The 288,358-nt window shown below is 37.1% G+C and overlaps 1 pseudogene; it reads left to right on the plus strand.

The window, feature by feature from the left end:
- Window positions 1–7,997: 7,997 nt before the first annotated feature.
- On the plus strand, window positions 7,998–12,785 carry LOC122112332 (annotated as a pseudogene).
- The last annotated feature ends 275,573 nt before the right edge of the window (window positions 12,786–288,358 follow it).

Here is a 288,358-nt window from a genome sequence, read left to right on the forward strand (position 1 = left end):
CTATGTTTATTGCAGTATTATTTACCATAGCTAAGATATGGAACCAGCCCAGATGCCCCTCAGTAGATGAATGGATCAAGAAAATGAGGCCATCCATTTTTGGAACTGCAATTCATGTATGAGTAAGTCAGAGAGGAGAGGGTGGAAGGAATAGCATATAAGACTGGACTAGCATTGTTGGGAAGCTGGTTAATAATGGGGAAATGGTGCCATATATGACAGAAACTGAAAGACTTCAGTTCCAAATGGTGCTTAAGATTCATAAGAAAACTAATGTCAAACAATGGGATTTGGCAATAAATATTCCAAATGATGATCCCTGACAGAACTACTTTCATGGCATAGCTAGTGAAAGTTTGACTGCTGGGAGTCAGAGCAATGAAGAAAGAGCAAAGAAAAGAAACATATGAATTGGTTTTATGGAAAGGTTTCCTTTAAAAAAACATTGTATAAGCACCCTCATTTCATTACATTCTCTCTAATCCTTGTTCTTTCTCTTTTCTTGTCCCCTGATTTTCTTCCCTATTTTGTTCTTTCTCATATGTGCTTTCGATATTCATGGTCTTTGGGTGTCAACAAATTAGGATTATTTCTTCTATTTGTGTTAAAAAATATCATTGGCAATTTGATAGGAATTACACTAAGTTTATAGACTGCTTTGAGCAATGTCATTTTAATAAAACTAGTTATTCCAATTCAAGAACACACATTCTATGTTTCAATTTTTTCTATCTTAGTTTTTATCTTTTGTGTTTTATAATTTTTACTTTTTAGATTTTTTTCATTTCAATTCTTTTTTTTGGTGGGGGGGTTCGGTCGTGGGGCCTGAACTCTGGGTCTGGGTGCTGTCCCTCAGCTCTTCAGCTCAAGGCTAGTGCTCTACCACTGGAGCCACAGCGCCACTTCCGGCTTTTTCTGTTTATGTGGTGCTGAGGAATCGAACCCAGGGCCTCATGCTTGCAAGGCATGCACTCTACCACTGAGCTACCTTTCCAGCCCTCCATGAGACTCTTATCTCCAATAAACCACCAGAAAACCGGAAGTGGTGCTGTGGCTCAAGTGGTAGACCGCTAGCCTTGAGCTGAAGAACTGAGGGACAGAGCCCAGGCCCAGAGTTCAGGTCCCATGACTGGCAAAAAAAAAAGAGTCTCATGGACTTTCATGCCCTGGCTGACTTTGAACCACAATCCTCAGATCTCAGCCTCCTGAGTAGATAGGATTATAGGCGTGAGCCACCGGTACCCGGTTTTCAATTAATTCTATAGTAAGTTATCTTAACCAAGTTTTGTCAATTCTATGGTTTGAATTCTGGGCTTTGTACTTGCTAGGCAGGCACTCCATGAGTGAGCCATCCCCATAGCCCTTTTTTGCACTGGTTATTTCTGAAATAGCATCATGTTTCCTGTGTGTACATGCATGCAGATTTTGATCTGCTTGTTTTAAGCTTCATATTGTAGAGATGACAATGTGACACCAAGCCCCATTTCTTCCATTAAGATGGAATCTCACAGAATCTTGTCCAGGTTGGCCTAGACCTACCATCCTCTCCAACAGCCTGCCACATAGCTCAGGATGACAAATGCCCACCATGATGCCCAGCTAGGGACTGAAAAGGAGTCTGGAAAACTTTTCTGCTCAACCTGGCCTAGAATCATGATCCTCCCATGTTTTACTCTCCCATGTAGCTAGGATAAAGTTGTGAGCTACTGATGCCCATTCTATTTTTGCTATTAAGGTGAAATTATTTCTTTCCCCTCCATTTCCTCCTTATTCCCACCCTTCCCTTCCCACTTCTATGTTCTTTTTTTAATATGACAGGGTGCCTATGACTGGCTTTAAACTTGAAATATTATTGCCTCACACTCTTTTTTTCTCTCCCTTTTTATTATGAAAATACCATACAGAGGAGTAACAATTACATGGGCAAGATAATGAGTACATTTCTTATCAAGCATTGTTGCTTCCTCCTTTGTTTCCCCTTCCTATCCCTTCCTATATCCTGCCCCACAAACCCATTCCCCCCCACAAGTTGTAAAGCTCGTTTTTCGACATAAAGACTTGTCTTGAGCACTAAGATTACAGAAGTATGTCACATTGCCATGTGATCAGCCTATATTTTTCTTAATTGGTACGTCCTACACGTCCTCTACATCTTTTTTTTTTTAATTTAATTTAATTTTATTTGTGAACATACTGTACAGCGGGGTTACAATTACATGGGCAGGATAATGCGTACATTTCTTACCAAGCATTGCAGCCTCCTCCTTTGGTTTACCCTTCACATCCCTTCCCAGCCTCCCCCCTCCCCACCAATCCCAATCCTTCTCCTTCTCTCCCCTTTCCCCCCTTTCCCCCCCCCCCCCCCGCCCCGACATTGTAAAGCTCGTTTTGGACATGACAACTTGTACTTCTCATTGTTGCAACAGGTCCACCTGTATCCTTAAACAACTGGTTTTCCCCATCTCCTCCTCAAGTTATACTGACATCAAATATAGTGAAAGCAGAGGTTATACTGTGGGGGAGGGACATACAAAGCAACAAAGAGATAATCTTATAAATGCGTTAGAAACACATGCATGAAAGAAAAAAACATTAAAATACATATCTAAGGGTTCATTTTCCTGACATCACATTATCTGACCTTTTCCGCTTGACTCATACATATACTAGATATTGCAAATAAGGGAAACCATGGGACCTATGTTTCTTTGGGCCTGGCTTACTTCACTTAATATAATTTTTTCCAAGTTTTTCCATTTCCTAACAAATGGGGCAATGTCATTCTTTCTGATGGAGGCATAGAATTCCATTGTGTATATATACCACATTTTCTTGATCCATTCATCTACTGAGGGGCATCTGGGTTGGTTCCATATCTTAGCTATGGTAAATAATGCTGCAATAAACATTGTTGTGCTGGTAGCTTTAGTGTGGTCTTGTTTGTAAACATTTGGGTAAATGCCCAAAAGTGGGATTGCTGGGTCATAGGGGAGTTCTATGTGAAGTCTTCTGAGGAACCTCCATACTGCTTTCCAAAGTGGTTGAACAAGTTTACATTCCCACCAACAATGAAGTAAGGTTCCTTTCTGTCCACATCCCTTCCAGCATCTGTTGTTGTTAGAGTTCTTGATTTTTGCCTTTCTAACTGGGGTGAGGTGATATCTTAATGTTGTTTTGATTTGCATTTCTTTTATGGCTAGGGATGTTGAACATTTCTTCATGTGTCTATTGGCCATCCTTCTTTCTTCTTCAGAGAAGTTTCTCTTTAAGTCTTTTGCCCACTTATTTATTGGGCAGTTGTTTCTTTGAGGATTTGTTGTTGGGGGGTTTAATTTTTTGAGTTCCAAGTATATTTTAGATATGAGACCCTTGTCCGTTGTATGGCTAGTAAAGATCTTCTCCCAATCTGTGGGCTTTCTATTGATCTTGCTAGCTATGTCATTTGCCCTGCAGAAGCTCTGCAACTTTATGCAATCCCATTTGTCCAACCTTTCTTTGATTTGTTGTGTTTCCGGGTCTCTATTCAGAAAATTTCGGCCTGCGCCAAGGAGACCTAGGGTTTCTCCTATTCCATCCTGTAATGTTTTCAGAGTGTCTGCTTTGACTTCAAGGTCTTTGATCCATTTGGAGTTGATTCTGGTGCAGGGTGATATATAAGGATCTAGCTTTAGTTTTCTACATGTAGTTAACCAATTTGCCAGCACCATTTACTGAAGAGGCTGTCTTTCTTCCATTCTATTGTTTTAGCTCCCTTATTGAAGATTAGATGGCTATAGGTCTGTAGGTTCATTTCTGGGTTTTCAATTCTATTCCATTGGTCCTGAGGTCTGTTCTTATGCCAATACCAAGCTGTTTTGATTACTATGGCTTTATAGTAGAGTTTGAAATTTGGTATTGATATTCCTCCAGCAGTGTTCTTTCCATTGAGGAGCGTTTTTGCTATTCGGGGTCTTTTATTGTTCCATATGAATTTTTGGATTGCCTCTTCTATTTCCTTGAAGAATGAGGTTGGAATTTGGATAGGTATTGCGTTGAATTTGTAGATAGCCTTGGGAAGTATTGCCATTTTCACGATGTTAATCTTTCCAATCCAGGAGCATGGGAGGCTTTGCCATTTTTTAAGTTCTGTGTTGATTTCCTTTTTCAAGATTTTAAAGTTTTCATCATAGAGGTCCTTCACTTCTTTAGTTAAGTTAATTCCTAGGTATTTTGTTTTTTGTGGGGCTATTACAAATGGAGTTGCTTTCCTAATTTCAGCCACACTTTTCTCATTGTTGGCATACAGAAAAGCCATTGATTTTGGGGGTTAATTTTATAACCTGCTACTTTGCCAAAGTTTTGAATCAGCTTGAGTAATTTGGGAGTGGAGTCTATGGGATTCTTTAAATACAAGATCATGTCATCTGCAAAGAGGGAGAGTTTTATTTCTTCTTTCCCTATTTGGATCCCCTTTATGTCTGCATCTTGTCTTATTGCTGTAGCTAGGCATTCTAATACTAGATTGAAGAGAAGTGGAGAGAGTGGGCATCCTTGTCTTGTTCCTGAGTTAAGAGGAAATGGCTTTAGTTTTTCACCATTGAGTATAATGCTGGCTGTAGGTTTGTCATATACAGCCTTTATTGTATTGAGGAATGTTCCATGGATTCCTAATTTTTCCAAAACCTTCATCATGAAGCGTTGTTGGATCTTGTCGAATTCTTTTTCTGCATCTATTGAGATAACCATGTGGTTCTTATTCTTGCTCCTGTTGATGTGATGAATAATATTAATTGATTTGCGTATATTGAACCAGCTTTGCATCCCTGAAATGAATCCTGTTTGATCGTGGTGTATGATTTTTTGGATGAATTGTTGAAGTCGATTGGCCAAAATTTTGTTGAGAAGTTTTGCATCAATATTCATCAAAGAGATGGGTCTATAGTTCTCTTTCTTTGATGAGTCTCTGCCTGGTTTTGGGATGAGGGTTATGATGGTTTCATAGAATGTGTTCGGTAGTGAGCTTTCTCTTTCAATTTCATTGAAGAGTTGGAGGACTATTGGTGTGAGCTCTGCTTTGAAGGCCTTGTAAAATTCCACTGTAAAACCATCTGGTCCTGGACTTTTCTTAGCTGGGAGGTCTCTTATTACTGTTTCTATTTCAGTGCTTGATATTGGCCTGTTAAGATAGTTTAACTCATCTTGGTTTAGTTTTGGCATGTCAATATTTGCTAGGAAGAAGTCCATTTCTGTCAAGTTCTCAAACTTATTAGCATAAAGTTTTGAGAAGTATTCCCTTATAATGTTCTGAATCTTGGTTGTTTCCGTGGTGATGTTTCCATTCTCATCTCTGGGTTTATTAATTTGGGTGTGTTCTCTTCTTTTTCTGATAAGATTTACTAAGGGTCTGTCAATTTTGTTAAGTTTTTCGAAGAACCAACTCTTTGTTTTGTTGATTCTTTCTATAGTTTTTTTGGATTCTAATTCATTTAATTCTGATTTAATTTTGATTATTTCTTTCCATCTACTGGATTGGGGTTTATCTTGCTGCTCTTTTTCAAGGAGGTTTAGATGTGTCATTAAATTGTTAGTTTCAGATCTCTCCAATTTGTTGATGTAGGAGCTCAGCGCTATAAACTTGCCTCTGAGTACTGCCTTTGCTGTGTCCCAGAGGAGCTGGTAATTTGTGTGTTCATTTTTGTTGAATAGCATGAACATTTGAATTTCCTTTCTAATCTCTTCCATGACCCACTCATGATTCAGCAGTGTGTTGTTCAGCCTCCATGTGATGCCGGACTTTCTTTGGTGGCTTTTGGTGTTGAGTTCTAATTTTATTTCCTTGTGGTCAGAGAGGATGGAAGGTATAACTTCAATGTTTCTGAATTTAGACAAGTTTGCTTTGTGGCCTAAAATGTGGTCTATTTTAGAAAACGTTCCATGTGCTGCTGAGAAAAATGTGTATTCTGATGCTGCTGGGTGAAATGTTCGGTAGAAGTCTGTTAAGTCTAATTGATCTATGCAGCTGTTTAGATCTGCGGTTTCTCTGTTGAGTTTTTGCCGAGTTGATCTATCTAGTGCAGAGAGTGGTGTGTTAAAATCCCCAAGAATTAATGTCTTTGGATCTGTATGGGATTTGAGGGAAATTAGTGGTTCTTTGATAAATTTGGGTGCTCCATTGTTTGGCGAATAGATATTTAGAATTGTAATATCCTCCTGAAGGAGAGATCCTTTAATTAGTATGTAGTGACCTTCTTTATCTCTTCTCATGAATTTTAATTTGAAGTCTATATTATCTGATATTAGGATTGCAACTCCCGCTTGTTTATGGGGGCCATTTGCTTGGTAGATTTTGTTCCAGCCTTTAACATTGAAAATGTGTTTGTTTTTTCGGGCAAGATGTGACTCCTGCAGGTAGCAGATAGAAGGGTCTTGTTTTTTAACTATGTCCTAATCACAATGCAGGAAATAGTTTGGGTAGGATGCAAGTAGAGAGAGAGAGAAAAAGAAGAAAGGGAAAGGGTAATGAAAAGAGACCAGAAAAAAACAGAAACGTAAAAATTAATGTTATTATAGAGAATAAAAGACCATCTATTTAGAGAGAATGTGAATATATTTAGAGAAAGGGAGGGACATAGAGGAGATGTGAAAAACTGTAAAAAATGGTTAAAATATTATATAGGTATAAAGAGGTAGTACTGCTATTAAGGAATTTAAGTCTCAGAGGTTTTGAATTGAGTAATAAATTTGTGGATTAAGTGTGTACACAATGGGGGATAGGGTCTACTAGTTAACTACGGGTTTATCTGAGGATGTGCAGGACAAGAGTTAAGTCACATAAAGAAGAACAAAAGAGAGGAAAAGGTGAAAAGGATAAGAATGGGAGAAAAAAAAGATCAGAAGTTCAGTAGAGCTAGACAAAAAACAAAAAGATAGTTAAGAAAGAAAGAAAAAGAGAAAGAAGACAAGAAAAGAAAGGAAAACGTACATTCACGTATTCCTAAAATAAAAATTATAAGAGGAAAAAAAAGTTACTGGAAAACAATTATTTTTTCAAAAAAGGCCAAAATTAAAGATTAATAAAATTTTTAGAAAAGGAAAAAATTTTTTATATATATATGGTACCAAAAAGAAAAAAAAAAAAGAAAAAAGAAAAAAAGGAAAGAAGACGAAGAAAAAAAAAAGTTCTTTGATTTTTTTTTTTTGAATTTTTTGGGAGGGGTGGGAAGAATCCTGTATCTCCCTTTTGTCTGTAACCAGCCTTTTGTTGGAGTCTCTGGTCAGCTTGAGGTCCTGTGGCTTGATTGGTTTCTTAAGTCAGTTTGTTCCAACAGGCAGAAAAATGCTCTGCTTTATCTAAGATTTTGAGATCCCCCTCCCAGATTAGTTTAATGGGAGGGTGATCTGCTTTGAGAATCACAAAAGAGGGGGATGCAGTGGTGAGGCTAGGTTCTGGGTAGAATTGAGGCCTTTCAACAATCAGTAGCTTTTCCCTGGGGCTATTTTGTGAAAAAAACTCACAGAGCCAGCCTGAAGCCATTCTCAGGGTTTCTGTTTTTGAATTGATTGTGGTGGCTGCTAGAGGGAGGGGCAGCCTCTGGCTCTGGTTACCCAGTGAGGAAAGCCGCTCCAATGGCTGGCACCTGAGCTGGGTGACTTTTCCCTGGTTGGAGCTGAGTCTGGCAGGTCACTTCGCCGTTAAGTTCTTGTGACCTACTAAATGACTCGTTTTATTCCAAGGCCTGAGTTGGAGCTGGCAGCTCCTCCGAGCTTTGTCGGTATCCAAGATGGAGATCACCGGTGCTGGGGGGGGAGGGGTGGCCTTCCCTCCTCTGCTCCCTGAGAAGGAGTGAGGATGTGGGGCTTCTACTCATGCCGAGTCTTGGATCCTGGGTCGTCTCTGGTCTGCAAACTGCAGGATGAAGATGTCTGCTCCTTGTCGGTTCTTGCTGGTGTTGAGTAGAATCCGCTCGCCCGCTGCGTCTGGCTCCTTTGTCCTGGACTCTCTGTGTGAGAGCTCAGTTATGGCCCCGGCTGCAGTCTCCGCCTCGACCCTGCTGCCGCCGCTGCAGTGGCTGCTGGCAAGCGCTCAGATGCGTCTTCTTGCCTTGGCTTTCCCTCTCTTGTCTAACTCTCTGTCCTGTGATGGCACACTTGGTGTGATTCTCTGGCTTAGGACTGTTCACTGGAACTCTAAAACTGCTTTCTATGCGAGAGCTTGTTCAGATTCCAGCTTCTCCTCCGCCATCTTCCCGGAAACTCCCCTGTCCTCTACATCTTGAGCCTTGCCTCCAGCAATTTTTGCTTTAAATAATTTCTTGGATATGGTCTGGCTTTTTACAGGCATTGCCAAAGACACTGATCCTCCTTCATACATCTCCCTGACACTGCAAATTTGTTCCACTATTCCTAGTTTATTGACATGGATTCTTTGTTCTTTTTTTTAAAACCTTGATAAGAGTGACCCCCCCCATCTTCCCTTTCTCTCCCTTCCTCCCTCCCTCCCCTGCCCCCCCTCTCTGCTAAAGCTTAACTGGATTCCTGAAGACTCAACTATTTTCATTCATGGGCACGTAATTGTCACCTTTTTTTAAAATTTTTATTTTTTGTGAACATATTGTACAGAGGGGTTACAATTACATGGGCAAGATAATGAGTACATTTCTTATCAAGCATTGCAGCCTCCTCCTTTGTTTACCATTCACATCCCTTCCCAGCCTCCTCCTCCTGCGCGCCCCCCCTCACCCCTCCCCCCACGCACCAAAGTTGTAAAGTTCGTTTTCAACATGATTGTCACCTTTTAAAAGGAATGAAGACTATTATGGTTTACTTCATCTTCCTGATATATTCCTTCCTATTTTTGAAGGCAAATGTGTATTAGATTTTTGTCACCAAAGAAATCTTACTTATTGGACTAGGAAGGTGGCTTAGTGGTAGAGCACTTGCCTTGCATGCATGAGGCCCTGGGTTCGATTCCTCAGCACCACATAAGCTAAAAGAAAAAAGCTGGAAGTGGCGCTGTGGCTCAAGTGGTAGAGTGCTAGCCTTGAGCTGCAGACCTGAGGGACGGCGCCAAGGCCCAGAGTTCAGGCCCCATGACTGGACCCAAAAAAAAAAAAAAAAAAAAGGAAAAGAAATCTTATTTATTAACTTCTGTTCATGTTTCCCAGTGGTAATGCTAAAATATTGTTAAACCATTTGTATGTGACTTTTTTTTGTTGTTGTTTATCATGGTCTATAACATTTATGATTTCTATGAGCTTTGCGATACAGTTATTTCTTCCACATTGGGTGATATGTACATTTCTTTTGTTTTGCATAGCATCAGCTGTTCCCTCTTTCCCACTTGTTCCCTCCCTCCCATTGCTGCCATTGAGTTGCTTAGTTCAGTTTGGTCAATGTCCAGTACAGCTGATGGGTCCCGCTGTTATATGTTTTTCCCTGATTCCTTCTAGTTCTGTGTTGTCTTCCTGATTCCCTTCCGGTGTACACAAAAATACCATACATGTTATTTAGTAGTGATTATTTATTTAGTAGTGATTCAACCAGATGAGTGGAAGTCCTTTCTTTCTTAAGTCCTGTTAATTTTGTCGTATCACCTAACATTTTGGATTTAACATCCACTTATCAGGGAGACCATGTACCATTTGTCTCTTTGCTCTTGGCTTACCTCACTCAACATGATTCCTTCTAGCTCCATCCATTTCCCTGCAAATGCCATTATTTTGTCCTTTCTAATGGCTGCATAATATTCCATTGTGTATAGATACCACAATTTTTGGATTCATTCATCTGTGGTGGGACATGTGTTGTTTCCATATCCTGGCTATTGTGAGCAGTACTGCAATAAACATAGAGGTGCATGTGTCCTTGTATATTGGTTCCTGTTGTTGAAGATAAATGCCTAGATGTGGTATGACTGGGTCATAAGGGAGGTCAATATTTAGCTTTCTGAGTACCTCCAGACTGCTTTCCAAAGTGGTTGTATAAATGTACATTCCCACCAGTAGTGTAATATGGTTCCTCTTTCTCCGCATCCCCTCCAGCATTTGTAGTTGGCTGACTTGAGTATGTGGGCCATTCTGACTGGGGTAAGGTGGTATCTCAGGGTTGTCTTTATTTGCATTTCCTTCACAACCAGGGATGGTGAACATTTCCTCATGTGTTTCTTTGCCATTTTTATCTCTTCATCTGAGAAGTCTCTCTTTAGTTCTCTTGCCCATTTAGTAATTGGTTTGTTAGGTTTGGGAAGGATTAGTTCCTTGAGTTCTCTGTATATCCTGGATATTAACCTCTTGTCTGATATATTGCTGGGCAATATTTTTTCCCAATTAGTTGGTTGTCTTTCTAGCTTGGTTGCAATAGCTTTAGCTGTGCGGAAACTTTTTATTTAAAGGTAGTCCCATTTGTGGAGTCTCTCTCCAATTTGTTGTGACCCTGGGACTCTGTTCAGGAAGTTCCTTCCTAGTGCCTATAAATTCAAGTGTCTCTCCTACTCTGTCCTGCAGTAGTTTCAGAGATTCAGGTTTAATGTTAAGGTCTTTAATCCATTTTGAGTTGATGTTGGTGCATGGTGATAGGCTGGGGTCCACTTTTAGTTTTCTGCATGTGGCTGCCCAGTTTTCCCAGCACCAGCGGTTGAAGAGTCTGTGTTTCTTCCATTGTATGTTGTATGTTCGTTTTGAGACAAGGTCTCACTATATAGCCCAGCTTGACCTTGCACTTGCTACCCATTGCTTCAGCATTTCTGAAAGGCTTTCATTTTGGCCTTGGGACCAAAAAACAGGATCCTAGGTGGGAGCGCATGGTGCATCAGCTCAGACATGTTGCTTGCTGGGAACGGCAATTTGTGTGGCCCGGTTACAAGGTACAAGATGGCTTGTCTGGGCTTGGTGGAAGTCTTGGTTGTCCCACACTGCAAACCGCGATACTGGCTGAAACGTGCATTTGAGTCCTCCCTCTTCCTGCTGGTTCACCTTGACTGCTAGTGTAAGCTCCAGCCTAGAAAACCACATGGACACACAGCTACCAACAGGAAGAACAGTTCATTGCCAGCTGAGGCTGCCAAGTCCACCTCTCCCATGGGAAAGGGAGAAATGACACCTATCCTTTGTTTAGAGCCAAATTTATAGTGTGGGGCTAGGGGAGAGAAGGGAAGTCGCAGCTGAAAGCTAAAGATGGCACATAGCCCAGGTGGGGTCTTCTAATTTTAACAGTTACAATTGGGCAGTACCTGGGGGTAGAGTGAAACATGGTTTCAGGAAGCGAAGTAGGGGAAACGGCCTGGGCTGAAGGTCAGCTGCAGTGAGGCCTGGGAAGATTCACTGGTTTTGAGGGAGGGGCTGAGGACTGAGATGGAGGGGCTGCTAACAGCTAGTGGTCCAGACTTCTTCCTCTTCTCCTTGCTTCCTGCCCCTTCCTGCTTCCAGAGCTGAGGTAGACAAGAGACCTTTTCCTCTGTTCCCAAAACAGGGCACTGTCAGCCATGGTTTGCTGGGCCTGCAGTGTGAGTGATGGGAAGGAGATCAAAAGGATAAGCAAGACATTTACTACCGCCTGGCCAAGGAGAATGAAGCACACAGTGCCTTCAAGATGCTGCAGCTGTTCCAAGCATGACATAGGCGCTGATCTGTGTGTAGCCAGAACCGGGAGAGTCAAGGGTCTGGCCCTGTGGTGGCTATGTTGCCCCTATCGGGTGTGATACAGATCCAGGGGGATATCACCCAGTTCTCTACTGCTAAATAGATGAACCATCACTGTGAGGGCTGCCCTGCTGACCTAGTGGAATGTGATGGGGCTCTTGTCATTGGCCTCTATGATGCCGATGTGTACACGTAGGCCCAGCTCCTCCTAGCAGCTCTGAGCATCACTACACATATCTTGAACTTGGGTGGCTGCTTTGTGGCCAAGATATTGAGTTGCCAAAAGGAAACTCCCATGTGGTTCAGGGTAGAGGAATTATTGACACGGGGAGAGAGCAAACTTCCAGCCACACAAGATGATATGGCAGACAAAGATGGCTTATGGACAGAGAAGAGAGATTATATGGGGGAGGGTGATGTAGGGACGTGGCCAGAGAAGAGAGATTATATGGGGGAGGTTGATGTGGGGACGTGGCCACAGAGCTGACCTCTGAGGATCAGGAAATGACCTTAGAGACCTGGGACAGGCCCACTGCGCCCCCCCTCCAGCCCAGGGCCATTCCCCCCCAAGCATGCCAGTTGTCTGGGTTACAGGTGCTGGGCGGGACTTCTAGGGTGCACAGGGAGAGGGTCAAGGGAAGGGGCCATCTCTCCTGGGTGGATCTAACAAGAGCCCAGGATGTAACTCTGCTCTACAGCCAGCTGCGAGTTTTCTTTCCCTGTGTACTTTGTGCCAAACCCAGGATCAGCAGAAACTCCAGCATCGAGGCCTTCACTGTCTGTCAGGGTTATGAATGTCCTAAAGGCTTTATGGCAGATCTGGCCAAATGCTTGCTAGACTACTTTTAGGATTCTAATCAGATGACTGGCCCTATCCGGATCATCATGCCTTTTGTGGCCTGTGGGGACTTGAATGCCTATGACTGGGACTGCATCTACCCCCTGAATCTGAAGGATGGCTCCCAGTACAAGTACACTCTGCCCATACAGCCTCCCATCTCAGCCTCATGCCAGGAGGCCTGCATATTGAAGAAGGGAAGACTGGCTAAGGAGATCCATATCCAGGACAGTGTCATCAACAAAGTGAACTTATTTCCTCCACACATCCCTTATCACTACACTGTACTGGATCTGAAACAGTGGAATAAATTGTTCCCCTTAACACATTAAGCTGGCAGTCAAATAGAGGTTTTCACCTTTTAGGAAAAAGCAGAGTGTGTATTGATGGACTTATTTTCAAATCTCACTAATAGAGCATGGACAAAGATACCAATGTGAGCACCTGCAAAAGCCATGTGAAGATAAAACAAGGAAAGAAACCATGAGGAAATCTGACAACTTGGGTTTAGCCTGTGTTTGTATGCTTCAATATCACCACAGAACTCTATACACTTGTTTATGTGACTCTGTGAAGTAAGAAATACTCACAACCCAGAGTAAAAGCCACATGAAGATAGAATGAGAAGGTGTCAGTATACAACTTAGGAAATGATACCTCAACACAAACCAATCCTATCAGGTTTTAGCTTCCAGAACTTTTCAGGTTTGATTGCAGGAGATTCATGTTGGTCACACTGAAAACCAATTCTACTCAGACCTTGACCTTGGACTTTTAGCCTTCAGAACTTTTCAGGACTGATTGCAAGATATTCATCTTGGTCATGTATGTGGAAATTGGGCATTCGAATGAAATATGGAAAATTGTGTTTGGCACATTCTTCTTTTTTAGTGGAAGGGAACTCTGTAGCGGAGAGGGGAAGAGCAGTCAGGGAAAGGCAGGGATGAAATTTGAGGTAATCTGTAGCTTTAGAGGGTTCATCCATAGATTGTGCCCAACCCTATTTCAGGCTTAGTATTAACTGCTTTTGGAGTATTCAGGATGGTTTGGAGTTACCTTCTAAATGCTCCACTCTAATGCCTACTTCCTCCAAGTTATCATCTTTAGAACATCTGTGCCACTATCCACTCATGCCTTGCTTCAAAGAGCAGGCATAATGCACCTAGTGGCAGTCCAAAGGAAGGATTAAATGTCTGACTATGACTACAAGATGACATAGTGATTTCAGAAAGTTGAGCTATATCCTGAATCTCAGATAGTGCCTCATCATAAAGTGCTGCTAAACACAGAAACTAGGGGCCATTGCAGTCTGGGTGTTGGTGGATAAGAATGTGAAGATATGTGTGTGGGCATACCTACTTGAAGATGTATGAAGTTGTGTGTATGTAAACAGTGTGCTTCTGCCTCTGTGTATGTGTATGTGTAAGTGTGTGTATGCATTTATGCTTTGCTGACACATGCAGATGTGGTTATATATACTTAGGGCTACCACATGCATCTGTACATTTTCATGGAGATGCAGAGCAGGTGGATGAGGAACTAGACATTTACAGCATGTTTGTGACAAGTTGGGCATAACCAATTGCCTATAGTTGTGGGTGCTAGCCTGAGCATCTTGTCTCTCCGACTGCATGAGCATACTGACACACATGTACAGACAGACAACTCGTCCTAGGTGTAGGAGGCCCAGTGGCCTAGGCATCTTGTATGAACATATATGTATATATAAGTAACCAGATATGATCCTGTCCTCAGTGTCAGTGCACATATATCTCTGCTTACCCATGAATGTATGTATATGTAAATGGAATTAGGACTACAGGGGCAAGCATGTTTCTACCTGGTCAACTCTGAGGCCGGTGTATGGCTATATGGGCATGTTTCAGGTGTGGACATAGACCTTGGTGGCCACTGCATATATGTGTGCTTCTACTAGGGTCTGTTCATGAGTGCTTGTGTGTGCAGTGGTGCCAAGAGCTAGGATCTTGGTGCCTATGAACATGTATATTTGGATATTACATATGGCCTTCTTATAAGCATTTGTAGCTGGGAGGGTGGGATTGATGTACATATTAACTTTCAAGTTTTGAGTTTTAAGGGTATACAGAGAATGCTCTTTCTCTAGAAATCCAGGTTTCTGCAGAACCAAGGGGGTAGAATCTGGGACCATTTGGCTTGTGTCAAACCTTGTTACTTGGAACAAAGCTAAAGCTTAGAAAACACCACTACCTTTAGTCCTCTCCCCTTGAGTGAAGCACTTTTGTGGCAATCTACAGATGATGCAGCCAGATTCCAGAGGCTGTGAACCAGTGATGCTCTAGGGAAGGGGAATTCCATAAGGGAGGAGATTTCCATGGAGCTTTAAGGACTGAGTTCATGATGTTTCTGTAAAAAAAAAAAGTTTTAGGCCACATCAGGGAAGAGACCAAGAAAATTTATTTTGGTAAAGTAAAACAAGGGGAGATAGAAAGATAGTGTGCAACCCAGACAAGAGCATGGGCTGTTACTGTACCATAAATGCTCTAACATCGCATTTATGGTGAAAAGTAGGTTAGGAGTTTATCTTAAATTTACCTCATAGTAAGGGCCCCCTTAATTTGACACCTGGAATATTTAGTCACTCTTGCTATTACACTTTTATCAGTTGGGGCCAGAGGTTCATTGGTCAGCTTAGTAAGTTTGGAGCATTGTGGCACTGATATTTAAGTATTTTTTTTGTCTTAGGGGAGAAACACAAAGATGCAATGCCTATTTACCTCTGATCATATAAAATAATGCATATCGAAATGAACTCCAAGAAATGGAAACAAGAGGTTTTTTTTTGTTGTTGTTGTTTTGTTGTTTTCTTTCTGTCTTGTTTTTTTCTTTTTCTGTTTCAGGGAGGTTAAGGGAGGACACAGAAACAGAGGAAAAGGATGAACAAATGCAGTAGTGGTGTCACTAGACATGATAAAAATGAAATATATAACTTGCATAGGAAATGGGAGGAAAAAACTGGTAGAGGGCTAGAAAGAAAAAAACTCATGACCTGAACTGTACTCCCTCTGTACATCACCTTTATAATTACAAAAAAATCATTTTTTTCAATATCCAACATTATCAGACAAGTAAACATTGCTTTTTTCCTATTTTTAATGGCCTGTTTCTGCCAAGTGCTCATTTCAAAGCAAATGCCAATTCCTAATTTAAATATTTTCCTTGCAAGATATTTTCCTATCCAGAGCTTCAATAAACAAACAAATGTCAAACAAATAAATACTTAAATACATAAATGTGCATTTGCGAAATGTTTTGTGAAGCACAAGAAGCTAAGGAAATTACTTTTTAGATGCGTTTAAAGTAGATGAACAAAAGCAGTAGTAGTGCTCACTATACATGTTGACAATGAACTTTTTAATTAAACTTGTAGATACTTTTCATTTAGGAAGCTTTATCTTAATTTCAACATACAGTTCTCTGTAAGTTTCACAGATCTGAACTTCAAATGACAGCTATTTGATTTTTATAGAGAAGCACAACTTAATCATTAACAGTCTCATTTATGTGCCAAGTGAATACTGAACAGTGAAGCATTTAAACATAGTTTTGTTAAGAAGGTATCTATTACATGCTTAAAGATACATTCAAAGCATTCCAATCTCACTGTTTTGGGTTAATGAATATTTAACTTTGGATTTTAATGTTAGTTCAGTTTTGCCTTTTTCTGCATATAAACTATGACAAATTTTTCATGAAAATATTTGTGGTAATAAGTGTCATTATGCAAGTTTAGTTTGTTCATAATTTAAAGTTTTTGCTTTTTATTTTAAATTCATTTAGAATTTTCATCAATGTATATACTTTCTTGCTTTTTTTTTTTTTTTTGGGTCCAGTCGTGGGGCCTGAACTCTGGGCCTGGGCACTGTCCTTCAGCTCTTCAGCTCAAGGCTAGCGCTGTACCACTTGAGCCACAGCGCCACTTCTGGCTTTTTTCTTTTTTGCTTTTGTGGTGCTGAGGAATCGAACCCAGGGCCTCAGGCATGCAACACAAGTGCTCTACCACTGAGCCACCTTCCCAGCCCATGTATATAGCTTCTTTTTCTCTTTGTTTTGGGTCCGGTCGTGGGGCCTGAGAACTCTGGGCCTGGGCGCTGTCCCTCAGTTCTTCAGGTCAAGGCTAGCGCTCTACCACTTGAGCCACAGCGCCACTTCTAGCTTTTTTCTTTTTGCTTATGTAGTATTGAGGAATCAAACCCAGGGCCTCATGCATGCAAGGCAAGCGCTCTACCACTGAGACACCTTTCCAGCCCCTGTATGTAGTTTCTTATGTGAAGTTCTTAACTAAGACTTTTAAATCTGTATAAAATAGTATTATCATTACCATTATTGAGAATGTTCTCATGATAGCTCTTTCATCAATTTGCTTGCATGAAGTTTTGTGTACATAATATTATACATCAAAATTTAATTATTTGCAAGTTTAATTTTTCTTACTTGCACATATTCATTGTCACATATTCACCATCATTTTGTTGATTTTAAAATATATTTGTTTCTTAGCAAAATTTATATTTATATGTTTCTTAAATAGTCTTAGGTAATAATATAGAATAATTGCCTTCAAACAGTTTAAGATTATGTTAATGTAAAAGACTGGTTTATTGTATGGTTCAAACAAGTTGAAAAAACTTTTTTTCCCAAAATTCTGTGTCTTTGCAATGTTCCCAATTAAGTTTTTAGAATTTGTTGTCATATTTGTAATGTACCTTTTCTTTTTCTAAACTAAAATAAGCCAACTTAATAAAAACTTTACTTGAATAGATACTAATAAGTCACATATTTGGTCAATTATTGGTGATTCCAGATAAATACATATTTAGGCTTTGCTTGATACCTTTCAATAGCTGAGTTACTTTATTGTTTTATAATTTTAATTACAGAGTAGTTTTTGAATTACATAGTAGTGATAAATAGATATTTATGAGATAACTGAATAAGGAATTAATACAAAACAAATGGAACCAGGTACTGGTGGCTCATACCTGTAATCCTAGTTTCTTAGGAGGCTGAGATCTGAGGATCATGGTTCTAGGTCAGGCAGGGCAGAAAAGTCCTTATGAGTCTCTTATCTCCAGTTAACCACTTAAATACCAGAAGTAGAGCTGTGTCTCAAAGTGATAGAGTGCTAGCCTTGAGCAAAAGAGCTTAGGGACAGTGCCCAGGCCCTTATTTCAAGCCCCATGACTGGAAATAAAAACAAAAACACAAGTGGAGGTTATGTTTCAAGGACAGAGTAGATGTAATATTCTAAGCAAAAATTTAAATAAATATAGTTTCAAGAACAATGCCCACTACTAAATCTATTACTATATCTAATATTAAAATCTACTACTAAAATCACACTTCCCATAGGTAGTATGAAAATTTCACTTATCAAAAGCAATCTGGAAACAGCATTAGAAATTAATCTCTTGGGAGTAATATCATGTAGTGTTTGAACCAATGCAGAACCTAATAGACCTTTACCAAGCCTGCTTTGTATAAATGAAGTAAATGGCAATTTTACATAGTGTTTGACAAGGGAATGTAGAAATTTAAAAATAATGTGACTAATATAGGTAGCACAATTTTCACAAAACAATCACATTTACTAATCTCTCTACCAGGAGTAATGACTTTCAAAATATATGTGATATATTTTGTGACATACAACATGTGATGTGTTTTTACATACATTGTTAAATATTTTATTCACACATCTTCTCTGGGAAAATAATTCTGTAAAATGAAAAGTGAGAAAGAGGACTAATATAATGAAAAAGAAAAGTATAAGTAACTCTTACTTATATAATTAAAGTGTAAATAAGCAGGAAACATCTGCTAAATACTTTAAGATTACAGGCTTAATAGGCCAAATTCAAGTTCACATTAAAACTCAGAGCAGTTCCAGATGTTTGTTTCAAATGTATTAAAAAAACCCAAAATTTACCTGCTTTATTTTTGTGAATCCTGATAGTATTGTAAGTTCCAATATTGCAGTAAATAAGCAATTTTTTGTTGAACTTTTGAATACCGATTTCATAATATTTGTCATTGAAATAAAGATTTCTGAAATATAGTGGTTACTCCAAACATTGAAGTTAGTTCAATTAATACATATTTTTATATTTTATTTTTATACTTTAATAAAAGTAAAAAACATTTAAAAAACAAAACCCAACTGAAATGTCTGAACATATACATATATTTAATATTGTTAAATAGGATTGCAATCTATAACAATAATATAATGCAAGTATTATTTTTTAATCATAGCTCAAAACAGGATCATTCTGTTCTTTCCAAATATTTTTTTTGGTGATATCAGATTTAGAACGTAAGACCTTATACTTGCTCAGCTTTTCTTTTACTGGCACTTTACCACTTGAGCCACATTTCTAGCTCTGCTTATTTTTGCTGGTTAGTTTGGAGATGGAATGTCTCAGAGTTTTTTGCTAGGGCTGGTTTTGAGCCACAGTGCTGCAGATCTTAGCCTCCTCAGTAGCTATGATTACAGGTGTAAGCTATTGGCAACTTGCCATTCTGTTTGTTTTATTAATTACTACACTTAACAACAAGACTTTTTCTCCCTCTAGGATCTTTGCATTTAATCCTCACAAGCTGTCATGAGTAATTAATTTTGATTATTGTAGGTTAGGAAGGTGGGGCATAAAATATTCAATTTCCTTAAGTTGTCATAGCTGTTAGATGGCAGAAATCGAATTGAAAGTCAGATATTCAGAATCCAGGGCTTAGGTACTTTATGAGTGCTCAAGTAATTTTAAATATTTTTATCACATTGCATTTTGGATCTATAAAATTAATATAACTACAGAATTAATATATAATTTTAATATATTAATATATTCTGGAGTAACATATAATTGAATTCATGATTTTTTTTTGGTGGAAATCCTTTAAAATTATCTCAGTAAGTGTTATGTTTTAGCTATAGTTTAGCTGTTCATTTTCTTGGCTTTCTTTCTTTTTTTTCCCTCTCTTTCATTTTAGATTGTAATGAAGTTTGAATTCAGAGACTGGATTATTGGGGTTTTAATCCTGTAGAATTATAAAATTAATATGATTATAGAACTAATATATATTTTTTAGTGTATTAATATATCCTGTAGTAATTTATTTAAGTGACTTGAAGAAATAATTTAAAATGATCTCAGTAAGTGTTATGCTTTAGCTATAGTTTGGTTCTTTACTCTCTCCTCCCTCCCTCCCTCCCTCCCTCCTTTCCTTCCTTCCTTCCCTCCTTCCTTCCTTCCTTCCCTCTTTTTTTTTATTGCAGAGGTGATGTACAGAGGGGTAACAGTTACATAAGTAAGGAAATGAGTACAATTGTTGTAGAATATTGTTACTCCCCTTCCTTTTCTTCTGCTTTCCCTCCCTTTGACTCCCCCTCCCCAAGTTGTAAAGCTCATTTCCAACATAGTGTCTTGTGAGTATTACTGTTGTATTGGTTCATCCTATGTTCTTTGTATCACCATTTCTGTGATTTCCCTTCCTAGTCCCAAATCATATAAACTTACATATACAAGACAAAGGATACCACAAACAAGGCCATACTAAAGCTACCAGCACATCTATGTTTATCACAGCATTATTCACCATAGATAAGATATGGAACCAACCCAGATGCCCCTCAGTAGATGAATGGATCAAGAAAATGTGGTATATATACACAATGGAATTCTTTTTTTTAAGGGAATTTGTTTATTGAGCATTAATGTTAACACTTCTAAATTAGGTAATCACTTATGAATTTGTCATTGTCCTGTCAATGGACATAATGGAAAATATTGCACAAATCTCATGTATGGAAATAATAATTAACAAAATATCTAAGCAACAAATATATGCTTTACATTTAAAAAATTAATCCAAACGAAATAATCTGAAGTATTTCTCTGGCTTAGAAGGCTTAAAATGTTATATCTCATATTTTAGCTAAGATTTTGGAATTCTATGCCTCCATCAGAAAGAATGACATTGCCCCATTTGTTAGGAAATGGAAAGACTTGGAAAAAATTCTATTAAGTGAAGCAAGCCAGACCCAAAGAAACATAAGTCCCATGGTTTCCCTTATCTACAATAACTAGTATATGTCTAGGACAAGCAAAAGAAGTCAAAAGCTATGTACATATAACTGATGCTAAGTGAAATGAACCCCAATATAGGGACACAAGAGATTTTATCTTTCTTGTTGTTCTTTTTAATGTACTATCTCATTTTTTCTTGTTTGTACAACCCCTGTTGTCACTGTATTTGATTCCAGTGTCCTGCATCTTGTATATACATTTTTCTACTTTGGGGAGGGGAAGGGAAATAATAAAATGCTGAAATAGGAATACAGGACGACCCATTGTAACAATGAGATGTACAAGACACTATGTTGAAAATGAATTTTACAACTTTGCGGGGGTTAGGGGGGTGGGGTGGGAATGAGGGTGGGAGGTGGAGGAGTCCGGGAGGTAGGAACCAAGGGGATGGTAGTGGAAAAAGAAAGGAGGGGGTAACAATGCTCGATAGGAAATGGATTCATTGCCTTGCTCATGTAACTGTAACTGCTCTGTACAGTATCTTTACAATAAAAAAATATATATTTAAGATTAAAAAAACAGTGATAGCAGGGTGTACACCAAATGGGGGAAATGAAAGAAAAAAGAAATAACTGCATACAGTATACTAAAAAAACCCTCTCCTGTTTCCATTATCTTGTATTTAATTTCAATTAGCATCATTTTATAAGGTCATATGTACACAGCTATTGAGCTATTGTGATCTTCTGCTAGAACTCCCCTAGACATACACTAATTATTACAAATGAGAGAAACCATGGAGCCTATGTTTCTTTGGGTCTGGCTTACTTCACTTTGTATGATTTTTTTTTCCAAGTCTTTCCATTTCCTTATTAATGGGGTGATGTCATTCTTCTTTACGGAAGCATAGAATTCCATTGTGTATATATACAATTTTTTTTTGGTTCCTTCTTTCCTTCCTTTCTTCCTTCCTTCCTTCCTTCCTTCTTTCCTTCTTTCTTTCCTTTTTTTCTGCCCAGGATTGCTTGAACTGTAATTCTTCTATTTTATGCTTCCTTCTGTAGCTGAGATGACTGATGTGTGCTACCATGTCCAACTATTTATTGAGAAGGGATCCAGTGACTTTTTGTCCAGGCTGTTTCTGATCCTCTCAATGTCTGGATATTTACTTCCTTAGTACTTCGTATTATAAGCATGAGTCATTGCACCTGGCTTACCTTTACTTTTAAGGACTAATAATATTGCAGATAACAAACACATATACACTGAATAAATTATGCATTACATTTTTTCAAAAACAATTAAGAGTTCAAACTTTTAAAACTACCTTTATTGGGCTGGGAAGGTGGCTCAGTGGTAGAGCGCTTGCCTTGCATGCATGAGGCCCTGGGTTCGATTCCTCAGCACCACATAAGCAAAAAGAAAAAAGCTGGAAGTGGCGCTGTGGCTCAAGTGGTAGAGTGCTAGCCTTGAGCTGAAGAGCTGAGGGACAGCGCCCAGGCCCAGAGTTCAGACCCCACACCCAGACCCCCTAAAACTACCTTTATTATATGGAGTAGATTTTTAAAACTTTAAACTTTTAATTCAGTTATGATTGAAGAATCACATGAAGTTATAAAAACTATAATTGCAACAGTGATAGGAACCTGTGTATGCTTATCTAATATTTCCTAATAGTAACAACTTGTAAAACTGTAGTATAGTATAGTATATAGAAATTAACACTAATCTAATTGCTTCATCACAATTAACATATTCCCAGTTTTAATGCTACATGATGGGGATGTAACACAGTTAAATGGTTTTATCATTATGTGAACATCATACAGTTTCATAAACATAGATTATATAGCCTACTGTTTAGATGTATTGTATGATTTATGCATGTGTATTTTATACATTATATAAATACCTATTCCTGTGGCCATAGTAAGCAAAATAGTATGAGATTCAATTCAGCAAAAGAAAAATGAAGCAATCAAGTGATCTAAATTTGAGTTGAATAAAGCTGCTCTGGCTTAATAGCACACCCCATGGCTCAAGCCTATAATTCCATCTACTCAGAAGGTGAAGATTGGTAGGACCATGGCTCAAGGCCAGCCTAGGTTCATAAGACTCCATCTCAGTTATGTGTTATCTCAGTTGTGTGATAGGCTATGATCAGGAGGACCATGGTTCCATTTCAGGCCCATGAGTCAAAATATCCTAAATAAATTTTTTAATTGTGTTAGGGTAATTGTTTATAATTTACAATAATTCTTACTCTAAGCTAATTAATTGATAATGTAACATATTTCAATAGTTGATTGTCCCTTTGGAAATTAAAGTGATAGAATGTAAATGTTAATGAATTACTATCTAAATTATTTAATAAAATTCAGTGATTGTGTTGATTTTATGTATGTCTTTAATTGTTAATGTAATGATGACAGTATACAAATAGGTTATATTTGGTTATAATTTCTAGAAAAATAACATATTTTAGTAGTTTTAAAAACATAAGAGAGCAAAAATTTTGTGGTGCAGTAAGAATAATTATATTGATTGGTGAAGAAAGTGTGAGTTTCAATAAAAATTGAACATATACTAACTGATAATACTCATCACATATACATGGTATATATCAACATTTGATTACATCAGAAATATAAAACAGGGGCTGGGAAGGTGGCTTAGTGGTAGAGCGCTTGCCTTGCATGCATGAGGCCCTGGGTTTATTCCTCAGCAGTACATAAGCAACAAGAAAAAAGCTGGAAGTGGCACTGTGGCTCAAGTGGTAGAGCATTAGCCTTGACCTGAAGAGCTGAGGGACAGCGCCCAGGCCGAGTTCAGGCCCCATGACTGGACCCCCCCACAAAAAAGAAATATAAAACATACAATAGGAAGTAAAAATATGCCATATATAAAATTTGCTTTAAGCTACATAGATTGAACATGATGTAGGTATTCAAAATGTTTACTAATTCATTAAAATTTTATTAATTTAACCAAGAAGTTGTAATGAGGACCTGCTACATTTTTATTGGATGCAAAAATATGTTACATTTGAATATTTTGAGCATATGATATTTAAGTACATTGTATAATCCATGTTAAATTTGAAGCCTCATTGCAAAACTTGGGTAAAGTAACGAGGTTATGTGGTATTCATTGCATACAAGCTTAACTACCTATAGAGGAATATTTATCTAATTGTCAAATCAGCTAGATACTTTGCAAATTGGTAACCAAAGTGAAGATTAAATTGTAATTTAATTGGGAATCATAATGCAGTTCAAAATTCATGAAAATTATTACATTTGAGATATACTGAGATGAACAATATTCAGTGTAGAGAAGCATAAAATAGATTTGCAAGATGAAAAGTTATCAAAAATGGAGCAAATATTAGACATTGTAGTGTTATATGTATTGACATTTTTTATTAAGTAGTTCTACAAAGGGGTTTCAATTCCAGAGGTCAGCTTATGAGTACAATGTAGCTTAATCTATGTACCCCTTCCATCATTCTCCCCTAGTTTTCACCATTCCATCCCTACCCTCAAGTTATACAGTTCAATTTTTACCCAATATTATGAATATAATGACTACATTTGCTCAACTTCCTCCCTCCATTGTCTCTATTTCCCTGTTCTTTTCCCTTCCCCTCAAACATATTTCAGCTTCCTGGTACTCATTTTGTTAAAGGGTTCATTAGTTGCTTGTTACTCTTCCTCTAAGTATAACATGCTTTAGTCAGTTTTTTGGATTTACATGCATATAACCCTGGGTATATTATGCATGTTTGTACTTTCAATCTAACTTGAACAGATGAGAGAGAATGTGTGCCATTTGTCTCTGAGCCTGAAGGACCATCAAGCCCAATGATTTACAGTACCTCATTTAAAAATAATGAAATGATAACTTTCATTTTGTCGTTGAGAAATTTGAAATACTTTTGCTTCCAGTCCAGACAATACAATTAAAGATTGAAGAGATTGCCGAATTCCTTTAAACAGATCAGTGAGTTTTCAAGACTAAGAGTGTTGGGAAGGTGGCTCAGTGGTAGAGTGCTTGCCTTGCATGCCTGAGGCCCTGGGTTCGATTCCTCAGCACCACATAAGCAAAAAGAAAAAAAGCCAGAAGTGGTGCTGTGGCTCAAGTGGTAGAGCACTAGCCTTGAGCTGAAGAGCTGAGGGACAGTGCACAGGCCCAGAGTTCAGGCCCCACGACCGGACCCCCCCCCCCAAAAAAAAAAAAAAGACTAAGAGAGACCAGAGAATGTGTGACTACACATTCATCAAGAATCCTTCAGGGCAAAGGAGGAGGCTACAATGCTTGATAAGAAATGTACTCATTATCTTGCCCATGTAATTATAACCCCTCTGTACAGTGTTTTCACAATTAAAAAAAAAAAAAAGAATCCTTCAGGGCTGGGAAGGTGGCTCAGTGGTAGAGCGCTTGCCTTGCATGCATGAGGTCCTGGGTTCGATTCCTCAGCACCACATATGCAAAAAGAAAAAAAGCTAGAAGTGGAGCTGTGGCTCAAGTAGTAGAGTGCTAGCCTTGAGCTGAAGAGCTGAGGGACAGTACCCAGGCCCAGAGTTCAGGACCCACGACTGGACCCCTGCCCCCCAACAAAAAAAAGAATCCTTCTGATGAGGAGCATGGTTTCCAATTGACTTTCAATTGAAACTGTTAACTTCAAGGGGGTATTTAAGCCCTATAAGAATAAAAGGAAAAGAAATTAAAGAAATTAAATAATGACAGAATTGGTCAATAAAAGGGGGGTTGCAAAACAACTTCAAGATGTCAAAGAAGAAATGACAAAGAAAATCCAAGAGTTCCAGAAAGATATGGATAGAAAAATAGACACATTAAAAAATTAAGTGGACCAGGCTTACTTCACTTAATATAATTTTTTCCAAGTCTTTCCATTTCCTAACAAATGGGGCAATGTCATTCTTTCTGATGGAGGTATAGAATTCTATTGTGTATGTATACCACATTTTCTTGATCCATTCATCTACTGAGGGGCATCTGGGTTGGTTCCATATCTTAGCTATGGTAAATAATGCTGCAATACACATAGTTGTGCTGGTAGCTTTAGTATGGTCTTATTTGTGATCTTTTGGGTAAATGCCAAAAGTGGGATTGCTGGGTCATAGGGGAGCTCTATGTAGAGTCTTTTAAGGAACCTCCATACTGCTTTCCAAAGTGGTTGAACAAGTTTACACAATGCAGTAAAGTTCCCTTCTGTCCACATCCCCTCCAGCATCTGTTGTTATTAGAGTTCTTGATTATAGCCATTCTAACTGGGGTGAGGTGGTATCTCAATGTTGTTTTGATTTGCATTTCTTTTATGGCTAGGGATGTTGAGCACTTCTTCATGTGTCTATTGGCCATCCTTCTTTCCTCTTCAGAGAAATTTCTCTTTAAGTCTTTAGCCCACTTATTTATTGGGCAGTTGTTTCTTTGAGGCTTTGTTGTTGGGGGATTTAGATATGAGACCCTTGTCTGTTGTATGGCTAGTGAAGATCTTCTCCCAATCTGTGGGCTTTCTATTGATCTTGCTAGCTATGTCCTTTGCCATGCAGAAGTTCTGCAATTTCATGCAATCCCATATGTCTAACCTTCATGCTCCTTTGCCATGCAGAAGTTCTGCAATTTCATGCAATCCCATATGTCTAACCTTCATGCTTTCCCTTATTTGCAATAACTAGTATATGTCTGAGACAAGCAGAAACTGTCAGATAACTTGATGGTAGGCGAAATGAACCCCAAGATAAGGATTCAAATGTTTTTTTCTTTCTTGAGATTGTTTCTAACATATTTATAAGATGATTTCTTTGTTGCTTTGTATGTCCCTCCCTCACAGTATAACCCCTGCTTTCACTGTATTTGATGTCGGTGTAATTTGTGGAGGGGAAGGGAAAAACAAATTGTTTTAGTAGGGATACTGGTGGATCCATTGCAACAATCAGATGTACAAGATGTTATGTCGAAAAACAAGCTTTACAACTTTTTTGGGGGGAGGGGTAGAGGCGCGGGGGGGGGGGGGGGTGAGGTGGGTGGAGGGGGAGATGGGAAGGGATGGGAAGGGGAAACAAAGGAGGAGGCAACAATGCTTGATAAGAAATGTACTCATTAACTTGCCCATGTAATTGTAACTCCTCTGTACGGTATTTTCACAATTAAAAAAATGTATATAAAAAATGAAATGGACGTTCTGAGGACTGATTTCAGAACCATAAAAGGTTCAATTTTCACAATGCAAACCACAGTGAAAAGCATAGCTAACAGAATAAATGAATTGGGAATAAGACTTCAGAAGCCATGAAAAATATGGAAAAAGCACACAGAACCTACCAAAGAGAAGTCCAGACATCGGCAAACTTCGCTGAAAATCAAATATAAGCATAATTGGGATGGTTGAAGGGGAAGAATTTAACAGTAAATGCATCAAAAATCTTTTCAGTAAAATGATAGCTGAGAAGTTTCCCACTCTTAAGAGAAAAAATCTTACCTGCATTTTTAGTTTCCAGTTGGAAGCTTTGAAAGGAAAAAATGACAAGAGAGATTGAAATTGCTGCATCAAATGATTGAAATGAAAGATTATAGGATCAATTGAAAATATGCAGAATCTGACATTTTGGAGAAAATGGAGATGATAATGTAGCTTAAAGCTTAATAATTTAAGTTAAAACTTATAAGAGATTTGTAGGGATGATATGGAATGCAATATTAGTAATGAGAAAGTCAGAACCATTAAAACCCAATGGTGGCAGTTCGTGTAGGCATTCAGTTCAGTGAGATGAGAACTAGAATTAAAGAAGAGAAGGAGATCTTGACCTAGGTACTGAAATCTTTAGTGAATGAGATTAATTGCCCCAGATGTTGGTAGATTCAACAAAAAGGAACAAGAATTTTGCTTTACAAAACCAGAAAAGGTTTTAGTATGTAATTCTTGCCTAGCGTGATCAAGGCCTCAGATTCAATCTTCCACACCATAAGAGAGAAGAGAGAAAGTGAGAGGGGGTGAGAGACATAGGGATGTAAGGAAAAGAAGGAAAGAAAGAAAGGAAAGGAGGAAGGAAGAGAGAGAAGAAAGGAGGAAGGAAGAAAGAGAGAAAAGGAAGAAAGAAGAGAGGGAGAGACAGAGGGAGAAAAGGAGGAAGGAAAGGAAAATGTGAGGGAAGAAGGAAAGGAAACGAAGATATTTTGTAGCAAGACTATAATGAGAATTTCAAGCTGCTCTTCTAAACATCAGCTCTCTGGGACAAGGATATTACCAAGGAGTACAAGGTGTGGATCTGATTACCTGGATTTCATAACTGGCCTTATCTCCTCATACTTCTGTGACCTTCTACTGTCAACAGCTACAGTGACAGAAATTGACAGTGTCAACTAAGGGCAAATAAACACAAACCACAATGATGTTTATTGGATGCCCATTTTTATTGTTATTATTAAGCAATTGTACAAAGGTGCTACAATTCCATAAATCAGGTTATGAAACAATGCTTCTTGGATAATGCAACCCCCTCCTTTTGTTCTCCACCATTTCCCCAATTCTGTCCCTACCTATAATTTACAAAGTTTTTTTTTTTTTTTTTTTTTTTTTTTTACACAGTATATATTTAATACCATGACTGGGATGCACATATTTTATAATTCTCATATATACCTATTCACCATAGTTTCTCTGTTTACATGATGGTCATTTCACCAGTACACCATTATTTAACTTACTATTTACCTGTTAGTTTTTTTTATTATTTGAAATCTCTAAGAGCAGTGATTTTTATTTGAAATCGTTCCTCCTGTGTTTAGATAGCTGTTGTTTTTAAAATAATCACAATCTCTGGCACTAATGTTACCTAAAAAATCATTTACCTCAATGAAACATAATTTGCTAAGTAATAATACAGTAGAATATTCAGAAAGACATATATTTTAATAGTCCCAAGGTTCTGGATATATTTACAAATACATATAAATCATGTTTACTATTTTATTATGCATCTGCTAAGATACTCATTTATAAATTAGTTGTGAACAGATTATAAAAATGATAATTGCCTTCATTTGTTTTCTACTCATCAGTCTATTTTATTTATTTATTTATTTATTATCTTAGAGTTGACATACAGATGAGTTATAGTTATATGAATCAGGTAATGAGTAGTGAATAATTTTTTTTTTGTTGTTGTTGGTCGTGTGGTTTGAACTCTGGGTCTGGGTGCTGTCCTTCAGGTCTTCAGCTTAAGGCCTGAGCTCTTTACCACTTGAACCACACCACCAATTCCAGTTTTCTGGTGGTTTAATGCAGATAAGAGTTTCATCGACTTTCCTGCCCAGGCTGGCTCTGTACCTCAATCCTCAGATCTCAGCCTCCTGAGTAGCTAGAATTACAGCCATTGGTGCCTGGCTGTAAAATTCTTTCTGAACCATGTCTCCCATTGTCACTTTCTCCCAGTTTTTCTTTCCCGTCCTCCCACACAAGATATCCAATTCATTTTCCACATAGTTTCTACTGAGTTTCATGGTTGTCATTATCCTTTTTTCCACCTTTTATGTGCCTTCCCTACCCTTCCAAACAAACAAACAACAGGAAAAGAAAACAAAAACAGCAACAATGTCAACTAAAACTTGCATCTTATATTGTTTCCTTGGATTTCATTTCGTTGGATTTCCTTTCATTTCATGAAAAACTATTTTGGCTCCGGTCATGAGGCCTGAACTCTGGGCCTGGGCGCTGTCCCTCAGCTCTTCAGCTCAAGGCTAGCGCTCTACCACTTGAGCCACAGCACCAATTCCGGCTTTTTTTCTTTTTGCTTATGTGGTGCTGAGGAATCGAACCCAGGGCCTCATGCATGCAAGGCAAGCACTCTACCACTGAGCCACCTTCCCAGCCCCATAAAATACTATTTTATACGATCATCTGCACATAGTTATAGAGCCTTTGCCAACCACTCCTTATGGATAGTACAATATCATTCTTTCTAATGAATGAGTATAATTCTACTGTGTATATATATACCACATTTTCTTGATCCATTGGTCCACTGAGGGACATCTAAGTTGATTCGATATCTTGGCTATGGTAAACAATGATGCAATGAACATGGTAGTGCTGCTGGCTTTAGTATGGCCTGGTTTGTTGTCCATTGAATAAATGCCTAGGAGTGGGATTGCTGGGTCACAGGGTAGAGCTACGTTTATTCTTTTAAGGAATCTCCATACTGTTTTCCAGAATGGTTGAAAGAGTTTACATTTCCACTAAGAGTGTAATAGAGTTCCCTTCTGGCCACATCTATGCCAGGATTTGTTATTGTTAGTATTCCTGATAATTGCCATTCTAACTGGAATGAGGTGGAATCTTAATGTTGTTTTGATTTGCATTTCTTTATGGCCAGAGATAGAGAACATTTCTTCATGTGTCTATTGGCCATTTTTTTCATTCCTCTGAGAAGTCTCTCTTTAAGTCTTTAGTCCATTTTTGCTTGGGTTGTTGAGTTTTTTTTTTTTTTTCTTTTTGCCAGTTCTGGAGGCTTGGGCACTGTCCTCAAGGCTAGTGCTCTACCACTTGAGCCACAGCTCCACTTCTGGCTTTTTCTGAGTAGTTTATTGAGATAAGAGTCTCATGGCATTTACTGCTTGGGCTTGCTTCAAGCTATAATCCTCAGAGATCTACCTCTGAGAAGCTAGGATTACAGGTGTGAATCACTAGCTCCTAGCTGGGTTTTTAAGATTTTCAGGTTTATTTTGGGGGGATTAAATTTTTTTGTGCTCTAAGTATATTTTCGATATGAGGCTCTTGTCTAATGCATAGCTATTGAAAATTTTCTCACATTCTGAGGGCTTTCTTTTTATCTTGCTAGCTATGTCCTTTGCTATGCAGAGGCTCTTTAGTTTGATACAATCCCATTTATTCAGTCTTTCTTTGATTTGTTGTGATTCTGCATTTTTTTTTTTTTAGGTCCGGTCGTGGGGCCTGAACTCTGGGCCTGGGCGCTGTCCCTCACTTCTTCAGCTCAAGGCTAGCGCTCTACCACTTGAGCCATAGCACCACTTCCAGCTTTTTTCTTTTTGCTTATGTGGTGCTGAGGAATCGAACCCAGGGCCTCAGGCATGCAAGGCAAGCGTTCTACCACTGAGCTACCTTCCCAGCCCTAGATAGCCACTTTTGACAGCACCATTTTTTTTGTGTGAAAATACTGTACAGAAGGATTACGATTACATGAGGAAGTTAATGAGTACATTTCTTATCAAACATTGTTGCCTCTTCCTTTGTTTCCCCTCACCATCCTTGACCTCCTATATCTCCTATATCTGCACTCCCCCCCCTGCCTCCCCCCCCTCCCCCCCTGCCAAAGTTGTGAAGTTCCTTTTTTGATATAATGTCTTGTACATCTCATTCTCATTGTTGCAATGGGTCTACCTATATCTCTATTTAAACAAATTATACCAACATCAAATACAGTGAAAACAGGGGTTATACCATGGGGGAGGGACATAAAAAGCAACAAAGAAATCATCTTATAAATATGTTAGAAATAATAGCAAGCAAGAAAAACCATTTGAGTCCTTATCTTCAGGTTCATTTTGCCTAACATCAACTTATCTGACTGTTTCTGCTTGTTTCAGACATCTACTAGTTACTGCAAATAAGGGAAACCATGGGACTTACGTTTCTTTGGGCTTGGCTTACTTCACTTAATATAATTTTTTCCAAGTCTTTCCATATCCTAACAAATGGGGCAATGTCATTCTTTCTGATGGAAGTATAGAATTCCATTGTGTATATATACCATATTTTCTTGATCTATTCATCTACTGAGGGGCATCTGGGTTGGTTCCATATCTTAGCTATGGTAAATAATGCTGCAATACACATAGTTGTACTGGTAGCTTTTAATATGGTCTTGTTTGTGATCATTTGGGTAAATGCTCATGTTGGGTCATAGGGGAGCTCAATGTGGAGTCTTTTTTTTTTTTTTTTTAATTGTGAGAATACCGTACAGAGGCGTTACAATTACATGGTCAAGTTAATGAGTACATTTCTTATCAAGCATTGTTGCCTCTTCTTTGTTTCCCCTTCCCCTTCCTTCCCATACTCCCCCCACCTCCCTCCGCCAGACCCCCCCCCCACTTGCATCAAACTTGTAAAGTTCATTTTTCGACCTAACGACTTGTACATCTCATTGTTGCAATGGGTCCACCTGTATCCCTAGTTAAACGATTTGTTTTTGTCCTTCCCCTCTCAATGTGGAGTCATTTGAGGAACCTCCATACTACTTTCCAAAGTGGTTGAACAAGTTTACATTCCCACCAACAATGTAGTGGGGCTCCCTTCTGTCCACATCCCCTCCAGCATCTGTTGTTATTAGAGTTCTTGATTATAGCCATTCTAACTGGGGTGAGGTGGTAGCTCAGTGTTGTTTTGATTTGCATTTCTTTTATGGCTAGGGAGGTTGAGCATTTCTTCATATGTCTATTGGCCATCCTTCTTTCCTCTTCAGAGAAATTTCCCTTTAAGTCTTTAGTCCACTCATTTATTGGGCAGTTGTTTCTTTGAGGCTTTGTTGTTGGGGGGTTTAAATTTTTTGAGTTTCAGGTATATTTTAGGTATGAGATCCTTGTCCATTTTATGGCTAGGGAAGATCTTCTCCCAATCTGTGGGCTTTCTATTGATCTTGCTATCTATTTCCTTTGCAATGCAGAAGCTCTGCAGCTTCATGCAATCCCATTTGTCCAACCTTTCTTTGATTTGTTGTGTTTCTGGGTCTCTATTAACAAAATTTCGGCCTGTGCCAAGGAGACCTATGGTTTCTCCTATTCTGGACTATAATGTTTTCAGGGTGTCTGCTTTGACTCCCAGGTCTTTGATCCACTTGGAGTTGATTCTGGTGCAGGGTGATATATAAGGATCTAGCTTTATTTAGTATTCTACAAGTAGTTAACCAATTTTGCCAGCACCATTTACTGAAGAGGCTGTCTTTCTTCTATTCTATTTTTTTAGCTCCCTTATTGAAGATTAGATGGTCTGTAGGTTCATTTCTGGGTTTTCAATTGTATTTCATTGTTCCTGAGGTCTGTTCTCGTGCTGTTTTGATTACTATGGCTTTGTAGTTGAGTTTGAAATTTGGTATTGATATTCCTCCAGCACTGTTAAGGATCATTTTTGCTATTCAGAGTCTTTTATTGTTCCATATGAATTTTTGGATTGCCTCCTTTATTTCCTTGAAGAATGAGGTTGGAATTTTGATAGGTATCACATTAAATTTGTAGATAGCCTTGTGAAGGATTGTCATTTTCACGATGTTGATCCTTCCAATCCATTAGCATGGGAGGTTTTTCCACTTTCTAAGTTCTGTTTGGGTTTCCTTTTCAGGTTTTTAAAGTTTTCGTCATAGAGGTTCTTCACTTCTTTGGTTAAGTTAATTCCTAGGTATTTTATTTTGTGGGGCTATTATGAATGGAGTTGCTTTCTTGATTTCAGCCACACTTTTCTCATTGTTGGCATACAGAATAGTCACTGATATTTGAGGGTTAATTTTAACCCTGCTACTTTGCCAAAGTTTTGAATCAGCTTGAGTAATTTGGGAGTGGAGTGTGTGGGATTCTTTAAATACAAGATCATGTCATCTGCAAAGAGGGAGAGTTTTACATCATCTTTTCCTATTTGGATCCCTTTTATGTTTACATTTTGTCTTATTGCTGTTGCTAGGCATTCTAATACTAAGTTGAAGAGAAGTGGAGTGAGTAGACATCCTTGTCTCATTCCTGTGTTAAGAGGAAATGGCTTTAGCTTTTCACCATTAAGTATAATGCTGGCTGTAGGTTTTTCATACACAGCCTTTATTGTATTGAGAAATGTTCCCTGGATTCCTAGTTTTTCCAGAGCCTTCATCATAAAGGGTTGTTGGATCTTGTCAAATGCTTTTTCTGCATCTATCGAGATAACCATGTGGTTCTTATCCTTACTCTTGTTGATGTGATGAATTATATTAATTGATTTGTGTATATTGAACCAGCTTTGCATCCGTGAAATGATTCCTGTTTGATCATGGTGTATGATTTTTTGGATGAATTATTGAAGTCGACTGGCCAAAAATTTTTTGCATCAATGTTTTTCATCAATGTTCATCAAAGAAATGTGTCTATAGTTTTCTTTCTTTGATGAGTCCCTGTCTATTTTGGGATGAAGGTTATGATGGTTTCATAGAATGAGTTCGGTAGTGAACTTTCTCTTTCAATTTCATTGAAGAGTTGGAGGAGTATTGGGGTGAGCTCTGCTTTGAAGGCCTTGTAGAATTGCTCAGTAAATCCATCTGGTCTTGGGCTTTTCTTGTGTGGGAGGTCTCTTATTGCTGTTTCTACTTCACTTCTTGATATGGGCCAGTTAAGTTGGTTTAACTCATCTTGGTTTAGTGTTAGCATGTCGATATTTGCTAGGAAAAGGTCCATTTCTGTCCCAACCTGCAGGACTTCAACCAGGGTAATGAACCTAAGTGAGAAGGAATGAAGGGACAAGAGACACGAAGAAGGACAGCAAGACAAGGATTCTGATCAAGCTGCCGATTTTTATTTTTCACACAAGGGTATTTATATGCTTGGAATAAGAAAGCTTTTTCATTGGCCGAAGCAGCTGCAGGGTGCTTGCTTAGGGCAAGGTGAAAAGGTGGTTGTTAGTAGCTGCAGGGTGTTTGCTTAGGGCAAGGTGAAAAGGTGGTTGTTACTTAGGGCAGGGTGAGAAGGTGAAACAGCCTCAAGATGTTCCAGTGAGATAGTTGGCTCCCAACATCTCCCCCTTTCTTATTTAGAAAATTGACCATCAATTGTTGGCTGCTCTTTTTAAGAGGGTGACAGAGGCTCTGTTCCTCTAAGGGCCCAGGGTTTTTCTCCTTTCCTGAGTGAGCGATCTCACTCTGGGAGGGGAATTTTACAGGCCTTGGCATGTTTTTTTGAGGAGACGGCTTGTGGGTGTGCATGCCAACCGTCATGCACCAGAGCTTGCCACTCAGGGGTCTTGGGTTTTGGGATCTCGTGGATCCATCCCCCTGCAGTCTTACCTGCACCCTTGATTTGAACATTTTTTCTTCCTCCCATAGGTGCATTCTCCCCCAAGTGGAGGGGCCTATAGGAGGAGGGGCGAACCTATCCCTTATGGCAATAGGTCTTGCCAGTTGAATGGTCAGGAGTTATGAATAAGGAGAAGGGTTTTCTAAATAAGAAAAAGGAAGGGGGGGCGGTTTCCCACTGGAACAAGCTCATGGCAAAACACTAATTAAAAGCCTGGGGTAATCCCCATTTGCATTTGCAGGGGACACCAAAAAGAGTGGTCATGAGATTTTTTGTAGCTGGAGGGCCAAGGTCACCGTATACAAAACCCCTTTAAAAGAAACACTTCAAACAGGAGGGTCCACATCTGGAGTTCTAGCTGCATCTGTAGAGAAAAGGAATCATCCTGGGGGCGGGGGGGGGGGGGGGGGGGGGGGGGGAAGGTTTCCCCTGGGTTGTGATAAGCCATTCACATGTTTAATCAAGCATTCTGGCAGCCACCTTAGGGCCACTTGTTCTTGATCTAAAAGACAAAGAGTTTCAGGGAGTCCTCTACCTGTAGCTTTGGAGGGCACTGCCCCTTGGCTTTGTTTGCCAAGGGACATTCACTTGCAAAGTGACCAGGTTGTTTACAATTAAAACAAGTGTGCTAACTGGGGACTGAACTTTGAAATGCCTTGGTAAAGGCAGGGCCTATGAGGAGCTCTATGGTGTGAGCAGTCTGTACTCCAGCACAAAGCCTGACAAACTCAGAGAGGTCAACCTTGTTTTTATGTGGCTGGAGGACATCTTGACATGCCAGGTTAGCATTTTCAAAGGCAAGATGTTTAACAAAGGCACTTTCACTTTCACTAGGCCCAAGATGCCTTTCTGCAGCCAAGTTAAGCCACGAGACAAAGTCACTGTAGGGTTCCTCTGGCCCCTGTCTAACCTTTGCCAGGGAAGTAGTAGCCGATCCCTTTTGAGGGAGACGCTTCCAAGCATAAAGGCCAGCATTTTGAATTTGTGCCAAAAGTCCGGTAGGAAAGCGCACCTGTTTAGCATTGGTATCAAAGGGTACATTACCCAAAAGTTTAGTATAGGTCCAGGTTTTTGAAGATGTTTTAGCCAAAATTTTTTTTTGCGCGGTCTCTCTACATTGTTCCTTAAAGTCTGCATTCCATAAAACAAAATCACCCCCACTAAGGGTGGCGCGGGCCAGAAACTTCCAATCACTAGGGGTGAGCCAGAGCGCACTTTGGTTTTCTAACAAGGCTAACGTATAAGGGGCAGTCAGGCCATATTGGGCACATGCATTTTTAAGCTTTTCAACAAACCGAAGGCTAAGCCTCTTACACTTTTTTTGGCCTTTTCCCTGGGTGGGTTGTTCCTCTTCATCCCCAGTATCCTGTTCCTCATCTTCCTTTTCCTCCTCTTCTGATTCGTCCTCCTCACCCTCTGAGGTCCTATCTGTCTGGCTCCGGGTTACTGGAAAGGTGAGAACTGATTGATGGCCTGATCTAACCTTAATTTTATTAGGCGGTTTTGGTGTATCGGCCAAGGCCAGTGTGTGGAGTTCATAATCAAGAGACCACAGTTCTTTTAAAAGTTGAAGGTGTTCTCTCCTATGTTGAAGGGTCTCGCATAAAGGGACCAGGTTAGGTAAAGCGGGGAGAGAGAAAAACATCTGGATCTGGAGGGGCAGTGGGCCCTTGAAATGCTGGGCCACAAAAGGAAGGGATTTTCAGTAAATTGACCAGCGCTCATATTTAATACAACCGATGGGCAAGCCGAGGGGGGCCGAGAGGCATGTTGGAGAACCTCCTCTCCCGTTTTTACAAGTTTTAAGATTCCACTATCAAATAGAGAACATTTTAAAACTTCATTAATCAAATTCCAATAGGAAAAGGCGGGTAGCAGGAACCTTTTCTGAACCAAAGATTTCATAATAATCTGTTAAACAATCTCCTACTCTTTGCCATCTTTTTGCATCTATGATTCCTACAAGTCCTCTATGAATGAGAAAAATAATTCTAAATCCTTTTTCTTAACCTGAGTTCCCCGTGTCTTGAAGGCCTCCTTGAGGTCTGACAGAAATAGATCATGTAACGAATTGCTTGTCCCATGGTGGGTCACTCACCATGCGCCGTCCCCACTCTCCTCCTGGATCTGTCTCTCGGTGGGGGGGGGGGGGGTCTGTCGAGGTGATCTCGCGATCTCGGACTGTACTTGGCCAAGTTTTCCCGGAGGACGGCATTCCTTCCTTAGTCAGAGGCTCCTGCCCCACGTTGGGCGCCAGTTGTCCCGACCTGCAGGACTTCAACCAGGGCAATGAACCTAAGCGAGAAGGAATGAAGGGACAAGAGACACGAAGAAGGACAGCAAGACAAGGATTCTGATCAAGCTGCCGATTTTTATTTTTCACACAAGGGTATTTATATGCTTGGATTAAGAAAGCTTTTTCATTGGCCGAAGCAGCTGCAGGGTGCTTGCTTAGGGCAAGGTGAAAAGGTGGTTGTTAGTAGCTGCAGGGTGTTTGCTTAGGGCAAGGTGAAAAGGTGGTTGTTACTTAGGGCAGGGTGAGAAGGTGAAACAGCCTCAAGATGTTCCAGTGAGATAGTTGGCTCCCAACACATTTCTGCCCGGTTCTCAAATTTATTAGGATAAAGTTTGAGAAGTATTCCTTTATAATGTTCTGAATCTTGGTTGTTTCTGTGGTGATGTTTCCATTCTCATTTCTGAGTTTGTGTATTTGGGTGTGTTCTCTTGTTTTTCTGATAAGATTTGCTAAGGGTCTGTCAATTTTGTTAATTTTTTCAAAGAATCAACTCTTTCTTTTGTTGATTCTTTCTACAGTTTTCTTTGCATTCTAATTCATTTAATTCTGATTTAATTTTAATTATTTCTTTCCATCTACTGGAATGAGGTTTATCTTGCTGCTTTTTTTGAAGGAGCCTCAGATGTCTCATTAAATTATTGGTTTCAGATCTCTCCAATTTGTTGATGTAGGAACTCAAAGCTATAAACTTTCCTCTGAGTACTGCCTTCTCTATCCCAGAGAAGCTGGTAATTTGTGTGTTCATTTTGTTGAATATCATGAACATTTGAATTTCCTTTCTAATCTCTTCCCTGACCCACTGGTGATTCAACAGTGTTTTGTTCAGCCTCCATGTGTTACAAGACTTTCTTTGGTGGCTTTTGGTGTTGAGTTCCAATTTTATTTCCTTGTGGTCTAAGAGAATGTAAGGTATATCTTCAATGTGTCTGAATTTCGACGTTTGCTTTGTGACCTAAAATGTAGTCTATTTTGGAAAAAGTCCCATGTGCTGCTGAGAAGAACATGTATTCTGATACTTCTGGGTGAAATGTTTGGTAGATGTCTGTTAAATCTAATTGATCTATGCAGTAATTTAGATCATGACAGCACCATTTGTTGAAGAGGCTGTTTTTCTTCCAACCTATGTTTTTGGCTACCTTATCAAAGATTGTGTGACAATATGTTTGTGGCCAGGGTTAGTCATAAAAAAGCAGCAGATATCATGTATGTGTGCTTTCCACTCATCTTCAGTGCAGACTTAAAGACTAGAAATGGGAATCCACATCCCAGCTGGCCACAGATGAATGCAGAGACACTCATCATCTTGTAGATGGCCCAAAAAACATCAAGGGAAAGGATGATTACCCCATAAAAGACATCCTCCCTCCCACCTAGAGAACAGGAAGGAAACCCTCCCCTATCCAAGAAGAATACCATCTTTCATAGCACTGGGCCTGCCAGAGCAGCTGCCTTGCAACATGGGCTAGTAGAAGGGACATCATTTTTCAAGAGGGCAAACGGCCCTGATATCCTTGCTCCTCTCCTCTCTAGCAGAAAACAAAAAACCTGCACAGTAGAAGGCAGGTCACCCAGGGAGAGACAGCTCCACCCAAGTGGAGGCAGGCTCAGGGAAAGGTGGCCCTGGCCCTCAGGAGCAAACAAAGACAAGCTCAGTATTCCAGATATATTGCAGCTCAACCTGCAGCTAGCTGGCATCTTGGAATTCCAAAGCCAAAGGTCTGCAAAAATCTCACTTGTAAAAGAAAAACTAGGCTGTAAAAGCTGAGGGCAGTTCTGAGCTTGGCTAAAAGGAAGGTCTTAGGGGCCAGCCCATCCAGGAAAAGCCACTGATTCCAAACATGCCACAGTCCCTCCCACACACAAGCTTGCTTGCAGAGATTTTAAGGGGCAGAAAATAGCTACCTTCTTCCACACAATGCAACTCCCCTCTACCATTAAGTTAGGCTGGGAGGAGGTATACAAACACTCCAAATTTGTAAGGCAGAACAAAATGATTTGAGAATTCATCTGTTTACTTTGAGTTATAAGTTAGGTTCAGACAGGCCTGAGTGTGGGAATCTAGGTAACAGCAACACATCCATATCATGAAGGCTTCTAAATCCAACTAAGTCACAAGGAAAGCTGACCACCACAAGGAAACAAAGACTCCAAGAGACTGAATAGTAGACACTAGGGAGACACAAGATCCTCCAAACAAATTGGAGAATTTTTTCCTTTCCCTTTTTCTTTTTAAATCAAAAAAAATTTTTTTTCATTCATCATTATTGTTCTGTTTAGTCCTAGATATGCAGTCTATGGTGATTACTAGGCTTCTTTCTTCTTTGTGTGCATACTTAGGCTCTATTTTTGATTACTCAGTTTTCATTTCTCTACCAGTCTTAGTATTTTTAATTTTATTATTGCTATTTTAAATATATATAGTTTTTTTTTTCAATTGTTTGCTATTTTTGAATCTAGGTCTTAGTTCTCTTCCTTCTGTTCCCTTCCTTTTCTTTCTTCCTCTAGTCTTCTTTGCTCTGCGTTCTATTTTTCATTATATCTCTTAATGTTTCTTTTAATTCTATTTTAACCAGTTTTCCTTTAATTCTGGTCCTTCTCTCCTTCATCATTGTCTTGGTCCACTGATTCCCAATTGTTTGTCTTTTTCTTTCCATTTTGACTGTTTCTAAATGGCTTATCCTGTTATGCTTTTGGTTCAAGTTGTTTTATCGTTCACAAAAGGTATGTTTACTGACTACAGCTATATATGGTCTCCATTCCTGAACCACAATACCCCTTCCCAAACAAAGAAAAGGAAAGGTAGATAGGAGAATACCATATATGATTTTGAACCTCTAAATTCTGAGCAATTACAGGGCTCTGAGTAGGTTTTTGTCTTAAAATTGTGTTCTGTTGTGGTATTGGATTTGCTTTTGTTTCTAAATGGGCAGAACAAACCATAGAAACACAAGAAAAATGGAAAACCAAGGAACCTCAACTCCCACTCAAAACAAACAGGCAATAGAGCAGTCAATGAAAGGCCTATAGGATAGTAATCAAAATGCTTTAATAACACTATGAATGAAAAGATTGAAAACTTTCACATGGCTGTGTGTGAGGGTGACGAGACTAACCAAAGATTATTAGAGGAAGTCATGGAATCCACAAAGAGAAAGCTGAATGAATTCCAAGAGAGGGAAAAGGAGTCCAATGAAAAAATAGTCACTCAGCTAAAGGATATGAGAGAAGACACTGAAACTCAAATTAAGGAAGTAAAAATATTCAAACAAGAGCTAAAACAAAGCTCAATGAAGAGATTGAAGCCATCAAAATTGACCAATTAGAAAGCAACAGATTATAAATTGTGTAAATACATACCTCAAATCATCACATTAGTAAATCCAAAGCATTCAACTTAGAGATTTGTATTCTCTAAAAATTGGAGGGAGGGAGAGCGGGGGGCAGGAAAGCGAGGAGAGTGAGAGAGTGAGAGACACACACTCAGGACCCCTTTAGAGGAAGATCCTCAGTTCAGAGTCATAAATTTGACTCTAGTTGCTACTGGAACTATATGTAGCTGTTCCTATTAGAGATGCTGGTTTGGGGGATGAAATGGTTTTCAGCTATCTCCCTGTGTGGGGAAAGGTCCTGGTATTGTTTCCTCAGGTGTCTCCATTGTAGAGGGATAGATTCTCTTGCTTTCTGTCAGCATGAGTTTTAGGGAGAGTTGGGAGTTGCAGTTTGCTGGCCCAAGGGCGTGGCTGTGTCCCAGGAATCTTTCCCAGGTAGCCTTGGAAGGAGTGAGAAACAGTTTGTTTTTCTCCCCTCTTCAAATATGTTCCATCCCTGTTAGGTGGGGGATCCAGTGAGGACACTTGAGGTCACCACAGGGAACTGGACCCCCAAGGGAGGGATCCCTGATGGAGTACTCACAGATTCTAGAGCTGGTGTTGAGCTGGCCAGTGCAGTCTTGGTGAGAGGTCTCTATGTCTGAATGTAACAGTCAGAAACTCCTCTTCCTATCTCCACCCTCTCTCCCACAACCCCGTGGTGTTTCAGGTGTTTCACTCCTCTGCTATCTGGTGCAGTAGGGCCACAGCAGCAGATTTTCAGCAGGGGTCCACACAATGATTCTGACATATTCGCTTGTTTCTCTCCTTGTGTTCCCACATTGTGATTTCTTCAGTATCAGAGTGACCCTCTGTTTAAAGTTTGATTGGTAGTGGTTCAGGTGTATCATCATCACATGGGTGTACCCATGTGAGTGTACATCACCATCATCTCTTCTAGAAGGAGGCATAGGATGACCATCTTGGGAAGGCCCATCTTGACATCAGTTCACCCCACCTTGGACATTCCTATAGAATGTCCAAAGTGGTCATCAAATACCACTATAAGACCACCACAACAGAGGTTTTATCATAAACGTTTGGGTCAAAGGCAGTGCACATCCCTTGATGGGTAACTCAGATATCAATATAAGGATAACTATGCACTATGCAGCCCTCGAATTTTCCAATTGTTTCAATATCAACACTGATGTCCATTATTTGTTCAGAAACACTGTTGTGTGGCTTTCTCCAATGCAAACCACTTTGTCAATAGAATCCTGATAGCACCTGGAAAAACTTGATTGTTGTCTGAGTGCTTTTTCAAAGTTCTTTGATTTTAACATGTAAGTTCTTTGATTTTAACATGTTTGACACCAATAATTCCTCTTGCTGGATTCTGATGAATCAGGTCTCAACTCAAAAAGTCATTTATTTGTAGTGCTTTTAATGTAAACATTCCAATAGCATTAGATTCACTCAAGAGTTGAAGTGAGTGATGGCAACTCTGTCCCTCTGCCAAGGTGGAAGCTGATTTTCTTTAAAGTTTCTCCATTTGTTTCACCATCAACACTGATGCTCAATGCATGTTTGGAGAACTGAAACTGCATTGTTGTCTGTATAGCCTTAATATTACTGACCCACTTTCCAATCATTGCTCCAGAATTTTTGTTCTGAACCAGAATGTGTAATTCAACTGTTTCATTAGTGTGTCTGTATTTTTTAAATGCTAGTTCATCTTATTTATCTCCTGAAGTGCTTTTACCAGTCACAACTGTCTTTTGATGTTCAGTTTTATTTGCTTGTATTAAAGGACACAGCAATCTATAGGCAATGAACAAATAAGATGCTGGCAAGACATCCAAAATTCTATGGAAGGAGAGGTAATTGTGTCCACAGTGCTGTTACCTGGACTGCCAGGCTCCTTTCTTTATGCACTCAGTCTTTATCAATCTATATATATTTTTTGTCGGTCATCAGGCTTGAACTCTGGGCCTGGGCACTGTCCCTGTGCTCTTCAGCTCAAGGTGAGTGCTCTACTGCTTGAGCCACAGCTCCACTGCCAGTTTTCTAGTGGTTTACTGGAAATAAGAATCTCACAGACTTTCCTGCCTGGGCTAGCTTTGAACTGTGATCCTCAGATCTCAGCCCTGAGTAGCTAGGATTACAGGCATGAGCCACCAGTGCCCAGCATTAGTCTATTATATTCAATTGCCATGAGACTTGATCTCAGCATTCTTGAGATTTCTAATCTTACTTTCTCCATTCTAGATCTATTCTTTGGTAAATATTTACATAGTCCATACTAAATATACTAAATTGTTTCTTGATATAACAATTCAAAAAGCTGCCAAAGCTATCCTAGATTTAACAAGTGCAAGAACAGGTTGATTGATGTCATTAGTCACTAATCACATCATTTCCTTTTGCTATTGATTACAACCATCATCCATTCATCTTTTCTCTTGAGACAAAAATTGAGGTGTTTCTCTTCATTATTACCATTTATTCAGTTTGGAAGACTAATTAGATATAATTTTAAGATATTTACCATTATGGAATCTTTTTAATGTTCTTCCCTTAAAAAATAATTTTATTATCAAGGTGATGTACAGATGGGTTACAGTTACATATGTAAGGTAGTGAGTACATTTCTTGTCAAACTTTGTTTATTACTGCTTTTCTTTCTTTTTTTCCACTAATAGAACTAAACTTTATTTCCATGTTTATTATGTTTATCATTGATGTTGAATTCGTACTGCTTTTCTTCATGCTCTAAGCTTTCATTGGCTGAGAAATGCTATTTTTTTCTTTTAATTTTTTTATTGTAAAGACACTATACAGAGGGTTACAGTTACATGAGCAAGGTAATGAGTGCACTTCCTATTGAGCGTTGTTACCCCCTCCATTGTTTTCCCCCTACCATCCCTTTCCTCCCTACCTTCCCAGAGGTTCTTTTTTTTTTTTTAATTGTGATTAAGTGATTACATAATTTCCCAAATTTCACAGTATTGTGGAGTAATGATGCTCATTTAAAGTCACAAGTTCATTCTAACTTTCCTGGAGCAAATTGTCTATCACAGTCTATAACATATAACGGTGTACACATATACACCATACATGTGATCAGCAGCATGGGGATATTTAGTAGTGGTTCAACCAGATGAGTGGGAGTTCTTTGTTTCTTAAGTCCTGTTAATTTTGTCGTATCACCTAACATTTTGGATTTGGCATCCACTTATCAGGAAGACCATGTATTGTTTGTTTCTTTGCTCTTGGCTTACCTCGCTCAACATGATTCCTTCTAGCTCCATCCATTTCCCTGCAAATGCCATTATTTTGTCATTTCTAATGGCTGCATAATATTCCATTGTGTATAGATACCACAATTTTTGGATCCATTCAGCTGTGGTGGGGCATCTGGGTTGTTTCCATATCCTAGCTATTGTGAACAGTGCTGCAATAAACATGGAGGTGCACGTGTCCTTGTATATTGGTTCCTGTTGTTCAGGGTAGATGAGAAATGCTATTTTTACTTTCCAGGTTTTTATTCTAATGAAAGTCTAAGGTAAGGTTCTCACAAGACACGATTGATTCCCATGGACATTCTAGAACCAAGAAGTGGACTAGAGGGAATCATTGAATTTATTTATAGCTATGTGAACTACTGAATCAATTAGGGTCAGTCTATCTAAAGCACAGGGAGATAGAAAGATCAATTATTACAGGAACATCAAGGCATTATTTCCAAGAGGAGAGAAAATAGATATTAGGAAGGCAAAACATCAATATATTATATATTTCTACCATTTCCATTGTTTCTCTCTGATGGACTGAATTTTGTCACCCTCACATTCATGTTAAAGCTCCCCCCTCACACACACAAAGTAATGGTATATTGAGAGTAGAAATTTAAGGAGATAAAAGGGTTCAAGAGGCTAGAGCCTTCATGATGGGATTTGTGCCCTTACAAAATGAGATGAGATGTTTTAGTTCTTTCTCTGGTTTTATTTATTTATTTAGCCAGTCCTGGGGCTTGAACTCAGCACCTAAGCTTTCTTGCTCAAGGCTAGCACTCTAACACTTGAGACACAGCTCTACTACTAGTTTTATTGTAGTTAATAAAAGATGAATCTCATGGACTTTCCTGCCTGGTTAGCTTCAAACTGTGATCATCAGATCTTAGCCTCTTAAGTAGCCTCCTAAGTAGCTAAGAGGCTAGGTGCCAATGGCTTTTGTCTCTGTTGCCATTTCTGTCTGTGTGTCTCTATCTAGGTGTCTCCATCTCTCTGTTCTCTTTCTCTAACTCTATCCCCCCCACTTTCCTATCTTTGCCATGATGTAAAAATACAGCAAAAAGATAATAACATTCAGCAAAATGCCCAGTGAGAATCAAATCAACCAAGTGGGATCCTAATCTTGGATTTTTCAACTTGTATAACTGTGACAAATACATACAGGTTGCTTAAGTTACCCAGTCTATGAGACTTTGTTATAGAAGTTAAAAAAGATAAAGGCATCTTCTCACAGTAGTCTTTACACATCAGACAATATGCTTATTTTTGAAACTCAAACTATATTTTGTAACTATATTTAAAAGACCTGTTTATGGTCTTATTTAGTGTAGATTCCAAACACTCTTAAACTGCTACAAGGCTACCTTTGGTCTGGAGCCTGCCTATCCTTCAGCCTTATGCCATTTTATTCCTCACACTCTGTACTTAGATGAAAATGTTTCCATAAGAAAAATCTTTCCAATCTTTGTCCATTAACATTGCTGTACCCTCTGCCTAGAAATCTTCTGCCTGTTCTTACTATTATAATATCTCTTACCTTGCATATCTCAGCTCAAATATCACTTCCCCTGTCTCTATGTATCTTCACATTCATGTTTTCTTTAATTAAAACACCATTTATCTGGCTTGCATTTCTCACAAGCTCTGAATATTGTTATTGATTTTTCCCTGAAGTGAAACACAAACTGTATAAGTAGATGGACTATATTTGTGTTTCTCATCCTAAACCCAGATCCTACCACAGGTCTCTCTGTTTCTACATTTTGAATAGAATTCTTAACAGATTCTGACACTAGAAACATCTAATAAACATTAAGATATATGTAAACATTAACTTTACAGAAGGAATCTCTAGTAGGTGTTGGTGGCATGTGATGATTGGCCACCAATGCTTCTCTCCAATGGATCTTCTGCCTTTTTAAGTCTTAGAAGAAGATGAAGGAGTTTCTATATGAAAGGCTTAGTGGATTGTGATTGCTTAAATATTTCTACAAACCTTTCTTAATTATGGTAAAATTTTCGGGCTTCTCTCCTAGAAGCTACACAATAAAAGAAATGGACTTAGGTATTTTTAATAAAATATTTTTATTTTAAATGAATTTAACAGTAAAAGAATATATATTTCATGAACTGCACAATTTCTTCAGTATTAACATTTTTGAAATATAAGAAAAAGGCAACATTAAAGTTATTTACAAAATAGCTATAGCACATTTTTGTAAAACTCTAATATTTATTTAGATGTAAACAGACAAATATATGAGGTAAGGGAAGAGACTATAGCTCATTAAAATGTGATTAAATTAGTGCTTTATATTAATACATGTATTATGCAGAATATTATTTTTGGTTACTTATAAAACAAGGACATATGCAAACATATTTACATTATTTTTGGTCCTTAATAATTATATATGCAGGTAAACAGGAAGAGAACAGTGCTGTGTATGTGAAGCTTTTATAATGTGAATGAAAAGTACAAAAATATGCACTGAGGTTAGGTCACTGCACTTTTTTTCAAGCACTTCTTTTATCGGGAATGAGTACACCATATGTCACTGCATTTGTCATGCTGGTTTATTTCCTCTTAGTATATTTACATGATGTCTGAGTTTACATTCTATAATATAGTCAAAACATATTTTAAAGCTATTTTCATCTTTATATGAATCTTATTTCTCTGACTATATCATTTGCTGACAATGGTAAGGAAATATTGCATGTCAATAAACTGTAACTTTGACAGTGCCAAAGAGAACTATTCAAATGTTCCTCTTCACACTGCAGGGTGCTTATTTCTCATGTCCCAGGAGACTGATGTCTGTAATAATTTCACAAAACCTTCTATTTACAAAGGATCATATCCTCTGTGCCTTCCTAGTCAGTTGTGCCCATATGTTCAGCTTTTAACTAGATTTGTTTGGTATTCTTAATTTCTTTTATTTTTCTTTGTATCTTGATCAATATTTCTCTACTAACATTAAGGTAGATTGAAATATGTAGTATTATGAATTATTTCTCTCAATCTTTTAGTGCACTGACTGGTACAATCAAGCAATTGTTCCATTTAATTGTGAGTCTGGTTTTATTTCCTATATTCAATTCAGTCAATACTGTAGGAATTAAAAAGAATCTATTAGGGTGGGTGCTTGTGGCTCATGCTTGTAAACCTAGCTACTCAGGAGGCTAAGCTCTGAGGATCATGGTTGTAAAACCAGTCAAGCCAGGAAGTCTGTGAGATCTCTGGGAATGGAGTCATGGCTCAGAGGTAGGATGCTAGCTTTAAGCAAAGAAGCTCAGTGACAGTGCTCACATCCTGAGTTCAAGCTCTGGTCTCTGGTCTCTCTCTCTGTCTCTCTGTCTCTCTGTCTCTCTGTCTCTCTCTCTCTCTCTCTCTCTCTCTCGTTCTCTTGCCCGCGCATGCGCACGCGCGCGCGCACACACACACACACACACACACACACACACGAACTTATTGTTTTTTTTTTCATGTATTTAGCATTGGGCTTGATAAAGAACACATATTTCCAACCAATTCTATCTTCATGTTATCTAGGAAACTCATTTCTATTTCTTATTTTCCACTATTTCAATTCATTAAACATTTCAGTTCTTGCATTGCTATATTGTTTATAAGAATTAACAAATCTACTTCTGGTATATTTATTTTAATCCATTTTAGATGTTATTGTGAGATGTTTCTAAGCTATAGTTCTTATTTCAGGGTGCTTTTGTTTAATTTATATTGCCTTGTCATTGCCTGTCATAGTTGATTCTGAGAAAGGGACAATACATTTAGATGAAGTCTCATGATAATACACTAGGATGTGTTACGAAGGAATATACACACATAGAATTTATTAAAAGTCCATTTATATTATTATAACAATGGAGAATATGCATTTTATAAACATGAGAATAAATATAAAGATTCTGTGTGTTTTTCTAAAACAGAAACATGATTTTTAATAGTTGGAAACCATTGCTCTAAAGAATGAAGTCCAGGCCAGGTGCTGGTGGCTCACGCTTGTAATCCTAGTTACTCAGGAGACTGAGATCTGAAGATCTAGGTTCAAAGCCAGCCCGGGCAGGAAACTCCGTGAGACTCTTATCTCCAATAAACCACTAGAAAACCGGAAATGGCGTTGTGGCTCAAGCGGTAGAGCACTCACCTTGAGCTGAAGAGCGCAGCGCAGGGACAGCGCTCAGGCCCAGAGTTCAAGCCCCACGACCGACCAAAAAAAATGAAGTCCAGGGTACCTGGTCAGGTATTCACTGACTCTATAAGTTTATTTAACTATGTCTATCTATAGTGTTTATTATAATGTTATTAAAATACATTTACCACGGAAATTTCCAAAGATTTATTTTGGCTCAAGTTTTCAGTCCATGATTGATAGGCCTCTTTGCTTTGGTCTTGTGGTGAAAGACATCATGACAGGTTTTGTGTGTGTGTGTGTGTGTGTGTGTGATGGAGCAAACCATTTACCTCATGTCCATGAAATGAAAAAGTGGAGGAGGACAGGGTCAGCAGCTCTCAATCCTACTTTCTACAAGTTCTCACCTCCTCCAGGCTTTAACAAGCCTCGGCAGTATCAACTTGGTGGAGAAGTCTTTAACAATGACCTTTAAGGGACATTTAAGATCCAAATCATAGCAACTAGAATACTACTGTAAAAAAATTTCTAGCTGAATTAGTTCAATGTTAATACGTTTGTGTGTACTTTAATAGCTAGAATAGCTTTGATTATAAATAATATAGAACTATCCCAACTGCTGTAACTTACTGTAGAAAATTTATAAGCATATGGAGCAGAAAAGTTAAGATAAAGTTTCATGTACAAAGCTTAGGATCTAAGGCCTCTTATCCATGACTATCTTAGGCCTTCATTCTAATAAGTGACTTTAGTCCTCAGGTAGGCTTCCTGTATGGGTAGATAATGTTGCAACAATTCTCAGCCTTCATTATCATTCCACATCAGATAGAGAAGAAAGTATGCTTGCACTTGTGCTACTCAAGCACCTCCAATAAAAGACCTTGATTCATTCTGAAGCAGCATAGGTCAAAGTTCACCAGTGTGGCTGGAGAAGTGTCAGAGTATCTGCTAAAGTGATGAGCCTACCTCTGAGTTCAGTTAGTAAGAGTGATCTCTTCTGAGGATGTTAGGCTATTAATTTCCTGACTATTTCTTATTAAGGATAAAACAATTTTTAAAGAATGGCAAATTACAATGTTCACTATAAACTTTAAATCATTTAATGTTAACAAGTGCAGTTACTTACAATGATAATTTATTTATATATCTTTAATCACTCTTCCCTTTCATTATGGCATATTTCTTTTATACTTCTAGCTTGTAAGCTGTTAAGGAAGAAATTTTCCCATCTGATAAATATTTGATGCAGTTTTTGTTATGTTTTCTAATGTCTAGCACAGTGCTTTTAAGATGAATTAATGAAGACATAAATGAAGAAATAAATCCACAATAGAATAATTGTACACCATTTTTGTCCTTGGAATATGGGTTCCTTTTTTTAAAGAGTTTTTAAGGACAATTTAATAGACACATTCAGATGTGTGGAAGATTCATGAATTAGAGAATTACTGAATGCAATTAATCCAAAGACTCCTTAAATTTCAGCAGTTTATTTTTTTCTTGAATATATGATCCTTTCCAGTAGAGGATGTTTTTTAAACTGTTTCTGTTCAACTATATATCTTTTGTAATCTACAATTTGGTGACAGAAAAAAATATTTTCCTAGAAAGGAAAAAGAAAAGTGATTGAGACAGATGCATGTGAGCCTGTCAAAGATATCTTTCTGTATAAGGAGACTTGACCTTGTACAACTCATGCATTTAAATGAATAAAATCAATTAAGATTATTATTAGACCAATTAGTTGATCTTCATTTAAAAAGTTTAATTACATGAATATAATTTATATAATATATAAGATTATTATATAATATAATGTAATATTATATAATATAATATTATAATATATAATATTATATAATATATAAGATTCCAAATTCACTTTGGACAATTTCATTTGACCTAGTTAATGAAAATTATTTTTACATAAATTTTACCAAACTTATCAGAAATTTCTCAAAAAAGTTTTATTAAAGCATTCAATATACATGCTTTTGCTATAAGACATGTTAAGAATTTATGGAAATAAGGCAAGTATGTCATTTTAATTTTGCTTTGGTTTGTGTGTATGTGATTGGGCTTCCAAGACATTTACAGTGCTTTGTTATATTAGTATATGTGAAATGAATTGATATATAAATGAATAAATAAAATGTATGACAGAATGATTGTATAAAATCTTTTCCTCTGAAATGTAGGTTTCTTTCTGTTAGAATATTTCAAGAATAGTTTAGTCAAAGATTCATGTCTGATTCTCCACAGATATAATGTAGCTAAGATAGATGCTCATACATCAGTCATATCCTCTTAGTGTGCCTCTACTTCCACCTATGGCAACTAATGAATTTATTTTTTAAATTTGGTGTTTGTGGTCCCTCCAATTCTTCTTGGAAAAATCTAAGATTTTCATGGTCCACCATTTCCCATGGATCCTGTCTTTGAGTGTAAGGGTATTGGTAAAAAATATGCATGGCTACATCTTTTGCTATAAACTTACTCGTGGACTGAGTGTTTTCCTTTTCTGGAGTTGTTTTTTAGTAGTGTGGAAAACACTGAATGCACAGTAGTATTTCGAGTGGCCTAACTGATATTGCTATGAACGGAAAGGTTGCATGGAATGCCCATTTAAAAGGAGCTAATGATCCTAGAAAAATGAATTCTTGTGTCTGAGTTTTTGGTTGAAATTACATTTTTATATAATTTCAACAAAAACAACATACTGTTTAATAAGTTTCATGAATTGCAAGAGTTTCAAAATGCAAAAGAAATACCAAGAATGCCAGTGTTTTGATCAGTGTGTATATCTTGAAAGTTTTAGAATATAGTGACAAACTACAGAACACATATATGGAACGCATCTTTAATGATGTGATAGGTTTTTAAGGTATCTGTAAACTATGAAAATGTTTATAATAATCCTGCAGTGTTCATGGTAGGGAAGACAGAAGAGAATGGATTATATGATGAGAGAAACACACAGAGAGAGAAACAGAGACAAAGACAGAGAATTGCTTGTGCTGTGGTACATGTCTGTAGTCTGAGAGTAATGTTTTACCTACTCTACTTAATTCTCATTATCTTTACATAAGCATGGATAACCTTACATGGCAGTGTTTTGGGAGTATGAGTTATTGATAGAGGGCTTGTCTAGCATACATGAGGCCTTAGGTTTGATCACCAACAGCACAGGGAGAAAAAAAAAGAAAAAGAGAGATGGAGAGGGAGAGAGAGAAGAGAAAGAAATGGAGGGAGGGAGGAAAAGAGAGAGGGGACTAGTATGTGAACTCAGAACCTCTCAGTTGCTAGGCAGGTTCTTTGTCCCTTTTGCCACTCCACGGGTAATTTACCTTTGGTTAATTTTCAGATAGAGTCTTATGTTTTCTACCCAAGCAGAACTCAGTCAGTAATCCTTTTTATTCTCTCTATGTAGGTGAGATTACAGGAGTGATTTGTCAGCCTAGTTTGTTTATTTCCATAGTGTTCTTAAAAATTTTGCTTAGAATGGTCTCTTGCCATGATCCTTCTAATCTCTATCTCTAGACTAGCTGGGATTCTAGGTGTGTATAGCTAGACTCAGTTCTTTAAACATTTTCTATGAAGGACAGAGAAGAAATCCTTTAATCTTTTTGGATTAACCTTTGTTGCAGTTTTACTTCTGACGTTGTGACTATAGACATTAGATTATCACAAAATATGGCTATCTTTCAACATGATTTTATTTACAAAAGTAAGAGTCAGTCAGGATTTGATATACAAACTGTTCTTTCTGTATCATTCTTTAGATTCATACTTACCAGATTAGATTTGTCCTGACTCATAACATTAGCTAACTTCCTTTGTATAAAAAATTTATTCATACATCATCTATTTAAGAAATTATACTAAGGCTGGAACTGAGGGCCTAACACTTGCATATGCTGACACCCAGTACTTGAGCCAAATCTCTAGCCTAGCTTTTTGCTGATTAATTGGAAATGAAATTTCATGAACTTTTCTTCCTGGGCTGGCTTTGAAGCATAGTCTTGTAGATCTCAGTTTCATGAGTAACTAGGCTTACAGATATGAGCCTCTGGTGTCTAGCATTATTTAAAAAATAAAAAAAAATTAGATACTATGTTGGGTCTTGAAGATGCAGTGATAGATTCCTTTCTTCCCTTTAGGTGTTTTAGCCTAAGAAACAGATGAGAAATATATAAGTAAAATATAAAAAAACCACATAGAGGATGATATATATTTTATATATGTATATATACATATATGTTGGTAATTATGTGACTGCTTGAAGGGGATTAGAAGCAAGAGGTGAAAAAGGATGTTATGAAATGAATAATATTGAAATCCATTGCATCTATAAATGAAGATAGCTAAACAAAACTCACTGAAAGCTGTTGAATAATAAAATGTAAAGGGAAGGAAAGAGAAAGGGTGGGTCAAAGATTAAACAACTGCAGCAGTGGAACTCACTAGACATGGTTAAAAATGAACTATACCATTTGTGGGTAGAGATAGGAGGGAAAAACTGAGAAAGCGGGGGGGGGGGGGGGCGGGGAAGAGTGACACTGTTCAAAAGGACTTACATAACTGTAACCTCCCTGTATATAAGCTTTACAATAGCACTTACATATATATATGTATATGTATATACAATACATATATTTGTATATGTATACACATATACATATATATCTGAAATGTTAGGTGAAAGGAATAAAACAAGCGAAGGGAATTGTGGAGGTGAGAGTAGGTGGGGCTTATTAAATACTCCATATGCATGTTTGAAATATAGTAAAACTCCTTCCAACAATTAGCATACAGTAATAAAAGTGAATGTCGGGAATGTAAAACAGATCATGTGGAGGAAGGGAAGCATAATGAAGAGGGTGAAAGAGGCTGAATATGGTCAAATACTTTATGTATACATGCAGAAATGGAACAATGAAACTTTCTGAGACTGCTTCAGGAATGGGGAAGGGAGATGAGGATGATTGACACAGGGAGTTAGTCTGATAAAGGTACATTGTATACATTGTATACATTTTATATGGACATATAAAAATTAACCCTGATTGATGCTAATAAGTATGGAAAGATGAAGCAAGTGAATAAGATAATGATATACACTGCACTTGAATATTATAAGATAATTAAATACAACTCTGTTAACAAAAGTAACAGGAAGATGCCAAAAAGTTAACCATATTATGGGCTGGGGGGGGGGGGGGGGAACATCTTAGGAAGGTTCGGTTTCACTATAGAGCTTTAACTACCACATTGCACACTTAGCAAATATTATAAATACATAATCTAGTTTTTCAACATTTCATAACTGAACAACAAATCTGTGGATTATCTTCTCCCCATTTTCCCTTCCCCCTAGCACTATAATCTCCATTTGATTTGATTAATTTGATGATTACACATAACTTGATTACATATAATTTGATGATTACACACACACACACACACACACACACACACAACACACATAATGTAGGTTAGGACGAGTTTCTAGTTTTGTAGTATAGCAAATGTGTTAATGTTTTTGAGTATACATAAATATTCTGAGTACATAAATCAGTTTTAATGTTATGAAATCAATACTTGTATGTTCCAAACCATTTTTTATATTCTTAGCTTGTGTCTTCTATTAAGGTACAAATTCAACAGACTTTTCTGTCTCTACTCCATTCATTTGCTCACGATACCACTTGAAATTGTAAAACACAGTAAAAGTGGAGACAGAATTTTGAATCAGTAAGAAAGAAGGTATATGAGATTTGTGTGCTTCTGGCTTCTCCTGAGAACTTTTGCTGACAGAATAGCCTATAAATATTTAATATTTTCCAGAAATTATCTTCAAAGGCTCAATTCTTTAACTAGTGCATGCTACCACATATTTGTCTACTATTGGCAACAAATGAAGTAAAGAGGGAAAGAAAATGGAATGATTTTTTTTCTATCAATTTTCATGATTTAATGATCTATGAATTTGGCTCAGTTCTAAATTCAATTTGGTTGAAATGAGTAAATATATTAACCAAGATTTCATTTAAAAAGTTAGAGTCACAACTTTTCTTTTATCATGTGGAATGGTCTTCCACAAAGGAATATTTCTTAAAAACCAGTAGATGGCAGTCTCTCATCACCTTGGACTAGCAGGAGCTTGAAGAGGAGATGAAAATGGAAACAGAAAGATGGATTTTTAAAATTCAGCACACGGTGTTTGATTTTTGTGAATGAATTTAAAAAGAAAACTGTTAAGAAGCAGGGACAATTAAAATATATCATAAGCTAATTGGAAATAAGCCATAAAACACAATTGTAACTCGTTATAAGGACGAGTTACATTTTGATTAAATGACGCTGCACTTCTCCCTGAAAATAAGCTCATCAATAGTCACGTGGCCTATGCAGTTTTCCATATCCATGTCAGCTTGTCTCTTGTGAAGCCGGTTCAGTAATGTACTCTTCAGATTTTAAGGTTTGGGGGCTGTGTGTTATCGGCCATAGACGTTGTTTAGGGAAAACCTTAAATTGCTTGTTATCTCTAAAATGTTTAAAATTTGTTGAACAGCTTTGGATGCTGTAGATGTCTGTACAAATACATGTCCCAGGAGGCATAGCACAGATGTCCCCAGAAGGGGTTCATTTTGTATTTCCATCGAGATCCCGCTATGAACATGCCAGTGCATTCAAATCCCACCTCCTCCATAGCAGTTGCCAGGGAGCAAACTAGGATTGCCAATTTCATTTCCTCTAGAAAGGATCAGTGTGTACAGCCTTAATTGTGGGTTCCAGAATAATTTCCTCAACCTCTTCTTCTCATTAAATTTATCATTCCTCCATGGACTTCAGCTCTCTTACACTTCAGCTCCAGTGGGGACAAAAGAAATGACTAAAACCCAGGGAACAATTCAGAATTTCAAATCCTGGATTCAGCTTTCATTTTTTTTTAAAAAAAAATTAAGATCTCATGTTCTTTTATTTTTTGTATGTTTTTTAATTGTAAAAATACTGTACAGAGGAGTTACCGTTATCAGCTTTCATTTTTTAATTCCTCTTATTCAGCCTGTTCTACCATTTGTCAAACACTGAAAGAACAACTACTTTCGGTGTTGTTCTAGTCTGCAACTATAGTGAAATGAAAGTATTCCTCATGATGAAAGTGTACATTTTATGTAAGGGTTGCTTTTCACATATTTCTCATAAAATAAACTATTTTGAAAACAAATCGCTATATGAACAGTGTGACTAACTTTATTTCCTATTTTGCATGGTATTTTATTATTTATTTATTTGGTCGTTCGTGGGGCTTGGACTCTGGACCTGGGCTCTGTCCCTGTGCTTTTCAGCTCAAGGCGAGCGTCCTACCACTTGAGCCACAGAGCCACTTCCGGTTTTCTAGTGGTTTATTGGAGATAAGTTTCACAGACTTTCCTGCCAGGGCTGGCTTTGAACCGCCATCCTCAGATCTCAGCCTCCCGAGTAGCTAAGATTACAGGCATGAGCCACCGGTGCCCGGCGGCATTTTAATTTGTTAATTAATATTTGGAAGATGTTTAAAACATCCATGCCATAGAAAGGAATGATGTAAGATGGAAACTACACTCCACATTTACCACGAATACATACTACATGCTTTCTGCTGATCTGCATGGAAATAACAGCATACACATCTGGCCACCACTGGAGTTTTGTATCTACTTATGCTTTAAAAAAATTGTTTTTTTATTGTGAAAATACCATACAGAAGCTGGGCGCCAGTGGCTCACGCCTGTAATCCTAGCTACTCAGGAGGCTGAGATCTGAGGATGGCGGTTCAAAGCCAGCCCGGGCAGGAAAGTCCGTGAAACGCTTATCTCCAATAAACCACTAGAAAACCGGAAGTGGCACTGTAGCTCAAGTGGTAGCGCGGTAGTCTTGAGCTGAAGAGCACAGGGACAGCGCTCAGGCCCAGAGTTCAAGGCCCACGACTGACAAAAAACCAAAAAAACAAAAACAAAAACCCAACCATACAGAGGGGTTACAATTACATGGGCAAGGTAATGAGTACATTTCTTATTAAGCATTGTTGCCTCCTCCTTTGTTTCCCCTTCCCATCCCTTCTGGTTTTCTGGTCGTTATTTGGAGATAAGAGTCTCATGGACTTGCCTGGGCTGGCTTTGAACCATGAGCCTCAGATCTCAGCCTGGTGAGTAGCTAGGATTACAGGTGTGAGCCACCAGTGCCTGGCTATAATGGTATCATTTTTATTACATGCTTAATATATTAAAAATTGAGAACAAGTGATGAATAAGACAGAGACTCTATCCTTTAGAAGCTTAAAGTGTGTAAATTAACTTCATAAAACTAAAACCAGTGATTCATAGATGTCATGATGGAAGTGAAGTTTGAATTGCCTATGTCGGAATCATAAAAAACCGACTGTCTTTTGGGATTATAAGGAAGAATGATGGAAATATTTATGGGTAGACACTCAAATTATTTTGAAAAGTATATAAAAATTAACTGTGTTGAATTCACCTGAGCATGGTGGTATAATGAGAGGCTTGAAATAGAGAATATTAAAAGTTATTGACACATTATCTCAATATCTAGCATGGTGGTGCATAAAAAAAATTTGAGATCTAATCACAAAACATAACTAAAGCAAAAAAATGGATTAGGAGATGACTTAAGTGATAGAGCTGCTGCCTAGAAATTACAGGTCCAAAATTCAAACTCACTAATGCCAATAATAACAGGACTCTCAAGAGTGAAGTAGAATATTCTATACCAAGGGACAAATGTTAGACTTGTAAGAGGTGAATTAAAAAGTGATTCATCATAGTATAGTCTATTTAAAAATAAATGTAATTAATGAATGTAGTGCAAAATATAGGTCTCTAAATAAAGATAAAGATATGGTAAGGTAAACTTTCATGTCATATCAGGGATTTGGGCTTTTTTTTATCTGGGTACTTGATGTGAGAAGTAGGTGCTCTGAAGAGAATGGACAAGATCTCACTTACCCCTTTGACATTTCATTGTCAAGAACTTTAATGTGCTGGTAGCTCATACCTGCAATCCTAGCTACTCAGATTGAGATCTGAATGGTCATGTTTCAAGTTTGACAAAGAGGGGAAATAAATTAACAAATGACAAGATACCTTCAAATTGGATAATAAAGAAGTAATGAGAGCCGGGCGCTGGTGGCTCACGCCTGTAATCCTAGCTACTCAGGAGGCTGAGATCTGAGGATCGTGGTTCAAAGCCAGCCCGGGCAGGAGAGACCGTGAGACTCCTATCTCCAATAAACCACCAGAAAACCGGAAGTGGCGCTGTAGCTCAAGTGGTAGAGCGCTCGCCTTGAGCTGAAGAGCTGAGGGACAGTGCCCAGGCCCAGAAATCAAGCCCCACGGCCGACAAAAAAAAAAAAAAAGAAGTAATGAGGATCTTTTCCAGAGTGTTCTGTAGCAGTAAGGGATTGGGGAAGCAAGGAGTTTGATAATTGGGGTTTGAACAGAAACAGGGAGTGAGGAGAAGCTGAAGATACATTGTTTTCTTTCAAAGACCTTATTTATACAAAGTGAAAGTGAGAGATTTCACCCCTATCCGTTATGGAGCTGATACATAAGATATTTGTGGACCTGACTTTACCATGTACACTTAATCATCTATGTAACATTATTTGTAGACAATAATGTGATCCTGGAAAACATTAATTTTTCTTTTTTGATAAAGGACACAAGTGTCAGTGGCCATCAAGAATGTGGTCTCAAAAGTAATCCTAGAATACCAAGGATGACAGGGACCTATCCAACACCATCAATTTCTAATTAGAGATGGAGATGGATACCTAGAGAGAGAAAGTCTCTTGCCCTGGATCACAACACCTCTAGGGACATAGTTGGAACAAAATAATCAGATCCTGGGATCCCACATTATTATTTCCAATTTCCTTTTTGAGGCTTTAATTCCACACATTATTTAGTTCCAAAACAATTTATTTTGTGTTCTTTATATACATCTTTACTACTTTCAGACCTAGAGTTTGACTTTCATTTTATTTCAGTGATAACAAAATAACCTCTCAATATTTTCTTATTCTGCAAAATGTTTCACAATAACCTCAACCACAGTCCTTTGCAGAGAAATTTCCCACAACTTTTCTATTTAGCTAATAAATTTTATTTCTGGATTCTCTATGTTGACCAAAGCATTTTTTATACTAGATATTATCCTCTCTCATAGGACACAGAAGTATGTAATCAGTAGGACAAGCAGTTATAGTTTAGCCAAAGGTGAATGCTCATGGACTCCTTCCTTTGTTGAAGTACAGTAGAATGGCTCAAAGGAAGTCTCTAAGTTTACCTTGCCACTGTTTGGTGGACTATTCAAAGTAGGACTAAGAAGAAAATGATTAGATGAGAGTTAAGAGCAAATATTCATAAGCCTTGTGAACTGCCAGTCTTCAGAGAGCATCTGGTCACAGTATTTTTAATATTTTCCTTCAATTTCATTAGTATGATCTCTTTTTACAAAATAGAGTAGTGTGTGTCATATCAACATACAGTATTGACAGACTGTAATTCAGTTACTGTGAATTTATACTATGAATTTCAATTAATAACAGCCAAGTATTTTGAACTTGGTAACATGAGTGTGTTTTGATGAAGAGAGCATTTAGAAGTATCAAGTTGATTGCTAGCAACAGCAGTTACAATTCCATTAGCTTCACCATACAATTTATTTCTATATTTCTCTTTGGTTGTGCTGTTCAGAAAAAATCCTAAATCATACAGTAATTTTTGGGAACTAACAACTATTTTTTTTAAACTTTTTTTTGTGTAAAATTATTGTGCAGAGGGGTTGCAGTTATATGAGCATGGTAATGAGTACATTTCCTATAAGGCATTGTTACCTCTTCCTTTGTTTTTCCCCTACCATCCCTTCCTTCCCACCTCCACAACTATGCTCCCTCCTCCCCACCTTCCCCTCTTCCCGCTTAAATTATAAAGTTCACTTTTCAACATAGTATCTTGTATACCTCATTGTTACAATGGGTCAACCTGTATCCCTATTTAAACATTTTGTTTTTTCCCTTCCCTTCCCCAAATTAGAGAAGTGTATATACAAGATGCAGGACACCCATATCAAATACAGTGAAAACAGGGGTTATACCATGGGGGAGGACCATACAAAGAAACAAAAAAAATCACATAGTATATTACAAATACGTTAGGAATAATAGCAAGGAAGAAAAAAAAACACTTGTGCCCCTATCTTGGGGTTCATTTCACTTAGTATCATCTTATCTGGTCATATGTTCATAGCTTTTGACATTTTCTGCTTGTCCCAGACATATACTAGTTATCTAGCAACTATGTTTTAAAAATAGATTTATGGGGCTGGGAAGGTATCTCAGTAGTAGAGTGCTTGCCTTGCATGCATGAGGCCCTGGGTTTGATTCCTCAGCACCACATAAACAGAAAAAGCCAGAAGTGGCACTGTGGCTCAAAAGGTAGAGCACTAGCCTTGAGCTGAAGAGCTGAGGGACAGAGCCCAGGCCCAGAGTTCAGGCCCCACAACCGACCAAAAAGAGAAAAAAAAATAAGTTCATTTGGACCTTAAGAACTCTTATGAAACAAACGAGAAAAATTACGAGGATACTTAATGTTTATCTATTCTTGATGGAATATGATTATTATGAAGTGCACACTACATGTATCACAGTGTATGAAGTATTAGTTTGAGGCTTAAATTTAACCATAAAGTCTCACCCTTTAATGAATGTTTTATTCAGCAATTTATTATTATACAGAATGGAAGATGAATAAAAACAACCTCTGCTCTTAAGAATTTTAGTGAAATAATTAAACTCTGCAAATGAAATCAATAAAATAATCAAATACAGAATGATACATGTACTATTATACATAATAAAATATAAACACAGTATCATTCAAAGGGTCTACAATGGAGAACAAAAGGAGAACACATCTCTGCTTAGGAGAGTTATGTGAAACACCACAGAGAAGCTGTCACTGTATTTTCATTAAGGGAGTGGACATATTACCTATGTTGACAAAGCTGCCAAGATTATTAGTAGTGGATAACAAATATTTCATGTACATAATTGCAAAATCCTCTCACCATTATGTAACAACTGGTTACAACAACTGTTTTTTTTTTTTTGCCAGTTGTAGGGGCTGAACTCTGGGCTGGGCACTGTCCCTCAGCTCTTCAGCTCAAGGCTAGCGCTCTACCACTTAAGTCACAGTACCACTTCTGGCTTTTTCTGCTTATGTGGTGCTAAGGAATCGAACCCAGGGCCTAATGCATGCAAGACAAGTACTCTACCACTGAGCTACCTTCCCAGGCCAACAACTGGTATTCTTTTTGTTTTTATTTCCTTTTTTTAAAAATAAACCATTCTTGACAATATCTGGATTTAGGCCAATGTGTAGACAGTAGGAAAGCTGCCAAGTATCTTCTCCTTAACTGGGAGAAAAAATATATATTGGCAAATATGGAATTTTTTAAAACCACAATGGATTCCACTGTGAAATTCTTTTAAGTATGCCAGTACATGCTCCTACTCACACACACACACACACACACATGCATGCACACATACACACATACATACACATAGAGAATTCATTAATTAAATAGAAGGAAGCAAAAACACATGTTCAGGTTACAAATACTGCTGATATTCTTATCAGGAATACAAAATTGCATTATCAAACCAACCACATCTATAATGCCAACACTGTATAACATCACAGTAGGATGTATGCACATGTACTTGTACAAATTACAACCCATAAAGAAAACATGACCATGAAGAAAAATTAAAGTATTCAGTGACAGATATACTAGTCAGTTTTTTATTGCTTTGACAAAATACCTGATAAAAACAACTTAATGGATGAAAATTTTAATTTGGCTCACAATTTCCTATGCTTTGGGCCCATAGTTAGCTACCTCTGTTGCTTTGAGAGAGCATGGTGTTATGATGGTGTGGCAGAAACTGCTCACCACATAAGAGCCAGCAGCAAAAAACTACATAGAGAAGAGAGAGAGCAAGGATTCAGGGATAAGATATACCTTCAATGGAATATCCCCAGTGGCATACTTTCTCTACCTAGGCTCTACATTCTATGTTTTCTATCACCTCCTTATAGTCCATTCAGTGAAAATGCCCTCAGTGTATGTGTCCATTGATGAAACCAAGGCTCTCATGATCCAATAATTTCTCAACAAAACCCTTCACCTTGCAGACATATCTTAACCAAGTGGCCTTTGGTGACATTTTAGATTCAAACTATAGTAACTGGATTGGATGAGTATGTCATCTGAGTGTATTTAGTGCATAATTTATCTTATTTTACTTTTAAATTCTACTTATTATTATTTTAAAAAAATATTTATACAAAGGAGTTGGCATTCAAAAAAGGCAGTTTATAAACACAATATGCCTTGATCAATATCACCCTTTTCTTTTTCTTTTTTAATTTAATTTAATTTTATTTGTGAACATACTGTACAGAGGGGTTACAATTACATGGGCAAGATAATGCGTACATTTCTTACCAAGCATTGCAGCCTCCTCCTTTGGTTTACCCTTCACATCCCTTCCCGGCCTCCCTCCTCCCCCCTAATCCCAATCCTTCTCCTTCCCCCCCCATCTCCCCCCCCACACCGACGTTGTAAAGCTCGTTTTGGACATGACAACTTGTACTTCTCATTGTTGCAACAGGTCCACCTGTATCCTTAAACAACTCCTTTTTCCCCATCTCCTCCACAAGTTATACTGACATCACATATAGTGAAAGCAGGGGTAATACTGTGGGGGAGGGACATACAAAGCAACAAAGAGATAATCTTATAAATGCGTTAGAAACACATGCATGAAAGAAAAAAACATTAAAATACATATCTAAGGGTTCATTTTCCTGACATCAAATTATCTGACCTTTTCCGCTTGACTCATACATATACTAGATATTGCAAATAAGGGAAACCATGGGACCTATGTTTCTTTGGGCCTGGCTTACTTCACTTAATATAATTTTTTCCAAGTTTTTCCATTTCCTAACAAATGGGGAAATGTCATTCTTTCTGATGGAGGCATAGAATTCCATTGTGTATATATACCACATTTTCTTGATCCATTCATCTACTGAGGGGCATCTGGGTTGGTTCCATATCTTAGCTATGGTAAATAATGCTGCAATAAACATTGTTGTGCTGGTAGCTTTAGTGTGGTCTTGTTTGTAAACATTTGGGTAAATGCCCAAAAGTGGGATTGCTGGGTCATAGGGGAATTATATGTGAAGTCTTTTGAGGAACCTCCATACTGCTTTCCAAAGTGGTTGAACAAGTTTACATTCCCACCAACAATGAAGTAAGGTTCCTTACTGTCCACATCCCCTCCAGCATCTGTTGTTAGAGTTCTTGATTTTTGCTGTTCTAACTGGGGTGAGGTGATATCTCAATGTTGTTTTGATTTGCATTTCTTTTATGGCTAGGGATGTTGAACATTTCTTCATGTGTCTATTGGCCATCCTTCTTTCTTCTTCAGAGAAGTTTCTCTTTAAGTCTTTCGCCCACTTATTTATTGGGCAGTTGTTTCTTTGAGGATTTGATGTTGGATTTATTGGGCAGTTGTTTCTTTGAGGATTTGTTGTTGGGTGGTTTAATTTTTTGAGTTCCAAGTATATTTTAGATATGAGACCCCTTTCCGTTGTATGGCTAGTAAAGATCTTCCAATCGGTGGGCTTTCTATTGATCTTGCTAGCTATGTCATTTGCCCTGCAGAAGCTCTGCAACTTTATGCAATCCCATTTGTCCAACCTTTCTTTGATTTGTTGTGTTTCCGGGTCTCTATTCAGAAAATTTCGGCCTGAGCCAAGGAGACCTAGGGTTTCTCCTATTCCATCCTGTAATGTTTTCAGAGTGTCTGCTTTGAGTTCAAGGTCTTTGATCCATTTGGAGTTGATTCTGGTGCAGGGTGATATATAAGGATCTAGCTTTAGTTTTCTACATGTAGTTAACCAATTTTGCCAGCACCATTTACTGAAGAGGCTGTCTTTCTTCCATTCTATTGTTTTAGTTCCCTTATTGAAGATTAGATGGCTATAGGTCTGTAGGTTCATTTCTGGGTTTTCAATTCTATTCCATTGGTCCTGAGGTCTGTTCTTATGCCAATACCAAGCTGTTTTGATTACTATAGCTTTATAGTAGAGTTTGAAATTTGGTATTGATATTCCTCCAGCAGTGTTCTTTCCGTTGAGGAGCGTTTTTGCTATTCGGGGTCTTTTATTGTTCCATATGAATTTTTGGATTGCCTCTTCTATTTCCTTGAAGAATGAGGGTGGAATTTTGATAGGTATTGCGTTGAATTTGTAGATAGCCTTGGGAAGTATTGCCATTTTCACGATGTTAATCTTTCCAATCCAGGAGCATGGGAGGCTTTGCCATTTTTTAAGTTCTGTGTTGATTTCCTTTTTCAAGATTTTAAAGTTTTCGTCATAGAGGTCCTTCACTTCTTTAGTTAAGTTAATTCCTAGGTATTTTGTTTTTTGTGGGGCTATTACAAATGGAGTTGCTTTCCTAACTTCAGCCACACTTTTCTCATTGTTGGCATACAGAAAAACCATTGATTTTTGGGGGTTAATTTTATAACCTGCTACTTTGCCAAAGTTTTGAATCAGCTTGAGTAATTTGGGAGTGGAGTCTATGGGATTCTTTAAATACAAGATCATGTCATCTGCAAAGAGGGAGAGTTTTATTTCTTCTTTCCCTATTTGGATCCCCTTTATGTCTGCATCTTGTCTTATTGCTGAAGCTAGGCATTCTAATACTAGATTGAAGAGAAGTGGAGAGAGTGGGCATCCTTGTCTTGTTCCTGAGTTAAGAGGAAATGGCTTTAGTTTTTCACCATTGAGTATAATGCTGGCTGTAGGTTTGTCATATACAGCCTTTATTGTATTGAGGAATGTTCCATGGATTACTAATTTTTCCAAAACCTTCATCATGAAGGGGTGTTGGATCTTGTCGAATGCTTTGTCTGCATCTATTGAGATAACCGTGTGGTTCTTATTCTTGCTCCTGTTGATGTGATGAATAATATTAATTGATTTGTGTATATTGAACCAGCTTTGCATCCCTGAAATGAATCCTGTTTGATCGTGGTGTATGATTTTTTGGATGTATTATTGAAGTCGATTTGCCAAAATTTTGTTGAGAAGTTTTGCATCAATATTCATCAAAGAGATGGGTCTATAGTTCTCTTTCTTTGATGAGTCCCTGCCTGGTTTTGGGATGAGGGTTATGGTGGCTTCATAGAATGTGTTCGGTAGTGAGCTTTCTCTTTCAATTTCATTGAAGAGTTGGAGGAGTATTGGTGTGAGCTCTGCTTTGAAGGCCTTGTAAAATTCCGCTGTAAAACCATCTGGTCCTGGACTTTTCTTAGCTGGGAGGTCTCTTATTGCTGTTTCTATTTCAGTGCTTGATATTGGCCTGTTAAGATAGTTTAACTCATCTTGGTTTAGTTTTGGCATGTCAATATTTGCTAGGAAGAAGTCCATTTCTGTCAAGTTCTCAAACTTATTAGCATAAAGTTTTGAGAAGTATTCCCTTATAATGTTCTGAATCTTGGTTGTTTCCGTGGTGATGTTTCCATTCTCATCTCTGAGTTTATTAATTTGGGTGTGTTCTCTTCTTTTTCTGATAAGATTTCCTAAGGGTCTGTCAATTTTGTTAAGTTTTTCGAAGAACCAACTCTTAGTTTTGTTGATTCTTTCTATAGTTATTTTGGATTCTAATTCATTTAATTCTGATTTAATTTTGATTATTTCTTTCCATCTACTGGATTGGGGTTTATCTTGCTGCTCTTTTTCAAGGAGGTTTAGATGTGTCATTAAATTGTTAGTTTCAGATCTCTCCAATTTGTTGATGTAGGAGCTCAGCGCTATAAACTTGCCTCTGAGTACTGCCTTTGCTGTGTCCCAGAGGAGCTGGTAATTTGTGTGTTCATTTTTGTTGAATAGCATGAACATTTGAATTTCCTTTCTAATCTCTTCCATGACCCACTCATGATTCAGCAGTGTGTTGTTCAGCCTCCATGTGATGCCGGACTTTCTTTGGTGGCTTTTGGTGTTGAGTTCTAATTTTATTTCCTTGTGGTCAGAGAGGATGGAAGGTATAACTTCAATGTTTCTGAATTTAGACAAGTTTGCTTTGTGGCCTAAAATGTGGTCTATTTTAGAAAACGTTCCATGTGCTGCTGAGAAAAATGTGTATTCTGATGCTGCTGGGTGAAATGTTCGGTAGATGTCTGTTAAGTCTAGTTGATCTATGCAGCTGTTTAGATCTGCGGTTTCTCTGTTGAGTTTTTGCCGAGTTGATCTATCTAGTGCAGAGAGTGGTGTGTTAAAATCCCCAACAATTAATGTCTTTGGATCTGTATGGGATTTGAGGGAAAGTAGTGTTTCTTTGATAAATTTGGGTGCTCCATTGTTTGGCGAATAGATATTTAGAATTGTAATATCATCCTGAAAGAGAGATCCCTTAATTAGTATGTAGCGACCTTCTTTATCTCTTCTCACGAATTTTAATTTGAAGTCTATTTTATCTCATATTAGGATTGCAACTCCCGCCTGTTTATGGGGGCCATTTGCTTGGTAGATTTTGTTCCAGCCTTTAACATTGAAAATGTGTTTGTTTTTACGGGCAAGATGTGACTCCTGCAGGCAGCAGGCAGAAGGGTCTTGTTTTTTAATCGAACTAGACAGTCTATGTCGCTTAATTGGAGAGTTCAGTCCATTAACGTTAAGAGATAGGACTGAGAGGTATTTGGGAGTTCCTGCCATGTTGTCTACCTTCTTGGGGGCTGCGAAAACTGGGTTCTTCCTATGGTTCTTGGATTCTCAGTTTGGGTGCAGTTTCTTGGCCTTTATTGCGGTCTTGTTGGTTTTCTATGTGTAGGACATCTTTAAGAATCTTTTGTAGGGCTGGTTTGGTGGAGATGTATTGTTTCAATTTTTCTTTGCTATGGAAGGTTTTTATTTGGCCTTCAGTTATGAAGGAGAGTTTAGCTGGGTACAGTATTCCTGGTTGATAGTTGTTTGTTTTTAGGGCATGGCATACATCATTCCAGGCTCTTCTTGCTTTGATTGTCTCTGCTGAGAAATCTGAGGTGATTCTAATTGGTTTCTCTTTATAGATGATTACCCTTTTCTCCTTGACAGCTTTAAGGATCTTTTCCTTGTTCTGAGTTGATCCTGTGTGGATTATAATGTGACAGTGGGATGTCCTAATCTGGTCTGGTCTATTTGGGGTTCTAAAGCCTTCTTGTATCTGAACAGGCCTATCTTTTTGCATGTTTGGGAAGTTCTCTGCTAGGATCCTGTTAAACAAATTTCCTAGGCCATTAACTTCTGTTTCTAGGTGCTCCTCTACACCCATTATCCTTAGATTAGGCCTTCTGATGGTGTCTTCCAAGTGTTGGATAGATCTATCATATTTCTTGGACTTGTCTTGGATGGTTGTATGTTCTTTCTCTATAATATCTAGGCTGTCTTCTATCCCTGAGATTCGATCTTCTGCATGGTCTAACCTGCTGTCAAGACTCTCTACTTTGTTTTTTATCTCTTTTTCTTCTAATTGGTCAGCTTTGATGGCTTCAAGTTCTTTGTTGAAGCTCTGTTTTAAGTCTTGTATGAATTTCTTTACTTCCTTAATTTGGTGTTCAGTGTTTGTCCTCAAATCACTTAGTTGATTGGTTATGGTTTCCTTGGACTCCCATTCCTTCTGTTGGGTTCCATTCAGCATTCCCTTTGTGGTCTCCCTGACTTCCTTCAGCTCTTTGTTAATGGATTCCATGAATGCCTTTAGTGATCTTTGTGTGTTCTCTACCTGGTCTCTCAATTCCTGTATTACTCTTTGATTAGCTTCCTCCCATTCGTGGGATTCCTGCAGTTCTCTTTGAGTGTTCTCAGCCTGCTCACGCCATTCCTCCCTTTCTCTTTGAGTATTCTCAATTTGTTCACGCAAATCCTGTATCAGTTTTTGGGTAGCTTCCTCACGCTTATGATATTCCTGTATAAACTTCTGGGATGCCTCCTCTCTCTCCCTATCATGCTCATACAGAGTCCTTTGTACGTTGTCAAACTTCTCATTTATCATGTTTGCCAGAAGTGTTTGTAGAGCTATTTGGGAACCCTCCTCTGGATTATTCATTATCTGTTCTAACCCCTGATTATCAAGATTGCGAATTGAGATACCCGAATTTGCCATTTTTCTTGTGTTTTTCCGGCTTACTCTGCCCATTTGAGATGAAGATAGCACCAGTTTTGTGCTAGAACACTATCTTAAGGCAACCATCAACCAAAGTTTGCATTTGTACAATCAATAGTCTACAGATACAATCTAGTTCAACAGATACATCTATTCGACATCAAACAACTATATGTTAAAGGACTTCGAACTGCAGAGAAGAATTTGGAAAACCAGAAATTATTAGGGTTAGGGAGAGATGTGGGTAAAAAATAGGAATAGATTGGTGTGGGGAGGCACAGGGAGAGTTAACTATGTCCTAATCACAATGCAGGAAATAGGTTGGGTAGGATGCAAGTAGAGAGAGAGAGAAAAAGAAGAAAGGGAAAGGGGAATGAAAAGAGACCAGAAAAAAAATAGAAACGTAAAAATTAATGTTATTGTAGAGATTAAAAGACCATCTACTTAGAGAGGAATGTGAATATGTTGAGAGAAAGGGAGGGACATAGAGGAGATGTGAAAAACTTTAAAAAAATGCTTAAAATATTATATAGGTATAAAGAGGTAGTACTGCTATTAATGAATTTAAGTCTCAGAGGTTTTGAATTGAGTAATAAGTTTGTGGATTAATGTGTACACAATGGGGGATAGGGTCTACTAGTTAACTACGGGTTTATCTGAGGATGTGCAGGACAAGAGTTAAGTCACATAAAGAACAAAAGGGAGGAAAAGGTGGAAAGGATAGGAAAGTGAGAAGTAAAGATCAGAAGTTCAGTAGAGCTAGACAAAAAACAAAAAGATAATTAAGAATGAAAGAAAAAGAGAAAGAATACAAGAAAAGAAAGGAAAACACACATTCACGTATTCCTAAAATAAAAATTATAAGAGGAGAAAAAAAAAAGTTACTGGAAAACAATTATTTTTTCAAAAAAGGCCAAAATTAAAGATTAATAAAAGTTTTAGAAAAGGAAAAAAAATTTTTTTTATATATATAAGGTAACAAAAATAAAAAAAAATAAAAACAAAAAAAAAAAAAAAAAGAAAAGAAGAAGGAAAAAAAAAAGTTCTTTGATTTTTTTTTGGGAGGGGTGGGAAGAATCCTGTATCTCCCTTTTGTCTGTAACCAGAGTCTTGTTGGAGTCTCTGGTCAGCTTTAGGTCCTGTGGCTTGATTAGTTTCTTAAGTCAATTTGTTGTAATAGGCAGTAAAATGCTCTGCTTTACCCAAGATTTTGAGATCCCCTCCCAGGTTAGTTTTCTGGGAGGGTGATCTGCTTTGAGAATCACAAAAGAGGGGGATGCAGTGATGAGGCTAGGTTCTGGGTAGAGTTGAGGCCTTTCAACAAACAGTAGCTTTTCCCTGCGGCTATTTTGTGAAAAAAAACTCACAGCACCCAGCCTGGAGCCATTCTCAGGGTTTCTGTTTTTCAATTGATTGTGGTGGCTGCTAGAGGGAGGGGCAGCCTCTGGCTCTGGTTACCCAGTGAGGAGAGCCACTCCAATGGCTGGCACCTGAGCTGGGTGACTTTTCCCTGGTTGGAGCTGAGTCTGGCAGGTCACTTCGCCGTTAAGTTCTTGTGACCTCCTAAATGACTCGTTTTATTCCAAGGCCTGAGCTGGAGCTAGCCGCTCTTCCGAGCTTTGTCTGTATCCAAGATGGAGATCGCCGGTGCTGGGGGGGGAGGGGTGGCCTTCCCTCCTCTGCTCCCTGAGAAGGAGTGAGGATGTGGGGCTTCTACTCATGCCGAGTCTTGGATCCTGGGTCGTCTCTGGTCTGCAAAGTGCAGGATGAAGTTGTCCGCTCCTTGTCGGTTCTTGCTGGTGTTGAGTAGAATCCGCTCGTCCGCTGCGTCTGGCTCCTTCGTCCCGGACTGTGTCTCAGCTATGACCCCGCGGCGGTGGTTGCCGCTGCGACCCTGCCGCTGCAGCGGCAGCTGCTGGCAAGCGCTGAGATGTGTCTGCTTGGCTTCCCCTCTCTTGACTAACTCTCTGTCCTGTGATGGCACACTTGGTGTGGTTCTCTGGCTTGGGACTGTTCACTGTTACTCTGAAACTGCTTTCTATGCAAGAGCTTATTCAGATTCCAGCTTCTCCTCCGCCATCTTCCCGGAACTCTCTTTTCACTTTTTTAGTAGTGTTCTATTGTGAGTCTTTAGGTTTCTTTTGGTCATTATCTTTTTTATCTCCTTTTTATATGTTTTTTATTGTAAAAATACTGTACACATGGGATATTGTTACATGAGTAAGGTAATGAGAACATTTCCTATAGAGCATTGTTACATCCTCCTTTGTTTTTCCTCTACCATCCCTTCCCTCTCCCCTTCCTCAATTCTCCCTCTCCCTCCATAAGATGATGTTAAGTGAAGTAAACTCCAAGATAGGGACACAAATGTTTTTCTTCTTTCTTGCTATTTTTTTTCTTTTTTCTTTTTTATGGTGAAAATATCGAACAGAGGGGTTACAATTACACAGGCAAGGTAAAGAGTACATTTCTTATCAAGCATTGTTGCCTCTTCATTTGTTTTTCCCCTACCATCCCTTCCCTCCCATCTCCACAACTACATGTCCCCCACCCCAAAGTTGTAAAGTTCCTTTTTTGACATAATGTCTTGTATATCTCATTGTTGCAATGGATCTGCCATATCACTATTTAAACAATTTGTTTTTTTCCTTCCCCTCCACAAAGTATACCAACATCAAATACAGTGAAAACAGGGGTTATACTGTGGGGGAGGGACATACAAAGCAACAAACAAATCATCTTATAAATATGTTTGAAACAATAGCAAGAAGGAAAAGCCATTTGAATCCTTATCTTCGGGTTCATTTTGCCTAACATCAACTTAGCTGATCATTTTTGCTATTGTTTTTAATGTATTTAAAATTTACTGTGTGATTTCTATGTTTCTCTTGTATGTTCTTCTCCATGGTATAACCCTGTTTTCACTGTATTTGATATTAGTGCCCTTAATCTTGTATATATATTTTTCTAATTTGGGGAGTGGAAGGGAAATAACAAAATGCTGAAATAAGGATACAGGTTACTCATTTTAACAATGATATGTACAAGACACTATGTCGAAAATTAACTAAGCTTTAAATGATTTTACCAAGCTTCAGAAAACTGACCTGATAGCTGGGAGCTAGTGGCTCATGCCCATAATCTTTAGCTACTCAGGAGGTTGAGATCTGAGGAGCACATTTCAAAGCCAGCACGGGCAGGAAAGTCTGGGAGACTCTTATCTCCAATAAACCACTCAGAAAACCAGATGTGGCACCGTGACTCAAGTGGTAGAGCACCAGACTTGAGCTTAAGAGCTCAGGGACAGCACCCAGTCCCAGAATTCAAGCCCCTTGATGGACAAAAACAACAACAACAACAAAATTGACTTGATACTGTATAAATGAATTCTAATATTACATAATTATCTCAACAATATGTGTAGGTTCTCTGGTATAAAAGACACTTCAACTAACTCCGTTTTGTCTTTGATAGATTTACCTTAATTATCATGTGAATTTTTTTTTGTAATTTATTTTTTTGACTTCTGAAAATACTGTACAGAGGGGTTACAATTACATGAGCAAAATAGTGAGTACATTTCTTATCAAGCATTGTAGCCTTCTCCTTTGTTTCCCCTTCCCATCCCTTCCCATCTTCTCCCCCCCCACCCCCCTTCCCAATCCTCCCCGCTCCTCCCCCCCTCCCCCCCCACCAAAGTTGTAAAGTTCGTTTTCGACCTAACGACTTGTACATCTCATTGTTGCAATGGGTCCACCTGTATCCCTATTTAGACGTTTGTTTTTCCCCTTCCCCTCCACAAATTATACAGACATCAAATACAGTGAAAGCAGGGGTTATACTGTGGGGGAGGGACATACAAAGCAACAAAGAAATAATCTATTTTTTTTGGTTTGGTCTGGTTGTAGGGCCTGAACTTTGGGCCTGGGCGCTGTCCCTCAGCTCTTCAGCTCAAGGCTAGTGTTGTACCACTTGAGTCACAACGCCACTTCCAGCTTTTTTCTTTTTGCTTATGTGGTGCTGAGGAATCGAACCCAGGGCCTCATGCATTGCAAGGCAAGCGCTCTACCACTGAACCATCTTCCCAGCCCCCAAAGAAATAATCTTATAAATGTGTTAGAAACAATCCCATGATAGAAAAAAAAAACATTTGAATACATATCTTAGGGTTGATTTCCCTAACATCACTTTATTCAACCTTTACTGCTTGACTCAGACATATACTAGATATTGCAAATAAGGGAAACCATGGGGCCTATGTTTCTTTGGACCTGGCTTACTTCACTTAATATAATTTTTTCCAAGTCTTTCCATTTCCTAACAAATGGAGCAATGTCATTCTTTCTGATGGAGGCATAGAATTCCATTGTGTATATATACCACATTTTCTTGATCCATTCATCTACTGAGGGGCATCTGTGTTGGTTCCATATCTTAGCTATAGTAAATAATGCTGCAATAAACATAGTCATGCTGGTAGCTTTAGTGTGGTCTTGTTTGTAAACATTTGTGTAAATGCCCAAAAGTGGGATTGCTGGGTCATAGGGGAGCTCTATGTGGAGTCTTTTGAGGAACCTCCATACTGCTTTCCAAAGTGGTTGAACAAGTTTACACTCCCACCAACAATGCAGTAAGGTTCCCTTCTGTCCACATCCCCTCCAGCATCTGTTGTTTTTAGAGTTCTTGATTTTAGCCATTCTTTTTTTTTTAGGTGAAAATAATTTTTAATTTTATAGCTACTGATTATTTTTATTTTTTTATTGTGAAAATACTGTACAGAGGGGTTACAATTACATGGGCAAGATAGTGAGTACATGTCTTATTAAGCATTGTAGTCTCCTCCTTTGTTTCCCCTTCCCATCCCTTCCCATCCTCCCCCTACCCCCCCCCAATCCTCCCTGCTCCCTCTCCCTCCCCCACCAAGGTTGTAAAGTTCGTTTTCGATCTAACGGCTTGTACATCTCATTGTTGCAATGGGTCCACCTGTATCCCTATTTAAACGATTTGTTTTTCCCCTTCCCCTCCACAAATTATACCAACCTCAAATACAGTGAAAGCAGGGTTTATACTGTTGGGGAGGGACATACAAAGCAACAAAGAAATAATCTAAAAACAATCGCATGAAAGAAAAAAAAATTGAATACGTATCTTAGGCTTCATTTCCCTAACATCACCTTATCTGACTTTTCTGCTTGACTCAGACATATACTAGATATTGCAAATAAGGGAAGCCATGGGACCTATGTTTCTTTGGGCCTGGCTTACTTCACTTAATATAATTTTTTCCAAGTCTTTCCATTTCCTAACAAATGGGGCATGTCATTCTTTCTGATGGAGGCATAGAATTCCATTGTGTATATATACCACATTTTCTTGATCCATTCATCTACTGAGGGGCATCTGGGTTGGTTCCATATCTTAGCTATAGTAAATAGTGCTGCAATAAACATAGTTGTGCTGGGCTGGTAGCTTTAGTGTGGTATTGTTTGTAAGCATTTGGGTAAATGCCCACAAGTGGGATTGCTGGGTCATAGGGGAGCTCTATGTGGAGTCTTTTGAAGAACCTCCATACTACTTTCCAAAGTGGTTGAACAAGTTTACACTCCCACCAACAATGCAGTAAGGTTCCCTTCTGTCCACATCCCCTCCGGTATCTGTTGTTTTTAGAGTTCTTGATTTTAGCCATTCTAACTGGAGTGAGGTGGTATCTCAATGTTGTTTTGATTTGCATTTCTTTTATGGCTAGGGAGGTTGAGCATTTCTTCATGTGTCTATTGGCCATCTTTCTTTCCTCTTCAGAGAAGTTTTTCTTTAAGTCTTTAGCCAACTTATTTATTGGGCAGTTTTTTCTTTGAGGATTTGTTGTTGGGGGATTTAATTTTTTTAGTTCAATTTCACATATCATATGTTTACACTTTTTTTTTTCTGGTTGTGGGGTTTGAACTCTGGGCCTGGGCTCTGTCCCTCAGCTCTTCAGCTCAATGTTAGTGCTCTACTGCTTGAACCATATCTCCCTTCTGGCCTTTTCTATTTATGTGGTGTTGAGGAATTGAACCCAGGGCCTCATGCATACAAAGTAAGCAATCTACCATTGAGCCACCTTCCCAGTCCCATTTTTCAGTATTTTAAACTATAGTTTTTTTTCTAGTTAGAAAAGATAAAAATCTGAGAATATTAGTTATCTAAAAGTAAGAAATCATGAAGAAAATTAAGTGCAGTGGTGTGATCCTGGCCACCTAGGAGATTGAGTTGGGGAATTTCAAGTTTGAGACAACTTTAGGTAAATTAACATGACACTCCCTAAAAATAATACGTTAATATTGATTTGCTTATCCACAATAACTCTTTTAAACCCAAAGAGAAATTCAACTACTTAATAAATATTGAGAGATATTACACATTTAATTATTGGGGAATATCACTAAACTTTGCAATGAAAATTTGAATTCATTACTTAAGGAACTTAGTCTATCAAAGCATCTTTAGATATTACTATTAATAAATTGTCATCAGCTAAAATATAATAGGTGCTTGGTATATAGTTTCAAGGAGATTACCAATGAGGAAAAGTTAAAAATGCTCAGGATGCATCTTTTTTTATTTATTTTAATTTATGTATTTAAATATTTATTTTTTATTGTAAAGAACTGTACAGAGGGGTTACAGCTACATGAGCAAGGTAATGAGTCCATATCCTAACCAGCATTTTTACCCCTCCTTTGTTTTCCCCTACCATTCCTTTCCTCCCCACCTCCTCAACTCCTCCCCCTTCTTTCCCCTCCCCTCAGAATGTATTTAACTTGCCATTCTCAAAGCACTGAAATTTGCTTATAGTTGACATACAGTAGGTTTGAGCAAGCAAAACTTGACTCCACATGAAATACCTACATTACTGTCACAAATTACTGCTGTCCACATTTTTTGTTTGTTTTTGTTTTCTTTTCTGGTCGTGGGGCTTGAACTCTGGGCCTGGGCACTGTCCCTCAGCTCTTCAGCTCAAAACTAGCATTCTACCACTTGAGCCACAGTGCCACTTCTGGTTTTCTGAGTGGTTTATTGGAGATAAGAGTCTCTTGAACTTTTCTTGCCCAGGCTGGCTTTGAATTGCGATCCTCAGATCTCAGCCTCCTGAGTAGCTAGGATCACAAGCTTGAGCCACTGGCACCTAACTCTGCTGTCTACATTAAAACCAAAAAACAGATCTTGTTTCCTGCCCTTCATCTCAAATACTGTGGGAGCTTGATTCACTTTTATGCTGCCTAACTTCACTCGGTGTGCTTCAATAAATCAAATTGTCATATCACTTAAGTACAGTACATTTACTTTGCCATGCTTTGGGGCCATCATTGCATTATGGGGGCAGTTTTTCATATATTTAAGGGCAGAGAGACACTCAGCAGATCACACAAAAATTTAAACACATGAAAATGACTCTTCCATTCTTGAAGAGCTCTTTAGCCTCAAGTGAGCTGTATAATGGGCACATGGAAAATTACAGTTTTTGTTTTGGAAATTTCTTTTGCTGTTATTAATAATAAATAAAATGATTAGTTGACTGTATGTGGCCAAAACTGTATGTAATAAATGTGCAAATAATGTAGGCTATTGTAACTAATTTTTTGAGTATTAGAATTGTGTGTATGTAATCAATCTTATATATTCTTATATCATGACCTTAATAAAAAAAAGTCCAATTACTACCCTAAATAAAACTCTTTAAATATTTAAACACAAAAATCCCATGGAAAAATCTCATTCTTGCTTTATATACAACTTTCTTGAATTGTTGAGAATAAAATGTCTAATGCAGTTCAGCTTAGTTACAATATTTGGATATCATACATCATATCCTTCCATCTGTGTCCAGAAAGTCAAATCTCAGCCTGTGAACCTAAAAATCTAGGCATGAAAAGGATGGCCAGATTTTTCACTTCACTTTTACTTTACTTCTGCTGCATTTGACCTTCTTCAGTGAATGACGATTGGACACAGATGATGGATATGAGCAATAGCTTTTTTACTTACCTTTTGGGTATTAGTGACATGAGTATTTCAGGCAATAAATGGCGACTTTCATGTGGAACATATAGAGGCCACAAGGAACTTTGACAGTTTTTCTTTCTGAACAATTTTGCAACATGGAAGGCATTCTCTTTATTCTTATCTACAGCACTTTCCCAGGAGTATATAAATCATTTTCCTTGCTGTAGGAATCCACAGTTAAAGCACACATCCAATTGCATTAACTGTGCTTACTTCTTATGTGTGCTTATCTAGTACATGGGAAACATTCTTATTATGTCAAACAGTGTGATTATTCTACTCTGCTGCTGTTTTATTCCTTGATTTTTCATTGTCTCTCCAGTTCTTTCCTCTGTCTGTGCAAGAGGATCATATATTGATGTCTTTGTAGACATGGAACACCATTCATCTTTTGAAAACCCAGTCTCTACATTGGACACAAGAAGCATATCCACCATCTTTTCATGAAAGGAGTATGTACAAAAATGTACCAGAATATCTGCATCTCCTACCTCCTGTTCACCAGTGTATTTCTCTTCTTCTATCATGTAGACTTGAATGATTCTAGGAAATCGTCTTGAAATCTCTGTTTAGAATGCTTGCGTTAGCTTTAGGATGCAATTCTCAAGCAACTGCAAAAGCTGTATTCACAATGTATTATGACTACTTTCAGCTAGAGATTTATAGTAAGCCTCTTTATTACTTATTGTTTTTCTTTTCTTTTCAGAGACAAATGGAAACGCTTAATAAATAACAAGAGATCATTTTTGGAAGTTACTGTTGTTAATGAATTATTTAAAATATTAAAATTATTTTGTCTCCCATACTTTCTATAATTAAATGTGATGAATCCATTTTTGGATGAAGGTAGTTATTCAGCTTTGAAGTTTTCCTCATCTTCTGTACTGTTACACATCCAGAGGGTAAAAAGAAAATAACGTTAAGTACTGAGAATTTTACTATGAATATTGTTATACATATTTATTTAAATAGATGAATTAGTAGATCTTTTTTCATTATAACCATATAGGTAAAAACAATGTATGCATATTTACAACAAGAGATTAAATTTACATATAAAACCTGTCTAAATTCTTTTGTTAATCTGAATCTTGTAGTATAAAGTATGAAAATATCTCATTTCCCATCACAAATAACCTACTTTGAAGGTAATTAGACTAAGACAATTTCTTCCAGTGAAAGATAAATCCTTTTTTAATTATTATAATTTTTTAACTTTTATTGTAAAGATGATGTGCAGAGTGGTTAAAGTTACTTAAAGCCAGGAATTGAGTATATTTCTTTTTGACACTTCACCTCTTTCCTTGTTTTCTACCAGTTTTTTTTCCCAACTCTACTCCCCAACAAGCTGAATAGTTCACTCTCTTTTTCTTTCTTTCTTTCTTTATTTTGGTGTTTCAGAATATGTACTTATTTATCTATTTATTTTTCTTTTTTTTTGAATAGTTCATTTTCAACATAGTGTCTAGTGAGTATCATTGCTGAGTTATTTCTCCCTTTGTCCCACCATTTCTGTGCTTCCCCTGACCTTCCCCAAGTCAGATAAGTTTACATACAAGACAAAAGATACACACATAAAAACAGTGACAAGTGTGGGGGGAAAAGAAAATAAAATTAAAAATCCTAATTTCCATTTCTTGGGGTTCATTTCAATAAGCATCATTTTATATGATCATATGCAAATAGCTATCTGACTCCTGTGATTCTTTCCTAAGAATATCCTCCTTTGGTCTCACTGTGAGAATATTTACAATCCTGTTTAATTAATAATGTCCAAGTGTAATATTTTGTATTTTACCATCCAGTGTTCTTACTTACAGATTTATAGACACATTCTAATTACAACCAATGAAGTCAATCATTTAACATATGTTTCTTTGGAACTGGCTTACTTTGCTTAATATATATATATATATATATGTATATTATTTATTTTATTTTATTTTTTATTGTGAAAATACTGTACAGAGGGGTTACAATTACATGAGCAAGATAGTGAGTACATTTCTTATCAAGCGTTGTAGTCTCCTCCTTTGTTTCCCCTTCCTATCCTTTCCCATCCTCCCCCTTTCCCCCACCCAATCCTCCTTGCTCCCCCTCCCCCCCCCCACCAAAGTTGTAAAGTTCATTTTCAACATAATGACTTGTACATTTCATTGTTGCAATGGGTCCACCTGTATCCCTATTTAAACGGCTTGTTTTTCCCCATCCCCTCCACAAATTATACCAACATCAAATACAATGAAAGCAGGGGTTATACTGTGGGGGAGGACATACAAAGCAATAAAGAAATAATCTTATAAATGTGTTAGAAACAATCGCATGAAAGAAAAAATAACATTTGAATACATATCTTAGGGTTGATTTCCCTAACATCATCTTATCTGACCTTTTCTGCTTGACTCAGACATATACTAGATATTGCAAATAAGGGAAACCATGGGACCTATGTTTCTTTGGGCCTGGCTTACTTCACTTAATATATTTTTTCCCCAAGTCTTTCCATTTCCTTACAAATGGGCAATGTCATTCTTTCTGATGGAAGCATATAATTCCATGGTGGATATACAACTGTTCTATTGCCTTGTTATTTTGTGTGGGAGTGAGGTTCCTTGACTTCTTTCGATTTTCATTGTGTTTCATAGGTTTTTCTATCCATTTCAAAACAAAAGCACTCAAATCCAAAAGCACAACAGAAAATTTAGAGTTGAAATCAACCCAGAGCCCTAAAATCGATTTTAAAATTGAGGTTTTATATCATAAAGGAGATTCTATATAGCTGTAGCCAGTGGGCAAATCTATTGTTAGGGTCAAGATAAATTAAACCAAACTCAAAAGATATAAGTCAAAGACAGAGTCAAAATGGAAACAAATATTAAATTATTGGTCAGCCAATAAGGGAACAAAGGAATAAAGAAAAAGAAAAGGTGAAGGACCAGAAATAAAGGATAACAAGGTAAAATGAAATTAAAACAAATAGAACTAAATATAAAGAAAAACACTGGAAGGAGAAAAAAAGAATAGAAGAATAAAAAAAGGAAAGAAAGGGAAAAAAACTAAATCTAAAAGTAAATTTAACAAAATAGAAAATCAAACAATCAAAATTATAGCCAGAATTAAGTATGCACACAACTAAGAAACTAAGAGGTTTGCAATCACCATAGGTGCTTTGCTGATGGGCAGGAAGGGCTGGAATTTGGCTGGAATGTCCACCTTATCCTTTCCTGCTGTTGTGGGTGGAAGAGCTGCCACCCACTGGGCTGGAACCTTACTATGTTGTTGGTGGAAGTGTAAACTTGTTCAACCACTTTGGAAAGCAGGATGGAGGTTCCTCAAAAGACTCCACATAGAGCTCCCCTATGACCCAGCAATCCAACTTTTGGGCATTTACCCAAATGATCACAAACAAGACCATACTAAAGCTACCAGCACAACTATGTTTATTGCAGCATTATTTACCATAGCTAAGATATGGAACCAACCCAGATGCCCCTCAGTAGATGAATGGATCAAGGAAATGTGGTATATATACACAATGGAATTCTATGTCTCCATCAGAAAGAATGACATTGCCCCCTTTTTTTGGGGGGTCTGGTCGTGGGGCTTGAACTCTGGGCTGATGAATCGAACCCAGGGCCTCAGGCATGCAAAGCAAGCGCTCTACCACTGAGCCACCTTCCCAGCCCTGCACCATTTGTTAGGAAATGGAAAGACTTGGATAAAATTATATTAAGTGAAGTAAGCCAGGCCCAAAGAAACATAGGTCCCATGGTTTCCCTTGTTTGCAATAATTAGTATATGTCTCAGTCAAGCAGAAAAGTTCAGATAAGTTGATGTTAGGGAATGAACTCCAAGAAAAGTATTCAAATGTTTTTATTTCATTCAGGCAATTGTTTCCAACGTATTTTTAAGATGATTTATTTGTTACTTTGTATGTCCCTCCCCCACAGTATAACCCCTGCTTTCACTGTATTTGATGTTGTTATAATTTGTGGAGGGGAAGGGAAAAAACAAATCGTTTAAATAGAGATACAGGTGGACCCATTGCAACAATGAGATGTACAAGTCATTATGTCGAAAAATGAAGTTTACAACTTTGGCCAGGGGCGGGGGTGGAGGTGGTGTGGGGGGCACAGTGGGTGGAGGGGGTGGGAGAAGGAAAGGGATGGGAAGGGGAAACAAAGGAGGAGGCAATAATGCTTGATAAGAAATGTGTTCATGGGACTGGGAAGGTGGCTCAGTGGTAGAGCACTTGGGTTCAATTCCTCAGCACCACATAAGCAAAAAGAAAAAAGCCGGAAGTGGCGCTGTGGCTCAAGTGGTAGAGCGCTAGCCTTGAGCTGAAGAGCTGAGGGACAGGGTCCAGAGTTCAGGCCCCACGACCGGACCCCCTCCCCCCCAAAATAAAGAAATGTGTTCATTATCTTGCCCATGTAATTGTAACCCCTCTATGGTATTTTCACTAAATAAATAAATAAATAAATAAATAAATAAATAAATAAATAAATGAATAAATAGAAGAATGAGTGGGAGGAAAAAAACAGCTTTCCTGGGTAGAATGATCGATTCCTGTCCAGGTTCTGTTTTCTGGGACATAAGGGGCTTGCCTTTTGTGGAAACTTTTGGGTTCTGGTTATGCTTTGGACTATTCATGTTGTGTGGAATTCTCTGTGTCTGATTGTAGCCAGGATGGTTGGAAGCTCCCATTCCTGCTTTTCCTTAAGTGAGGTCTCATAATTTTCAATGAAAGGTATGTGTAAAGCCCGAGGACTGGGCTCCTGCTGCTTCTGCTGCCAGCATAGCCTCCTAGGAGTGCTGAATTCTGCCTTCTTATGTAAGCAGTTTATAATCTTCTTCTCTGATGTTTATCTCTATATAATTATACCTTACTTGATGTGACTCTAGATGTGGAAAGCCTGATGGGACCCTAAAACCCTGACTCTTCAAAGAGATCTTAGATTGTTTCCTATTCTCTTTCCACCATCTTCCTTCTAGTCCAGATAAATCCTTTACTTTGAAATGTAAGCTATAATTGCTCATCAAGAATTCAATTTGTTAAATCTGACTGGACATTTAGTTTGGACAATTGTAATTTTCTATCATATTTTTTTATGCAGCTACCTTTCAATTTTGTGAAAGTCAAGCAGTTGTTGACTGGATATTTCACTTAGTACTACTGTTGCAAGGTGAATCATCCCAGAAACCACATTTTAAAATACAATATATTGGAGTCTTTATTATACAGTTAACAGGCTTCAGGCCACCATCTGTAATCAAGGTCTGCACCACACAAATACACATAACACATCTAGGAAACATGCTAAAGAGGAAAGAAATAACAAAAACAATACCAACAAGCCAATTCAGCTGCAATGGAGAGCTGTATTGGGACACCTTGATGACTGGAGACAAGCCAGGAGACAGGATGAAGGACATGATCACAAAGACATGTGGCAAGGAGTCCTGGTAGCTAGGCTGGTCCAGGCCTAAATAGGTCAGCACAGGGGGCAGGTCCTCAGGAAGTTCCCAGTTCCAAGCACTGGACTGACAGATTCATTAGCCTATCAACCAAATACCAGCCCCTGCCTCCAGGGATCCAGGCATACTCACCTTGGAGGCAGGTGATGGGCAGGAGCATTTCCTTCCTCCAGCATGAAGACAAGATGCCAGACCCTACCATGTGGCCAATATGGCCAGCCAGACCTGACCTCCTTACTTGACTACTACCTACCTTTCTTACATAAGCAGCTTTGCTTGATCTGCCAGGTACAGATGATCTCCTGTTTGGTGCTATAATATTGGTGATTAATTGCTAATGTTTGTGTTTCCTTATGCTGATTATTTTGCTTCTTCACTTATAAATTTGATCTTTTTTATCCTTTGTATGAATAGGTAAAATAAATGTTCATAAAATCATTCATGAACAACATCTTTGGAAGGAGTTAAAATGTGAAGTAGTTGATAGACAGTCAGATTTTTTCTTCTAAAAATTCAAAACTAGTCAGGAGGGGGAGGAAATGTGGGAGAAAAATGAGGGAAAGGGTAACAATGTTCAACAAGAAAGGAATTTATGTAAATGTAACCCCTCTGTATATCATGTTTAAAATAAAAAATTAAACCAACAATTCAAAACCACAAAATGCCACTTATTTGTGCACTTATTAGTATGCTCTTAATGAAAAGTACTTTCAAATTATTTTCCATTATATTATATTATAACATCTCATCTAACTGAAAATGCTTTCATATTTTTAGTCTACTTTGTGATAAGTTTAATTAACTTATTCATTATTTTATCGAGGAAATTTTTCTAGACACATGACAAATGGTAACACGGAGCTCTTTCTTGGATATGTATAATAACTTTACCTCCATAGAGTCCAAAGTCTCCTTGAGGAGACAGAGGTAAGGATAAAAAAAGTAAATGCATAGGCTATATGCATTTAGTTATGTATTAAAAAGGTTATATAAAGTTACATATTAAACAGTTATGTTTGTAATATCAGCACTTGGGAAGCTGAGGGGGAAGTATGAATTAACCTTGATTGCATGGGGAGACCTTGCCTCATGAAAGACAAACAAAAAAGAAGAAAAGCTATTATTAATATTCAAAAAAGAAAATTAAAATATTTAAAGAAAAGCACAATATTCTTTAGTCTATTTTGAATGCATGATAATCTCATCAATTTTTGAGGGTAATATATGCAAATATGTAAGATACACCTAACACTTGTAATAAATTATTATAGTTTGTTTGAATTTTTTATTTAGCTTAAATATAACTTTGAAATTATGACTTTACTATTTTTTTTTTTTTTTGTCGGTCGTGGGGCTTGAACTCTGGGCCTGGGCGCTGTCCCTCAGCTCTTCAGCTCAAGGCAAGCGCTCTACCAATTGAGCTACAGCGCCACTTCTGGTTTTCTGGTGGTTTATTGGAGATAAGAGTCTCACAGTCTCTCCTGCCTGGGCTGGCTTTGAACTGAGATCCTCAGATCTCAGCCTCCTGAGTAGCTAGTATTACAGGCGTGAGCCACCAGCGCCCGGCAACTTTACTATTTTACAACATACATTTCTAGTGGTTTGAAGTTATACATACTTGATGAGAAATCCAGTTTTCATGACTTATAGTTGATGTCCACTACTAGCATGATGTTATAATTTGAGCTTCACATTTCATACATTTTGGGGGTGAATTTTAATTCTCCAGCCTTTTCTCACTGCTCTTTCAATTATACTTCTTAGCCCATATTGTTTACATGAAGATGTTAACTCACAAATTAACTATATAAATCATGCTAATGTTTAAAAATTGTGCATATTTTCTTTCATATGTGGAAGTTAGATCTAAATTATAAATTTATATAAAACATAGAGAAGGCCATATGCATATATACACAAACAAATAGATTGAAGTTTAATATATGCAAGTGAGGATTCCAATGGTATATGTGCTTTGAGCAACTAATTTGTTACTTAACAAAATGAATACCAGAAAGCTAAAAGATGTCTTGCAAACGTGTTGGGGTCAATTGTGGGGGAAAGATTAATGGAGAGAAGGTTGGGTGAATACTTTTATAATATCAATGTACACATATGAAAATGGAGCCAGGTATCTTGAGGGAATGAGTGTGTTTGGGAATGATGGAAAGAGTGACATTAATGAAGATGCCTTGATTAAAGCATTGCATAAAATCATATGTTGAAACCTTTTTCTGAACTAAAGATAAAAATACTGCCTAATATGTCATTTTGTTCATCTGCAAATCACATGTAGAATAAAGAATTTTATTTTACTTCATCTATATAAGAAGCAATGAGAATTGCTACCAAAAAGTAAGTGATGTTCAAAAAGAAATAAGAAAACCATAAAGATTTCCTTGCACTTGGAGAACTCCTGCTATGATAATGAAGTTAGTGTAGCTACCTAGCCTATCAGACCATTCTTAAATTAAAATATCTACTTTGATTAGCTCATTCATTAGAGAAAATCTAGCTGACATTCAATGAATTTTTCTTTGTGACTACTTTTAACAGTGTGAATAGACAATTAGTGTGTTCACAGAAAGACAGACGAGAGAAGCACTATTTAGTTCCTGGGCTGAGAGGACGAGGATCCTGAAGGGCTTTGCTCTCATGGAACACAAGGGGATTCCTCATATAATTTTTGATCTAGTATAGTTCTAAATGTTAAGCAAAGACTTGGGAAGTATTTAAATTGAGTAAATTGGTCCAACACAATAAGTGAAAAAGGATTACTGTACCAAATACAAAATAGTTGAACCACAATAAATAAATCAATTCTAGACTCTATCGTGGCAGAACTTTTTAAATACATGAGCAAAGATGTGGATACTTTGCTGTAACTAGGAGAATCAGTAGAAAAGAAGGCCGCAGAGGTGGATATCAGTATACATGCCTCTGTGGGAAAGTCTAAATACCTTGTTATCTTAGGGGCATGTTTGAAATGCTTAAGGAGTAACAGCAATCATATGGACCATTAAGCACCAGAAGCAACACATTATTCCTTAAATTTTCTTTATTGATTTCTAAAGGCATCAATTTTAATCCACTTCTTTTCATGCTTCCTAGAGTTTCCTTTGTAATTTTCTACTTTCCAAACATAGAGTAAGAAGATACAATCTGTATCTTTCTGCTTTGAATTTGACAAGAGAATGCATTTGATTGGCCAAGACAGCTTTCCTTTTCACTGTCATTACTAAATAATGGGAATAAAAATGGCAACATAAGCAACTCAATGCAATAATTATTTAAATTTGTTAAAAATAAGTTGTGAAATAATGTATTTACCCTTTACGATTTACTAACTGAAAATTTAGCTTTTCTTTATGTCTTATTGAGTCTGTAACCCGGTATTCTTCTATATATATCTCTTTATCTGGGAGACATAAAATAAAAAAAAAACACAGATGTCAACTTAGAAATTGCTTTTATCATTAGTATCAGTCCTTCTCACTTTCTTTGTCTGTCTACTTTCCCATCCAGCTTTCTCCTATTTTTCTGCATTTTTTTCACTTCTCATAGTACATCTCTAGCATTTAAAGAAAATGTTGTTGAAGAAGATATAACAACCTAATATGTATGGCAAGTCCAAAAGTGACTTTGTATTAATAAAATCTCAGCAGTCAATTATATTTGAACTTTGCCTCTTCATATAATACTGTGATTCTCCCTAATATAGACAGTGCTTAGATAAGATGAAAAAGTGAAAATATGCTGTCTCTCTCTCTGCAGATTTATAAGATCTGAATGTCTTTGACAGCTGCTGAAGATTTATTCTGGCTTTATGATTATGAGAATCTTCTCATTGGAAAGTCTTTTTGTGCTTTACAATTTCATTGCAAAGGGAACAAGTTAGAGTTTCATATTTAACTTATTAGAGGCACACTTCCTGGTTCAGTTTCTTTAACCTACTTTCAGTTTCTTGAGGTATAACTGACCTATGAAATTATTAAGTACAAAATGTACCATATAATGTTTTGATATATGTGTACACTGTGAAATACACATTCATGGTAGTGAATATATCTCACTTCACAGAGGTAATGTGTGTGCACAAAATACTTAAGACCTACTTTCTTAGCAAATTTAAATTATATAAATTATTACTAGTTATAATTATTGTGTAATACATCAGGCCTGAAGACTTTATATTATAATTGAATGTTGAAATAGTTTGAGCAACACAATTGCTCAATTGTTTTGAAGAGTATACTTGTCTTCCTAAGGCCAGAGTAACTATTTGTAAACTTTTTTTTAAATTACACTAGTTGATTACATAATGAGAATAATATAATATCAACCAACCAAATGTAATTTTTAGAAGGTAACAATACTTTTCAGCAGAAATACATGCTAATCACATTTTTTCCTCTTGTTCCAGACCTGGGTCTTGAACTCAGATTCTGAGAACTGTCCCTGAGCATTTGTGTTTAAAGCTTGTGCTTTAACACTTCAGCCTCATCTCCATTTCTGGTTTTTGGTAATTAATTGGACATAAAAGTCTCAGCGTCTCCCCTCAGTAGATGAATGGATCGAGAAAATGTGGTATATATACACAATGGAATTCTATGCCTCCATCAGAAAGAATGACATTGCCCCATTTGTTAGGAAATGGAAAGGCTTGGAAAAAATTATATTAAGTGAAGTAAGCCAGGCCCAAAGAAACATAGGTCCCATGGTTTCCCTTATTTGCAATATCTAGTATAGGTATGAGTCAAGCGGAAAAAGTCAGAGAATGTGATGTTAGGAAAACGAACCCTCAAATATATATTTTAATGTTTTTGTTTCTTTCATGCATGTGTTTCTAACGCATTTATAAGATTATTTCTTGGTTGCTTTGTATGTCCCTCCCCCACAGTGTAACCCCTGCTTTCACTATATTTGATGTCAGTATAACATGTGGAGGAGATGGGGACAAACAAGTCGTTTAAGGATTCAGGTGGACCTGTTGCAACAATGAGAAGTACAAAATGTCATGTCAAAACCAGCTTTACAATGTCGGAGGGAGGGGAGGGGGGGTATGATTGGGTGGGGGGGAGGGGGGAGGCTGGGAAGGGAGGTGAAGGGTAAACAAAGGAGGAGGCTGCAATGCTTGGTAAGAAATGTATGCATTATCCTGACCATGTAATTGTAACCCCTCTGTACAGTATGTTCTCAAATAAAATAAAATAAAATTTAAAAAAAAAAAAAAAGTCTCAGCGTCTTTTCCTGCCCCAGCTGGCTTTAAACAATAATCCTGAGATCTCAGCCTTCTGAATAGCTATGATTACAAGAATAAGGCACCTGTGCCTGACATTAATCACTTCTAAAATCTTCATTGACACAATTGATTTTTAACATAATACACATCTATTTACTGAAAGAGAGCTTATAAATACAGTAATATATATATATATATATATATATACTATAATGTTTATAATTTTAACAGTATTAAAACATATAGAATTAGCTGGATGCCTCGGCTCATGCCTGTAATCCTAGCTATTTAGGAGGCTGAGATCTGAGAATTGGTCTTTGAAGCCAACCAGGGCTGGATTATTTTAAATAATCACCCAAAACTTGGAAGTAGAGCTGTGGCTTAAGTGGAAGAGCAATATCCTTGAGCAAAAATACTCAGGGACAATACAATGCCTGGGCCTGGAGTTCAATTCCAGGACAGGTGTGGGCATGCATGTGTGCATGCGTGCATGCACACAGACACACAGACACAGACACACACAGAATGGAGCTATATAGTACATGCAAAATTTTGTGGGGGCAATGATTGCTACCCAACTACAGGATATTAATCCATTTTTAAATAGCCACATCATTTTGAAGGTCATTCAAGGACCTCATTACCTTCTGTTGTGTACATGTACTACACTTAGCACATCCATTTGTATTTTGAGTTGATTACAGTTATCCATATTGTAAGCAGTACAGCTATGAGTATTTGTGCATAAGTTTAATTATTCAATTTCTTTTTACCTCCTCTGCATTGTTTACCAGGAGAAGGTTTATTTTGACCTCTGCTAGAAATTTACACAGATACTTTGCCATCACTATATGTACTAACACAAATCTAGCTACTAGTATATAGAACAGTATATTCCTTTAAAATTTGTTTCATCCACTGGAAAATACATGGATGAAAACTGAAAAGCCAATAAAACTATAAGAAACTGTAGGAGTGTGGAATATTATGGAGTATTGTGGTAAGCTGGGAATGGCAGCACACTCCTGTAATCCCTGCTACTAGAGAAATGGAAGTATGAAGATATCAAGTTCTTACACTACTTTTACAAGTCAGACTTGGAAAAAGGTTGTGAGGTTCCATCTCAAAAATAACCAAGCAACAATAATAATAAAAGTAAAACTAAAAGGAAAAAAGGTTATAGTGCAGCTCTTGTTTAGCATGTGTAAGGCTACAGGTTGAATGGCTCCTTCTATGAAAACAATAGAATTCCATCATCAATAATTAATGGTTTTAAGCCTGACTGATAACAAAAGTGATTATTAAACAAAAAGAAATATAACTCCTACAGCCAGCATTATACTTAATGGTGAAAAACTAAAGCCATTTCCTCTTAACTCAGGAACAAGACAAGGATGTCCACTCTCTCCACTTCTCTTCAATCTAGTATTAGAATGCCTAGCTACAGCAACAAGACAAGATGCAAACATAAAGGGGATCCAAATAGGGAAAGAAGAAGTAAAACTCTCCCTCTTTGCAGATGACATGATCTTGTATTTAAAGAATCCCATAGACTCCACTCCCAAATTACTCAAGCTGATTCAAACTTTGGCAAAGTAGCAGGGTATAAAATTAACCCCCCAAAATCAATGGCTTTTCTGTATGCCAACAATGAGAAAAGTGGAGCTGAAATTAGGAAAGTAACTCCATTTGTAATAGCCCCACAAAAAATAAAATACCTAGGAATTAACTTAACCAAAGAAGTGAAGGACCTCTATGATGAAAACTTTAAAAACTTGAAAAAGGATATCAAAACAGAACTTAGAAAATGGCAAAAACTCCCATGTTCCTGGATTGGAAAGATCAACATCGTGAAAATGGCAATATTTCTCAAGGCTATCTACAAATTCAATGTGATACCTATCCAAATTCCAACCTCATTCTTCAAGGAAATAGAAGAGGCAATCCAAAAATTCATATGGAACAATAAAAGACCTCAAATAGCAAAAACGCTCCTCAAAGGAAAGAACACTGCTGGAGGAATATCAATACCAAATTTCAAACTCTACTATAAAGCCATAGTAATCAAAACAGCTTAGTACTGGCACAAGAACAGACTTCAGGACCAATGGAATAGAATTGAAAACCCAGAAATGAACCTACAGACCTATAGCCATCTAATCTTCAATAAGGGAACTAAAAATATAGAATGGAAGAAAGACAGCCTCTTTAGTAAAGGTGCTGGCAAAATTGGTTAACTACTTGTAGAAAACTAAAGCTAGATCCTTATATATCACCCTGCACCAGAATCAACTCCAAATGGATCAAAGACCTCGGAGTCAAAGTAGACACTCTGAAAACATCACAGGGTGGAATAGGAGAAACCCTAGGTCTCCTTGGCACAGGCCGAAATTTTCTTAATAGAGACCCAGAAACACAACAAATCAAAGAAAGGTGGGACAAATGGGATTGCATGAAGTTGCAGAGTTTCTGCATGACTAAGGACATAGCTAACAAGATCAATAGAAAGCCCACGGATTGGGAGAAAATCTTCACTAGCCATACAACAGATAGGGTCTCATATCTAAAATATACTTGGAACTCAGAAACTTAAATCCACCAATAACAAATCCTCAAAGAAACAACTGCCCAATAAATAAGTGGGCTAAAGACTTAAAGAGAAACTTCTCTGAAGAGGAAAGAAGGATGTCCAACAGACACATGAAGAAATGCTCAACCTCCCTAGCCATAAAAGAAATGCAAATCAAAACAACATTAAGATACCACCTCACCCCAGTTAGAATGGCAAAAATCAAGAACTCTAATATCAAGATGCTGGAGGGGATGTGGACAGAAGGGAACTTAATGCATTGTTGGTGGGAGTGTAAACTTGTTCAACCACTTTGGAAAGTAGTATGGAGGTTCCTCAAAAGACTCCACATAGAGCTCCTCTATGACCCAGCAATCCCACTTTTGGGCATTTACCCAAATGTTTACAAACAAGACCACACTAAAGCTACCAGCACAACTATGTTTATTGCCGCATTATTTACTATAGCTAAGATATGGAACCAACCCAGATGCCCCTCAGTAGATGAATGGATCAAGAAAATGTGGTCTATATACACAATGAAATTCTATGCTTCCATCAGAAAGAATGACATTGCCCCATTTGTTAGGAAATGGAAAGACTTGGAAAAAATTATATTAAGTGAAGTAAGCCAGGCCCAAAGAAACATAGGTCCCATGGTTTCCCTTATTTGCAATATCTAGTATATGTCTGAGTCAAGCAGAAAAGGTCAGATAAGGTGATGTTAGGGAAATGAACACTAAGATATGTATTCAAATGTTTTTTTCTTTCATGTGATTGTTTCTAACACATTCATAAGATTATTTCTTTGTTGCTTTGTATGTCCCTCTCCCACAGTATAACCCCTGCTTTCACTGTATTTGATGTTGGTATAATTTGTGGAGGGGAAGAGGAAAAACAAGTGGTTTAAATAGGGATACAGGTGGACCTGTTGCAACAATGAGAAGTATAAGTCGTTATGTGGAAAATGAACTTTACCACCTTGGTTGAGGGGGGGGGCGGGGAGACTTGAGGGGGGCGGGGGTTGGACGGGAAGGGATGGGAAGGGGAAACAAAGGAGGAGGCTACAATGCTTGATAAGAAATGTACTCATTATCTTGCCCATGCAATTTTAACCCTTCTGTGCAGTATTTTCACAATAAAAATAAATAAAAATTAAAAAAAAGAAATATAAGTTTCCTAAGAATATGCATTAGATTTTCATGTGGAATTTACAAATTGCTTTTTCAGCATTAGTTCTGGTGTTTCTTGTGCATTAATGTTTCCTATGTGGTAGCAGCATTTTGTGGCATATTTATGGCCTGTTCACAGAAGTGAGAACAACAGCCAGGTCATACATATGCACAAGCTTTGTGAATGTGTGCTAAGAGCCAGAGTGAACAAGCAAGTGTTTCCAACAAGGCCATGACCTGAAGTTTGATGATCAGACCAGTCCTCACATTTATTTGGCTAGTAAGTAGCAAGTTTATTAAATTTATATATTTATTATTTGTGAAGTTTATTGTAATCTAAAAAGAACCAAAAGAATGTAAAAGTAATTACAACCATTTAGATTATTAGTTTATTATTTTGTGATTTTAATTCAATGTTAACCATGACTTCAAAAAGGTACTATGTTGTGTAGCAGAACGATATATTTGTTTAATGTCAATATTTTTCTATGTCACAGATGGTAATTTTATGAAGATATTATTCCAAACATAATGAAATTATGCTCTTATTCTGGAAAGTAGTTAGAATATAGGGATTAAATACTTATGACTGCTTATTTTGGAAGAAGGTTAAAATGTGACAGGATTTAAAGGAAGATTGTCTTTTGTTAAGGGAGCTGTTAAAAGCATGAGAAACTATGAAGAAACTGACATTTGAAATACATTTTAAAGACATGGGTAAGATCCTAATAAGCCAATGATTGGAAATAAAGTTATGGTTATGAATGTATTTAGTTTAACAATGGGATAAATTTGGGTGTATGAAAGACAAATACAGTATTAGAGTTTGCAAAAGCCTTGACCAGAGCCTGAGAAATTGAAGAAACATAAATTAGTTGTAGCATGATGGTTTGGATAGGAAACAAATATAGCTAGGTAGAGAGGGTTCATAATTATACTCATAGCTACTCAAAGGGCTGAGATCTGAGGATTGCAGATGTAAGCCAGTCAGGATAGACAAATTTGTGAGATTCTTATCTTCAATTAATAAGGAGAAAGCTAGAAATGTAGGTATGGCTTAAGTGTTAGAGTGCCAACTTTGTGCATGTCTGTGCACACTGAAACACACATACACACATGTACACACAGAAAGCCAAATATAGCAACTACATGTATACATATTGGTGTAGGATTCTGAAAGTGAGGTATAATCTATATGACATTTACATTTACCTTTGGAAAAACAATGAATTGAATAACTACAAGAGGTGGCAAACAAGAGTAAAAAAGCTTGGAGCTTTGTCAGCTGAATTGAACTTTGTTGCTCCAGCTAATGGAAATGCTCTGTATACAGTTGTAACATATCTCAGTTCTTGTGAATGTTACCCTTTACTTATGCAAAATTCAAGAAGTTCAGAACTTATCACTATGTTAACACATATGCTCTCTTTCTTATATTTTATAGTTGTTATTCTAGCAATTATGATGATTAAATGCCCATGGATGTTTAAGAATGTTTAAAGAAAATGAATTACAGATTCAATGAAACTTGTGTATATGTATGATAGACTGGATTAACAAAAATAAAACTTTTATTACTTACTAATGAATGAAATAACAATAACATTAGATAGCATCATCAACTATATACCTTCATGAAACCTATTTGTGATGTAACATGGCAGACATTTTCAAATATATATTAAAACAATTCCTTTGAATGATCCCTTTATAAGTGATACCTTCTTTATTTTGGAATTTTCTCTTTTACTGATTTGATCACTTGGTATATGAAATAAATTGTACTTTACTTACTTATATTGATAACAGTATTAGAGAGAAAGAAGTGTTGAAATTACTAAGCTCTCAATGAAGTGCAAATTCCTCTTGGAAAACTCATGTATGCTTTAACAAATCTGACTTTAAGCAAGTTGTTGTATAATTCATCTCTATCTTGTTATCATATTGTCTTTCATTCATTTATTCTTTCATCTTATTAGAGAAACAAAATTCCTCTACTCAATGATCTTAGGACAGTATTAAGGAAAAAATTAATTGGTGATCTAATTTCAAGTGTGGATAAATGCCACAAACAACCAACATTAATAGAAAAGTAGCTGAGCAATGTCCAGGGGGAGCAATGTTACTGTGTGCTATTTATAAGATGAGATGGGCAGAGAAGACTTGTATGAGGAGGCTACATTTGAGAAAGAGACTTAAGTAAAGTGAATACTAACCAAAGTAAGGAATGTGATAGAATATTCAGAGCAGGTGGAGCAGAAAGGGCAGAGATCCTGAAAGGAGAACATTTCAATTTTTGAGAAACACGGGAGTGGATTGAGGGGAATGAGGAGGATAGTTGTAGGACACTGAGAACTAGACAGGTGGTCATGGAAGACTTTGGAGGTCACAGTAAAGACTCTCTTTTTTTAGCTATGGTAACATCTCTGGAGGATTTTGAACAGCAAAGTGACATCCAATTCATGCTTTTAAAAGATCACATTGTTAAAACAGATTAAAGAAAGGCAAGTCAGAAATCAAGAAGATAAATTCAGTAGTACAGAGATGTTGTAATGGAGTCTTTACCTCTGCTCACTTGTTTTCATGCTCTGGGAGTTCAGTTCTATGGACTCCGTAAGTCAAGCTTTTTTAATGTGGAAGCAAAGGTAATATGAGATATCATATATGTTTTCAAAAGGCGCTAAGAGCAAAATTGACTGGTGGGACTTGGATTTACTACAAAGTTGTGTTTTGACTATACTTTTCCAGCTTTTCTTCTAAATTATAATAAGATAGCCTTAAATGGGAGTGATAAATTAGGAAAATAAAAAAGACAAAAAAGAAAAATAAGTGATATTTTATTTTTATTTGAATCAGATCTTGGTTGGTTTGAATAAAAGTGAAACAATTTTTTCAGTACCCTCAGGACAAAGATCAGTTTCTTTTTACTCAGCATCCAAACCAAAGACTTCTACTACCAGACATTTGTTTACTTTCTGGTCTTATTTGCTATCTCAACCATATTCATGTTTTTCTCTCCAGCAATTGCTCACTGCCAAATGGTTCCTTTTTTTTTTTTTAATACTCAGTCCTTTTATTTATACTCATCCCTTACTGCATGTAGACTTAATTTTATGCTTCAAAACTTAGTTCATTTGACATTATTCCTAGGAAACTTTTCTTGACTGTTTGCCTTTATTCATTCTTTTTCACTTCACCCAAGAGGGGAATAATTACTTTTTCTTGAATGCTCCTTTTGTACCATGTGTATGACTGTAGTGTGTCATTATTTATGCTGCAGTTTTTTGTTTGCATGTACATTTTTTTCTTCAAGATTTTAAGCTATCTGAAGGCAAACACTTAATGTGCTTTGGTATTCAAAGCTCCTCAACATTTCTTTCTTACTCTCAGGACAAAATTAAATTCTAAAGTGTAAGAGACACATTCTCTAAGAACAAGCCTTCACTTCACTTTTGAATTTATCTTATGCCATCTCTTCTCTGTGTCTATCTCTCCCTCTTTTTCTCTTCTCTCTCTCTTTCCCCTAGATTATGTATCCTATATATATGTCTATAGATACCTGTATTTAATTTCTGAGTTGAGTTTTGTTATTTATTGCTTATTACTTTTAAATGTGCTCTCTCTTCTTCCCAAGATATGTCTTCCCACTTTGATCTTATTATTTGGGTAATTCCTACTTAACCTTTCGGTTCTCAGAAGTCAATCATTTTTTCCAGGAAATCTTTCTAGGTAACTGTGTATTTCTTGTGAACACAAGACCTTCCCTTACTGCAGCAAAATACTCTCTGATTTTCTGATTTACTTCCTGTGTCCTCACCCAGGTTCTACATTGTTGATGATGAAATGAAGGACTCAGGTTTGTATTTGTCTATGCTTTTACTTTTTTCTGCTTTGCTTACAGTGGCCAATAAAGGGGGAACATTATAGAAGCACAAGGAAGCTCAACACTCACAAAATTAGTGAGGTAGACCTTTGTGGAAGTCATTTATGTCCTTTCAGTACACAGTACTATGCTTGGTTTCACCAATGCACTTTTTTTTTTTTTTTGTCTGTTGTTGGTGCCTGAACTCTGGGCCTAGGTGCTGTCCCTGAGCTCTTCAGCTCAAGGCTAGCGCTTTACCACTTGAGCCATTGTACCACTTCTGGCTTTTTCTGCTTATGTGGTACTGAGAATTCGAACCCAGGGCCTCATGCATGCAAGGCAAGCATTCTACCACTGAGGCACCTTCCCAGCCATTCACCAGTGCACATTTAATTTAATATTAACAAGCTAGTCTCTTCCATTCTAGGAGCCTATAAAATAAAAAATATCAAGTTTAAGTACTAAATCTTTAAAGGAAATCTTAAAAAAATCCTCTTCCTTCTACCTTTCTTTCTCTCACTCTCTTCTATTTCTCTCTCTTTCTTCAATTAGCTTTAACAGTTCTGTAAAGATCAGAAATGTTTCAAAGCAAGTACATATAATTATAATTGAATGCATTTTGTAAAATTTTCACATTTCAGGAACATCCAATGCATGAAACAATTTTTGCCATGTAGAACTACAGTGGTAGAAAGGAGACCAGGACAAGAACTTATATTACCTCATATAAGTGATGAAATCAGGACATTAGAGTGCTAACGGTGAGTGCAAAAAGCTCAGGTACATCATACAGGTCCTGAGTTCAAGCCACAGGACCAGCACACACACACACACACACACACACACACACACACACACACACACACACACACACACACACACACCAATAAAAAAAGCCAACTTAAATAACTTAAAAACACATCAAGGGTTGAAACAGCCACCTTAGTGAAGATTATAGGAAGCATGTGGAAAGATGTTCAACGTGGCATACTTGGATGGCTAATTTTATGTTGGTTTCATTGGGTTTAGAGGTGCCAAGATGATGATAAAAGCATTACTTGTGGGTGAATCTGTGAAAGTGTTTCTGGAAAAGATTAATATTTGACTGTGCAAAGAATATCATCCTTTTAGCCCGTTGCTGGTGGCTCAAGCCTGTAATCCTAGCTACTCAGGAGGCTGAGATCTGAGGATCGCGGTTCAAAGCCAGCCTGGGCAGGAGAGACTGTGAGACTCCTATCTCCAATAAACCACCAGAAAACCAGAAGTGGCGCTAGCTAGCTCAAGTGGTAGAGCGTTTGCCTTGAGCTGAAGAGCTGAGGGACAGCGCCCAGGCCCAGAGTTCAAGCCCCACGACCGACAAAAAAAAAAAAAAACAGAAAAAAAAAGAATATCATCCTTTAATAATGTGGGCAGGCATCATGTGATCCATCAAGACATGGCTCTTAGAAGACAAAAATGAAAAGTAAGAGCAAATTTTCTCTCCTTTGCCAGGACATCCAGCTTCCTTCCTGAGATGCTAGAGTTTAAGCCTTAGAATTTGGAATAAATTGAAGCACAACTTTTTTCCCTTCTCCAGCTTGCAGATACCATACTGTGAGGCTTAGTTTATATGACTATGCCAGTCAATTTCAATAATAATGATAGCTAATGTCACATATATGTACATGTGTACATAAACCCTTTTGGCATACATATATTATTGGGAAATGCAAAATAAAATAGAAATTAAATACCATTGAACACTTATTATAATTACTAAATCCTAGATCAATGACAATATTAAATGTTAGGAAGTATACAGAGAATCATGAATCAAGTTGTAATGCAAACTGTCTTAGCCATTTCGGAAGACTGCATGGCAGTTTCTCATAAACACAATACAGCCAAGACATGATAGCCTAACCGAACAAGAAGCACAACTCTAATTTATCTCAGGTTTTCTTCCTAGATTCTAAGTTGTAGGCAAGCTGTGTCTTTGTTAACCTGAGAATGGCATATATATACATACATACATACATACATGTGTGTGTGTGTGTTCATTTGTGTGCATGTGTGTCTATGACTTAAACTCACGGCCTGGGTACTGTTCCTGAGGATTTGGCTCAAGGCTGGTGCTCTTCCACTTGGGCTACACTTTCATTTCCAGCATTTAATTGTTAATAGGAGAAAACAGTCTCATGGACTTTCCTGTCTAGGCTGGCTTTAAGCAACAAGTCTCAAATCTCAGCCTCCTGAGTAGCTAGGATTACAATATGAATCATGAATAAGGTAATGAGTACATTTCCTATCCAGCATTGTTACCTCCTTCTTTGTTTGGCCTCTACAATCCTTTCCCTTCCCACCTCCACAACTCCTCCCTCCCCCCCTCCCTCAAGTTGTAAAATTCCTTTTCAACATAGTGTCTTGTACATCTCATTGTTACAATGGGGTCAACTTGTAACCTTATTTAAGCATTTTGTTATTTCCCTTCCCCTCCTCAAATTAGAAAATTGTATATAAAAGATGCAGGGCACCAACATCAAATACAGTGAAAACAGGGGTTGTACCATAGGGGAAGAACATACAAAAGAAGCAAAAATAGAAAATAGCACATTTTAAATACATTAAAAACAATAGCAAGCAAAAAAAAACCAGTTGTGTCCCTATCTTGGGGTTCATTTCACTTATCATCTTATATGATCATATGTACATAGCTTTTGAACTCTTCTGCTTGTCCTAGACTTATACTAGTGATTGAAAATAAGGGAACCCATTGCACCTATGTTTCTTTGGGCCTGGCTTACTTCACTTAATATAATTTTTTTCCAAGTCTTTCTATTTCCTACCAAATGGGGTTATGTCACTCTTCCTGATGAAGGCATAGAATTCGATTTTGTGTGTGTGTGTGTGTGTGTGTGTGTGTATGTATACACACACACACACACACACACACACACACATATATATATATATATATGGTCTATATATGCATAGATGTGATATATATATATATATATATAGATAGATAGATAGATAGATAGATAGATAGATAGATAGATAGATAGATAGATAGATATGCGCCACATTTTCTTGATCCATTCATCTACTCTGGGTTGGTTCCATATCTTAGCTATGGTAAGTAATGCTGTGATAAGCATAGTTGTGCTGGTAGCTTTAGTATAGCCTTGTTTGTGATAGGTTGGTAAATACCCAAAAAGTGGGATTACTGGGTCATAGGGGAGCTCTATGTAGAGTCTTTTGAGGAACCTTCATACTGCTTTCCAAAGTGGTTGAATAAGTTTACACTCCCACCAACAATGCAGCAAGGTTCCCTTTTGGCCACATCCCCTCCAGCATCTGTTGTTACCTCACCCCATCCTAACTGGGTAAGGTGGAATCTCAATGTTATTTTGATTTGCATTTCTTTTATGGCTACATAAGTTGAGCATTTCTTTATGTGTCTATTGGCCATACTTGTTGCCTCTTCAGAGAAATCTTTCATTAAGTCTTTAGCCCACTTAATAATGGGGCTGTTGTTTTTTTTTGGATTTGTTGCTGGGAGATTTAATTTTTTGAGTTCTAAGTATTTTTTAGATATGAGACCCTTGTTCATTGTATGGCTAGTGAAGATCTTCTCCCAATCTGAGGGCTTTCTATTGATCTTGCTAACTATGTCTTTGCCATGCAGAAGCTCTGCAGTTTCATGCAATCCCATTTTTCCAACCTTTCTTTGATTTGCTGTGTTTCTGCATCTCTATTAAGAAAATTTTGGCATGTGGAAATGAGCCCCAAAGTTTCTCCTATTCCTTCCTGTAATGTTTTCAGGATGTCTGCTTTGACTTTGAGGTCTTTGATCCCTTTGGAGTTGATTCTGGTGCAGGGTGATATTTAAGGATCTAGCTTTAGTTTTCTACATGTGTTAACTCAATTTTGCACCATTTACTGAAGAGGCTGTCTTTCTTCCATTCTAATTTTTAGTTCCCTTATCAACAAGGAAGTGGCTACGGGTCTGAGGGTTCATTTCTGGGCCTTCAGTTCAATTCCATTGTTCCTCAGGTCTGTTTTTGTGCCAGTAACAAGCTGTTTTGATTACTATGGCTTTGTAGTAGAGTTTGAAATTTGGTATTGATATTCCTTCAGCATTATTGTTTCTGCTAAGGTTCATTTTTGCTATTCGGAGTCTTTTCTTGTTCCATATGAATTTTTGGGTTGCTTCTTCTGTTTCATTGAATAATGAGGTTGGAATATTGATAGGTATTGCATTGAATGTGTAGATAGCATTTGGAAGTATTGCCATTTTCATATTAATCCTCCCAATCCAGGAGCATGGGATGTTTTCCCACTTCCCAAGTTCTGCTTTAATTTTCTTTTTGAGGTTTTTAAAGTTTTCATTGTAGAGGTCTTTTACTTCTTTAGTTAACTCCTAGGTATTTTATTTTTTGTGAGGCTATTATAAAAGAGTTGCTTTCCTGATTTCAGCTGCTCTCTTCTCATTGTTGCTATATAGAAAAGCCATTGATTTTTGAGGGATAATTTTATACCCTGCTACTTTGCTAAAGTTTCGAATCAGCTCAAGTAATTTAGCAGTGGAGTCCATGGGATTCTCTAAATACAAAATCATGTCATCTGCAAAAAGGGAGAGTTTTACTTCATCTTTCCTGATTTGGATCCCCTTCATGTTTGCATCTTTTCTTATTGCTGTAGCTAGGCATTCTAATACTAAATTGAAGAGAAGTGGAGAGAGTGGATATCCTTGTCTCGTTCCTAAATTTAGAGGAAATGGTTTTAGCTTTTTTTTTTTTGTCAGTCGTGGGGCTTGAACTCTGGGCTTGGGTGCTATCCTTGAGCTCTTCAGCTTTGGTTTTCTAGTGGTTTATTAGAGATAGGAAAAAAGGTAGTTACATTTAGTAAAAAAAATTACTGAGGCAAGACCTACAGATGTTATACTAAGGAAGTTCACTTATTCATTTGATCTCCAGTAATGTTATTGAGTCTCTGTTTTATATAGAGAGACAAAAATGTTAAAAGCAATAGAAGTAAGCAAGTATGAACTTACTGACTTCAGTTTAACAACACTTAACAAGCTGGATCAAATGGCTGCTCAGTCAAAATTTCTTAAGTGCCAGAAAAAGAACAGGTTTTCCTTGCTCCAATTCTTTTTTTTGGATCTGGTCGTGGGGCTTGAACTCTGGGCCTGGGAGCTGTCCCTCAGCTCTTCAGCTCAAAGCTAGTGCTCTACTATTTGAGCCTCAGCGCCACTTCCGGCTTTTCTCTTTTTGCTTATGTGGTGCTGAGGAATTGAACCCAGGGCCTCATGCATGCAAGGCAAGCGCTCTACCACTGAGCCACCTTCCCAGCCCCGCTCCCATTCTTTTTTCAAAAATAAGTTTTTTATTGTGAAAATATTGTACAGAGGGGTTACAGTTATATGCTTGCTCCCATTCTTCCCAGTAGATTTGTGCTAATGCTATCTGCATGAGACCTTACCATAAAGATAGCAAATAAATAAATTGAAAATTCACATTTCATCACTGTCATTTTAGGACTAATTCATATATATGTGTGGTCAATATTTGTGTCACAATAGAGACACTAGGATTTGAGAGAGCTAAGGAACAATAAGTAATTTAGTACCTGCAATAAAACTTTGAAAAATCAGAATGGAAAATATTCTAAATCTTATCACATACTCCTTCATATTACTTCATGATTTACTTTTGTCTGTTAATGATTAGTATTATTGAAGATAATTGGAAGAGACAAGGCGATTCACAATAGGTTATAAAACTAGATTAAACATTCATTTGAAACAAACTGCATTATTTAAAAAATTAGTCATACAAGGCATCTCATTATATTTTCATATATGCATATATGTTTTTTGATAATGCTAACCACCTCTATCAATCTTTTTTATCCCAACCTTCCTTTTCTTTTCTTCTTTCTTTTTTTTTATTTTACAAATTTTAATATGCTCTTATTTTCATCCATGTACATTATATTCTTTGCTTATGATTACCCACTTCCCCCTTTCCTTTGACCCCCCCACCCCACCCCATGTCCTTAATTCCTCCCCTGTCCTGAGTAGTTCTGTTTTTTTTTGGGGGGGGTGCCTTTTCTGGGGCTTGAACTCAGGGCTTTTGTGCTCTAAGTTAGTGTTTTACCACTTGAGCCACAGTTCCATTTCTAGCTTCCTTTTTGATGCTTAATAAGAGAAAAGTGTCTCACAGACTTTCTTGAGATCCTTTGATCTTAGCTTCCTGAGTAGCTAGAATTACAGGCATGAGCCACTGGTGCCCATCAGTAGTTCTGCTTTCATTTTATTTTATTCTATATCTAGATTCTGCATGAATGAAAACATTTAATATTGTTTCTAGCAATATTTTACTAAATATGATAATCACTAGTTCTATCCATTTTTCATCAAATGATAAAATAGTACTCCATTGTGTGTATGTGTGTGTGTGTGTGTGTGTGTGTGTGTGTGTGTGTGTGTGTGTGTATTGATTCTGGGGCTTGAACTAAGGTCCTAGGCACTATCCATGAAGTTTTTTGGCTCAAAGCAAGTGCTCTATCACTTGATCCATAGCTCCACTTCTGACTTTTTGGTGTTAATTGTAAGTAAGATTCTTTTTTAAGAAATATTTTTTATTGTAAAAATACTGTACAGAGGGGTTGCAGTTACATGAATAGGGTAATGAGTCCATTTCCTCTTGAGCATTGGTACCCCCTCCTTTGGTTTTCCTCAGCCATCCCTTCTCTCCCCACCTCCCAAACTCCTCCCTTCTCCCCCTCCAAGTTGTAGAGTTCATTTTTAAGATAGTGTCTTGTACATCTCATTGTTACACTGGGTCAACCTATATCCTTGTTTATTTCCCTTCCCCTCCCTAAATTAGAAAAATGTATATACAAGATGCGGGGCACCAGAATCAAATACAGTAAAAACAGGGGTTATTCCATGGGGGAAGAACATACTAAAGAAACAAAGGAAATCATATACTACATTATAAGTACATTAAAAACAACATTAATAAAGATAAGCCCTCTTGTATCTCTATCTTAACTTAAAGATTCTCATGGACTGTCTTGCCTGGGTTAGGATTGAGTGTTGGAAAGGTCAGTGTTGAGATGCTTCGGCTCCCTCCCATTTCCTCACTCACATCTTTACTGCAGAAATTCAGCGTAGTCCTGGAAAATATCCTGTTCAGAGTTCTGCCAAGGGCAAGTCACCCTTAAATCTTGTATTTCATATGTGCCTTAGTACCTATTAATAGTATCTTCGTATTACATATAATATATAATACATATTGTTATATATTCCAATAATAGAGTATATATTTACATATTCATATTTATTCATTTTCATCCATGCAAATAATGAACTTTGATTATGCTCCCCCTCTTGATCTGTGACTCAAGTGGTAGAGCACTATATTTGAACACAAAAGCTCAGACTCTCAGGGATAATGCTCAAGCCCTGAGTTGAACCCCCAGGCCCTGCACACACATAAACACACATACACACACACACACACACACACACGTGTGTGCACACACATGCGCACACACACAAGCAGAGTTACTCAAGGAAGGGGAGGAATCAGTGACATGTGGGAGGGTCATAATCAATGTATATTTTGAGCATGGATGAGAATAAATATGAACATGTTAAAATTTAAAAAAGAAAGAAAAGAAAAAGGGTTGGGGATAAGAAAGAAGTGGTTAATATATACAATATTTATATTATATATGATATATATATATGGAACAATCTCCCAAAATATTCTAAATATAAAGTCTGATCAGTGGAATAAAAAGTATCAAGAATTAAATTCCCCCATATCAACATAGATAGTCTTCAGGGTAAATCCTCACTTAGCTTTTTAATTTTCAGTGTAGAACATTAGCACAAAAACACATCTATAGCTCAATTATTCAGGACTCTATTAGTCTGAAGATTTTCACTCCATAATGAGTTTGTGGGTTTTTTAATGTGCTTTTTTTCTTGTAAAAATATTGTAAAGTTATATGAGTAAGGTAATCCATACATTTCCTATTGAGCATTGTTACCTCCTCCTTTGTTTTCCCCCTACCATCCCTTCCCTCCCTACCTCCCCAGAGTTTGTGGTTTATAGCTAGTCAATTAGAGTTTGAGAGGGGCTGCTACTAAGTGGACTGAAGGAATTCCCAAGAACAATTCAGACAGTGTTCACTGTACTTAACCTGAAAAGAAACTTGTTCTAGGACTGGATCTTGTCCAAAGGGAAGAGTGTACATGCTTCAAAGGATGATGCTGTCATAATACACTTACTTGTAGAAGGTTACGTTGGACATAGTAAAATAATTAAGGAAAACTCATGTTTTGTTAAAATATCCAAGGGAATCAAGGAATACAGGTGTCAAGGAAGGTGCTTTTTTATTTGAATCCTAATAAGAATGTACTTTTGTTCTAGTTATTTCTATGGGCACCTCTTAAAAAGAATAGAATTCATTTTCCCATGGTGAATCTCTTGAAGAGATTAGAAAATTAAGTTATGGTATTTTTATCTTAAAAAGAATAGAATATATTGAGTTTAAGAGAGAAAAAATATTAAGTAGATAATAACATTCTAAATGCAAACAATCTCCATTTTTAATTTTATTATGGAACACTTGTAGCATAAATATTACCATTGTAATCTTTTTAAGTATTCAGTTCAGATACAGAATGTCCACAGTGGTATACAACCTTCATCATATTCATGTCCAAAATGTATGACCTCAAATAGAAACTCTAGCAACAGTAAGCAATAACTCTTGTTATTCTCCCATCTTTGAGCCCTGGCAAGTTTTATTCCTCTTTCTGTCTCTGTCAATTTATCAATTCCAGACATCTCTTGTTAGTGAAATAATTCAATATTATATTTTACTGGTTGACTAATTTTAGTTAAATAGTATTTTTAATGTTCACCAATGTAATAGTGTTAGAACTTCCTTTTTATGTCTGAAAACTGTTCTAGTACAGGTATTTTCTCATTTTTTCCATTCATACCTGGATAGGCGCTAAGATTGTTTCCCCCTTTTGGCTATTGTGAATAAAATTGTCATTATTAAGGACCGTAATTATAAAAGAATGCTATTTAACCTGTTCTAATGTTTCTGGAAATTTACAACTAACAACATTTTGTCTGAATAACTGTTTCAAAGAGAACTCCAAACTTAGCTTAATTTTATTTTATCTTTGAAGCAGCTTCAGTGAGGAAATTATTCAATTCTTATTCAGACTATGTATTTCTTGCCCTTTTATTCAAAACACACAGAGAGACAGCCACCACATGGCCAGCAACTCAGTACATGTGTTGTAACTGGAAACATACTGACACATCAGTGCCACCTACATATCACATTAGGGTCCCAATATAAACAGCACGTGTCTAACTTCATATTCTCACATGGAATTTTTGTAGTGGCTTACACATTCTGTGGCACTTGAGAGTACTCTGGCATATTTGAATGGGCACATTCTGTGAAATGTAGCTCTAATACAATTGTGAGCCATTTGATTGAATAGACAAATGTCTTATCTTTTTTTTTTTGAATTTTATTGTAAAGGTGATTTACAGTTATATACTGAGTACATTTCTTTTTGAACAATGTCACCTCTTCCCTCATTGTTCTCCCATTTTTCCTTCCAAACTCCCTTATCCCCCAAGTTGTATAGTTCATTTCCAACATAGTGTCTAGGGAGTATCATTGCTGAATTAGCTCACCCTTTGTCCCACTGTTTCTGTGCTTCCCCTTCTCTTCCTCAAATCAGATGAATTGACATATAGGATAAAAAGTACAGAAATTTCTGTTTTATTGACATGTGTATGAAAATTCAAGCATTCCTACTGTGTGGTATTTTATGGTTCACATACACTAGCTGACAATGTAGTATGTCTCATTTTATGCTTTGCTAACACAAATACATGATTCAGGTGCCTTGTGGTCTTGTTTCATTTATTGCTCACTTAAGCCTGGTTAATATTTTAAAGAAAGGTTTATTTACATTTTCTCAAATTTGAGGAAATGTAGCAAGAACGTAGGTAAGAGTTTTATGTGTTCTTTTTTCAAATTATTTATCTCAGCTAGGCATAGTGGCTCCAGCTAAAGTTGGGACAGGCATTTGTGGACTTTGTTAGCCTATGTGTTTATTTTGCTAATAAAAGTAAAACATTCTATTTAATAACTTTATGTCTTTATATTCTTGTCTTTCTTATATTTTTCATCAAGTTCTGGAGTTGATAATAAGATTTGAACTTTCTTTTATATCTTTTATTTCACAATTTCCCTCTTCCCATGCTTCTTTCTTCCTTTCTTCCTCTCTACATTTTTTTCTGTAGAGCTTTGTGCACTGTGTTGAATTACAATATCACAAAGATAAAAGTTTGCTATTTGGTTTCCATATATTTGGGAAATTTTAAGCTTTCTGACGTTATTATTTCTAGTTTAGTTTTAGTTTCATTATCATGTATGAACAAAGTTTTTTATGACTTCCACTTTCAAAACTTTGTTGAGGTGTAGAATGTGATCTATGCTCGATAGACGTTCCATGTGTTGTTGTTGGATGGAATATGTTGTGTGTGTGTGTGTGTGCATGAAAGTGAGAGAGAGAGAGAGAGAGAGAGAGAGAGAGAGAGAGAGAGAGAGAGAGAGAGAGAGAGAGAGTTTGTATGTGCCAGTCTAGGGGTTTCAGTTTAGGGTTTGAGTGTTGTCTCTGGGTTATTTTCTTCAAGGCTAGTGCTCTACTACTTGAGCCACAGCTACACTGCCAGCTTAAATTGGAGACATTTTACTAAGCTGGCTTCAAACCACAAATTCAGATCAGAGCTTCTTGAGTAGCTAGGATTATAAGCATGAACCAACAGGAGTGCTAGTGACAGTGATTTTTATGTCATCTTTATCTTTATTGATTTTGAACTTGATTGATCTAAGAGTTATTATAAGAAAGATGTTTGTTAAAGCCTCCAATTACAATAATCCTGTATTTCTCATTTTAATTTTACTTGTTTTTGTTGATTATTGCAGTCCTGCTTCCAGGGCCTTCACATTTGAGAGTTAGTGATCTCATTATTCATGTTTGGGTATAAGTCTTTTGAAATTTATTTAACTATTCCAGCTTTCTTTCAGTTAGTATTGCCATGGTACACAATTCTTCATACTTTTGTTTTATCTTAATCTATTTATTTATTTATTTGTTGGTCCTGAACTCTGAGCCTGAGCACTGTTTCTGAGCTTTTGTGCTCTAGACTAGTGCTTGACACTTGAGTCACAGCTCCACTTTCAGATAGATGTGATTAATTGGAGATAAGAGTCTCCTAGACTTTCATGCCTCAGCTAGCTTTGAACTGCAATTCTGAAATCTCAGCTATCTGAGAAGCTAGGAATACAGGTGTGAGTGGGCCTCTCATAGACAATGTCTTTTTACATTTTCTTATTCTAATGGCAATTGACTTTTAGTTGATTTGTGTAGATCAACAAATATGGAGAAACATAGGTCCCATGGTTTCCCTTATTTGCAATATCTAGTATATGTCTGAGTCAAGCAGAAAAGGTCAGATAAGTGGATGTTAGGGAAATGAACCCTAAGATATGTATTCAAATTTTTTTTCTTTCATGAGATTGTTTCTAGCACATTTATAAGATTATTTCTTTGTTGCTTTGTATGTCCCTCCCCCACAGTATAACCCCTGCTTTCACTATAGTTGATGTCTGTATAATTTGTGGAGGGGAAGGGGAAAAACAAATCATTTAAATAGAGATACAGGTGGACCCATTGCAACAATGAGATGTACAAGTTGTTATGTTGAAAACAAACTTTACAACTTTGTTGCGGGGGGAGGGAGGGGGAAACGAGGGAGAGGTGGGGAGGGTGGAGAGGATTGAGTGGGGCTGCGGGGGGGGGGGGGGGGGAGGATGGGAAGGGGTGGGAAGGTGAAACAAAGGAGGAGGCTACAATGCTTGATAAGAAATGTACTCATTATCTTGCCCATGTAATTGTAACCCCTCTATACAGTATTTTCACAATAAAAAAAATGTCAAAAAACCAAACCAAACCAAAACAAATACGGTTGGGTGAATGTAGACTATTCTTGTGATTTTTTTCTCTCCTGCCCTTTACTATTTGTGTCTTCTCTAGTTTTAATAGTTTTCTTTCTAAGGAAACCACGTTCAGTTTGTTGTAGTTGCTTCAGAGTTTGCAATATAGTCTTTAAACTATTTTTTTAAGGTCTGAGGATCACGATTCAAAGCCAATCTGGCAGGAAAGACTGTGAGAGTCATATCTCCAATTAACTATCAAGTGGTATGGCTCACATGGTAGAGTGACAGCCTGGAGTGGAAAAGCTAAGAGACAGCACTCAGGCACTGAGTTCATGCCTTAATACTGGCATAGTTTTTAAAAATAGTTTTTAAATAGCTGTCATAAAGGGGTTTCTATTCAACATTCAGTTTTGAGTGTGAGTACAATACATTTTGATTGTTTTCACTCCTTCCATCATTCTCTGCCCCTTATCTCTTTCTATTGCAGCAGCTATCTCTTCAAGTTTCCTAGTTCCATTTTCACACACACACACACACACACACACACACACACACACACACACACACACATACAGACTTTATGGCTGTATTCACTCATCTTTCTGCATTCATCCACTCCCTCCCTCTGTCACAAACAAGATATCTTTCAGCTTCCTTGTATTGAGAGATTTCTCCATGGGAATCTATTACTATGTATACCATACTTTATTGCAATTAACATCTAACAAGGAATTCCAAATTCTTCTCACTCATCTCTGTGATCTTGCTGTCAGTCATCATTTATCCATCTGCCACTATTAGTTGACATTTTAGAACATTTATTACTTTAAGCCATGTCTTATCATTCAGAGTATATAAGAAAACATTTTATTTTCCATTCATTGCCCCTTCCCTGATAATCTTCTCTTTTAAATTTGAATTTACATTCTGAGATTTTTTTTATGTACTCACTTGAGAATCTCATGGGTTTCTAAATTTAAAAAAGCTACAAAATTATGATAGCACTCCTAAGATAAGGACTTAGGAAGAGTTTCTTACTCTTTGTCCATTGTCTCATAAAATTATTACTTAAATATGGTAATTTAATAACTCCCACAGCTGGGAGCTGGTGGCTCATGCCTGTAATCCTATCTACTCAGGAAGCTGAGATCTGAGGATTGTGGTTCAAAGCCAGCCCGGGCAAAACACTCTGTGAGACTCTTTTTTTTTTTTTTTAATTTTGTTTTTGGATCCGGTTGCAGGGCTTGAACTCTGGGCCTGGGTGCTGTCCCTCAGCTCTTCAGCTCAAGGCTAGTGCTCTACCACTTGAGCCACAGCACCACTTCTGGCTTTTTTCTTTTTGCTTATGTGGTGCTGAGGAATCGAACCCAGAGCCTCATGCATGCAAGGCAAACACTCTACCACTGAGCCACCTTCCCAGCCCCGAGACTCTTATCTTCAATAAACCACTCAGAAAACTGGAAGTGGCTCAAGTGGAAGAGCACTTGCCTTGAACTGAAGAACTGAGGGACAGTGCCCAAGCCCCATGATCCACAAAAAACAAAACAACAACAACAACAAACTCCCATAGCTTCTGCCCTAATTAAGCAGATGTTGACTCAGATTAAAGACTCATTTTATTTCTATATTTCATGTCATAAAGACCAAAGACTTAACACATTTTTTTCCATAACAAAGCAATCATTGATATTTTGCAAAGTGAAAAATCCACAGTCATGTTGCTAGACCCCATCTCCAAAACAACCTTCTGCATGTGCAGAAAGACTTGGAGGTGTGGCTCAAGTAGTAGAGTGCCAAACGTGAGTACATGAGAACCAACTCTAGTATATTATATGTGTATATATAATATATATATGCATACATTCACATATTAATGTATGTATATATGAATATGTATCTCTATCATTTATATCTCTACTATCTTTATCTCTATATATCCTTATACCATATAGTATCAATCTGTCATCTTGGAATTAAAAAGGATAAAGTGCAGAGATATGTTATGTTTATATGTGTGCTGTCAAATATATGTGATAGGATAATCACAAGGTCATCAACACTGATCATGTAATAAAAGGGAAGAAGAAATGAATAGATGAACTATTATCAATTTTGTGTTGTGTTGTTAACTTATTACAAAAACCTTCATTAATTCTTAATTTGATTACTATTTTAAGGAGTTATTCAGTTTTCCAGGAGCCCTTGTCATTTGTATTCATGAATAATCATGATAAACCTTTAGAAGCAGAAGAGTTCCAAATGCCAGGTGAAGAGGCATGACCTTTATTTGAGAGCCAAAGGGGTGCTGCTAATGAATTTTGAGTAGGGGATGAGATAATTTGAATCCTACTTTTACACACTCGCTTAGCTGCTGTATGTTGAATGAGTTAGAATATGGAGAAACATATTTAGTTGGCTTTTGGAATTACATAATAATAATTGTTGTTTATATAGCACTTAAAGAGTTATTGCAGGCTGGGAAGGTGGCTCAGTGGTAGAGCACTTGCCTTGCATGCCTGAGGTCCTGGGTTCAATTCCTCAGCACCACATAAGCAAAAAGAAAAAAGCCGGAAGTGGCACTGGGGCTCAAATATTAGAGCACTAGCCTTGAGCTGAAATGCTGAGGGACAGCACCCAGGCCCAGAGTTCAGGCCCCACGACTGGACCAAAAAAAAAATAAAAAAAAGAGTCATTGCACTTTCACTGACATTATTTATATTTAAGTTTTTTTTATATATATATATATGTATATATATATATATATGTGTGTGTGTGTGTGTGTGTGTGTGTGTGTGTGTGTGTGTGTTCTTAAGATTTCACTGTGATCCAGAAAGAACAAAGTACTATAATACACAGAAAAAGGGAACACCAGCTCATGTAAATCCAGCAATATGTCTTAAGCACATAGTCTGCATGATTCACTCTTTCAGTTCTACCCCATGGTTACTGTACAAAAACAAATAGAAATAGGCCAACATTTTTATGAAGCTTAGAGTTTATAAAGTGCTTCCCTGGGACAGTACTGAGGTTGTGATTATATAATTAGAAATAAACAACCCATACAAAAAGCAATTGAGCAGTGATGTATGAGAAAATGAATAAGTAAGGCACATAAGAAAAGAAAATAGTGGGCTTGGAAGGTGGCTCAGTGGTAGAGCACTTGCCTTGCAGGCATGAGGCCCTGGGTTCGATTCCTTAGCACCACATAAGCAAAAAGAAAAAAAAAAGCGGAAGTGGCACTGTGGCTCAAGTGGTAGAGGGCTAGCCTTGAGCTGAAGAGCTGAGGGACAGCGCCCAGGCCCAGAGTTCAGGCCCCACGACCAGACTCCCGCCCCCCCCCCCGAAAAAAGAAAACAAAAGAAAAGAAAATAATATTGGATTTCTTCTTTCTTTTATTACCTTATTCCTTTCCTTTGTAGTGGCTGTTAAGTCCACATAGTGTATATGAAGACACTGAGTTTTAAAGCCATTGAATGACTTGCTGAAAGTCACACTGTGTTTATAAGGTGTTTCCAAAATGTGGAATTGGGTCTGTTTGTCCCAGATATGATACCATTATACTTCTTGTGAGTAACAGAGGTGATATAGCCTCTTGGCAATCAATGTTTCTATAGGAGAAGATTGTGGCAGATAGGTTGTGGACAGACTATATTTTTCTGCCATCTCTTCTATTCTGAGGTATCTACCTCTGTTATGACTTTCAATGTCTTTTCAGCTACAAGGCAGCTACATAATAGCCCAAATCATTCCTCTGCCAAATGTGGTTTGTTTTCCCTTCCTTTATAGGTGATGATCATTGATAAATATCTGAAATCCTAAACTCCAGCTCAACATCTGCTTCTGGAGAATCCATTTTGTAACGGCTGATACTAGAAGTGCCCAAACAAGCAAATGATAGGAAGGATTTGGAAGTTGAGTCAGTTGAATTGCCAGTGCCAAAAGGAATACTTCCCTCAGGAGGTGGAGCATATACAGCCCTTGCCCCAAGATACCACTAACATTCACCAGTGGTGTAACGGGAAGAAAACGGGCTTCCTAGTATAATAGGTTACACATATGAAAGCAATGGAAGAAACATTAGTCATAATGATAGTGGTATTCATGTTTGCTGTGTTGTTGATGCATAGAGGCATATAATTAAACCTAATTGGGCACCATGAACAAAACTGAGTGCTGTGCTACTGACAGAAGAAGGTCTTTTGGGTTGCATCAGTCTGTCAGGAATGTAGTAAGAATGCCAGGGTCAATTCTATGACTAAATTGAATAGATTATTTAAATGACAGCTAAATGTTTCACCATGGCAAATTTCTTAGGTCAAGATGAAGAATTTGGAGTAAGAGTTATGTAAAGATACTGTAAAATATCTTGGTGACTTAGAAACCTCTGAAACATGAAGGCTTACAGAGTAAATTTGCCTTCTTAATTAGGAATAAGACAAGGAGTTGAATTGTGGAAAAACTACTCTTGTGTGTGTGTTTTTAAGGCCCAACTCAAGGGAAATACAAAGAGAAATCTGTCTCAGCCTGTCACAGACATGGTTCACATCTGTTAACATAAATTTTCAGGTGGGAGTTGCTGTCAAGATCTTAGACATCTTAGACCAACCATGCTTATAAACAGATATGTATTTAAACCAAGGTGTTCCAGTAAGACTTTTTTTTAAAAATTGGGGCAAGGTGCACTGACCAAAGAGAGTTATAGCTGAGACATTTTCTCCATTTTGACTAAGTACCTGTCTATTCCTGGCCCTTCCACTATCTCTACCTCTGGCCCATGAGTTATGAAGATATAAAAGACTTTAGTGAGATTTACATTCACTTGATACCTGGTGTCATTTTGTTGAGCAAAAATTCAGTATTGATGTCTTATTGCCTCTTTATTATTTTGCTTGTCCTGTTGGCAATATGTGATAAGCTTCTTGCTTTGACTTTCCTTTTGGCTCATTGTGCTAATTGATCTCTTTAACAATGAATTGCATGATAAAGTAGTCACAGTGTGTTTACTTACAAACATGGAATTCTGGAAGAATGGAAGTTTTCCCATGGTGTATTTTGCCAGTTAGTCTTCCTTGGAGAATGTTAATGTATTCTTAATAGTAATTCTTCAATTCTTTTTTTTTGGGGGGGGGGGGAGTCTGGTCGTGGGGCCTGAACTCAGGGCCTGGGCGCTGTCCCTCAGCTCTTCAGCTCAAGGCTAGCTCTCTACCACTTGAGCCACAACACCACTTCTGGCTTTTTTCTTTTTTCTTATGTGGTCCTGAGGAATCAAACCCAGGGCCTCAGGCACACAAGGCAAGCACTCTACCACTGAGCCACCTTCCCAGCCCATAATTCTTCAATTCTAAGGGGATGATTGGGCCTTCTTCTTACCCTTGACTACCTAACAAACTCACCCAATGGGTTAAATAGATGGACAACTGTAAATGTCGTTCTTAACTGATTAATTAAAAAATTAAGGGAAATAAATAAAATAAAAAATAAGGGAAGTCTTCAAAAATGAGAAAACTTTAGTCATTTTTTGTAAACCTGCACTCATTTTTCAGCCTGAAATCCATTGGATAAAAGAGGACAAAAACCTTGCAATGCTACAACAACCCTCACAAGTCATATTTCTGCCACAAAAGGAACAAATTATCTTTGTTCATGTCGTTACTCACTAGATAAAGGAAATATGTCACATTTGAAGATATTTGTCCACAGGATATAAATTAATATTGATATGATGTTAGAAAAAAGAACTTCAGGAAGAGAGGGCATATGGGGTTTAAGAAATAAACGAAGTTCAAGAAAGTCCTTATTAATCTTGAATGTAACAGGTCATTTGCTTCTCCAGTTGTAATATACTAAGCACTCACACTGAGATGGACAGAATTTTCAGTGGAGGATGCAACTCTTGCATTAAGCCCTTAGGTTGTAAGCTAATGGCTATCATTGTAGCTAAGAGCAAGCCTCTGAAATTCTCCCCTTTCCCATATTACTGTATCTTGAAGGATAAAACAGGTAGAAACATAAGTTATAAATATTCAAACAAAACAAGTATGATTGCTTCTTGCAAAAACAGACCTTGGAAGCCAGACACTGACAGCTCACACCTGTAATACTGCTACTCTGGAGCCTGAGATCTGAGAATCCTGGTCTGAGGCCAGCTGGGACAGGAAAGTCCATGAGACTTATCTTCAATTGACCACCTGAAAACCAGAAGTAGAGTTGTGGCTCAAGTGGTAGAGCACTAGCCTTGAACAAAAAAGCTCAGGGATAGCACCCAGGCCCTAAGTTCAAACTCCACAATGAACAAAACAAACAAACAGCACCAGCATCAGCAACAACAAAAACAGACTCTAGAAAGTGATTGTTAACTACCACAAAGTCAAGTAGGCAATAGTCATAAGCCGAGCTGCTTTGGCAGATATAAACCTTTACTCTAGAAAATCAGACTTTAATCTCCATCTAATTTTATGCTTCTCAAGAAACCATATTGTAACAGAATACTTTGTATTTCCACTTCATGAAAGGAAGCTGATATAGGTACAAGCTTAAAAACAAAGCATATAAATATAGCTCAAAACTAGTGGTTTCCAGAAGTTAGAATGAATTGAGGTTGTAATCTATATAACTCACTCTATTTTCATGCATATACCATATACATTTACATATATGCATCCAGACTGTATATTATGAGCTTATGATTCACAACTAGTTTCAGGGGCAATTTTATTTATGAGATGCAGTGTTCATGATATTATATTGTCAGAAAGCGTCAGTTCTAAGCAATTTATAGGATATTGAGAGCAGTCTGCTTTCTTTCCAATTTTTGTTAGACTAACATTTATATTACATATTGTAATGCAAAGATGTATTTTCTTTGTGATGTTAAAAGAAAAAGTAATGCTAGCATAACATAATTTCTTTGATTTGGGATTCAAAAAATAACTGAACACTTAGAAACATTTGACTGGAATCAAATGGGCTTATATATGCTAAACGTAAGAGAAATTTGAAACACACATTTTACTTATTCTGTCCAGAAACATTTGAACTGTGGGATGGGAAATTTCTACTTTTTTGGGCAGTTACTTGTCACCACATTCTTGTAGATGAATGGATCAAGAAAATGTGATATATCTATATATAGATATATATAAGCTTCCATCAGAAAGAATGACACTGCATCATTTGTAAGGAAATGGAAAGACTGGGAAAAAATCATATTAAGTGAAGTAAGCCAGACCCAAAGAAACATAGGTCCCATGGTTTCCCTTATTTTTAATAATTAGTATATGTCTAGGATAATCTTAGCAAATGAGCAGAATAGCTAAATAGCTATGTATATATGACCATATAAGATGTTGCTAAGTGAAATGAACTCCAAGACATGGACACAAGAGGTTTTTCTATTGTTGTTTTTAGTGTACTATGTGATTTTTTTTGTTTCTTTTGTATGTTCTTCCCCCTATGGTATATCCCCTGTTGACACTGTATTTGATTTTGGTACCTTGCATCTTGTATATACATTTATCTGAAGTAGGGAAGGGAAGGAGAACAACAGAATGGTAAAACAAAGGACATGGGGAAAAAACAGTGCGACAGTAATATACCACATTTTCTTGATCCATTCATTTACTGGCTTCATTCATTATCTGGCTTGGTTCCGTATCTTAGCTATGGAAAATTTTATGAACCTCTTCTTTTGAAATGCCATCTTCTGTTCTGCCTTTTCTAGTAAAAATAATCCATGCTGTTATTTGCTTCCTTTTTTGTATTGTTTTGTTTGTAAATGTAGTTTTCTGAGCCAGAGCTCCTGAAGAAATCCCCCATGAGTCCTGACTCGTGACTTTTTCAGTATGAAGATTCATTGATTCATTTCCCCCAGAGATGGCACTTTGATTCTAGAATTTGCAAAAGCAATTAAATTGTAAGTTGATTGATAATCCTTCAGACCAGTGTAGACCTGGTTTGATTACTACAGATTAATCTGATCCATCTAGAACCAATCAGTTTAATAATAAAAATACATTTGTGTTTTATAATTTCTAGTTACAACTTGAGATAATTTTTTTATTGTGAAAATACTGTACAGCGGGGTTACAATTACATGGGCAAGATAATGAGTACATTTCTTACCAAGCATTGTTGGTCCTCCTTTATTTCCCCTTCCCATCCCTTCCCATTTGCCCCCCCTGCCTCCCCCACCCCACCAAAGTTGTAAAGTTCATTTTTCGACATAAGTATTCCTATATCTCATTATTGCAATGGGTCCACCTGTATCCCTAGTTAAAGGATTTGTTTTTTCCCTTCCCCTCCACAAATTATAAAATCATCAAATGCAATGAAAGCAGGGGTTATACCATGGGGGAGGGACATACAAAACAATAAAAAAAATCATCTTATAAATATATTAGAAACAGTCGCAAGAAACAAAAAAAACATTTGAATACTTATCTTGGGGTTCATTTCTCCTAACATCAACTTATCTGACCTTTTCTGCTTGACTCAGAGATATACTAGTTATTACAAATAAGGGAAACCATGGGACGTATGTTTTTTGGGCCTGGCTTACTTCACTTAATATAATTTTTTCCAAGTCTTTCCATTTCCTAACAAATGTGGCAATGTCATTCTTTCTGATGGAGACATAGAATTCCATCGTGTATATACACCACATTTTCTTGATCCATTCATCTACTGAGGGGCATCTGGGTTGGTTCCATATCTTAGCTATGGTAAATAATGCTGCAATAAACATAGTTGTGCTGGTAGCTATACTATGGTCTTGTTTGTGATCATTGGGGTAACTGCCCAAAAGTGGGATTGCTGAGTCATAGGGGAGATCTATGTGGAGATTTTTGAGGAAACTCCATCCTATTTTCCAAAGTGATTGAACAAGTTTACACTTGCACCAACAATGCAGTAAGGTTCCCTTCTGTCCACATCCCCTCCAGCATCTGTTGTTATTAGACTTCTTCTAACTGGGGTGAGGTGGTATCTCAACATTGTTTTGATTTGTATTTCTTTTATGGCTAGAGAGGTTGAGCATTTCTTTATGTGTCTATTGGCCATCCTGCTTTCCTCTTCAGAGAAGTTTCTCTTTAAGTCTTTAGCCCACTTATTTGTTGAACAGTTGTTTCTTTGAGGATTTGTTTTTGGGGTATTTAATTTTTTGAGTTTTTTAAGTGTGTACACAATGGGGGATAAGGGCTAATAATCAATGACAGGTATATATCTGAGGATGAGCAGAACATCAGTTAAGTCTCGCAAAAAAGAACGAAAGAGAAGAAAAAGTGAAAAGAATGAAAAAGAAAAAAAAAAGGGGGGGGAGAGTTCCAGGAAGATGGAGGAGGAGAAGCTGGAGGCTAAACAAGCTGTCTCATAGAAAGCAATTTTAGAGTTCCAGTGAACAGTCCTAAGCCAGAGAATCACACCAAGTGTGCCATCACAGGACAGAGAGTTAGGCCAGAAGGGAAAACCCAGGTAAGGAGACAGATCTGAGCACTTGCCAGCAACCATGTTCATGATATTCAACAAAAATGAGCACACAAATTACCAGCTCCTCTGGGACACAGCAAAGGCAGTACTCAGAGGCAAGTTTATAGCTCTGAGCTCCTACATCAACAAATTGGAGAGACCTGAAACCAACAATTTAATGAGACATCTAAACCTCCTTGAAAAAGAGCAGCAAGATAAACCCCAATCCAGTAGACGGAAAAAAATAATCAAAATTAAATCAGAATTAAATGAATTAGAATCCAAAAAAAACTATAGAAAGAATCAACAAAACAAAGAGTTGGTTCTTCGAAAAACTTAACAAAATTGAAAGATCCTTAGCAAATCTTATCAGAAAAAGAAGAGAACACACCCAAATAAATAAACTCAATGATGAGAATGGAAGCATCACCACGGAAACAACCAAGATTCAGAACATTATAAGGGAATACTTCTCAAAACTTTATGCTAATAAGTTTGAGAACTTGGGAGAAATGGACCTTTTCCTAGCAAATATTGACATGCCAAAACTAAACCGAGATGAGTTAAACCATCTTAACATGCCCATATCAAGCATTGAAATAGAAACAGCAATAAGAGACCTCCCAGCTAAGAAAAGTCCAAAACCAGATAGTTTTACAGCGGAATTTTACAAGGCCTTCAAAGCAGAGCTCACACCAATACTTCTCCAACTCTTCAATGAAATTGAAAGACAAAGTTCACTACAGAACATATTCTATGAAGCCACCATAACCCTCATCCCAAAACCAGTCAGGGACTCATCAAAAAAAGAGAACTATAGATCCGTTTCTTTGATGAACATTGAGGCAAAACTTCTCAACAAAATTTTGGCCAATCGACTTCAACAATTCATCCAAAAAATCATACACCACGATCAAACAGGATTCATTTCAGAGATGCAAAGCTGGTTCAGTATACGCAAATCAATTAATATTATTCATCACATCAACAGGAGCAAGGATAAGAACCACATGGTTATCTTGATAGATGTAGAAAAAGCATTCAACAAGGTCCAACACCCCTTTATGATGAAGGTTTTGGAAAAATTAGGAAACCATGGAACATTCATCAATACAATAAAGGCTGTATATGACAAACCTACAGCCAGCATTATACTTAATAGTGAAAAACTAAAACCATTCCCTCTTAACTCAGGAACAAGACAAGGATGTCCACTCTCTCCACTTCTCTTCAATCTAGTATTAGAATGCCTAGCTACAGCAATAAGACAAGATGCAAACATAAAGGGGATCTAAATAGGGAAAGAAGAAATAAAACTCTCCCTCTTTGCACATGACATGTTCTTGTATTTAAAGAATCCCATAGACTCCACTCCCAAATTACTCAACCTGGTATAAAATTAATCCCCCAAAATCAATGGCTTTTCTGTATGCCAACAATGAGAAAGTGTGGCTGAAATTAGGAAAGCAACTCTATTTGTAATAACCCCACAAAAGATAAAATACCTAGGAATTAACTTAACCAAAGAAGTGAAGGACCTCTATGATGAAAGCTTCAAAAACTTGAAAAAGGAAATCAAAACAGAACTTAAAAAATGGCAAAACCTCCCATGCTCCTGGATTGGAAAAATTAACATTGTGAAAATGGCAATTCTTCCCAAGGCTATCTACAAATTCAATGCGATACCTATCAAAATTCCAACCTCATTCTTCAAGGAAATAGAAGAGGCAATCCAAAAATTCATATGGAACAATAAAAGACCCCGAATAGCAAAAACGCTATAGCAAAAACACTGCTGGAGGAATATCAATACCAAATTTCAAACTCTACTATAAAGCCATAGTAATCAAAACAGCTTGGTACTGGCACAAGAACAGACCTCAGGACCAATGGAATAGAATTGAAAACCCAGAAATGAATCTACAGACCTATAGCCATCTAATCTTCGATAAGGGAGCTAAAACAATAGAATGGAAGAAAGACAGCCTCTTCAGTAAATGGTGCTGGCAAAATTGGTTAACTACTTGTAGAATACTAAATAAAGCTAGATCCTTATGTATCACCCTGCACCAGAATCAACTCCAAATAGATCAAAGACCTAAGAGTCAAAGCAGACACCCTGAAAACGTTATAGGCCAGAATAGGAGAAACCATAGGTCTCCTTGGCACAGGCCGAAATTTTTTTTTTTTTGGGTCCGGTCGTGGGGCCTGAATTCTGGGCCTGACTGCTGTCCCTCAGCTCTTCAGCTCAAGGCTAGCACTCTACCACTTGAGCCACAGCGCCACTTCCGGCTTTTTTCTTTTTGCTTATGTGGTGCTGAGGAATCGAACCCAGAGCCTCATGCATGCAAGGCAAGAGCTCTACCACTGAGCCACCTTCCCAGCCCCTGAAATTTTGTTAATAGAGACCCAGAAACCCAAGAAATCAAAGAAAGGTTGGACAAATGGGATTGCATAAAACTGCAGTGCTTCTGCATTGCAAAGGACATAGCTAGCAAGATCAATAGAAAGCCCAGGGATTGGGAGAAGATCTTCCCTAGCCATACAATGGACAAGGGTCTCATACCGAAAATATACCTGAAACTGAAAAAATTTAAAACCCCCGACAACAAAGCCTCAAAGAAACAACTGCCCAATAAATAAGTGGACTAAAGACTTAAAGAGAAATTTCTCTGAAGAGGAAAGAACTATGGCCAATAGTCACATGAAGAAATGCTCAACCTCCTTAGCCATAAAATAAATGCAACCTCCCCCCCCCCAACATTGAGATACCACCTCACCCCAGTTAGAATGGCTATAATCAAGAATTTTAATAATAACAGATGCTGGAGGAGATGTGGCCAGAAAGGAACCCTACTGCATTGTTGGTTGGAGTGCAAACTAGTTCAACCACTTTGGAAAAAAGTATGGAGGTTCCTCAAGAGACTGCACATAGAGCTCCCCTATGACCCAGCAATCCCACTTTTGGGCATTTACCCAAATGTATACAAACAAGACCACACTAAAGCTACCAGCACAACTATGTTTATTGCAGTATTATTTACCATAGTTAAGATATGGAACCAACTCAGATGCCCCTCAGTAGATGAATGGATCAAGAAAATGTGGTATATATACACAATGGAATTCTGTGCCTCCGTCAGAAAGAATGACATTGCCCCATTTGTTAGGAAATGGAAAGACTTGGAAAAAATTATATTAAGTGAAGTAAGCCAAGTCCAAAGAAACATAGGTCCCATGGTTTCCCTTATTTGCAATATCTAGTATATGTATTAGTCAAGCAGAAAAGGTCAGATAATGTGCTGTTAGGAAAATGAACCCTTAGATATGCATTTAAATGTTTCTTTCTTTCATGCATTTGTTTCTAACACATTTATAAGATTATTTCTTTGTTGTTTGTATTTCCCTCCCCCACAGTATAACCCCTGCTTTCACTGTATTTGATGTCGGTATAATTTGTGGAGGAGAAGGGGAAAAACAAGTCATTTAAATAAGGATACAGGTGGACCGGTTGCAACAATGAGAAGTACAAGTTGTCATGTGGAAAACGAACTTTACACCTTTGGGGGGGGGGGGAGGGATTGGGCGCATGTGCGGGGGTGGGGGGGAGGCTGGGAAGGGATGTGAAGGGGAAACAAAGGAGGAGGCTGCAATGCTTGGTAAGAGATGTACTCATTATCTTGCCCATGTAATTGTAACCACTCTGTACAGTATGTTCACACACACACACAAAAACCAAACAATTACATGGGCAAGATAATGAGTACATTTCTTATGAAGCATTGCAGGTTCCTCCTTTGTTTACCCTTCACATCCCTCCCCAGCCTTCCCCCCCGCACCCCGCCCCAATTCTTGTCCCCCCCCCCCCACCAAAGTTGTAAAGTTCTTTTTCGACATGACAACTTGTACTTCTCATTGTTACAACGGGCCCACCTGTATACTTAAACGACTTGTTTTTCCCCATCTCCTCAAATTATACCGACATCAAATATAGTGAAAGCAGGGTTTATACTGTGGGGGAGGGAAATACAAAGCAACAAAAAATAATCTTAAAAATGTGTTAGAAACAAATGCATGAAAGAAAGAAACATTTAAATACATATCTAAGGGTTCATTTTCCTAACATCACATTATCTGACCTTTTCTGCTTGACTCATACATATACTAGATATTGCAAATGAGAGAAACCATGGGACTTATGTTTCTTTGGGCTTGGCTTACTTCACTTAATATAATTTTTTCCAAGCCTTTCCATTTCCTAAGAAATGGGGCAATGTCATTCTTTCTGATGGAGACATAGAATTCCATTGTGTATATACATGACATTTTCTTGATCCATTCATCTACTGAGGGGCATCTGGGTTGGTTCCATATCTTAGCTATGGTAAATAATGCTGCAATAAACATAGTTGTGCTGGTAGCTTTAGTGTGGTCTTGTTTGTAAGCATTTGGGTAAATGCCCAAAAGTGGGATTGCTGGGTTATAGGGGAGTTCTATGTTGAGTCTTTTGAGGAACCTCCATACTGCTTTCCAAAGTGGTTGAACAAGTTTACATTCCCACCAACAATGAAGTAAGGTTCCCTTCTGTCCACATCCCCTCCAGCATCTGTTGTTGTTAGAGTTCTTGATTATAGCCATTCTAATTGGGGTGAGGTGGTATCTTAATGTTGTTTTGATTTGCATTTCTTTTATGGCTAGGGAGGTTGAGCATTTCTTCATGTGTCTATTGGCCATCCTTCTTTCTTCTTCAGTGAAATTTCTCTTTAAGTCTTTAGCCCACTTATTTATTGGGCAGTTGTTTCTTTGAGGATTTGTTGTTGTTGCCCATGTAATTGTAACCCCTCTGTACAGTATGTTCACAATAAAAAAAATAATAAAAAAAACAAAAAAAATAAATAGGACTAAAAGTTCAGTAGAGATTTAACCCCCCCCACACACATATACACCTAAAATAAATATTATGCGAGGACAAAAATTAATAGAAAACTTAAAAAAAAATAAATGTTTCAAAAAAGTGTTATTTGATTTTGTTTGGGGGGGGGGGAGGGGGCTGGGAAGATCCTGTATCTCCCTTGTGTCCATATCCAGTCTCTTGGTGGAGTCTCTGGTCTGCTTGTGGTGTTTGGTTTTCCTGTGGCTTAATTGGTTTCTTAAGTCTGTTTGAGCAGGCAGAAAAATGCTCTGCTTTACCCAGGATTTTGTGATCCTCCTCCCAGGCTAGTTCAGTGGGAGGGACATCTGCTTTGAGTATCACAAAAGAGGGAGATGGCTGTTTCCTCTAATTTGGAGTTGCTGTGAGGAGGCTAGATTATGGGTAGAATTGAGGCCTTTCAGCTGAAAGCAGCTTTTCCCTCAGGGGCTAGCTTCCGAGACACTCTCAGAGCTCAGCCTGGAGCCATTCTTAGGGTTTATCTTTACTGAATTTCAATTGATTGTCTAGGCTGCTGTACAGTAGGGCAGCCTCTGGGGGCAGATTTATCTCTGCCTGGGCTGAGTGACTTTCCCCTGGGTGGGGCTGAGCTTGGCAGGTCAGGTCAGGTTCCTGTGACCTTCTAAATTACTCTTTTGTCTTTTTCCAAGGCCTGATTTGGAGCTAGCTGCTCAGCCAGGCCTTAGTTAGTATCAAAGATGGAGATCTCTGGTGGTGGTGAGGGGGGGGGAGGGGGGAGTTGACCTTCCCTCCTCTCCTCCCTGAGGAGTGAGGATGTCAGAGTTCTACTCAAGGCAGAGTCCTTTTTCCTGGGTCATCTCTGGTCTGTGATCTGCAGGATGAAGATATCTGCTCCTTGTCAGTTCTTGCTGGTTTTGAGTAGAATCTGCTCGCCAGCTGTGTTTTTCTCCTTTGTCCTGGACTTTCTGTGTTGTAGGTATGGTGGCTACAGCCATGGCTGCTGATGCCCCACCGCCGCTGCTGCCCCACTGGCACTGCCCCACTGCCACCACCCCACCCCCACCGCCACCGCCACCACCACTGCAGCTGCGACTATTGGCAAGTGCTCAGATCTGTCTCCTTGCCTTGGTTTTCCCTCTCTGGCCAAACTCTGTACTGTGATGCCATACTTGGTGATATTCTCTGGCCTAGGAGTGTTCACTGGAACACTAAAACTGCTTTCTATATGAGAGCTTGTTTAGCCTCCAGCTTCCCCTCCACCATCTTCCTCTGAATCCAACTTGAGATAATTTTATGTCAATAAATCAAGTCTCACAAACTTGATAAAATCAGTTTTCCTTTCTTAATCTTCTCAGTAATATTTACCTTTTAGTAGCTTATTTTCAAACAGAATATAAACTCCTAATTTAATAGCTTCTTCCTTGAGTACTGCCCCAGTAATTTCAGCACTCGTTACTTGTAATAAAATAAGTTTACAAGCAATTTACTGTTTCCATGTAAATTAGAATCTCAAATATACATTCACTTAATTAAATTTTAGTTTGTTTCCTTTTTCCTTTACTGAACGTACAAATTTTCCATATCAATTGAATGATTTACAGTAAATAAAATGAGTAAATATTTTTCCTTTTTTATTTCTTTTCTTTTTTCTTTTTTTTTAAATTTTATTTTATTTTATTTGAGAACATACTGTACAGAGGGGTTACAATTACTCCTTTTTTATTTCAAATTTACAGTTTATTTGTATTTTAGGCTTTCTTTTTTTTTTTTTTTGGTCCGGTCATGGGGCCTGAACTCTGGGCCTGAGTGCTGTCCCTCAGCTCTTCAGCTCAAGGCTAGCGCTTTACCACTTGAGCCACAGCACCACTTCTGGCTTTTTCCTTTTTGTTTATGAGGGGCTGAGGAATCGAACCCAGGGCCTCAGGCATGCAAGGCAAGTGCTCTACCACTGAGCCACCTTCCCAGCCCCTATTTTAGGCTTTCATCAAGAGGTTATGATATGTATAATAAGGTACCGTGAACACATTCATTTTCTAAATAGCTCTGCAGTATGGATCAACATGTATGATAGGAATGTATATGAGGACAGCTCCTGTTTTCAGATTGGGTAATGTAGATAATTTCTACCATTTCTATTTTTGAGTGCCGTTAGTATTAAGAATGATACTTAAAAAAAAAACTATAAGGCTAACATCGTTAAAATTAAAATACTCAAGAATTCCTAACAATTACTTCTAGATTTTTTCTTTTTGCTTTATATTTTGTAGTGATAATTGAAGAAATGAATACACAGCATTTGTGAGAAGAATTAGAGTGGATCATTTTTAAAAATTTAATTTAATTGCCAATGTGATGTATAGAGGGTTACAGTTACATATGTAAGGTAGTGAGTACATTTCCCCTTCCTCAGTTTTCTCCCACTTTCCCTCCCCTTCAATTCAATTCATTACAGTTCAATTCCAACACATTGTCTTGTGAGTTTTGCTGTTGCATTGGTTTGCTCTTTGTCCTTGGTTTCACCATTTTGTTGTTCTCCTTCCCTTCCTTAGTTCAGATAAACATATATGCAATACTGAGGGTACTAATTTTATCTTATTAATTTTTCACAGTACCAATAATTATGTGTAAATATTAACAGTTAAAGGTGAAGATATCAAAACCCAAAGTAAATCTTGCTTATTAGGTTTTGTCAAAAAAAGAAAAGTGACCTGAAACTACCCTGCATAGTGGGCATTTCCTTCTCTTTAATCTGTTATCAAGAAGGAATTATTGCATTAAAATCAAAGCTAATTGAAAGAGGAAATAAATAGGAGCCTGTTTCAAATAAGATGATGACTAGACATAGGAAGCTGGATGTTTGTAGGAAAATTAACCAATACTAACAGGAAATTATGCTATATCTCGGAAAGTTTTATTTATGAAGCCAATCCTGCCTTCTGGTATATTCAAATATGAAAAAAGAAAAAGTCATTACTAAGGTTTCTGCATAATTCAATAAAGGATTTGACTCTGGCTGTTATTTTGAATGTATTTCCAATTTTATTCTCAGGATTGAATGTATTACTTATCCATGTATCCATGATATTTTTTTAAACTTAAGCATTTAGACAGAATCATACTCTGTAGCACAAAAAATAGTTTTGAACATTTCCTTTTCTCATTAAAAATGGGGTTTCATGCCAGATCTAACAATCTATACCTTCTCTTTCTTCTTTTCCTCCTTCTTTTCTCCTTCTCCTTCTTCTTCCTCATTACTATCATCATTTTATTTTAGCAGCAGAAAGTAAGGTAAAGGGCTTTGATTTAGATTTGAATAACCTGACAGTTTTCTCCATTCCTTCTTTCCTTCATCTCTCAACCTATAGTGACTGACAAGTGTTTGTTCTCTGGTTAACTCAGTCCATGAGAATTTGAAGCCAATTCTTTTCTGCTGTTTTTTTTGCATGTGAAGTTTTTTTCTGTAATATATGAAAGCTTTTTTTAATACTTATGGGCTTCAGGGTTTTGCTTCGATAACAGAATAAAAATAATGCTTTTTTTTAGGTGAGGGTTAAGTACATAGAACTCTCAGAAAGCCACAGATTACATGCTGGCCGTGGATTAATTGTCGTTATGAATGATTTGAAGGCTCCCTGGAAGGAAAGGGGTTTTGGCTTTTGTTTACTGTTCTTTGTTGAGAATGTGACCTATTTTGTTTAATGAGTATTTATTAACTCTAATGAATATTTGTGGTGGTGTGTGAGTTTTATGCCTGTACTAGTCATAGGTGACTCAAGGACACATGACCTGTTATGTCTGGTTTTAAAGGTCTTCCAGCATTTTGAATCCTGCCTCCTCCACCTTCTCTTTCAAGGTAATATTTTTTAAGGGCAGATCTTAATGCATTTATTGATTGCTGATGTGATAAAAATTAACATAAAAACAACCAGTGGACACATTCTAAAAATAGTCATATCAGAAACTGTCTTTTAATGTGTGATTCTTTCCATGCAAATTCCATTTAGAAATTTATCTTTATTTGACCTGATAGAAAGTAGCTACCTCAACATGGTATGAAAAACAATGCAATATGTCTATTCAAAAATAAACAATTGTTGGGGCTGGGGGTTTAGCCCAGCAGAAGGATGCCCGCCCAGCATGTGCAAGACTCTGGGTTCGGTCCTCAGCCCTGGGGAAAAAAAAAATGTTGCTGGGCGCCGGTGGCTCATGTCTGTAATCCTATCTACTCAAGAGGCTCAGATCTGAGAATTACAGTTCAAAGCCAGCCCAGGCTGGAAAGTCCATGAGACTCTTATCTTCAATAAACTACTAGAAAATCGGAAGTGGTGCTGTGGCTCAAATGGTAGAGCACTTGCCTTGAGCTGAAGAGTGCAGGGACAGCACCCAAACCCAAAGTTCAAGCCCCAAGACCGATAAAAAACACAAAAAATCAAAAATAACAACAACAAAAAACCCCAATTGTTGCAAGTACCCTTTAACCTTAGAACCTTAGAACCTTAGAAAAAACAGCTGATAACTTAAAAGTAATTCAGGAGAAACATATCAAACTTAGAAAACAAATTGGTAAATCTTTTTTACTCTATGTTTGGACAGTGCTGTGGACCAGTGTGAGCTTTCTCTTTCAACCTAGAATACTTCCCAGAGTTCCCAGGCTCCTAATGATATTGTTAGTGGAGAAAACTTGTCAGGGCTCAACAATAACAATGCCAGTATCCTGTTAATATTTTAATGCAAGAGATGGTTTATGCACTTTCTGTGTTGATCAAGGAACAGTGTGGCCCCATGAACTGTCTGAGAAGAAAATGTTTTATTCTCTCTCATGTTCAATAGTGCAAAGTCATAGAGTGAGTTCTAATGAATTTAATTTTATACATTTAATTTCTAAACTCAATATTTCACAAATCTTAATATCACTTCTATCCATGTGTTTGTTGCTGGTGTAAAACCTCAAGCACCTATGATCAGCTTTCTCTGGTAGGAGCCAGCATTCATCTTGTACTTGGGTAAAAGAAGGGAGGAATGAGCCATTTCAGAATTAATGAAATTTTGTTCTGACGGCTCCTATTTCTCCATGAAATACAATTAAGGTACATGGGTTAGGGACTGACATCTAGAACAGACTGAAACCCTTGGTGCTCCTCAATATGCATCCTCTCCCATGTTTTCTTGACATACAGATCTCAATGTCTCCTGTGGTTAGGTATCCAGGTATCTGAATTTGCCAATATAAATATGGAAGGATGAAATTTATCACTTGGCCTCCTCTATTATAAGGAAATCTCTGACTCCCTCTCTGAATTCCAATTGCATTAAAATAATTTCTGAAAATTTATAGGAAGTATACGTGCACCCCTCAGTGACAAATCCACTCTCTGTCCACTGCTTTTTCACAATGGCATGCTATCCTGGTGTTCTCTGTGGCCATGTGAAGACGAGAACAGGAAGATGAGAAGAAGGATTTCCTTTTTGTCTGTTTTATATTTCTGTTGGTGTCCTTTTACCTTAGCTAGAGAATTTAAGTCTAATGACAAGGTTTTATGTCAATATGTACAGAACAAATTTAAATGTGCTCTCTCAGTGCCAAAGCCAGACACTGGTGGCTCACACCTGTAATTCTAGTTACTTGGAAGGCTGATATCTGAGAATCAAGGTTCCAAGTACTCCTGGGCAGGATAGTCCATAAGACTCTTCTCTCCAATTACCACCGAAAAGCTGGAAGTAGAGTATAGCTTAAATGGTAGAGCACCAGCCTTGAGCAATAGAAATAAGGAACATGCCCAGGCCCTGAGTTCAAGCCCCAGTACTGGCATAAAATAAATAACAACAACAGAAAACAGATATACAAAAAACAAAACAAAAAACCCCACCAACCCTGACAGACAATGGGCCTCCTAAGCTCTCTGAATCTCACAAGTTTTCAATGAACTTGTAGATTTTATAATTGTCTCACCTTTTCTTTCTATATTAGGGATAAAACATGTCCTCATGATACCATCTTTGTGTCTCTTTAGTCCTCCATTATTACTTTAAAAAGTTTATCAAAATTATTATTATTATTACTATTTTAAGATCTTTCTTTCTTTCTTTCTTTTTTCTGGGGGGGGGGGTTGGTCATGGGGCTTGACTCTGGGCTTGGGCCCTGTCCCTGCACTCTTCAGCTCAAGGCGAGTGCTTTACTGCTTGAACCACAGCACCACTTCCGGTTTTCTACTGCTTTTTTTTATTGAAGATAAGAGTCTCACGGACTTTCCAGCCCGGGCTGGCTTTGAACCTTGATTCTCAGATCTCAGCCTCCTGAGTAGTTAGGATTACAGGCGTGAGCTACTGGTGCCCGGCTTGAAATTATTATGTATACTAAATTCTCTCGGAATTTCTAGTGCATTTGGTTCTGTTGGATAGGGAAATGGAAAGTATCTAGGTCTTTTGGATCATTGCCAAAAAGAAGTTGCTCATTCAAGAGGGGGAAGGACTATTGACTTTTGAGGCAGATAAACAATAGTTACAGAGTGTGAAAGTTAAATTAACTTGAAAATTGTACTAATGTTTCCAAGACCTCGTTAAATAACACTTAAAAAGCTTATAGTATACCAGTCACAAACCACCATATCCAGCTCTTCCTTAACAAGAGTTCTCATTAAAAAAATCTGTTTTTTCCTGGGCTGACCTCAAACTGGGTGTCCCAAAACTCTGATCTTCATAAGTAGCTCGAATAACAGGTGTGAGACACCAGTGCTGGGCAAGATTAGGAAATCATTTTGTTCCTAACTCTTCTATTGTCTACTGCCCCAAGAACAAGATTGTAACTAAGAGCCTGGATCATGAAGTTAGAACAATGTTATATCATGTCTTGTTATTCCTTGGACCTATATTTCTCTTCCATTTTGAGGACAAGATTTGTGTGCTACAAAACTGTCTTCATATATTAACTGTTCATGTATTTGTATTCTGCTTCTCAGAAACCTAGTTTTTATAATGCTTTAACCAAGTTTAATAGCCAATATGCTAAGTCTTAGGAGAAAAATATTTATTCAAAATGTAAATATATTTGCAAAAGTCTTATTCCTACTGGAGAAGCCTAATATAGGCAGAATCACTCAAGTATGTGCTTGGACACTAAGTTAAATGCTATGTCAAAAATAAACAGCAAATGTAAGGGCTACTGATGCAACTCAGTGGCTGGAGAGACTGGTCAAGTATGAGAATGAAATTCTTTTTTTTGTACCTTTTTGTTATAAAAATACTGTACAGAGGGGTTACAGTTACATGAGCAATTACATGAGTTAATAAGTATATTTCCTATCGAGCATTGCTGCCCCCTCCTTTGTTTTTTCCCTGCCATCCCTTCCCTCCCACCTTCACAGCTACTGACCTCTCACCCTTCCCTCCCCTGCCTCGCCGAAGTTGTAAAGTTTGTTTTCTTTTTTTTTTAATTGTAAAAATGTTGTACAGAGGGGTTAGTTACATGAGAAAGGTAATGAGTACATTTCCTATTGAGCATTGTTGCTTCCTCCTTTGTTTTTCCCCTACCATCTCTTCCCTCCCCATCTCCCCAACTCCTCCCATCCCCAAGTTGTAAAGTTAGTTTTCAGCATAGTGTCTTGGACATCTCATTGTTACATTGTTACAGGTCAACCTGTATCCCTATTTAAGCATTTTATTTTTTCCCTTCCCCTCCCCAATTAGAGAAGTGTGTATACAAGATGCAGGGCACCAGAATCAAATACAGTGAAAACGGGGGTTATAATATGGGAAGGAACATACAAAGAAACAAACAAAAAAATCACACAGTACATTATAAATACATTAGAAACAATAGCAAGCAAGAAAAAAAAATTGTGTCCCTATCTTGGAGGTTCATTTCACTTAACATCATTTTATATGGTCATATGTACATAGCTTTTGACCTTTTCTGTTTGTTGTGTACTAGTTCTGTTTGACATGTACTAGTTATTGCAAATAAGGGAAACCATGGGACCTATGTTTATGAGAATGAAATTCTAATCCCAATATTGCCAAACAAATTTCTAATCTACACTGTAGACTCCAAAACTCTGTCAATCATAGATTTGAACAAATTAAACATTCTTTTCATACTCATATGATTATTTTATAAATCATGAATAAAATATTACCTTTAGAATTTACCACTCACAAATTTCTTGCTTAATGGGCTTATAATTCAGTTGCTATAGAATTAATGGGCTTATAATTGTTACTATAGAATTATATTCCTCTGGTTACTGTATTTAAAGTCAACCACAATTTCAAAATGTATTTCTCTGTGTAGAAGTGTAGTGTCCTCAGAGAAAAATTTAGAAGCCTAAATGGACAAAATATGTTAATTGTCTAAGAGTCAGTTCATGGATCTTAATTTTTCCCAGATTTATCTGTAGATTTACTTCATCCTCAAAACACTGTACAAAAAATCTTGCCATAATAAGTTGGGCAATATGGGATGATGGATTAAGATGTATTGAACTTATAAATTGATTTGTTGAATGTCAACTCCTTTCTACAAATACTTTCAGATAATATAACTTAAAAATTCTCCAAAAAGTTAAAATTTAAAAAATGTTATATTGTTCTAAATGAGGGGGGTGTTCATTTTGATGCTTCCAAAGACACTACATTGTACTTTGAACAAGTTCAGTCCCTCTATAGCATCCCACAACTTCTTAATTGAGCAGTACATCAGTTAGTGAGAAGCTTGAAGAACAAAATCAAGATTTCTGTTAGATGAATGGCATAGAAAGGCAGTTAAACAAAGGAGAAAATAATGAAGGACAAGTCAGATTTTCTAGTAGTCTATATTTTAGCTGGAAATCTGTATATATCCTTCAAGATCTCCATGTTTCTTTGACATCTTAGCAAAGTACATTATATGCATGGAAAATTATATGTATGGAAAATCACAACAAAAACTTTTTGTACAATTAATATATGCTAATAAAAACTTGGTGTCATTTGATAGTTGAGAAGTTAATAAATTATTCTTGCTAGTTTTTACTCTTTTAAAAATTAAAAATGTGTTTTAGCTGGGCCTACTTGAAATAAACTCAAATATCAATCACAAAGCTCTTGAGAGTTTGCAAAGCCCTTGTATAATGTTTCTAAGTTTGAGTTTGTAAATCTAATTTCACTTAATTTGAATATAATTTTGTTTTTGTTATGGAAACAATCTATTTGAATTGATTTTAATAAAGCTACATTAAATATTTTATATCATGCCAACACTTTACATTAAAATAAAGTATACTGAAGTATAGTTTAAACAATGTCTGACAGATGTAGTAACCCTGGAAATATTTAATTTTCATAACAGTCTGGGCAGATATGATTCATAAGAATTGAAATGTAGGTCACCTTAGTGACCAGATGGAGGATCATTTTTCTCTATTCATGAGTCAAAATAATGAGCAACGTTGTCATAGAGTGTTTTAACAGCTTTTCACACCCCAGACTCAGGAGTGAGGATTTTCTTCATGCATAATGCAAGGCACCTAACCATTCTCATTTCACTAAACTACAATATCTATGCAATTTGAAGAGAAGTAATTCAAAACATTATATTCTTTTCTTATTGCATGAGAGATTCAATTCAAAGCAATAATCATATTACAAGTTGGTAATATATTGCATGTTTATATGAAAGATTTCCATTGCAGAATGCATCCATGAAACAGACTCAACAAATCTGCCCAAAGAAGAAAACATTGTCTATCACTATTAAAATAACATATTCATAAAAATTTGCCAGTTGTGGTACTGATATTCTGACCCTTTATGAATGCATCATATTGTCACCTATATTTGACAGACAGTGACATATTGTGATTTTATATTTAATTGATAGGCAAAGATAAGCACTTGGTGTAGCTTGGATATACATAAGTGTTGAGAGCACACACTGGTTTTCTTTTTTTATTTTTATTTTTTATTATGAAAATACTGTACAAAGGGATTACAATTACATGGGCAAGATAATGAGCACATTTCTTATCAAGCATTGTAGCCTCCTCCTTTGCTTCCTCTTCCCATTCCTTCCCATCCTCTCCCTGCCCCCCCACGCAATCCTCCCTGCCCCCCCACGCAATCCTCCCTGCCCCCCCACACTGGTTTTCATGATAGAAAAATTAATAAGCTAGTAAATATCTATGCACAAGAGCCTGATCAATCTTCTTATAGATAGTAGACTTAATGTAGATTGGGAACTTGATTATCAGTTACTATTAACTTCCCAAAGCTTACTCATGTATTGTGCATAGAATATTTAAATTATTTGCGAATAAAATATTTTTGAACAAAAAGTACAACTAAGAAAAACAGATAATGTGAACAGTAATAATAGAAATCATGGGCTAGGAAGGCGGCTCAGTGGTAGAGTGCTTGCCTTGCATGCATGAGGCCCTGGGTTCGATTCCTCAGCACTAGATAAGAAGAAAAAGCCAGAAGTGGTGCTGTGGCTCAAGTGGCAGAGCACTAACCTTCGGCTGAGGAGCTCAGGGACAGTGCCCAGGCCCAGAGTTCAGGCCCCAAGCTTGACCAAAAAAGAAAAAAGAAATAATTTATCCTGAATAGGCAATGCTTCATTTTCTTTTTTCTTTTTTTTTTTTTTTAACAGTTGTTGAAATATTTCTTTTTTTTGTGAACATACTGTACAGAGGTACAATATCATTCTTTCTGATGGGTGAGTAGAATTCCATTGAAAATATATACCATATATTCTTGTTAATATGTTCTTGTTAAATAGAAAGCCCACATAATTGGAGAAGGGTTTTTTTTTTCCAGTTATACATCATATAAGGTTCTATTATCCAAAATATACTTAGAGCTCAAAAATTAAACTCCCTCAAAATAAACCCTAAAAGAAGGAACAACCCTATTATTAAATGGGCTAATGACTTAAAGAGAGACTTCGCAGAAGAAGACACATGAAGAAATGTTAAACATCTCTAGCCATAAAGGAAATATAATTCAAAAGAATTCTGAGATTCCACCTGACACCAGTTAGACTGGTCAATATCAAAATACTAGCAACAGGCTGGTCACCAATGGCTTCTGTCTGTAATCCTAACTACCCAGGAGGCTGAGATCTGAGGATCATGGTTTGAAGCCAGCCTGGGCAGGAAAGCCCATGGAACTTTTTTTTCCATGCACAGTGATGTTTTTATTAGAATTCACTCAACAGACTGACAAAATGGGCTAACAGTGAATAAATGAAAAGTGACTCAGTACTAGTGATTCATTAGCTATAAAGTAAGCTCCGAAGACATTGTAGGGTTACTCATCAAAAAACCAAATGCTTAAAACTCTTGTGTTTATTTACCCGGCCAAAGAAACCAGAAGTGGAACTATGGCTCAAGTGGTAGAGCATTAGCCTAGAGCAGAAATGCTTTAGGACAGTGCCTAGGATCCGAGTTCAAGCTGCAGGAAATCTTATGAATGAAACAAATAAGGAAAGCTTTTCAAGAAGTCATACCTCAGTTCACATCAGAGAAAACACACAGGAGAAAAACTGTATGACTATAACAATTGTGGAAAGTTCTTTACCAAGAAGGTATGGCTTAGTGTTCATAGAACACACAGGAGAGAAACCTTATGAGTATCACAAATTTGGATACTCTTTCTCCTGGAAGGCATAACACTTCTTGTTTATTACAAAATGTGCACAGGACTAAAATCAGACTCATCTTTTGTCCTCAAGTGAGTTCATGAAACATGCAGAGAACATGGAAGGACACACTTTTGGGTATACATTTTCTTTCTATGTGAGTACAAGCCATGAAACTCTTATTTCCAATTAACCACCAGAAAACTGGAAGTGTTGCTTCAGCTCAAAGTGGCTGAGGATTGGCCTTGTGTGAGAAAGTTTGCCTAGGCCCCGAGCTCAAGCCCCATGACTGACAGAAAAAAAAAACCTAATAATAACAAATCTTGACTTATATGTGGCCTAAAGGGAACTCTATTACACTTTGGTGGGAATGTAAATTTATTCAACCACTCTGGAAAGCAGTATAGAAGTTCCTCAAAAGACTGAACATACAGCTATGATATGATGCACCAATTCCTCTCCTGGGCATTTTTCCAAGAGGACGCAAACAAGGCCACACTTAAACTACCAGCTCAACCCTGTTAAACTACTTTTGAGGCATTGGGTGAGATATGACACTGACTCATTGTCTGGGGTCAAAGCATGTTTGAAAGCAAGGAAGAGGACCACTTTCCCTGTACATTTAGAACACTGAATTTCCCCCAGCACATTGTAGAATACTGGAGAATACTATGCTAAGAGTTTCATGTTGGACATCCCCTGAAATAAAAAAGGTGTCTAGTGAGGGCCAGAACTTACTTGTCAGCAGTTGCTTAATGACAGTTACAAGAGGCATTGATTCCTCAGCCTTTTCCTCCTTCAGCTGTGTCTTCTTCTCTAATTGTGAGATAGAAAATAGGAAGAACTTGGCAGATAGAAAGTCAGTTCAGAAGGTTTTATTCCTCATTTCACATGTGATACCCTGGGATGTGGAAGCTTCATTGTTTGAGGGACTTATTTGGAAGCCAGAAAGTCCTTGATTAGCAAGTGTCATGTGATTATCATGTGAGTTTTCACAGCATGCCACAGATTCATATGCCTCCAACCTGGCATAACTGCAACAGCCTAAAGATAGATTCAAGTCCAGTTTAGTAAGTAAAATGAGTTTTAATAGATTTTACTTATAGACAAATGGACATCTATAAGTCACTATGTTTACTTGGTCTGGTCCATATCTCCTTTCAACTAGTATCATCTGAAATCCCCAGAAGCTTCTAGTCTGACTACCAAAATTCCCTTTTATATGGTTCTAAGTTTCTAACAAAAATTTGCACTAGAACATCACCCAAAGGTAACTAACTATAGGCTCCAATAGAAGACATAAAGCTCAGGAAGTTTTGTGTTCCTTCATTCTGCATCCTTGCTCCCAACAGGGGCTTTTATTTTATTTTATATTTTTAATTATCTTTTAGTAATTGTGCAAAGGGGTTTTGATTCAAATTGTCAGGTTTTTAGTACAAGCAGCTTTATCAATGTCTCTCTTTCCATTGTTCTCCCCCATCTCTCCCAACTTACCCATCCCCTCAACTTATGTAGTTCTATTTTCACATATGTACATCAAAGATGTGACTGCTTTCTTCTACCTTTCCTCTCTACTTTAACCTACCCCCTACCCCCTTAGTTACATCCCTACATGTTCTAGTTTCTTCAATAGATCTCATCAACCTCATCAGATACTGCCTCACTTTGGGGAGCCAGGGTGTGCTATAGTCTAGAAGGTAGAAAAATTAAATTCAGCTTGCTAAAAGATAAAGTTACTCTGTCTCTGAGTTAAAGGCCCAGTCACAGTACAGCAAGTAGTAGGACATAAACAAGAAATTGTACAGTTATGTACATGATATGCTTAATTGTTCATAAGGTTCATGAGAAATCTAAGATTTCTGTATTTTTTATTCTTCTACAGCAAGTATTCAAATGATTGCTAATATAGAAAATTTACCATAAGAAAAGGAATTATGTTTCAAAAAGAATTTAGGGTGTGTATAAATATCTTTTAAAGAGTAAATTAAATGTGGGGTGTTAAAACTTTTGGAGATAAACAACGACAATCCTTCTCTTCCAAACTTTGTGCAAAAAATGATACCCAAGGGCCTGGGAAGGTGGCTCAGTGGTAGAGCGCTTGCCTTGCATCCATGAGGCCCTGGGTTCGATTCCTCAGCACTACATAAGCAAAAAGCAGAAGTGGTACTGTGGCTCAAGTGGTAGAGCACTAGCCTTGAGCTGAAGAGCTGAGGGACAGTGCCCAGGTCCAGAGTTCAGGCCCCACGATCAGACACCATCCCCCCCCCCCCAAAAAAAAGAAAAAAAGAAACCCAAACAAACAAAATATCATTTAGGGAGGCAAAGAAGTGGGTGACATCTCACATAGTGTCCTTAGAAAGAAGAATTATATGTGGCCTTAAAGTTTAAGACTGTGAGGGATATAAAATGACATTTTTTTTCCATTATATTCTAGGACATAATATTAATTCATAAGTTCAGTAGAGAGAAAGATCCTATTTCAATACATTTAAACTCAAAATAACATATACTTAGGGACAGTTGAGAATTAGTATAGACAAAGAATGGTGCCCTTGATGAGTTAAACACAATAACTTTTTTTAATTTTAAAATTTTTATTGTAAAAGTGATGTACTGAGGGGTTACAGTTACCTAAGACAATGAATATATTTCTTTTTGAATAGTATCACCCCTCCCTCATTTTTTCCCAGCTTGTCCCTTCCCAGCTTCTTTCTTCTCTTAGTTGTATAGTTCATTTCCAATATAATGTGTAGTAGCACTGCTAAATTGTTTTCCCTTTATCCCACTGTTTCTGTGCTTCCCTTTTCCCTCTCCAAATCAGATAAACTTATTTACAAAACAAATGGTGCAGAAATAAAAAAAAAAAAGAGAGACAAAAGGGAATAAACCAAAGAAAAAAGAAAAAGAAGTCATTGTACTTAACCAAAAATTCAAGCACTATGATCAAACAGGACTCATTCCAGGTTTGCAAAGTCTGTTCAATACAAGCAGGTCAACTGTTGTAATTCAACACATCAACAAAACAAAGACAAAAACCACATGATCAACTCAATAGATGCAGAAAAAAAGTATTTGACAAGGTTCAAAAGCTCTAGAGAATCTAGGTATCCAAGGAACATTCCTCAATATAATAAAGGTGGTCTATGACAAACCTACAGCCGGAATTATACTTAGTGGTGAAAAGTTAAAACCACTTCCTCTAAAATCAGGAAGGAGCAAATATTTCGAATCTCTCCACTCCTCTTCAATATAGTACTGGAATTTCTTCCCAGACCAATAAGGCAAAAGACAAACATAAGGGAATCCAAATAGGGAAAGAAGAAATAAAATTCCATCTTTGTAGATGACAAGATCCTGTACTTAAAGAACCCCATAGATTCCTCTCCCAAATTACTTGAACTGATCCAAAACTTTTGCAAAGTAGTAGGGTGTAAAATCAGTAGCTTTTCTGCATGCTAACAATGAGAGCAAGAAGACTATTCAGTCACTTGAAGCCTTGGATTTTCTTGAAGTGCTCAGTTTTTCTTGTGGGTTAATTGGCTTCTCAAATCAGTTTGTTTGAGCAATTAAAAAAAGTTCTAAGTGCTGGAAGAATAACAATACCAGACTTCAAATTCTACTACAATGCCATAGTAATCAAGACAGCTTGGTACTGATACAAAAATAGACCTGAAGACCAATGGAATAGAAATGAAGACCCAGAAATGAATCCATAGACCAATAGCCACCTAATCTTCCATTAGAGAGCTAAAAAAAACAGAATGGAAGAAAGATAGTCTCTTCAGTAAATGGTGCTGGAAATATTTGTTAAACACCTGTAGAAAATTAAGCTAGATCCTAAAATATCAACCTGCAACAGACCTCGAAGTCAAAGTAGCACCCTGAAAACATTACAGGAAGGAATAGGAGAAATTCTAGTGCTCCTGGGCACCGGCTGAAATTTTCTGAATAAAGATCCAGAAACACAGGAAATCAAAGAAAGGTTGGAAAAATGGGATTGCATGAGACTGCAGAGCTTCTGCATGGCAAAGACATAGCTAGCAAGATCAATAGAAAGCCCACAGATTGGGAGAAGATCTGCACTAATGATACAATGAACAAGGGTCTCATATCTAAAATATATTTAGAACTCAAAAATTAAGTCACTCAACAACAAATACTCAAAGAAACAACTGCCCGATTAATAGTGGGCTAAAGACTTAAAGAGGGAGGCTGTAAAGGTGGCTCAGTGGTAGAGCGCTTGCCTTGCATGCATGAGGCTCTGGGTTCAGTTCCTCAGCACCACATAAGCAAAAAGAAAAAAGCCAGAAGTGGTGCTGTGGCTCAAGAGGTAGAGCGCTAGCCTTGAGCTGAAGAGCTGAGGGACAGCGCCCAAGCCTAGAGTTCAGGCCCCATGACCGGACCCTCCCCCCCCACAAAAAAAGAAATAAAATAAATAAAATTTTAAAAAGGAAATGAAAATGGTCAATGGACACATGAAGAAATGATCAAACTCTCTAGCCATAAAAGAAATGCAAATCAAAACAACATTGAGATTTCACCTAACCCCAGTTAGAATGGCTATAATCAAGAACTTCAGTAACAGCAGATGCTGGAGGGGATATGGCCAGAAGGGAACCCTACTGCACTGTGGGTGCAAGTGTAAACTTGTTCAATCACTTTGGAAAGCAGAATGGAAGTTCCTCAAAAGACTTCACATAGAGCTTCCCTATGACCCAGCAATCCCACTTTTTTTTTTAATTGTGAGAATACCGTACAGAGGAGTTACAAATTACATGGGCAAGATAACGAGTATATTTCTTAGCAGGCATTGTCCAACAATACCACTTTGGGGCATTTACCCAAATGATCACTAACAAGACCATACTAAAGCTACCAGCACAACTATGTTTATTGCAGCATTATTTACTATAGCTAAGTTATGGAACCAACCTAGATGCCCCTCAGTAGATGAATGGATCAAGAAAATGTGGTATATATACACAATGGAATTCTATGCCTCCATCAGAAAGAATGACATTGCCCAATTTGTTAGGAAATGGAAAGACTGGGAAAAAATTATACTGAGTGAAGTAAGCCAGGCCCAAAGAAACATAGGTTCCATGTTTTCCCTTATTTGCAATAACTAGTATATGTCTGGGACAAGCAGAAAAGATCAGATAAGATGATGTTAAGCGAAATGAACACCAAGATAGGGACAGGTGTTTTTTTCTTTCTTACTATTGTTTCTAACATATTTATGAGGTACCATGTAATTTTTTGTTGCTTTGTATGACCCTCCCCCATGATATAACCCCCCGTTTTCACTGTATTTGATGTTAATATAATTTGTGGAGGGGAAGGGCAAAAACAAATTGTTTAAATAGGGATACAGTGTGACCCATTGCAACAATGAGATGTACAAGATGCTAAGTTGAAAAACAAACTTTCCAATTTAGAAGGGGGTGGGAGGAGTGTAGTTGAGGAGGTGGGAAGGGAGAGATGGTAGGGGGAAATCAAAGGAGGAGGCAACAATGCTTTATAAGAAATATACTCATTACCTTGTTCATGTAACTGTAACCCCTCTGAACAGTATTGTCACAATAAAAAATGTATTAAAAAAAGGCTTAAAGAGAGATTTCTCTGAAGAGGAAATAAGAATGGCCAGTAGACACATGAAGAAATGCTCAACTTCTCAGGCCATAAAAATGATGCAAATCAAAACAACATTGAGATTCCACCTCACCCCAGTTAGAATGGCTATAATAAAAAAATCTAATAATGACAGATTCTGGAGGGGATGTGGCCAAAAAGGAACCCTACTGTATTGTTGGCAGGAGTGTAAACTTGTTCAACTACTTTGGAAAGCGGTATGAAGGTTCCTCAAAAGACTCCACATAGAGCTCCCCTATGACCCAGCAATCCCACTTTTGGGCATTTACTCAAATGATCACAAACAAGACCATACTAAAGCTACCAGCACAACTATGTTTATTGCAGTATTATTTACCATAACTAAGATATGGAACCAACCCAGATGCCCCTCAGTAGATGAGTGTATCATGAAAATGTGTTTTATATATATATATATATATATATATATATATATACAACGGAATTCTTTTTTTTTTTTTTTTTTGGGTCCGGTCGTGGGCCTGAACTCTGGGCCTGGGCACTGTCCCTCAGCTCTTCAGCTCAAGGCTAGCACTCTACCACTTGAGCCACAATGCCACTTCCGGCTTTTTTTTTCTGCTTATGTGGTGCTGAGGAATCGAATCCAGGGCCTCATGCATGCAAGGCAAGCACTCTACCACTGAGCCACCTTCCTAGCCCTATACAACGGAATTCTATGATTCCATCATGAAAGAACGACACCATCCCATTTGTTAGGAAATGGAAAGACTTGGAAAAAATCATTCTAAGAGAAGTTACACATTCCCAAAGAAATTTAGGTCCCACATTTTCCCTTATTTGCAATAATTAGAATATGTATATATATATATATATATATATATATATATATATATATATATATAATCTTATCAGATGGGCTAAAAAACTCCAAAACCATGTACAAATGATTATATAAGATGATGCCAAGTGAAATGAACCCTAAGAAATGGACACAAGAGTCCTGTCTTTATTGTTATTGTTTTAAATGTACCATGTTATTTTATTATTTTTGTTGTTTTTTTTTTTAATGTTCTTTCCCCTATGGCACATTCCCTGTTGTCACTGTACTTGACTTTCATACCCTGCATCTTGTATATACATATGTCTAATATGGGGGAGGGGAAGGGGAATAAGAAAAGGTTGAAACAAGGATACAAGATGACCCATTGGAATAAAGATACCCAGAGGACAGTATATGAGAAATGAACTTTACAATGGGGTGGGGGGAGGAGGGAGGAGTGTGAGAGGTGTGGGGGGGGAGGGAAGGGATAGTGGGACAACAACAAGGAAGGAAGGGAAGGAGACAAGCAATGTACTCATTGCCTTACTCATGTAACTGTAACCCCTCTGTACAACCTCTTAACAACAACAACAAAGTCCTGCCTTATAAATTTATAGTCCTTTTGTCCATCCTCCCAATCTAACTTAGTGGGAGAGGGGATCTGCTTTATGTGGTAACACAGGAAGGAGGTGGCTTGTTTCTGTAGGTGGGAATCTCTGCAAGTGAGTTTGAAAGTGGGTGGGTTGTGGGGTGTCTGGAATCAATGGCTTTTCCCAGAGGGGCTAGCTCATGAAACCCTTGGCTTTTATGGCCTATCCAATTTTTCTTTTTTTCAGTGCGATTTTACAAACTTTTAGATTTTTAATTCCTGTAACCAGCCTCTGAAAATTGAGCTGCTATATGACTGCAATGTCTTAGTTTGCTGCAGAGGTGTGGGGCCGACTCAACCTGTGCCTGCCCAGGCTAGTTGTCTCTCACTGGGAGGAGCTTCCTCATCCTAATTGTGGCTACCTTCCCCTGACAGAGCTGTCTCTCACTGGTCAGATTACTTTTCCCTGTTGAAAAATGGTGCCACAGTCATTGCCTTTCAGGCCCATGTTACCTACTAGTTGTTGTAGCCTGGTCTATGCCAATATCAAAGATGGCATTCTCATTAGATGTGGAGGAGGGGCTTCTTTCCAGAAGCTGTTCTCTGGACTGGAGTGAGGATGCCTTTTTTGGGAAACTCATGCTTTCATTTGGTGTTTTTTTTTTCTTTCAATTTTTTAAAATTGTGATTAAGTGATTACATATTTCCCCAAATTTCACAGTATTGTGGGATAGTGATGCTTAGTTAAAGTCACAAACACATTCTAACTTTCATGGAGCGAATTGTCTATCATGGTCTATAACATTTATGAGTTCTATGAGCTTTTTGATACAGTTATTTCTTCCACATTGGGTGATATGTATATTTCTTTTGTTTTGCATAACGTCTTACCCATTCGTTCTCTACCTCCCATCACTGCCATTGAGTTGCTCAGTTCATTTTGGTCAATGTCCAGTGCAGCTGATGGGTCCTTCTGTTGTATATTTCCCCCTGATTCCCTCTAGTTCTGTGTCATCCTCCTAGTTTCCCTCCAGTGTGCACATATATACCATACATGTTATCAGCAGCATGGGGTTATTTAGTAGTGATTCAATCAGATGAGTGGCAGTTCTTTGTTTCTTAAGTCCTGTTAATTTTGTAGTATCACCTAACATTTTGGATTTAACATCCACTTATCAGGGAGACCGTGTACCGTTTGTCTCTTTGCTCTTTGCTTACCTCGCTCAACATGATTTCTACTAGCTCCATCCATTTCCCTGCAAATGCCATTATTTTGTCCTTTTTAATGGCTGCATAATATTCCATTGTGTATAGATAACCACAATTTTTGGATCCAGATGAATGGATTGTTTCCATATCCTGGCTATTGTGAACAGTGCTGCAATAAACATGGAGGTGCATGTGTCCTTGTATATTGGTTCCTGTTGTTCAGGATAGATGCTTAGAAGTGGTATGACTGGGTCATAAGGGAGGTCAATATTTAGCTTTCTGAGGAGCCTGCAGTCTGCTTTCCAAAGTGGTTGTATAAGTGTACATTCCCACCAGCAGTGTAATAAGATTCCTCTTTCTCTGCCTCCTCTCCAGCATTTGTAGTTTGCGGACTTGAGGATGTGGCCATTCTGACTGGGGAAAGGTGGTATCTCAGGGTTGTCTTTATTTGCATTTCCTTCACCACTAGGAATGGTGAACATTTCCTCATGTGTTTCTTTGCTATTTTTATTTCTTCTTCTGAGAAGTGTCTCTTTAGTTCCTTTGCCCATTTAGTAATTGGTTAGTTAGGTTTGGGAGGGATTCGTTTCTTGAGTTCCCTGTATATACTGGATATTAACCCCTTGTCTGATATATTGCTGGTAAATATTTTTTTCCCAGTGTGTTGGTTGTCTTTCTAGCTTGGTTCCTATAGGTTTAACTGTGCAGAAGCTTTTTATTTTAAGGTAGTCCCATTTGTCAAGTCTCTCCAATTTGTTGTTTCCCTGGGACTCTGTTCAGGAAGTTCCTGCTTGTGCCTATAAGTTCAGCTGTCTCTCCTACTCTGTCCTGCAGTAGTTTCAGAGATTCAGGTTTGATGTTAAGGTCTTTAATCCATTTTGAGTTGATGTTGGTGCATGGTGATAGGCTGGGGTCCACTTTTTTCTGCATGTGGCTGCCCAGTTTTCCCAGCACCAGTGGTTGAAGAGGCTGTGTTTCTTCCACTGTATGTCTTTGGCTCCTTTGTCAAATATCAGCTGACTGTAGGTATGTGGTTTTCATTTCTGGATCTTCTATTCTATTCCATTGGTCTTCGGGTCTGTTTTTGTGCCAGTACCATGCTGTCTTTGTTATGATGGCTCTATAGTACATTTTGAAGTCCGTCATCGGGATCCCTCCCATGTTGTCTTTTTTTTTTCTTAGAATTGTTTTGCTATTCTAGGTCTTTTGTTGTTCCATATGAATTTTTGGGCTGTTTTCTGTATTTCAGAAATGTACGTCATTGGGATTTTAATAGGAATTGAATTGAATTTGTATATTAATTTTGGTAGTATTGCCATTTTCACTATATGAAGTCTGCCTATCCAAGAGCATGGAAGGTCTGTCCAGTTCCTAGTGTCTTCTGTAATTTCTTTCTTTCAGTTTCTATAGTTTTTGTTAACTAGTTCTTTTACATCTTTGGTTAGGTTAATTCCTAAATATTTTATTTTTGGGGGGGGCTATTGTGAATGGGGTTGCTTCCTTTATTCCCCTCTCTGCTTGTACATTTTCAGTGTACAGGAAGGGGACTGATTTTTGTGGGCTCATTTTGTATACTGCAACTTTGCCAAAGTGATTTATAATTGCTAAGAGTTTGGGGATGGAGTTTTTGGGATCATGAAGATATAGTATCATGTCATCTGCACAAAGGGATTGTTTAACTTCTTCTTTCTCTATGTGGATTCCTTGATCTTGTTAATTTGGGTTTCCTCTCTTCTTTTCTTAATTAATCTTGTGAAAGGTTATTTTTTCAAAGAACCAGCTTTTTGATTTATTAATTTTATTTATAATTTTCCTATTCTCTATTCATTAATTTCTGCTCTTAATTTGATTATATGGCTCCGTCTTGTAACTTTAGGTTCCATTTTTTCATGTTTTTCTAGCTGTTTTAATTGCAACATGAGATTATTTACATGGTTTGTCTCTATTTTCTTGTTATGGGCACTGAGGGTGATAAATTTGCCCCTCAGGACTGCTTTTGCTGTGTCCCACAAGTTTCTTTGTGTTGTGTACTCATTTTCATTGAATTGTAGGAACTTTTTAATTTCTTCTCTAATTTCTTCTGTTACCCAGGTGTTGCTTAGAACTGTGTTGTTCAATTTCCATGTATTTGAGTAATTTCTGCGGTATGCTTTGTTATTGAGAACTAGCTTGATACCACTGTTGTATGATAGGATACAAGGGATTATGTCAATCCCCTTGTATTTGCTTAAATTCCTTTCATGAACTATGGTATGGTCTCAGCAATTCCATGAGCTGCTGAGAAGAATGTGTACTGTGTTGTTTTAGGGTGAAATACTCAGTAGATGTAAGTTAGTTCTGCTTGAAATATGGCCTCACTTAATTCGGTAACTTCTTTGGCAATCCTCTGGTTGGTAAACCTGCCCTTTTGTGAGAGTGGGGTGTTAAATTCTACTAGTATTATCATATTAGGATCTATTTTATTCTGTAAATTTGAGAGTATTTGCTTAACATATTTGGGTGCTCCAATGTTTGGGGAGTATAAGTTGATAATGATAATATCCTCCTCTTGGATTGTTCTCTGTATTAATATTTAGTGTCCTTCCTTGTCTTTTTGTATTGATTTTAATGAAAAGTTTATTTTGTCAGATAACAGGGTAGCTACTCCTGCTTTCTTACTGCGGGCATTTGATTGGTATATCCTTTTCCAACTCTTCACTCTGAGTTTGTTTGTATGTTTGGCTGAGAGGTGGTTCTCCTGAAGCCAACAGATGGATGCGTCATGTTTTCAGATTCAATCTGCAGTTCTTTTTCTTTTGATTGGTGAATTATGACTGTTAATATTTAGGGATAATATAGAGAGATGCATTGTGGTTCCTGTCATTCCCTGTTTTCCTAAGTTTTTCTTCTTTCCTTTCCTCCTGTGCTTACTAAGCTAGACTTCTATTAATGGCTGTCTGATGCGGGTCCCCATTCCTGGTTGCTTTCTTCAGGTTGTGGTCCCCCTCTTAGTATTCTTTGTAATGCTGGCTTACTGTTTATGAATTCATTTAGTTTTTCTTTACTATTGAAAATGTTCAATTCTACATCTAATGTGAAAGCTAACTTTTCCGGGTATATCAATTTGGGCTGGCAGTTATTGGTTCTCAGGACTCATGTGTTACTTTCCCAGGCCTTTCTTGCATTCAGTGTCTGTGTGGAGAGATCTGCAGTGATTGTATTTTTTTTCCCATTGTAGTATAGCACCTTCTTCATTTTTGCTGCATGCAAGATTGTTTCCTCATTATTCAGATCTTTCATTTGTCTAGAAGTGTTCTCCTGGGATCCTGCTTGTTAGGTGCTCTATATGCTTCTGTTATGTAGATAAGATGTTCTTTTTTAAGATGGGGAAATTTTTAATTGATAATCTTGTTGAATAGGTGTTTCATTCCTTTGCTTTGATATTCCTCACTGTCCACTCCAATTATACGAAAGTTAAATTTCTTGGCACTATCCACTTGCTCTTGGATTTTCCTTTGTCATAATTTAAGTGATTTTTCCATATCTGTGATTTTTTGGTCCAGTTGGTGTATTCTGTCTTCTGTATCTGACACGTTACATTCCATGTCATTCACTCTGTTGACTATGGCTTCCATTGTGGTTTGCAGGGAGGAAATGGACTCATTTATGGATTCGATGTTGGTTCTCATAGTACTAATCTCACCTCTTAGTGAGGTGTGTACTGCCTGTATTTTTGTGTGCACCTTCTGTTTGAGACCCTACATCTCTTTTGATATTTCGGCCCTATGTTCTTTAAATTTCTGCTCTATTTCTCACTTTAATTCTTGAGTCATTGCCTCCAGCATTCCTTGGATGTAGCTTTTGTCTTTCATTCCTGCTTTGCTCTCACTGGGGCTCTCCCTTGAGTGGCTGCTGGCTTTTAAGGGTAGCTTACTATTCTGGGTGTTGATAAACCTTGTAATTTTTCTCTGTGATTTTTTTCTTGGGGATTTATGGATTATTGGAGACTAATCTGAAATTTTGTTTTGGTCAATAGGTGGCTGTGTTTGCTTGATTGCTGTTTCTGGACCAGTGTAGAGAGTCTGTACCTGGTCTCGGTTCTGTTGGGGGCCGACCTCCAGCTGCTGGTCTGACCCACATAGGGCTCTCAGCTCTCCACTGTAGATCACTGGCAGTTCCAGCCTTTAGAAAGACTGAGCAGCCTAGATTGCTCCTGTTTACTCCTACAGGTGCTCTTGGCAAGATCGAATGTACTGGATATACTCTCCCAGTTGCTGGAGTCTGCTATGGGCTCCTGATATTTTTTATTTTTGCTGGTTGTGGGCCTGAACTGTGTGCCTGGTTGCTGTCCCTCAGCTCTTCAGCTCAAGGCTGGCACCCTATGATTTGAGCCATAACACCACTTCTGGCCCTTTCTGCTTATGTGGTACTGAGGAATAAGATCCAGGGCCTCATGCACACAAGGCAAGCACTCTGCCACTGAGCCACCTTACCAGCCTGAGCTCCTGACTATTATCAGGTACTGGTGGCCTGAGTTGTATAATTCCAAGCCTGGGATATATGGGTTGGTTTCTGGTGCAGTTTGGACTTCTGGTTCTCTTGCCCTGGACACCGAGGTCTTTTGCTGTCATGGGCGTGATTCCCAGGGGGTGCAGTTCTATGTTTTCCCCCCTCTGCTGAGGAGTATACTCAGCTTCTGACTTCAACCAGGAGGAGTTGGTTGTGTTGCTCAGGCACTGCATCCCCAGGCTTGGTCCTGCTCCCGGCCTGGGGTACAACAGCTGGACCTGTGCTGCTGTGTATGCAGCCTGAGTTACGCTGACTGAAGTACATAGCTCAAGTTTCTTCTACTCTTGGCTGTTGTGACCCAGGGGTGCTATTCCTAGCTTGGGTGTTTTAGCTCGCTTCCAGGGGTGCTCTTGATCTATCCTGGCCAGCTGACTGTGCTCCATGGGCTGGTGGAGCTCTTGAACAGTTCCCAGTTTTAGAGGGTCCTGTAGTCCAGGTGTTGGGGTAAGGGGTCTGGGTGAATATCTGAGGGTACCATCAGCTCTGGTCTCCCTTGAGGGATACATTGTCCCCTGCGGGGTACTCAACCTGGAGCTAGTTGTTGTTTCTGTGTGATGTAGGTTGCTAGTTGCTGCTGCAATCAGAGTTCAGTTGAGATGCTTGTGGGCTGGGCGGGGCGGTGGTGGCTCTGCATGTTTCTCTTCTGTCTATGCCTCTGTTGATGCTTTTTGGGTCAGCGCTGAGGGATGGGCCTCCGGCCGAGGTGTGGGGGAGGGGTCTCTGGGGTTTGTCTCTGTTTGTGTTCTCCAGATCAGCACCAGTACCTTGCAGGTCTTCTGCTCTTGAGTTCTGTGGGAGACCCATGTAGTTCTCAGATTCCTGCTGTGGGCTGAGTGGCTTTGGTGGAATGGAGCCCCTCTGCTCAGAGAGTGAGGGGTGGGGGTGGGATCTTTGTGCCTCCCTTGGTATTTTGGACCATCTGTGATCTGTGTCCCTGATCTGTGTCTGTCTGTAGCCAGCAACATGTGAATTTCTGCTTCTAGATACCTAGTTTGTGCTGAAGTGAGTGAAAAGTTATGTGTACTCTGGACTGGTGCCCTTTTCCCAATTCTCTCTGTCCTCCCCTGTGGTCACAGCCACTACCCCTGGCATATGCTCAAGTCTCTCTTCTTAAGCAGGCTGCCTGTAATTTTTCTCTCTGCCAAAAATTATGGCTTACTTGATGTGACTAGCTACGCACTGACTATTCAGTAAAACTCTAAAGTTTCTCAGAGAGAGGTGTATGTTCCCTTTTGATCCTCTGCCATCTTCTATCCTTCAGCCTCCAATGACTTTTTATTAAAGAGACTGGTATTTAAAGAGGTGAGACACATGTGAGAGAATGATGGAAGAGACAACTGATTAACATGTATTATTCACACAAATGAACATGTAAAATTGAGACTGTGTTTCACTCTATGAAGATAACAATAGAGAAGGGGAAAAATAAGGAAAATGAGAAAAAGAAAACTTCATTTTATAATGCCATAAACAAAGTTGATACTACTTTTTCTCAAAATGAAATAAAAAGGTAGGAATCATAATGGTAAGTATGATTGTTTTGCTGTACTCAGTAGCGCATTTGACGTAGTCCCATTGTTCTCTGTTACTGTATTTCCTGATCAAATATAAGGTGGACAACATTGAGTACTGAAGGATGAGATCAGGACAATGTGAAACTTCTTTTCACATTGACAATGTGAATCAATCACATTAGACAATCAATCATTATTTTGCACTTGAGATGTATTCAGATAAACTTATTTTCACAAATCTTTGCATCTACAAGGACAAGTAGTAGGATTTTAAGGGCATTTTAACCTCAAAGTCTGTCTTCAATGCAAGAATGGCAAATATGGCTTACTGTTTCTTTTTATTGTTAATGTGATATACAAAGAAGTTGCATTCACCCAGGTCATGTAATGAGTACATTTCTTTTGAACAGTGTCCCATCTTCCCTCATTTTCTCCCAGTTTTTCCCTCCCAACTCCTCTCTTCCACAAGTTTTCTAGTTCATTTCAACATAGTATCTAGTAGAATCACTCTTGAATCTAGTTCACCTTTATCTCATTATTTCTGTGCTTCCCCTTCTCCTCTCCACATCAGAAAATCTTGCATAGAAGACAATAAGTTCAGAAAAAAAAACAATTATAAAAGGACAAAAACAAAACAAAGACAGAAAGTAAAAAAAAACCCTCTTGTTTCCATTTCTTGGAGTTCATTTCAATAAACATAATTTTAAATGATATTTCCTATCTTATTGGATTTTTATTTGACAATGAAGTATCATTCCCATGTAGTATCTTACTATTAGAAAAGCACCTTTTAATGCCAAGATTGGACTGCTTATATAAATCTGTATGCAGGTACTTCTTTTTCTAGCAATAGGATTTAACTGATGAACTTATACTTAAATCCATCCCACACTCCTGGTTCTTGAAGTAAAATGCTGTCAATCATTATAAAGAGATTTTATAGGAAGTGCCATTTCCTCCTTTGTTACAGCATGTTCTTGCTGCCAACATTCAGTGTTTTAGTCAACTTCAAGGAATTTAACCCTTATTGGTGTATCTAATTTATTCTCTATGTTACACTTCCTAACCCTCCTTAACCACTGAAAATTACCTTCCTTTATTAGTTTTCTAGTTCTGCTCCTTAAAATAACCAGTGATCTGTATTTTTACAGTTATCTTAATCATGTGGTATACCAGCTACCAGGAATATCAACTCTGATAGACATAGTGGCCCAAACTACACTAGTGGCTGCCTGGCCATTTATTTATGACTTATTTATCATCCTTCTAATCTGACTTCAGAATAGGTTTCTTGGCCATACATCATGTATATCCAAGAATATACAGTGCCTCTTGTTTAGATAAGTTTAACACTTGATTTAAAGTTCAGCTGTTTTCACTGTAAAATTCTTAATATATGAAATAAGGTCACTTGCATTTTTATTTTGCACAGAGCCCCAGAGTCCTAGAGCCCTAGCTATGCTCATGATTTGCTTCTACATTTTCATCTTTCATCACTCATTTCTGTCATCACACACACACACACACACACACACACACACACACACACACACACACACACACACACACACACATATATATTTGGCTAGTCCTAAGGCTTGACATCAGGGCCTGGCTGCTGTCCCTGAGCTGCTTTTGCTCAAGGCTAACACTCTACCACTTGAGTCACAGTGCCACTTCCGGCTTTTTCTGTGTATGTGGTGTTGAGGGATCAAACACAGGACCTCATGCATGTGAGGCAAGTGCTGCACTGCTGAGCCACATTCCCAGCCCAAATACTAAGATTTTTAGCAACAGTCAGTCCTTCATGCCTTTAATTCTAGCTGCTCAAGTAGCTGAGATCTGAGGATCAAGGTTCAAAGACAATCTAGGTGATTACATTTCCAATTATTCAGTAAAAAATCAGGGTACAGGTGTGAGAGCACCAGACCTGAGCCAAGAAAGCTGAATGGGAGCATGAAGCCTTGAGTTCAAGATGCTATGCTAGTGCATAACAAATATACAAACACACACAAATAAATAAATATTGTATACTCTAATGAAACTTCATCAAGTATTTTGTGTCAGTACAAATGAATTTCTGTAGTTTTATGATTTCCATGTTCTCTTATGTAAGATTTCATTTATTTTATCCCTCTTTTACCTCTTCAGTTATCTTCTTTTTTGTGCATTTCATTTGCTTTGCTTATAATGAATGAATTTGTTTTATTTTATTTCATTGTGTTTGTGTCTGCACTGGAGGTTAGGGCTTGGGAGCTGTTCTTGAGCATTTTCACTCAAAGCTAGTGCTCCATCACTATAGCTCCACATTTGGCTCTTTGTTGGTTTATTGGAGATAAGAATGTATCAGAAAGCTTCTGCACAGCTAAATCTATCTCAACCAAGCTAGAAAGACAACCAACTAATTGGGAAAAACTATTTACCAGCAATATATCAGACAAGGGGTTAACATCCTGTATATACAGGGAACTCAAGAAACTAATCCCTCCGAAACCTAACAAACCAATTACTAAATGGGCAAGGGAACTAAAGAGGGACTTCTCAAATGAAGAAATAAAAATGACAAACACATGAGGAAATGTTCATCATCCCTGGTGGTGAAGGAAATGCAAGTAAAGACAACCCTGAGACACCACCTTACCCCAGTCAGAATGTCCCACATCCACAAATCAGCCAACGACAAATGCTGGAGGGGATGTGGAGAAAGAGGAACCCTATTACACTGCTGGTGGGAAGGCACACTTATACAACCACTTTGGAAAGCAGTCTGGAGGGTCCTTAGAAAGCTAAAGATTGATCTCCTTTACAACCCAGTCATACCACTTCTAGGCATCTACCCTGAACAACAGAAACCAATATACAAGGACACGTGCACCTCCATGTTTATTGCAGCACTGTTCACAATAGCTAGGATATGGAAACAACACAGATGCCCCACCACAGATGAATGGATCAAAAAATTGTGGTATCTATACACAATGGAATATTATGCAGCCATTAGAAATGACAAAATAATGGCATTTGCAGGGAAATGGATGGAGCTAGAAAGAGTCATGTTGAGTGAGGTAAGCCAAGAGCAAAGAGACAAATGGTACATGGTCTCCCTGATAAGTGGATGTTAAATCCAAAATGTTAGGTGATACAACAAAACCAACAGGACTTAAGAAACAAAGAACTCCCACTCATCTGGTCGAACCACTACTAAATATCCCCATGCTGCTGATCACATGTATGGTGTATAACATGTGAACACCATTATATGTTATAGACTGTGATAGGCAATTTGCTCCAGGAAAGTTAGAATGAACTTGTGACTTTAAATGAGCATCATTATTCCACAATACTGTGAAATTCAGGAAATTATGTAATCACTTAATCACAATCAAAAAAAAAAACCCTCAGGGAAGTAGGGAGGGAAGGGATGGTAGGGGGAAAACAATGGAGGGGGTAACAATGTTCAATAGGAAGTGTACTCATTACCTCACTCATGTAACTGTAACCCTCTGTATAGTATCTTTACAATAAAAAAAATTAAAAAAAAAAAGAATGTATCAGAGGCTTTCCTTCTCAGGCTGTGTTCTAACCATGACCCTCAGAACTCAACCTCTTGGGTACATAGATAAACCTCATTTTATTACAGTATGTTTTTTTTTTCTTTTTACTATATTTTATCATCTTTAAATAGTTGTACAAAGGGTGACAATAATATTTTATTATCTTTAAATAGTTGTACAAAGGATGATAATTCAACTTGTCAGTTTATAAATACTAATTAATATCATTCCTTTTCATCATTCCCCTTTATTCCTCAAAACCCTACTTGTCCTCTCAATTTTTTTCTTTTATTTAATAAGTTCTTTATTGTGGAAATACTGTACAGAGGGGTTACAATTACATGAACAAGGTAATAACTACATTTCTTGTCAAGCATTGTTGTCTCCTCCTTTGTTTTTCTCTTACCACACCTTCCCTCCCACCTCCTCAACTACACTCCCTCCCATCCGCCCACCAAAATTGTAAAATTCATTTTCAACATAGCATTTTGTGCATCTCATTGTTTCAATGAGTCCACCTGTATCCCTATTTAAACAATTTGTTTTTTTTCTTCCCCTCCCTAAATTATACTGCCATCAAATACAGTGAAAACAGGGATTATACCATGGGGGAAGGACATACAAAGCAACAAAACAATCACTTTATTGATATGTTAGAAGCAATAGCAAGAAAGAAAAAAAAACCAACACTTGTGTCCTTATCTTGGGGTTCATTTCACCTAACATCATCTTATCTGACCTTTTCTGCTTGTCCCAGACATATACTAATTATTGCAAATAAGGGAAACCATGGGACTTATGCTTCTTTGGGCCTGGCTTACTTCACTTAATATAATTTTTTCCAAGTCTTTCCATTTCCTAACAAATGGGGCAATGTCATTCTTTCTGATGGAGGAATAGAATTCCATTGTGTATATAGACCACATTTTCTTTTTTTTTTTTTTTAATTTAAATTTAATTTTATTTGTGAACATACTGTACAGAAGAGTTACAGTTACATGGGCAGGATAATGCGTACATTTCTTACCAAGCATTGCAGCCTCCTCCTTTGTTTACCCTTCACATCCCTTCCCAGCCTCCCCCCTCCCCCCCAATCCCAATCCTTCTCCTTCCCCCCGTTCCCCCCCCTTACCGCCCCCCCCCCCGCACCAACGTTGTAAAGCTCATTTTGGACATGACAACTTGTACTTCTCATTGTTGCAACAGGTCCACCTGTATCCTTAAACAACTGGTTTTTCCCCATCTCCTCCACAAGTTATACTGACATCAAATATAGTGAAAGCAGGGGTTATACTGTGGGGGAGGGACATACAAAGCAAAAAAGAGATAATCTTATAAATGTGTTAGAAACACATGCATGAAAGAAAAAAACATTAAAATACACATCTAAGGGTTCATTTTCCTGACATCACATTATCTGACCTTTTCCGCTTGACTCATACATATACTAGATATTACAAATAAGGGAAACCATGGGACCTATGTTTCTTTGGGCCTGGCTTACTTCACTTAATATAATTTTTTCCAAGCCTTTCCATTTCCTAACAAATGGGGCAATGTCATTCTTTCTGATGGAGGCATAGAATTCCATTGTGTATATATACCACATTTTCTTGATCCATTCATCTACTGAGGGGCATCTGGGTTGGTTCCATATCTTAGCTATGGTAAATAATGCTGCAATAAACATAGTTGTGCTGGTAGCTTTAGTGTGGTCTTGTTTGTAAACATTTGGGTAAATGCCCAAAAGTGGGATTGCTGGGTCATAGGGGAGCTCTATGTGAAGTCTTTGGAGGAACCTCCATACTGCTTTCCAAAATGGTTGAACAAGTTTACATTCCCACCAACAATGAAGTAAGGTTCCTTTCTGTCCACATCCCCTCCAGCATCTGCTGTTGTTAGAGTTCTTGATTTTTGCCGTTCTAACTGGAGTGAGGTAATATTTCAATGTTGTTTTGATTTGCATTTCTTTTATGGCTAGAGATGTTGAACATTTCTTCATGTGTCTATTGGCCATCCTTCTTTCTTCTTCGGAGAAGTTTCTCTTTAAATCTTTCGCCCACTTATTTATTGGGCAGTTGTTTCTTTGAGGATTTGTTGTTGGGGGGTTTAATTTTTTGAGTTCCAAGTATATTTTAGATATGAGACCCTTGTCCGTTGTATGGCTAGTAAAGATCTTCTCCCAATCCGTGGGCTTTCTATTGATCTTGCTAGCTATGTCATTTGCCCTGCAGAAGCTCTACAACTTTATGCAATCCCATTTGTCCAACCTTTCTTTGATTTGTTGTGTTTCCGGGTCTCTATTCAGAAAATTTCGGCCTGAGCCAAGGAGACCTAGGGTTTCTCCTATTCCATCCTGTAATGTTTTCAGAGTGTCTGCTTTGAGTTCAAGGTCTTTGATCCATTTGGAGTTGATTCTGGTGCAGGGTGATATATAAGGATCGAGCTTAAGTTTTCTACATGTAGTTAACCAATTTTGCCAGCACCATTTACTGAAGAGGCTGTCTTTCTTCCATTCTATTGTTTTAGCTCCCTTATCGAAGATTAGATGGCTATAGGTCTGTAGGTTCATTTCTGGGTTTTCAATTCTATTCCATTGGTCCTGAGGTCTGTTCTTATGCCAATACCAAGCTGTTTTGATTACTATGGCTTTATAGTAGAGTTTGAAATTTGGTATTGATATTCCTCCAGCAGTGTTCTTTCCGTTGAGGAGCGTTTTTGCTATTCGGGGTCTTTTATTGTTCCATATGAATTTTTGGATTGCCTCTTCTATTTCCTTGAACAATGAGGGTGGAATTTTGATAGGTATTGCATTGAATTTGTAGAAAGCCTTGGGAAGTATTGCCATTTTCACGATGTTAATCTTTCCAATCCAGGAGCATGGGAGGCTTTGCCATTTTTTAAGTTCTGTGTTGATTTCCTTTTTCAAGATTTTAAAGTTTTCATCATAGAGGTCCTTCACTTCTTTGGATAAGTTAATTCCTAGGTATTTTATTTTTTGTGGGGCTATTACAAATGGAGTTGCTTTCCTAATTTCAGCCACACTTTTCTCATTGTTGGCATACAGAAAAGCCATTGATTTTGGGGGGTTAATTTTATAACCTGCTACTTTGCCAAAGTTTTGAATCAGCTTGAGTAATTTGGGAGTGGAGTCTATGGGATTCTTTAAATACAAGATCATGTCATCTGCAAAGAGGGAGAGTTTTATTTGTTCTTTCCCTATTTGGATCCCCTTTATGTCTGCATCTTGTCTTCTTTTTTTTTTTTTGTTAATTTTGTCTCATTCATTCAATTATCTGTGCTTGGGAGAGTAAGGGGAAACTCAGAGGAACAAAGGATGAAAAAAATGCAGTAGTGATGCTAGGCACTATTGTACTATACAAGTTGTCAGTGGGTACAGAAAGGAAAAATTGTGGAAGAGCAAGGGAACGGATGACATTAAAAGAATTGTACTCTCTATTTGACTTATATAACTGTAATTCCTCTGTACATCACCTTTACAATAAGAATAAGAAACATGCATGAAAATAAATGAAATATGAATAATTAAAATAGAAGTACATTAAAAATAAATAAAATCTCTTAGGGCTCTTTGTATGTTCATACCAGTTCTATTATTTGTCAAATTTCTCTAAGCTTTAATTTCTCATCATTCATGTATCTTAAAACAGTGTTATTAACTTAGTCACAGGTTTAATTAGGAAACTCTTAGAACAAAAATAATTATGCTTTCTTTCAGATTTGAATTAGACTATAGGACAGTAGCCCCACTAGCTATTAAACAATCTGTATACACAATATGTATTTATTGTGTATTATAAATTAACTTTATTGTAATAGGCTATATAAAATCCTAATTTCTACACTTAATAGTGCCAATTATGAACACATGTTAATGAATGGTTAAGTTTTGATTGTAAAACTTAGAATACTCATAAGGTATGTGGATCTCATACTTTATAGAAAGTCTTTTTATTCCACATTTTTATCATCATCATTTTGTTGTACAGAGGAGGTTAGTTTGTCATGTCCATATTTGCATGTTATCTAACTTAATCAGACTCCTTTCTCCTCCATTCTCCTTTATGAAGACTTGCTCTTCTCAAGACAGTTTAAACAAGCTTCTTTGTTTATACATTTACCCTCTCTAGTCTCATATGTACATAAAGTCTGTGGATTCTATTTTTTTTAAATTAATTAATTAATTAATTAATTTTATTTTATTTGTGAACATACTGCACAGAGGGGTTACAATTACATGGGCAGGATAATGCAACATTTCTTACCAAGCATTGCAGCCTCCTCCTTTGTTTACCCGTCACATCCCTTCCCAGCCTCCCCCCTCCCCCACCAGTCCCAATCCTTAACCCCCCTCCACCTTCCACCCCCCCCCCCCCCCGCACCGACGTTGTAAAGCTCGTTTTGGACATGACAACTTGTACTTCTCATTGTTGCAACAGGTCCACCTGTATCCTTAAACGACTTGTTTTTCCCCATCTCCTCCACAAGTTATACTGACATCAAATATAGTGAAAGCAGGGGTTATACTGTGGGGGAGGGACATACAAAGCAACAAAGAAATAATCTTATAAATGCGTTAGAAACACATACATGAAAGAAAAAAACATTAAAATACATATCTAAGGGTTCATTTTCCTAACATCACATTATCTGACCTTTTCCGCTTGACTCATACATATACTAGATATTGCAAATAAGGGAAACCATGGGACCTATGTTTCTTTGGGCCTGTTTTACTTCGCTTAATACAATTTTTTCCAAGTCTTTCCATTTCCTAACAAATGGGGCAATGTCATTCTTTCTGATGGAGGCATAGAATTCCATTGTGTATATATACCACATTTTCTTGATCCATTCATCTACTGAGGGGCATCTGGGTTGGTTCCAGATCTTAGCTATGGTAAATACTGCTGCAATAAACATAGTTGTGCTGGTAGCTTTAGTGTGGTCTTGTTTACAAACGTTTGGGTAAATGCCCAAAAGTGGGATTGCTGGGTCATAGGGGAATCCTATGTGGAGTCTTTTGAGGAACCTCCTACTGCTTTCCAAAGTGGTTGAACAAGTTTACATTCCCACCAACAATTAAGTAAGGTTCCCTTCTGTCCACATCCCCTCCAGCATCTGTTGTTGTTAGAGTTCTTGATTTTTGCCATTCTAACTTGAATGAGGTGGTATCTCAATGTTGTTTTGATTTGCATTTCTTTTATGGCTAGGGATGTTGAGCATTTCTTCATGTGTCTATTGGCCATCCTTCTTTCTTCTTCAGAGAAGTTTCTCTTTAAATCTTTCGCCCACTTGTTTATTAGGCAGTTGTTTCTTTGAGGATTTGTTGTTGGGAGATTTAATTTTTTGATTTCCGAGTATATTTTAGATATGAGACCCTTGTCCGTTGTATGGCTAGTAAAGATCTTCTCCCAATCCGTGGGCTTTCTATTGATCTTGCTAGCTATGTCCTTTGCCATGCAGAAGCTCTGCAACTTTATGCAATCCCATTTGTCCAACCTTTCTTTGATTTGTTGTGTTTTCGGGTCTCTATTCAGAAAATTTCGGCCTGAGCCAAGGAGACCTAGGGTTTCTCCTATTCCATCCTGTAATGTTTTCAGAGTGTCTGCTTTGATTTCGAGGTCTTTGATCCATTTGGAGTTGATTCTGATGCAGAGTGATATATAAGGATCTAGCTTTAGTTTTCTACTAGTAGTTAACCGATTTTGCCAGGACCATTTACTGAAGAGGCTGTCTTTCTTCCATTCTATTGTTTTAGCTCCCTCATCGAAGATTAGATGGCTATAGGTCTGTAGGTTCATTTCTGGGTTTTCAATTCTATTCCATTGGTCCTGAGGTCTGTTCTTATGCCAATACCAAGCTGTTTTGATTACTATGGCTTTATAGTAGAGTTTGAAGTTTGGTATTGATATTCCTCCAGCAGTGTTCTTTCCGTTGAGCAGCGTTTTTGCTATTCGGGGTCTTTTATTGTTCCATATGAATTTTTGGATTGCCTCTTCTATTTCCTTGAAGGATGAGGTTGGAATTTGGATAAGTATTGCGTTGAATTTGTAGATAGCAAGCCGTTGATTTTTGAGGGTTAATTTTATACCCTGCTACTTTGCCAAAGTTTTGAATCAGCTTGAGTAATTTGGGAGTGGAGTCTATGGGATTCTTTAAATACAAGATCATGTCATCTGCAAAGAGGGAGAGTTTTATTTTTCTTTCCCTATTTGGATCCCCTTTATGTCTGCATCTTTTCTTATTGCTGTAGCTAGGCTTTCTAATATTAGATTGAAGAGAAGTGGAGAGAGTGGACATCCTTGTCTTGTTCCTGAGTTAAGAGGAAATGGCTTTAGTTTTTCACTATTAAGTATAATGCTCGCTGTAGGTTTGTCATATACAGCCTTTATTGTATTGAGGAATGTTCCATGGAGTCCTAATTTTTCCAAAACCTTCATCATAAAGGGGTGTTGGATCTTGTCGAATGTTTTTTCTGCATCTATTGAGATAACCATGTGGTTCTTATTCTTGCTCCTGTTGATGTGATGAATAATATTAATTCATTTGTTTATATTGAACCAGCTTTGCATCCCTGAAATGAATCCTGTTTGATCATGGTGTATGATTTTTTGGATGAATTGTTGAAGTTGGTTGGCCAATATTTTGTTGAGAAGTTTTGCATCAATGTTCATCAAAGAAATGGGTCTATAGTTCTCTTTCTTTGATGAGTCCCTGCCTGGTTTTGGGATGAGGGTTATGATGGCTTCATAGAATATGTTCGGTAGTGAACTTTCTCTTTCAATTTCATTGAAGAGTTGGAGGAGTATTGGTGTGAGGTCTGCTTTGAAGGCCTTGTAGATTTCCGCTGTAAAACCATCTGGTAATGGAATTTTCTTAGCTGGAAGGTCTCTTTTTCCTTTTTCTATTTCATTGCTTGATATGGTCCTGTTAAGCTGGTTTAGCTCATCTTGATTTAGTTTTGGCATGTCAATATTTGCTAGGAAGAAGTCCATTTCTGTCAAGTTCTCAACCTTATTAGCATAATGTTTTGAGAAGTATTCCCTTATAATGTTTTGAATCTTGGTTGTTTCCGTGGTGATGTTTCCATTATCGTCTCTGAGTTTACTTATTTGGGTGTGTTCTCTTCTTTTTCTGGTAAGATTTGCTAAGGGTCTGTCAATTTTGTTAATTTTTTCGAAGAACCAACTCTTTGTTTTGTTGATTTTTTTCTATAGTTTTTTTGCATTCTAAGTCATTTTATTCTGATTTAATTTTAATTATTTCTTTCCGTCTACTGGATTGGGGTTTATCTTGCTGCTCTTTTTCAAGGATGTTTAGATGTGTAATTAAATTGTTGGTTTCAGATCTCTCCAATTTGTTGATGTAGGAGCTCAGAGCTATAAACTTGCCTCTGCGTACTGCTTTTGCTGTGTCCCAGAGGAGCTGGTAATTTGTGTGTTCATTTTTGTTGAATAGCATGAACATTTGAATGTCCTTTCTAACCTCTTTCATGACCCACTCGTGATTCAGCAGTGTGTTGTTCAACCTCCATGTGATACCAGACTTTCTTTGGTGCCTTTTGGTGTTGAGTTCTAATTTTATTCCCTTGTGGTCAGAGAGAATGCAAGGTATAACTTCAATGTTTCTGAATTTGGACAAGTTTGTTTTGTGGCCTAAAATGTGGTCAATTTTAGAAAATGTTCCATGTGCTGCTGCGAAAAACGTGTATTCTGATGCTGCTGGGTGAAATGTTCGGTAGATATCTGTTAAATCTACTTGATCTATGCAGCTGTTTAGATCAGCTGTTTCTCTTTTGAGTTTTTGCCGAGTTGATCTATCTAGTGGGGTGAGTGGTGTGTTAAAATCTCCAACAATTGCTGTCTTTGGAGTTATATGGTATTTGAGGGAAAGTAGTGTGTCTTGGATAAATTTGGGTGCTCCATTTTTTGGCGAGTAGATATTTAGAATTGTAATATCATCCTGAAAGAGAGATCCCTTAATTAGTATGTAGCGACCTTCTTTATCTCTTCTCACGAATTTTAATTTGAAGTCTATTTTATCTGATATTAGGATTGCAACTCCCGCCTGTTTATGGGGGCCGGTTGCTTGGTGATTTTGTTCCAACCTTTAACATTGAAAATGTGTTTGTTTTTATGGGCAAGATGTGACTCCTGAAGGCAGCAGATAGAAGGGTCTTGTTTTTTTTTTTTTTTTTTTCAAATTACATTTTAATAATCTCAGCTGTTGGCAGTTGGAGCCTCAGGTTCACAGTACTGAGGAGTCTTCAACAGTCACCAACAGCTACAGGTGGGTTTCACACTGCCAACTAGGGAACACGCACAGCATTACACACACACACAGCATTATACACAGCATTATACACACACACACGCACGCACACGCACACACACAGCATTTCCAGTCTGTGTATCTCCAGACTGCAGGACAGGCCTGCTTCTATTTTATACTCTCACCAACTTCTCTTTAAAAGCTGCACCCAGCCAGGTGCTCACCCAGCCTGGTGGCTCACACCTGCAATCCTATTCAGGAGGCCGATATCTGAGGATCATTGTTCAAGGCCAGCCCAGGCAGGAAAGTCCATGAGATTCTTATCCCCAATTAACCCTCAGAAAACCAGAAGTGGCGCTGTGGCTCAAATGGTAGAGTGCTTGCCTTGAGCTGAAGAGCTGAGGGACAGCGCCCAGGTCCAGAGTTCAAGCCCCACAACCAACAAAAAAAAGACCAAAAAAAAAATTAAACTTTTGCTCATCCTAAAACAATTCACATGGATTTGGCCTTGGCTATAAAGGTTATTTTAAAATTTGAAGTCATATAAAAGGACAACACGAGTTGTGTGCTGACAGAAAAAGGTGAGTTAGTGATGTGGTTAAATATGCCATTGTAAGAGTGACAAAACTAAGGCACAGAACAGTTGTCCATGGTAGAAAACAAATAGGAGCGGGGCTGGCAACCCAGCCTCCTGACTCAATTTCTCACAGTCCACATAATCCAAAATATTTCAGAGGCGCACAGCTGTGGTCTTCCAAGGAACTATACCCTGTCACCTCATGCTGGGCAGATACTGCACTGACTAGGGCAGACCCTGGGTTCATGGATGCTTTCCTTGTGGCATATAATTAATTCTCTCCAAGCCTCTTGTCTCTGCTTAAAAACCAGGAAGAAAAATCCTTGCTGCCCCTTCCAAGAAAGGTGCAGAGAAAAGATGAAGCATGGACCGCCAGCCCTGCATTCTGAAGAACTGCAGTGTACCAAAGGGTTAGAGACGGGCTGCTGGAACTAAACACACTTGCTGACTAGCTAACCCGGTGCTTGTCTGTGACAGCAGCCTCTTCCACCCCATCTCCACGCTCAAGGGTCCCCACGTGGAAACTGTTAGGGAAGGTACTACGCCGCCGCACACAGGTGAGGTCTGAATCAACCACAGAAAAAAGCAAAGAGGAGGAGGGGCAGGGAGACCTACACACAGAGCACGTAGACAAGGAAGACAAATACCTCCACTTTCAAAAAAAAAAGGCATCACTAATTATTTCTAATCCTAAAAATAAGTTGAAACAAGCTGAGCACTGATGGCTCATACCTGTAATCCTAGCCACTCAGGCTTTGATAGAGGTTCAACGCCAACCTGGGCAGAAAAGTCTATGAAATTCTATCTCCAAAACAGCTGGGCTGGAAGCATGGCTCAAGTAGCAGGAAGCTTCGAGTTCAAACCCCAGTACAAGCGAAAAAGAAAAAGAAAACAGTCGAAATCATACTCAGACTCAAATTTATGGCCCAGAAGCCATAAGGGTCTCAACAGTGGTGGCACCCTCTAACAGAGTGAATGCTTGTCTCTACAGCCATGGGCCTGGGCCCACTCTATTCACATCTCCCCACACTTGGCCCAGGGCACTCAAGACAATAGTTTTAAACACAGGAAGTTTTACTACCTATCGGGCTCTTTTTCTAAACCAATGTTACCTAGGTCTTCCCTGGAGGAGCTTTGAAAACCTCAGAGACAAAGTCTCTCCCCTATCCCCTCAGTAACAGTAGCAAATTTCTTCCTCTGGTTCCTTGCAGAGAAGATAGAAGAGTCAATGAGCCCAGCCCAGCAGCAAGCTGGAAGGAAGGACTTGCCTTCCTGGAAATCCCATGCCTACTTTCACTGGACTCAGCCTGTCAGTCTGTTCACCAGCTCTGAGGCACAGTGGGAGCCAGACATTCTCCTCTTCACCTCCGCTCATCAGGAGCCTGATTCATCAGGCTACAGCTGCCGCTGCTGCAGTGCTATGGACCCAGCCTTGTAAGATGACCTCCATCCAAGAGCTTCCCAAATTCCCCTAAAGCACAGTGGAGCTCCGATAGTTCCCTCCCAGTCAGGGCAAGCTTAATCCATTTGCCTCTGGGTGCCTCCGTTTCATGTGTTACTTCCCAGACTGCACTGGGCATGAGATGAGTTTGCTTATTAAAAATGTCATGAGTAACAATCTGTCCTGCTTTTTGCTCCTTTCTATGCCCTGCCCTGGACAACTCTGAGGGACAGGAAAATAACAAGTGGTAAAGGTGTGTGTGTGGGTGGGTGTGTTCTTGGGGCTTGAATTCAGTACCTGGACCCGGACCCTTAGGTTTTTCCCTCAAAGCCGGTGCTTAATCACTTGAGTATTACATCCCCTTTTGGCTTTCTGGTGATTAACTGAGGATAAACATCTCCAGGACTTTCCTGCTGGGGCTGGGCTTCCAACTACGATCCTCAGATCTCGGTCTCCAGAGCAGCTAGAATTACGGGCGTGAGCTAAAGCTGTCTCTCCACAGAAGTGTTATGTAGAGCAGCTTCACCGAGTCCACCGGGTACATGATCGAGTGCTCCAGGATCCCGGCCATCGCTCCAGCTGTCATGTGCGTGGACACCGCGGCGCCGGTCGGCAGGTTCTCGTAGTCCTCCGACCCCGCGTCCTTGCAGCCGCCGCCGCCATCTCGGCAGTCCCCATCCATCCTCCGCCCTACGGCCTGGCTCCCCACACCACCGCCGCTGCGCAGCTCCATGCGCCGGCCCCGCGGGACGCGGGAGGCCGCGGGAGGGACCGGGGCGGGGAGGGGAGCGGGCGGAAAACTTCACTTCTTAAAGCGGGAACCACCTCCCCGGGGCCACGGCGCCTGACGCCATGGCGGGCTGGGGGAGGAGCCCAAGGGTCTTGTTTTTTAATCCAACTAGATAGTCTATGTCACTTAATTGGAGAGTTCAGCCCGTTACAGTTAAGAGAAAGACTGAGAGGTATTTGCGAGTTCCTGCCATGTTATCCACCTTCTTGGGGGTTGCAAAAACTGGGTTCTTCCTATGGTTCTTGGATTCTCAGTTTGGGTGCAGTTTCTTGAACTTTATTGTGGTCTTGTTGGTTTTCTATGTGTAGGACATCTTTAAGAATCTTTTATAGGGCTGGTTTGGTGGAGATGTACTGTTTCAATTTTTCTTTGCTATGGAAGGTTTTTATTTGGCCTTCAGTTATGAAGGAGAGTTTAGCTGGGTACAGTATTCTTGGTTGATAGTTGTTTGTTTTTAGGGCATGGCATACATTATTCCAGGCTCTTCTTGCTTTGATTGTCTCTGCTGAGAAATCTGAGGTGATTCTAATTGGTTTCCCTTTATAGGTGATTAATCTTTTCTCCTTGACAGCTTTAAGGATCTTTTCCTTGGTCTGAGTTGATCCTGTGTGGATTATAATGTGAAGGTGGGATGTCCTATTCTGGTCTGGTCTGTTTGGAGTTCTAAAAGCTTCTTGTATCTGAATAGGCCTATCTTTTTGCATGTTTGGGAAGTTCTCTGCTAGGATCCTGTTAAACAAATTTCCTAGGCCATTAACTTCTGTTTCTAGGTGCTCCTCTACACCCATTATCCTTAGATTAGGCCTTCTGATGGTGTCTTCCAAGTGTTGGATAGATCATATTTCTTGGACTTGTCTTGGATGGTTGTATGTTCTTTCTCTATAATATCTAGGCTGTCTTCAATCCCTGAGATTCGATCTTCTGCATGGTCTAACTTGCTGTCAAGACTCTCTACTTTGTTTTTTATCTCTTTTCCTTCCAATTGGTCAGGTTTGATGACTTCAAGTTCTTTGTTGAACCTTTGTTTTAGATCTTGTATGAACTTCTTTACTTCCTTAATTTGATGTTCAGTGTTTGTCCTCAAATCACTTAGTTGATTGGTTATGGTTTCCTTGGACTCCCATTCCTTCTGTTGGGTTCCATTCAGCATTCCCTTTGTGGTCTCCTTGACTTCCTTCAGCTCTTTGTTAATGGATTCCATGAATGCCTTTAGTGATCTTTGTGTATTCTCTTCCTGCTCTCTTAATTCCTGTATTACACTTTGATTAGCTTCCTCCCATTCGTGGGATTCCTGTTGTTCTCTTTGAGTGTTTTCAGCCTGTTCACGCCATTCCTGCCTTTCTCTTTGAGTATTCTCAAGCTGCTCATGCAAATCCTGTATCAGCTTTTGAGTAGCTTCCTCACGCTTATGATATTCCTGTATAAACTTTTGGAATGCCTCCTCTCTCTCCCTATCATGCTCATACAGAGACTTTTGTATGCTTTCAATCTTTTGATTTATCATGTTTGCCAGAAGTGTTTGTAGAGCTATTTGGGAATTCTCCTCTGGATTATTCATTATCTGTTCTGTCCCCTGATCATCGGGATTCGGAATTGAGATACCCGAATTTGCCATTTTTCTTGTGTTTTTCTGGCTTACTCTGCCCATTTGAGATGAAAATAGCACCAGTTTTGTGCTAGAACACTATCTTAAGGCAAGCATCAACCCAAGTCTGAATTTGCACAGTCAATAGTCTACAGATACAATTTAGTTCAACAGATACATCTATTCAACATCAAACAACTATACGTTAATGGGCTACGAACCGCAAAGAAGAATTTGGAAGGCCAGAAATTATTAGGGTTAGGGAGAGATGTGGGTAAAAAAATAGGAATAGATTGATGTGGGGAGGCTCAGGGAGAGTTAACTAAGTCTTTATCTCAAAGCAGGAAATAGGTTGGATAGGATGAAAGTAGAGAGAGAGAAAAAAAGAAAGAAAGGGAACGGGAAAAGAAAAGAGACCAGAAAAAATAGAAAGGAAGAAATTAATAAAATTATGTAGAATCGATAACAATCTATTTAGATAAGAACGTGAATTTATTGAGAGAAGGGGAAGGATATAAAGGAGTTGTGAAAAACTTAAAAATAAAAATGCTTAAAATATTATATAGGTATAAAGAGGTAGTACTGCTATTAAGGAATTTAAGTCTTAGAGGTTTTGACTTGAGTAATAAATTTGTGGATTAAGTATGTACAAAATGGGGGATAGGGTCTAATAGTCAACTACACGTTTATCTGAGGATGTGCAGGACAAGAATTAAGTCACATAAAGAAGAACGAAAGAGAGGAGAAGGTGAAAAGGATAAGAAAGGAAGAAGAAAAAGATGAGAAGTTCAGTAGAGCTAAACAAAAAACAAAAAGATAATTAAAAAAGAAAAAAAAAAAAAGAAAGAAGACCAAAAAAGAAAGCAAAAACGCACACTCCCATATCCCCAAAATAAAAATTATAAGAGGAAAAGAAAGTTTCTGGAAAACAATTTTTTTATCAAAAAAGGCAAAGATTAAAGATTGAAAAAAGGTTTAGAAAAGAAAAAAAATTTTTTTATATAAGGTACCAAAAATAAAAACTAAAAAAAAGAAGACAAAGAAGAAGAGAAAAAAAGAAAAGAAAAGAAAACAAAACAAAACAAAAACTTCTTTGATTTTTTTTTTTTTTTGTGAGGAGTGGGAAAAATCCTGTACCTCCCTTGTGTCCGTAACCAGCTTCTTGTTGGAGTCTCTGGTCTGCTTGTGGTCCTGTGGCTTGGTTGGTTTCTTAAGTCAGTTTGTTCAAACAGGCAGTAAAATGCTCTGCTTTGCCCAGAATTTGGCGATCCTCCTCCCAGGCTAGTTCATTGGGAGACAGATCTGCTTTGAGTATCACAAAAGAGGGGGATGCAGTGATGAGACTAGGTTCTGGTAGCTTTTCCGGGGCTGGTTTGTGAAAACCAGTGCCCAGCCTGGAGCCATTCTCAGGGTTTCTGTTTACTGATTTTCAACTGCTTGTCGAGGCTGCTAGAGGGAGGGGCAGCCTCTGGCTCTGATTACCCAGTGAAGAAACCCACTCCTCAGGCTGGCGCCCGAGCTGGGTGACTTTTCCCTGGGTGGAGCTGAGTCTGGCAGGTCATGCCGCCGTTAAGTTCTTGTGACCTGCTAAATGACTCGTTTTATTCCAAGGCCTGAGCTGGAGCTAGCAGCTCCTCCGAGCTTTGTCGATATCCAATATGGAGATCACCGGTGCTGGGGGGGTGGAGGGGTGGCCTTCCCTCCTCTGCTCCCTGAGAAGGAGTGAGGACGTCAGGCTTCTACTCATGCCGAGTCTTAGTTCCTGGGTCGTCTCTGGTCTGCGAACTGCAGGATGAAGATGTCTGCTCCTTGTCGGTTCTTGCTGGTGTTGAGTAGAATCCGCTCGCCTGCTGCGTCTGGCTCCTTTGTCCCGGACTCTCTGTTGCTCAGGTATGGCGCCTGCGCTCGCCTGCCACTGCCACAGCTGCCGCCGCCGCATCGGCTGCTGGCAAGGGCTCAGACGTGTCTCCTTTCCTGGGTTTCCTTCTCTGGCCTAACTCTCTGTCCTGTGATGGCACACTTGGTGTAATTCTGTGACTTAGGACTGTTCAGTGGAACTCTAAAACTGCTTTCTATGTGAGAGCTTACTTAGACTCCAGCTTCTCCTCCGCCATCTTCCCGGACTCCCCTGGAGAAATGATCTGTGGATTCTATTTTTCTCCTATCTTAGGGCTCCTTTTTCTCACTCTCTGTGATTCAACCAGGTTACAGAAACTGACATTAAGTCTCACAATCCACTAGGGGATATTGTGTCAGGAGTATTAGTTCACTCTTTACAGTTCTACTAACTTTGTCCTTGTATTTTCATTATTGACATTGCTTGTACATTTCTACTAGCTCAGACACAGAATTTGAGAGAATAAAACACTAAGTGGAAATCTGTTAGATAATCAGTTGAAAGTATTAAAATCTGAACACTTCAATATGTGAAATAACATTCATGCTACATGATTTCAATAATTCTACAATAATGATAAATATGTTTGCTGAAGTAAAATATTTTTATTTCACTAGCAACATGTCGTCTTGCATGTACAATGTAATTTGATCAGAGTGATCACTTTCATCACTGTGACTACCATATGTTACAACTTTATCTGTCTCTTCATGTTAGATAGTTACATTTTTACCCATGCACATTATTATGGATTGTATTTATACTCATTCCTTTCTTCTTGAAACTGCCAAAAATTTTATACTTTTGTCTCATTTTTGGCACTATAAAATTATAAAACAAGAGATGCATTTGATTTTCGTGAATGTTTCCTAGTTATGTGTTTCTTTCAGACTCATTAGTTGTACAAGGAAGAAGTTTTATTGTGACATTTCCATACATGCATTCAATGTATTCCCATCAAACTCAGCCCTTTTATCACTCTCCTTTATCCCTATCCCCTTTTTGAAATAATTCCAATAAGTTTCATTGTTCAATTTTCATAGATACAAATAAAGTGCTTCAACCATATTCATCCCTATCCATTCTCTCCTTTTGTCCTCCCCTCTATGTGAACTTGTCTTCCCTCCTAAAGAGCCTATCTTACTTTCTATCATTCACTTTTGTGTGTGTGTGTGTGTGTGTGTGTGTGTATGTATATATTGTATATATTATATTATATTTTTACTTATTTTTTATTTTATTTTTTAATTGAAAAGGTGATGAGCTTGGGGGGTTATCGATACATAGGTATGACAATAAGCACATTTGTTTTTAATCATCATTACTCTATCTCTCTTTATCTACCACTTACCCTTCCCTATTCTCTCCCTCCCCCCGGGTTGTACAGTTCATATCCCACATGGTGTCAAGTGAGTATCAGTGTTGCTTTGGTTCATCTGTGTTCTTCTGTTTCTGAAATCCCCTTTTCCTTTCACATATTGCATTGTCTATTATGCAAAACACAAGGTATAAAAAACTAAGAGTAATGAAGAAAGAAAAAAATAGAGTAAAAAGAATGAAAAAATGAAAAAAAAATTAAAAAGAAAAAGAATGAACTATATACAGGGTCTAATGAGAGTTTCTTGTTTCTGTAAGTTGGAGTTAATAGTGATATGCTTCATTATATATATATCCTTTGCAGTAAGCATTTGGGTTCTTGAGATCCCATTAAGAGTATCTTCTACATATTTTAGTTCCCACAAATGAGGGCAATCATGAGACCTATTTTTCTTTGGGTCTGGCTTACTTCACTTAATATAATTTTTTTCCAAGTCTTCCATTTCCTAATGAATGGAACAATGTTATTCTTTCTGATGGAGGCATAGAATTCCATTGTGTATATATAACACATTTTCTTGATCCATTCATCTAAGAGGGCCATCTGGGTTGGTTCCATATCTTAGCTATGGTAAATAATGCTGCAATAAACACAGTTGTGCTGGGGTTTAGTCTGGCCTTGTTTGTGTGTAGTTTTTAAAGGAACCTCCACACTGTTTTCCAGGGTGGTTGCCCTAGTCTGCTTTCTCTGTGGCTTGGTTAGATCCAGACAGCCTTTTGACCAGGGAAGGTGACTGCTACCTATAACCCACTCTCATGCTTGATGGCAGGAAGTTGGGGGATTCAGATTTGTAGTTTGCTAGCACTGGGGCAGAGCTGTGTTCACAGGTAGCCACAGGAAGTGAGGAACAGAGTTTAGTTCTGTTTTCACTTCTGATGTGATCCTTCCTTTTTAGGCAGAGGCTTGAGTCAGGGGGCTTTGGGACATTACAGAGAATTGGTTCCCCCAAGGAAGTGGACCCAATTGGGTTACTCACAAGTTCAGCAGCTGATGGTAAGATCGACCACAGAGCCTGTGCTGTGGCAGCCAGGATGTTATTGGTTGGTTCTCCGTGGCAGGGTCTGGAGTTGGCCCGACCAGATCGGGGGTGATGGCATCTGTAGTAGCAGAAGGATCTAGCTCTATGGTGGCAGTGGGTGGTGACAGGCGGCCTTGGAGGAGGTTGTTGGTGGCTGCAGATTGTGTCAACGGTGATGTGTCGGGGCCACCGAGTTCAGCTGGTGGTAGAATCCATAAAAATTCTGGACTGTGCTGGCAGAGGCTGTGAAGGGGGAGGGGCTTGGGATGTGCAGGGTCGGTGGAGCCCGCAGAGTGATGCCACTGTGGCCGTCGGAGCCAGGGGTTAGCGTCAGGTCCTAGTTATGTGTTTATTAAATTATATCAGATTTCCTAATGCCTCATATTTATAGATGAGGCAATTTTAGAATTTAAAAGCAGAGAAATTTGTGTTATATTTTTAAAGATTTTACACATTTCTTCCGTTTTCTTTGATAAAGGTTAATTGGGTGTTTACTCTGTTACTCTGCACTTAATTTTTCTCTAATCTCTATGCCTGACATGCTTCTAGACTTTGATCAACCATGATGCAAACCAAAGACTTGGTTATCTGCCATTATCTGCTAGAATTTATCTCATACAAGTCTTTTAATTTTTAGAAGTTTATACTAAGGCTTAAAAGCTCCAGAGACGATTCACTTTTCACAGCGCATGGAATTTAGTTTACAATTTTGCAATTAGACAAATCTCTGCTGCATCTTCAACCTCTACTTATCTGTGGATTTTCTTCCCTCTATGTCGTTCACCATACAATAACAATCTCTGATTTTTCCTTCTCTAAGAAGAATAACATATGATTTTGCCTACAAATTTCTAGTCTCCTTTCATTGTACAGAAACATTTTCTTAGTACATTTTTTTTATTGTGAAAAATACTGTACAGAGGGGTTACAATTACATGGGAAAGATAATGAGTACATTTCTTATCAAGCATTGTAGCCTCCTCCTTTGTTTCCCCTTCCCATCCTTTCCCATCCTCCCCCTGACCCCCTCCAATCCTCCCCGCTCCCCCTCCCCCACCAAAGTTGTAAAGTTCGTTTTCGACATAATGACTTGTACATTTCATTGTTGCAATGGGTCCACCTGTATCCTTATTTAAATGATTTGTTTTTCCCCTTCCCCTCCACAAATTATACCGACAACAAATACAGTGAAAGCAGGGGTTATAGTGTGGGGGAGGGACATGCAAAGCAACAAAGAAATAATCTTATAAATGTGTTAGAAACAATCGCATGAAAGAAAAAAAACCATTTGAATACTTATCTTAGGGTTCATTTCCCTAACATCACCTTATCTGACCTTTTCTGCTTGACTCAGACATATACTAGATATTGCAAATAAGGGAAACCATGGGACCTGTGTTTCTTTGGGCCTGGCTTACTTCACTTAATATAATTTTTTCCAAGTCTTTCCATTTCCTAAGAAATAGGGCAATGTCATTCTTTCTGATAGAATTCCATTGTGTATATATACCACATTTTCTTGATCCATTCATCTACTGAGGGGCATCTGGGTTGTTTACATATCTTAGCTATAGTAAATAGTGCTGCTATAAACATAGTCCTGCTGGTAGCTTTAGTGTGGTCTTGTTTGTAAACATTTGGGTAAATGACCAAAAGTGGGATTGCTGGGTCATAGGGGAGTTCTATGTGGAGTCTTTTGAGGAACCTCCATACTACTTTCCAAAGTGGTTGAACAAGTTTACACTCCCACCAACAATGCAGTAAGGTTCCCTTGTGTCCACATCCCCTCCAGCATCTGTTGATATTAGAGTTCTTGATTTTTGCCATTCTAACTGGAGTGAGGTGGTATCTCAATGTTGTTTTGATTTGCATTTCTTTTATGGCTAGGGAGGTTGAGCATTTCTTCATGTGTCTGTTGGACATCCTTCTTTCCTCTTCAGAGAAGTTTCTCTTTAAGTCTTTAGCCCACTTATTTATTGGGCAGTTGTTTTTTTGAGGATTTGTTGTTGGTGGATTTAAGTTTTTGAGTTCCAAGTATATTTTAGATATGAGACCCTTGTCTGTTGTATGGCTAGTGAAGATCTTCTCCCATTGATCTTACTAGCTATGTCCTTTGCCATGCAAAAGCTCTGCAACTTCATGCAATCCCATTTGTCCCACCTTTCTTTGATTTGTTGTGTTTCTGGGTCTCAATTAAGAAAATTTCGTCCTGTGCCAAGGAGACCTAGGGTTTCTCCTATTCCATCGTGTAATGTTTTCAGAGTGTCTGCTTTGACTCCGAGGTCTTTGATCCATTTGGAGTTGATTCTGGTGCAGGGTGAAATATAATGATCTAGCTTTAGTTTTCTATTAGTAGTTAACCAATTTGCCAGCACCATTTACTGAAGAGGCTGTCTTTCTTCCATTCTATTTTTTTAGCTCCCTTATCGAAGATTAGATGGCTATAGGTCTGTATGTTCATTTTACAGAACAATTTTCTAGTAGCTAGATAGATAATCCACTCAGGTACATTAGTTTTTCCTTGAGGAATTTCAGCATGTATTTGATATTTTTTTCTGAATTTGTTTTTTATTGAGCATTATCTATTTGCCTACTGATCTATACAGTTACTTATCTATGGAATCCATCTCCTCAGTTATTCATCTGAAAATCATTTGTCTATGGCAAGTTGTCATTAACATTGAACTATGAGGTTACATAATATAATCTAACCCTTTAACCCTAAGGATAGAAATGATATGAAATATGGAGAAATTAGACCTTTTCCCAGATAATTAATACCAGGTCTAGAATTAGATTTGACATTTCTAGATCTTGGTTTCTACTACTACTACAAACAACCAGAGTGTTTCTGTTAAGTGAAGATAACAATGAAGACAGCTGAAATGTGTCAATTTTCACCCATATTCATTTACTGAAGTCCAACCAATCCTTAAAGTGGTTGCTAAGTCTGATTTTTTACCCGAATTATCTTCTGGAATCTATGTAGAGATTTATATTTCCTTATTCAATTCTCTAAATTCTCCAAATATATCTGTATAAGTTAATTTGCAAACAAAACCACTGATAATACTTCATATATGAAGCAAATAAATTTATTGGAATTTCATGAAAATCGCAAGAATCAGGCTAATACAGAAACTAATTATTAACCTAGGGCATAATGGCTGACTGTGTTACCATAGACATTTGTTGCTTAAAGGATACCATGCCACTAGACTCAACTTTATTAAAATCATCATGAATAATCTCTAATTAATTTATATGTTTCACTACTTTCTCAAGATTCAAATTCCTGGGTGGACCATTGAATTGTATGGTAGAGCATTATACTAGTGATCTAAGTTGTGCTGCTCAAAATTGTAGCCAATGAGGTATTTGGTTGCTGACCACTTGAACTAAGGCTTGACTGACTTGAAATGCACGCTGGCTTTCAATGATAGGACAGAAAACAATGTATGTAAATGATTATGGTAATTTTTATGTGTATTTCATACTGAAATAAGGATATTTTAAGTATATTTTCAACATTATTATCAATATTATTAATAATATTTATTTAATATCTTTTCCCATTTTAATTCATGTCTTTTTTGGGTACATTTTTTAATTATACAAATGCTGTACAGAGGGGTTACAGTTACATGAGCAAGGTAATGAGTACATTTCCTATTGAGCATTGTTGCCTCCTTCTTTGTTTTCCCTCTACCATCCCTTCCCTCCCCCCTCCACAACTACCTCCCAAACCCCCCCATCTCCTGCTGAAGTTCTAAAATTTGTTTTCAACATATTGTCTTGTACATCTCATTGTTACAATGGGTCAACCTGTATCCTTATTAAGCATTTTGTTTTTAATTTGTGTCTTTTAAAGCTATGTATGGTGGTTCAAACCTGTAATCTTAGCTGTTTGGGAAATGGAGATAAGAAAACAAAGTTCAAAGACAATTTTTGAAAAAAAATTAATGATATTCCATCTCAATCAATGGCTTGACATGGAAGTGTATACCTTTCCCTCTCAGTGTCTTGGGGAAGCATAAATAGGAGGATTATTATAGCTCAGATGAGACACTACCTTGAAATAAGCTACTGCAAGAAAAGCCCTGGGAACATGGCTCTAGCTGTAGAATACCTACCAAATAGTATGAGACCCAAAGCCCAATCCCCACTATTGCCAAAAAAATTAAGTACGTAAACTGAAATTAAATAATTTATGCCTTCTAGAAAATATGAACTTGTGTATATGGCTCATACTTGTAGCACAATTTATATTTCTATTAGTGCCGTTTGTGTTTACATAAGATATATCCCTTTATCAAGAAGAGGATTTACCTTCATCTACAATCACTTAATCCAGGTTATCCCATACTGTGATTGCTTCCTAATAATTCTATGGAGCAGGACTAAACTACCAGGACTAAACTACTCCTTTCTATGAATGCTTCAATGCTTCCAGGGCTGGAACTACAGATCCTGATTAAATAATTATTGAATTTGATGTATTTACATTTATGTTTTCATACCTAAATATTTTAGAATTTGTAAATGTGATAAGGAGAATAACTGGGGATAGAGTACCACACTACAATTAACACCTAGAAGCTAAGAAATAAAAAGATAACATATATACTATCATTATTATCTGAATCTATTGCAGAAGGTTGAATATGTATTGCAGAAAGAATATCTGGTTTTCTCTGGATAGTTTCACTTATATACTATTTCATAAAAACCTAGGTCTAATACAAGGGCTGGGAAGGTGGCTCAGTGGTAGAGCGCTTGCCTTGCATGCCTGAGGCCCTGGGTTCGATTCCTCAGCACCACATAAGCAAAAAGAAAAAAGCCAGAAGTGGCGCTGTGGCTCAAGTGGTAGAGCGCTAGCCTTGAGCTGAAGAGCTGAGGGACAGTGCCCAGGCCCAGAGTTCAGGCCCCACTACCGGACCAAAAAATAATAAAAAAAAAAAAAAACAAAAAAAACCCAACCTAGGTCTAATACAAAAGATGACTTTATAGACATGGCCTCACATGCAGACCAGGCCTGCTTTAAAATCATTAAACTCATGATCCTCTTGCCTCAGTCTCCTGAGTGCTGAGATGTGTGCCACCAAGCCTAATTCCTGGTTCTTATGTAGCCTGGTTTTTTTTGTTTGTTTGTTTTTGGTCAGTCATGGGGTTTGAATTCAGGGCTTGGGCTCTTTTGCTCAAAGGCTAGTGTACTACCTCTTTGAGTCACAACTCCACTTCTGTTTCTTAGGTGGTTAATAGGAGATAATAATCTGATGGCCTTTTCTGCCCCAACTGGCTTCAAACCATGATCCTCATATTTCAACCTCCTGAGTAGTTAGATTACAAGCATAAGCCACCAGTGCCCTGCACCCTAGCCATTTTTAAACTTGGATAACAGGAATGTTCACTAACTTAAAGTTACTGTTTTACCTCATTTGCTCTGCTCTAACAAAATGTCATTGATTGGGCAATTTTTAAACTATGGAAATTTATTTTTCATAGTTCTGGAGGTTGAGAAATTCAAGATGAAGGTGCTAGAATGTTTGCTGTCGGAGGACTGTTCTCTTGCTTATAAGATTACATCTCATTGTGTCTTGTTTGGAGGCGACAAATGCTGTGTTCTAATACAGCAGAGGGGACAGAAATGTTTGACTGTTTTCCAGGCTCTTTCATGAAGTATTAATCCACTCATTGGGGAAAAGGCCTCTTGACCTAATTGCCTCCTAAAAACTCCATTCTACATTGACTATTAAGTTTTAACATGAATTTTAGAGGGACACAATGTTTCAGCCACAGCAATTATCTAAATCTTTAAAGTGAGAACACAGAATTGACATCTATTTTGGTCAGATTTTTAGCTAGACCCTTTTAATTCACAGTGTTAAAATTCATGGAATTTAAATCTGTACTTTTCATCTTGTTTTTACATTTTATGTATAAAATAAGTTACCTTTAGAAAAAGTATAGTTATGGCAGACCATATGAATATAATGGAGACATTTTGCTAAATAACAAATTTTAGTAAATTAAACATATGAAACCAGAAAGGCTCTCTATATTTTTTGTAGTCTTAAATTAGGGGCAAAAGATATAAGGAATTATAGGTTGAAAAAAAATGAATCCTCCTAATGGTTGAATATATTTTGAGACTTATTAAAATTTTGAACACAGCTGGGTAATATTTCTTGGCATTATTTGTTTTTTTAAAACCACTTACACCTGGTTGTATTTTCGACGTATTGGGTTTTGTGGCTTTATTTTTCAGAAAAATACTTATGCCTATTCAAAATTCATTCTCCTCAAAATTAAAAAATCCCCATGGTCCATAATTGAATATGGCATCATAGTAATGGTTTGTACTCTGATTGAAGGAAATTAGTTTTATATGACAGTCATATAAATAGTATAATATTAATTTCATGTTCTGGAAGTATTGTTTAATAATGCTTTTGCCATATCCATTAATGATGAAGCAATTCAGGACACCAATGGAGACTTAAACATGCCTGGATTCAAATTTCTCATTAATATGGCTTTTTAAAGCACTATGTCTATATCTGGCAAAAATTTCTTACTTTTGTTAGAAGGACACATTCCTGTCCTTATAACAAATGAGCATAGATTTGAGCTCTTAGGGTAGAAACTGAAAAATAGATTTTAGGGATTATGTAATTTAAACCAGCCCTTCACAAAGTTTGTTATTTTAGTAGTCTATGGTTTCTCACCCACATTGTCTTGAATGTTTTATTTGCACATGAGCAAGTCTGACTTTACTGTTATGTGCAAGAGAAGAGATCAACCAGAGCCTCAAAACTTTCAGCTCATTTGTATATTTTCTTTGCTTCTCTCTGTTTTGTTGAATATATTCATTCAGCAATGAGTAAAGATAAAGATAAAATTTGTTTTCAATAGGACATTGTATGACTGATACATTGTATGATGTAGATTCACTCATGCAACCGATTTATTTCATTTTCATTATTGAACTAATAGTTCATGTGAGCTCCCATTGCTGAACAGAGATGTGCGTGTGTGTGTCGATGTGTGTGACTAGAGTGTGTATTTATAGTGCAAACATGTGGATGTAGGTAACTTTAAACTGCCAGTCAAAAACATCTCATAGTTTTTCAATTTTATATAGTTTTCTTTGCAATGTGTATCTGAATGAAAGGTTTAAGTTTATGAATTGTTTCACTCTCCTCTAAAAGTTTTCATCTGTCTACATAGGTAAAATAACAGAGCTGTGTATGCCAGCCACTGAAAATGATATCTGAACTTTTTCTTTTGGATTTTTGTCTACCTCTTTTACCGAATGAGTAGGTAGACATATGGCCTTTAGTTCCCTTCAGTGGAGTTGGGTGAGTCATGATTAGTTACCTTTGATTTATTATTTGCTCTGGTAAGGATTGTTGGTCTTCTTTTGCTGATTCTACTCTCAGCTCTTGATAATGATATACATTCATCTGATATCAAAATATCAGATGACAATAGACAACAAACAGCCAAGGCATTGTATTCCATAGTATATGATCATCTCTCCCATCTCCATGGTCACACCAAGAGAATTGCTTCTTTACTGTTTTACATAGCGCCTTCATCCCACACATAACTTGGGTTAATCCAAAGCATTTTTCACATATCAGAGTCAAACTCAAGACTTTTCTGGCTAACTTGACTTATTGTGTTATTATCCTGCAGCAACACAATATATATATGTACATATATGTATATATAAATATATAATGTATGCATACATACATATATGTGTATATGTATATACACATATACACAAATGCATGTATAATATATGTATACACACATATGTGTGTATATATGTATAAACACATATATGTGCATACACATATATGTGCATTCACATATATATATGTATACATATATGTACATATCCATGTACATGTGTATACACATATATGTATATATATGTAGCTGCAGGGTCATAATATATTACATATTTATGTATATATACACACATACATGCAATTACCTACAAACTAATCTCAGCTGCCAACTAGGTGGATGGCTTTTCACAAACACAAATATCTTGTGTGTATCTTTTGTTTGAATTGCTCATTTTTTTCTTCCACCACTCATAGAATGGGTGTTTCCAATGTAAAATCTGCTCAAATATTTCAGGAATCCTTTTTCTCTCTGGAGAATGCAACAGTCTCCACCCTGTTGTCTTGTCAATGACTTTGAAAGAATAATGAAGTCAACTGTGATATTTGAACCTACAGAAAACTGATCACTTAATCCTAGACAGAGTCTACTTTCATCCCAAGGACACCAATGATACATAATGACTGGTTTGGAGGGGACATGGTAATAGGAAATTTTTTTAAATTTTTTATTGTGAAAATACTGTACAGAGGGGTTACAATTACATGGGCAAGATGAGTACATTTCTTATCAAGCATTGTAGCCTCCTCCTTTGTTTCCCCTTCCCATCCCTTCTCAGCCTCCCCCCGCCCTCCCACTCAATCCTCCCCCTCCACCAAATTTGTAAAGTTTGTTTTCAACATGACAACTTGTACTTCTCATTGTTGTAACAGGTCCACCTGTATCCTTATTTAAACGACTTGTTTTCCCCCTTCCCCTCCACAAATTATACCAACATCAAATACAGTGAAAGCAGGGGTTATACTGTGGGGGAGGAACATACAAAGCAACAAAGAAATAATCTTATAAATGCATTAGAAACAAACCCATGAAAGAAAAAAAACATTTAAATACATATCTTAGGGTTCATTTTCCTAACATCACCTTATCTGACCTTTTCTGCTTGACTCATACATATACTAGATATTGCAAATAAGGGAAACCATGGGACCTATGTTTCTTTGGGCTTGGCGTTCTCCACTTAATATAATTTTTTCCAAGCCTTTCCATTTCCTAACAAATGGGTCAATGTCATTCTTTCTGATGGAGGCGGTAATAGGAAATTTATAGGTTATGAAAGCATACATGAAAATATTTCAAAAAATATTATTAGCACTGCAAATTTCTCATGGCATATGTATGGAAAATGCTGACCTAGCCAAGTCTATTAATTAACTAGTGAGAAAAGGCAGCTCAAGAGATACACTTTGAGTTTTCAGTGTCACAAACCTTTAGAAAGTAAGGGCTAGGACCTAAATCTTCTGTTGTCAGACCATCTTGTGCCTGCACTTAACCTTTTAAATTCATTTCTTGGGTATAGTCCTTTGTAAAATATTGAATTACAAGCATGAATAGATATTAAAATCTTTGACCTTTCAGAAGATGATAAGAGATATGGAAAAGCGTAAAAAAATGGAGGAGTATCTTCTTCAAAATAATAATAGGTAATAATTTTAGGTATTTGTATGTTGATGCTGTTTTGTGGTTTGTATTATTTTGTGGTGTGTGTTATTTTGGTAATTTCTCAGACCAATCAAAGGAGCTGATAACTATTATTGCCCCATCTTGACAAATAAGGAAACTTACAAATAACTTCCCTTCTGTCAGTGACTGAGAAAGCTGGAAACTTAAACAGCCCTTCTCTTAAATCCATGCTCTTCTCACAGTACACACCTCTCTCACAGTTTGCTTGAGAACTGTCTCAGACTTACTCTTGTCTGGATTTTCTGTTTCTCAAGGATCTGAACTGAAAGAAGGTGAAATAAGTAATGGCTATAATTAGTCTTTTAGTTCAATATTGGAAATACTTCTTGCAGCTCAGTTGGGAAACCAATGAATTCTGGGTTCAATATCATAAGGATCTCCTTTCATTTCATCCCCATGATTGAAGCTATTTTTTTTTCTGGTCGTGGGGCCTGAATTTTGGGCATGGATGCACTCCCTCAGCTCTTCAGCTTAAGGCTAGTGCCCTACCACTTGAGCCACAGTGCCACTTCTGGGTTTTTCTGCTTATGTAGTGTTGAGGAATTGAGCCCAGGGCTTCATGTATGCAAGGCAAGCACTCTACCACTGTGCTACCTTCCCAACCCCTGAAGCTATTCTTAATAAAACTTGATGTTTGAAGTATGTGGTACTATTCAGAAGGAAACTTACCTGTCATAAATAAACTTTCAGAATTAGTGTGTGTGTGTGTGTGTGTGTGTGTGTGTGTGTGTGTGTGAGAGAGAGAGAGAGAGAGAGAGAGAGAGAGAGAGAGAGAGAGAGAGAGAGAGACTGTTTTAGAATGTCCAATGCCTTCCATTCTCCCTCTTCCAGCCCTGGAGATTTCCAAGCCTCAGCATTTCTTCATATTACATAGCACTATCTGAGCAATAGAGGAAATTGAGTCATCATCTGAGAATTGTTTATTATGTTTCTGAAAACAACTTCTAAGTAAGTGCCTCCCTGGGAAATTTTTTGATACTGGATTTCAATAGTGGTCAGATGTTAAAGTTTAGGAAAACAAGTCAATTTTAAGCCCTTACAATTTAGAGGTAGGTATAATTTTCTAAATCATGAACTCATCGCTGGAGATGTCATTTGTCTAGTCTTTTCTCACCATCTGTCCAGTCCTCATCCTGCAACTTGGACAAGTGCTGCAACAATAGAGTTAGGAATATTTCCTACTAAATTTTGAAATACCATTTGAAAAAAAAGTTGTGTGGTACTGTAAGAACAGTTTTCTGGGATTCAGGTAAACTTGACAGATACCAGCACCACATTTAATGTCCTACTAGCTGCCAAATCTTATTGTCTTTATCTGTAAAATGGAAATAATGCCTAGATTTCTTTTGTGTCTCTTCAGAGTTTTCTGTGAATTAAATGAAACAATATTCAGAAAACAAATGCTATATATTAACTTTCACTTCTCAGATTTTCTTTGGTTTGATATTATAGGAATTTTACCTATAAAAGTTAGACTCAACTGCTATGAGCAATTGGAGATGGAATGAAATGAAGAAGCATAAAGATAATTTTTATGTAACAAAAATAAATGCAGATGTTTCCCAGCTGATTATCATCCAGATGGGTAGCCCATGTTTTTATAGTTGTATTTAGCTTTATTATAATAGGACTTGTACTGTCAAGTTTTCTCTCTCATTTTCCAATGACAGGGTAGACTATGGCTTATTTTGTGTTTTTTTAACTATTAGAATTTCTAGGATATTTAAATTTAATTTATTTTTTATCTACTTTTTTGATAAATGTGAATGGACTAGCACATGTTAAGAAAATGCTCTACACTGGGCTGTATTCCCAGTCTTCATGAATATTTTAACAGCAACATTTTAATAAAAAGCTATATGGAATTTTTATTGTACCACCGAATCTAGAGAGATAATTGCCATAATTCTAAGAATCTCAAATGACAACCTAATTTAAAAGTTCTCAATTTTTTCTTCTTAAAGTTCTTTGTATCATGATTATCACTTGTTTAATTTCTTCTCATGACTATTTTATAATTTGTTTTGAATAACAATATTCCCATCTTATACTTAAAAGAAGTGTTCTAAAAACTTAAGGAACTTGCAGTAAAATGTCATATTCTCAGAAACTTGTATCCCTTCTGCAACTTCTTTATCTTTCACTTGTTTATCTACTTACATGAGTGGGTTAAATAGCCCATTCTGCATGTGTTTTTTTCTGGTTCAACTTCTTTCTTTGTTTTTAAGAATTTATTTATTGTTACTGTAAAGGCGATAGACAGAGGGATTACAGTTACCTAAGTCAGAGACAGAGTATACTTCTTTTTAAACAATTTCACCCATCCTCTTTCTCCCTCTCAGGTTTTCCCTCCTATCCCCATCCACAAATTGTATAGTTCATTTTTAACATAGTGTCCAATGCGTATCACTACAGTATTTGTTCGCGCTTTGTTCCACCTTTTCTGTGCCCCTCCTATCCTACCAAAGACAGAGATCAATGAACAAACAAGACAAAAGGAAATGAAAACAAGATATGCCTATAAATCTACAAGTGAACATACTGGATGGTAACAGGGAAAAATATACATAAATTATACAGGTCTGTAGGAATTCACACACAATGAGACCAAAGGAGGATATTCTTAGGAGAGGAACACAAAGGAACAATAGCTTTGTGCATATTGTGCATCATATCAAATATTTATCACAATGATCTCCAGGAAATGGAAGAGGTTCAACTTTTTCATTGGATCTTTACTGACTGACACATGCCATTCGAAGGGACACAATCAGAGGCAAAGAAAAGGTTTAGAGGAAACTGTAGTATTATGTAAGATAAATATAATTAAATGTGTAATTAAAATTCAGTGTGAATAAATAAGGTGCTAGTAGTCTTCTGAGGTTTCTGTGAAAAAGCAGTGTCATCAGAAAATGGGTCTTGAGATGCAGGACAGAAATCAATTAGAGACTAGTTCTGAAGCAAAAACAAACCACAACTCCATAGAAAGAAGTTCAGTTAACTGTTAGAAAAGAACAAAAACAGGCTACTCCTAAGGCAGAGTAACCATGGACATGGTAGTCTGGCTTAGAGCCCAATTCATCTTTGCCCTACCCTATGTTCTCATATACAGAAAAGGGATGAGCATGGACATGTATAATCAATAATAATGCTACTTTATACATTCCAATCTAATTATCATCTTAAAGCTCCACTCACAGCTGTATGTTTTAGTATGGTAATGAAGTAAAAAAATTATCAGGTAGAGGTCTTATACATATGCTACAACAGGGAAAGTCTGCAGGACCTCTCTCAATTATGATAGAGGCTCAGACATGAAGATCTAAAGCATCCTTGTTTATACTTTAGGGAATTAATGATAGTCACATCTGTATTCTAATGCTTTGGTCAGAGGACAGATACCTTGTGATTTCAAAGTTACAGGTCATGTGCCCTGTCACAGTGTGATTGGAAGGAAAGAGGGGGCTGTTTTGGAGAGGAATTAAGTGCAAGTTTATGATTTCTTTGGTGATGGTATAGGAACTATTTTTAGCATGAATTATCTAGTTTATTTTCATTGAGAAGTAAAATACTTAGAAGTGTTTTACTTTGCAGCTTTGGAGTAGCAATGACACCTTAAATTCATTTGGTTTTGATGCTTCAAACCTCCTCAAGTGAAGAGTTCACTTTCAATCTAAGATAATGCTGAAAAATACTTCGAGGTTGGAAATATATTAACATACAATTCCCCAGTTGAGGAATAACTGTCATGAACACAACATTGGCATTCCATGGAAACATTTATTTCAAAGGGTCCATTGCTGATTCTAAGATGTACAGATACCAGGATCTGCAACTCCTCCTTCCCTCATATAAAGTGATGTGTTTGCATTATAATGTACATACACTTCCCTGTGCTCTAAGGTATTAGATTACTAATTTACTAATTTCTGATTAGTAATTCCTTAATTACAGATTACTCCTTACAATATTATTTTCATTAAGCAGCCTAACTGTGGGAACCCTAGGGCCCCCTCGGAGTTATAACTGTGCAAGAAGTATGATTGGACAATGTGTGTGGAGAAAGCCTGATGCAAGAAGAAAACAAATTATTTGTGTTTTCTTTATCCTGTGTTTGAGTAAACATGCAGGATTCAAATATTGCAAAAGGATCCTTTTCAAAGACAGGATGTGTGTTTGGTTCTTTTTGTGTGTGGTCTTTCCTATTTAAAGATATCCTGTTATGGGCTGGGAAGGTAGCTCAGTGGTAGAGTGCTTGCCTTGCATGCATGAGGCCCTGGGTTTGATTCCTCAGCACCACATAAAGCAGAAAAAGCTGGAAGAGGTGCTGTGGCTCAAGTGGTAGAGTGCTAGGCTTGATCTGAAGAGCTGAGGGACAGCACCCAGGCCCAGAGTTCAGGCTCTACAACCAGCATAAAAAAAGGGGAAAAAAAAGTACCTCTTCAAATGTGCCCTTTGATTTGTGAACTTTAACTGCCCAACGCTAACATATACTAGCTTACCAATTAAATTAGAGGACTGAATCATGGTGCTTATGGCTCATACTTGTAATCCTACCTACTAAGGATGCAGAGATTTGAGGATGGCAGTTCAAAGCCATCCCAAGGAAGACATTTATCTGTGAGACATTAATCGCCAATTAACCACCCAAAAGCCAGAAGTGGAGCTGTGGTTCTGAATTTAAGACCCAGGTCCAGCACACACACAATCATACACACACACACACACACACACACACACACACACACACACACACACACACACAGAATAAGCAGAGAAATGAAGAGGGAGAATTTAGGAGTTTGTCCTAGAACTCCCATCTCTCTGACTATGCTCATGTATCTAGAATAATCCTTTTTAATCCTTCATAAGATCCATTGTATAGAACTGACACCTAAATTTAAAAATATAATAGGATAATTTCACCAGCACCCTGACCCTGCTTAAATCCCTGACGGCTTGATATCTTAGAAAAATTGAAGAACTTTTTTGCTGTGGTCTAAAATGAGAGGGCCATCATCTGATATCATTTAATACCATGTTCCTCCAATAGTGCCCAATTGGCTTTGGTTAGTTCTCTGAGTGTAGATAGGTTACTTCAGGTCTTTTGTGTGACAGTTCCTTCTCTCTTGAGGGTGAACAGGAGTGTTTACCTATGGTGAGCTTTCCCTTGTCTAGTACTCTGCTGACTGTCTATGTTTCAAAGGCAATTCCCAGCCAAAAATGTTCAAATAAATTCCACTTTTATTTTTCACTCTAAAGTACTTGCTTTTTCTCCTTTTTCCCCAATTTACGTAAAAAAAACAAAGAAACATTTTTTTTTTCAAGATGGAACTGGTAGTGCATCTATGAAAGATTTAACACTAATTGAAAATTTCAAAATGAGAAAATATTTAAAAGCACAAAATTGGGGCTTGTATTGCCTACTTGCATTACCTAGACTACTATTTAATGCTTTTGTGGTTTATTTTCCTTCTTAGTTAGGTACATACTAGTAACTAACTTATTGGGTTTCCATGAAGATTATATAGGATATGATCTGGGACATGTGACATGCCCTATTGATCTTGGTAGTCATAGTTATTTATATATTCATATATCTAAATTGTTTATGCATTTATATATTATCTCTGGCATAATCCAATGAAGGCTGAGGACAATATCCTAGCTGGTTCTCTGTGACTTTCTCAGCAGGAAGAAAAACATAAAAAGGCAACTCAACTCCACTGTTGGTGGGAATGTAAACTTGTTCAACTGTTCTGGAAAGCAGTATGGTGGTTCCTCAAAAGACTAATTGAGCCTCCCTATGACATAGCAATTCTACTCCTGGGAATTTATACAACAGAACATAAACAAGGCCACACTTAGGCTACCAACACAACCATATTCATTGCAGCATTGTTTATCATAGCCAAGATACGATGTTAACTCAGATGCCCCTCAGTGGATGAATGGGTCAAGAAAATGTTGCATATATATATATACACAGTGGAACTCTACTCATTATCAGAAAGCATTATATGATACCATTCATCAAGGAATGGAAAGACTTGGAAAAATTATATTAAGTAGGCCAGACCCAAAGGAACATCGGTTCCATGTTTTTCCTCATTGTGGTAACTAGAACCTACATATAAATCTACAAATAAACACAGTGGGTGGTAAAAGGGAAACAAATACACTAGGACTTGATAAACTATACAAGTCTCTAGACATTCACACAGTGAAATCAAAGGATGATATTCTTAGGAGAGGGTCATATAGGCAGAATAGCTATGTGCATCTGCCTATATAAAATAATATTTATCAAAACGAACTTCAGGAAGTAGAAACCAGAGGTTCATTTTCCTTTGCTGCTGTTTTTATTTTCATTTCCTTTTGTCTAGTTTGTTCATTTGTCTGTCTTTGGGAGGATAAGAGAAGACACAGAAATGGTGGGACAAAGGGTGAACAAACTCAGCAGTGGTACTCACTAGACACTTGAAACTGAACTATGTTATTCATAAGTAGGTACATGATGGAAAAACTGCCAGAGAGCAAGGGAAGGTGTAACATTGTTTAAAAAGAAGTGTACTCTTTATCTGACTTATGTAACTGTCACCTCTCCATGCATTACCTATACAATAACAATAAACAACATTTTATTTATTTATTTTTATTGTAATAATACTATACAGAGGGTTTACAGTTACATGAGCAAGGTAATGAGTAGGTATTGTTGTCTCCTCCTTTGTTTTCCCCCTACCATCCCTTCCCTTTCACCTCCACAACTATACTCCATGGCTCCCCCCTCCTATCCCCCACTCTGGCCTAACTTATAAAGCTCATATTTCAACATAGTGTCTTGTACATCTCTTTGTTACAAGGGGCCAACCTGTATCCCTATTTAAACATTTTGATTTTTCCCTTCCCCTCCCTGAATTAGAGAAGGTATATATAAGATGCAGGCTACCAACATCAAATACAGTGAAAACAAGGGTTATACCATGGGGGAGGAACATACAAAGAGACAAAAAAATCACATGGTACATTATAAATACATTAGAAACAATAGCAAGAAAGAAAAAAAAATGTACTCCTATCTTGGGGTCAATTTTGCTTAGCATCATCTTATAAAAAAAGAAAAAAGGTGAACCAGAAAAAAAGGATGCAGAAGGGGCTGTGCAAACCTACTCTTTTAAGTAGATAAACAAAAATTGCCAATGGAGATACAAGTTTTGAAGCATATGATAAATAAATTTAAAAACTAAAATACAAACATAGTACACATTAGCAGTTTCACATTCATTACATACATGACAAAATGAATGGTGTTCAGTATTGCAGAAATCAGGACAAAAATGATCATTTTTTTTGAGAGAATTGATGATGAGACCTAGTTCTTTGATATAGACCAATTGATCTTTCTGTGTTGCCTAATGCTGAACCTCTGGTTGTAACCAAAACTCACTTTCAGTTTAATTCAGTGTGGGTTAGCTCAACAGGGTTTAATATAAGATCCTTTAGGGCGGGAAGTGGCTAAGTGGTAGAGCGCTTGCCTTGCATGCATGAGGCCCTGGGTTCGATTCCTCAGCACCACATAAGAAGAAAAAAAAAGCCAGAAGTGGCACTGTGGCTCAAGTGGTAGAGCGCTAGCCTTGAGCTGAAGAGCTGAGGGACAAAGCCCAGACCCAGAGTTCAGGCCCACGACCAGGACCCCCCCCCCCCCAAAAAAAAAATCCTTTAGTTTCAAAAGTTTTTTTGGCTCAGTCACATGTAACTTATTTACATATTGTCAAATTATTGACCTTAGTTTCCCCGTGTAAAATGATGGTAAAATTTCTTGCATGAAATTTACTGATATGAGTGTTCTTGTTAGCCATTATTGTTTCTTGAAGGTAGGTTGAATAAATCACTTCTGGCAGAATATTTTGTCTGAATATTCTGAAAAATTAGCAAAACTGTTAAAATTAACTGATCTCAAGCTTATTCATGCTCTCAGGAAATTCTTTCTTGTTGGGAGTGTGGTTTTATCATATCTTTTTATCAGGAAAGCATTTGTTTATTAGACCACCCTCTGAGAAGTTGTAAGAGACAGAGGGATCATGGTATTTGTGTCTATATATACCTCTCTTTAAGAGTAGAGGTGACCACATTCCCCTTAGGAACCATTCTCATGTAGAATCCAGTCCTCCTAAACACAACTGAAGCCAATTTCCTGTGGTGGATCTCATTAGGGATGAAGAACAGGTGGCCACCATTTTCCGTATAATAAATTTTCTTTCCACTCACTCTCCCCTCTACTTTTATGCACCTTTATTTCTACCTATGTGTTTAGATATGTTTAATTTTCAAGCATTACTGTTTCATCAGTGCAGCACAATTTTTAAAGTTCATACCTTTATCTTTTTTTGATAAATATGAATTGCACTGTATTAAAATTTTTAATAGTTTGAGGGCAGTATATACTGACACATATTTATGCATATTGAAATATATGTGTGAATTTTTACTTATTGTATGAAAATCCCAATGTAAAATTAGTCTTTTTTACCTATAAATAATAAGCACATTGATTTAGAATTTTCAAATTGAAATATTGATAACAATTCCTAAACTTTCCTTTGTTTATTTTAAATATATATTTTATTGTAATGATTCTGTGCAGGGGAGTTACAGTTACATCAGCAAGGTAATGAGTCCATTTCCTATCAAGCACTGTCACCCCTCCCCTTTGTTTTTCCCCTACCATCCCTTTCCTCCTCACCTCCCCAACTCCTCCCTCTTTATCCCTCCACAAGTTGTAAAGTTTGTTTTCAACATAGTGTCTTGTACATCTCATTGTTACAATGGGTCAACCTGTACCCTTATTTCAGCATTTTGTTATTTCCCTTCCCCTTACCACATTAGAAAAATGTATATACAACATGCAGGACATCAGAAGTAAATGCAGTAGCAACAGGGTTGTACCCAGGGGGAAGAACATACAAAAAAACAAAAACATTCACATAGTACATTATAAGTACATTAAAAAGAACAACAAGAAAGACAAAATTTCTTGTGTCCCTATCTTGGGGTTCATTTCGCTTAGCATCATCTTATATGGTCAGATGTACATAGCTTTTGACCTCTTCTGCTTGTCCTAGACATCTACTTGTTATTGTAGATAAGGTAAACCATAGGACCTACGTTTATTTGTGCATGGCTTACTTCACTTAATATAATTTTTTCCAAGTTTTTCCATTTCCTAACAACTGGGGTGATGTCATTCTTTCTGATGGAGGCATAAAATTCCATTGTATATATATATACAATGTATATACATATACATATATATATATATATATATATATATATATATATGTATATACATTTTTTGATCCATTCATCTGCTGAGGGGCATCTGGGTTGGTTCCATATCTTAGCTATGGTAAATAATGCTGCAATAAACATAATTGTGCATGTAGCTTTAGTATAGCCTTGTTTGTGATTGTTTGGGTAAATGCCTAAAAGTGGGATTGCTGGGTCATAGGGGAACTCTTTGTGGAGTCTTTTGAGGAAACTCTACACTGCTTTCCAAACATTTACTTTCCCACCAACAATGCAGTAGGGTTCCCTTTTGGCCACATTCTCTCCAGCATCTGGTGTTATTAGAGATCTTGACTATAGCCATTCTAACTGGGTGCAGTGGAATCTCAATGTTGTTTTGATTTGCATTTGTTGTCTGGCTAGAGAAGTTGAGCATTTCTTCATGTGTTCATTGGTCATTCTTATTTCCTTTTCAGAAAAGTCTCTCTTTAAGTCTTTAGCCCACTTATTAATTGGGTGGTTGTTTTTTTTGAGGATTTGTTGGCAGAGGATTCAATTTTTTGAGTTCTAAGTATATTTTAGATATGAGACCCTTGTCTGTTGTATGGCTAGTGAAAATCTTCTTCCAATCTGTGGGCTTTCTATTGATCTTGCTTGCTATGTCCTTTGTCATGCAGAAGCTCTGCAGTTTCATCCAATCCCATTTGTCCAACCTTTCTTTGATGTTATGTTTCTGGGTCTTTATTATGAAAATTTCAGATTGTGCTAAAGGATCCCTAGAGTTTCTCCTATTCCTTCCTGTAATATTTTCAGGGTGTCTGTTTTTAATTCAATGTCTTTGATTCATTTGGAGTTGATTTTGGTGCAGGGTGATATATAAGGATCTAACTTTAGTTTTTTTTTTAAATTTTTATTGTAAAAATACTGTACAGAGGGGTTACAGTTACATGAGTAAGGTAATGAGTACATTTCTGATTGAGCATTGTTATTTCCTCCTTTGTTTTTCCCCCTACCATCCTTTTCCTCATCATCTCCCCAACTCTTCCCTCTCTCCCCCAAGTTGTAAAGTTCATTTTCAACATAGTGTCTGGTACATGTCATTGTTACAATGGGTCAGCCTGTATCCTTATTTCAGCATTTTGTTATTTCCCTTCCCATCCCCATATTAGAAAAATGTACATACAACATGCAGAGCACTGACATCAAATACAGTAAAAACAGGGGTTATACTGTGGAGGAAGAACATACAAGAGAAATAAAAAAAAAATCACACAGTGCATTTTAAATATGTTAAAAACAATAGCAAGAAAGAAAAAAAAAACCACTTGTGTCCCTATCTCGGGGTTCATTTCACTTAACATCATCTTGTATGGTCATATGCACATTAACTTTAGTTTTCTACAAGTGTTTAACCAATTTTGTCAGCACCATTTACTGAAGAGGCTGTCTTTCTTCCATTCTAATTTTTTTTAGCTTCCTTATTGGAGATTAGGTGGCTATAGATCTGTTGGTTGATTTCTGTGTCTTCAGTTCTATTCCATTGGTCCTCGGGCCTTTTCTTCTGCCTGTACCAAGCTGTTTTGATTACTATGGCTTTGTATTAGAGTTTGAAGTTTGGTGTTGATATTTCCCCAGCACTGTTTTTTCTGTTAAGGATTGCTTTTGCTATTCATGGTCTTTTATTGTTCCATATGAATTTCTGGATTCCTTTGTCTATTTCATTGATGAATGAGGTTGGGATATTGATAGGTATAGCATTAATTTATACATAGCTTTTGGCAGTATTTCCATTTTCAGGATGTTAATCCTCCCAATACAGGAGCATGGGAGGTTTTTCCACTTCCTTAGTTCTTCTTTAATTTCATTTTTCAGGTTTTTAAAGTTTTCATCATGTCAAATAATAATAACAATGGTTATTAGAAAGATATTTTGTGTACTTTGTGTATGTGCATACACACGTGTGTGTGTGTGTGTGTGTGTGTGTGTGTGTGTGTGCGCACACGTGCATGTGCCTGTACTAGGATTTGTACTCAGGGCCAGGGTACATTTCACTCCAGGCTAGAACTCTACCACTTGAATTAGCTCTACTTTGGATTTTTTTCTGGTTTACTGGAGAGTAGAGCCTCTGGAACCTTCTTTCTCTGGTTGGCTTAAAATCTTGATCCTCAGATCTTAGCCTCCTAAGTATCTGAGATTAAAGTTGTACCCTACTGGGATTACAAGTGTGAGCTACTGGTACTTTTAATATGAAGGTATTATTGTAGATGTTTTTATGTCTATGTCCTTAACTAAATTCTTCATCATTTAAGAAAAGGTAATATCTCAGATCAGAGGAAGATGGCAGAGGAGAAGCTGGAGGCTAAACAAGCTCTTGCATAGAAAGCAGTTTTAGTGTTTCAGTGATCAGTCCTAGGGCAGGGAATTACACCAAGTGTGCCATCACAGTACAGAAAGTTTGGCCAGAGAGGAAAAATCCAGGCAAAGAGACAGATCTGATCACTTGCCGGCAGCCATGGTGGCGGCCATAACCACCATACCTGCAACACAGAGAGTCCCAGACAAAGGTGCCAGGTGCAGTGGGTGAGCAGATTCTACACAACACCAGCAAGAACTGACAAGGAGCAGATATCTTCACACCCTGCAGATCACAGACCAGACACAACCCAGGAACCAACACTCTGGCAGTATGAGTAGATGCCTGACATCCTCACTCTTTCTCAGGGAGCAGAGGAGGGAAGGCACCCATCCCCCACCCCACTACCAGAGATCTCCATCTTTGATACTGACAAAGGCCCGGATGAGCTGCCAGCTCCAACTCAGGCCTTGAGAGAAAACAAGACAGTCATTTAGCAGGTCACAGGAACCTGCCCAGGCCTGCCAGGCTCAACTCCACCCAGGAAAAACTCACCCAGCCCAGGCAGAGGAAAATCTGCCACCAGGAGTGGCTTTCTTCACTGGATAAACAGAGCCAGAGGCTGCCCTGATTTACAGCAGCCTAGACAATCAATTGAAATTCAGTAAACATAAACCCTAAGAAAGGCTCCAGGCTGATCTCTGTGAGTGTCTCAGAAGCTAGCCCCTCAGGGAAAAGCTACTGTTTGCTGAAAGGCCTCAACTCTATCCAGAACCTAGCTTCATAACAGCATCTCCAAACTAGAGGAAACAGCCATCTCCCTCTTTTGCAATACTCAAAACAGATCCCTCTCTCACTGAACTAGCCTGGGAGGAGGATCACAAAATCCTGGGTAAAGCAGACCATTTTTCTGCTTGCCCAAACAAACTGCCTTAAGTAACCAATCAGGCCACAGGAAACCCAAACACCACAAGCAGACCAGAGACTCCGCCAAGAGACTGGTTATGGACACAAGGAAGATACAGAATCTTCCCATCTCCCCCCCCTCAAAAAATAATCAAAGAACTTGAGATTAGGACATGGTTAATTCCACTCTCCCTCACCTTCCCACATCCCTCTAATCCTAATTTTCCTCACATTTTCCCTAAACCTAATAATTGCTGGTTGCCAAATTCTCCTTTGCTGTTCTTAGGCCATTAAGACATAGTTGTTTGATGTTCAATGGATTGTATCTCTTGAACCAGTTTGTATCTGCAGACTTTTGACTGTGCAACTACGGACTTTGGTTGATGCTTAGCTTAAAATAGTGTTCTAGCACAAAACTGGTGTTATTCTCATCCCACATGGGCAGAACAAGCTGGAAAAACACAAGAAAAATGGCAAGTACAGGGATCTCAACTCCTACTCATGACAATCAGGGGATAGAACAGATAATGAATAATCCACAGGAGAGTTCCAGAAAAGCTCTACAAACACTACAGGTAAACAGGGTAAATGAAAAGAGTGAAAACCTTCAAAGATCTCGTGTGAGCATGATAGGGAGAGAGAGGACGCAAACCAAAGATCAATACAGAAGTCTCATGAGTGTGGGGAAGCTACTCAAAGATTGATACAGGAATTTCATGAGCAGATTGAGAACACTCAGAAATAAAGGAATTGCATGAGCAGTTTGAGATCAGTCAAAGAGATAGGAATTGTGTGAGCTGGCTGAGAACACACAAAGAGAAAGTCAGGAGTGGCATGAACAGGCTGAGAACACTCAAAGAGAACTACAGGAAATGTGTGAACATGAGGATGCTAATCAAAGAAAAATACAGGAACTGAGAGATCAGGAGGAGAATAGACAAAGATCAATGGAGGCATTCATGGAATCCATAAACAGAGAGCTGAAAGAAATCAGGGAGACTGCAAAGGGAATGCTCAGTGGATCCCAACAGAAGGAATGGGAGTCCAAGGAAACCATAACCAATCAACTAAGTGATTTGAGAATAAACACAGAACACCAAATTAAGGAAGTAAAGAAGTTCTTAGAAGATCTAGAACAAAGTTCCAACAAAGAATTTGAAGCCATCAAAGCCAACCAATTATAAGGAAAAAAAATAAAAAATAAAGTAGAAAGTCTTGACAGTAGGTTAGACCATGCAGAATATCAAATCTAGGGGATTGAAGACAGCCTAGATAATATAGAGAAAGAACATACAACCATCCAAGACAAATCCAAGAAATATGATAGATCTATTCAACATTTGGAAGACACCATCAAAAGGCCTAATTTGAGGATAATGGGTGTAGAAGAACACCTAGAGAGAGAATTTAATGGTCTAGGAAATTTGTTTAGCAGTATCCTAGCAGAGAACTTCCCAAACAAGCAAAAAGCTAGGCCTATTCAGGTACAAGAAGCTTTTAGAACTCCAAATAGACCAGACTAGAACAGGACATCCTACCATCATATTATAATCCGCACAGAATCAATTCAGATCAAGGAAAGGATCCTTAAAGCTGTCAAGGAGAAAAGATCAATCACCTATAAAGGGAAACCAATTAGAATCACCTTAGATTTCTTAGCAGAGACAATCAAAGCAAGAAGAGCCTGGAATGATGTATGCCATGCCCTAAAGACAAACAACTATCAACGAAGAATACTGTACCCAGCTAAACTCTCCTTCATAACTGAAGGCCAAATAAAAACCTTCCATAGCAAAGAAAAATTGAAACAATACATCTCCACAAACCAGCCCTACATAAGATTCTTAAAGATGTCCTACACATAGAAAACCAACAAGACCACAATAAAGTTCAAGAAACTGCACCCAAACTGAGAATCCAAGAACCATAGGAAGAACCCAGTTTTCACAGCCCCCAAGAAGGTGGATTAAATGGCAAGAACTCCTAAATACTTCTCAGTCCTATCGCTCAACATTAACGGACTTAACTCTCCAATTAAGGGACATAGACTGGCTAGTTGGATTAAAAAGCAAGATCCTTCTACCTGCTGCCTTCAGGAATCACATCTTGCCCATAAAAACAAACACATTTTCAATGTTAAAGGCTGGAACAAAATCTACCAAGCAAATGGCCCCCATAAACAGGCGGGAGTTGCAATCCTAATATCAGATAAAATAGACTTCAAATTAAAATTCATGAAAAGAGATAAAGAAGGTCGCTACATACTAATTAAGGGATCTCTCCTTCAGGAGGATATTACAATTTTAAATATCTATTCGCCAAACAATGGAGCACCCAAATTTATCCAAGAAACACTACTTTCCCTCAAATTCCACATAGATCCAAAGACATTAATTGTTGGGGATTTTAACACACCACTCTCTGCACTAGATAGATCAACTCGGCAAAAACTCCACAGAGAAACCGCAGATCTAAACAGCTGCATAGATCAACTAGATTTAGCAGACATCTACCGAATATTTCACCCAACAGCATCAGAATACACGTTTTTTTCATCAGCACATGGAACATTTTCCAAAATAGACCACATTTTAGGCCACAAAGCAAACTTGTCCAAATTCAGAAACATTGAAGTTATACCTTGCATCCTCTCTGACCACAAGGGAATAAAATTAGAACTCAACACCAAAAGCCACCAAAGGAAGTCCTGTAACACATGGAGGCTGAACAACACACTGCTGAATCACAAGTAGGTCATGGAAGAGATTAGAAAGGAAATTCAAATGTTCATGATATTCAACAAAAATGAGCACACAAATTACCAGTTCCTTTGGGACACAGCAAAGGCAGTACTCAGGGGCAAGTTTATAGCTCTGAGTTCCTACATCAACAAATTGGAAAGATCTGAAGCCAATAATTTAATGAGACATGTGAACCTCCTTGAAAAAGAGCAGCAAGATAAACCCCAATCCAGTAGACAGAAAGAAATAATTAAAATTAAATCAGAATTAAATGAATTAGAATCCAAAAAAACTATAGAAAGAATCAACAAAACAAAGAGTTGGTTCTTCGAAAAACTTAACAAAATTGACAGACCCTTGGCAAATCTTATCAGAAAAAGAAGAGAACATACCCAAATAAATAAACTCAGAGATGAGAATGGAAACATCACCACAGAAACAACCAAGATTCATAACATTATAGGGGAATACTTCTCAAAACTTTATGCCAACAAGTTTGAGAACTTGGGAGAAATGGACCTTTTCCTAGCAAATATTGACATGCCAAAACTAAACCAAGAGAGTTAAGCATATCTTACCAGGCCCATATCGAGCACTGAAATAGAAACACTAATAAGAGACCTCCCATCTAAGAAAAGTCGAGGACCAGATGGTTTTACAGCGGAATTCTACAAGGCCTTCAAAGCAGAGCTCACATCAATGCTCCTCCAACTTTTCAATGAAAATGGAAGAGAATGTTCACTACCGAACTCATTCTATGAAGCCATCATAACCCTCATCCCAAAACCAGGCAGGGACTCATCAAAGAAAGAGAACTATAGACCCATTTCTTTGATGAACATTGATGCAAAACTTCTCAACAAAATTTTGGCCAATCGACTTCAACAACTCATCCAAAAAAATCATAAACCATGATCAAACAGGATTCATTTCAGGGATGCAAAGCTGGTTCAATATATGCAAATCAATTAAAATAACTGATCACATCAACAGGAGCAAGGATAAGAACCATATGGTTATCTCAATAGATGCAGAAAAAGGATTTGACAAGATTCAACACCCCTTTATGATGAAGGTTCTGGAAAAATTAGGAATCCATGGAACTTTCCTCAGTACAATAAAGGCTGTATATGACAAACCTAGAGCAAGTATTATACTTAATGGTGAAAAACTAAAGCCATTTCCTCTTAACTCAGGAACAAGACAAGGATGTCCACTCTCTCCACTGCTCTTCAATCTAGTATTAGAATGCCTAGCTACAGCAATAAGACAAGATGCAAACATAAAGGGGATCCAAATAGGGAAAGAAGTAAAACTCCCTCTTTGGGGATGACATGATTTTTTTTTAATTTAATTTAACTTTTTTGGTGAACATACTGTACAATTACATGGGCAGGATAATTCGTACATTTCTTATCAAGCATTGCAGCCTCCTCCTTTCTTTACCCTTCACATCCCTTCCCGGCCTCCCCCCCCCACCCGATCCTCCCGCCCCCCCTCTCCCCCCCCCCCCCCCCCCCCCGCCCCGCACTGACGTTGTAAAGCTCGTTTTGGACATGACAACTTGTACTTCTCATTGTTGCAACAGGTCCACCTGTATCCTTAAACGACTTGTTTTTCCCCATCTCCTCCACAAGTTATACTGACATCAAATATAGTGAAAGCAGGGGTTATACTGTGGGGGAGGGACAAACAAAGCAACAAAGAGATAATCTTATAAATGCATTAGAAACAAACCCATGGAAGAAAAAAACATTAGAATACATATCCAAAGGTTCATTTTCCTAACATCACATTATCTGACCTTTTCTGCTTGCCTCATACATATACTAGATATTGCAAATAAGGGAAACCATGGAACCTATGTTTCTTTGGGCCTGGCTTACTTCACTTAATATAATTTTTTCCAAGTTTTTCCATTTCCTAACAAATACATGATCTTGTATTTAAAGAATCCCATGGACTCTGCTCCCAAATTACTCCAGGTGATTCTAAACTTTGACAAAGTAGCAGGGTATAAAATTAACCCTCAAAAATCAATGGCTTTTCTGTATGCCAACAATGAGAAAAGTGTGGCTGAAATCAGGAAAGCAACTCCATTTGTAATAGCCCTGCAAAAAATAAAACACCTAGGAATTTATCTAAGCAAAGAAGTGAAGGACCTCTATGATGAAAACTTTAAAAATGTGAAAAAGGAAATGAAAACAGAACTGGATTGGAAAGATCAACGTCGTGAAAATGGCTATTCTTCCAATGCTATCTACAAATTCAATGTGATACCTATCAATATTTCAACCTCATTCTTCAAGGAAATAGAAGAGGCAATCCAAAAATTCATATGGAACAATAAAAGACCCCGAATAGCAAAAACGCTCCTCAACGGAAAGAATAGTGCTGGGAGGAATATCAATACCAAATTTCAAACTCTACTACAAAGCCATAGTAGTCAAAACAGCTTGGTACTGGCACAAGAACAAACCCCAGGACCAATGGGATAGACTTGAAAACCCAGAAATGAACCTACAGACCTATAGCCATCTAATATTCGATAAGGGAGCTAAAAAAATAGAATGGAAGAAAGACAGCCTCTTCAGTAAATGGTGCTGGCAAATTTGGTTAACTACTTGTAGAAAACTAAAGCTAGATCCTTTTTTTTTTTTTTTTTTTTTTGCCGGTCATGGAGCCTGAATTGTGGGTCTGGGCACTGTCCCTCAGCTCTTCAGCTCAAGGCTAGTGCTCTAAAACTGGAGCCACAGTGCCACTTCTGGTTTTTTCTGTTTATGTGCTGCTGAGGAATCGAACCCAGGGCCTCATGATTGCAAGGCATGCACTCTACGGCCCAACTACCTTCCCAGCCCCCAAACCTAGATCCTTATATATCTCCTTGCACCAGAATCAACTCCAAATGGATCAAAGACCTTGGAGTCAAAGCAAACACTCTGAATACATTACATGATGGAATAGAAGAAACCCTAGGTTTCCTTGGCACAGGCCTCAATTTTCTTAATAGAGACCCAGAAACACAACAAATCAAAGAAAGGTTCGACAAATGGGATTGCATGAAATTGTTCTGCATGGCAAAGGACATAGGTAGCAAGATCAATAGAAAGCCCACAGATTGGAAGAAGGTCTTCACTAGCCATACAACAGACAAGGGTCTCATATCTAAAATATACCTGAAACTTAAAAAAAATAAATCCCTCCCACACAAATCTTCAAAGAAGCAACTGCCCAATAAATATGTGCGCTAAAGACTTAAAGAGAAACTTCTCTGAAGAGGAAAGAAGGATGGCCAATAGACACATGAAGAAATGCTCAACCTCCTTAGCCATAAAAGAAATGCAAATCAAAACAACATTGAAATACCACCTCATCCCAGTTAGAATGGCATAAATCAGAACTCTAATAACAACAGATGGTGCCAGGGATGCGGACAGAGGCACCTTACTGCATTGTTGGTGGGAGTCTAAACTTGTTCAAACACTTTGGAAAGCAGTATGGAGGTTCCTCAAAAGACTCCACATAGAGCTCCTCTATGATCCAGCAGTCCCACTTTTGGGCATTTACCCACATGTTTACAAACAAGACCACACTAAAGCTACCAGCACAACTATGTTTATTGCAGCATTATTTACCATAGCTAAGATATGGAACCAACCCAGATGCCCCTCAGTAGATGAATGGATCGATAAAATGTGGTATACATTCACAATGGAATTCTATGCCTCCATCAGAAAGAATGACATTTCCAGTTGTTAGGAAATGGAAAGGCTTGGAAAAAATTATATTAAGTGAAGTAAGCCAGGCTCAAAGAAACATAAGTCCCATGGTTTCCCTTATTTGCAATAACTAGTATATATCTGAGTCAAACAGAAAAGGTCATAAGTTGATGTTAGGGGAATGAACCTCAAGATAAGTATTCAAATTTTTTTGTTTTTTCCCTTCATGCAATTGTTTGTATCTCATTTATAAGATGATTTCTATGTTGCTTTGTATGTCCCTCCTCCCACGGTATAACCCATGCTTTCACTGTATTTGATGTTGGCATAATTTGTTTAGAGGAAAGGAAAAAAAACAAATCGTCTAGGGCTACAGGTGGACCCATTATAACAATGAGATGTACAAGTTGTTATGGGATGGGAAGGTGAAACAAGAGGGGCAACAATGCTTGATAAGAAATGTCCTTGTTATCTTGCCCATGTAATTGTAACTCCTCTTTATGGTATTCTCACAATAAAAAATAAAATAAAAAAAGAAAAGGTAATATCTCAACAAAAACTATTATACAATAATATTAAGAAAGAATCTTGACTAAATTTCTACCATTGCCCATTACCTTTGGAAAGTGATTAAACAAGTTATACAGTGAAAAATAGAGATTTTTATGGTCATCAATAAACACAAGTTACTAAAAAATTAATTTATATTGTTATTTTTGCTTCAGCCAGTAGTATTAACCTTGTTATTTGTGATTCAGTGTTAAATATTAACAATGAATGACACATGTTGCCCTCATTCTTTTTGAAAGTCAAAATTTAGTGGAAACAGGACGGAAAATAGGGTTTTTTCTAATAACGACAGATCAGAAAAGATCTCAAATATTCATCACAAATCCGCTGTTGCAGGGCTGTTTCCAGTTTCTATTGCTATACAAGAATTCATAATGAATGGACTTAGTGAGCATTTACTTTATTCACGAAATTTGTAAACCAAGAAATTGGAATACATGGTACAGAAGTACTTCTTTGCCCTGCACAATGTTTTGAACCTCGTGAGGACTGAAGGATTTGGTGTCTGGATGCTGGGGCTATCTGAGGATTTGTTCATTCACAGTCTGGCTCTTGGTGCTTGCTCTCAGTTTAGACCTACCTATGGAGCTGTGTTCTGGAATATCTAGGTGCTGTCAGGACTTCTGAGACTCCTGTGGTGCTGAGGAGAATTAAACTTGTGCAGCATCAAAAGTCTATTAAGGTAAGTGTTCAACTAGTGAGAGAGTGTTCACGGCCCTTTCAAAATAAGCAGATTTGACACCAAAAGTGTAGCAGAAAATATCTGAAAAAGATGAGTATTTAGAATATGTAAATAGTTCTCAAACTCAACATAAAAATATTAAAATGTTAGCAAGATACATGAACAAATAAAAAGAATAAAGTGACCCATTATATTTAGTTATCAACATTAATTAAACCAATCAAATAATTACTCATTAACATTGATGTTTAATATTCTATTAATCATTAATGAAATACAATTTGAACTTATAATGAGATGTTATCAAAATGCCTAAATTAAACATATTGAGACAACCAAATATTGGCAAAACTATTTACATGGCTGGAAATGCATTGCTGGTCAGAATGTAAAATGCTACCTTGTTATGAGAAAAATCTGCTAGTTTCTTCTTCAAGAATTAAACATATTTTTATTTTATTATCCATTAATTGTACCCAGGTATTTACCTTCAAGAAATAAAAAATTATATTCAAACCTCTACCAACGTGTTTATAGAAGCTTTATTTTTAATAACAATAAGTTAGAAACCACTCAAATGTCTTTTAGTGGGTGAATAAATACATACTTAGTATGGAGTAGGCAATAAAAGTAAATAAAATTTGATTTATACAACTTTGCTAAATATACAGTGATGTGTGAAATAAATACATAAGCAAAAGCTCATAATATTGGGTTGTTTTTTGTGAAGTTCTTGAAAGGATAAAGCTGTAAAAAATTGGTAACACATTATGGATCTTCAGGGCTGAGGACTGGAAATGGAATGATAGCAGTGTCAGGCAGTGAATTCAAGTGTTGGACAAGAATGACTCTTGTGATCATAGAATTTCTGTATTTTGACTGTCGCAATGTTCACCTATGATATAAATCAAAACCATATATGCATGTATACAAATAAATGCATATATACGTTGGAAAATATGCAGAGGAAGAGGGATTGAATTAATGTTATCCGAGATGTTCACATTGGTGGAACTCAGTGGAGATTTTATGCACTCTCTAAATATTATTTTTAAAAACTGCATGTGAATCTCATTTATCTCAAAATAAAATGTTTAAATTTTGAAATAAAATTCTACTGTACGAACTGATAACTAATTTAGTAGATGTATAATGTAAAAGCTTGTAATTAGTCATATAAATAAAATTATTTTCATAAGATTAAAAATTTCATTGATAGCTTTACCATTAATAAATGAATGATAACCAGAAGACAGTAGAATTATCTGTTTAAACTGATAAAGGAGAATAGTTAAGCATATAGAATTCCATGCCTAGAAAAAGAAGTCTAGGAAAGGAAGTCACAAAAGGATGAGATAACCTATAAAAAGAGCAGCTGTTGGGAGCAAGAAAAAGGGAAGCATTAAGGTTATGATAAACCCTTATTACTTATTCAAGGTGGTGTATACATGGATAATCCATTCGTGATCATTGTTCTGTATATTTTCATTTGGGATAAATTTTTGTATGTGTTTGATAGTATACATTTAGTATATTTAAACCAAAACCAAATTGTATACATTTATGTGGTCTTATAAGATATACCAGTACATTTATATGTACACATACATGTGTATATTAAAGATGACCATTTGTTTTTTTAATTTTAATATTACAAATTTTAATAATACAATTCCATACATATGCATGCAAAACTTTTAATGTTCAATGTTTCAAGGTGTGATATTTGAAGTAAAACAATGAATTTAAGAGATTATTATTTAATCTTGTTTTGTGGTAGATGAAACCAGAGGTCTGGCTTTCTTTTCCATAGGTAGTCATGAGTCTTTTTATGAAAATACAAAAACAAGATTGATATTTAACATCTCACTGCCAATACCCAACTCATTTATTTAAGTTTAGCTTAAATGCCATTGCATTAAAACATAGATTTAAGTTGGGCATAGGTAGTTCACTCTTATGATTATAAGCTAGCCAGGAGGCTGAGATCTGAAGATTGATGATCAAAGCCAGCCCAGGAATGAAAGTCTGTGAGATTCTTAACTCCAATTAAGAACCCAAAGCCAGAAATGTATCTGTATCTCTAGTGGTAGAGATCTAGCCTACAGTAAATCTCTTCAAAGAAAATGTCTAGGCATGGAGTTTAAGCCCTGGGACTAGCACAGAACACACACACACACACACACACACACACACACACACACACACACACACAGATTTATTATATTTTATTCTTTCCCATTTGCTCATAATTTTTCCATTTTCTCTCTTTTAGAATCTACAAGAGCAAGTAGTTGATCTATAAGTGATTATGCAATTAATTCCCTCACTAAACTTGCTTTTGTGAGAGTAAGACTGATTTTCTCAGAGTGTATTTCTAGCACATAACATAGAAAGTGATACATGTTTAAATTTGTAAACAATTACATAAAAAACAAATTTTTTTCAAAGAGTTAAATTTCAAAGATGACCATTTGTATCTCCTCAAACATTTATTTGTTCCTTGTGTTCAAAATATGAAAAACTTCTACCTTTTTTTGGCATATACTGTACATAATTGTCATCTCTAATCACCCTACTATTCTGTACTGACTTATAATGTTTTTCTCTATTAATGAGCATAGTTCTTACTGACCAATCTGTCTCCATTTCTCCTTTCTTCAACTCTCCTCAGTTTTCTGTTAATGCAGGTCTATACTTAACAGTTTGAATATGGAAAAAGATCTCTTCTCTCCACAAAAACTATTTTAACGGTGGGATTTATCAGCAGCCTGACCAAGGTAGTCAATGACAAGAAGTAGTCAATGACATTGCATTCTTACTACTCACATTTATCCTTAATTCCCTCAGTGCTAAATTCAAGGCTAAGCACCCAAGAAAGCAAGAAACAGGGTTGTGCTTGGATTTTGTATCAAAAACACAAAAATCAACCAATTTTTATCCCACATCTTTTAAGAGTCTGGTATTGCGTGCTCAAATTTAGATGGTCCATAGTAGATGTATTAGGAAGATGTAGGTCAACCTGTCTTTTGTAACTTTTATTCCTCCAGCTGACACAGAAATAAAAGAATCAAGAGGTTATTTCTGAGCCTCCTTTTCAACTGCTACTTCAATATCTTTTCTTTGGGCCATAGTGGGACAAATATAAAATAGCATGTTCACTTTTTAGTTCATATTTATAAAATGAATCTGATATAGTTGATATAATTTAACTGGCTTAAAATTCTTTTCAGTCTAATTTACTCATGAAGGTGGTTGGTCCAAGTTTTTCCAGTAAGTATAAATATCACTAAAATTAGAAAGATACAGAATGTTTCAAGAAACTCATCTTTAAACCACCTTCATAAATAAATTAGGCTAAAAAGAATTTTAAAGCAGTTAAATTATATCAGCTATATAGTATATGTCTAGGAGAAGCAGAAAGGGTCAAAAGTTATGTATGTATGATCATATAATATGATGCTAAGTGAAATGAACCCCAAGATAGGGACACAAGTGTTTTTTTTTTTTTTTTACCGTTATTGCTGTTGCTTTTAATGTATTTATAATATACTATGTGATTTTTTGTTTCTTTTGTATGTTCTTCCCCCAAGGTATACCCTTGTTTTCACTGTGTTTGATTCTGGTGCCCTGCTTCTTGTATATACATTTTCTAATTTGGGGAGGGGCAGGGACATAACAAAATGCTTAAATAAGGATACAGGTTGACCCATTATAACAATGAGATGTACAAGACACTATGTTGAAAACGAACTTTACAATTTTGGGGGGTGGTGGGGAGGAGTTGGGGAGGTAGGGGGGGAAGGGATGGTAGATGAAAAACAAAGGAGGAGGTAATGGTGCTCAATACGAAATGTACTCATGACCTTATTCATGTAACTGTAACCCCTCCGTACAGTATCTTTACAATAAAAATTATACACAAAAAACTTGGATAATGTAGTACCACAGTAAAATTAAAAAATCAGAAATAATTAATGTTTAAACAGATTTTTGGTGTGTTTATTGGAAGTTGCTAAACAAGGGTGTTAACAATTAAGTAGCAACTCCAGACTTTTTGCTTTTATTATTTTGGATAGTCTTAAAGTATTTTTGCCTAGGGCCAGTCTGGACCTTGATCCTCTGGTTTATGGCTTCTCCTGTGTAACTGAGATTGTAGGTGCATGCCACAATGCCTAGCTTATTTGTTAATATTTGGTCTGGCAATCCTTACTACAGAGTTGGCTTTAAACAGCAGTACTCCTGATCTCTATCTCCCAAGTAGGTGGAATTATAGCATACACCACTCTCAGGTCAGACTTTTTGTTCTACGAGGGAATATTTATTAATCCATTGATCTTGGACATGTCACAGCCTTCTAAACTTCTATTATCTTATCCATTTGTTGGAGATAAAAGTATACTATGCTTGGGTGCTTTTACTAATTAAATTAAATGATGTGCATAAGGCATATATATGAGTGTTATATATATATATATAAACTTTTCAATAATGGCAATTATTCTCAATATTAACATGATGTGTGTGTGTGTGTGTGTGTGTGTGTGTGTGTGTGTGTGTGTGTGTGTGTGTGTATGCGGAACCTGGAGCTTGAACTCAGGGCCTAGGCAGTGTCCTGAGCATTTTTGTTCAAGGCTAGTACTCTGCCACTGAGCCTCAGCTCTACTTGCAACTTTTTGCAGGTTACTTGGAAGAACTTTCCTGCCCAGGCTGTCTTAGAACTGTGATCCTCAGTTCTCAGCCTTCTAAGTAGCTAAGATTACAAATGTAAGCCACTTGGTCCAGAAATTATATAATTTTTGCCTAAAGTTAAGTAGTGACTCATGTAAAAACTTTTTAGAAGACACTCAACAAGTGAGTTCTGGAATTTTCAGATACAGATACTTTGTGCTATATAATCACCTTAATTATTTGGATGGAATTAGAATTTGAGATTATGTGCATTTACAGTATTAATTAGTTTTGCTTTTGCTGAGCATTACTAGGTAAGAAATGAGTATATCCACAAGGTACAAGACTACCTATTCCAATGTTTTTGAACAAACAAGTATTAAATGGTTATTAAGACTCTTCTAGAACAAAGGTTTGGGAGTGGAGAAAATACACAGTATCTCATGCTTATTTAGCACATGAAGCTTCATATCCTTACATTAGCATATAAATTAAAGGAACAGGAGAAATGGGAAAAACCCTCATAGATTTCAAGTCATAGCAGATAAATTAGACAATTTGATGTGTATATCTTATTTGGATCATTATTCCAAAGCACAAGAATTTTAAGTATTATATGTATTTAAGATATACAATCTGATATTATCAGATAGGTGTATTATTCTTGCAGAATGAATTAAATAGTCATCAACATACCATGTTACCTACTCCTTCTCATAGGAACAACACCTATAATCTTCTCATTTAACAAGAACCCTGATGATAACTGCCTACTATTAACTATATGCTACATTTTACACATTAGGTATATTGACTTGTTCACCCTACATACTGGCTACTTTATGTGAGTACTATGATGCAGCATTTTTCTTTCTGTGACTAGCTTATCTCAGTTAGTATAATGTCCTCTGGACTCATCCATACTGTGAACAAGTTTCAGAATCTCTTTTGGTAAGTCTGAAGATTCTTCTACATATACTACAGGAACAAATTTTCTTTACTCATCTGTCCATGGACTTGGACTATTGTTGATTTTGCCTTTCTTACTTACTGTGAAGGTGATAGGATACATAGTGTAGTAGAGATGAAACAGAAATGGTATAAGTTAATATCTTCTGGTGATGAGCAAGGGGTGCATGGGAAATCAATAGTATTTTATCTATGTTGGTCTATTTGGAAATCTTTTATAATATTGTTTTAAACTACAAGTACTAATTATTGAAAATAGTATGTGTTAATTTACTTTCCATTGACTGAGAATGAATGCTTTTTTTAAAAAAAGTGAGCCATTTATACTATTGTGCTGAGAAGGTACATTTTGATATTCTTCACATTTTTCTCACTTGTCTTTGTATTGTATATGCCTAGCCCATCCTTCTCTCTCTGTCTCTGTCTCTCTGTCTCTCTCTTTCTCTCTCTCTCTCTCTGTCTCTCTTTCTCTTTTTTATTGTGAAAATACCATACAGAGGGGTTACAATTACATGGGCAAGATAATGAGTACATTTCTTATGAAGCATTGTTGCCTCCTCCTTTGTGTCCCCTTCCCATCCCTTCCCATCTCCCTCCCCACCCACCCCCACACCTCCCCCCCCACCGCAAAGGTGTAATGTTCCTTTTTCGACATAACGATTTGTACATCTCATTGCTGCAATGATTTGTTTTTTTCCTTCCTCTCCACAAATTATACCAACATGAAATACAGCAAAAGCAGGGGTTATACCACGGGGGAGGGACATACAAAGCAACAAAGAAATCATCTTATAAATATGTTAGAAACAATTGCATGAAAGCAAAAACATTTGAATACTTATCTTGGGGTTCATTTCACCTAACATCAACTTATCTGACCTTTTCTGCTTGTCTCAGATATATACTAGTTATTGCAAATAAGGGAAACCATGGGACCTATGTTTCTTTGGGCCTGGCTTACTTCACTTAATATAATTTTTTCCACATCTTTCCATTTCCTAACAAATGGGGCAATGTCATTCTTTCTGATGGAGGCATAGAATTCCATTGTGTATACATACCACATTTTCTTGATCCATTCATCTACTGAGGGGCATCTCGGTTGGTTCTATATCTTAGCTATGGTAAATAATGCTGCAATAAACATAGTTGTGCTAGTAGCTTTAGTATGGGCTTATTTGTCATCATTTTAGGGCATCCTTTTTAAACATAAAGGATTTAGTTTTTTTCTTATTACTGAAATACTAAAGAATATGTTTGGCAACCACTAGGTGCACAACTTTTTGCTTATGTTTCTACTATGTTTTTCCTAGAGATATGTTCTGACAAGACTTTTTTTTTTGGACATTCTAAACGTATTTCTCAGCAAAGAGTTCAGTGAAGGACAAGATTTCAGCAAATTCCTAAGTATTATTGAGTCATTTTTTTCTGTTGGCCTATTTGAGAAATGGCCTTTCAACAATCCTAGGATTTGTGCTCATAGCTTTTGGAAATAGATTATTATAACACATTGGAGAATCTTACATGACAGCAAGATGGAAGAAGTGATGGAAACTAGGCTGTTCTGTGTACCTGAGATGATGACATTATTTTGTTGTTGTTTTCCTAGCAGGAAATTTTGAGTTCAACAAAAATTATTTTATTCACAATTGTGTGTGTGTGTGTATGTGTGTGTGTGTTCTGAGGATTGAACTCAGGATCTTTTTCTGTTGATAAGAGAAGAGCCATGCTCACAGCTTAACTTTATTCATTATTTTATTTTATTTTTATTCTTTTTGTCGATCATGTGGCTTGAACTCTGGCCTGGGTGTTGTCCCTGTGCTCTTCAGCTCAAGTCAAGTGCTCTACCACTTGAGCCACAGCACCATTTCCAGTTGTCCAATGGTTATTGGAGATAAGAGTCTCACGGACCTGCCCAGGCTGGCTTTGAACCGTGATCTTCAGACTTCAGTCTCCTCAATAGCTAGGATTACAGGGTGAGCCACCAGCTCCTCGCTTATTTATTCATTATTTTAATAAAAATCACAGGATTAATTTCAAAAACAAACATCTTTCTAGTTCAATATGTTTTATCTTTTCTTTCAGTGAGGGCTTGTGATTTTCTCACAGGTAAGATTGTCTGAATGTGTGGTCAGTGATACAGGAATCTGAAAAGAGTTAAATGTAGTTATTATTTTGCATTACAATGGAAACAAAAACCTAACAGATTATAACAATAAAATTTAAGTGTGCAATGTTAAAAAAGAAAAGACCAGAAGCAAAACAGAAAATGTGGAAAGACAGTTTTCTGTTTGAAATTAGGCAGGAAGAATATAGTTTAAGTGTGATAAAAATCTTCACTCTTGTTCAGTCTTTGAATTGTTCTCTCTTTTGCAGGAATGAGATCTGATAACAGCAAATAACTGCTATAAATAGTGACAAGACTAGCTATTTATTGAGTGCTTAGTATGTGCATAGAATTTCTATTACAGATTTTATTCCTTAAAAGGTACAGTCTAGGCTTAGCCATATACTAACAGTTTTGTCTTTCCCTCTGTTTAGCCAGAGGTTCACTTTGATCAGCCAGAGGTTCACTCTGGGCATTCGCTCACATGTTCTCTGGAACACTTCATCTCTGAGAGAGTGTCAAGATAGTTAAACAATAGGCAAGCTTTATGTGCTGTTCCTTTGGTCAATGAACAAGTCAAAACGCACAGTCACAATACTATTTGAGAACAAATTTCAGGATTTCAGGACTGTAGAATGGTAGATAAAATGTCACAACATTAAGCTTAATCCAAAAACTTCATGAAAATACCCTATGATCTGGAGGTAAGGACTAAAAGTAGACAACAAATGGTCTGCTTCTGTGTGTCCTACATGTACGTTTTGAAAATGATGTCATTAAATTGTTATTATTTTTATTATTATTGGAAAGATTTCTTCTTTGTGACCATGTTGTAGATAGAGCAGAATATCAATAAGATCTGATAAGTAATTATGATTCACAACATTTTATTCTTTTTAAACTATTAATTCACTGATGTATATTTCTTTTTTTTTTTTTTTTGTCGGTCATGGGGCTTGAACTCTGGGCCTGGGCGCTGTCCCTCAGCTCTTCAGCTCAAGGCGAGCGCTCTACCACTTGAGCTACAGCGCCACTTCCGGTTTTCTGGTGGTTTATTGGAGATAGGAGTCTCACGGTCTCTCCTGCCCGGGCTGGCTTTGAACCGTGATCCTCAGATCTCAGCCTCCTGAGTAGCTAGGATTACAGGCGTGAGCCACCAGCGCCCGGCACTGATGTATATTTCTAAACCAAAAGGATGCATTAATACTTCTGTTCTTACTATCCTCATATTATTCATTTTTGTGCTTGTCAGCACAGCCAAATTTGTCTTTATATACATCAATTAATTAGTAGTGAATTTTGTAGTACAATAAAGTGTTTCTTTCCCAATGTCTACAAATTTTGACAAGACGTCTAAAATATTCTTTAAGACACTTAAGACGTTTAATACAGGCGAAGTTTCCAAGCTAAGTAACACGATTATATTCTTAATCAGTAATTTTTGCAAGTTCTGGCTTATATTTTCATTGGCTACATCGTTATTAGAGAATGAAACACTGGTGCAGTCAGAAATCTCTATATTCTCCAAGATGAGTTGGAAATTAGGATAGAACCTGCGTGCTTTCCGTCTGATAGATTCTGGTAGTATGTTTACTGATCAAGCATTTTGAACATTTGAGGTTTACTAAGAAAAGTAGAAATTAAGGGCTGGGAAGGTGGCTCAGTGGTAGAGCACTTGCCTTGCATGCATGAGGCCCTGGGTTCGATTCCTCAGCACCACATAAGCAAAAAGAAAAAAGCCGGAAGTGGTGCTGTGGCTCAAGTGGTAGAGTGCTAGCCTTGAGCTGAAGAGCTGAGGGACAGCGCTCAGCCCCAGAGTTCAGGCCCCACGACCGGACCCAAAAAAAAAAGAAAAGTAGAGATTAGTTCATTCTTTTTCAGCTATGAAGGAGTGAGTATGTGAATTAGAGGCTTTCACAGTTAATGGAAGAGTGACAAAAAAATGGTGTGAAGTGAAAGCTGAAGGCCAGGGAAGTTGCCAGCAAAGGCACAGAAGAAGTAGAAGTAAAAGCCGTAGTTCCAATACCTGTTATTTGTGGTAATCCTTCCCTCTATAATGTTTAGAAACATTTCCTCTGTAACCGAAGGGCCACATATGTCATCTATAGCTTTTAAATCTCAATTTTTTTTATTTGACAAATAGGTGTGATAATAGCTGTCTAGAGGATTAGTGAGAAAATTAACAGCATTAAAATACTTAATTTTATACACAATAAACAGTTTATACTCTGTATCTACTTTTTTTCTTTCTTGTCAGTTTTACAGTTTGAACTCGGTTGGTACTGTCCCTGATCTCCTGTTGCTTAAGGCTAGTGCTCTACCATCTGAGCCACAGTGCCTCTTCCAACTTTTTTCTGTGATTAAGGAGTTAAGAGTCTCAAAGAATTTCTTGCCCAGGCTATCTTTGAGCCACAATCCTAAAATCTCAGACTACTGAGTAGCTGGGATTATAGGTGTGAGCCACCACCACTCAGCTCAGTGTCTACTTGTAACATAAGATTTGATTCAATAAATATTTGTAACTAAAATGAATGAGAGATAAGCAATTCATACTATAGAAATGATCTTATAAATTTAACAACTTCCTTTAATTTTTCAAGAAATGGACCTTTCCATATAACAAGACTAATGTGAACTATACAGTCAACTGTATGATGCTGTCAGCTCTGTGAAAGTTTTGTCATGTGTTACAGACATCTATAAGTGAAATAATCGAGACAAAGTATAGTCAATTATGCTATCCAGTAGTTGAGCTGATCTCATTGCTACCATTGTACATGTTTCAATAACAATTTAGGAAGATTAAGTACTTCTGTTGAATTACCCTGCTGTTGTTATTTTATTATAAATACATTTAAACTCTGAACTTCTATATTATAGTTTAAATGTCTACCAATAAATATACATTGTTTCTTAAAGGTATAATTTTTTTGTTTTGATTTGCATTTCTTTTTTTTAATTTAATTTAATTTTCTTTTTGTGAACAAACTGTACAGAGGGGTTACAATTACATGGGCAGGATAATGCGTACATTTCTTATTAAGCATTGCAGCCTCCTCCTTTGTTTACCCTTCACGTCCCTTCCCAGCCTCCCCCCCCACCCCCTCACCCAATCCTCCCCCCCCCCCCCAGCCTGCACCAATGTTGTAAAACTCGTTTTTGACATGACAACTTGTACTTCTCATTGTTGCAACAGGTCCACCTGTATCCTTAAACGACTTGTTTTTCCCCATCTCCTCCACAAGTTATACTGACATCAAATACAGTGAAAGCAGGGGTTATACTGTGGGGGAGGGACATACAAAGCAACAAAGAGATAATCTTATAAATGTGTTAGAAAAAATGCATGGAAGAAAAAACATTAGAATACATATCTAAGGGTTCATTTTCCTAACATCACATTATCTGACCTTTTCCACTTGACTCATACATATACTAGATATTGCAAATAAGGGAAACCATGGAACCTATGTTTCTTTGGGCCTGGCTTACTTCACTTAATATAATTTTTTCCAAGTTTTTCCATTTCCTAACAAATGGGGCAATGTCATTCTTTCTGATGGAGGCATAGAATTCCATTGTGTATATATACCACATTTTCTTGATCCATTCATCTACTGAGGGGCATCTGGGTTGGTTCCATATCTTAGCTATGGTAAATAATGCTGCAATAAACATAGTTGTGCTGGTAGCTTTAGTGTGGTCTTGTTTGTAAACATTTGGGTAAATGCCCAAAAGTGGGATTGCTGGGTCATAGGGGAGCTCTATGTGAAGTCTTTTGAGGAACCTCCATACTGCTTTCCAAAGTGGTTGAACAAGTTTACATTTTAAAGTTCTAATTTTTTCCTGAAGTGTGGCTGTATTTCAAATCCATCAAAACAACTTCTAATTAGCTGACATATTAGAGATTGGTTTTATTTTTCAAAAAGAAAAAAGGAAATAGTAAAGTTGATAGGATAGGGTATTTGTGAATCCATTGTGCTACGATTCCTTCTTGATATAAAATGTAGCATTCATCCTCCTTTCACTATCTTTGGAGGGCTTTGGGTTTATGAATGGTGGTCAAAAATAAATTAGACAACAAATTAAATGAATTTGTAATCAGATCCTTCCCTGATGAGTCTCCACATGTGCATCAAGACCATCTTGATAACTTGATTGATACATTGTACAAGTATCCAGCTAAGCTGTTCTCTAAACCTGACCCAAAGGTAATGTTTCTCTCTTGTAGAGGTTTAGTTTGTTATGAAATGTAGAAAATGATCTAAAAAATTCAGAACTAAATGAACCTGATACCTATTATTACTATTGAAATCAGGGCACATGTGCTGAAATCAAATAATAGAGTAGGAAGTGTATCTGGAGATTGTGACTCTTTTTTTGGGAGGGGGGCCCGGTGGTGGGGCCTGAACTCTGGGCCTGGGCGCTGTCCCTCAGCTCTTCAGCTCAAGGCTAGCGCTCTACCACTTGAGCCACAGAGCAACTTCCGGCTTTTTTTTTTCCCCTTCTGCTTATGTGGTGCTGAGGAATCGAACCCAGGGTCTCATGCATGTAATGCAAGCGCTCTACCACTGAGCCACCTTCCCAGCCCCATGGAGATTCTGATGCTTGAGCGGACACTAGAGGGATATTTGAATGAGTTAAAAGAAAATATAAGCTGGGCATAGTGGCACATATCCATAATTCTAGGTATACAGGAGGCAGAGAAAATAGTTTCTAAAGTTCAAGGTTAGAGATTATTGCAAGAAAAAAGTGCAAATAAAAGTGATAGGAAAATTGTTTAAGTAGTAAAGAACTTGCCTAATATGTATGAAGCCCTGGGTTCAATTCCCAGTACTGCAAATGTAGGTTGATGTTGGGAAACAACAAGATAAGTACCATTTTGGAAAAAATGAGAAATCCCATAAAGTAATAGAGGCAGGAATTTTAATTTCATTGTACACCTTTCTTTTGTGTATGCATTTTCTTCTGTAGTGGGGCTTGAACTCAACATTGATACTCAAGGCCATCATTTGAAGTGTAGCTTCACTATAGGCTTTTTGCTAGTTAGTTGGAGATAAGAATCTCATGGACTTTTCTTCTCTGGTAACTTCAAAGTTTTCCATCTTCAGATAATAGTCTGAATAGTCAGAATCACAGGTATAAGCTATATAGAGCCCAGCTTTAGAGTTTGTTTCTCTTTTTTAAAAATTCTGTTTTCAATATCTTTAGTTATACAAAGAAGTTACCTTTCAACAAATCAGCTTATGAATACAATGCATCTTGATCAATTTCATTTCTTTTACCATTCTCCCTCATCACTTGCAGTCTTTCCCCTCCACTCAATTTTCTTAGGTTTGTAGGATATGCATTGAATTTTATGGCCATTTGAGTTAGGACTCCATTTGTCATTTTTTGCTGGTTAACTGAAAATAAGCATCTCTTGGATATTCCTTCATGGACTGGCTTTGAACCTTGACCCTCAGATCTTAACCTCCTGAGTAAGTTAGGTTTGAAGGAGTAAGTCACTGGAACCCTGAAGAAAGGCATATCTTGGTCCTGGCCCTTCTTCTTTCTTGCTTTGCTTTCTTAGTACCAAGAAGTGGGGATTGTGGGTGCCTTACCCATTCTGCCATGATTTTCTACTTCACTAAAGGACCACAGCAAAGAATCCCAGAGACTTGTGACTAAATACTCAGTACACTGAAATCATGAACCAACGTAAACCCTTGATTCCTTCAGCTGTTGATATCAGATATTTTGTTCCAGTGACAAAATATTGATTAACACCAATGAGTCAAAAATAAGTTCTAGTTTTATGGAAATTTATGTCCTTCAAAGTAAGTCCTCACCTTCTGCTGAATCCTCTCATGTATCTAGCACTTTTAGACTGTTAGTTTCCCATGGGCACTGGTCATACCTTACTCATTTTTGTTTTACCACAGGCTAAATTGTAGTGGATGAATGATTTATATGATTTACTATGGAATAATCACTTAATAGAACATTCAGTCATGATTCAAGTGAAGTTGTAAGTTTACAGAAGAGAATGAAAAAGAACAGGAATTTATATTTCAGAAAATATGTCCAAAACACTTTCTTGACCTACTCATCTCTTCTAGGGCATCTGGGCTGCACCCATATCTTGGGTTATGTGAATGGTGGAACAATAAACATGGATGTGCAAGTATCTTTACTATATCCTGACTTGTAATATTCTGTGTAGATGCCCAAGAATGGTATTGTTGGATCATAGAGTAGTTTTATGTTTAGTTTTTTCAGAACTATCCAAATTGTTTTATTGCTAACTTTTGTATTTTATATGGAAGTAAGAAGTAAAAACTTGGAAAATACCACATGGTTTGGAGTGAATATCCAGCAGAAAGTATGACACATAGGCGTAACAAATACTGAAAAGCTGTTTTGCTGGAAAGAACTTACATCTTTGGTCTACAAATTAACTGAAAGTATAATAAAAGCCTGATGTTCTTTACATCCTCTCATTCCCTTCTCACAGTAACCTTGTATTCCAAAAGCAGGACTGATCCTATAACCCCTTTATAGTGTGAACAGCAGAGCCTCCTCAGGACAAACGACTTTCCAGGTATCAAGACTTTTATTATAACAATGACCTAACCAATCCTGAGGCAATGAGCAACTGGACCACTTGTGACTGCCACCTATGAGCAACCAAGTTACTGGACTTTACATATGACTGTTTAATCATTATGCATAACTCTGTCCCTGCACTTAACTATTTAAACCTAAAGAAAACATCTGTAAAGGAAGTTACATTGAAATGTATTTTACCTTTTTCTATGTTGTATCAGCATAAGTCAATTAAATTTCCTTTCTCTAGCCTCCACAGTATCTCTTTTGTGTATTGGGTTAGGTGGCAAGACCTGACCTGTGAAACACAGAAGTTTGGGCAAGGGGTCCTAAAACTTGTGAAACATGGATTACCAAAGGCATGAGGAAAAGCTTTGAGCTGGACAGTTATCCTTCTGAATTTTTTTTAATTTTAAGGGGCATTTTATTTACAACGTGAGATAATGCATTACAAACAGATGATGAAATTACCAACAGTAGCTGATAACTTCATTTTCATGAAAAAAATACAAATATACAAAGAAATTCTATATAGTAAACATTAGAAATTGATATAGTAAACATGTGCTATTTTTCTATGCCAATATTATTGTCATTTAAAGCTTAAATACTGGTTTCAAGTATCCTCTGTAAAATATCTCTACTTTATTAAAATACTGGGCAACTTTTTTTGCTATAAACAAAGATTGGTACATTAATAGTTGACTCAGAGTGTCCTTGTAACAAGGCCTACTCAATCAAATGCTGTCTTTAGCCCTACAATCTGTGTTGTTCAATTAGTGTTAAATAATTTCTAACAGGTTAAAGTCTCTGTAAAAATTCAGCTTTAGACCTCTGCTGTTAGGAAGAATACCCGTCTCTAAGGCAGAGGGGAATAGCAGAATAACATCGCCTGGCTTTGCTGCTCTGGGACACTTAGTGTAAATAGAACAGGAGTCTGCTGCAGAGTAAGGAGAGATGTGGAAACATTCAGAAGGTTGCTCTTCTCATGTCATTTTGTAAGTTGAGGTTGCTCTTTTTGCTTTTCTTCAGCTTGAAGATGAGTCAGGACATAGAGGATGACTTGGTAGCAGAAAATATATTGATCCTCCATTTGAAACATTCTATGTCTTTGTAGTCTCATGCAGCTCACTAAATCAGAAATGTCAAATTCAAGATTGTGACTGATTAACACTAGGACCACATCGATAAATATCAGGGTCCCGGAAAGTCCGATGTCAGCGCTGCAGTGTGTGATGATGGGGCCTGACCGATGAATGTGTCTCATGTAGGAGATGAAAGTGAGCAGGTCATGGGGCTGAGAAGATATATCATGATCTGGCCAAGCGTGAAATTCAGATAAGAAACGTGTTGCACCTCTCCTGTCTGAAAATCTTCTATAGTCATTGCCCTCACTACTGTATTTTCACAAGAGCTAGGCTCAGCCTGTCATTGGCCATTGTTGTTTTCCCTAAGATGTTTGGCCAGTAGCGCTGGCATTTGACTTTTTCTCCTTCTGCTTCTAGGGTCATCATGCCAATCACTGTGGATTTTTGCTTCCAAATCATCTGCCAGAAATGTCCCACAGTTGTAGGAAGAGGTCCCTGGCAGGCAATGTAAACAAACTCTTCTTTCCCCATGGGAATCTTGATGAAGCTGGCATTGATATACCCGCCTTCATCTCCAAGAGGTACTCTAGTAGCATCATAGGGAAGTATATTTTTATATCTGTTCTTCCTTGTGTTTTCCTTAGTTTGTCCAATTAGACACTGATCTAAGGATTTTAATTCTTGAAGATTCTCTAGCTCCTTGGAAGGAATGCCTTGGTCGAGTAAACCTCGCAACATTCGGGTGATGGATTTTAAGTCGGAGCCACTGGACTTGCCCGAGGGAAGAACTATGACTATGGGGAGGGCAGCGAGCTCCTCGTGCATCAGAAAGAGATGATCTTTATCATGAGTTCCATGGCTCGCTGTCGGCACTTGTGTGTCACCACTTCCCCATGTCATTTCATCTTCATCGGTCTCTAGTTTGTGACTTCTGAGTTAAGCAACAAACCCATTCAACTCTGATGGAGACCGAATTGGGACACCATGATGACCTGAGACAGGACACATGAGACCATCACAGAGGTACATGTGGCATGGCGAAAGTGTGTCTGGGCTGGTCCCACTTTCTGAATTTTATATTTGGTCCCATATTCTCTTACAGATGACAATGCCTCTTTTTTGAAGAAGAATTGTAAAGCTCAATGAGAAACATGATCAATAGAGTTTTTCTGTGAGTTTTTCACCAAAACCTATAGTATTTCCATGTTATAATGTCTTTAGACAGGAACTGGCCAACCAATGAACAGTTTTGCTGTCCCATCTAGGGGTAGTCCTTAACATGACTGTTATATACTTTTTTTGAGACTCTAGAAGAAATCAAGAACTATTTTCAAAACAACATAATGCAAAGGATAATGAGATCTACTGATCAGAAAGACTGTACATTCATCTTTACCACTATTGGGCCAACGTTTCTTCAAATTTTCTCTCTCCATTATCTTTCTTTATTCCCACTGGTCTCAGTAAACACAGTGGGTTCATAATCTTTTAAAAGTTGATATACCATTTCCTTGTTACTTTATAGGTTCTTTATGAATATCCATTCATTCCTTTTCTTCCAATGGCATTCTCAAGACAAAGTGGGAAGGAAATTAGGCTTGTTCCTTTCTAGGGTTACAGATAGGTTAAAAAAATATGTGGTTTACTTCTGTGAAGTAAACATAGTCATTACCATCCACAATTTATTTGAACACATTTATTTTCAAATACAGAACAGAGAGAAAGAAATAGTTGGAGACAGGTGGAAGATGGCAGCAGAGCAGCTGGAAGCTAAACAAGCTCTCCCGAAGAAGGAATTTTAGTGTTCCAGTGAAAAATCCAAGGCTAGAGGGTCACACCAAGTGTGCCATCATAGTACAGAGAGTTTGGCCAGAGAGGAAAAGTTCAGTTAGCTTGTTTTTCTTTTTCTTGTTCTTCTGACGTCTTTCTTTTTATTTTTCTAAAATTTTATTTTCTTGTAAAGATGCTGTACAGGGCGTTACAGTTACATCAGTAAGGTAATGAGTACATTTCTTCTCTGGCATTGTTACCCCAGATTTGAGCTCTTGGTGGCAGTGGCTACAGCAGTTGCTGCTCCTGCCATATCAACAGAGCCTGGTACAAAGGCACTGGAGACAGAGTGAAAGGAGCTTCTACTCACCTCCAGTACAAACTGACAAGGAGCAGAAATCAGAAATCTTCATCCTGCTGACTGTAGACTGATAAAGGCCTACGATGGCCTGATAGCCAAGGGAAAGTCATGAGTACCCCAGGAGACATCCTAACTCCTTCTCATAGAAAAGCATTTGGAAGGCAGCTCTTCCCCCACCACCAGAGAAGTGCGCCATCTTTGATAATGGCAAAGACTGGGCCAGAGCAGCTAGCAGATAATTCAGGCCTCAGAAGCAGAACACTGGGAGCCATTTTTGAAAAGGTCAAAGGCATCTGCCCAGTGGGGTTCAGCTCAACCCAGTGGAAAGTTGCCCTTCTCTGGTGGGGGTAACTCCACACAGGGGCAACTTTCTTCACATGGTAAACAGAGCCAGAGGCAGCCCCAACTCTCTGCCTTATCCATTTCAAATTTTAAAAAAAATTAATATATACTTTTTATTGTAAAAATACTGTTCAGAGGCATTGCAGTTACATGAGTAATGTAATGAATACATTTCCTATTGAGCATTGTAAACCCCTCCTTTATTCTTTTAATATCCTGCAGCTGAGAGAGCAGCCTGTGCTCAAGGCTGGGCCACAAGAGAGAATCAGGAGCTAGCCCCTTAGGGAAAAGCTACTGATTGCTGACAGGTCACAACCCTAACAACCCTAACCAAATTTAAGCTCCCTCACAGTGACTGAAGCAAGACAGAGCAGTCATTTCCCTTTTGTGTGATACTCAAAGCACATTGCCCTCCCAATGAACTAACCCAGGAAGATGGTCACAAATTCCTCATGCTGGTAAGGCAGAGCTTTGTTCTGCCTGCTTAAACAAACTGATTTAAGAAACCAACTAAGACACAGGAAAACCTAACACCACAAGAAAAATCAGAGACCCCACAAAGAGACTAGTTATGGACACAAGGGAGACACAAGATCTCTCAAATAAATCAAAGAATTCTTTTTTCTACTATTTTTTATTTTTAATTTTTTTCTACTTTTTCATTATTCTTATTTTGTGTTTAAAATTTTTTTTTCTTTATCCATTTTTGCTTCATTATTGTTGTTCTGTTCATCCCCATATACATACTCATCTTTGATTATTAGGCCTTATCCTTGATTTTATGCATACTTAACTTAGACATCGATTACTTAATTCACAATCTCTCAAACTTAGCTTAGTTCCTTTAATTGTAGTATTATTTCCTTATATGTATATCATTTTTAAAGTTTTTAAAATTTTTAAACGTTTTAACTATTTGTCTTTTTTCCTTTTCCTTTATCTTTCATCTCCTTTTTCTCCATCTGAGCCTAGATTTTAGTTACCTTCCCCTTCTCCCTTTCCCTTCCTACATGCCTGTAATCCTATTTTCCCATGTCTCCCTATACCTACTAATTTCTAGTCCCGTGATGCCTTCTTTGATTTTTGTAATCCATTGATCCCTAGTAATTTCTTCTTGAATTAGATTGTATTTGTATTCATTTTGACTGTGTCAAAAAATTTGAGCCCTGCAACTACAGGGCTCTGCTTTGATGCTTGCCTTCCATGCTAGTGTTCTAGCATGGAATTGGTTTGGCTACCATAACCAAATGGCAGAACAAGCCCTAGAAATAGTAGAAAAATGGCAAGTCTAGGTACCTTAACTTTTGCTCATGATAATCAGACAACAGAGCAGTTAATGAATAATCCAGAGGAGATTTTTCAAAATGATTTACAAACACCACTAGTAAACATGCTTAATGAAAAGATTGAAAGCCACCAAAGGACTCTGTATGAACATGATATGACAATGCATGAGATTGATGAGGCTAACCAAAGATTAATAAAGAAAATGCGTGAACATGGTGAGTCTGGTAGAGGAATTGTCTAAGTGTGATGAGAATAGCTGAAGATAAATACAGGATTTAATGGACTCCACAAAGAGAAAGCTAGAGGAATCCAAACAAGATCTAAAACAAAGCTACAACAAAGAATTTAAAGCCATCAAATCTGATCAATTAGAAGGAAAGGAAATAAAAAACAAACAGTAGGTTAGAACATGCAGAAGATTAAATCTCTGGGATTGAAGACAGCCTAGACATTATAGAAAAAAATAGAAATGTATTCAAGAGAAATCTAAGAAACATGCTAGATCTATTCAACGGATAGAAGATACCATCAGAAGGCCCAATTTAAAGTTAATGGGTATGGAGGAGAGCCTAGAGACAGAAGCTAGAGGTCTAGGAAATTTATTTAACAGGATCCTAGCAGAGAACCTCCCAAACTTGCAAAAAGATAGGCCCATTCAGATACAAGAAGCCTTTAGAACCCTAAGTAGACCAGACCAGAACAGGACAACCCACTGTCACATCTTAATCTGCACAGGATCAATAGAGATCAAAGAAAGGATCCTTAAAGCTGTCAAGGAGAAAAGATCAATTACCTATAAAGGTATCTGAATAACCAGATTTCTCAATAGAGACAATGAAAACAAGAATAGGCTGGAATGATGTTTGCCATGTCCTAAAGACAAACAACTTTCAAGAATACTATACCCAGCTAAATTCTCCTTCATAATGGAAGGACAAATAGAAACCTTCCACAGCAAAGAAAAACTAAAACAATGGGGCTGGGAAGGTGGCTCAGTGGTAGATCACTTGCCTTGCATGCATGAGGCCCTGGGTTCGATTCTGCAGCACCACATAAGCAGAAAAAGAAAGCCAAAAGTGGCACTGTGGCTCAAGTGGTAGAGTGCTAGCCTTGAGCTGAAGAGCTGAGGGTCAGTGTCCAGGCCCAGAGGTCAGGCCCCATGAGCGGACCCTCCCCCCCCAAAAATGAAAAACTGAAACAATATATATATATCCAGCAAATCATCCCCACAAAAGATAATTAAAGATGTCCAACACAGAGAAAACCAACAAGAGCTTGATAAAGGCCAAGAAGCCACCCCCAAACAAAGAATCTGAGAATCATAGGAAGAACTCAGTTGTCACAGTACCCAAAAAGGTAGATAACATGGCAGGAACTACCAAACACTTCTCAGTCCTAATTCTCAATGTTAATGGACTTAACTCTCCAATGAAGGCCCATAGATTGTCTAGTTGGATCAAAAAGCAAGATCCTTCTATCTGCTGGCTTCAAGAGGCACACATTTTCCACAAAAAGAAATATGTTCTGAAAGTGAAAGGCTAGAATAAAAACTACCATGCAAATGGCCTCCATAAACAGGCAGAACTTGCAATCCTCATATCAGATACAATAGACTTCAAATTGAAATTAGCAAGAAGTGATACAATGGTTATTAATATTAATAAACAGGTCTTTCCTTCAGAAGGATATTACAACTTGAATCATCTATTCACCAAATAACAGAGAACACAATTTTATCCAAGAACACTACTTTGCCTAAAATCTAACATAGACCCAAAGACATTAATTGTTGGAGACTTTAACACACTACTATCCCCACTTAATAGATCAATTCAGCGAAAACTCAATGAAGAAATCTTGGTTCTAAAAAACTTCATGACCAACATGACTTAAGAGACATCTATAGAATATTTCACCCAACAGCATCAGAATACACGTTTTTCTCAGCAGCACATGGAACATTTTCCAAAATAAACCACATTCTCAGTCACAAAGTATATTTGCCCAAATTCACAAACATTGAAACTATGCCCTGCATTCTCTCAGATCATAGGGAATAAAATTATAACTCAACACCAAAAACCACCAAAGAAAATCCTGTAACACCTGCAGGCTGAACAATACGCTGTTGAACCACCAGTGGGTTATGCAAGAGAGTAGAAAGGAAATTCAAATGTTCATGATATTCAACAAAAATGAACACACAAACTACCAGCTCCTCTGGGACACAGCAAAGCCAGTACTCAGAGGCAAGTTTATAGCTCTGAGTTTCTACATCAACAAATTGGAGAAATCTGAAACCAACAATTTAAGGAGGCACCAGAAGTTCCTCGAAAAAGAGCAACTAGCCAAACCCCAATCCAGTAGATAAAAACAAATAATTAAAATTAATCAGACTTAAATGAATTAGAGTCCAAAAACATCATAAAAGGAATCAATAAAACAAAGAGTTGGTTCGTCAAAAAATTAACAAAATTGACAGACCCTTAGCAAATCTTATTGGAAAAAGAAGAGAACACACCCATATAAAAAAAAAAAAAAACTCAGAGATGAGAATGGAAATATCATTACAGAAACAACCAAGATTCAGAACACTATAGGGGAATACTTCTCAAAACTTTATGTTAATAAGTTTGAGAATCTGGAAGAAATGGAAGAATTTCTAGCAAATATTGTTATCTCCAAAGTAAACAAAAAGGATTTAAACCAAATTAACAGACCCATATCAAGTATTGAAATAGAAAGTGCAATAAGACACCTCCCCTCCAAGAAAAACCCAGGACCAGATAGATTCACAGCTGAATTCTACAAGGCCTTCAAAGTGGAACTCACACCAATACTCCTCCAACTCTTCAATGAAATTGAAAGTGAAAGTTCACTACCAAACTCTTCCTATGCAAGTCCTCACTCATTGCCAGGTGACAATAGGGTTGATTAGAGCTCATACTTACCTGGTTTATCTTATTTCTTAGTACTCTAGACCTAATAATTTGAGATAGGCTGTCTTACTACTCACTTTCTGTCATGCACTGTCACACAATGGGGATGCATACCTACGCTTACTTATTTTTACCCAGGAGTATAAGGTAACATTTTTGGGTCCATAACATTTTGAGAAATGTAATGTGTACCATTCCAAAAGCAGCTGCAAAAAGTATGTTTGGTTCACCTTTATCTATTACCTGCATTATGCAAGAATAAATTCAGTTACACACTATCAGAATGGCTCAATGTGTAATAGCACTGAACTGAGCAGAGTCTTCATGTGAACCTAACGGACATCAGATGTCACAAAAAGCTATATTTTATCACTTCAACGCGCTGAGTTTTGTTTTCTTTTTCCCATATATATATATATAGTAAAAATAAAAGTACAGAGGGGTTACAGTTACATGAGTAGGGTAATGAGTACATTTCCTATCAAGCATTGTTACCTCCTCCTTTTTCCCCTTCCATACCTTTCCCTCCCCACTTCACCACTCCTCCCTTCCCTCTCCAAATTGTAAAGTTCGTTTTCAACATAGTGTCTTGTACATCTCATTGTTACAATGGGTCAACCTGTATCCTTATTTAAGCATTTTGTTATTTCCCTTCCCCTCCCCAAATTATAAAATGTATATACAAGATGCAGGACATCGGAATCAGATACAGTGAAACATGGGTTATACTGTGGAGGAAGAACATACAAAAAAACCAAGAGAATTACATAATGCATTTATAAATTATGTTAGAAACAACAGCAAGAAAGAAAAAAACTACTACTGCATTGTCGGTGGGAATGTAAACTTGTTCATTGAGTTTTCTTGTATAATTTTATGGTATACCTCATCAGTCCTGTCCAGTTTTTTCATCAATTAGTGAAGAAGTTTTTTCATCAATTAGTGAAGAATAAGCCTTTTCTTAGTGTACAATATTTTCAAATAATATTTATTGTATGAAGTTTAAAGTTGAATATTACCTTTTTATCAAAAACCTTAGAACTTACAATTTTCTTACAAAATATTTTATAAATTATAAATGTAAATTATAAATAATAATTCTGATTAGGGATTAGGAAAAGAATCATTAAACTGTTTCTAGATATTAGGGTGCACAATCAGAATGTGAAAATATAAGTATTCATTTCCTAATTATTTAAATATTTATTAAGTACCAACTGTGAGCCAACCACTTTTATTTAACCTTTCCTTTTATCAAAAAATAATGCCATATGAATCTCTGCTGAGTACTTATGTTTTAATTTTCACCAAGGCCTGGCAGGTTAATTTCACTTTGGCATTCAGAGGAGGGCTTGCGTTTTAATCCTTCCCATTGTTTCTCTCTAACACAGAGGAGAACTGCCTACAAAGAGACATTTATGCATAAAGATACTATGATTAATAAAGCAAATTTTATAGCTGTATTTTAAGATAGCTGTATTTTAATGAGGGCTAGTCAATTATTTTCTCCAGAACAAACGTTTATTAAATCAAGGAGTTAGGAAAAGTAAAGTCTGGGAGGAACCAGAGGACAGAGTTCTGGATATAAGCTTTGGTTGAATGAAAGGCCTTGACTGGCTCTTAATGGAATAGAAGTTGTGAAAAAACTGGTAGGAAGAAAATAGGTCATTTGCATCAGTCAATATATTTAACACTTGACATCCTAAACTAAATTCTGTTGAGCTGAACAGGAAAAGAGGTCCATTTTTTCATGGGCAAAGGAGAATATATCATTACGGAAAATTAGGAAGGCAAGATGAACAAGGTATTCTTTTGGGAATGTCTTTGGAAATCCTTCAGGGGTCTTCTATTGAGGAACTGACCTCATGTGTTGGCCCTCTTTTTTTTCTATGCCCCCGAGCCAACGGTCTTTCCTGATTATCCCTGAATCTTGAGGTAATACTTTATTAGACATAGTCAATGGTACCTTTGCCTTTTAAGTCATCTTTTAATAGTTACAGCTATTGACTCACTTCTTTCATTGGATCTCTAGTATGATATAATGACACAAAGCACTGTCTTCTACTAACTTCTATTAATTTTGTCCACACTGAAACAGAAGTTTTAACTCATAGTCCAACTCCAGGGCTTCCATATATCGGGTCCAGCAACTCACTCCAACACTCCAGAGATGTGTCACAGTGAAGCACAGAGAAAAGAGGTTTAGTACCCCACAGAACTGTACCAAAGGAAGAGGCAAAATAAGTGCTGCAGCTCATTTTCAGGGTATAGACAGGAGGTTTAGGTTCAATGAAAGAAAATATAGGACATAGAGATAAAAGATAGGCATAATTATTCATCAGTTCCAAAAAAAAGTGTGGCTTGATTATAAAAGTTTAAATCTGTCATCATTTATTTTTCCACAAATGACTAGAAAGTTCAAAGTAAGTTGTACTTTGTCTTCATATGATTCAACAGCCCTGTTAGACCTCAGGATACCTATGTGAATATAATGGGTGCTTTATTAACTGACTTCAATGTTTTGTTTGATGTAAGGTTATAAATTTAAGACTATGGAAACATATTTGGATTATTGGATAAATATATGAAAAATTGACAGTCTAATAACCAAAATATACCTTATTTTGATATTAGAAATCAATGATTCAAATTCTAGTAACATTATCAAAGAAGTATTTTTATATTTTGGCTTTAGTAGAAAATTGTTATAAACAAAATTCTGATCAACCTATAGAAAAAGGGTTATGCTCTTAGAGTGACATTGGTCTATTGCTGAGTGTTAGTTTATTTCCTTGGATACTTTGTATTTGGTATTATAGCATCAAATGTCTAGGCTTTTTCAATAATATTCAAAGTAACAATGCAAAAATATCTTGAAGTGGAAACCATTGATTATTTGTCCCTGGGTATTGCTGTAGTAGGAATTGATATATTTATTCAGCTCCATATTTACAGTCATGGAATTGATGTACAACAGTCATTTAAATACTATAAACTGGCAATAACATGGTAAAGAGCCATATTTGATGTTCTAAACAGTCCTTGCCATCTTGAGTACAGACCCATCTGTTAGATGGCAGAATGCCTATGTACATGGCACTATGGAAGTTTCATTAAGGTACATAATACCAATAAAGAGAAACACTTGGTGGCAAATTGCCAAATGGTGCAAGTGCCATTTCCTTGATGAATCCTATCCTTTGTTTCTAGATTACTCCATGTGTCTATGGCCTTATTCAAATGATTCCCAGTACTTGTAATTCTTGTAAGTCTTTCCTTTTTCTCTTTTTTCCTTCCTTCCTTCCTTCCTTCCTTCCTTCCTTCCTCCCTTCCTTCCTTCCTTCCTTCCTTCCTTCCTTCCTTCCTTCCTTCCTTCCTTCCTTCCTCCCTCCCTCCCTCCCTCCCTCACTCCCTTCCTCCCTCCCTTCCTCCATTCTTTCTTTCTTTCTTTCTTCCTTCCTTTCTTTTTCTTTTTCTTTCTCTCTTTTGTAGACTTGTTAAGTACATGCTGTAAATGAAAATCTAAGAAATGTATTGAGTGATTATGATTAAAGTATATTAAGAACATACATATTGCTAAAACTCATTCTTAAAAATATCAATGAGGTCACACATTTTATAAAGACAATAAGTTAGTCATTCAGTTTACTTTGTATTTTGTTCTTTTTCTTTATTGATTATTTTGGAATGTAGTCTGATGAAATAAGTCAAGTTCATATAAATGGAACAGACTATTAATTGAATAAAGACACATAGTGCAGTGAGTAGTCAATAATATAAATCATTATAGGCACAAATTGATCCAGTAAAATTGTAACATATCAAGGTCTAAGTTCCTAGACCATAGGTCATGAAGAATTTGAATGAGGTGTTGTTGACCTGGGAAAGATCCTCATGAAAGCTGTTTCAGATACTGAAACTGTTGAAATTACTCATTTATGTTAATAAGTTTTAGAAATCCAACTGAAATCAATAGAGACATAGGAGGAATTTATTTATGCTAGTTATCAGTCATGGGGGACAAAAAAGAGATTCAAATAAACTCAATGGTGGTCCTTAAGGAACACATAAACTAATGAGACAAGTGTAAAAGAACCAATTACTTTCGACACAAGGCAGAATGATGTGCATGCTAAATATATGAGAAAATAATATATTCTGGAATTATAAAGGAAGAATTAAAAATATTTTTTTTTACTGTGAATGCTTCAAATAAGGGATTGTAGACATGTTGGGTCTTTAAGGAAGCTGGGTCCCAATACCAAAGAATAGATGTGGTGTGTGGTTATACAGATCTTCAGTTAAGGGACTCACTATGAGCAGAGGATGGAGGTTGAAATTTGCTGTGCTGTGAGTCATGCTGACACTCTGGTGAGTCCTCCCATGGAAAAGGATATATCATAAGTATATGTGGGCATGGGAGGTAAGAATGACTATCTAGAGAGTTAACTTTGTCAGTAGAGGAAAAATGTTTTGGGCAGGTGAAATCTGGGTTTAAGTTTGGAGGCCAAACTTGGGGTAGTTATGCTTATTTTGAGAGAATCTCTTTTTTGTATTAGTCATTTTTGAGTTATAAGACTTTTTAAAAATGTCTGCTTAAATTTGTGAGAACAGAATAGCTAGAAATGAAAAAGAAACATAAAGTGATGATGTAAATGAGCTAAACTGATATTATTAGAAGACCCAGAGTTGTAAACATGATACACAGCCTGACATATCCATAGAGTAAGGAAAAGAGAGAAGTTTTATACTGAATACAAATACTAATGATATAAAATCAATATATGCAGTTCTATTTCTTGCTGTAATAGCAACTGTTTGTGGGTATGTTTCTTAAACTTTTTCCTCTACAGTGACTAGGAATTATATATTTGACTTTGTTAGCAATTTTTGTACTTCACTTTTCAGAATAATTTCCAGAAAAAAACATATAGGAAGCAAATATATTTTAAAAGTAGGAAAATAGTTCATGAAAAATCTTCCAATCACCCAGTCAGTCCAAATAAGAATAAGAAGAAAATAAGAGTAAGTTACAGTACTCATGTCGATTTGATGGTCACAGGTTAAGAAAGGCCCTTTAAAACTCCACTTACCTTTTGCTACTAAATTTGAAGATGAATTCTCTCAAGTGGGGATATCCTGCCTGAGAAAGCTGATCTGAGCTGGAAGTTGCCCAGACTAAAATGGAAGGATTAGATAATGGGTGTTCTTGTCTTAACAATGCCTAATTTTGTGAAAAGTTAAGGTGTACTAGAATTGCTAATTTATAGCTTCATGAAATTTCATCTGTCTTTTTTCCCATAGGAATTCTCCTTTGTGCTTCTCTATTTTCATCCCAATTCAGTTATGTATACTAGAATTTGATGCATGGTGGAGATGTATTCTCAATGAATTGGAGTCAGCTGATTTGATTTACAAAAAGTGAAAATTGTATTATCCAAATGCTCTATTAAAATTACCCTTAAATTGAATCTAAGTTGCACCTTTCTACATGGAATTAGGTATTGAAAATGAGAATAGATTGAGCCTGGCTTACTTCACTTAATATAATTTTTTCCAAGTTTTCCATTTCCATTTCCTAACAAACGGGGCAATGTCATTCTTTCTGGTAGAGGAATGGAATTCATATATATATATATATATATATATATATATATATACATATATATATATATACACACACACACATATATATATATCACATTTTCTTGATCTATTCATCTACTGAGGGGCATCTGGGTTGGTTCCATGTCATAGCTATGGTGAATAATGTTGTGATAAGCATAGTTGTGCTGGTAGCTTTATATAGCCTTGTTTGTGATCATTTGGTTAAATGCCCAAAAGTGGGGCTGTATGTGTAGTCTTTTGAGGAAACTTCATTCTGCTTTCCAAACTGGTAACAAGTTTACACTCCCTTTTGGCCACATCCCCTGCAGCATCTGTTGCTATTAGATTTCTTGATTATAGCTATTTCTAATTGGGGTGAAGTGCTACAGTGCTACTTTCAGTTTTCTGGTAGCTAATTGGAGATAAGAACTTAGAAAGTGGAAAAACCTCCCATACTCCTGGATTGGAAGGGTCAACATTGTGAAAATGGCAATAATTCCCAAGGCTATCTATAAATTCAATGCGATATCTATCAATATTCCAACTTCATTCTTCAAGGAAATAGAAGATGAAATCCAAAATTCATATGGAACAATAAAAGACCCCAAATAGCAAAAATGATCTTTAACAGAAAGAACAGTGCTGGTGGAATATCAATGCGAAATTTCAAACTCTACTGCAAAGCCATAGTAATCAAAACAGCGTGGTACTGGCACAAGAACAGACCTCAGGACCAATGGAATAGAATTGAAAACCCAGAAATGAACCTACAGACCTATAGGTATCTAATCTTTGATAAGGGAGCTAAAAAAACAGAATGGAAGAAAGACAGCCTCTTCAGTAAATGGTGCTGGCAAAATTGGTTAATCACTTGTAGAAAACTAAAGCTAGATCCTTATATATCACCCTACACCAGAATCAACTCCAAATGGATCAAAGACCTCGGAGTCAAAGCAGACTGATGGAATAGGGGAAACCCTAGGTCTCCTTGGCACAGGCCCAGATTTTCTTAATAGAGACCCAGAAACACAACAAATCAAAGAAAGGTTGGACAAATGGGATTGCATGAAGTTGCAGAGCTTCTGCATGGCAAAGGACATAGCTAGCAAGATCAATAGCAAGCCCACGGATTGGGAGAAGATCTTCACTAGCCATACCATGCACAAGGGTCTCATATCCAAAATACACCTGGAACTAACCCCTGGTCTCACTGTATTTGATGTTGGTATAAATTGGAGAGGGGAAATTGTTTAAATAGGGATACAGGTGGACCCATTGCAACAATGAGATGTACAAGTGGTTATGCCGAAAAACAAACTTTACAACTTTGGCAGGGGGTGGTGGGGCGTATGGGAAGGGATGGGAAATATGGGAAGGGATGGGAAGGGAAAACAGGAGGAGGCAACAATGCTTGATAAGAAATGTACTCATTATCTTGCCCATGTAATTGTAACCCTTCTTAACGGTATTTTCACACTAAAATAAAAAATTAAATCCCCCAACAACAAATCCTCAAACAACTGCCCAGTAAATAAGTGGGCTAAAGACTTAAAGAGAAACTTCTCTGAAGAGGAAATAAGAATGGCCAATAGACACATGAAGAAATGCTTAACCTCTCTAGCCATAAAAGAAATGCAAATCAGCCGAGCGCGAGTGGCTCACGTCTGTAATCCTAGCTACTAAGGAGGTTGAGATTTTAGGATAGCAGTTCAAAGTCAGCCCGGGAAGGAACGTCCCTGTGACTCTTATCTCCAATAAAACCACTAGAAAACCAGAAGTGGCGCTGTGGCTCAAGTGGTAGAGTGCACGCCTTGACCTGAAGTGCGCAGGGACAGCGCCCAGGCCCAGAGTTCAATCCCCATGACAGACAAAAAAAAAAAAAAAAGAAATGCAAATCAAAACAACACTGAGATTCCACCTCACCCCAGTTAGAATGGCTATAATCAATAACTCTAATAACAACAGATGATGGAGGAGATGTGGACAGAAGGGAACCTTACTGCATTGTTGGTGGGAGTGAAAACTTGTTCAATCACTTTGGAAAGCAGTATGGAGGTTTCTCAAAAGACTCTACATAGAGCTCCCCTATGACCCAGCAATCCCACTTTTGGGTATTTACCCAGATGATCACAAACAAGGCTATACTAAAGCTACCAGCACAGCTATGTTTACTTCAGCATTATTTACTATAGCTAAGATATGGAACCAACCCAGATGCCCCTCAGTGGATGAATGGATCAAGAAAATGTGGTATATATACACATTGGAATTCTATGCTTCCATCAGAAAGAATGACATAGCCCCATTTGTTAGGAAATGGAAAGACTTGGAAAAATTATATTGAGTGAAGTAAGCCAAGCCCAAAGAAACATAGGTCCCATAGTTTCCCTTATTTGCAATAACTCCTATGTCTGAGTCAAGCAGAAACGGTAAGATAAGTTGATGTTGGGTGAAATGAACCCCAAGATGGGGATTCAGATGGTTTTTCTTTCTTGCTATTGTTTCTAACATACTTATAAGATTATTTCTTTGTTGCTTTGTGTGTCCCTCACCCACGGGATGGCCCCTGCTTTCACTGTATTTGATGTCGGTATAATTTGTGGTGGGGAAGGGAAAAAACAAATTGTTTAAATAAGGATACAGGTGGACCCATTGCAACAATGAGATCTATAAGCCGTTATGTCAAAAACCAATTTTACAACTTTGGCATGGGGGGTGGGGTGGGAAGGGGAACAAAGGAGGAGGCAACAATGCTTGATAAGAAATGCACTCATTTCCTTTCTCATGTAATTGTAACCCCTCTGTACAGTATTTTCACAATAAAAAATATTAATTAAAAAAAGAAAATGAGAATAGATCTGCAATGCACTGTGCACTGGAAGTTCTTAGTGACTCAGGCTTTTCAGACATAATAAAGGGAATGGACTGCAGGCTATTCAGAAGAAGCAGTAAATAAATACATGAAAAAGCGTCTGATATGAAACAAATAGGCAGCAGACTGCTAATAGATGATACAACATTTGAAAGCATATTTTTACTTTATATTTAGATAATAATTACCTTGTTACCTATTTAAATTGCAATTGCCTTGTTGCATTAGTAGAGTACAATTTTCTCCATTAAGAGAATATTTAAGCATGTATTCTTAAGTACGGTAATGTGGAAATTATGATTTTTCTGCATTGGCGATCAATCTCATTTAATCACAAAAAGACTGATACCTTATTTGCCTGAAGACAATTTCTTGTCTTAGTTTGTGAAGAATACCTATCACTCAGATGTTAAATCTCTTCATAGTTACATTACTCCAAGGCAAAGATACTTTATTTTTAGTTATAATTTTTTGTCAGTTGTGGGGCTTGAAATCTGGGCCTGGACACTGTTCCTGAGCTCTTCAGCTCAAAGTGAGTACTCTACCACTTGAGCCACTGTGCCACTTCCAAAGTTATTATTTTAAAATTATTTCTAACATAAATCTCTTATTTCCTTTTCTTGGCATTCATTTGATAAAATATTATTTTATATGATTATATGCACATAGCTATTGAGCCCTTGTAATCCACTGTTATGCATAATCTCCTTTTAGCCACAATGTGTGAGTGTCTTGAGGCCCATATAATTTATCCTGTCCCAGTATGTGTATATATATTATACATATATATATAGTTATATACATTATATATAGTTGTATATAATGTGTGTGTGTGTATATGTATTATATATAATCATTCTGTGCACTCGGGGGGGGGGTTGCATAGAAAACGTAGAACAAAGGGTGAACAACACAACAGTGGTACTCACTAGACACTATGTGAAAAATGAATCATGTATCTTGTGGATAGGACAGGAAGGAAAAACTGGGAGAGAGTAAAGGAAGGAGAGACATGGTTCAAAAAGAATTGTATTCATACCTGACTCATGTAACTGTAACCCCATTGCATATCACCTCTACAGTAAAAATAAAATATATTAAAATGATTTCAATTATCTTTAAATAGTTGTCCAGTGGGATTTAATTCCATATGTCTGTCAATTTAGGTCATATTCATCAGTATCAGTCCTTCCATCATTCTCCCCCATCTAGCCTTACCCAGTCCATGTCTTCACATTTCCTAGTTCTATTTTCATGTATATTCATTCTCTCGATTTTTCTGCTCCCCTGTTAACCTCTACTCTCCTTGGACAAGACTTATTTCAGCTTTCTAGTATTCATTTGGCTAAACTTACTGTTAATTGTTCAAAAGGGTTACACAATGGACTCCTTACCTCAGTATTATATACTTTATCTAATAGTCAGTTTAATCATGTATTTATGCATATGGCCCTATATGTGTTTTCATCTACATTTATATTTTAGACCTAACATCTATATAAAGCAGAAAATGTGCATCTTTTGTCTCTCTGACTTCACTGAACATAATTTTTCCATCTCCATCCAATTCCCTGTAAATAACAATATATTTTTAATGGATGGATAAAATTCCATACATAATACTATATGTTAAATAGAATTAATTGGTATGAATAGTTATATAGCTATTTCAATTTCATTATTCTTTTTTTTTCTTTTTGTCAGTCGTGGGGCTTGAACTCTGGGCCTGGGCGCTGTCCCTCAGCTCTTCAGCTCAAGGCGAGCGCTCTACCACTTGAGCTACAGCGCCACTTCCGGTTTTCTGGTGGTTTATTGGAGATAAGAGTCTCACAGTCTCTCCTACCCGGGCTGGCTTTGAACCGCGATCCTCAGATCTCAGCCTCCTGAGTAGCTAGGATTACAGGCGTGAGCCACCAGCGCCCGGCCACTCATTATTCTTAAAAGTCATTGATGCATTGAGTCACCCTTTTTCCTTGTTTCACCATTTTGTTATTCTCCTTCCCTTCCCCAAATCAGATAACTGTATATACAAGATGCAGGGTACCGGAATGAGAAACAGTGACTACCAGGGATAAGCCAAAATGAAAAACAAAATAAAACAAAAGAAAGAACTTGTTATAGTATATTGACAAAAACAAGTTCTGCAACAACAAAAAAGTAACCCTCTTATTTCCGTATCTTGGAGTTCATTTCGATTAGCATCATTTTGTATGATCATATGTACATAGCTATTGAGCTGTTGTGATCTTCTTCTAGGAGTATCCTAGACATAATCTAATTATTACAAATGAGGGAAACCAAGGAGCCTATGCTTCTTTGAGTCTGGCTTACTTTACTTAATATGATTTTTTCCAAGTCTTTCCACTTCCTAACAAATGGGGGTGGGGTGGGTGTCATTCTTTCTGATGGAGACATAGAATTCATATATATATATAATGTTTTCTTGATCCATTCATCTACTGAGGGGCGTCTGGGTTGGTTCCATATCTTAGCTATGGCAAATAATACTGCAATGAGCATAGTTGTGCTGATAGCTTTAGTGTGGCCTTCCTTGTGATCATTTGAGTAAATGCCCAGGAGTGGGATTGCTGTATTGTAGGGGAGTTTCATATTTAGTCTTTTGAGAAACCTCCATACTGCTTTCCAGAGTGGCTGAGCCAGATGACGTTCTCAATGGTGTAGTATCATTCCCTTTTGGCCACATTCTCTCTAGCATCTGTTATTATTTGTTTCTTTATAATGGACTAGAGTGATAATAATTGATAATAACTGGGGTGAGGTGGAATCTCAATGTATTTTTTTATTGTGAAAATACTGTACAGAGGGGTTACAATTACATGAGCAAGGTAATGAGTACATTTTTTATCAAACATTGTTGCCTCATCTCTTGTCTCCCCTTCTCAATGTGGTTTTCATTTGTATTTCTTTCATGGCCAGTGATATTGAACATTTCTTCATGTGTCTATTAGTCATTCTTATTTCCTCTCCAGAGAAGTCTCTTTAATTCTTTAGCCTACTTTCTAATGGGGTGGTTGTGTCCTTGAGGACTTGTTGTTGAGGAGTTTAATGTTTTAAGCTCTAGGTACATTTTTGATATGAGGCCCTTGTCTGTTTTATAGTCAGGATCTCCCAATCTGTGGGCTTTCTATTTATCTTCTTAGCTATCTATGTCCTTTGCCATGCAGAATAATATTCACAGGACACTACGCTGGAAATGAACTTTACAACTTCGGGGGTGGGGTGGGAGGAGTTGGGGGAAGGATAGTGGGAGAAAAACAGAAGAGTGGATAACAATGTTCTACAAGAAATGTACTCATTACTCATGTACTTATGTAACTGTAAACCCTCTTTACAGCATTTTGCAACAATATAAAATATAATAAAGATGGGAAAAATCATTGAAATGTCACTATTTTAAATTCTGAAAAATGAATGAAAAATTTGTTTTTCATTTTCAATTTGTTTTTGGCATATGAAGGAATATGTTTAAGGTTATATAACAACCTACTCAAGTTCTTCTACCTTAATGAAATCCTGTCACTACAGGTGAGTTCTTAGGATTTTTTGTATTTGCAGGTTCTGAATGTTTTAACTCAGGGCCTGAACAACTGCCCCACTGTCCCTGAGCTTTTCTTTGCTTAAGGCTAGAGTTCTATCACTTGAGCCACAGCTATATGTATGGGTTTTCGGGTAGTTAATTGGAGATAAGTCTCATGAATTTTCCTGTCCAGATTTGCTTCAAACTATGATCCTTAAATTTCAGCCTCCTGAGTAGCTAGGATTATAGGCATGAACCACTAGTACCTAACTTGACTTCTTATCTAGTTTGTGAATATGTGATTTCATTCCATGAAAGGAAATTTCTTTGGTCTCAGATGCTGCTCATTCATTAAAGGTTACTAGGTATTTTCCAAATGTCAATTTCTGTCCCAGGAACTTCATGTGGAACAGAGGTAGTTACATTCAATCTCTGATAGGGAATGAAGAGGCATATACAAATTATTGTGCTGTAGCTGTGTGGATCAATATAATGGAGAGCTAAAATGCTTGGAAGGTGAAGAAAAGTAACACTTGCTTTGTCATAGGTTTCATGGTCTTATCATTACACTCTCAGATTAACTGTCCTAGGAACATCTTGTTTAATTGTTTTAAGAACCTGGATAAGTGTGTGTAGTAAAAAGCATTATTTAGCTTATCAAAATGAACTCCAAGAAATGGAAGTAAGAGGCTTTTTAAAATTATTTTGTTTTGTGAATTTTTTTGTTCTTTTTTTCTTTCCTTTTTCTTTGGCTTATTCCCTTTGTCACTGTTTTTGATTTTTGTACCCCTTGTCTTGTATATAAGTTCATCTGATTTGGGAAGGGGAAAGGGAAGCACAGAAATGATGGGACCACAGGTAACCAATTCAGCAGTGAAACCCACTAGACAGTATGTTGGAAATGAAGTATACAACTTTGGAGAGAGGGAAGTTGGGAGGGGAAAACTGGGAGAAAATGAGGGAAATGTTCAAAAGGAAATGTACCATTTCCTGGCTCATATAACTGTAACTAAACTGTACATCATCTTTACAATAAAAGGAAAAAAACATCATTTAGTCTTGATGAGAAACTGTAGTTTGTGTAATGGACTTACTCATATCAACATTTGATGGACAACATTATACTTAGCTTTTAGGAATTCCCTTCAAAGTATCTTGGCACTTTTACTGTCAAAGCTAAGAGAACAAATAACTACTCTATTGATCCTTCCCTTTCATTCTGGCTTTCTTTTTAAATGAACTGTCTCATTTTGATGATGCCAATACAGAGTTCAGACCCATTGTTCACGTGTTATCTTGCTCTTTTTTATATCATAAATAGCTTAGGTTTTCCTGGTTTGAATTTATTTATTATTAGTCTTTTTATTGTGAAAATACTGTACGGAAGGGATACAATTACATGGGCAAGATAATGAGTACACTTCTTACCAAACATTGTTGCCTCCTCCTTTGTTTCCCCTTCTCATCCTCCCCACCCAATCTTCCCCCAACAAGTTGTAAAGTTTGTTTTTCTACATAACGACTTGTATATCTCATTGTTGCAATAGGTCCACCTGTATCCCTGGTTAAAGGATTTGTTTTTTCCCTTCCCCTCCACAAATTATACCAACATCAAATACAGTGAAAGCAGAGGTTATACCGTGGGGGAGGGACATACAAAGCAACATAGAAATCATCTTATAAATATGTTAGAAACAGTTGCATGAAAGGAAAAAAAACAAAAAAAATTTGAATACTTATCTTAGGGTTCATTCCCCTAGCAACTTATCTGACCTTTTCTGCTTGACTCAGACATATACTAGATATTGCAAATAAGGGAAACCATGGGACCTATGTTTCTTTGGGCCTGGCTTACTTCACTTAATATAATTTTTTCCAAGTCTTTCCATTTCCTAACAAATGGGTCACTGTCATTCTTTCTGATGGAGGCATAGAATTCCATTGTGTATGTATACCACATTTTATCCATCCATTCATCTACTGAGTGGCATCTGGGTTGGTTCCATATCTTAGCTATGGTAAATAATGCGGCAATAAACATAGTCGTGCTGGTAGCTTTAGGGTGGTCTTGTTTGTCATTAAATGCGCAAAAGTGGGATTGCTGGGTCATCGGGGCGCTCTGTGTGGAGTCTTTTGAGAAACCTCCATACTGCTTTCCAAAGTGGTTGAACAAGTTTAGACTCCCACCAACAATGCAGTAAGGTTCCCTTCTGTCCACATTCCCTCCAGCATCTGTTATTATTAGAGTTCTTGATTATAGCCATTCTAACTGGGGTGAGGTGGGGTATCTCAATGTTGTTTTGATTTGCATTTCTTTTATGGCTAGAGAGGTTGAGCACTTCTTCATATGCCTATTGGCCATCCTTCTTTCCTCTTCAGAGAAGTTTCTCTGTAAGTCTTTAGCCCGCTTACTTATTGGGAAGTTGTTTCTTTGAAGATTTGTTGTTGGGGGATTTAAGTTTTTGAGTTCCAGGTATATTTTAGATAAGAGACCCTTGTCCATTGTATGGCTAGTGAAGATCTCCCAATCTATGGGCTTTCTATTGATCTTGCTAGCTATGTCCTTTGCCATGCAGAAGCTCTGCAATTTCATGCAATCCCATTTGTCCAACCTTTCATTGATTTGTTGTGTTTCTGGGTCTCTATTAAGAAAATCTGGGCCTGTGCCAAGGAGACCTAGGGTTTCTCCTATTCCATCCTGTAATGTTTTCAGAGTGTCTGCTTTGACTCCGAGGTCTTTGATCCATTTGGTATTGATTCTTGTGCAGGGTGATATAAGGATCTAGCTTTAGTTTTCTAAAAGTAGTTATCCTGGTTTGAATTTCATATCAGATCTACACACATAACTTATGACTCCAAAATGTATTTCCCTCTTTCTATTTGCTAATTGCAAACATGCAATATTTTCTGTTTTAGTCTGGATTTTTGTGAATTTCCTTTAATTAGTATTCCTGGTTTTCTGACACTTGCTGTATTAAGTATTTTATGAACTCATTTACCAATATGGAAGCAAATAATCAGTTTTTGCCTTGAAGTGTGTTTTTACACAGAGAGACAACTTTAATAGAGTAGGCACAGAGCAAAATGTTTCATTTCAGTTTTTAATCATTTAGGGATAGTAGAAAAGGTAAAGAAGAAACAATCTCAAAATGAGAGCTAAGAAATGAAATGTCCTGTTTTTCAGGAAAGATTTACTGTATATTAATGTCACAGAAAAGCAGTGAGAGTTCAGAATTCATCTAGTCTTCAGTAAATTACAATTCTATCATGTAGGTTCTTGGATTTTCCATCAGCAGTAGCACTGTTTAAATGGTGTCCAGTTATCTTATCATGCTGGTTCAGAAGTCATTGCATCTTTTTTCCTTTGTATCCTATTGGTATACAGCTGACTTTTTTGGAGATTAGCTCCACAACAGAGTCTGAATTGCCCATTTTTTTTATTATGAGCCTGAACTCTGGGCCTGGGCATTGTCCCTCAGCTCTTCAGCTCAAGGTACCACTTGAGCCACAGCACCACTTCTGGCTTTTTCTGCTTACGTGGTGCCTCATGCATGCAAGGCAAGCACTCTACCACTGAGCCACCTTTCTACCCCTTAATTACCCAATGTTGTTGAGAATTAATTATTCACAGGTTCTCTAACTGCAAAGCAAGAATAAACGCCAGCAACCCCATTAAAATTTATAACTATAATCTATTCAAAAAAGACAATTCTAGTTATCTTTCAGTATATAAGTTAAATATATAATAATGTCCTAAATAATACTGTGAAAAATCCCACATTTTCTCAGTGTACTCTAAGTTATGTGATTTTCATTAGGGATACAAGTGAAAAAAGCATTGACCTGAACACCTTAGAAGATATTCATTTCTAGCATGTCTTCTACAAACTGGTGAAAGAAATCTAATCACAATTCAGAGGAAATGCAACTTTCTTGTTTTTTTCAGTAATGGATATGGAATAACTGCTTTAGAGAACTTAGTCTAGAAGTTCACTCATAGAATGCCAGCTTGTATTATTCCTTTGTGTGCCTGACAGCCAGCCAAACTCTAAAAAGATTTAAACCAAGTCTCTATTACTTATGTTCTAATGCTGTGCACAGAATAACTATATTATATTTTATGGTTTATGAGTCTGTTGACTATTATTGTCTAGTGAGCAAATTTAAAGTCAATTTCCTCCCAGTACTAAGAAGTGGCTGTGCCAAATCTCAGCCATACTCTTTCTGTGTCTTCTCTTTTTTAATCTCCTTGTCAATTAAGTAGCTAATTTTAAAAGTCACTCCACATTGTTTTGTAAAAGGTATGACTTGTTAAATATACTTACACCACTATGTCCACTTCACTTCAATTAAATTTATTCACTGAAATTAAAAATAAAACAATGACATAATTTCCTTGGGCTCACGTGCACATTATTTTCTTCATGATAAGATCCCTATCTCCAACGTCAGAACAAATCAATAATACCTGTGCTTCAAAATAACGCGAAGAGTTAATTTAGCAAAGCAAACGAAAACTACCCTGTTAACTGTACTGCAAAAATATATTTTTGTAATTTCTATTGTATAGTAATTAAAGGTTATAAGGCACACCAAAGACAAAGTTTAGTTAGCAGCTGTCTTGTAACTCCAAATAAATGTTTCATATATTTGTCTAGAGATTCATAGCCTCAGGAGAATCTTCTCTGTGAGAATGATGTTTTTGAATTTTTTTAAAAATCTTTTTCTCCTTGAATTTTTCACACACACACACAAATAATGTCCTTGTCTGAGTAGTTAAGGTACATCTTAATTCTCCTAGGAGTACAGTCTGGATTCAGTATGTAGAGAAAAATAACCCTCAAAAATATAACCTATCCTTTAACTGGAAATCAAGTCCTTTACTCCCTTTCACAAGTGATTTTTTTTCTTAGGTTGGTCAAGCATGGATGCCTTTTCTCTCTACATGCTCTTCAAAGTTAAGAATTTATTTTCTCACACAGACTAAGAAGAATCATGATACCATTTTTGGTCTAAAATATCAGTCTCTACAAAACTTGTTTTGACTGAAGACAACTAACTGATAGTAATAATTACAATTTTAGTTTTAATGTGAAATGTTGTAGCTGATCATTTATTTGATCAAAATTACATACAGTAAAACCTATTTTAAAAGGCACATGGTGACCCTGTTCTTCAAATATGAATGTAAAATGCTAAAAAAGGACTATACACACACACATACACACACATATATTTCCTTTGAGTAATATTTCCTGTGTTTCTTGTTTCATTTTTGTATGCACTTAGATAAAAATTTAAATGCAAAAAGTTAAGTTGCATTATTTCCTTCATATGATTCACATTATGTGACATTCTATGATTGCATGTGAATATTTGAAATGAGGAAATGTGGAGTTACTTAATTTCAACAAATTACAACAAACTTATAGAACCTGCTGTAAAGTGACAGCCTATGCCCACTCATATCCAAAACCACATCCCAAAGTTATCAGCATGTCACTATTACTTTCTTTTCCCAGAAAGGAAAAAAAAGCCTTTAAAATGTTAATCAAAGACACAGAATGTTTTTTTCCCTTCTCCTTCCCAAATTAGAGAAGTGTATATATAAGATGCAGGGCATGAATATCAAATACAGTGAAAACAGGGGTTATACTGTCGGGGAAGAACATACAAAGCAACAAAAAAAATCACATGGTACATTATTAATATGTTTAAGTAGGGATACAAGTTGACCCATTGTAACAATGAGATGTAAAAGACACTATGTTGAAAACCGAATTTTACAATTTAGGTTGGGGGGGGGCAAGAGAAGGAGTGTAGTGGTGGAAGTGGGGAGGGAAGGGATGGTAGAGGAAAAAAAAAAGAGGAGGCAACAATGCTTGATAGCAAATATATGCATTACCTTGCTCATGTAACTTTAACCATTCTGTGCAGTATTTTTACAAAAAAATTATAAAAAAAGAAACAAAGAAACTTAAAAGTTTAAAAAAAGACACAGAATGAAATATATCTTTGCAATTGATGTTAATACACATATAGTAGTGTCTTAATAGAACTTGGTATAAGGGATAAAATTTGTGACTTTTCAAAAGATTGCTTTCTGATTTTTACACTTATCATACAAAGCACCAAGGATTGGTTAGTCAATTGAGATGGTTATACTGTGCTAGAGAATTTACAGTGGAAACACAGCCCTATGATAAAGTTGTGTGATAAATATCTATTAGAAAGTGATAAGAAAACATTTTAACACTTTTTCTTGTTATGTATGTATCAAGCAGTCAGCTAATTGATAACAGAAGTAAAATATTGTGCCTACCTATATCACTAGTTGTAACTGATAGTAACAGTTTTACTGTGAGCAAACTGACACATAAAAAAAGTTATCTATCTCTTCACAAAAATTTGATTCAAAGACAAGTTCAAACAGATCATAAAATAAAATGACAGAGCAATGATGACAACAACAAAAATTGGAGACAGTTAGGTTTTAGGTTCATTTGATTAATATATCAGTGCTTTCATGCATAGTGTTAAGCTAAATTTTGGATTCATAGTACGAAACTTTTTTTCTCTGAGTTTTTTCACCATTATTTGTTCATCAGTATTTTTTCTGAGTTTGATGTAAAATGTTATATGGAATAACAGGTATATAGAATGTAAACTGCATATGATGTCATTATGGAACTCTATGTCATTGAGTCAAAGCAATCTTCAATAATCATTCAAACTGTCACTCCTTTCTGTGGATGATGGAAAAAAAATGCAGGTCTGGAGTATGACTAGGTTTTGGAAGAGATTTTTTCATAATGAAAAGCCTTTAGGAAATAATTAATAATATTATTAATAATAAAGTAAATGAAAAATATGCTACTTTACATGAGATGGAAAAGAAGGAAACCTATTGCAAACTTGGACACTTCAATAAATGTTGGAAGAAAAAATTTAACGTCATATATGAGCAAAGAGAAAAGGGAAAATGGAGAGATAAAAGAAGGTAGAAAGAAAGAAAAAAGAAGAAAGAAAAAAGAGATAAAGGAAGATAAAAAGAACTCTGACTGTACAATTTATCATATTAATGCAAAATAGGCCAAAGAACTACAAGTTAAAATATAAAATCATAAACATTAAAGAAGAAACAGAAGAATATCTTCTGGTTGGGTATGGTCAAGATAGTACACCAAAGCTATGCTATATAAAAGAAAAAAAATACATAAACTTGATGAAAGTTATCAGACAAGAAGCACAAGCCTTGAATTAGGAAACAATAACATCTAATTGTATAGAACAAAGGCATAACTCTCAAACCCAGCTCACAGTTATGTCAAATGTGTATACAGTGGTCAAATTCAGTAATAAGAAATCAACACAAAACAAAACACAATAAAAATTGTCAGTCTTGAATAGACATATCATCAAGAAAATGATAAGTTATGGTTAATAAGCATAAAAATTTACTGAACACCATTCATAATTGAGGAAAAGTTTAAAATCCAAAGAATTACCCCAGCACATTGATGAGAAAAATTAAATACCTGTACTTGATAAAACAAAATTCATATAAAGGTGCAGAAGTAGAACCCGAGCACAATGTGCTGGTAAGTCCAAAATTGCATGGCTACTTCAGAAACATTGCATAGTTTCTTGTAAACTTAAACAAATTACCATAAACCCTACATGTGTCCCAGAATAATAGAAAGTTATCATCATCCAAATTTTTGTACATGAATATTTGTGGTAGATTTATTCATAATCACAAATACTGGAAGCTATCTAAATTTATTCCACTGGTGATTGCATATAAGACTGAACATACAGTCAGTTAAATAAACTACTGATATTTAAAACAGGAATATGTCTCAAATAAATTATACCAGTAAAAGTGGATAGACTCAGGACTACATGATTCCATTTATATAGCATTCTCAGAAAAGCCAACAATGGTTTTGTATGATGGGACTATTCTGAATCCTCACTGTAGAGAGCATTGCATCGCTGCATGCATAAGTCACAATTTAGAAATTTATCATTATTTTGGTTAGTGCCAGGGTTTGAATTCAAAGTCACACAGTTATTCAGCTTGCTAGGCTGGCACTCTGCTACTTATGCCACACATGCATCATGGTTTCTTGCTGGTTATTTTGAAGAGTCTCTAATACTTTCCTGCTTGCACTGGCATTCAATAAGTCCCTCCAGATGTCAGCGTCTTGAGTAGCTATTAATACAGATGTAAGCCACTGATGCTTTCATAATGCCAGTTGGATAAATATCTTGAAAAATTTTTATTCTTATTTCTAAATTATTTTCAGTGTTGGAGTTTCAACTCATGGCTTCATGCTTGCTAGATTGATTCAATACTTCAAAGCTGCATCCTGAACAAGTTTCCACTGATTATTTTTAGGGTCCAGCACCGGAAGACCAAGGCTGGAGGCATGAGCCGAACAAAAACTTAACAGGAAGTAAAATTTGCCAAATTACTAGTGGACCAGAAACTAGCCAGGTTCTTCCTATGTTCTGTTGTCCCTTTAAGGGTAATTGTCCAGGTTAGCCAAGAGAACAGGCAAACATATTAGCAACTAAAGATATCTTTCATGGCAAAAAGGGGTTACCTTTTAACAAAGCACTTTATAAGTACAATGCATCTTGATCAATTTCATCCTTTCTGCCATCCTTTGTCATCCCTCCTATCCCAACCCCTCCTCTTAATTTTCCTAGTTTCATAGGGTATGAATTGAATACTATGACTGCATTCTCTCTCCTTTCCTGATGTCTCTTCATTCATCCCTGAGCTTGATTTATAAACTATCACATAAATGAAAAAGGACATAAATCTACCTAGATTTATCCACATGTTTTAGTTCTCATAGTTGGTCTGCCTTTAAAACAGTTGTAAGTCCAGAAATGACTGTAATATCAATAATGAAATAGTTCACCATCCACTCACTGTGTAGATTCTGATTTCTAGTCAACTATTTTCTGCAGTTGGAGCTTGGATTTTGATTTTTGAGTTTTCATGTATTTGAATTATGCATGCCAGTTGACTGAGTGGCCTTAAGCATTCAAGAGACAAGATTTTTCGGCATATAATAAAAAATGAATTTCTTTGCAAATGTATACCAAAATTTGCAGTTTCAATTTGTGGCATTTTTTGAGACTGTAAGAAACACCTTTCAGATAAATGTAGATGCACAGAGCTGCTTAAAATGGAGATTGCCTGAGGCCAAAAATAAGTAAGAAAAAGAAAAAAACTCATAAGGATAAAAATAATAAAAAGCATTAAAATTGAAGCACAATCTTTAGAATATTGTTAGATGAATCTTCATGTGAGTAATCATTCATCTTACATTTTTAAGCGTGTTTCTCAGTCTAATTAGTAAATGGATAGTTTAGGAAGTAATTGCTGAATACAGCAATAATCATGTACCTGTTCCTACAACCTGTACTCAGTGAAGATCTATTTTCTGGCCAATCAACAGATAGAATAATATTTTAAGATGATTTCCTCACCTTTTCTTGTTATTCTTACAAAAGCTAAACTTAAAATGTTCACTTAAAATTTAACTGTAAAGTAGTGTTTCCTTCTTTTTCTTCTTTTTCTTTTATTGTGAAAATTCCATACAGAAGGGGTACAATACATGAGCAAGGTAATGTTTCCTACTTCTGAATTAGTGTTTTATTTTGTTTTGTTTTGTTTTTGTGCTGTATTGGAACTGTTGCTTTACCACTCAAGCCACAGCTCCACTTACAGCTTTTTGGTGATTAATTGGAAATAAGAATCTCATGAACTTTCCTGTCCAGGCTGGCTTTGAAATGATCTCAGCCTCCTGAATAGCAGGCACAAGGTAGTGACAGTCAGCTGAGAAAGACCTCCTAATTGGTTTAAGAACACTTAACTCTAGCCTGACTAGAGTTTAAAATATTCCACCAGAACATAATGCATCTTAATTACTTCTCTACTCAGCTCTGTATTCAAACTTTCTTCTAACATGTGTTGCTCAATGGATATATTAACTGTAGTTCATTTCCATTTGATTTAGGTTATGTAGAAAACAGTGCCTGGTTTTATTTTTACAGAATTTACCCAAGAGTCTCCTTGATCTTACAGGATTTTTTCACCCAGGACCTCATGTTCTCTCTCAGCTTTTCAAGGTTTGCATTTTAACATTTGAGCCATACTTTCAGGCAGAAATTTTGTTGATTAACTGGAGACGAATTCTCTTGTTACTTTCTGCAGTGGTTGGCTTTGAACAATAATTCTCTAGATCTCAGATTCTTGAGTAACTAGGATGACAAATGTGAGCTACTGGTACTCGGATTTTTTTTTTTTTTTTGTAATCCTGTGGATAGAATCCAGGGCCTTGCACAGGCAAAATAAGTACTCTACCACTGAGCTATGGCTCCATTCCAAAAAGTACATTCTATAACAAATTTGGTGCCTAGAGCATGTGGTATGGATAGGTTTTAGGTCAGCAAAGGTCCATTTTTGGAATTGTGGTTTGGGTCAATTACACTGTATTGACTCAATGTGGAAATAATAAGAAATGTGAGTATAGACTCACAAGTTGGAATTACATATATTCACGAAAGCCATATATATTGAAACATTTTTTATAAACTCCAGTTTAATTGTGTAACTTTCAATATATCACACACTTTGGGGTGGCTTTCTCTAATATAAAAAGACTACTTACAAGCCCGGTGCTGGTGGCTCATGCTTGTATACTAGCTACTCAGGATGCTGAGGCTTGAAGTTCAAAGCCAGCCCAGGCAGGAAAGTCCGTGAGACTCTTATCTCCAGTAAAACACCAGAAAACCAGAAGTGCGTCTGTGGCTCAAGTGACAGAGTGCTAGCCTTGAGCTGAAGAGTTGAGGGACAGCAGCCAGGCCCAGAGTTCAAGCCCCACAACCAAAAAAAAAAGACTATTTACAAATACTTAGAAACTACTTCAATTGTAAGATGCATTAATCTTACAAAACTGAACTAAAAGATAGCTTGGATGGAACAACTTAGACATAAGAAATTAGTTCTCAAAACCTGGAGCCTAGAAGTTGAAGGTCCAGGTGTCAGCAACATCGATGTCCACTGAGGGCTCTCCCTTGGGGCTGCAGGTGGCTGTCTTCTTTCTGTGCTCACATTGCCTGTCCTTATTCTCTGTGTCCATGAGATGATAGGTCTGGGAAGCTTCAGTATTTGTTTATTTATTTATTTATTGAGATAGGTATGTATATACAGTGTACACATATACAGTATTACAGGCTTAAGTCATTACACCACATACCTTGTCAGGAGTCTTTTTGTCTGTGTTTTAAAATTAAGTAGTTGTACAAATGAGTTGCCATTTAACAAAACAGTTTATGAATATAAACAGTTTATGAATATAATGTATCTTGATCACCTTTAAGGACATTAATCTGACAGAACCAGGAGCCTAGTCATATCATCTTATTTAATTTTAAGCATTTCCTTAGAGATCCAGTCCCCACATGTTACAGCCCCACTGAAGGTTAGGTGTGTGTGCATACCTTTCACATATAAAATTTGGGGGGAATGAAAAAATTAAGTACATAGTGTAGAAACTTCATTATTTTGTGTTATAAATTTTTGGATTAATTGCATGTTTTCAAGTTAAATGTAACATGATAGTTAAGACAATTCTACAACAAAGCTACTTTGATTTATCATAAACAACTTTTATATCCTTAAGTATTTCACTTAAGAGCTCTGTGCTATGGTTCCCATATTTGTAAAATGTTCTTGCTAATACCATGTTGGATTGCAGAGGATTAAAAGTTCCAGAACTACAAAACCTTAACTGAAATACAGAAAATTCTTGTTAAATTCAAAGACCTTACTTTAGCTTGCCTACCTTGGGTGCTCTTGGTTTTTGCTCTACCATGTGAGCCACAAGTCTGGTTGGGTGGCTTTTATTTTGTACTGGTTCTGGGGCTTGATTCAGGGCCCTGGCACTGTCCCTGAGCTTTTATTGCTCAATGTTGTCACACTACCACTTAAGCCACAAATATATTTCTAGATGTTTGGTACTTAACTCAAGAAAAGAATCTCATGGCTTTTATGCCTGAGTTAGCTTTGTACTGTGATCCTCAGATCTGAGCCTCCTGAGTTCTCTAGGACAGCAAGCATGAGCTACCTGCACTAGTCTTATTTTTGGTATTTCTTGAGTTATTAATGTTTGTAAAAGTTTGGTAAGTTATTAAAGGAAAAGTATATTATTTTATCAATAATAAACAAAGACTAGTATAAATAAGCTCAACTTCATATTTTTAGATTACATATAATTTAGATTATATACATATATACATAATCTATCAGAGGCATGTATACACACACACATATATATGTATGTATATATGTATATCTATATGTGTATATATATATATATATATATATATATATATATATATATATATAATATTTGGTCAAGTCCTGGCAGTTGAACTTGACCTTTCTCTTACTAGGTGAGTATTCTATTACTCAAGCCACGACCTTATTGTTATTATTATTATTTCATCTGATTCTGCTTTTGCTTCTTTTCTCCTTCTCCTCTTACTCTTCTTCCTTTTTCTTTTTTTTTTTTTTTTTGTCAGTCATGGGGCCTGAACTCTGGGCCTGGGCACTATCCCTCAGCTCTTCAACTCAAGGCTAGCACTGTACCACTTGAGCCACAGCACCACTTCCAGCTTTTTCTTCTTGTGTGGTGCTCAGGAATTGAACCTAGGGCCTCATGCATGCAAGGCAAGCACTCTACTACTGAGCCACTTTCCCAGCCCCTTCTTCCTCTTTTAAAAAAAATCATTATTCTGTTTACTTTTCCTGGGACAGCTTCAGAACATAATCCATCTGTCCTCACTTCTGGGGGAAGGTGGGGAGGGAGGGGGAAGAGGGGTGGGATGTGGGAAATGGGAAGGGATGGTAAGGTGAAACAAAGGAGAAGGCAACAATACTTGAAAAGAAATGCACTCATTACCTTGCCCATGTAATTGTAACCCCTCTGTACGGTATTTTCACAATAAAAAATTTATTTTTATTTTTATTTTATTTTTTATTGTGAGAATACCATACAGAGGAGTTACAACTACTTGGACAATATAACGAGTACATTTCTTATCAAGCATTGTTGCCTCCTCTTTGTTTCTCCTTCCTTAGGAGAAGACGTTACTATTTTTGTTAATTATTTCTGTTAATTTATTATTTTCATTAATTTAATATGCCAATTTATTACTTTTGTTAGTTATAATTTCTGTTACCTTATGTTAGTTATGCAGAGGAAGATTCTATTGCTAATCATATTATTAACGATTGCTCTGTGAATTTATAGTAGATTGACATTATACCTTTAAATTCTGTGTTCTTGATGGCACACATTAGTTTTAAGGTCAAAATGTTTAACAGCTTTAAGATAACTCATCCTCTCTGCTTACATGGATGACTAGGAAGAAAGAATAGTTTTGTGAAATCTCTGTGAGTGTGCTAAGCATACATACATTCCATAATGTTGATACATACCATAATGACAATCTTACCAAAAGTTAAACAAAAATTCTTATCATGAGGAAATTCCATATTATTTATACATTCTATGGTAAGCTAAATAATGGTTCACCAAGTACAGTCACGTTCTAATACCTGGAATCTGTCTATAGATTATACTGCATGACAGAAATGATTTTTTATGTGTACATAAAGTTGCACAACATAAAGTATGGTAACCATCATAGATTATCTTAGTGAATCTGTTCTAACCATGCAAACCCATAAAAGCAGAGAACTTGCTGTAGCTCTAATTAGAGAGGCAAAGCAGAGGAGATAGAATCTATGCTGCAAAAGATGATGTTTGAGAGAAGTCTGATGCAGAAATGTGTCAGTCTAGTCTGAGGTCATATTTGCCTGAACACTGGCTTTGTATATGGTAGCCAGTAAAGAATTGGGGTCCTCAGCTTGACAAACATGAAGAATTAAGCTTGATCAACAAACACATGATTCAAGAAAGAATTCTTCCCCTAAAGCCACTAGTAAGGAAAATAAGTATCCAAGCTAATGTCTTGATTTTAATCCCATAAATACCTAGACATTTGACCAATATACAGCACGAGAAATAACTAAGTTTTGAAACTTTTTAGTTTGTGGTAATGTGTTAAAGTAGTAGCAGGAAACTAACATTCCTTGTCTGTGTGTTTATTTCATGAGCATGCAGAATTATGGAATTATTGGAGACTCAGTCACATAAAGTAGAATATGAAGTAGAGACATTCACTAAGCAAAATTTTCTCCCCCCAGAAACTATGTCTCATATAAAATTCTCAAGGAAAGCTTATGTTAAATCTGACATTAGAATGTCTGCTAAGGAAGAAGGACTCTAATTGGGCACAATATTTGACAGTGTCAGACTTCTCCAAAGGAAGAATAATTTATTATAGCTCTTTTCATTATAAATTATTTCTATTGTCATATTACAGCATATTCCATAATTCAATTTTATATTAATATTAAAATCTTAGGTTTAAATTTTTTTATAGTTGTATAAAAGTTTCAGTGGAACATGTCAATTTGAGTACACACATGTTAATCAATGTCATCCTTCCATCATGCTCCCCAATATCTATCTAATATTTATTTCTGTTGTTAATTTTATTGTTGGTATTTGCAGGTTATCATTATTCATCCTTTAGTATTTGATATTTCTAAATCACTATTTATCAGATACCTCTCTATGTACCTAGGCTACAACACATCCTCCTATTAAATGTACTCATTACCTATCATGTAATTGTAACCCCTCTGTATACCATTTTCCCAATAAAAAACATTAAAAAATTCTCATATTGATATTTAAGTTTTTATTATTTAATAGCATAGCAAATACTTTATAGAAATAAATATTATTTATCTAATTTTTCATTTAAATTTGTTTTTTTTGCCCTACTATTATCTTGCTAAGTCTCTGTTTGGAATCTGTAATGGTATTAATTTGATTTTCTTCTTTTTAAGATATTTTGAACTTTATAGTTCTTTTAACTATCACCTTTTCATTTAATGTAAAATACTTAAGTCACTGTGAATTTCTAATATGAAAATGGAAATAGTGGCTCTTCTCTCAAGTGAAAGAGAATTTTTCATATAATAATGACATGAGTCATTTCTTTCAACAAATATTATTTTCTAGAAATTTGATTCTCAGTACAATTTTTTGGCTTTTATCTCCACTCCTATCTGTTATCTGAAAGTTTTCTTTTTCTGCAAAAATAAGTACAAGTGTGTATATTTACAGGGTTTCATAAGTTTTTTTTTATTACAAATGTTTTTCCGAGAAGCAATAGCAAAGTGATAGTACATACATCAGCTGTGTTTTAATGCATTAAATGAGAGACAGAGTCTGAATTTACTTTTGTATCAATAAAATATTTTTGAATATAATTACATACTAAATCGCCTTCTCCATTCTTGGTTTCTCTGAACAATCTCAGGTGAGAAATCATAAAATGTAAAAAATCTTGGGGTTCACTTCACTTAGCATCATCTTATATGGTCATATGTACATAGCTTTTGACCTTTTCTGCTTCTCTGGTAAGATTATCCTAGACATATACTAGTTATTGAAGATAAGGGAAACCATGGGGTTGGCTTCATTAATATAATTTTTTCCAAGTCTTTCCATTTCCTAACAAATGGGGTGGTGCCATTCTTTCTGATGGAGGCATAAAATTCCATTATATATATATGTATGTATGTGTATATATATATCTATAGATATATAGATATATATATCACATTTTCTTGATCCATTCATCTACTGAGGGACATCTGGGTTTGTTCCATATTTTAGCTATGGTGAATAATGCTACACACAAGAGATTTTTTTCTTTGTTGATGTTGTTTTTAATGTACTATGTGATTTTTTGTTTATTTTGTATGTTCTTCCCCCTATGGTATAACTCCTGTTTTCCCTTATTTGTAATAACTAGTATAAATTTAAGACAAGCAGAAAAGGTCAAAAGTTATGTACATGTGGCTATGTAAGATGATGTTAAGTGAAATGAACCCCAAGATTGGGACACAACTTGTTTTTTCTTTCTTGTTATTTTTATTAACATGTCTAAAATGTACTATGTGATTTTTGTTTGTTTGTTTCTTATGTTCTTTCCCCACAATATAACCCGTTTTCACTGTATTTGGCATTTGGCAAAGAAACATTCTTGTCTCTTCAGGCCTATACTAAATGATTTTGCATGACTGATACAACATTTAGACCTGGCATTTCCCACTCTAAGGCCATGCCTTTTGTTGTTAGCAATAGCATTTTATTTGAAAATCAAAACTAATTCAAATAAAAACTGAATACTGAATATCCAAAGGAAACAAGACACATGACACTATGAGACTTAGATTCTATTTATTGTGTATCAACAGGTATTACAAAACTGCTTATAAAATTATAGTGGATTATGAAATTAGACATAAGCAGCAACATTCTTTTGGAAATTAGAAAGTGTTATATGATGGGGTTTAGCATATCCAGGAAAAGTACAAGTTTACTGCTCAAACACGTGGATCAGATTCTCATGCAATTTCCTACAGCTTTTACTTTAAGTTATTGCTATTACCTTATAAGTATTTTGTTACAATTTCTGGTATTTCAACCTCAGTGGGGTGCATGGGTCTTTTATTGCTACCTACACAAGGGTGGCCCTGAAAGGCATTGGAAGAAAGCTGTATTTTAAGGCTTATGCCTACATCTGGTTGTGTGAGGGATAGATACCTCAAGGTACTGACCTATACCAATGCACTAAAAGCTTATCGCTGGTTGACTAGGGTTAATAAAAAATGGGGTTGGGATAATGCTGACAACTATTTTATGAGAGATATGTTGATGACTACCTAGATTAGGCACATCTGCCACCATCTGTTGGCTAATCACCTATCTTGCCCACTGGGCCTCTAGGGTGCCTCACCAGTCCATGTTGAGTTTTCTATCCCTATGCCACTTCCTTTCTGCTGGCTTCCTAATTGGTTCTTTTTTTATTTTTATTTTTTGTGTTTTTTTTTTTATTGTGAAAATATCGTACAGAGGGGATACAATTACATGAGCAAGGTAATGAGTACATTTCTTATCAAGTATTGTTGCCCCCTCCTTTGTTTCCCCTTACCATCCCTGAGCTCCCCCACCCCAGCCTCAAAGTTGTAAAGTTTGTTTTTTGACATAATATCTCCCCATTTGTTAGGAAATGGAAAGACTTGGAAAAAATTATATTAAGTGAAGTGAGCCAGGCCCAAGGAAACATAGGTCCCATGGTTTTCCTTATTTGCAATAACTAGTATATGTTTGAGACAAGCAGAAACGTTCAGATAAGTTGATGTTAGGAGACATGAACCCCAAGATAAGATTCAATGTTCTTTTCTTTCTGGTGATTGTTTCTAACATATTTATAAGATGATTTCTTTGTTCCTTTGTATGTCCCTCTCCCACGTTATAACCCCTGTTTTCACTGTATTTGATATTGGTATAATTTGTGGAGAGGAAGGGAAAAGACAAATTGTTTAAATAGGGATACAGGTGGACCCATTGCAACAATGAGATGTACAAGATGTTATGTAGAAAAACGAACCTAATTGGTTCTTCTATCAATATGTATAAAATGGAATCAGCAATTAATTAAAAAACATGAAGATACTTCAAAATGGCTTGTTCACAAAAATAGGATTTTTCTTGAACTATGCCTATTATTGTTACTAGAGTGTTGAGAAATCCAGACTTTTATGATGGCATGATAAATCTGATTTTTTTTTGTGGGGGGTTGGGGGGATCCAGTCATGGGCCTGAACTCTGGGCCTTGGCTCTGTCCCTCAGCTCTTCACCTCAAGGCTAGTGCTATACCACTTGAGCCACAGCGCCACTTCCGACTTATTTTTCCTGCTTATGTGGTGCTGAGGAATCAAAACAGGACCTCATGCGTGCAGAGGCAAAAGCTCTAACACTGAGCCACCTTACAAACCCGATAAATATGATTCTATGTTCTGCTTTTTGTATTTCTCCATGGAAATTATTCATTATTGTTAGTAAATCAGCATCAGGAGAAAGTCCATTCTAATACTAAAGTGAATGTTATTTTAAGATTTGTCACCATTGAGATAAGGAGAAGTAGCCTGGTTTGTTCAGAAGTTAAGAATATCTGGAACAAAGTGTGATATGTTTCTATGTTGAACACTATATTGCTACATATATAAGAGCTGTAACCTTAATGTGTTTATTTGTTATTTATGCTATGAAATATATTTATAGTTATTTTACTGTGACATTTAAAGAAAATAAATTCATGACATGCTCCGATCTTACTTATTTAATATCTTAACTACCTATATTTTGAGGATATATTCCTTATAAATTCAAATAATTGTGTTGCCTTACAGTTAATATTTCCTGGTGGAGGTTGAAGCTATGACTACTTTAATTTGGGATAGTTGCCCTAATAACAGCAACCACATTATTTTCTGCCGCTTTTGAAACTAACTCACTTTATCAATTTTCAATAAGACTTTAAGTGCTTTAACACTATTCTGATAGTTGAGAAAACTTGGGTTTTGAGAATTTAGAGGCTGAAAATGTGTGGAATCTGTGTCACAAAAATATGTATCAGTGAGGCCCGGCGGTGGGGCGCTGGCCAGCCAGGTTCTCCCTGGCAGGGCGGGCAGCCCTGCAAGGCCCTCCCCGCATGGGTCTTGTTCCTGCACACGTCCCCCCTTTCTTCTCCTCCCCCCTCTCCCCCTCTCCTCCCCCCTCCCCCCCTCCCCCCCAGGCTGTACCGCTCCACCGCACTTCCTGCTGGCGGTGAACCTGGTGACGCTGGTGAACTTCTCCCTGACTTCTGCAGCCTGCAGGACCAACTCCTGTCAGCCATGGTGTGCCACAAGGGCCCGCGGCTGGAGGAGCAGGCGCGGCCGGCTGCTGGAGAGCATGGTGGGCGGCCCATGGGCAGCGCTGGAGGAGCTGGAGGAGTGCACGCTGCGAGGCCCATGGTTGCATATTAGATGATGAAGAGATTGTAGATACTTTTTAAAAAAGTGTAAAATGACATCAAACGAAATTTCAAAACACATCAAAGCATCGGAAAAGGCAGAGAGTGAACTCCAAGCAGCCCGTGAGCAGTACTTGCCCATTGCCACCCGGGGAACCCTGCTTTACTCCTGGTGACCGACCTCGCCCAGCTCGACTACGTGTACCAGTTCTCCCTGTCCTGGTTTCGGGAGGTGTTTGTTTCTTCGGTAACTTCCAAAAGCGAAGAACAAGAAATTGATGTGAAACAGGAGACAGTGCCTCCGGATAAAGTTCATGGGATCACAAGTCTATCAACACTACCTGACCTGGAACATAGGAACAGTAACATATACATGCATATTAAAAACACAATGGATGCGTTGACAAGAAATGTGTTTAAGGTGAGCTTTTGATTGGTGACTGTGAATTCTGAGATGTGTTTATTTGGGCTGATCTGACAGCTGTGTGCTCCGGCAGGTTGTTTCTTCCACTTTGTTTAACCAACATAAACTCTGCTTCTCCTTCTCACTGTGTACTACAATCATTAAAAAAAATGGTGATGGAAACTGGATGAGTGATCTCAGGTCTCTGCCAGAGGAGGAATGGAACATCTTTTTATATTCTGGCATATTGATAGATATTAAAAGTATATTGCTTGGAGCTGGGAAGGTGGCTCAGTGGTAGAGTGCTTGCCTTGCATGCATGAAGCCCTGGGTTCGATTCCTCAGCACCACATAAGCAAAAAGAAAAAAGCTGGAAGTGGTGCCGTGGCTCAAGTGGTAGAGCGCTAGCCTTGAGCTGAAGAGCTGAGGGACAGCGCCAAGGCCGAGTTCAGACCCCACAGCCAGACTCCCCCCCCCCAAAAAAAAACCCCCAAAAAACCCCCCCAAAAAAACCCAAAAAAACAAAAAATAAAAGTATATTGCCCACACCTGGACTTGACAGTAAGTAAAAGTAATTTCTCTGGATGTGGCTAAACTTACCCTCAGTCACTCTTCTGCGGTTGACTGAAGTAAACACACGTAGATGTGGCTGCCCAGCACAATGTGTGCACATGTACCATCATTGTAACCCCTGCACATGTGTCTGTGCATGTGTGCGTGTGCACACGCTCATACACCGCTTCTGAGGTTTGAACTCGGGGCCTGAGAACTGTCCCTGAGCTAGCACTCTTCCACTTGAGCCACAGATCCAGTGTCAAGCCAGATTATCCTCAGAACATTAAGAATAGAACTATTTTGCTGGGCACCAGTGGCTCACTCCTGTTATCATAGCTACTCAAGAGGCTGAGATCTGAGGATCACAGTTCAAAGTCAGCCTGGACAGGAAAGTCCCTGAAATGCTCATCTCCAATTAACCACCCAAAAGCCAGAAGTGCAACCATGGCTCAAGTGGTAGAAAGAGCACTAGCCTTGAGCAAAAAAGGTCAGAGACAGTGCCTAGGCCTTGAGTGCAAGCCCCAGGACCAGCACTAAAAAAGAAAAGAACAAAAAGAATAGAACTACTCTATGATCCAGCAAATACACACCAAATATATATCCAAAAAGTTAAAAGCTTGAGCACGCCTATTCACTGCAGCACTATATAGCCAACAGTACTCTATAGCCAACAGAAGCATCTCAGATGTTACAGATCAGTGAATTGATATGCAAAAATGTAACACAGACACACCATGGAAGAGTGTCCAGCCTGCTGGAGGAAGCCTCAGTACGGGTGAACCTTGTGGAACAGATTTGAAATGAGCTCAGATAGGCGGCCACTGAGGAAGCTGAGCACTGCTCACCAAACTCTTGGAGAAGTGGGGAAACAGGGTGCATTGTGTAATGGGTGGAGGAGTTTGTATTTGCAGACAAGGGTCTGCATTCACAGTGGTGTGAATGTAGTTAACACCCCTGGACCGTGTACTCATAGTAGTCCAGATAAACTTTTTGTGCTTCTTACCACAATAAAATAACCTGAGTAAGTTTTGTGTAAAAAAAATGTATCAGAAAGAATGACATCGCCCCTTTCGTAAGGAAATGGAAAGATATGGAAAAAAATCACATTAAATAAAGTGAGCCAGACCCAAAGAAGCATACACTCTATGGTTTCCCTCATTTGTAATAATTAGTATATGCCTAGGTTAGTCCTGATGGAATCATAATAGCTCAAGAGCTATGTACATAAGTTCATACAAAAATGATGCTAATTGAAATGAAATCCAAGACATGGTAAAAACAGGTCTTTTTTTAAAAAAAGCTGTCAACCTTGATGTTGCCAATGTACGGTATCTACTTCTTTCTTCTTATTTTATCTCATTTTTCTTTTTTCATTGGTATATCTGGCAATCTCTGTCTTTGATTCTGGTACCCTCCATCTTGTATCTGAGTGGGAAAAGGGAAGGGAAATAAGGAAGAAATGTTGACCCACTGCAACAATGATACTCACGGAACACTATGTCAGAAATGAACTTTACAACTTCCTGGGGGGAGGATAGTGGGAGAGGGAAGGGATAGTGGGAAAACAACAATGGAGTGGGTAACAATGTTCAATGAGAAATGTACCTTACTCATGTAAATGTTACCCTTCTGTATAGCATCTTTACAATAAAATTAAATTAAAAACATAAATAATGTTACATATTGTAAATTAATTATTTTAAATATTTACAATTGAGCCATTATTTTCACATAATATTTGAAATAGCAAATTACCAACTGAATAGCATATGGCTAGTGTTTAAAACATAATTATTAAAGTTTGTTTATTCAAACACACAAAAAAATAACAATTCCTAAATGATGCAAAATACTAATGTGTATATCATTGAGTGACTCTGAAGTGTTATTTCAACTGAAACAGTTTCATCTTTCACTTGTCACAACATTCTACCCATTAGGTATTTCCTTTGACCAGACTTGAGCCTATATTGATGATGTGGACAATATCGTTAAATGTGTCATTAACCTTCATTACTTACTATCTACCATCTACTAGATAGCAATAAGATTTTGATTTATAGTACTATTCTCAAATAAAATAGTAATGAGATGTAAATTTTATGCCATGTGTATTTTTCATGAAGAAAAGTCAAGCAGGAAAACAACAACCTTAAGTAACTTGGCAACTTTAATGAAATTTCTTTTACAAAATCCAAATCACCAAAGCAATAAAGACATGGCTTTAGCTCAAAGAAAACAATTTTCATATTTTTTAAGGAGATTAAGGAACTGATTCTGACAATTCCTGGAATAGTTAGTGTCAATTCATTTTGATGTTGGCTACCAATATTTGTCATTTGTAAATGCAAATATAAAAATATTGCAAATTCCTATTTTTTTATCAGTCGTGGGGCTTGAACTCTGGGCTTGGGTGCTGTTACTCAGGTCTTCAGCCCAAGCTAGCTTTCTACTACTTGAGCTGTGGAGCATATGGGCAGCAAAGATGGCACTGAGAGGGAGGTGAGTGGGCAGAGCCCAATTTGCTTTACATTCAGTGCGTAACCAGCCCATGGAAGCTTAGGTGAATGATAGGGTGTGACCTTGACAATGATTGGTTCCTCTTCCTCCCCCTGTGCCACTTGCTCTTTTTTGCTTTAAAAAGGGCTTGCTCTGTGTTAATAAACAAGTTTTTTCCTGCTTGACTTGACTGCGTCTGATTGTCTCCCTGGCTGAGGGAGGCTGGAGAACAGATGAGGGGCCACACTTAACCTTTCCTTGGACCACGACCATAAGACTCGACATAAGCCACAATGTAACTTCCTGCAAAAAACTGAACAATGTACTTGACAATTTTCACTAAGTATATTTATTCAGAGTTATCCAATTTGGGATATTCTATCTAAATAAATACATGAATATATTATATGTCTTTAAACTTAAAGAACTTAAAATGTAAATATTTCTCATAAGTTTTATAATTTATATGATTATTTTCCATATTTCACTTCAGTAGTTATTAGAGTATTATAGCACGTTGATTATTGCCTTAGGTGTTTTTGTTTGTTAGGTAAAGAAAAGATACATGAAGTTTATAACTTTGGCGAGGTGGGGGACGGGGTGAGGGGAGGTTTGGGGTTGCAGGGGGGAGAGGAGGGGAAGGGAGGGGAGGAGATGGGAAGGGATGGGAAGGGGAAACAAAGGAGGAGGCAACAATGCTCGATAAGAAATGTACTTATTACCTTGCCCGTGTAATTGTAACCCCTCTGTACAGTATTTTCACAATTAAAAAAGAAAAAAAAAAGAAAGATACAAAGAAAGAACTGGTACTTTTAGTGCATATTAAAATGTATAACTAGTAAGTTTCATTATGGCATATTCACATATACATACTATGTATATTAACTATGTCCTCTTTGCCCTCCCTAACACCTTTCCCATCTGACCTCCTTTATCTTCCTTGATAGTTCTTCCTAGTTCTATTATTTTCATGTCATTCTTCTAGATTCTACTGATTAGAAGAAACAGGTGATACTTGGCTTTATTTCACTTCACATGATGATCTCCCATCTTATAACTGTTTTTCTGCAAATAATATGATTTGTGCTTTTACGTATCTGGCAAATAACAGTGTGTGTGGTTAGAGAGAGAAAGAAAGAGAGACAGATATTTTCGGGAGATAATTTTTTTATTGTAATAAATAGTATACAAAGGGGTTACAATTACATGAATAAGGTAATGAGTACATGTCCTATCGAGCATTATTACCTCCTCCCTTTGTTTTTCTCCTACCATCCCTTCCCTCACCACCTCCCCGACTCCCCTCGCCCCAACAAGTTGTAAAGTTCATTTTTTAACATGATGTCTTGTACTTGTCATTGCTACAATAGGTCAACCTGTATCCTTGTTTCAGCATTTTGTTATTTCCCTTCCCCTCCCTAAATTAGAAAAATGTGTATACAAGATGTAGGGCACAGATGTCAAATACAGTGAAAATGGGGTTATACCAGGGAAGAACATACAAGAGAAACAAAAAAAAAATCACATAGTACATTTTAGATATGTTAAAAAAATAGCAAGCAAGAAAAAAAAAAAAAACAAGTTGTGTCACTATATGGGGTTCATTTCACTTAATATCATCTTATAAGGTCATATGTGCATAGCTTTTCACCTTTACTGCTTGTCCCAGACTTATACTAGTTATTGCAAATAAGGGAAACCATGGGACCTATGTTTCTTTGGGCCTGGCTTACTTCACTTAATATAATTTTTTCCACGTCTTTCCATTTCCTAAAAATGAGGCGGTATCATTCGTTCAGATGGAGGCATAGAATTCCATTGTATGTATGTATCACATTTTCTTGATCCATTCATCTACTGAGGGGCATCTGAGTTAGTTCCATATCTTAGCTATGTCAATAATGCTGCAATAAACATAATTGTGCGTAGCTTTAGTATGGTCTTGTTTGTGATCATTCGGGTAAATGCCCAAAACTGGGATTGCTGGGTCATAGGGGAGCTCTATGTGCAGTATTTTAAGGAACTGCTATACTGCTTTCCAAAGTGGTTGAACAAGTTTATACTCCCACCAACTATGCAGTAGGGTTCCCTTCTGTCCACATCCCCTCCAGTATCTGTTATTAGAGTTCTTGATTATAGGCATTCTAACTGGGATGAGGGGAAATCCCAATGTTATTTTGATTTGCATTTCGTCTATTGGCTACTATTATTTCATCTTCAGAGAAGTTTCTTTTTAAGAAACATGCCCCCAATACAAAAATTATAGGAAGAACCCGGTTAGCACATCCCCCAAGAAAGTGGATAATAGGGGAGGAACAATCAAACACCTCTCAGTCTTAACTATCAATATTAATGGACTTAATGCTCCAATTAAGCCACATAGACTGTCTTGTTGGATCCAAAAACAAGATCATTGTATCGTGAAATAGAAACAGCAGTAAGAGACCTCCCACCCAAGAAAAGCCCAGGACCGGATGGATTTACAGGGGAATTCTACAAGGCCTTCAATGCATAAATCACACCAATACTCCTTCAACTCTTCAATGAAATTGAAAGAGAAAATTCCTCTTTTTATGAAGTCATCATAATGCTCATCCCAAAACTAGGCAGGGACTCATCAAAGAAAGAGAACGATAGACATATTTCTTTGATGAACATCGATGCAAAACTTCTCAACAAAATTTTGGCCAATTGACTTTAACAACTCATCAAAAAATCATACACCATGTTCAAACAGGATTCATTTGAGGGATACAAAGCCAGTTCAATATACACAAATCAAATAATATAATTCATCACATCAACAAGAGCAAGGATAAGAACCACACGATTATCTCAATAGTTGCAGAAAAAGCATTTGACAAGATCCAACAGCCCTTTATGATGAAGGTTCTGGAAGTACTAGGAATCCATGGAACATTCCTCAATAGGCTGTGTATGACAAATCTAGAGTCAGCATTATACTTAATGGTGAAAAGTTAACGCCATTTCTTCTAAACTCAGGAAGGAAATAAGGATGTCCACTTTCTCCACTCCTCTTCAATTTAGTATTAGAATGCCTAGCTACAGCAATAAGAAAAGATGCAAACATAAAAGGGATCCAGATAGAGAAAACTCTCCCTCTTTGCAGATGACATAATCTTGTATTTGAAGAATCCCACAGACTCCACTCCCAAATTACTCAAGCTGATTCAAAATTTTGGCAGAGTAGGAAGGAATAATATTAACCCTAAAAAAATCAATGGCTATTTCGTATGCCAATAATGAGAGGAGTGTGGCTGAAATCAGGAAAGCAACTCCTTTTGTAACAGCCTCACATACAATAAAATACCTAGGAGTTAACATAACTAAAGAAGTGAAGGACCTCTACAATGAAAACTTTAAAAACTTGAAAAAGGAAATCAAAACAGAACTTAGAAAGTGGACAAACCTGCCATGTTCCTGGATTGGGAGGATCAACATTGTGAAAATGGCAATTCTTCCAAAGGCTATCCACAAGTGAATATCCATTGAATTTGTGGATATTCCAACCTCTTTCTTCAATAAAATAGAAGCAACCCAAAAGACCTGAAATCGCAAAAACAATCCTTAGCAAGAACAGTGCTGGAAGAATAGAAATGCCAAATTTCAAACTCTACTACAAAGCCATAGTAATCACAAAAGCTTTGTACTGGCATAAGAACAGACCTGAGGACCAATGGAATAGAACTGAAGACCCAGAAATGAACTCAAAGACCTATAGCCACCTAATCTTTGATAAGGGAGCTAAAAAATAGAATGGAAAAAAGACAGCCTCTTCAGTAAATGGTGCTGGTAAAATTGGTTAATCACTTGTAGAAAACGAAAGCTAGATCCTTATATATGACCCTGCAACAGAATCAACTCCAAATGAATCAGACCTCAATGTCAAAGCAGAAACCCTGAAAACATTACAAGATGGAATAGGAGAAACTCTAGAGCTCCTTGGCACAGGCCAAATTTTTTTTAATAGAGACCCAGAAACACAACAAATCAAAGAAAGGTTGGACAAATGGGATTGCATGAAGCTTCAGAGCTTCTGCATGGCAAAGAACATAGCTAGCAAGATCAATAGAAAGCCCATAGATTGGGAGAAGATCTTCTCTAGCCATACAACGAAAAGGGTCTCATATCTAAAGTATACTTAGAACTCAAAAAATGACATCCCCTAACAGTAAATCTTTAAAGAAACAACTGTCCGATAAATAAGTGGGAGATAGACATTTTCTGTATCAATTCATCTGTTTATTCACACCGATTCATTCTGTAACTTGGCTATTGTGAATGGTACTGTGATACACACACACACACACACACACACACACACACACACACAGGTTTCTTTCTTGTATACCGACTTTGATTCCATTGAGTCTATAACCTTAAAGAGTATGGCTGGGCAATATAGGAACTAGAATTTTTTACTAGCATATGTTAACTCTACTAAGGGGTCCCATTTGATGTTATATATACATATATACATATAACATACTTGAACATATTCCCTCTTATTAACTCTTTCTTATATACCATAATACCCATTTTATACTTTGTAATGGGCTTCATTATTCTATTTCAAAATATTTATATTTGATCATATTTACTCCTGTTATCTTTGGCTTTGAAAACAGAAGATTCTCAAGGAATCCCCTTTTACATTCATATCATTGTTTATGAGAGAAAATATACAATATTTGCTTTTTCTGAGTTTGGCTTATGTCACTTAACATGATTATCTCCATTTCCACCCATTTCCTATAAATGACATAATTTCAATATCAGTAATTTTCTATATGATTTGGTATATCATAGCAGAAACCATATTTTTCCATCCAAGATCAGCTATATTTCTTTCTCTTAGTGTCCTCATCCTTTCCTGTTAACCCAGACAAGCCATTCCTTATCACTGCCTTCTTTTTTTTTTGGGTGGGATGCCCGGTCGTGGGGCCTGAACTCTGGGCCTGGGCGCTGTCTCTCAGCTCTTCAGCTCAAGGCTGGCTCTCTACCACTTGAGCCACAACGTCACTTCCGGCTTTTTTTCTTTTTGCTTATGTGGTGCTGAGGAATCGAACCCAGAGCCTCATGCATGCAAGGCAAGGGCTCTACCACTGAGCCACCTTCCCAGCCCCATCACTGCCTTCTTATACTTAATGCCTTTGATAATATATAATAGGGAATGTGCTAGACATTGAAGAATTAAATATAAATGAAACAGCTATTTCCTTTTATGCAAAATGTGTCCCATTATTACAGAAACAGCAGATATATAATCAAGAAAATGACACTACAAAGTAGAGCTTTGTTTCATGTTTTCTGGAGGACAAAGTATTAAAGCATCGAAATTTGCCAAATGGAGAGTGGCAATGGAGCATGTCAGGCAAGAAGAACACATTCTAACAAATTAAGTAGTGGCCTCGATCTACCCATTGAGTTACTGCAAAACTTGATTTCACATCTGGAGGGTTGTCTAAATTATCTCTCACATTCAATGTTAACAGGACAGGAACTTTTGCTACACTGTCAATATATTTGTTAGGTTATTTTTTTCTTTCCTCTAAATGTTCCACAAAAGTATCTTTCTAAACTATCTGGTTATTCATTTTTCTTAAAACCCTCAGATGGTTCCATATTGCCAAAAGCTATTGTGCTAGGAGAAAGAGAATTCAGTCTGAGCTCAAATCCATTGAAAAAGGCTGGAGAATAGATAAGTGTTGTAGACCCCTGAAAGGTTACAGGACTTCATATTTGATAGTTGGATTTTCCTGTAGGAAAAGTTCATCTTCTCTTTGTAAGGAGGAAACTTCAAGTTAGAGCCAGCGACCTAATAAACTTTGTCTACTACCGCTCCACAGAAACTAGAAATAAAAGTGCTATTTTCTTTGATGAATGTATTATAAGTGATGGCTCCTAAGTTATTGAGAAAAGCAGTGCTGAATTAAAGAAGTGGCTAAAGGTTTTACAAATTTTTTTTTAATCTCAAAAGATCAGAGAAAAAAAAGAGAAGGTGTAGATTTCTAAAGTTAATGCTCTAAGAAAGTTAGTCCAAAACTTAGAGTCAGAAAGAAGGCTAGGAAAAATTTGTGAACCTGAGAGGAGTATTAAAGACATGTTGGTTATCTCCAATTCCTGTTATACTCTAGTGACACTCAACTAGTTTTCACTCACTTTGTTTTATTATTTTATTCATGTATTATTATTGTTTACATTATCTTTGGGTAGTTGTACAAAGGGGTTTCAATTAAATATGAGTATAATGCCTCTCTTTTTTTAGTTTTAAATTGTTAGTTTGAAAGTGATTTACAGAGGGATTACAGTTATATAAGTAAAGAGTATATTTCTTTTTGGACAATATCACTCCTTCACTCCTTTTCGATGAATTCTGATGTTTCTTGATGAACGTCACCCCTTATGCGATAAGCTCTCTTGTTAGGATTAATTATACCAAGTTCTTTTTTTTCTTAAAGAGAAGCACAATTTTATTTGAAATCTTTCAATAGTTTTGCTTGCTTTTATGATGTGATATGCATGGACAAATGTTTACAAGAGTTGACAGGCCTTTCAATAGGGTTTCAATTTACTGATGACTAACCTCTTCTAAATTTTTTTTTTTTTTTTTTTTTGTCGGTTGTGGGGCTTGAACTCTGGGCCTGGGCGCTGTCCCTTAGCTCTTCAGCTCAAGGCAAGCGCTCTACCACTTGAGCTACAGAGCCACTTCTAGTTTTCTGGTGGTTTATTGGAGATAGGAGTCTCACGGTCTCTCCTGCCCGGGCTGGCTTTGAACCACGATCCTCAGATCTCAGCCTCCTGAGTAGCTAGGATTACAGGCGTGAGCCACCAGCGCCCAGCTACTTCTAAAATTTTTTTACAGGCAAAGTTAAGCACTCTTCTAGGACCTTCTACTGATAACTAAACATAATAATCATAAAATAGTCATTATATTGTATCATGTAAAAAAATCACTTTCTTAGGTCCTGATTTATTTGGAAAAAAAATGGGATAACTTACACTCACAAGTTACTTCTTCTTGGAGAAATTTCTGAAGATAAGTGGAAAAAATACTCCATGAGGTAACAAGCACTTATTAAATACATTGTGGGAATTTTAAATGTACTCATTGAAAAAGAAAAAGAAAAGGGCATGCACATAAAAGGGATATGGGTTATTTGGGGGGCAAACACTGGAAGATAGGAAAAAGGTCAAAGTACACAGTATGCACACATTAAAAAGTAAGAATGACACTCATTTGAAATTTAGCTAGAAAGTTAAAAAGGATAGTGTGAGGGGGGGAAGGGTAAGAAAGAGCATTAGAGGGGTGGATACAAGCCAAGTATTTTGTTCATATTTAGAGAAATTTAGCAGTGAAAACCTTCGCTTTTATATGTAAGTAAAAATAAGTGCTTTTCTTTAGCTAGTAAAAGAAAATCCTTTTTTTGTGTGTCTCTAATTAGTTTTTGAAATGTGTTTCATTAGGATATACTGATAATCTTAAAAAGATGAATATAATTATAGCAGAAAGATTGGAATATTGGTTAATCATTTTCAGCCAGAGAGATTTAGACAATATACATGACTGGAAATCACAAATATGTGATTAATGAAATGTCTGAATAGATGAAAGTTGTAATGAAATGAATATCTCTATATATCTTGATTCCCTGTCACAATGATAATAGATTAATGTGTTATTACTAGTTTACTTTCAATAATTAGGCTAATAATAGATTTTAAAAAGAATAGTTAAATCTATGCATTCAGTTTTCCAAAAATGCAGATTTTATTTCAATATAACCCAAAATCTTCTAATTTATACCTAAATTTTCAATAGAATATTGATTTTTGTCACTTAAGCTTTATTATGACTACATTGGTTCTAAGACGATCAGTGTGCAAAGGAACTCTTATTTCTAACATAAATTTGTCTACCTACTTATCTCTTTCTATTTATGTCTTTTCTTTTTCTCTCTGAACTTTATGCATAGTTTTGTGAAGAATGATTTTATCTGTGAGGAATATACCTTTTAATTTTTATATTTCATTTTAAGTTTTTAAATTCTTTTTTTTTTCTTTTTTTAAATTTTATTTTATTTTATTTGAGAACATACTGTACGGAGGGGTTACAATTACATAGGCAGGATAATGCATACATTTCTTAACAAGCATTGCAGCCTCCTCCTTTGTTTACCCTTCACCTCCCTTTCCAGCCTCCCCCCTCCCCCCCACCCAATCATACCCCCCCTCCCCCCACCGACATTGTAAAGCTGGTTTTGACATGACATTTTGTACTTCTCATTGTTGCAACAGGTCCACCTGAATCCTTAAACGACTTGTTTGTCCCCATCTCCTCCACAAGTTATACTGACATCACACATAGTGAAAGCAGGGGTAATACTGTGGGGGAGGGACATACAAAGCAACAAAGAGATAATCTTATAAATGCATTAGAAACACATGCATGAAAGAAAAAAACATTAAAATACATATCTAAGGGTTCATTTTCCTGACATCACATTATCTGACCTTTTCCGCTTGACTCATACATATACTAGATATTGCAAATAAGGGAAACCATGGGACCTATGTTTCTTTGGGCCTGGCTTACTTCACTTAATATAATTTTTTCCAAGCCTTTCCATTTCCTAACAAATGGGGCAATGTCATTCTTTCTGATGGAGGCATAGAATTCCATTGTGTATATATACCACATTTTCTTGATCCATTCATCTACTGAGGGGCATCTGGGTTGGTTCCATATCTTAGCTATGGTAAATAATGCTGCAATAAACATAGTTGTGCTGGTAGCTTTAGTGTGGTCTTGTTTGTAAACATTTGGGTAAATGCCCAAAAGTGGGATTGCTGGGTCATAGGGGAGCTCTATGTGAAGTCTTTTGAGGAACCTCCATACTGCTTTCCAAAGTGGTTGAACATTCCCACCAACAATGAAGTAAGGTTCCATGCTGTCCACATCCCCTCCAGCATCTGTTGTTGTTAGAGTTCTTGATTTTTGCCGTTCTAACTGGAGTGAGGTGATATCTCAATGTTGTTTTGATTTGCATTTCTTTTATGGCTAGGAATGTTGAAAATTTCTTCATGTGTCTATTGGCCATCCTTCTTTCTTCTTCAGAGAAGTTTCTCTTTAAGTCTTTAGCCCACTTATTTATTGGGCAGTTGTTTCTTTGAGGATTTCATGTTGGGGGATTTAATTTTTTGAGTTCCAAGTATATTTTAGATATGAGACCCTTGTCCGTTGTATGGCTAGTAAAGATCTTCTCCCAATCTGTGGGCTTTCTATTGATCTTGCCAGCTATGTCATTTGCCCTGCAGAAGCTCTGCAACTTTATGAAATCCCATTTGTCCAACCTTTCTTTGATTTGTTGTGTTTCCGGGTCTCTATTCAGAAAATTTCGGCCTGAGCCAAGGAGACCTAGGGTTTCTCCTATTCCATCCTGTAATGTTTTCAGAGTGTCTGCTTTGACTTCAAGGTCTTTGATCCATTTGGAGTTGATTCTGGTGCAGGGTGATATATAAGGGTCTAGCTTAAGTTTTCTACATGTTGTTAACCAGTTTTGCCAGCACCATTTACTGAAGAGGCTGTCTTTCTTCCATTCTATTGTTTTAGCTCCCTAATTGAAGGTTAGATGGCTATAGGTCTGTAGGTTCATTTCTGAGTTTTCAATTCTATTCCATTGGTCCTGAGGTCTGTTCTTATGCCAATACCAAGATGCTTTGATTAGTATGGCTTTATAGTAGAGTTTGAAATTTGGTATTGATATTCCTCCAGCAGTGTTCTTTCCGTTGAGGAGCGTTTTTGCTATTCGGGGTCTTTTATTGTTCCATATGAATTTTTGGACTGCCTCTTCTATTTCCTTGAAGAATGAGGGTGGAATTTTGATAGGTATTGCATTGAATTTGTAGATAGCCATGGGAAGTATTGCCATTTTCACAATCTTAACCTTTCCAATCCAGGAGCATGGGAGGCTTTGCCATTTTTTAAGTTCTGTGTTGATTTCCTTTTTCAAGAGTTTAAAGTTTTCATCATAGAGGTCCTTTACTTCTTTGGATAAGTTAATTCCTAGGTATTTTATTTTTTGTGTGGCTATTACAAATGGAGTTGCTTTCCTAATTTCAGCCACACTTTTCTCATTGTTGGCATACAGAAAAGCCATTGATTTTGGGGGGTTAATTTTATAACCTGCTACTTTGCCAAAGTTTTGAATCAGCTTGAGTAATTTGGGAGTGGAGTCTATGGGATTCTTTAAATACAAGATCATGTCATCTGCAAAGAGTGAGAGTTTTATTTCTTCTTTCCCTATTTGGATCCCCTTTATGTCTGCATCTTGTCTTATTGCTGTAGCTAGGCATTCTAATACTAGATTGAGGAGAAGTGGAGAGAGTGGGCATCCTTGTCTTGTTCCTGAGTTAAGAGGAAATGGCTTTAGTTTTTCACCATTGAGTATAATGCTGGCTGTATGTTTGTCATATACAGCCTTTACTGTATTGAGGAATGTTCCATGGATTCCTAATTTTTCCAAAACCTTCATCATAAAGGGGTGTTAGATCTTGTTGAATGCTTTTACTGCATCTATTGAGATAACCATGTGGTTCTTATTCTTGCTCCTGTTGATGTGATGAATAATATTAATTGATTTGCGTATATTGAACCAGGTTTGCATCCCTGAAATGAATCCTGTTTGATCGTGGTGTATGATTTTTTGGATGAATTGTTGAAGTCGATTGACCAAAATTTTGTTGAGAAGTTTTGCATCAATGTTCATCAAAGAAATGGGTCTATGAGTCCCTGCCTGGTTTTGGGATGAGGGTTATGATGGCTTCATAGAATGTGTTTGGTAGTGAGCTTTCTCTTTCCATTTCATTGAAGAGTTGGAGGAGAATTGGTGTGAGCTCTGCTTTGAAGGCCTTGTAAAATTCCGCTGTAAAACCATCTGGTCCTGGACTTTTCTTAGCTGGGAGGTCTCTTATTGCTGTTTCTATTTCAATGCTTGATATGGTCCTGTTAAGATAGTTTAACTCATCTTGGTTTAGTTTTGGCATGTCAATATTTGCTAGGAAGAGGTCCATTTCTGTCAAGTTCTCAAACTTATTAGCATAAAGTTTTGAGAAGTATTCCCTTATAATGTTCTGAATCTTGGTTGTTTCCGTGGTGATGTTTCCATTCTCATCTCTGAGTTTATTAATTTGGGTGTGTTCTCTTCTTTTTCTGATAAGATTTGCTAAGGGTCTGTCCATTTTGTTAAGTTTTTCGAAGAACCAACTCTTTGTTTTGTTGATTCTTTCTATATAGTTTTTTTGGATACTAATTCATTTAATTCTGATTTAATTTTGATTATTTCTTTCCGTCTACTGGATTGGGGTTTATCTTGCTGCTGTTTTTCAAGGAGGTTTAGATGTGTCATTAAATTATTGGTTTCAGATCTCTCCAATTTGTTGATGTAGGAGCTCAGCGCTATAAACTTGCCTCTGAGTACTGCCTTTGCTGTGTCCCAGAGGAGCTGGTAAGTTGTGTGTTCATTTTTGTTGAATAGCATGAACATTTGAATTTCCTTTCTAATCTCTTCCATGACCCACTCATGATTCAGCAGTGTGTTGTTCAGCCTCCATGTGATGCTGGACTTTCTTTGGTGACTTTTGGTGTTGAGTTCTAATTTTAAGTTTTTAAATTCTTGGGCTTGAACTCAGCTTCAAGCTTCCTACGTATGTGCTCTATCAACTGAAATATGATCTAAATATTTTTATTTTTTTTATTTTAGTATATTTATTGTAAAGATGAATAGGGGTGTTACAATTGCATAGGTAATATAATGAGTTTATTTTTAAAATTGTCAAGGTGGGTTACCATTACATAAGAAAGGTAATGAGCACATTTCTTTTCAAACCTTCCCTCAGTTTTCCTCCTATTTTCTCTCCCCTATGACCCAGCAATCCCACTTTTGGGCATTTACCCAAATGATCACAAACAAGACTATACTAAAGCTAGTAGCACAACTATGCTCATTGCACCATTATTTACCACAGATAAGATATGGAACTAACCCAGATGCCCCTCAGTAGATGAATGGATCAAGAAAATGTGGTATATATACACAATGGAATTCTATGCCTCCATCAGAAAGAATGACACCACCCCATTTGTTAGGAAATGGAAAGACTTGAAAAAAATTATATTAAGTAAGCCAGGCCCAAAGAAACATAGATCCTATGGTTTCCCTTATTTGCAATAACTAGTATATCTGGGATAAGCAGAACAGGTCAAAAACTATGTACATATGACCAGATAAGATGATGTTAAGCGAAATGAACCCCAAGGTAGGGACACAGTGTTTTTTTTTTCTTTCTTGCTGTTGTTTCTAACATATTTATATTGTACCATGTGATTTTTTTTTGTTGCTTTGTATATTCCTCCCCCATGGTATAACTGCTGTTTTCACTGTATTTGATGTCTGTGCCCGGCATCTTTTATATACACTTCTCTAATTTCGGGAGGGGAAGGGAAAAAACAAAATGTTTAAATAGGGATACAGGCTGACCCATTGTAACAATGAGATGTACAAGACACTATGTTGAAAAACGAACTCTACAATTCAGGTGGGGGTGAGGGGTTGGGGGTGGGGGTTGGGAGTGTAGTTGTGGAGGTGGGAAGGAAGGCATGGTAGGGGAAAAACAAAAGAAGAGGCAAAGATGCTTGATAAGAAATGTACTCATTACCTTGCTCTTGTAGTTGTAACCCTTCTGTACAGTATTTTTACAATAAAAAACTAAAACAAAAAAAGGAATCTGTGAAAAAAAAAAGAAATCTAATAATAACAAATGCTGGCCAGGATGTGGCCAAAAAGGAATGCTACTGCACTGTTAGTGGGAATGTTAACTTGTTCCTTCTGGGAAGCAGTATGACGGTTCCTCAAAAGACTACAGCAAGCCACTCCTGAGTATTTACTAAAATGACCAAAAACAATATTCTCTTATGCTTTAGATACTTTCTGGATGGTATCTTACATTCGTGCCATGGTCTAGCCTTTGACCACACTCCTGGTTTCCTGTGTTTTGATAACAGTCATATATACAATATATGACTTGTTCACTGAATTCGACTTTCACTAAATTTTTGTCTGGATTAGTCTTAAACTATGAACTTTTGTCTCCTGAGGACCTAGGATGGATTACAGGCTTGAGAAATTTCTTTTATTTTCTTAAATTAGTTTTCTTTCTTTGAAAACTGTATTATATAAAGTCATTAAGAACCTCAAATCTAGGACATGTTTAAAATAAAAACAATCACCAATTGTGGTTTTTAGTGGATATGGTAGCAGTTATGTTATTCCTTATACACCTTTATATTTATATTTAGCTTAAGGATATTTGCATGGTCTAACAAAGAGGAAGATCATTTATTTCTGGTAATGTAGCTAGTTGCCTGTTGATCATTTTCCAGCATGCAAACCTGTAAGTATAACTCCTCCACCCCCCCCACACACATCATAAACAGTTGCTTTTCCTGTTTTCCCAGTTGTTGTGATTAATTTTTTTATTTTATATATATATATATATATATATATGAGTGTGTGTGTGTGTATGTGTGTGTGTGTGTATGCTTATTTACTGCAGTAGTCTTTGCATTCTTGCTTGGTTTACTTATTTGGCTGGTACTGTAACTCTTGAACCACTCCTTCATCCTGGAGGATTTTTTTGTGAGAAACAACATTTTTTTACATTTTTTATTTTTATTTTTTGTGAACATACTGTGCAGAGGGGTTACAATTACATGGGCAAGATAATGAGTATATTTCTTATCAAGCATTGCAGCCTCCTCCTTTGTATACGCTTCACATCCCTTCCCAGCCTCCCCCCCGCCCCCCCACCCAATTCTCCCCCCCACCAAAGTTGTAAAGTTCATTTTCGACATGACAACTTGTACTGTATCGGGCCCACCTGTATCATTTAACGACTTGTTTTTCCCCATCTCCTCCACAAATTATACCGACATCAAATATAGAGAAAGCAGGGGTTATACTGTGGGGGAGGGACATACAAAGCAACAAAGAAATAATCTTATAAATGTGTTAGAAACAAATGCATGAAAGAAGAAAACATTTAAATACATATCTAAGGGTTCATTTTCCTAACATCACATTATCTGACCTTTTCTGCTTGACTCATACATATACTAGATAATGCAAATAAGGGAAACCATGGGACCTATGTTTCTTTAGGCTTGGCTTACTTCACTTAATATAATTTTGTCCAAGCCTTTCCATTTCCTACCAAATGGGGCAATGTCATTCTTTCTGATGGAGGCACAGAATTCCATTGTGTATATATACCACATTTTCTTGATCCATTCATCTACTGAGGGGCATCTGAGTTGGTTCCAGATCTTAGCTATGGTAAATAATGCTGCAATAAACATAGTTGTGCTGGTAGCTTTAGTGTGGTCTTGTTTGTAAACATTTGGGTAAATGCCCAAAAGTGGGATTGCTGGGTCATAGGGGAGCTCTATGTGAAGTCTTTTAAGGAATCTCCATATTGCTTTCCAAAGTGGTTGAACAAGTTTACACTCCCACCAGCAATGAAGTAAGGTTCCCTTCTGTCCACATTCCCTCCAGCATCTGTTGTTGTTAGAGTTCTTGAATTTTGTCAGTCTAAATGGGGTGAGGTGGGATCTCAATGTTGTTTTGATTTGCATTTCTTTTATGGCTAGGGAGGTTGAGCATTTCTTCATGTGTCTATTGGCCATCCTTCTTTCTTCTTCAGAGAAGTTTCTCTTTAAGTCTTTAGCCCACTTATTTATTTGGCAGTTGAGAAACAACATCTTTATGGTCTCTCTTCCACTGCTAAGAGGAAGATAATAATGATAACTCTTGTATGGAAGTACAATGGCAAATTTCATTTCTATTACAAGAAGTTGGAAAATCTAGGATTTAGTAAAAACTAATTGATGAACTTCAACAAGACATTTATTTAATTCCATCCTGGAGTACTGCTGGTTAATTGATGAAGATTTTTCTGCCTATGGTGGGTTTGACCTCAATCCTCTACATCGTAGCCTCCTGAGTAACTTGATTGGATATATGAGCCAGCTACAGTGCTTTAGAAGAGAGGATCCCATTGTATGAATAACCATTCTCTTTGTCTCAGTCTTGAAACATGAGGTGCATCAAAGTATGTCAAAGAGAGAGCAGAAAAATAGTAGACATATAAGAAAGTAATTGTGCTGCATTAAATTTCTAAATGATGCAAATGTGTGTCTTTTAGTTAATGTAAATAATTCAAAGACTCCCCATATATTGCTCTGTGTTAAGTGTTGAACTATGTATAAGGAAGCTACTAAACCTCTTTAGGGGATTTCCTCACTAACAGTGAACTAGAAGTGCGTACCAGCCTATATTTACTGTTGACAGGAGTGCTTCAGTGGGGAGGAAGCCAATAATATCTTCATTTGATATGTATATTAAAGATTGCTTCAGTCTATTTTTAACCTAGATATACTATTATTATGTCATTAAATGAAGAATTAATGGCTATTTTGATGACAAAAATGAACATTTGTTTTGGATAATAGAAGCTTTATATATATAAACAACATCAATCATAGTTTTGCGAAAGCTCTTCAAAATACAACCATTGAGCTGGAAGACCAGAACTCATGAAAATGTTTGCATAATCAGTTTCCAAGTGTCTGGTCTCTGTCATTCTTGAACAGAATTGATAATACCTTCTTTATTCCTAAGTATCTAAGGAAAATTAATTTTTTTCAGCTAACGTATAACATTTGTGGTCTCTCATAAAATTAACTTTTTAAAATGGGAATTTTGTGATCATTTTTTTTAATTGTAAAAATCCTGTACAGAGGGGTTACAATTACATGGGCAAGATAATGAGTTCATTTCTTATGAAGCATTGTAGCTTTCTCCTTTTTCCCCTTCTCATCCCTTCCCATCCCCCCCATCCCCCCTCCATCCAATCCTCCTCCTCTCACTTTTTTTTTACTTTTCTGGAGCAATCATCTTTTTGCATCTTGAACAATTAAAGGAAGGATGCAAGTCCAGATTGAAAACTGGCAAATTCTATTAACATAATTTATATTTTGGCTTATGAAGTTCAGGTCAAATCTAATTGCTTTCATCATTCCATTCCAATATGTATTAATTTTTTGTCTACTTTTGGTAATGTTCAGTTGAGAAGCCTAGTGAGCTATTTAGAATTCCATGGGTTCCTTTGGGGGTATGTTGGGTATGTTTCGATCTTTCTGATTCACTTACTACCTTTTTGGACCTTGACTATCTCTTGAAGAATGTAAACAATACAGTCCATGTCTTCTAGTTTTCAGGTGGCCTTGGACAACAGGGAGCATGGAAGAGATCTAGGTGAAATAAACAAATTTTGCATGTTCATTTTTCTAGCTTCATCCATTCTAGGCTAATTCAGGATAGTCATATTACTTTTCTAAAGGATACAGCTTCTCTCAAATGTTTATTCATTAAAATTGAACTGGGTTGAATAAGACCATCTGCCTCCATAAAACCCTTTCTAGAACTCCAGATGTGATGAACATTGGAAGCAGATATGTTTTTAATATATATATTTTTATTGTAAAGATACTGAACAAAGAGGTTACACTTACATGAGTAAGGTAATGAGTACATTCCCTACTGAGCATTGTTACCCACTCCTTGTTTCCCTCTACCATTCCTTCCCTCCCTACCTCCCCAAATTCTCCCTTCCTCCTCCATCCCCGCCCCTGAAGCTGTAAATTTCTTTTTCAACATAGTGTCTAAAACATCTCATTGTTACAATGAGCCAACTTGTATCCTTATTTCAACATTTTGTTATTTCCCTTCCCCAAATTAAAAAAAATGTATATAGAAGATTCAGGGCACCAGAATCAAATGCAGTGAAAACAGGGGTTATACTATAGGGGAAGAACACACACACACACACATGCCCAAAAATCACACAGTACATGGTAAGTACATTAAAAACAACAGCAAGAAGATAAAACCTCTTGTGTCCCTATCTGGGGGTTCATTTTGCTTAGCATCATCTTCTATGGTCATATTACATAGCTTTTGGCCTTTTCTGCTTGTCCTAGATATATACTAGCTGTTGCAGATAAGGGAAACCATGGGACCTATGTTTCTTTGGGCCTGGCTTACTTCACTTAATATAATTTTTTCCAAGTCTTTCCATTTCTTAACAAATGGGGCAATGTCATTCTTTCTGATGGAGGCATAGAATTCCATTGTGTATATATACCACATTTTCTTGATCCATTTCTCTATTGAGGGGCATCTGGGTTGGTTCCATATCTTAGCTATGGTGAATAATATTGAGATAAACGTAGTTTTGCTGGTAGCTTTAGTATGGCCTTGTGGGATTGCTGGGTCATAGAGAAGCTCTATGTGGAGTCTTTTGAGGAACCTGCATACTGCTTTCCAAAGTGGTTGAACAAGTTTACACTCCCACCAACAATTCAGTAGGGTTCCCTTTTGGCCATATCCCCTCCATCATCTGGTATTATTCGTTTTTTTGTTTTTGTTTTTTTGGTTTTTTTTTTTTTTACTATAGCTATTCAACTGGGGTGAGGTGGAATCTCAACCTTGTTTTCATTTGCATTTCTTCCATGACTAGAGAAGTTGAGCATTTCTTCATGTGTCTATTGGCCATTCTTATTTCCTCTTCAGAGAAGTTTCTCTTAAGTCTTTAGTCCACATATTATTGAGACGGTTGTTTCTTTGAGGATTTATTGTTGGGGGATTCAGTTTTTTGAGTTCCAAGTATATTTTAGATATGAGATTCTTGTCTGCTGTATGACTAGTGAAGATTTCCCAATCCATGGATTTTCTATTGATCTTGCTAGCTGTTTCCTTTGCCATGCAGAAGCTCTGCAGTTTCATGCAATCTCATTTATCTAACCTTTCTTTGATTTATTGTGTTTCTGAGTCTTTATTAAGAAAATTTCAGCCTGTGCCAGGGAGACCTAGGGCTTCTCCTATTCCTTCCTGTAATGTTTTTAAGGTGTCTGCTTTGACTTCGAGGTCTTTGATCCATTTGGAGTTGATTCTGGTGCAGGGTGATATATAATAATCTAGCTTTCATTTTCTAAGGGGGTTTAACCAATTTTGCCAAAACCATTTAGTGAAGATGTTGTTTTTCTTCCCTTCTATTTTTTTATCTCCCATATCAAAGATTTGGTGGCTATAGGTTTGTGGGTTCATTTTGGGGTCTTCAGTCCTATTCCATTGGTCCTCAAGTCTGTTCTTGTGGTAGCACCAAGCTGTTTTGATTACTATGGCTTTGTAGTAGAGTTTGAAATTTGGTATTGATATTCCTCCAGCATTGTTCTTTCTTTCAAGGATCGTTTTTGCTATTGGAGGTCTTTTATTGTTCCATATGAATTTTTGGGTTGCTTCTTCTATTTCCTTGAAGAAAGAGGTTGGGATATTGATTGGTATCGCATTGAATTTGTAGATAGCCTTTGGCAGTATTTCCACTTTGAGGATGTTAATCCTCCCAATCCAGGAGCATGGGAGGTTTTTCCACTTTCTTAGTTCTGCTTTAATTTCATTTTTCAGGTTTTTAAAGTTTTCATCATAGACATCTTTTACTTCTTTTGTTAACTCCTCAGTATTTTATTTTTTGTGGGCTATTACAAAAGGAGTTGTTGAAGCAGGTATTTTTATAGATATGGTTAGTTAAGAACTGGTTATACTACAGTAGGTTGGGCCTTAAATCAAATGTGATTGTTGTCTTTATAATTAGAAATGAGACTCAGATACAAAAAGGAAAACAAAGAAGGCCACCAAGGCAGGGTACAAACAGATATTACCGGGGTTATATGCAAGCCAAAAAACATGAAGGACTGACTATATCCCCAAAACCATCATGTACTGTCCTCTGAAATTGAGAGAATATTTTGATTTCATATTTCCATCTTCCAGAAGAGTGAGATAATATGGCCTTGTTATTTTGAGCTGCTCTACAAAATTAACACAATCACTATTTCTATCAGAACCTGGTTAGTAGTATTATCTATGATTAATGTCTTTTCCTTTGTGGGTTATTTTTTTTTTACTAGAGTTATGATTATAAATTATATCTTCATTCAAATTATCTTGTTTCATAGATGCCATCTGTTTCTTTAGGGAACTGTAATTGTTAAGTAATTCTCTAGGCAAAGGACTAGAAAATTAGCAATTGAATGCATTTCTGACACTTGGTTTGTTCAATGAAATGGAAGAATGATTTCCTTATAGGAATAATACCTCTAGTGGTAGGTAGCATGCAGGTAGTGCAGGTAGCTGATCAGGCTTTGTAGAATCAAATGGCTATGGTAAAAATTATTCATCAGAACTAATAGTTATAGAGTTGTATTATTGCTTTGGTTAGAAAGTTAAAATATATTATCATTTGGCTGGTTACTATTGGCTGATGCCTGTGTTCCTAGGTGGCTAAGGCCTGACGATCTTGGTTTGAAGAGAGATTGGGCAGAACAGTCCATGAGACTCCATCTCTAATCAGCAAAATCAGTTATTGCTCAAGTTAGCATGGTACCAATTGAGAGAGAACAGGGACCTGTGTTCAAACCCCCAGTACCTCCAAAAATATTATCATGAAATTATGTATATTTGTCCAAAACTATAAGGCTTACATAGGATCCTTAATAAATCTATTATCTCTTTTATGAGTATCAAATTCAGGAGCTGATCAGAAAAGTTACAGCTATAGAAATCATAATTAAATGACTAACCTCTTATAAGTCTCTTAAAGTAATGATTGAGTTTATTTGAGAGTGCAGCCCAAAAAGAGTACATAGTACTCACATGGATGAGGCATAGAACTGTAAATATCAGTGTGTCTCTGAAAGTCATTTGCATTTGCAGTTACCTTTTTGAAGGAACTACAGTTTCTATTTAGGTAGGAGCATTTTAATATGTGTAGAGCTTGTGTAGAGCATTTTTTGTCCCTTAAAAACAAGAGCAGCATCTCATACTACCACCTAGCTGGTCTTGGATGGAATGCATTCTTCAAGGATTTTTTGGTATTAATTAGTGCTTCAGTCTTCTGTTCTGACATCAATAATTAAATTGGGTAATTAAAGTCTGGATGCTATGCCAGAGGTTCTTTCTCATACAATAAAAAAAGAATCTAAATGATGTGAGATATGAGAGAAAGAAATTGAGAAAGATGATAGCATGCTGCAGTGGACCTGAACTCCATAGAGCCAATGAGAAAAGCAGAAAAGGAGAATGACAGACCCTGATGTACTGCTGCTTAAGAATCATTCATGATGCAAGAGCAATGGGTAAAATTTCCCATAGGGACAACCTAGAAACTGGTGTTTTGGCATAACCAAAAGCCTAAAAGTAGAAAAGGGAGTTAAGAAGGATTGTTTTAAGGCCTGGAAACTTAACAGAAGTCCAGAAGAATTTGACCAGATGGGAACTGCCAGGCAGCAATGACTCATTCTAGCTGTCGTTCTCTTTGTTTCTGAGCCTGAACAGCTATAACTATTACCCAACTATTACCCGACCCTTACCATTGTACTTTACAAAGGTGCATTTTCCCCTCTATTCTCAAAAGTCCACTGATAGAAATTGAGCCCTAAGCTGGGCTTCATCAGCATCTGGCCTCATCAGTTGAATGAGATCGTGATATTGGTACCAACACTGTGAGGGGCTATGGCTTCCAAGAGCCATGGGAAGTAGTGAAACACTTCACGTGTAGGATGGCTGGGATTCACTCTGGGCTGGACAGTAGATCATGGCAGACATCTACTATAAATTTCAACAGCCCTTATCTTTTGATATTCAAAGCTTCTAGTCTAGTTCGAAGATATAAGAAGCCATATACAAGGAACAGGAGTGGTCTCTGTGGGTACAAGATTACAAACACTTGCATCTTAGTTGAACAAATCCCTTGAACTGAGATTCTTCCGAATATCTTCCAGGTAAGCTTCCAGGCTTCTGGATCACATACAGACATTAGTTGACCTATCAAACTCTTGACCTAATGGATGGTGAGCTGACAATTTGTGTTACTAACAAAATTTATGATAATTTGTTATAGCAGCAAAAGAAAACAAAACAAAAGCCTATACAAAGAGGATGATCGCTGTTAAAACTTAAATCCTAATGTAAAATTCAACAACCCCAAATTAACCCCAAGATAAGTATTCAAATGTATTTTTTCTTTCATGCAATTATTTCTAACATATTTATAAGATGATTTTTATGTTGCTTTGTATGTCCCTTTCCCATGGTATAATCCCTGCTTTCACTATATTTGATGTTGGTATAATTGTGGAGGGGAAGGGAAAAAACAAATCGTTTAATTAGGGATACAAATGGACCCATTGCAATAATGAGATGCACAAGTATCCAAAAACGAACTTTACAACTTTGGTGTGGGGGGGAGGATCCGGTGGGGGAAGGTGGGGGAAGTATGGGAAGGGATGAGAAGGGGAAACAAAGAGGAGGCAACAATGCTTGATAAGAAATGAACTCGTTATCTTGCCCATGTAATTGTAACTCCTCGGTACGGTATTTTCACAACATAAAAAAACAAAACTGAAATGTTAGAACTAAGAGTTGCCTTTTAAATATATTTTTATATTACATTAATTTTTGGAATAGTTATTAAATGGTTTCTTAGTGTTTGTTGTCTTTCTGGAACTATTTTTATAAGTCTAGATTTTAAAAAATGTTACTTTTTATTTTTATGATTGGAACAAATTTAATTTTTAGTGTCAAGTTTGGATAGAGCTAACTTTTAAAACAAAATAATGGTGTAAATCAGTTTTTTTTTCCATTGAGACAAAATCCCTTAGAACACTTTGACCCAGTGTTTCAGAGAATTGAGTCAGTGGCTGCTAGGCAGTGTTGTTTATGGGCTTCTGAAGGGTTAGAGCATTATGGCAGGGAACATGTGGCAGAGTAGCTCATCTCCTGTTGTCCAAGTAGCAGAGGGAGGGGTGTGTGTGGGGAAATATAACATTAAAGGAAACTCCCTATGACCTGCTTCCACCAATAAAGCCCTTCCTCTAAAACTTCCATCACTTCCAGTGGCCTGTTGAACTATGGATCCATCAATGATAATGACACAGCTTCCTCATCTGAATACTGTTACACTGGACAGTTATCCTTCAACATACTTACTTTTGTGGGGGATTTCAGATCCAAACCATAGTGGTAATAATCCTTATTTCTGTGTTAATGTGCTGAACATTTGTATATATATTTTATTTTTACATATTTCCTTTTTTAGAATAGATTATGATATGATACAGTACTAAACACTGGAGCATAGTGACTCTATAAATACTCATTGTATTCATATTCAAAAATATTAGTATTTGAAAAATTCTCTACAATCGCCTTCTGTACCAAATTGTCTTTCTCTATAGTCTTCTGTGTTTCACTATGGATTTGCCTTCTAAACTTTTGTTGTTGTATGGTGTTGGCAATTGAACTTAGGGCTTTGAACATGCTACTCACATGCTCTACACTCACTATATTAACAGATATCACCTTCCAGTTTAAGGAGTGGAAAGTTTGTTAGCATGAACAACTCAGTTTGCATAAAGAAAAAATAAGACAAGAAAGGTGATAAAGTGAAATAGAACATACTAGAGCTAATCATTTGAAAAGTTGAGGCATCACTGAAAATTATGCCTGTCATTATACAGGTCTTTCTGTTACATCATGCACAACATCTTTTTATTGAAGATTTGTACCACTATTACATTGAATTTTGTTTAGTAATAAACATTATATTATATAAAATATCTGAAAACCTTTATGTTATTGCTCTGGTATTTTCATGTGACCTTTGTCATAACAGCATTTACTAAACCCACCCAAAATACTATCTCTGTCAATCTCTTCCTCTGTACTCTGACCATTTCTATCTCATATCCATTAATAATGGTGCTTTTTTATTGCAATCTGTGAAATGGCAAGCTATCAAGTATACTAAAGTCAGATTTTTTCATAGTTGTGTGTTTTATTCTATTTCCACATTTCTTTTTTATGACATCAGTTTATGTTATTTGATTTCTCATTTAATTTTATATTTGTGGGTTTATTTTATGATTTCTCTGATATACCAAGACTCCCTTGCTTCAAGTGATAGTAAAAAGATAGATAACTTTTGCAAACTGTTTATTTGATAAAAAATTGGTATTCCTATACCTTTCCACATTCTGTTATATTTATTATTTTAACAATACTCTAAGAAGCTATGTGTTTAAATTCTACTTGAGGTTTTTAACAATTTGTATGTCCTATATATACCAGCAAATAAAATTTAGATTTATATAAATATTTCATTCAAAATTTTTACATGTTATTACTAGGGCTTGAGTCAAGCTGCTTAAGTTGCGTGAAAGCTCATTGGCTGTGTTGGCTCACTGTTCTATTATTTTATTTTAAATAAAATAATAATAAAAGGATTAACCTGCTATTTAACATAGTATTGTTGTGAGGGACAAATGAACAGACATTAGTGAGAATATATAAATATGAGAAAATAATCCTAATAATTATCTTCTGTGTTGGAACAGAGTGTGGGAATGATGATCATGACCTCAGAGGCAGTTGCTCACATTCTTCCACAGACCTTCTTGGCTTTCTTTTCATCTGGTGCCCATGGGAGGTGTTTGGTTTCATTGGCTCATAATAAGCTTAGTTTCTTATAGGGTTACTGTGGTTTGTGACTTAGTGTTAGACAAACACAGGGACATTTTAAAGGTACATTCCAATGATCTGTGGTTCACTGTGGTAGAGAAACTTTCTTAGATCACTTAAATATATGTGTTCCTTGATTTACTTTTTAGTATGCAGTGAAGAACTAAAATGTTGTAGAATTGCATTTAAAATGTATATAATTGCTAAGTTAGTAATAAAATTAAGATTGATATAAATGAATTCCATAATTGATCATAGGGATTAAAATATTTTGGCTAGCACTGTGATTTGAGATCAAGACCTGTGCTCCTTGGCTAGCCTACTCAGCTGCTGTTCCATCACTTGAAACATGCCTAGATTTATTTCTGATTATTTTGGAAATAGAGTCTTTTCAACTTTTCTACCTGAATTAACATTGAACTATGATCTTCCAGATCTCAGTCCTGGCTAGCTAGGATTATAGATGTGAGTCACTGGTGCCAGTCAATAATTTCATGTTATATATTCTCAAATAAGCAAAAATTAAAAGTATAAAATAAGTTAGAAAGTCTTTTTGAATTAGATTGAATACTTTTTTTCTGTTTAATACAGAAATTCTTAGTGTAGGAACACTGCAACTCTAAAACATGGTATGTGGTTTCTGTGGCCAGTCTATACATCTATTCTTTGAAGCATCATGATCTATAAGGTAATGAGTCTATTGTTCAGATTTCAAATAGGTAAGATACATAGTAGCTTCCTCTGTCCTTTCAACATAGCTCCTGAACAAGGTTATTTTCTTACTAACAGAGTAAGAAATGGATCTTTATATCTACAAATATTAAAGACTGATTCTGAACTATTAAAAACCATTGAAGGGTTTATATTTATAACATTGGATTGCATAATGATTTTCTAGATTGGGCATCAAAATCATAAGTGACAGAATAAAATGGATATATTTTCTATATCTAAATCTAAAAAGTTTCCTAAAATTGATAGAAAAGTAATAACACAATTTAAAAATGGAGTGAATAGGGCTGGGAAGGTGGTTCAGTGGTAGAGTGCTTGCCTTGTATGCATGAGGCCTCGGGTTCAATTCCTCAGCAACACATAAGCACAAAAAGCTGGAAGTGGTGCTGTGGCTCAAATGGTAGCATGCTAGCCTGGAGCTGAAGAGCTGAGCGATAGTGCCAGGGCCCCAGAGTTCAGACCTCACAACTGACCAAAAAAAAAAAATGGAGGAAATAGTTGCAAAAATATGTGTTGGTAAGTACAAAGAACATTTACAATTCAGTAATAAAAAGACAAAACAATTATAAAATCTCCAGCCAAGGTACATAAATGGCCAGGAAAGCACAAGAGAATACATCTAACATTGTTATGAGAGAAATGAAAGTTTAAATCATAGTGAAATATGATTTTATTCTCATTAGGATGGCCATAATAAAAATAATAAAAAAGATGACAAGCATAAAGCATTACCAGGAGCATGTGGAAATTGAATCCTTTATATATATGTGGCTTGGAAGGAAATTTGCAACCACTTTGGAAATGCTTTGGCAGCTTTTCAAAATGTTGAAGATTGAGTTACCATGTGATCAAGTTTTGCTTTGTTTTGTTTTGTTTTGTTTTGTCATGGGGTTTGAACTCTGGGCCTGTGCACTGTCCCTGAGCTCTTCAGCTTAAGGTTAGTGCTCTACCACTTGAGCCACTGCATCACTTCCTGTTTTCTAGGTGGTTTATTGGAGATAAGAGTCTTAACTGGCTGGGAAGTTGGCTCTGGGCCCAGGTCCAGAGTTCAGGCCCCACAACCGACCAAAAAAAAAAAAAAGAAGAGTCTCTCGGACTTCACTACTCGGGCTGGCTTTCAACCACAATCCTTAGATCTCAGCCTCCTGAGATCTCAGCTTTCTGAGTAGCTAGGATTACAGGCATGAGCCACTGGCACCTGGCTTCATGTGATCAAGTTTTAAGTACATCTCAAGAGAAATGAAAACCTATAACCACACCAAATCCCATAGTCAGATGTAAATGGCAGTATTACTGATAACACTCTAAATAATATCCTCCATTGGTCTCACTGTGTGAATGTTTAGATTCTTGTTTAATGTATCGTGCTCAATTGTAATTTTTTTGTCTTTTTCTATCCATTGGGTTTACTTGTAGATTTATAGGCACATTCTAATATTACAAATGAGGGAAACTATGGAACCTATATATCTTTGGCTTTGGCTTACTTTGCTTAATATAATTTTCCAAGTCTTTCCATTTCCTTATGAATAAAGCAATGTCATGCATTTTGATAGAAGCATAAAATTCCTTTGTGTATATATCCCACATTTTATTGATTCAGTCATCCACTGAGGGGCATTTGGATTGATTCTATATCTTAGTTATGGTAAATATTTCTGCAATGAACATGGTTGTGCAAGTGGCTTTAATGTGGCCTGGTTTGTGGTCAATTGGATAAATGTCCAACAAATCAAAGAAATAGTGGATAAATACAATTGCATCAAAATGAAGAGGTTATGTATGGCAAAGAACATAGCTAGCAGGAAAATAGAAAGCCACAAGAATGGGAGAAGATCTTTCCTAGCTATTCATCAAACAAGGACCTCATACCTAAAATATACTTAGAGCTCAAAAAAATTAAACCTCCAAAAACAAATCCTCAAAGAAACAGCAGCCCAATTAATAAATGGGCTAAGAACTTAAAGAGACTTCTCAGAAGAAGTAAGAATGGTCAATAGACACATGAAGAGATGTTCAACATCTCTGGCCATAAAAGAAATGCAAATCAAGACAACATTAAGATTCCACCCTACCCCAGTTTGAATGGCCATTATCAAGAAAACTAACAATAAAAATCCTGGCAGGGATATGGCTTGTTCAATCATTTTGGAAAGCAGTATGGAGGTTTCTCAAAAGAGTAAATCTAGATTATCTTATTACATGAAGTTTCACAGGAACATCCTCAAAATGATGATTCTCTGTCACTTTCTGATATACAGGTCACATAGAGTACCTTTTGCTCCTTTAGTACAACCTCTCATAGCAGATCCCAATTGCCATATGCTTCCCAACTCCCTGAACTGGTAGTAGGGATTTCACATTGTTGGAATTTTTCTAAAGCTGAATTATTAATTCCATTCATGGTACTGTGTGATTTTTATCTGGTATTGCTAATGTCCAGATTTATTGACCCCTATTGAGAGATCTGGTACTGGTTTCAAATGACTTATTACTTTTATTGCCTTATTGTTGCTCTGTGATTTACTGGGCTCTTGTGGATCCCTTGTAATTTTTCTTTCTTACTTTCTTTCACTTTTCAGAGTCTAGTCACTTTGTGCTACCAGATTATTATTCACTCTATGAATTATCAGTGTTATTGATTACATTTGAACATTCTTTTTCCACAAAATCTCACAATTAAAAACTCATTATCCCATTTGTCTAACCTTTCTTTGATTTGTTGTGTTTCTGGGTCTTTATTAAGAAAATTTCAGCCTGTGCCAAGGAGCCCTACAGTTTCTCCTATTCCTTCCTGTAATATTTTCAAGATATCTGCTTTGACTTTGAAGTCTTTGATCTATTTGAGTTGATTCTGGTGCAGGGTGATAATAAGGATCTACAGATGTTTAAACAATTTTGCCAACATCATTTACTGAAGATGCTGTCCTTTCTTCCCTTCTATTTTTTTTAGCTCCCATACCAAAGATTAGGTAGCTATAGGTCTGTGGATTCTTTTCTGGGTCTTTAGTTCTATTCCATTGGTCCTCAGGTCGTTCTTGTGCCAATACCGTGCTGTTTTGATTACTATGGTTTTGTAGTAGAGTTGAAGTTTGATATTGATATTCCTCCAGCACTGTTCTTTCTGCTAAGGATTGTTTTTGCTATTTGGGGTCTTTTATTGTCACAAACAAGGCCATACTAAAGCTATCAGCATAACTATGTTTATCACAGCATTATTCACCATAGCTAAGATATGGAACCAACCCAGATGCCCCTCAGTAGATGAATGGATCAAGAAAATGGGGTATACATATATATGTATACCACACACACACACACACACACACACACACACACACATATGTGTGTGTGTGTGTGTATATATATATATATATATATATATATATATATGAATTCTATGCCTCCATCAGAAAGAATGACACCACCCCATTTGTTAGGAAATGGAAAGACTTGGAAAAAATTAAATGAAGTAAACCAGACTCAAAGAAACATAGGTCCCATGGTTTCCCTTATCTGCAATAACTAGTATATGTCTAGGACAAGCAGAAGAGGTCAAAAGGTATGTACATATGATTATATAACCTGATGCTGTGTGAAATGTACCCCAAGATAGGGTCACAAGAAATTTTTTCTTTCTTATTGTTCTTTTTAATGTACTTTCAATGTAGTATGTGATTTTTTTGTTTCTTGGTATGTTTTTTCCCCATGGTATAATCCCTGTTTTCACTATATCATATTCCAGTGTCCTGAATCTTGTATATATGTTTTTCTAATTTGGGGAGGGGAAGGGAAATAACAAAATTAAGGATACAGGATCACCCATTCTAACAATGAGATGTACAAGACACTATGTTGAAAATGAACTTACAATTTTGGTGGGGGAAGGAGTTGGGGAGGTGGGGAAGGAAAGGGATAGTAGGGGAAAAACAAAGGAGGGAAACCATGGGACCTATGTTTCTTTGGGTCTGGCTTACTTCGTTTAATATAATTTTTTCCAAGTTTTTCCACTTCCTAACAAATGGGGCAATGTCATTCTTTCTGATGGAGGCATATACGTAAGATAAGGACTCAAATGGTTTTTCTTTCTTACTATTGTTTCTAGCATATTTATAAGATGATTTCTTTGTTGCTTTGTATATCCCTCCCCCACAGTATAACCCGTACTTTCACTATATTTGATGTTGGTATAATTTGTGGAGGCGAAGGGAAAAGACAAATTGTTTAAATAGGGATACAGGTGGACCCTCTACAACAATGAGATGTACAAGATGTCATGTCGATAAACGAACTTTACAACTTTGGCAGGGAGGTGGGGGCAGGAGGGGGGAGATTGGAGGGTAGGGATGGGAAGGAGAAACAAAGGAGGAGGCAAAAATGCTTGATAAGAAACGTACTTGTTACCTTGCTCATGTAATTGTAACTCCTCTGTACAGTATTTTCACAATAAAAAACTTATTAATAATAAAAAAGCAGAAGCAAACAAAGGAGGGGATAACAATGCTTGATAGGAAATGGACTCATTACCTTGCTCATGTAATTGTAACCCAACTGTACAGTATTTTTACAGTATAATATATATTTAATAAAGATACTGTAATATAATTTTTTCCAAGCCTTTCCATTTCCTAACAAATGGGGCAATGTCATTCTTTCTGATGGAGGCATAGAATTCCATTGTGTATATATACCACATTTTCTTGATCCATTCATCTACTGAGGGGCATCTGGGTTGGTTCCATATCTTAGCTATGGTAAATAATGCTGCAATAAACATAGTTGTGTTGGTAGCTTTAGTGTGGTCTTGTTTGTAAACATTTGGGTAAATGCCCAAAAGTGGGATTGCTGGGTCATAGGGGAGCTCTATGTGAAGTCTTTTATTTATTTATTTATTTATTTATTTATTTTTAAATTTTATTTTATTTTATTTGAGAACATACTGTACAGAGGGGTTACAATTACATGGGCAGGATAATGCATACATTTCTTACCAAGCATTGTAGCCTCCTCCTTTGTTTACCCTTCACCTCCCTTCCCAGCCTCCCCCCTCCCCCCCCACCCAATCATACCCCCCCTCCCCCCCCCCCCCACTCCGACATTGTAAAGCTGGTTTTGACATGACATTTTGTACTTCTCATTGTTGCAACAGGTCCACCTGAATCCTTAAACAACTTGTTTGTCCCCGTCTCCTCCACATGTTATACTGACATCAAATATAGTGAAAGCGGGGGGTTACACTGTGGGGGAGGGACATACAAAGCAACAAAGAAATAATCTTATAAATGCATTAGAAACACATGCATGAAAGAAACAAAAACATTAAAATACATATTTGAGGGTTCGTTTTCCTAACATCACATTCTCTGACTTTTTCCGCTTGACTCATACCTATACTAGATATTGCAAATAAGGGAAACCATGGGACCTATGTTTCTTTGGGCCTGGCTTACTTCACTTAATATAATTTTTTCCAAGCCTTTCCATTTCCTAACAAATGGGGAAATGTCATTCTTTCTGATGGAGGCATAGAATTCCATTGTGTATATATACCACATTTTCTTGATCCATTCATCTACTGAGGGGCATCTGGGTTGGTTCCATATCTTAGCTATGGTAAATAATGCTGCAATAAACATAGTTGTGCTGGTAGCTTTAGTGTGGTCTTTTTTGTAAACATTAGGGTAAATGCCCAAAAGTGGGATTGCTGGGTCATAGGGGAGTTCTATGTGAAGTCTTTTGAGGAACCTCCATACTGCTTTCCAAAGTGGTTGAACATTCCCACCAACAATGAAGTAAGTTTCCATTCTGTCCACATCCCCTCCAGCATCTGTTGTTGTTAGAGTTCTTGATTTTTGCCGTTCTAACTGGAGTGAGGTGATATCTCAATGTTGTTTTGATTTGCATTTCTTTTATGGCTAGGGATGTTGAGCATTTCTTCATGTGTCTATTGGCCATCCTTCTTTCTTTTTCAGAGAAGTTTCTCTTTAAGTCTTTAACCCACTTATTTATTGGGCAGTTGTTTCTTTGAGGATTTGTTGTTGTAAGTGAAGTAAGCCAGGCCCAAAGACATAGGGCCCATGGTTTCCCTTATTTGCAGTATCTAGTATATGTATGAGTCAAGCGGAAAAGGTCAGATAATGTGATGTTAGGAAAATGAACCCTTAGATATGTATTTTAATGTTTTTTTTCTTTCATGCATTTGTTTCTAACACATTTATAAGATTATCTCTTTGTAGCTTTGTATGTCCCTCCCCCACAGTATAACCCCTGCTTTCACTATATTTGATGTCAGTATAACTTGTAGAGGAGATGGGGAAAAACAAGTCGTTTAAGGATACAGGTGGACCTGTTGCAACAACGAGAAGTACAAGTTGTCATGTCGAAAACGAGCTTTACAATGTTGGTTGCGGGGGGGGGGGGGGGGGGGGGGGGGGGTGGGGGGGGGGGGTGGGGGGGGGGTGGGGGGGGTGGGGGGGGGAGGCGGGGAGGATTGGGTGGGGGGGGTGGGGGGGGAGGAGGCTGGGAAGGCATGTGAAGGAGAAACAAAGGAGGAGGCTGCAATGCTTGATAAGAAATGTACGCATTAACCTGCCTATGTAATTGTAACCCCTCTGTACAATGTGTTCACAAAAAATAAAAATAAAAATAAAAAAAAATACTGTAACAGACAAAGAATCCCTAAGAAGACAGGACAAACAAAATACGTTAACATTACTGTTTAAGAGTTCAAAAATATTGGGTAAAATAAGGAAACTTGAATAAGAAATAGAGATTAGCAAATAATTTATCCATACTTTCTCATTAACAGACGTATCGTATAAATATAAGATGTTAATGGGAAGGAAAATGTGTGTCAGTTATGAGAATATTCATACCTTTACAGGTTTTCTGGAAACAATATTAAAGTAAAAGAATATTTAATAAGAAAATGAAAGACCTAGTATTATCAGGCAAGGTATTATGGAACTGGTTGAAAACATTTAGTACAAAGAAATGCTATATCTATGCAGCACAGATAGTACAATGGTAAGCAATCTTTGCCAGACAATAGGACGGTGCTGACTTCTCATATATTCCATTCCTGTAATCATATCCACTCTCTACTTCTACATCATTTTTTTTGTATTCTGGGAACAGTCCAAGGAACATGTAAGCATATAGTTTCTCTCATAATAAAATATGTATCTATTTTTATTCTATAGTGGTCCTCTTGTACTTACTACTAGACTCTCAAAAATGTCAAAAAAGTTTCAAATGGGTTTTCTATAGTAGTAATCATAACCGCTTTTTCCTTTTTATTTTATACTCAGATATATGAGTATAGTACAGTCATATATTCATACACAGCACGACTGAAAATAGTATCGTTCAAAGAACAAAACCTTAACATTATTTTAAATAATCTACATTGTTCTGATTTAATTTGAAATATTTTATTGGTAATACCTTAATGTCATTCAAGATCATCACTTTCATGGGGTAACTGTGAAGATATTTATCTAGGCATCACATCTTATTTTCCAGTGAAATTTAAATAAATTTTTCTCAAAAATCATGAACCTACTGTATCCTACAATTTTATTGAGAAAACCTTTATCGTTCTAAATGTTTTCTGCAAACTTCTGCAGAAGTGCTATGCTCATTCAATTTGTACTAAATATGCGCAATACAACCCTTGTAGTATTTAAAATGTTTCCTCACATTTATTTTTACTTTGATTTGTGGCACTATAGCATAGTACATAATATTTCAACTTTTTAATGATTTTATAAGTATGTATGTATATGTGTATATATGTATGTATATATTTGCACATATCTACTATGTATATACACATATACATGTATTATGATATCATATGTATACATTTATTCATATGTATATATATATATATATATATATATATATATATATATATATAGCATGTATATAATCATGTATGTATACCCACCAAATTTGGAGTAAAGGGATTAAAATAATAGCGAAGTACTAAAAGATTTTATATGCTAACAACATAGTCTTCTCAATGGTGATATTCTTCATGCCTCAGTTACTGACATTCTGCACCCTCATTTTTCTTCTCTTATTTCTTTATTTGTGTGCCTGTATTCCTATTAACTTTGACCTATGTCAATCTTTTGATGATGCCTTCCAAAGTATATACCACTACAGGTGCAGTGAGAGGAAAGGATCTCTTACATCTTTGATATCCACAGTAGTCTTTCAAAGTCTTCTGCCATTCAAAGCCATATAATATAGAGATAAATGTTTCATTTAAGCACAAAAGCAAATATTTTAAAAACCTTTAATATAGTTATGGATTTCCCTCTCAGTTGTTACTTATTGATTATCAAATGAATTCCAGACATCTTAGTTCCTAATACTCTGTTCTCAGTCTTCACATAAGTGTCTTTGTATCCTTCATGCTATGATCTAAACTCTCCCCTCATTAATGACACTAGTCTTTTATGCCTCTGTGCCTTTCTTCTCACTGGTCAATTTTGCTTGAAATATACACCCCAAAGCACCATTCTCTGAATAATTTATGTTTTAGGACACAGCATTCTTATTATCTTCTTTAGTCTCCAAGAATAAAAAGTGTTCTATAGTAGGTTTTTTTCTGATTATTTTTTTATTGTGAAAAACTGTACAAAGGGGTTACAATTACATGAGCAAGATAATGAGTACATAGTAGGTTTTAAACTTTGTACACACCACCAAAGGATTATGATCAGTGACTTAAGAATTTTTTCTCTTTATTAGATGCTTTCCCATCATATAGCACCAAGGAGCTATGAATATACAGTAAACCTTCAGTATCAATGCACAACTATTTATTCTATTTATTCCATGGACCCACGGATGATCTTTACTCATGGCTTATGAGTGTGTACTCTTGACTGAAACATCTTTCAATATCAAGTTGTGTTTGTGATTGATCTAAGTTCTAAATTTCTTTTAAGATCCTTACTTTAAGATCTTTAAGATCCTAAGGTAATATTTTTAGGTGAATGACAGACTATTTTTCCACAAAATAATATTATAACAATAAAAACAATATGAATTTTAACCCTAATAAGGTTATGAGGAAATACACATTAACTAAATTAATAAATGCCCTTCATTTTTTTCAGTAGTAGGTCTAATAAAATGGACTTGCTAGACATAAAGAACAAGCCAGGAGCTGGAGGCTCACACTTGTAATCCTAGCTACTTAGGAGGCTGAGATCTGAGGATCATGGTTTGAAGCCAGCCTGGGGTGTGGCTCAAGTGGTAGAGCACTAACCTTGAGCAAAAGCAGCTCAGGGACAGCATCCAAGCTGAGTTCAAGCTCCAGAACTGTCACAGAAAAAGAAAAGAAAAGAAAAAGAAGGAAAGCAACAGCAAGCTTAATTAATGGCATACTCTTCAAATACAGCACAATCCTAGACAGTGTAAAGTCATCCAATCAGTCCTTGTTTACCAACTCTTTCCTCCTCCCCCTACAAAAATACCAGATAATCTTCTAAATCATAATAACCAGAGATTTCTTTGTTAAACTTTTTTTTGAGATACATAATTTTTTGGGGGTCTGGTCGTGGGACTTGAACTCTGGTCCTGGGCGCTGTCCCTCAGCTCTTCAGCTCAAGGCTAGTGCGCTACCACTTGAGCCATAGCACCACTTCCGGCTTTTTTTTCTGCTTATGTGGTGCTGAGGAATAGAACCCAGGGCCTCATCATGCAAGGCAAGTGCTCTACCACTGAGCCATCTTCCCAGCCCCATAAATAATTTTTTTACCCTTGTTTCCCTGTTTCCACTTCTGAACATATACTGTAAAAAAAGCATGAATCCAGTATTTGAAGGTTGTAAATGACACTTTCATGAATTATGAGCCATCATATTTGTTTCTTGTTTACTGATGAAAATAATAAGACTTTAGAACATTTAAAGGGAAATATGTGTGGATTATTATGGTGTGCTATGTTTAAGAATTCATAAAACATGTGACAGTGGTAATGGATTAGATTCCATAGGTTTTTTTTTTTACATTTTAGCCGTCTCATTTTTGGATCATAAACGAATGTTTGTTTTTCTTATAAACTTGTTTTCCTTACTTGAAATATATATTTCCAGAATGAGAAACAATGGATTTGAAATTCAATATTCTCATTTCTGTTGAAGATTATTTTTGTTCTGGGATTTTCTGTCACAAAATATATTGTACCTTTTTCATCTTCTGCATAAAAATTGTTAAATTATTTCAGGTGAGTACCAATTAGAAATAATTTGCTTAGCATCCTGGACAATTGATTCAGCACAGGGCCTCATCGAAATAAAGTAATATGAAACATCTAGCAGATGTTTAGTTAAAGGAATGGAAGGAAAAATTTATTTAAACTGTTCAATATTCAGAAATTCTATTTGAGCTTCTAGAAGCTGAGAATTGCTTATAAAAACAATGCTTCATCCTTTGAAAGATTAAGTATTTTAACAATTAATATTTATTTAAAATACAAAGATTCTACATTGACATAAAAGAGAAATTCTTCTAAAGAATGAGCTGGTTTTTACCTGCTTTTGAGGTAGTATCTAGTACCTTAGAATATTGTGCCTAAAACACTGTCTTTGTCTAAGGAACATAGATTACATGGGATGGTTTATTGTATAAGTGGGAGTTATGTTGGGTGCCTTTGGCTAGTTGGTATAAAGTTGACTTCTGGCAGGGGTAGAGACTGAATTAACACAGGCTAGCTTATAGACCAATAGCCCTCTTACCTGAATAATCTCTTCCAATAGAACCATGGATATCAAAGCTTGAGTAAGCCACTTGATTAAAAAAGACATGGCACATCTTGCATCCATCATTGCTAGTCAAGTTAAGCACCTAATGCAAGAACACTAGTACCTGGCATTTCCTAATGTATGTATGTCTCTGAATTTAGTCTTCACCCTTTTTCTTTTCTTTTTCTCTCTCTCTCTTTTTTAATTGTGAAAGTACCGTACAGAGGGGTTACAATTACATGGGCAAGATAATGAGTACATTTCTTATCAAGCATTGTTGCCTTCTCCTTTGTTTCTCTTTCCCATCCCTTCCCATCTCCCCATTCCCCTTCCCCCGCCTCCCTGCGTCCCGCACCAAATTTGTAAAGTTTGTTTTTTGACATGACGTCTTGTACATCTCGTTGTTGCAATGGGTCCACCTGTATCCCTATTTTTTTAAATTTTATTTTATTTTATTTGTGAACATACTGTACAGAGGGGTTACAATTACATGGGCAGGATAATGCGTACATTTCTTACCAAGCATTGCAGCCTCCTCCTTTGTTTACCCTTTACCTCCCTGTATCCCTATTTAAACAATTTGTTTTTTCCTTTCCCCTCCCCAAATTATACCAACATCAAATACAGTGAAAACAGGGATTATACTATGGGGGAGGGAGATACAAAGCAACAAAGAAATATCTTATAAATATGTTAGAAACAATAGCAAGAAAGTAAAACCATTTGAGTCCTTATCTTGGGGTTCA

The sequence above is a fragment of the Dipodomys spectabilis genome, unplaced genomic scaffold (assembly GCF_019054845.1).
Source record: "Dipodomys spectabilis isolate Male_0828 unplaced genomic scaffold, ASM1905484v1 ptg000094l, whole genome shotgun sequence".
Classification (NCBI taxonomy): Eukaryota; Metazoa; Chordata; class Mammalia; order Rodentia; family Heteromyidae; genus Dipodomys; species Dipodomys spectabilis.